The 218,837-nt window shown below is 55.1% G+C and overlaps 11 protein-coding genes across 30 annotated transcripts; 4 read left to right on the top strand and 7 right to left on the bottom strand.

Annotated features, from left to right (window-relative positions):
- On the bottom strand, positions 4,050-18,142 carry LOC102181148 (tubulin beta-3 chain). Its single transcript, XM_018063150.1, has 6 exons — positions 15,047-18,142; positions 14,730-14,776; positions 12,251-12,468; positions 6,780-6,888; positions 6,209-6,319; positions 4,050-5,455 (listed from the first exon to the last, which is right to left on the bottom strand). Exons 1-6 carry the CDS (start codon positions 15,994-15,996, stop codon positions 4,380-4,382), a joined length of 2,511 nt encoding a protein of 836 aa, XP_017918639.1. The 5' UTR covers positions 15,997-18,142; the 3' UTR covers positions 4,050-4,379.
- On the bottom strand, positions 18,455-40,337 carry TCF25 (transcription factor 25). 2 transcript variants are annotated; one of them, XM_018061920.1, is made up of 18 exons: positions 40,019-40,337; positions 31,688-31,852; positions 30,852-30,923; positions 30,339-30,454; positions 29,931-29,996; positions 27,167-27,249; positions 26,191-26,321; positions 25,992-26,091; positions 25,445-25,538; positions 24,331-24,423; positions 24,118-24,223; positions 23,062-23,221; positions 22,257-22,344; positions 21,623-21,781; positions 21,438-21,528; positions 20,957-21,036; positions 19,902-19,974; positions 18,455-19,816 (listed from the first exon to the last, which is right to left on the bottom strand). In XM_018061920.1, exons 1-18 carry the CDS (start codon positions 40,208-40,210, stop codon positions 19,658-19,660), a joined length of 2,028 nt encoding a protein of 675 aa, XP_017917409.1. In that variant the 5' UTR covers positions 40,211-40,337; the 3' UTR covers positions 18,455-19,657. The 2 variants fall into 2 exon arrangements, with proteins under 2 accessions (XP_017917409.1, XP_017917408.1); XM_018061919.1 differs by having other exon boundaries at positions 30,339-30,457; positions 40,019-40,336.
- Positions 42,645-75,858, bottom strand: SPIRE2 (spire type actin nucleation factor 2). Of its 5 annotated transcripts, none has more exons than XM_018061903.1 (15): positions 75,777-75,858; positions 62,189-62,229; positions 57,788-58,147; positions 54,753-54,833; positions 54,488-54,652; positions 53,909-53,995; positions 53,665-53,797; positions 53,412-53,581; positions 52,532-52,721; positions 51,907-52,028; positions 49,143-49,277; positions 48,987-49,054; positions 44,332-44,359; positions 43,511-43,642; positions 42,645-43,320 (listed from the first exon to the last, which is right to left on the bottom strand). In XM_018061903.1, exons 2-15 carry the CDS (start codon positions 62,216-62,218, stop codon positions 43,015-43,017), a joined length of 2,007 nt encoding a protein of 668 aa, XP_017917392.1. In that variant the 5' UTR covers positions 62,219-62,229; positions 75,777-75,858; the 3' UTR covers positions 42,645-43,014. The 5 variants fall into 5 exon arrangements, 4 of the variants coding, with proteins under 4 accessions (XP_017917392.1, XP_017917389.1, XP_017917390.1 ...); XM_018061900.1 differs by lacking the exon at positions 75,777-75,858 and adding an exon at positions 69,199-69,529; XM_018061901.1 differs by lacking the exon at positions 75,777-75,858 and adding an exon at positions 69,199-69,526 and having other exon boundaries at positions 43,527-43,642.
- Positions 77,069-113,827, top strand: FANCA (Fanconi anemia complementation group A). The gene is made up of 43 exons (XM_018061899.1): positions 77,069-77,164; positions 77,804-77,913; positions 78,228-78,321; positions 79,655-79,797; positions 79,903-79,998; positions 81,438-81,511; positions 85,435-85,547; positions 86,581-86,663; positions 86,954-86,987; positions 87,376-87,442; positions 88,575-88,687; positions 89,540-89,616; positions 89,854-89,995; positions 90,392-90,525; positions 92,234-92,344; positions 93,104-93,199; positions 93,277-93,336; positions 94,073-94,161; positions 94,689-94,749; positions 94,836-94,885; positions 97,898-97,974; positions 99,074-99,187; positions 100,054-100,190; positions 100,469-100,539; positions 100,843-100,939; positions 101,022-101,209; positions 102,195-102,288; positions 103,095-103,271; positions 103,719-103,792; positions 104,978-105,106; positions 107,325-107,409; positions 108,293-108,456; positions 108,896-109,001; positions 109,668-109,724; positions 109,843-109,947; positions 110,562-110,674; positions 111,252-111,390; positions 112,149-112,211; positions 112,507-112,609; positions 112,967-113,042; positions 113,180-113,333; positions 113,440-113,532; positions 113,686-113,827. The coding sequence occupies exons 1-43, from the start codon at positions 77,086-77,088 to the stop codon at positions 113,791-113,793; spliced, it is 4,350 nt and encodes a 1,449-aa protein (XP_017917388.1). The 5' UTR covers positions 77,069-77,085; the 3' UTR covers positions 113,794-113,827.
- Positions 113,800-141,854, bottom strand: ZNF276 (zinc finger protein 276). Of its 4 annotated transcripts, none has more exons than XM_018061906.1 (11): positions 127,911-128,228; positions 123,712-124,015; positions 123,408-123,454; positions 122,864-123,310; positions 121,933-122,011; positions 120,686-120,769; positions 116,334-116,444; positions 116,190-116,265; positions 115,930-116,047; positions 114,381-114,480; positions 113,800-114,312 (listed from the first exon to the last, which is right to left on the bottom strand). In XM_018061906.1, exons 1-11 carry the CDS (start codon positions 128,125-128,127, stop codon positions 114,072-114,074), a joined length of 1,824 nt encoding a protein of 607 aa, XP_017917395.1. In that variant the 5' UTR covers positions 128,128-128,228; the 3' UTR covers positions 113,800-114,071. The 4 variants fall into 4 exon arrangements, with proteins under 4 accessions (XP_017917395.1, XP_017917396.1, XP_017917398.1 ...); XM_018061909.1 differs by lacking the exon at positions 127,911-128,228 and adding an exon at positions 141,675-141,766 and having other exon boundaries at positions 113,802-114,312; XM_018061908.1 differs by lacking the exon at positions 127,911-128,228 and adding an exon at positions 128,631-128,735 and having other exon boundaries at positions 113,802-114,312.
- On the top strand, positions 128,853-138,501 carry VPS9D1 (VPS9 domain containing 1). 2 transcript variants are annotated; one of them, XM_018061905.1, is made up of 15 exons: positions 128,853-128,982; positions 130,224-130,299; positions 131,605-131,694; positions 131,814-131,976; positions 133,512-133,623; positions 133,696-133,758; positions 134,075-134,127; positions 134,236-134,323; positions 134,431-134,516; positions 134,845-135,293; positions 135,515-135,644; positions 135,840-136,048; positions 136,275-136,359; positions 137,570-137,674; positions 137,814-138,501. In XM_018061905.1, exons 1-15 carry the CDS (start codon positions 128,884-128,886, stop codon positions 137,905-137,907), a joined length of 1,902 nt encoding a protein of 633 aa, XP_017917394.1. In that variant the 5' UTR covers positions 128,853-128,883; the 3' UTR covers positions 137,908-138,501. The 2 variants fall into 2 exon arrangements, with proteins under 2 accessions (XP_017917394.1, XP_017917393.1); XM_018061904.1 differs by having other exon boundaries at positions 128,854-128,982; positions 131,602-131,694.
- Positions 141,906-145,598, top strand: SPATA2L (spermatogenesis associated 2 like). Its single transcript, XM_018061910.1, has 3 exons — positions 141,906-141,981; positions 142,190-142,493; positions 144,235-145,598. Exons 2-3 carry the CDS (start codon positions 142,191-142,193, stop codon positions 145,159-145,161), a joined length of 1,230 nt encoding a protein of 409 aa, XP_017917399.1. The 5' UTR covers positions 141,906-141,981; position 142,190; the 3' UTR covers positions 145,162-145,598.
- On the bottom strand, positions 145,599-163,456 carry CDK10 (cyclin dependent kinase 10). 7 transcript variants are annotated; one of them, XM_018061912.1, is made up of 14 exons: positions 163,397-163,456; positions 162,863-163,030; positions 150,438-150,510; positions 149,757-149,828; positions 149,006-149,108; positions 148,787-148,868; positions 148,624-148,691; positions 148,146-148,198; positions 147,911-147,980; positions 147,301-147,360; positions 146,849-147,059; positions 146,638-146,777; positions 146,412-146,464; positions 145,599-146,222 (listed from the first exon to the last, which is right to left on the bottom strand). In XM_018061912.1, exons 2-14 carry the CDS (start codon positions 162,911-162,913, stop codon positions 146,116-146,118), a joined length of 1,143 nt encoding a protein of 380 aa, XP_017917401.1. In that variant the 5' UTR covers positions 162,914-163,030; positions 163,397-163,456; the 3' UTR covers positions 145,599-146,115. The 7 variants fall into 7 exon arrangements, with proteins under 7 accessions (XP_017917401.1, XP_017917400.1, XP_017917404.1 ...); XM_018061911.1 differs by lacking the exons at positions 162,863-163,030; positions 163,397-163,456 and adding an exon at positions 152,571-152,724; XM_018061915.1 differs by lacking the exons at positions 162,863-163,030; positions 163,397-163,456 and adding an exon at positions 152,571-152,720 and having other exon boundaries at positions 146,849-146,972.
- Positions 163,493-170,480, top strand: CHMP1A (charged multivesicular body protein 1A). The gene is made up of 7 exons (XM_018061918.1): positions 163,493-163,629; positions 165,885-165,904; positions 167,440-167,517; positions 168,086-168,232; positions 168,488-168,616; positions 168,900-169,087; positions 169,241-170,480. Exons 1-7 carry the CDS (start codon positions 163,623-163,625, stop codon positions 169,260-169,262), a joined length of 591 nt encoding a protein of 196 aa, XP_017917407.1. The 5' UTR covers positions 163,493-163,622; the 3' UTR covers positions 169,263-170,480.
- Positions 178,729-190,018, bottom strand: DPEP1 (dipeptidase 1 (renal)). Of its 4 annotated transcripts, XM_018061894.1 has the most exons (14): positions 189,812-190,018; positions 185,620-185,694; positions 185,318-185,402; positions 184,867-184,950; positions 184,474-184,637; positions 180,856-180,988; positions 180,494-180,626; positions 180,223-180,373; positions 180,025-180,094; positions 179,696-179,872; positions 179,526-179,610; positions 179,369-179,444; positions 179,118-179,253; positions 178,729-179,031 (listed from the first exon to the last, which is right to left on the bottom strand). In XM_018061894.1, the coding sequence occupies exons 1-14, from the start codon at positions 189,865-189,867 to the stop codon at positions 178,864-178,866; spliced, it is 1,593 nt and encodes a 530-aa protein (XP_017917383.1). In that variant the 5' UTR covers positions 189,868-190,018; the 3' UTR covers positions 178,729-178,863. The 4 variants fall into 4 exon arrangements, with proteins under 4 accessions (XP_017917383.1, XP_017917384.1, XP_017917387.1 ...); XM_018061895.1 differs by lacking the exon at positions 184,867-184,950; XM_018061898.1 differs by lacking the exons at positions 184,867-184,950; positions 185,318-185,402; positions 185,620-185,694.
- Positions 206,584-218,738, bottom strand: CPNE7 (copine 7). 2 transcript variants are annotated; one of them, XM_018061892.1, is made up of 15 exons: positions 218,312-218,738; positions 216,245-216,427; positions 214,842-214,916; positions 214,573-214,647; positions 214,125-214,208; positions 213,596-213,685; positions 213,247-213,345; positions 212,894-212,980; positions 212,445-212,504; positions 211,732-211,865; positions 211,309-211,363; positions 210,851-210,902; positions 210,652-210,785; positions 207,631-207,867; positions 206,584-207,121 (listed from the first exon to the last, which is right to left on the bottom strand). In XM_018061892.1, exons 1-15 carry the CDS (start codon positions 218,483-218,485, stop codon positions 207,011-207,013), a joined length of 1,650 nt encoding a protein of 549 aa, XP_017917381.1. In that variant the 5' UTR covers positions 218,486-218,738; the 3' UTR covers positions 206,584-207,010. The 2 variants fall into 2 exon arrangements, with proteins under 2 accessions (XP_017917381.1, XP_017917382.1); XM_018061893.1 differs by lacking the exon at positions 212,894-212,980.

The raw sequence follows: 218,837 nt of genomic DNA, 5'->3' as shown, positions 1-218,837 counted from the left end.
GGATTGAATAAAAATTTCCATTTATTTCTTAGATCACCTGATTGATTTTTTGCCCACAATGGTAGGTTGGGGTGGGGGTGGGAGTGAGGCAGCACTGACTAGATTTTCCATAATCACAAAAGTTTTGATTTAAATCAAAACCAAACACTCTTTTAAAAACTGGTGGGGCCTCCCTGGTGGTCCAATGGTTGACTCCACACTCCCAATGCAGAGGGACCAGGTTTGATCTTCGGTTAGGGAACTGGATCCCACATGCTGCAAGTAAGGGTTTACACATCATAACTAAGGTTCAGTGCAGCCAAATTTTAAATGTGTGTGTGTGTGTGTGTGTGTGTGTGTGTGTGTGTATAAGAAAAAAATGGTGTTTGATTTTCTTTTAAACCCTAGCAATTGTGGGGAAAATGGAATAGGTGATCGCTGAGCCGAAGCAGCAGCTGTGCTTGCCTCCACCATGTTCATCACTGGTTGGGGAGAGGTTACTGCAATGCTACCCATTTCACAGAGGAGGAAACTGAGCCACTGTGAGACAAGGGGCTGTTCAGTGCAGATGGGAGAGGTGTTGGAGAAGCCTACTGCTCTCCAGAGGCCCCTGCTATGGTTCTCTCCATACTTATTGTCACTGCCCAATGTCCTACATCTTGTACTTTTTCGCTTTATTTTTGTCTTTCTCCACAGGCACCCACAACCTCCACCTGGCACCAGAAACTAAAGGCTGCAGGCAAGGGTTTTGTTCGTTTTCTTCACTGCTTTGGGGCCTAGAACAGTTCCTAGGTACATAGGTGCTTAGTTTCAGGGACTAAGGAAGAGCTGGCCTCATTTCACTTGTGCCCCCGCTCCACCAACAGGGGCCCAGGCCGACTCTGACTCAGCAGGGAGAAGGCTGGCACAGCCCCAGAATGCAAGGAGCCAGACAGTAAACAAAGGTGCACATCAGTAAGAGACGTGAGGCACAGCAAGAAAATAAACAGGATGACAAGGTAGCCGACAGATTCTTACTCCCCAGTGCTCCCAAGGGTAAGAATGAGGGAGGTGGGGGACAGTTGGAGGGGATGTTCAGGAGCGGCCCTTGTAAACACGCTGGAAAGTGTGGGAATCTCGGGGAGACACTAAGCTGCCTCATAAATGGCTCCTGCTAGAGGAGAATACAGCCCTCCTCCAAAGGCCCTTGGAGAAGGAGACAGGGAAACGCACAGATGCACGCACACCCATGTCCCCATTGCACCTGGGCTCAGCAGCGCCCCAGGGAGCAGATTCCCACCCGTGTCAGGGTCCTGGTCTGAGGAGGGTGCCTTCACATCCCGCCCATGGTGACTCAATTCCCTTCAGCTCTGCCTGACTCTATCCAGTCTTGGACCCCCTGTAACTGTGATCCATCCTCTTTGGGAGGACCACCACCCCGGTCCCCACTTACACTTGTGCTGGCAGCAAACTCCACATCCAGTCGGCATGCTGGGTTTTATCACACTCATATGTGCACCCTCTCATTTATTATTATCTAAGCAAGATGTGTTCTTTTCAGTGAGTCCATCTGGAATTTCAACTCCCAAAATATGAGTAGGACATGTCCTTTTCCACTGGAGAAACTGCCCTAGAGAGGGGATGTGCCCTGCCAGGTGGCGTGACAGAGTTGAGGGTCACCTGCTTCCCACGCTCACTGTCCCCCTTCACATCTGCTGTGGTTCCCACCGTGGTGGGAGCAGTGACAACCCCAGTATCCTCCTGTGTTCCTGCCCCCAGCAGCTGGGGTCTTGGGGCAGCTTTGTCTATCTCCAGGCTTCAGCCTCTTCCTTGGAAGTATCCACCTCACAAGTCTGTGGGGATGTGTAACATAGTGGATGGTAAGTTTTAGGCGGCTGGGCCCCCCAAACAGGCCCAGTGCAGGGCTGGCCAGCCCCCAGCCTAGGATCACCCTAGCTTTGTAACTGAGGAGTAACCTCTTGGTACAAACATGTCCCCAGAAAGTATGCTATTTATTCATCATCTGAAATCCCAGTGTGACTGGGCATCCTGGATTTGCTTTGGCCGCCCTTCCCCTGGGTGTGAGGCCATCTGCTGGCCCCTGAGCAGCTCTGCATGCCAGGCTGAGGGTGCTGGGCCAAGACAGGTGTGTGCCCAGGTCTGGACACCCCTGGCCCATTACCAGGCTGAAAGGGACAGACTGATCTGAAGGCAAATAGCCCAGGAGATGCGTGGTGCCAAAGGCTGCCCAAGAGTGCCCGCTGTCAACACTGCACGGTGCTGGGCCGGTCAGAGCCCTCTGGGAGGCTCAGGTGAGACGGAGTAACCCCTGAGTGGGCTGCCCCCTCTTGTCCAGGTGTGCCTGCAAATACATACCCCTCAGCATAGTCACAGGTAAATGAGCACTAACACTTAGGGCTCTCATTACGGGCCACATGCTGTCCCAGCCACTTTCCGTGTGTGTTCCCAATTGCAGGTGCACAGCAAACCACTCTGAAATGCAGTGACGTGGAGCATAGCCATTCACCCTGCTCAGGGCCGCGTCTGCTCCACCACGCCTGTGCTCTAGGGTGAGGAGTGAGGCTATGATTGAGGAACACAGGAGAGAACTAAAAGGCCTCTCATCAGAAAGTGGGCTGGAGCCTCAAGGGGTAGGGCTGAGGGACTTGGCAAGGGGAGGTGAGGGGGTTGCTGGAGGAAGGACAGAGAGGACTCTCCCCAACAAGGGCTAGAGTGGGTGTGGTCCAGGGGAGAAGGCAGGGTGGCCCCAGCAGGCCAGCTTCATCTACGTGACCTGAGCCAGGATGATGTTCTCACCGTGCAGGTACTCAGGAGGGGTGTGTGATTGCGGCCATCTGAGCAAAGTGGAGAAACACATGGCCTGGGCCAGCCTCCTGCTGTGCTACCTGCCAACTGGCAGTGGGCAGAAGAGTCCCACTTCTTGCCGAGGAAACTGGTGGCCTCATTGTGAAGGTTAAACCCTCAGGAGAGATCCCACAAGACCATGGACTGAGAGCCCAGCATGATCACCGGGATATCAGAAGCCGGGGCACCCTTGTCAACACTCAGTGGGTGACTCAACCTTCTGGGGATCATGGGGAGCCTGGAGAACCTGGGTTGTGGACACTCTTCCCCCCAACGGCGTGGAGGCTGCAGCCTTGTGAAGGTGGGGTCAGAGGGCCCTGCACAGGCTCACACGCTGACAGCTGGCCACCTCCAGGACCAGCAGTGCAGTTCAAGCCACCCAGCACAGAGCAGGTGCCCAGAGCATCCGCTCCTGCCCGAGCCCAGGATGCAGGCCCTCTCGGGGCTTCTGTTCCCCAGTCCAGATCAGCCCCTTCGGCCTCTCTTTGCTCAGGTATCCACCCGGAGGAGAGCATGCAGGGGTGTCCTGGCTTCTAGGGGTGGGGTATGAGAAGGCTCAGGGCACCAGGGTTGAGGCTTGTCCAGCTCTATGCATGCTCACCTGGGCCCCAGGCAGACAACAACTCTGGGTTCTACTTCTCTCTCTGTAGGAGGAGGGGGCAGCCAGATTTGCCCCAATCTGTGGGACCCTGGGTGCCCTGCAGCCATGGAAATGATCTCCAGAAGGCACATGGGGCCAGAACTTTGCTCCCAGCACCCCTGCACCCAGGTGCGGTGGCCACAACTTGCTGACCCAAACAGCCCTTCCCCAGGGTTCAAACCCCCACCTTCCAACACACCACATTTTCTGGGGGAATCCTCAAGCTCCTTACTTCCTCACACTTGTTTGGGTCTCGGCCACCTGCCTCTAATGTCTGGCACACAGAGAAGCCAGGGGAAAGCTCTCCACCATGAGTCACCCTGGAGGGTTGTCCTGAGCTGCCTGACAGCCCATCTGGGGTTCGAGGATGAGGCTCCTCCAGGCCTGGCCATCTCTCCCAACACCACCACCAGTAGCTCCCCTGCCATGGGCAGCACCTTGAGACACCTGCAGTTTCCAAGCACAGGCCCGTCTCAACCCCTCCCACTTGTCACTTGTCCTGCTTCCACCAGGCCTCCCCATCTGCCCTCCTTACCTCTTCTGGCCCCATCCTTCTAGAAAAAGAGGAAAACTCCAGCACCAGGCATGGGTATCTGACAGCAATAAATTTATTAAATATTCCCCCCCAAATATAAACAGAAACCAGTTTAAAAAAAAAAACAAAACATGAAACATCAGGCCTGGAGCTAACAATAAAGCAGAGACAGGAAACGGATTTGACCTAAGGCGGAAGATAGCTGAGAGAACTCACGCAGGGCAGGGATGCTGTAAATACTGGAGGAAAAACACTTGGGAGCCCCAGGGTGACATGACTGAACCTCGTGGGGGTGAGATTGGGGGTGTGTCAGTGGCTACATGGCTCGGGGGACAGACCACTTGGTCCTGGCCGCAGCCGCGTCCCACCCCTTCAGCTGCTTCACTTGGGGCCCTGGGCCTCGGATTCCTCCTCATCGTCTTCGTACATCTCACCCTCCTCCTCGGCCGTGGCGTCCTGGTACTGCTGGTACTCGGACACCAGGTCGTTCATGTTGCTCTCAGCCTCGGTGAACTCCATCTCGTCCATGCCCTCGCCTGTGTACCAGTGCAGGAAGGCCTTGCGCCGGAACATAGCCGTGAACTGCTCTGAGATGCGCTTGAACAGCTCCTGGATGGCTGTGCTGTTGCCAATGAAGGTGGAGGACATCTTCAGCCCGCGGGGTGGGATGTCACACACAGCCACCTTCACGTTGTTGGGGATCCACTCCACGAAGTAGCTGCTGTTCTTGCTCTGGATGGCCAGCATCTGTTCGTCCACTTCCTTCATGGACATGCGGCCTCGGAAGACGGTAGCCACAGTGAGGTAGCGGCCGTGACGCGGGTCACAGGCTGCCATCATGTTCTTGGCATCGAACATCTGCTGGGTGAGCTCAGGGACAGTCAGCGCCCGGTATTGCTGGCTGCCGCGGGCAGTGAGCGGGGCGAAGCCGGGCATGAAGAAGTGCAGGCGCGGGAAGGGCACCATGTTCACGGCCAGCTTGCGCAGGTCGGCGTTGAGCTGGCCCGGGAAGCGCAGGGAGGTGGTGACCCCACTCATGGTGGCTGACACCAGGTGGTTGAGGTCCCCGTAGGTGGGCGTGGCCAGCTTGAGGGTGCGGAAGCAGATGTCATACAGTGCCTCGTTGTCGATGCAGTAGGTCTCGTCCGTGTTCTCCACCAGCTGGTGGATGGACAGCGTGGCGTTGTAGGGCTCCACCACCGTGTCTGACACCTTGGGCGAGGGCACCACGCTAAAGGTGTTCATGATGCGGTCAGGGTACTCCTCGCGGACCTTGCTGATGAGCAGTGTGCCCATGCCCGAGCCTGTGCCACCACCCAGGGAGTGGGTCAGCTGGAAGCCCTGCAGGCAGTCGCAGTTCTCGCACTCCTTCCGCACCACATCCAGGACCGAGTCCACCAGCTCGGCACCCTCCGTGTAATGGCCCTTGGCCCAGTTGTTGCCAGCCCCACTCTGACCTGTGGGGGGGAGGGCAGGGGGATACAGACGGGGTTACAGCTCCAGCACCGGCCTGAACAGCCCGCCTCAGAGAGCAGCTGAGGAGGCAGCTCGGTGCCTGTTCTGCCCTCCATGAAGTGGGGGCATGCAACTCTCACTTCCATGGCTCTTTGCACCAGCCACACTGCACGCTGGGGATGTCACCCCCGGCACCTAGTGCTCTGGGATCTGGACACACACAGCTTCTGGAGCTTCTGCTTCTGCTCTGCCTCAGGAGGAACTCCTAGTGGAACTGGTCCACCCAGTCCTCCAGTCCACCCACCCTCTAGCCCGCTGTGCTGGAAGGGTAAACTACAACCCTGAGTGCCTCGCAGCTCAGGATCAGGATGTGGGCCATGCCCATGTACTGGGTGCTGAGCTCTAGGAGGTGAAAGTGGGGTGAGACCCTCCACCTATCACCGTCGTGGGCATGAGGACTGGCAACCCCTGACCCCAGCAATGCAGAATACTCATGAGCTGGTGTGCTCTGGAGACCCCTTCCAGCTCTCTAACATCCTGTAAGCTTTGTTGCACACACCGCGCTGCTTGAAATCACAAGTGTCTGTTTCAAAACTGCACAAAACTCTTTCTCTGGGACTCTTTCGCTGCAAATCGGGGAACTCAGTGATGCTCTGCAGCGTTGTGGGCAGAGGTAACTCTGCCCTTGTTTCTGTTGATCTGGGTTTGCTGGTGGTGGGATCCACCATGAGAAGGTGGGGACAAGGGAAACTTACCAAAGATGAAGTTGTCAGGCCTGAAGAGGTGCCCAAAGGCCCCAGACCGGACGCTGTCCATGGTTCCAGGCTCGAGGTCCACCAGGATGGCTCGAGGCACATATTTGTGTGCTGAGAGGAGAGGGGTGGGTTACATGGATCACAGAAGTTACGCACCCTTTCTGCCTCATGCTCTCACCTAAAAGCTTAGACTCTGGGATCAGAGAGGCAGGGATCACATGTGACAAGGAGGTCATGGTTGACACCTGGACATGGGCAGGTGTCCCTGAGGGCACCATTTCACACCAGCTTCTGAATGGCCCCTGACTGACCTCTCCAGATAACCCCTGCTCTGGACCCTCCATGGGCCTCCTGAAGGGTCTTTGGGACCCTGCCTAGCCCTGGTCATTCCCCTACATGTGTCTCATGGCCATTAAACACACTTGCATCTCACTAGGGTGACTGGGATTCCTTATTTTACTCTGTTAGTCTCTGGTTACACCTGCCAGCCAAGGGAAGGAAGGCAGGGATGCTGGGACCCAGCAGTCAAGGCCCCCACCCCACCCCCACCCGGTCAAGGAGGGGGACTCACAAGAAGCCTCATTGTAGTAGACACTGATGCGCTCCAGCTGCAGGTCTGAGTCGCCCACATAATTGCCACTGGGGTCTATCCCGTGTTCATCGCTGATGACCTCCCAGAACTGCAGGGAAAGGAAGGGCCAGTTGGTGGTCATGACCCCTGGCAAAGCCCGCTCTCTGGTAGCCTCAAGGCCCTGGTATAAAATGAGCGATGTGGACCCAAAGCCTGCACTAGTCCCTTTGAGTGACTTTGAAAAAGAGCCCCAGTTGTGTCATCAAGAGAATTGTCATAATAAAAAGTATGCATGTCCATGGAGACTAGAGCCCTCAGGGCGGATCCGTGCCCAACTGACACAGACCTAGGCCCCAGACCCAGCTCTCCACTTGCTGACAGGGGCCTTGAAAGTCCACTTCTCCATGAGAGGGTCAGCAGCAAACACCCACCTGGGGGATTTTTTTAACTTTCCCTCTTTTTAGATGAGAAAACTGAGGCCCAGGAAGGCAAGTGATGGAGAGCAGGCCTAGGATATGCAAACCCTTCAGTGTCGAGCATAGGCCGTCTAGTGCCAGGGCCTGGAAGCAGCCCACAGCAGCAGCCTCAGCCCACGGGGGCCCTGCATGGGGAGTGACTCACCTGGGCTCACCCAGCCTGTCTGAGTTGAGATGGTGTAGCCCCAGTTTCAAGGGCTCACTCACCACACTGCAATCTGCCCTGTTTGCCCTGGGCAGAACCCACAGCGCTTCTCTCAGGACTAAGGCAGGACAGGGTCTTGCTTTCAAGTTGGACCACCCCTTCCCAGTGTGACCTTGGCCAAGCCCTGAAGCTTCTGTGTCTCAGGGCCTTGGGCCTGAAGGCCCAAAGGCCTGAAGATGAAGTCTGATTGCTGTGAGAATAAATCCATTTACTCTGGATGGGGAATGCTGTATGGGGCTCATAGTTGTTTAGTAACTCAGTCATATCTGACTCTCTGTGACCCCACGGACTGTAGCCTACCAGGTTCCTCCATCTACGGGATTCTCTAAGCAAGAACACTGGAGGGGGTTGCCATTTCCTTCTAGAAGCAGGGGATCTTGCCAACCCAGGGATCTAACCCAGGTCTTGGCATTGCAGGCAGATTCTTTATCTGACAAGCCAGAAGGGAAGCCTGGTCCTGGTTGTGAGGAGAGGCTTTTACCCTGCACACTCTTTGGTGGTTTTTGGTTTTTATCACATGCACTTGTTAACTTTTCAAAAGAAAAGAAAAAGATTATTTAAAATTTTTAAAACTTTTTTAATTTTAGGGACCTCCCTGGTGGTCCAGTGGCTAACACTCTGCACTTCCAATGCAGGAGCCCAAGGTTTGATCCCTAGTCAGGGAACTCAGATCCTACATGCCGCAGCTAAGACCCAGCACAGCCAAATAATATATATATATATATATATAATTAAAAGACTAAAAATTTAAAACCCGAAAAATATGAAGAGTCATTATTATCAAATGCACAGAGGAATCTTGGCAGTTCACCCAGAGAGACTGTTGGCAAAGTTCAGTTCTCAGCTGGTCTTTGTGATTTGTGTCATTGATAAGTTTTCTTCTTTCTCCCTGCATTAGGTATGTGTTAATGCTGTAATTGGAGGTGTTACTGAGGCCTTCTGGACCTGATCAGAGCTTTAAATCACTGCTTGGCTCCAGGACCTTGGCCCACAGCCCTGGGACATCCACAACCCCTGTAGAGAGGGAATGAGCTTGAGATGGCAGGTGAGGGGGCAGCAGAGAGCGACTCAGTCGCCCAGCCACCAATACATCTATGGAGTTCTCTGGAACTCATGTATGGAATGCAACAGACCAGAGTGCGTGCCACTTCTCAGGACCTCCATTTTCTCATCTGTAAAGTAGACAGGACGACAGTACTCACTTCAAGTGGTCAACTCAAGGCCTGACAAATAAAAGCGTTCAGCAAACGTTGGTCTCACCAAGTTAAAAGTCCTTAGGCTACTATCTAAATTTGTCAAGCCTTATTCACTGACAAGGACTTCGCTGGTGGCTCAGACAGTAAGGAATCTGCCTGCAATGCAGGAGGCCAAGGTTCAACCCCTGGGTTGGGAAGATCCCCTGGAGAAGGGAATGGCAACCCACTACAGTATTCTTGCCTGGAGAATTCCATGGACAGAGGAGACTATTGAGCTACAGTCCTTTGGGTCACAAATGGTCAGACATGACTGAGCAACCAACGCACATTCACTGATAAATAAAATAAAAAGTACTTTAAAAAATCAATATATTTTGGAATACTGTAGCACAATAAAAGATTATCACTGGTATGAGTAGATCTCCAAGGCACATCCTTGGGGGGAAAGGCACATGGCAAGGATATTCAGGGTAAAAAGGGCACCTCACAGCAGATGCTGTAATTCTTATGCATAGGTGCACATGCACAGAAAATGGACTAGAATAAGGAAAAAAAACTTGCTCCACCCAGAAAAGGGGGACCACCAGGGGGAGGTGCTTAAACAAGCACTTTATCTGCAATGCTTCAACGTCTTAGAAGGGACATATGTTAATAATAGCTTTAGTAGTTAAAACGAATATAAATTGCAATTTAAAATATTATTAATAAAAGCTTAGCAGAATATATTACATGTATTATATAACATTAATAAACAACAAAATACTATATTATAAATTAAATAATGATTATGATCATCACCACAGATGAGAAGTGGCGCGTGGACCCCAGGGTCCAGGCCAGGCTATTTCACACGCTCAATTGTAGCTCCCGCGGCGCTGTCCGTGGTGCTGACGGTCGCCGCGCCCACACCTGGGGCGGGGAGGCAGAGGGGCGCACACACACAGAGGAGCCCAAAGCAAGCTGAGTGTGCAGCTCCAGAGGGAGGGCTGGCCCGACTCCCGGGCTTAAGCCCCTCTAGGACTCCACGCCCTTCCCCACCAGGCTCACAGCATCAGTGGGCGTGTGGGGGTGGGGTCGGAAACCAGAAACTTCCTCCTCCCATTGGCTGTCATGGCCAGGGCCGTGTCTCCGAGGCCCCGCCCAGCGGTCAAGGAGGGGGGGCAGACAAAGGCTCCGGGACCGCCCTACCCGCTAGGCGAGGGGGGTGGGGTACTCTCACTCCTCGCCCCGTGGTGGGGGCTGGGGGCTCCCCGCCCATCCTGATGTGCCTACACAGGCCTGGATTCACACCCGTGCCCTGCGGGGAGGGTAGCACCCTGCCTCACCGCAACCTCGAGAGGCACAGTGAGGGACGCACCTGGCACAGTGCCTAACACATTCTCTCCTAGCCCTGATCGCCCAGACTTCCCCTCCTCCCTCCATAACCCCTCCCATCCCGACCCCACCCGCAGCCAGGACCCTCCCCATAGCAGGCAGCCTGCCTCCAAGTAGGGTAACAGCCTACCTGTAACAGTCTGGCGGCACCCCGCCCGGCCCCCACCAGTCAGCGGCCACTGGCAACTGGAGGGAAAAGTTTGGTCTCCCTCCCCCAAGAGCCCACACCTGTGTGGGAGCAGGAAACGGCCAGACCCTGTCCACAGGCCGCTGTTGAGCGCCTGTGCAGGCAAATGCCCCCACCGGGCTTTGAGCTCTTCCAGCTTGGTTGCCCAGGTGCTCCAGGGCAGGGGGGCCAGAAGGAAACCACTTGACTGCCTCCTTCGCTCACTGCTTCCCCTCCTCCCAAATCCACTTCTCTTTTGTACTGTTAAAAAGCATCAGATACTACTTTTAAAAACAAACAAGAGTTAAGGAAATTAACCTCAAATGAATAAGAAGTAATGAGGAAAACCCAAAGGACACGGAACTTGAAGCAGGAAAAAAAATCTCTGCAGAGGACACTGCCCAGCACTCAGGCAGCTGCCCCTGTCCCCCCTGCCCATCCCTACCCCCACCCCACCCCGCCCCTTGGGGCTGCAGCTGGGCATGAACCTACCTTTGCCCGATCGGTGCCCGTGCAGCCGCAGAAGGAAACAGAGCAACCCGACCAACACTTCCCCAGGCTTGCGATGGAACTCGGGTTGCCCTCCTTCCCATCACTGACCCCTGACCCTCAGAGGAGCAGATGCTCAGGGCAGGCCTGGCCTCTGTGGCCACAGTAATGAGTCTTTGGCCCCTCCTGCCCAGCCAGGGCATCTGTCAGTGACGGCCCCCAGAGGCCTGATTTAATTTGAGGCCTGGGTCCCCCAGGCCTCCCCTCCCCCAACTCCCTTCCTCGGGCAGACACAGCTGTCTCCTCAGTGATTAGGGTGTCTCCCCACCAGGCCCTCCTCCCATCCGAGGCGCCACCACCCTAGAGCCCAAGTTGCAATTTACATGTCAGCCACGTGGCTGCCCCAGCCCTGTTGTAATTAGCTTTTTGTTCTTGCCTGGTTTCCATGGCAACAGCCTCCGGAGGCAGGCTTTCCTGGTCCCTTCCCCTCCAGGACCTGTCTCCTCCCACTTTCTCCTTTGGGAACCTACTCCACACCATCCCGGCTGGGCCCCTGGCCTTGGTGCTGACAAAGGGCAGTAGGCCCCACCCACTCAGCCTGAGCCTTGTGCTGGGTGGGCACCTGCAGGGACCGAGAGCCGGAGAGTGGAGAGGCTCCGTCTCCACTTGCTGTGTGACCTTGGGCAAGGAACAGCGTCTCTGGACCTGGGGATACCACACTTGCCTCCTGGGTTGGGGGCGGGGTGGGGGGAACGTGGCCTGAGCGCCTCAATCCCGACATCTGTGAGGGGGGCTAACAATGAAGGGGAGGGGCCTAGCAGGGAAGCAGCTCTGGACCGCGCCCCTCCAGCCCGGCTTTGTTCCCACCACCGACCCCTAGACCTGCCGTCCCTAAGTGGGGTTGGGGGAGGGGTGACCCGGGAGGTGCTACGCCGAGGGAGAGCCCAGTCCTGGACCAAGGTCATTCTGAGTCCGGGCACAGTTCCTTCCCCAACAAAGGAACAGGGCGGGGCCAGGGAGCTGAAGATTGTCAAAGCTAGCTAGGGGAATGGGGGCGGCTCTGAACGGTCGGGGGACATCAAGCTCCTGGCGTGGGAGGGCAGAGGGAATCGTTATGGCTCTTGGGGGCGCCCCACCCGAGCCTGTCCACCCCACCCATCTCGCCCGAGGCCGAGTTGCGACCCCAGAAAAGAGGGCCACGCCCAGCCAGCGCCTTCCACTTGCACCTGCAGCTGCGGGGGGCTGGAGAGTAGGGAGCCGCTGACCTGCGCTGTGCCTCCGGCAGGCCCGAGGTAACCCGGGCGGGGCAGCGGAAAGGCCGGGGTAGGACTGGCAGAGGGGCGACCCGGCGTCCCGGCCGCTCGCCAGCAGCGGGGACGATCCCGTCCGTTTCTCCTGGTTTTCGTAGTGGTGAGCCGGGCTTGGGGTGCCGCTGTGCGCACAAAACGCCTCCCCGCTGCTTCCCTCCCTCGGGACCCGCTCGCGCTGGGGACGCGGGAGGCGCGCTGGGGATGCGGGACACGCTCCCAGTGCGGGGCCCGGCACACGGAGCCACGCAGCCTCACCTTGGCCCCGATCTGGTTGCCGCACTGGCCGGCCTGGATGTGCACGATCTCCCTCATGCTCGGTGCTATGGCGGGCGGCTGCGAGACGCGAGCGGACCGGCTGCAGCTGGCTGCGGAGGCTCTGCCGCCCCCGCCGCCCGCTCTTATAGGCGGGGCCCCGCCCGCCTCGCCCGGCCCGGCGTCATCGCGCGCGGCCAATCCCCGGGCGCCGCCGAAGACTGCGGCACCGGCTGCAGCAAGCATCCGTGCCGCGCATCCCCGCTCGACCGCGCGCTGCGGCGGCGCCGCCTCCCTCCGCTACCCGGTCTCTGGACTCCGCGCATCGGGAAGGCGGGGCTGGTGAGCTCCAGGGAGGACAATAGAAGCCCCCCTTGGCCCTTGACCCCCGCCCCGACTGCCCTCTGTTCCCCTTCCCAGCGGGAGCCTCACCCCTCGGCGCAGCAAGGAAGGTCTTTCTTGTGCATATCTGATTAGGGACCAACCCCATGTTCCCACACCGGAAGGCCAGAAGGGACGCCTCCCAGCAGCCCTCCTTTGTCAGAAGGGGCAGACCAGGTACTCTGAGCTTTGCCCGCAGCCTTTGATGGTGGGGGAGGCAGGCAAGGCTGCAGCGGGCGCTAGATTCTCTCCAGAAGAAAGCAAGCTGGGGCAAGGCTCCTAGACGTCTGAGTCAGAAGGGCGGTGGCTGCAGGAGTTGGAGGTGGGTTCCTATGGCAGTTCTGTCACTGCTCATCTCTGCAGTGGGGTGCCACCTGTCCCTGCTGCCCCAGGGCACTGCCATGACATTCCAGGTGGACCTATTGCGATTGGGTGCTTTGAACCCCTGCCAGACACGCACCTGAATGTAGCTGCTGCTTAATGAGCACTGGTGTCCAGGATTGTCATAAGGACACAAACAAGCCAGACACAGAACTATCAGCCTGGGGGGTGGTGTGTCTGACTCACTCTTTGCTGTCACTCGTACCCCTGGAGTCTTGGTCCAAATGAGGCCAAGTAAATTCAGTGGGTGGGGAGAGGCTCTGTAAGGAGTTGGTGTTTGCAGACGGGAGACGTCACTGTCAGAAAAGAAGAGACTCACGGTACACACCCTGGAGGACACCACCAGTCTCCTGAGGTCAGAGGGTAGAGCGAATCCACCTACAAGAAAGCCCGTCTTACATTTCAGTGACAGAAGCCTCTGGAAGGCTTTCAGCCACAGCGTGTATAGCCTGTTTCCATATGCTCACACTGCTTGTGGGTGCCCCTTTTTCCCCTCATGAAGCTCCCCAACTTGGCAAGTCTGGAAGGGTCTTTTGTTCTCAAGAGATGCCCCTCCCCCACAATGTGTCTCTGATGTGGTTTCCTGTGTTTGGTTTCCAGCTGCCTGGGGCCCCTCCCTGCCCCCATTCAGGGGGTCCTTTTCCCTGGAAGGAAGAAGCTTTGCACCCAGTTGAGCAGGACCCATCACCCACCTGCCGCCCTGCGGGATGGCTCCCGGCCAGGACTGCTCCCCCTCCGTCCCCAGAGGAATTGAGGCTGGCTCGAGGCTGACTCATCATCCATCTCCCAGCAAAGGCCGGCCCTGCCGGGAACCAGCTCCCAGCCCTGAGGCCAACAGTCGGGTGGTGCTACCAGGGTAGGGGACTGGCCAGGGGGCTGCAGGGCTGGCTGGTACCCCTGCTTTTCATCCATAAGCCTGTCCCAGCAAGAGGGTAGGGCATATGCTCTGTCTGTGGAGGAATGGGGTGGGGGGGCAGAGGGAGGACCCAGTCCAAACCCCTGGGGCTTGGACACCTCTTTAGCCCCTGGACAGCCACACCCTATTCTGGGCAGTTTGTCTCACATCTCCCAGGGCTGGCGGGGCACTAACCCTTCTCCCAGCAGGACGGAACTTAAGAGCAGACCCCAGCCTCTGGGCCACCCTGCAGCAGATATGGAGGCTGAGAGAGGGCCATGTTCTGGCCAGAGTCACACACCCATGGTCCGGTCCTGCCTCTGCTGCAGCTGAGGGCAGCTGGGCAGTGCCAGGGTCTTGTCACAATGGAGGTGACTTGGGGTGGGGAACCTCTGGGCTGGGGTTTGCACCACAGACAGAATGCAAAGACACAGGATGGAGTGGGTGTGACTGGGATCTCCTCGCCCTCCCCCAGGTGAGCCCTCTGACACTGGGGGCTGTGGTGTCATGACCTGGGCAGATGAGCCATGTTTTCTGACTGGCTCCTGGGACTTAGATCTTTCCCCTCTTCACCACACCCCTACTCCTCCACCCCAAGCTTCAGGCAATTTCCGGAAAGAGGCAAGAAAGATGGGAAGGAGGTTGCACCAAGCATCACATTTATTAATACTGCTGCACTGCTTCCTGGCCCTGGAGCCTGCATACTGGCTGCTGGGTCCCCAGAGCAGGCCTGGCTGGGGTGTCTGCCAAATGCATGTGCTGCTCGCAGACGGGCTGAGCCCAACTCCCAGTCACCACAGAGCGTTAGAAGAGAGAAGCCCCCACCTCCTCCTGTGCTGGTCATGAAGTCCTTGGAGCGGGACTTCCCACAGCTTTGGGCAGGGTGGGGTGTGGGCACCGGCCCCGGAGTGGGTCTCTGGATGGAGGGGTGGGGACCCTCCTTTCTAGGTGTGGGAGGCCGTGCCGCACCATCTCCCCAGCCTCCTCATTCTGCACAGCCTCCTGGAGAGTCCTGTGATTCCCCTCTCAGGCCCCTGAAGGCCTGTGTACCCTCACCTTCAGAGATGGTCTAGCGATCCTCTTTGTCAAGGGACTGCCCCAGCCTTCCAGGCCTGGGCACACAATGGCACTGCCACCCTCACCAGGAGCACTGCAGCACCTCTTGGAGCGTCTTCCGGAGCTCCTGGCTGCGGAAGGCATAGATGAGGGGGTCCACAATGGCGTTGCAAATGATGAGGGCCAGGAAGAGGTTGAAGTTCTTGAAGATGCAGCCACAGGTGGGGTGCTGGGGGCAGAGGACGATGAGCGAGAGGTGCAGAAAGAAGGGGCCCCAGCAGAGGAAGACGACGCCCAGCAGGATGGTGAGGGTGGCAGCGCCCTTGAGGCCAAAGCCCTGATGAATGGGGCGCTGCCTCTTCTGGAGCCGGGCGATGCCCCGGGCATGCTGGCAGGCCCGGGCCAGCATGTGGACATAGAGGACGGCCATCAGGGCCAGCATGGCTATGAAGAAGCCAACGAGGCACAGCAGGACGACCGTGTGGTTGTAGTAGGTGATGGAGAGCACGCTGGTGAGGATGCTGGCCACCCAGATGGCTGCAATGATCCTCCACGCGCGGGGCAGTGTCACGACACTGTGGTACCGCAGGGCGTAGAAGATGGAGATGTAGCGGTCCACAGCGATGGCACCCAGGAAGCAGAGGCTGGACACCATGGAGCTGCAGATGAGCACGTCAATGACATTGTCCAGCTGCTGTACCACGGCCGCCCGGGTGGCCAGGACACCAGCCTCCAGCAGCAGCATGACTGCCGTCTCCAGCACGTTGCTGACGCTCACCAGCAGGTCGGACATGGCCAGGCAGCAGATGAAGTAGTACATGGGGGAGTGCAGGTTGCGGTTCTTGGCGATGGCAGCCACCACCAGCACGTTCTCCACAAGACTCACCAGCCCCAGGCTGAGAAAGAGCCCGTCAGGGATGGACACCTCCAGGCACTGGGGCCCTGTCCGATTGGGGGCCAGTGTGAGGGGGAGGGTGGCTGGGGGTGTGCAGTTAAGGGAACCCAGCAGCCGCCTCGGGGAGCCGAGTGCAGGCATCGTCCCGCAGGGAGCAGGAAAGGGTGCTTGCTCTCAGGGTCCTGCTCAACTCATGGCTCCCCTGGGAGGAGCCTCACACCGCCCCCTCCCTGGCTGGACAAATGTCGGCCCAGGCATGGCCCCAAGCTCGTGGGGCCAGCCCTCTGGGTGCAGTGTCGCTCTTCCGCCCTCAGTCCGCCTCCCTGCCTCTTCTCTGGATGTGCAGTTGCCCACAGGCAGACGTTTCTGGGCCGCTTGCTTCCTCCTGTCCTGTGGGGACCTCCTGCCTTACCCGGCCGCGGTGGGCTGAGGTCCAGGGAGAACAGAGCCTTCCTTGGCATCTTTAAAGTCGTCACGGAGTCCGTCCCTCCTCCTGAAGGTGGCCACATGATGGGCGTGTGCCGGGCTGCAGCGAGGTCCGCCACCTGGTGGCGCAGGCGGAACCCGGGCCTGTCAGACCAAGGCAGTCGGCCTGTGCAGCAGTTGGTGCTCGGCCAACGGGTGCTCCAGGCGATGCAGGTGGTGGGTGGGGGCCCTGCAGACCTGCCTGAGACCTCCAACCCTCTTCCAAGCCCAACATAAAACCATTACCTCCTCCCTGAAGCCGTCCAATCTTGCCTCAGGAACCCACAGCCTGGCCCTAGCCACCCTCCCCCTAACTCATGTTAAAGGCTGGCTGAGGGCAACCCCGCCCAAGGACTCCCAGCCCCATCACTGCACTGTGGCTTCTCTCTGGGGTGCGGGGGCTGGGGGGGGGCACTGCCAGTCCTTCCCTGACAGCCCCCATTTCCTCTGTGAAAGGTCACCACAGCCGGCCCAGAGCCAGCAACCACTTCAAGGACAAACCTTTGTCTGCAGCCGCTTGCCAGCCCCCCAGCACTTTCTCACTGAGGAGTGCGTGGTGCTGACGACAAACCCTCCTAGGAGGAGGGTGGGGTGTACAGGCCGACCCACCGGGGGGTGGCGGGGAGTCAGAGGTGGGCTGATGGGGCTGGTATGCTACGGGTGCTGGTCTGTCAGGGTCTCTCCTCCTCCCGCCAGACGGGCAAGGCCCACACCTGCGCCGTGCCCTCCTCCCTTCCCTGTGCAGGACTCACATGGCCCTCTCCTTTGTGGCTCTGTTGATGCTGTTTATTGAAGCATGTGGCAGGTGAGAGACAGTACACAAGTTATAAACACACAGGTTGGTGCATGCCGCATCCAGCATCCTTGGGACTGCAGCACTCCGTAACCAGTCAACCTAACAGGACCACACCAGACTCTCCGGGGCGCCTCCTGCCCAGCAGCCACTCCCTGACCATCGTTCTTGCCATTTTAGAACCTGTGCCATAGGACTCGGGGCCCGTCCTCACTCAGCACTGAGGCACTCTCTTGGCTGCACTCAGTGGTTGGCACAGCACTGGCCACGTGGGCATCTGGGCGGCTCCTGTTTGTCACAAACATTGCTGCTGGGTGACACCACCTGGTCAGAGCCACACTTTCAGCTTTGGTAGATTCAGGGAAACCCTTTTACCTGCTGGCGGACTGTTTGCCTGTTCCTGGCTGGGCACGAGCTTCCCACCCCCAAAGGAGAAAAGGGTCCCAGAAGAGGACCACGCAAGAGCCACGGCAAGGCCTGTGCTGGGACCTCAGCCCTGAACCAGCCACGCGAGCCTAGGACTCCCCAGGTACCAACCAAGGCCACTGGGTGAGTGGCATCCTGCCTTCAGCTTCCATGTCATTGCTGCCCCATAAATGAGGCCTTTGAGCTGCCTGCGCCTCTCCAACCCCCAGTCGCCCAGCCTGAGACTTCAAAGGGCGTGAGAACTGGGCTGCCTTTGCCAGGAGCCACAGCCCTCTTCCTGGGGAGGCCTCGCAACTCCCCATCTGGTGCTCACCCGCAGGCGGGGGACAGCGGGACCGCCGAGCTGCGATTGGTCACGGTCCTGGGAACCATCCATGCAAACCCACAGCTAGCCCTGCAGTCCGTCCGCCTCTGCCCCCGGGAGTAAACGAGTGAGGGGAGACAGGCAGGGCGGGGGGCATGGCCACCCTCTCAGAGGACACACCACGTGAGACCATGTGCCGACCGCATGTGGAGGCTGAGTGGGAACCCCAGAACCAGAAGAGGGCCAGGCACACAGAGGCTCGTCCCATGAGGGAGCTCCTGGGAGCCAGAGCCTGAGGAGCCTCTGCCTGCAGAACTGAGGGGTGCCTGCACGCAGCCAGTCACACCAGCGCAGCCTGCCTTCAAGGAGTCACCCGAGGGCAGCCATGGGAACATGCTGCCGCACCCCCACTCCCCAACCCACCCCGCAGGGAGAGCTCAGGAAGGCCTGGCCCGGAGTCAAGTCATAGGGTCTTGGTTCAAGAACTCTTCTTTTGAACTTGGGGAAGGAAGCGGCTTTTGTGCCCGTTCTTTGGTGCTTGTGCTGAAGACCTGAGGTGTGGTGTGACTCGACAGGAAAGAGTACAACAGCAATCCATGAGCAACACAAGGTCTGAGTGGTCAGGTGAGACTTTATACACAGATGTCTAGACATAAGTGCCCTGGCTGTCTACCTCTAGCAGCCAGAGCAGCATGGCTAAGCACTGTGTGGGCAGCAGGCCTGGGCCCAGCCTCTGCTTCACTATCCCAGGACCCTGGCTCTTCATCGTAAACTTGGACTGCCGGTTGCAAGATGGCTGCTGTAGCTCCATACATCACACCCCCACCTAAATGCATTAAGGTTGAAAGAGGCAGGGCAGCAAGCTCTCCTTGCTTGCCAGTCATTTTCAGAGAGCAAGTCCCTTCCCAGAAGATCCCCAGCAGACTGTATTACTGGCCAAAATCCATCACAGGGTACCCTGGTTGGGGCTGTGTGGCTCCAGGGCAGGCCTGGTCTCTGGACCTAGGTGTGGATGGGGGGAAGTTTAGCTTACAGCATCATGTCTGAAAGACCCTGTCCTTGCCAGGTGTTCAGGTGTCCCTCACCTGGGAACGGCTGGAGGGTGAGCTCACATCACTAGGATGCCTTGGACTTCCTGGAAGGCGGGCGATGGACAGGACTTGGGTGGCTGTTGACAGGAGACGACTGGGTCACACCTGTTGCCACACTGACCAGCCTGGGGCCCAGATGCTGCCCTGGAGCACACAGGCAGCCTCTGTGGGCAGAGGTCAGGGCTGGGAGGGTGCTCAGTAGACAAGAGTACCCAGTGGGACTCACAACCTCAGTGGCCTGGATCCTTCCACCACCACACAGCGTCCTCAGTCATGGGTGGCCTGTGTGGTTCTGAGCTGTCACTCAAGAGTGCTAGGATGCATGCTGGATGAAGCATCTTAGTCTTCGCCCTCTCCACCCCTCAGTCCATTTGCCCCCAGATCAAGTGCCCCCTAGTCTCTGCCTCGTTCACTCCCCAGAGCTGCCAGGATGAGCAATCTTCCCAAGACACATCTCTCGGCTTCCACACCCACCCGCGTCCCCTGAAGCCAGCGTGGACTCTGGCACTGTGATGCCCTGGGGCAGCAGGGCAGTGGCGGCGAGGTCCTGTCCATGAGGGGAGCTGGGGGCGGCGACTGCAGCCCTGGGAAAGAAGAGTTCACGCGGCAGAGTGCAACCCACATAGTTTATAGAAGAGCAGAGCAGGTGGCGACCTGGCCGATCCGACCAGAACAGAACCCGGAGCACGACTGTGCAGCGCTGGGGCGTGCGCCTCGCTGGAGTCAGTCCCACTCCCCATCGCCCTCAGGGTGCTCCTCGGGCAGCACCTCCAGGTCGTGGAAGTGGAAGTTGGCCATCATGTCCCGCACGGCCAGCATCAGTCTGTTCAGGCCCTGGTCACGGTGCAGACCCCCAGGCCCCCCATCCTCTGGTCGCTCCCCCTGTGGAAACGAGACTCACCTGAGCCGGGCCTCCAGGCCCAATGCCCAGTCTCAGGCTGGTGCCCCGTGGGCTGACGCCACATACCTCCACAGTGTAGCTGGGCAGCAGTGAGCGGAAGAAAAGGGCGATGGTGTTTCCGTGGCTGACGGGGCTGAGCCTGCAGGAGGGAGTCAGGATGTTCAGAAAGGCCCGGTGGGCTGGGAGGGCAGCCCCCATGGAGGCTGGGGCCTGAGGGGGAAGGGGATCCAGAGCGGGGTTGGCCCTTTGGAATGAGGCTGGTTGAGCAGAGTGCAAAGTGGGGCACTGCAGCCGAGCCCCACTGCATCTTGAGAAAAGCTATGTTTCCAAGTGTCCTTCCCTCCGAGTTGTGCAGTGAGAGATGATGCTAGCAAGTGCATCTCGGGGGCCTCCTGCACTTTCTGGGCGCCTGGAGCCAGGATGGCTCCCAACTGTCCTTAGTGGGACCACACCCTACATGCCAGCTTGGTTTTGAGCCTTCTGATACTAATCATTAATAATTTTCATCTTAACCCACTGACATTTTAACTGGGGACTGTATTTCCTTATGAATGTGTACCCGAAGTTTTATACCTCAATGGAGGAAAAAAACACTTGGCTCTAGAAAATACGTCCGCCTGAGCCCTGGACATGAGAAAGTCTGTCTGGGTCTCCTAGGCTGGGGACTGTGAGGTGGGCTCTGCGTGAAGTGAAGCACTTACTCACTCAGTGCTAAAGGCCATCAGGAAAGGGAAAAAAGCCTGTCTCTGACATGATTCTGGAGCAGCCTGGATAATCGGGCCTTGGGGCCTCCTTCCCAGCCTCTGGCTGTGCTGGACGCTTGTCCCTGGGGCCCTGCACGGGTTGAAGCTCCCATGGGAAACCAGCTGCCCCTCATACCCCAGGCTCATGGCTATCTCCTCCAGGTTCTTACATCAGTTCTGACTACATTTACTCCTGGATTCAATACCCACATCCCATTGTATCCACCACCTGCTCCAGAATCTGACAGAGAAATGGCCTTGGGTGGACAGATATGTGAAAACACACGGCCTGCAGAGGCTGACTCTTTTTTCTGAGACCCTCCGAGCCCCAGCACTGACCTCGGAGCAGTGCATGCCCAGAAGCAAAGCAAGAAGTACCTCTCTGGTCTGACGTAGGAGTAGATGGTGTCCAGTGGAGGTAGAGGGTCGAAGCCCAACACAGACTGTGTGGTCACATCCTACGGAAAGGGACAAAGAGCATGGTCTGCTTTCAACTGACCTAGCTCTGGACTGGACATTTCTGCTGGGGGCGGGCCACATTCCCTGTTGGGGAAGTCTGGGGCAGGGGCTTCCTCCACCAGGACACTCAGCCTGTCTGCTCTGAGGATCGGGGTGAAGCCGGGACAAGCACATGTGTGGGGAATCACAGGGCCTCCACTCACAGGTGCTGTGACTCCCCCCAAATGTCAGGGCTGCTGGCTACAGGCCATGGGCCCTGAGCCGCCGGGTTACCACTCTGCACCCCATAAGATCACGGAAGCTGCAGGCACGGCTCTGCCTCTCAGAGGGCTCTGCATGGACCATGACCTGGGGGCAGAGCTGCTGGAGGGACAGAGCCTGCAGTCAGCCCGCTCCTTACCGGCGGCAGGGCAGCCACGGCCTCCTTGATCTCAGACAGGACCACGTGCCGGTGGATGTTCCTGGGCGCGCGCTGGTACAGCACCTTGCGCCTGGGGCCGGGAGACAAGGGTGGTGCTGCAGGAGGCCGCGGCCCCGCGAGACAGGCCGGCCCTCCACACTGCCCACTCCCACGCCCTGGCTTACCTGCTCTCACACGCCTCCACAGCGGGGTCCCCGGCGTCCACCGCCTGTAGAACCTTGTGCACGTTCTCCTCCAGCCAGCTCATGGTGGCCGGCTCCTTCCAGAGGAAGTGTGACCTCCCCAGGTACAGGCTCACTAGCTGGCTCAGAGCAGGTGGCTGGCTGTGGGCAGCGGGGACTGTGAGACCCCATGGACCGGCTCCACAGGCCCACTGGTGCTCTGGGGGTCCCAGGCTGTTGGCAACCTGGAGCAGAAGGAGGCTACCCCGAGGGGGCTGCTGCCCTGGGATGCGGCCCCCAGGGGGGGGCACCCTGGCATTTCCTTCTGTACAACCAGCACCCTTACTAGGAACAAGTTCCCCAATGACAACATAAACACGTGGAGAACGTGTGCACCTGTGCACATAGACCTGAGGACCCGCCTTGGTGTGCTGACCAGCCTTGAGGTGCCTGGCTCCCGTCACAGGTCTTTCTTCATTTATTATGATAAATTTCAAAAGGTAGCAGGTGGCAACACAGGCATCTGGACCAGATGCACAGCTACAGCAACACTATCCGCCCAGCAGACACGCTGCAGTGGCCCCAGGCTGACACCTAGGTGGTTGCTCCCCAGGCCCCAGGCACCTCCAGTCTGTACCTGATCTCGGCGTCGGGTCCGAAGAAGTGGTGCGTGGCCACGGTGGCGTCGGGGCGCACACTGCAGTACTCGAGCAGGGGCATGAGCACTGTGGGGGAGCAGGGCGGCACCCTGAAGCGCTGAGGCCGAGGGGCTCACCCAGGACTCTGGAGCACGTGCGCTGGACGCTGTCATCAGAGACCCTCCCCCCACACTCTCCCTGGGATGGACAATACTACAGCTGCCCACCTGCCCCATGGGGCTTCCCCATGAAGCGGGTAACCTCCCTGTGCAGGGGTCTCAACGGGGCAAGGTCAGTTCCCCTCAGACCCAGCCCGGCAGCCCCATGCGTGGATGTAGCCAGATCGAGATGAGCAGGAGACCCTGAGCAACCAGGCCACCTGTAGGCAGGCTTGCACCGGGGAGGGAGCCCCTCAGGAACTACACACAGCACAGGACCGCAACACCACCAGGGCCTGATAGGGCAGCGGGCCCTGTTCCCATCCACACAGCCAGACTTCAGGGGCCCATGGAAACCGGCAGGTCATCAGAGAGAACCCAGGGTGACCCCGACCCCGAGCTCCTCACCCAGTGAGAACTGGGTGCTTAGGACAAGGACAGACACCCTGCTTCCTGTCACACCCAGCCTAGAGCCCTCTCCCTGGAAGTGTAGGCTTCAGGTGACAAGTTCTGCTAGAACTGTCAATATCTAAAGGTACCCTAAGCCCCGCAGATGCTCTGAGAGCACAGCTGGCTTTCAGATGCATCATTGGGAGCTGGGCCGGCATGGGACCCACTTGTGCCTGGAACTGCAGGGCACACTCACCTCCGGGGAACATGGTGAGCGCCTGCTGGATCCGGACACAGGCCTCCTCCCTCGCGGAGCTCACCTCCTGCTCAGAGAGGTCTGCCTGTTGGCTCAGCAGGAAATAGGCCAGCGGCACAGAGAAGGCAAAGTTTGGGAGCTGGGACAGGTTCCGATGGGCCTACAAGGGGAAGGAGAAGTTTAGGGGCTTCAAGGTGATGCTCACAGGCACATGGCTTGCATGGGCAAGCTGTCCCTTCCTCTGTGCAGAAAGGCAAATAAAAGGACCCAGGTGTGGGGACAGAGGCAGGCCGGGTGAGCGAGAAAAGGCCAGATGTCCACCTTCCCAAGGCTCAGGGTCATCTGGGCAGCGGAACCACCCCCCACCTCCATGGCTGCTGACACCCGGCCCTTGCCGCCCTGCCCACGGGCACATGGCAGAACACACACGATGTATGATGCTCTGTGAGGATGAAGCCACAGTCTCACCCCAAACATTCAGGCGCAGCCCCTGCAGCTATGTTCCTGTGACCTCAGGAACTTGTGTGAACTAGACCCCATGGATGGGGATCCTCGCCCAACTACACCACAGACCCAGAGTTCAAAGGGATCCATGTAGTTAGCCTTCAGTTATACACTGGCATGTGCTATGAGGAAGTTCAAAGAGTAGTAATGGCTGTCACCTCCTGCCTCTACCCACTCCTGACTGGAGGTGTCCCCGAGACAGCACCACCCAACAGGAGCACACCATCAGTATACAGTTTCTAGCAGCAAATTAGAAGAAGATGGGTAGAACTGATGCTAATACCTTACACGCGGCCTAGCGCACCTAACATAGCAACGCTTGCGCGTGAAGCCACCGTGAAGGTCATCAGTTGGACTGCTGGTGTCCTGCCCAATCTCAGACCCCTCCGGCACCAACGTGTCCAGGGGCCCGATGGCCGTCCCCTCCCCCAGGCCTCCTCTGCGCTTGCACTCACCTGTAAGCAGGTGGCGAGGCAGAGAGGCAGGGGCACTAGGGTCTGCCCCAGAGCCTCCTTGCAGGCCCCACCCCGCCTGGCCTGTGCACACACCCACCTCCCACTCCTCGAACAGGCGGATCAAGTACTCGTAGCTCCGCGCTCGTAAGGCCAGGTGGTCGATCAGCAGCAGCATGCACAGGGGGTCCTCGTCCGGCTCCAGGCTTCCAGGGGGAGGCAGCATGGTGAGCAGGGAGACAAAACCCAGAGTGGGCCGGCGCGGACGCCCACGGGCCGCAGCCCCGGGCTGGGGAGCAGCGGCAGCCCCTACCTGAGGATGAGCTTGCAGTACTCCAGCGCCGTGCGTGGGCAGCCCCGCTTCTCCAGGAAGCTCATCTGCTTGTAGAGGGCCAGGTAGAAGCTCCTAGACCCAAGACAGTTCCTCGTGAATGAGTGCGGCAGCAGGCCGCACCGCACGTCGCTCGGCGCCTCGTCCAACACTGCGTCCACCCTCTGCCCGCGGGCTTCGCTGGCGTATCCCGTGTGGCCTAATCAGCGCCAACGTTCGCCAGGGTCCTGTCTGCAGAGAAGGTGACTCTGCTTGTTGTCTGCAGTCACGTGTGGGAGCACGGACAGAAAACCAAGCTGATGTGTTAGTGGAGACCTCCATCTTCGGCTTTCTCTTAAAAATAACTCTCGTTTAAGGGAAGAGACTTAACACCTCCAACTGTAATCACCATCTTTATTTATCCTCCAATTTCAACTGCTACCACTGCCCTGTTAATGCCTGCTAATGTCAGGAACATCAGTGTTTTCAGCATCTCAAAAAACTAAAGAGTTTCACTGTAAAGAGCTCATACAACTAAAAGCAAGAGAGAAAGTTCAGGACCGGCCCGGTGCCCTGGGGCCCAGCACAGCCCCCACCTGGGGAGACACAGCCCATGTGGGACACAACAGAAGGGTAGAGAGGGAGCCTGGGCTGTGGAGCCTGTCCACGTGTGCAGGGCCCTGAGGCGGAGGCCCAGGAGGGAGGCTGCGCTCCTGAGTAGGGGCTTCGGGGGAGGGGCATCTGCAGGAAGAGGGTCCCACATGTGCGTGTGACCGCCACACGTGGACATGAGGACTGCGCTCGCAGCACCAGCATGCACGCCTGCCCACAGGCGTTCCAGAGGGTCCTGAGTCCAGACACACGAGGAAGTACAACTGCAGGCCCCATGTGGTGAAATGGCTGATGGTTTCTGTCCTGTTGCCCACAAGTGTCAACCCCAGGCCATCCAGTCCTGTCCATCCCTGGGCCCAGCCCTCCTGTATCCAAGCTTTAAACACAGTGAGATACCCGAGGATCCCAGTGCTGCCCCTCACAGCTGTCCAGCCCTTACATCGTGATGCCTATGACCCCCGCAAGTGAACACAGTGGCCCACAAACACCCGGGCGGTCAGCTCACCTGTTCTCAGGCCTGCGGTAGTCCAACCGACAGGTCCCGCTGGTGAGGCTGAACAAGGGGTGGAAGGCACACTCCATGCTGTATAGCGCACGCTCTGCCGGCCAACAGACACACAGCAGGCGTCAGTCACAGAGAAAGGGAGGCATGACCTGACCACACCCCTCAAGAAACCCAGACGCCCCCAGGGGCCAACTCCCAGGAGCCAGGGTGCGAACCAGCTAGGAGAATGAATGAAGGGATGAAATGCTGACACAGGGCTCACACAGGTCAACCCTGAGGACATCGGGATAAATGAAAGAAGCCAGGTGGAGACACAGGTCTGGTCGAGATTCCATTCACAGGACAGTCCAGAGACAGAGGGCAGACTGGTGGTTGATGTGGCCGGGGAGGGGAGGTGACGGCTGATGGTCAAGGTCCTTTGACACCCCATGGGAATGACCCAGAATCAGCATGGGTGTGGCTGAACAGCTATGTGTACACTAGATCCATAAAGCTGTATTTACAGAGCGTCCCCGCCTGTATGCAGGCAGGCACTGGCCGGCCTTACCCACGAGGTCGCGTGCCGTCTCCTGGTCATCCTGAAAGCGGCATGCGTCGCTGAGCTGCAGGAGCGAGTCCACATGGTAGGGGCTTGACTGAAGCAGGACCTATGGTGGGGTGGGGTGGGGTGTGTGCTTACGAGATGACACCCAGGCAGGCCCCGGGCCTCCAGACGCCCCCAGGACCACACCAGGGCACCCACGCACCACAATGTTGTTGGGCTCCATGGACTCGACGGCGGCCAGGAACTTGTGCTGCGTCTGCTGGTACTCCTCGCTGTGCTCAAAGGCGAAGGCCGAGCGGCCTTTCCTGGACTCCAACAGCCGCATCGACAGACCTGCGGTGGGGGCTGCCCACGTCAGGATGCCCAGAGCCGACTGCCCGCGGCTCAGGCCACACCTCCGACACCCATGCTACCCTTTCTCCCCTGAGGAACGGGGACAACAGGGGGACATGCAGAGCCCGCCCCCCCGCCCCCCCCGCCCCCCCCGCCCCCCCCCCCTGCCGACCTGGTCAGCCCTGGACATGGTTTGCTTAAAGTCAGGATGCAGATGCCACCCCCGAGGTGACAGGGACTGCTAACTCATGGCACCTCTGCTCCTACGCTGACGCTGGGTGCCAGGTCCAGGGTCTGAGAAGCCTGACAACTTCATCTCCTTCAGCACCTTTGTGAGACCCGTCAGGGTCTGGGGATCCCTTAGCCACAGTCTCTGACAAAGTCTACTCCAGCCCAACAGGACCCCGTGGCACTGTGTCCTCTGCCTGCACTCAGGAGCCACTGTTGCGAGCATGGAAGGGAAGGGCCAGGGGGACGAGGCGCCCACCAGGCCCTCACTGGGCACAAGGGGTCTCCCAGGGCACCCTAGGCCCCAGGGCCCCCTCATCCATCACGCCACACAGCCAAGCCCCCAGCAGGGCACTACCCCACATCCAAACCTTTCTGCTCTGTGGCTGTTCTGTGAATTCTGTACACTTGTGAGTTTGCAACCGAACAAAGAACAGCACAGTTTAAGAATGAACTTGCTGTTCCTGTGGGGTAGGAGCCGAAGCACAAAGAGCGAAGGTGAAGAAAAGCGGGTTACCACACAGCTGAGAAGACAGATGGTGGCGGGGTCTGAGCCCAGACACTGGAGCCCCCGGCAGCACGTGCACACACAGAGCCCGGCGGCCCCACTCCCTCACCTGGTTTGGTGTACCGGGGCCACGTGCTCTTCGGGGTGGTCAGCCATGTACACTTGGGGTACATGCGCTGTCTCTGCCGCGGCCTGGGGAGAATGGACAGGGCATGGCTTTACTTCGGCGGGCAAAGACAGTATATAAACTGCTTGGACAATAGCCGTTAGGCTGCCAGACAGGACTGCACACTGTGATCCGAGCAACCAAACCACACATGTAGAAGTAAGAAAAACAAGAAACTCAGGCTGGTGAAACAGCAGGAAAAGTCAAAAAAGCAGCAACAGGTGGAACCTAACGTGAAGATGACAAGGCGAGAGGGAGCCTGCAACGACTTGCAGATGCGCTGGCCTCCCTGGACGATGGCCCGCTGAGCAGGGTCCACCAACAAGCCCCAGAGGGATGGGGCATCGGTGCCCGAACACCAGCACACTTCTGGAGAAGAAAGCCAGCCACACAAGCACGAGCACGAGCGGGCCGTGGCCCGGCTCCCTGCCCCAGCCCTCCCCCAACCTCTTACAGGGGTGTTCTCTGCTGCAGGCGCCAGCCTCTCCCCCCAGCCATAGTCACACCAAAGCCTTTCTCCTCTATGACTGAACTGAGCAGCAGTGGCCTAGTGGACTCGTCTACATTTCTCTGGATAATTCTTTGATTATTTGAATTATTTCATCAAGGAAAAAAAATGAGTAAGAATCTGGATTGGGTGAGGAATGGGATGAAAAAGTATGTCCCTTCTTCCAACAGAGAAGTAAAAAACTGGGACTTCCTGGTGGTCCAGTAGTTCAGGACCTGCCTTCCCCTTCAGACGCAGGGGATGTGCCTGATCCCTGGTCAGGGAACTAAGATCCCACATGTTGCAGGACAACCAGGCCTGCATGTCACAGCGGCTGAGCTTCCCCGCTCTGGAGCCCATGGGCCACAACAAAAGATCCAGCATTTCACAACGAAGATCCTACATGTCACAACTAAGACCCAATGTGGCCAAATAAATTTTTTAAAATCCCACTTACTCCAAAAAAAAAAAAAAAAAAGTAAAAACCTACAGAAGAAAACACAACTCTTTAAGAAAACAGTGGTCAAAACCTGGAGGAAACTGAAATGTGGGATGGTTCTGGGTGACTGGTAAGGTGTACAAAGGAGAATTAACCAGATGCTCAGAACTGTCCCGTCTAGGAATACGAGGGAGGGTCCAGCCCTGCACGGGGCTGCCAGGCAAGAGAGGCTGCCCTGGGAGGTGGTGCACCAAGGGGTGGGGCAGACACCAGCAGCAGAGAAGGTGAGGTGCACAGGGCACCTGGAGGTCCCGAGGTGGCCAGAGACGCGTGGGGCCAGGGGCCCAGGTACACAGGACTTAAGTGTTCAACGGAGTAAATGGGACAAAAAGTATAATTTACCACTGAAAACACACATGCAGAGCTATTAAATACTAGTATACTAACAACTGTAATTTGCACAGAAATACGATCAGGCAAACATGTAAAGATGTGGAAAAGAAGACCAGGCAAGAAAGCAGGGTGGAAGGTCGAGCCCAGGGGAGCCCAGGGGAGCCCAGGGGAAAAAGGCATTTTGCGCTAAAAACATTCTTCCTTAATATTCCAAAAAAGAAGACAAAGTCAGAGACCCCTGTGTCCTGAATAACTGAACATCAAAAACGAAAGCAAACTATAAAGCAAACAGAATGAGAAACTCAATGGCTCAGATTCTGTGCTCCCTCCGCAGGGGTCATAGGTTCGATCCCTGGCTGGGGAACCAAGATCCCTCATGGTAAGCAACAAGGCCAAGAAAAACCAACCAACAAAACTCAACACATGACTATTTTTCATCTTGTTATCACAACAGTCTTTAAAGCCTCCCACCCCTGCCATGGATCCGAGCAGGAAGCCACACCCAGACTGGGGGCAGGGGTTCAACTTTCAAGAGGGCAGTGGGTGGCACCCCCATGCCAAGTGCCAGCAGAGGCTGCAGTCAAACACACCCCAGCACCCGTGCCCTGGTATACAGTGCCCAGGGCTCAGCCATGCAAACCAGGAACGTGAAAGACAGCAGGACCCACAGGCCCAGGATGTACAGCAGCCAGCCAGCCTGGAGCTGCTGGAGTAAGTGGCTGATTTTTACAGAAGCACTGAGTCCTACAATCAGAAACACATGCACTTGAAAAGATAAAGCCTAGGATGCTCAGGGCTGGTGCACTGGGATGACCCAGAGGGATGGGATGGGGAGGGAGGTGGGTTCAGGATAGGGAACACACGTACACCCATGGCTGATTCACGTCAATGTATGGCAAAAACCACTACAATACTGTGAAGTAATTAGCCTCCAATTAAAATAAATAAATTAAAAAAAAAAAAAAGGAAAAAAAAGAAAGAAAAAAGAAAGAAAAGATACAGCCTGGGCCGAGGGAAAACTCCCTCACTTGGGGCTGGGCCTGCAAGGGAGTGCCGGGCAGAACAGCCCCTCCCACAGGAGCCTGGGATCATAGTGCTCTGTTCCCATGGCCTTGAACACACTTCACAAAGATCAGACTTCTGTCAGAACCCAAACTCCAGGTCAGAGCTGCTCTCGACTGCAAGGCAAAATGCATCTGGCTGAGATTTCAAGGCTTTGTAAAACTAGGACCCTGGTGGGCAGCGGCGGTGAGGGACGGAGCCCGGCTCCCATCGGCAAGGCCGCATGACTTCTCCCCAACTCCCCTCAGGCCCTGGGACTCTGCTTGTCACTGTGGCTCTAAAGCCCCTCCCCACCCCATTCAGCGAGAACACAGCGGTGGCCTTACCTCTGCTCCCCGAGAACGGCTCTGGCACCAAAATATCTTTTTAGCTCTGTGTCTGGATTCAAGTGTCTAGAGGATTGAAAATTTTAGAGTAAAAAAAATTAAGATGAGTGCTCTGACAACAATCCTGGGAATGTTAGAAAGTCACATGAGAACCCAACAGGGAAAATCGCTCTCCTGCCAGCTGACGTTCTCTGCAATCACACAGCCCGTGGCCACGCTGGCCACCACTCGCTGGGCATGAGACTGAGGGGTCTTCCCTGCCTTAGGAAGGAAGGAGGCCACAGTCGGTGGTAGGGACAGGAGCAGAGGAGGTCATATACTCGGAATATTCCCAGGCACACAGAGCTAGAGAAAGGTCCTGCCGGGTGAGCACCGCCCATGCCCACTGCTCCCTCGGCGAGGCCGCACCTGTGCTCCACATATAGGACGTGCTTCTTGGCGCTCAGGGGGGGCGGGCCCGGGCGGCTGGCGCCGCTGGCATCCTCAATCCTCTCCAGGATGCGGTCAATGTCCTCCAGGCCATTCTGCTGAGAGTCCCAAATGACACACATACCACACAGAGCATCAATGGCAAAATCTACTTTCACTAAAACAAGTATTATATCGTGTCTCCTTCCTCAAAGACAGTCCGATCCGAACACCATGTACTGCAGGTACAGTGAGGAAAAAGGAGAGGTGTGTCGTAAGATGGGCAGTCAGAAGCACGGACCAGGAAGGGACTCAGTGCCTGCACTGTTTCAGATGTTTGCTAGAAAATGGACAGCACAGACGGCTCCAAGCCTCTGGGCCCTAAGTGAACAAGTTCGCTAGTTTCCCCCAACCTCTGAATAGTCAACAAAATATCCAGTATCACGGGCCTGTTTTCAACACCACCTCAAGAAACAGAAAAGAACAGAGAGGAAATCTGCCAGCTGTACATACCGAGGTTTCTCCTGCGTTTTTCTTATTTTTCTGTTTTCTTTTCTTCTTGCGGAGTTTGCTACAGGCATTGGACTAACAAAAGAAGCACATTTCACTCAATAGAGACAGGACATCTTAAACCCAAGAACTAGCTGGAGGCGGGGAGTCAGCTGAGGGGAACATAGCAGCAGGCCTGTTGTCCAGTCGCCTGCCTTCTGAATCCCCTAGGAACACATCCACTTCTCTCCAGCAGCTGACCCTCCCCCAGTCTCCCTGACTCTGGTCTCACCCCACCTTTCTTAGGTGTCCCTGACAACTCATGGGCTCTGAACCATACACCCGCCTGCCCTCTGCTGTCGTGCCTCACCGAGTCAGCCACTCCCCACCGTGGTCAGCAGGCCCCTCCAACTTGCAGGGCCCCTGCCTCAAGATCTCTCGTGCCTTCACCTGGCCACCTCCTTCCATCAGTGTGAAGGTCCTCAAGGAAGCCCCCTAACACCCCTAGACCAGTCGGGTGCCCAGCTACACCAGAGGTCCCTGGAGGGCACAGATGGGCCTGCAGTAAGCACTTACCAGGTGAATGATGAGGGGCCTCCTATGGGGACCCCTTCTCGTCCAACCCAAACCTAGCCTATGTGTTTCTTCAAGGAGCATCCACCCAGTCCCAAACCACACACCCAGAAAGTGGGAGGTAGGCCCTGTGCCAGGGAGACATGCCTAGGGGCCCCTACTTGTGGTCCTTCCCCGGCCACAACTAGTCTCAAGGAGTCCATGCAAGTCTGATCATGGCTCCCAAGGCAATCCAGGCAGCCGGGCAAGTCACAGAGCACACCAGCGGGATGGAGGGTGGGCCGCACCTGCTCTGAGGGAACCGCTGTGTCTGCCGCGTCGCCACCCCGGGTGGACTCTGAGTGCCCGCTCTGGGCCCTCCTCTTGTTCCCTGACACCACAGCATCCACAAGCAGACAGTCTGTCCTCTCCCCGTTCACCCCGGGTGCCTCGTCAAGGTCCTCGATGTTTATCTGGAAATACAGATGGGGAAGCAAGGGTGTTAGGGCTGCGTCCTAGTCACCAATTACAAAGGTGAAATCTGAGACACACGTTGTCTTGGGGTGGCGGGTGCATGTCAGGTCACTGAGGTGGCAAAGGGGAGGACCATGAACATCACTGGTCTAGGGTCCCCAGGGAACGCCATGGGCGCCAAGGGCGCCATGAGGCCACGTCATCTGTGCTCAGCAGTGACAAGTGCTACCCCTCCGAGCACCACTCCAGAGCGACGGTTTGCAAACATACTCGCTCAGCTAGTGCCTCACTGCTCCCTTTTCCCGCCTGGACTCCAGCTAGCCGGTCTACACTGGGAGACAGGACCAGCGCTGGGGAGGTGGGCGACATGCACGAGTTAAGGATGGGACCTCAGCGGGTGGTGAACAGGGATAAGCCACACGTAGGCATGTACGCAAACCTCAGGGACCCAATGCTGGATGGATGGTAGGTCCTGGAAGACGCACACCCTCGTGCTCGAGAGGGGTGGGGACAAGTCATGGGACAAGTTCTGGCCCTCTGGCCAGTAAATGAACCAGCAAGCCAGAGGCAACGCAGCAGCAACCACCAGGCTCCATGAGCCAGATCTGAGGGGCCCAGGCTGCTTTGCTGAGGTCCAAAAGTAGAGAAAAAACCACATTCAATTCAGAATATCTGAAAAACATAAAGCTCAAAAAATAAAAAATAAAATCCACTCTAACCCGAGTCCTAGGATGATTTCAAAACAAAACTGGGACAACGTCCTCAGCGATCGTGCACTGCCTGCTCCTGCAGGCCTGGGCTCCCATGGAAGGTCTCAGGGAGGGACATACGCCTGTATAGGTGCCCTGGTTTCCTGTCTTCAGCAGTAGAGGTTCCCATAGGGCAGGGACAAAGCGTGAGGCTGTGTGATGGCTGCCTGTCCCTCAAATTCACAGCTCTTCTTCTATAACGACTGGAAATGGGGAGTGGCAGGGGTGGGGGGCTGCTCCCCACACCCATGCCACAAAGGGAGGAAGTACAGGAAGGGTCTTGTGATGTTTCTTCTCTGTGGCGGGGGTCCTGGAGGAACGGCCCGCACACTTTGTCTAGGATTCTGCACCTCCAGGAATTAGGGACTGGTTCAAGTCCTGCTCACTTCCTTCAAACAAACTCTCATATTTGAACCCCCTTTGGAAGCTGAGAAAGTTTTGAGAAATTTCAGTTAATAACAAGCTCCATCCCAAGGTCAACTTCCCTGGAAAGAAAACCTGACTGTGCACGTAAGACGCAAGGGCTCTGCACGTCAGCAGCTTCACTGCTACCCACACTGGCCGGTGCCACCCGGCACCTCTGTCCAGCACCCTGACGTGTCTGACTCCCATCCAGAAGCCTCCAGGTTGGTCATCAGCTTCAGGGTCCCAAATGGATGCCAACTTCCAGAGGCTCTTGTCCATTGCTGGTGTGCACTCTGGGATCCACAGTACAACAGGGTGCAAAGCACACTAATAGTGAGGATGTGGGAGGGGCTGGATGTCTGTCAGGGGTAGGAAGCTTTTTATTAAAACTCTTGAAATGAATGTACAGGAAAAGTTTTGGCGTAGGTGTGTGACCCAAACTCTGGTCGAGAGACAAGGCCCTTCTGTGACCCCAGAAACACAGGCCATGGCTCAGGCAGCCGAGTCCTAGGCTTCTCACCACTGTGACTGCCTGTCCCAGCACGCTGCACCCACAGGCCAGTGTCTTCTTGTGTCTAGTCCCACAGTGTATGGCTTCTGAGCCATATGGTCATCTCATTCTTTTTCTAAAAAAATTTATTTGCTTTTGGCTGCGCCGGCTCTTCACTGCTGCATGTGGGCTTTCTCTACTTATGGTGCTTGAGCTTCTCATTGCTGGGGCTAGTCTTGTTGCAGAGAATGGGCTCCACAGCGAGTGAGCTTCTGCAGTTGCGGTGCCCGGGCTTACATGGCCCTCGGCATGTGGCATCTTCCTAGACCAGGAAGTGAACCCATGTCCTCATGCTCAATGCACAAAGAACTTCATGACAACACTCACAGAAAGGGAAATAAAAGAATATCAAATCCCCATTAGGTAAATAAAGAGTAAGAAGAGGCAAACAGCCAATTACTTTTAAGAGAAATTTTTAACACTAAAAAATATTGTGTACTTCCTAATATTTACCATATCCAGCACTCCTCACTCCGCCACATACACCCACATTACTAGCTAGTGCCATCCAAATGGCTCCTCCAATTACAGACATTAAACAACTCTGGGGAAGGAGGTGGGAGGGGGGTTCATGTTTGGGAACGCATGTACACCCGTGGTGGATTCAAGTCAATGTATGGCAAAACCAATACAGTATTGTAAAGTAAAATAAAGTAAAAATAAAAAAAAATAATAATAAAAATAACCTGATACTGCTCTACAAAGTACTAATTTTTTCCAAAATGTTCCCCCTTTCTGGATCATTGGATGGTTTTTTGTCCATCATTGGATGGACAGAGGTGTCGGGCGGCACCGGCCAGTGTGGGTAGCAGTGAAGCTGCTGACGTGCAGAGCCCTTGCGTCTTACGTGCACAGTCAGAGGTTTTCTTTCCAGGGGAAGTTGACCTTGGGATAGAGCTTGGTATTAACTGAAATTTCTCAAAACTTTCTCAGCTTCCAAAGGGGGTTCAAATATGAGAGTTTGTTTGAAGAAAGTGAGCAGGACTTAAAAGAGTATCAGCTAGTTTCCTTTAACATTTCTTTTAGTGTAGGCCTTATAGTAATCATTTTTCTCAGCTTTTGTGTTTATGAAAATATCTTTATTTCACAATCATTTGTGATAAACATTTCACTGGACATAGAATGCACTTTAAGGACGCTGACCCACCCTGAGCCAGAGTGGGTCAGTAATTGCTTTCCTATAGACAACCTGTCTCTTACCTCCAGCGTCTTTTATGACTTCTCTTCACCATGGGTTTTCAGCAATTACAATTTAAACTGTTGCTAAATCCTATCCCACTTGGAGTCTGTTGGACATTTTGGATCAATGGGGTTTTCTTCTGTGTCAAATTTGAGACTTTTTATACCACAATTTCATTGATGGCTTTTTCTGCAGAACCACTCCCGTTCTGCTCCTCCAATTACAGACATTAAACAACCTGATACTGCTCTACAAAGTACTAATTTTTCCCAAAACGTTCCTCCTTTCTGGATCATTGGATGGTTTTTTTTTTCGCCCTTACTTCAAGATCACTGATCTTTTCTTCTCAATTACCTAATCTGCTACTCAGACCACTGAGTTAGTTATTCATTCCCGATGGTAAATATTTTCCCATTAGGAACTTGCTCTTTTGTAGTCTCTACTTCTATAAGGAGATTCTCTATTTTTTCCCTCATTATGACTGTGATCTCCTTTAAATCTCTGAGCGTCTGTACCTTTCTTAGGCTTGTGTATGATTCTACCATCTGTCATCAGCATGTCTGTTTCTACTGAATGCTTTTCCTCCTGATTACAAATCACATCTTCCTGCTTCTTCATGTGCTTGGAATTTTTTAGTGGGCACTGACTGTCATGATGCGACACTGCTGAGTGACTGGATTTTGTAGTTTTCCTTAACAGTGTGTCAATATTTATTTAGGCAGGCAGTAAGTTTACTTGCAGAATAGCACAATTCCTCCGAACTTTATCTTTAGGCTATCTTAGGATGGGTATAGGGCATTCTTCACTGGAGGGTGACTGTGGCCTACTCCTACGGCAAGGCCTTTCGGAAGCCTCCACTCGTCACCAGGTTTCTCTATGAGGCCTCTCTGCTTTGGTCGGTCAGAGCTGAATGTCTTCCCAAGCCCATGAGCTCAAGCGGCGGTCAATCTCTGGTGTTGTCCCTCCTTCACTGGCTGTTCTATGCCCAAACAGCCAGGTATCGAGCCCAAGACTCCAAGCAGGCTTCTAGAAATTCCTCTTATCAGCTCCCTCTCCCTTAACTCAAGCCACCTCTGCAGACCCCAAATCTAGTCTACCCCCCACCCCCCGACTCACCGAGAGCACCGTGATCTGCTGGGACAGCCTCCCTGTGCTAATCTGCGGAGTGTCTCCAAGCAGAGAGCTGGCACAGGGGACTTGGGGCCCTGAGACCTGCAACGTTTGTTGTCTAATGTCTGAACACGATTAGTTCAGTATTCTACTGATCTTACAGTTGTTTAGGGCAAGAGGGCTACTTCAGTACCAGTTATTCTGCCAGGGCTCAAGTAGAAATCTTACTTTTGTTTCTATTAATGCACTGCTTGGTTTATTGAGAGATTGTTTTTGGCTCTACAAACATAAGCCTTTTGGGGAATTCCTAGCGGTCCAATGGTTAGGGTTTGGTGCTTTCACTGCAGGGGCCTGGGTTTGCTCACTGGTCAGGGAACTAAGATCCTGCAGGTTGAAAAAAACAAAAAGCCTTTCATTTTAGTTCGTTTTCCCATTTAAAGAGAGAAAACATTAAACCTCTGCAATACTGACAGAGTACTCCTATGGTGTGTAGTCAAGGAGGACAATGCCTCATCTACTGTCTACTGTAGGTAGACACTGGCATCAATGAGGCCATCTCTGTTAAGGTTTTCTCACGGACTTGAGGATAAAACAATTGATGTGACATGACGTTCACACGAAGAATCTTAGAAAACTATGGTAATCCTCATCCAAATGTGCCCTTGACCAGTGAAAACAGCTATAGAGGTTCTAACGCCACCTGATATTAAACGCATTTGTGAATATGAAGCCAGGTGTTTTACTCCTGAACTGGACATCAAAGATGAAGATGACACATATTGGCAAGTTGGTAGTCACTGAACAACGTCAAGTTCTTACTCCACTCAAACAATAGCAACCTGAACAATGACGCTTATTTTGAAAGAAGTTTGTTTTTATTTAACTACATAATTTTAGATTTCCTTTATAACTGAGGTTTCTTTCAGAGACTGGTTACTGCACTGTACATGAAAACAGAGAGACAGACTCATGCAATCTCTGGAACAAAATGGGTCTTCTTGCTAAAACTTTTCAATGATATAGAGTAAAACTTGATAGTTTTCAAGTTTCTGTAGTTTTAATTAGATTGTCAAAGTGGTCCCTGACCCCAAAACACTAGGAAGTTCTATTTCACAACACTATTTAACAGTTGTACAGTATGTTATGCTGCAAAATTCAAACTATACCCTCAAAACAGGCATGTTTATCATATAAATTATAGTTCAATAAAATGGATTTTCAAAACCCACTCGGAATGAGGTAGGACAGATGATTTCTAATCTAAGGCCAAGGAAATTCACCCAAGAGCCAGAAAAGAGGACAGCCCCAGTCACAGACACCCTAGAGATCTTCTCACTCCCATGGATGGTAGGGGAACCAGTTAAGTACTATTACACCCTTTCTCGGTTGTTAACATCATTTAATACCAACATCTGCTTAGTGCTGTGTGCCTGGCATGGAGTTCACTGACCCCTTGTGACAACCCCATGAGGCAGGAAGCAGTGGAGCTGACACATAGGTTCACATATGCTACGAATGCCGGCCGAGTTCTCACGGGTAAGGACAGGTGGAGCCAGGATGCAAATCTGGGTCTTTCTGACTGCAAAGCTAGGTGTAAGCTCTCCCAGGCTGGCCTCAGAGAACCTCCCTGCACACCCACGGGGGCAGATGCCCCTTGGGGGGTGGGGACACACTCGGGAACAATGAAATCTCCATTCTCACAAGGCAGAGGGAGGCAAGCAGCACAAGATAAAAAGAACATGGAGGTAACTTGGCTGGTTTCCTCTGTGATAAACCTCCATGGGAAAAGGACAAAGACCAGAAGAATGGGGACAGGAGTGGGAGGGGAGTGTAATTTTAAATTGGGAAGGATGAGCAAGACTCAGAAGGCAACATCTGAGGGAAGCCTGAGAAGTGAGCGACGGGGGAACAGGGCACGTCCCAGGCAGAGCGGATGGCGGGAGACCTGTGTTTCCGGCCTGTGGCTCCAGAAGATGAGCAACATGACCCAGGCCCTCCGGGGCTGTAAGGAAGCAGGGCTGACAGCAGACGTGGACCTGACAGGATCCCTGTGGCTACTGCGTCCAGACAGGCGGCAGAGGACAAGAGGATGAGCGGGAGTGGTCAGAATGATTCAGGCGGAGGCGATGGCCACCCCACAGGCGCTGTGCCTGGAGCCGTCCAGGCCTTACCAGGCTCTGCATGTGGTGTGTGAGAGAAAGGTCATGGGTGCTTCCAGGCTACTGGCCTTAGTGACAGGAGAGTGAAGCTCCCTCAACAGTCAGGGAGGGCTGGAGGCAGAAGGCAGCTGAAGCTTGGACACACCAAGTCTGAGATGTCTGCAGAACATCTAAAGGGGACGATGGGAGGTGAGGTGTGAATCCAGAGAGCACGGTGGAGGTCTGTGCCGGCCACATCAGTGTCCTACCGGAAAGCACAAGGAAACACACACAGCACACCAGACAGGGGCAGCCACTGGTCCCCTGACCTGAGTTCACGGGGCTCCACATAAGCATGCTTTCCCTCTGTTCACACAGAGAAGAACCTGCCTTTTCCCCCATTTACCCCACATATCCTGGCCTACCATCCATCTACTTTTCATTCTTCTTCAGAAGGGACACTAACTATGCCTCAGAGACAAATACCAGGTTATGGTTAAGAGTACAACTGTAAGTCATCAAGCCTGGATTTACACAGTGGGTGTCACTTACTACCTCATTTGTACAATGGGGACAACATGACCTGCACAGACAGTATGGCACACAACATCACAACAGTGCCTGGGATGTGTGAATGTTCTCCAAATAACTTATTATTGTTTGACTTAAAAAAAAAAAAAAAAAAAAAAAGACTAAACCTGGAGGATGTCAGAGTAAGGAGAAATTACCCTGACAGAAGGTCCGTGAAAATGGCCAACTCCAGCACAAACCCATTTCAGACTGTGAACAAGTGGGATGGAAAGAAGCCCTGATGGTTTGGGGACAAGTCAAAAAGTAACTGCAAAATTTAGGGATAAATGATGTGATGAGAGCCTTGGGGTAAAACAACCAGACCTGGCTGTGTGTGGGGAGCCAGGGAAGCTTGGTAGAGGGAACATGGAGGTTACTTGTAACATTCTGTTTTTGCATATGTTGGAAATCTTCCATAATAAAAAGTTACAAAGAAAGAAATGACAAGAAACAAGGGTGTGGGGAGGCTCAGAAGAGGTGGACAAAGAATCCAGAGATTTTGAAGACAGATTTCATGCCACCCCCAGCACTCCAGCAGAAACTGGAGTGAGGCCTTCTCACCTTAGAGAGACAGGACAACCATTAAACCAAACTTCCTGTGTGGGAAGGGCGGCCTACACTCCCCATTGTCTTAGGATGGGTCCTAACGTGCCACCTTCCTGGGAAGCTGGGAGCCAGACCAAGAGAGAGGTGTTTTCTCCTAGATCTTCAGACCTACTGCTACTCCTCCAATCGCTCGGCAGTCGTGTGGAGCCCCAGGTGTGTGCTGGGCACAGGAGGCAGAATGCTACCTGCTACACAGGGGAGTCGGTGGAGCCAGAACCAGCACGTGCAAAATTACAGACCCAGTTGGGTCTTCCCTGGCAGTCCAGTGGTTAGGACTCTAAGCTCTCAGTGCCAAGTGCCCAGGTTCACTCCTGGTCAGGGAACTAAGATATCACTAGCCACGCAAACAAAAGAAAAAAAAATAAAACTACAGTCTGAAGCCAGAGCTTTGGAGAACCCAGGGTGGGGGCGTTATTCCTCGGTGCCTGGCACCTGCTGTGGGAGATGAAACGACGAGCAAGGGAGAGGCATAGAGTCCTGGGTTGTGAGGACATTTGCGAAGGCCCTGTGACGGCACCGCGGGGGAGATACTTAACCCTGAAATCAGTGTTGGAGCCCCGAGTCTATAGGAGTGAAGCCCCGCCCACCAAACCGCGGTCCCGCCCCCATGACAGACCCTACCCACCCCGCGGCAGCCTGGACCCTACTTACCCCGCCCCTGAACGCTATGGCCCCGCCCCTCCCCGCGGCACAAAACCAACGCAGCTCCGCCCCTGGCCCCAGGTCACCGCCCACTTCTTTCGCCCCGCCCCCCCACTGCAGCCCAGACCCTCATCGCCCCGCCCCGTGACGTCGCGGACCCGCCTCGCACACCGCCCCCACCTGCTGCCCCCACCCCAGGTAGCCCCACGTCTCACCAGCTCGAACCGGTTGTTGACTCGGACTCCCTCCTTCCCTGCGCCCCGGGGGCGCCGGCCACCTGGACCCCGCTTTGGGCATTCTTCTTCCACATCATCGTCATCATGAAGGACAAACTGCAGGGCGCCAGGCCCGAGGGGCTCCTGGCCGCGCTGTTCCCCCCTCAGCCTCCGGAGGGCCCGGCGCGACATAGGACCCAACAGCCGCTGACGTCTGGAGACAGGGAGAAGGAAGAGCAGAAAAGAGAGCAGCCGGCGCGCCTGCGCATTTAAGGCGCGGTGGCGCGAGGCTGGCGTGTCGCGTCTGCGCGCTGCTGCCTTGCGGAACTTCCTCTCTGTTGTCGATAGTATTAGAAAAGGCTCTGACACTTCCGGGCGAGGTCTCGCGCGACTTGGGAGCCTCCACGGGCCGGAGTCTCCGGGTCTTCTGGGCGGGGTGGGGCTCCGAGCCTCCAGCCCCGAGTGCTGGTCGCCTGGGTGGGCCGGGGGCGGGGCCGGGCAACACCTCGGGTAGGCGGGGCCATCCTGTGCCGGCCGCCTGAGAGGCTGCTTCTGTCCTTAAAAGTAGGCGCCTCCAAGCTGAGGAGCTTCCCAAAGCTGCGGACTGGACATGCTGAAGATGAAGGTCCTCTGGACTTCCCTCCCCGGACAGGCTGAAACCGACCCTTAGGGTCCACCCTAGGAATTTGGCCTTGTCGTAATTAGTGAGTCCCCGGTGATTCCTCCACATATTTGGATGGGGGAATCCGTGGTCTAACGTGGAGGCTCGCCACTCTAGCCGTGTGTCATAACCTCCCGGGGCGGGTGTGGGGGGAGCGGTTTACAGTGAAGGTCGACGACTCATCCCTAGAAATACAGACGTGAGATCTTCGGGGGACTAGAACGTGCAGGCAGATTTGAGAACCCCTGCCCTGCAGAGCTCCAAACGCGAGGGAAAGATAACCTTGATCTGCGTGGAAATGGGCCCTCCCTCCCTGACGGAGGAGAGCAAAGGGCCACGGTCAGTCGGATAACTCCGACTGCGGCACCAGGCCGATCCCTGAACTGAGTTCTTACATCGCCCTAAAAGGTCGATATCCATCCGTTTATAGGTAAGGGAACTGGCCCACGTAGAACGTAGGTCTTTCTTCCTTCTTGCCTGCGGTTGCAGAGCTCAGATGAGGAAGGCTGCTGGCGAGGACCCAGAGGGAGGCAGTTGTGTGTGCCAGTGCTCGCACCGCTGGTCCGATAGCCATGCTAGTCCCTGGGACTCCTTCACCGTGGCTGGCACATGGCTGCTGCCTCAACCCCCACCCGGGCCCCAATCCAGCCACTAAGAGTTAAGTTCACACACACAGGACCTCCAGGCCACCCTCCTCAGGAAGATTCTGACTGTGCAGGGCCAGGCTCTTCCCAGATGTGACTAGCTTATGCAGGCTTGTCACCTCACCTGTGGATGGAAACGCGGGGGTGTCACCTAAAGCTGCTTCCTGCTCTGCTGTCCCTAAGTCGACTGCCCGGAAACTGTGAGAGGTGCCCTCCCTGAACAGGCAACTCTGGGCCTGGGTCTCTCCCAGTATTCCCAAAGGCCTGGCCTGAGCTGGAAGATTGGCTGTGAACAGTTCTAGAGCGAGCACCCTCCGTGTCAGGAGGGTGACATTAGGTGAGCAGAGGTGGGGCGGGTTTGCTGGGTGGACACCAGAGTTTGCTTCCCCTGCGTTCAGCAGGAGGCGAACCCGCAGCACCCAGGCTGCAGGAGCACTGGGAACCCTAGACCCTCCCTCCTGACCTCACCTTGGAGCCATGTGGGCCCTCCTGGCTTAGTCCAGCTGTCCCAGGGTGGCTTTCATTTCACAGTATCCCTGTGAGGATTAGAACCCAAGTCTCTCCTTATTGGGAGCATGGACCTGCATGTGTCCCCTGCCTGCTTCCTCACCTGCAGGATTATCTGCCCTTGGGGATGTTATCACCCTTGGAGGTGCTTTCTCCTTGCTGGCTGTGTGACTGGGCACAATTCCTTACCCTCTCTGTGCCAGTTTTCTCCATTTAAAATGGGAATAATACTCCTTGCACAGGAAGTGCTTAGAACAAATCTGGGAACTGGATGTTGTTCCTGGCTGCTCTCTCTGTGTCACTCAGTGTCCCTGGATCGCAGCTGGGGAAAGAAAGCACTTCACCCGAAGGCCCGTCTGCTGCACGTTCTGTCCCTGGGGCCTCCTCAGGCCTTAGAGCCTGGCATCCAGAGGGCCTGGCTGTGCATCTTGGTCTGTTCCCTCACCTCTTTGAGCCTCAGCTTCCTCATCTGTAAGATGGCGTGACCACAGAAGCCCACTGCAGAGCACCTGGGTGGCCACTCACACATTCCCCCAGCTCTGCAGGCCCTAAGTAAGCCCTCTGCCTAGAGAACAGCAGCAGAGATCTGGGGGACGAGGCCGAAGGGTCTCCCTGGCTGGCAGGTGATAGAAAGCAGCTGAGCGGTTGTCACACACGCAGCCCTGCTGGCTGTAAGACCAAGATGGCCAGGTCATGGAGTGACCCTGAGCACCCTTGTGTCATGACGGCCTCCGCCCCTCCGAGCCCAGCCTTTGCCCTCGGAGCACAGGCCCACTGCTGCGACTAGAGAGCTCAGTTCACACCTGACACCGGAGACTGTGAGACCACCTTTATTAGGCCAGGAGTAGCCATGGGTACAATCTACGGAGTGCCTTCCCGTACCAGGACCTCCAGCATCACCAGGGCCCCCGGACCAGCACCACCCCGGCACCTCTGAGTGTGCTGCTTACACCCACCTGCCCCTCCTTGTCTCAGTGAGAAGACCTGCTCCCACCCCACCCAAGGAATCCTGAGAGGAACAGTCTCCCCAGGGAGGGTCCTGGCGTGAGCTCTGGGGGCCAAGGGATGTGAATATAAATATATAGGCTGTGTGTATATATTATATAAACGTATGTATATATGTACATGCACATCAGGAGGACGGGGGTTCTTGTCCCAGGATGGAGACTCGTCCTGGTCCAGGCCTAGCCCAGCTCCTCCCTGGAGGCATGGCCGTCTGGGGGCACCTTGAGAAGCATCTGCCAGGCAGCCCAGGGGCTACAGGTCATCACTTGAGGTCGAGTGTCCAGGTGTTCGGGACATACAGGGACTGGGTCTGGCGGGCACGACGCGGCGTGGTGTTGAGGGCATCCACGCTCCTGCGGCTGGAGTGCACCACATCCGCTACGAAGCCGGTGCAGTCGCTGCAAACGTCCTTCATGACACAGCCGTGGGTGTACATGTGCGGGAACTCCTCCTCCACATTCCGCCACTGCAGCCCTTGCAGCGATCTGGGGCAGGACAGGGCTGTCAGGGGGCTCTGCCCCAGCCTCCATCCCCCACATCCACGCCAGGCAGAGCAAAGTCCACCCCACAAAAGCCCTTCCTCGGGAAGAACTGGGACTCTGGGCTCTGACCACTCTGCCCTCCTTCCCCAGCAGAGAAACCCCCGCCCAGCTCCCGGCCCATCAGGAACATCACCAAGGGCAGCACGCACTGGAAGGCGTCTCTTCTCTGTGTTGGCGTGGTTTTGGCAGTTGACATCCTCTGAGGACTCTCAAAGCCCAGTGTGTAGACGGGGATGTGAGAAAACTTCTTAGAAGGCATCTTCATCTGCAATACAGAGAGACACTCCAGGCACCTCGCTCCCCTGAAAAAGGCCACCTGCCCGGCCAGCAGAGGACCCTGCCTGAGGTCACTGGCTCCCACATGCTCACTGGACGCCCCTTCACGCCTGGTGTTTGAAGGCATGGTTCCCTTGCCTTGTAGAGCAAAGTGTGCCTTTTTAACATGCCAGGTGTAGCCCAGTGGCCTGAACGTAACCATCACATTGAGAGCGGTCATAAAAGGCAAGGGTTTGAAAGTCATGGTGGTAAAAACCTCTCACACAGAGGACTATCTCTGGGATAAAGGAGAGGTGAAGGAGTGACACCCAAATTGCACCTCAGGTGTACACAGACACTACAGGCTGCTGTATCTAAAGCAAGCCCTTCCAAAAACACTTGAGGATTGTGGTGTTGGAAGGAGACTTTAGAGAAGGGTTTCTTGGCACTGGCCTACTAAAACAGAATTTTTTTTTTTAAAAAAAGAACCATCCACAGGGTCTTTCCACTGCAGTCTTGGGCAGTGTAGGAGTGGGTTCTTCCTGGAAGGAGAAGATGAAAGAAGTGACTAGGGAGGGGGGTCATCAGACTCGAGATAGCAGAGCCTCTGTCAACCCCCCACCTCATTCCCAGACAACCCAGCCAGGCTGCAGGACGCTCAGGACACGGGGCCTCGCTCTGACCCCAGGTGGTCCTCACCTTTATGCTACAGGAGTTGCAGACGGCTCTGGAGAGGAAAGAAGAGGGTTAGTAGGGTCAGCTCAAGGGGTCTAGCACGCAGGCCAGGCCAGACTGTTGCCGCCTTCTGCTTGCCCCCTGGCCACATCAGTGTTTTAGTCTGATTTTACTCCCAAATCTTGCTTTTCTTTTTACTTAGCTCCACACCCAAAATACTCCTTCCTTCCAGGCTCTTTCTGGGGACCATGGATCCGCAGTGGAGGGTGCCTGACTTCCCCCACATGAGCACTGCCACAGCCACAGGGCCGTCAGGTGACATGCCCAGCTTTAAGCAGTGAGTAATGTTTATTTCCCATCCATATGTGATTTCAAAAGTACATGCCTTTCTGTTGTAAAAATTCAAACACTAGAGAGAATTTTAGTCATGCGTTCTCTCCTGTATAGCCCATTCTGGAGATGCTCCCTACTAGCACACTTTCCATGCTCCAGATCTAAGCATAAATGAATAAAAACATACATTTAAAATAACAGTAAAATACATGGCATGGGGTATCCTGTGTACTATCCTATCAAGATACACCAGGGTTCTTCTCCACATCAGTGAAACTGTCCAAATTCATTTTTTAAAACAAGGGACCATATACTCTTAGAGGGATGTCCCATACTTAATCTGCCATCAACAAACCTCTGTATTCATTTGACTTGATTTCACTGTGGTCAGGGAACATACTCTGTATGATATGAATCCTTCCACATTTCTGAGACCTGTTTTATGACCCAGAATACAATCATGTTGGTTAATGTTCCATGTGTACTTGACAAGAACGTACATCCCATTGTAAGGACTAGTTTCTGTAAACATCACATAGATTAAGTTGGTGATGGTGTCATTCAAATCTCCTATACCCTTAGTTTTTCATTTCTCTAATTATAACCATGGGTTTAGCTATTTTTCCTTGCCGTTCTGTCAACGTTTTGTTCCATGTATCTTGAATCTCTTGATAGGTACAGAAAGTGTTCAGAATTCTTTCCTTCCTTTATCACCATGAAATGAACTCCTTTAACTCTGGTAATATTCTTTGCTCCATAGTCTACTTTGTATGGTATTAACATACCAACTCAGGCTTTCTTTAGACTACTATTGGCATGAGGTATCTTTCTCCATCCTTCTTCCAATCAATTTGTGTCTTTTATTTAAACTACAGGTCATAGGAATTCCCTGGTGGCCCAGAGGTTAAGACTCCACACTTCCAATGCAGAGGGTGTGCATTTGATCCCTCATAGGGGAACTAAAATCCCACAAGCCGCATGGCACAGCCAAAAAAAAAAATACACGACTTATAGACAGCAGATTGTCTTGCTTTCTTTAATCAATATGGGAAACTCTGTCTTTTAATTGGCTTGTTTAAGCCATTTATGTTTAATGTAATTGTTGATACAGTTGGGTTTAAGTCTGTCATCTTGGGATTTGTTTTCTTTCTGTCGTGTTTGTTCTTTTTTCCTTCTTCTGATTTCTGTATTGAGTATTTTTTTTATGATTCCATTTTATTGCGTTGGCCAAAAAGTTTATTTGGAAAAACGCAAATGAACTTTTCAGCCAATCCAGTATATTCTTTTTGACTTAAAGGCTAATTCAATGGTTGTGTTTGGGCTCACAGGATCATCTCTAACTTATCACAGTTTTCCTTCTAGTCATATTTTACCATCTAATGTACAGTATAAAAAACTTATAACAGCATATTTCTGATCCTCACCTTCAGTCTTAATGATATTGTTAGGATATTTTTACTTATACATCTGTTAGAAGCCCCCAAATACATTTTTTATTACTTTTTTGCATTCCTAATAAACTCTGTTTGGATGGCAGACTGAATTTCACCTTGCTGGGTGCTACATATTGGTTTACCGTTTGTTTTTTTCTCATCTGTTTATTTTTGGCTGTGCTGGGTCTTCACTGCCGGCTGGGCTTTTCTCCAGTGCAGAGAGTGGGGGCGCACTCTAGTTTCGGTGCACAGGCTTTTCGTTGCAGCGGCTTCTGCTCTTGTGGAGCCCAGGCTCGAGGGTACGTGGGCTTCGGGAGTTGCAGCTCCCAGGCTCTAGAGTCCAGGCTCAGTAGCTGTGGCACATGGGCTTGGTCGTTGTGTGGCAAGTGGGATCCTCCCAGATCAGGGATCAAACCCATGTCTCCTGCATTGGCAGGCAGATCCCTTACCAGTAAGTCATCAGGGAAGCACCGGTTTCCCTTTCAAGGAGGCATAGGAAGAGAATCTTTTATGTTAGGAGACTTACATTTTAGTAGCTACTGTTCCTAGTGCTCTTATTCCTTTGTGTACATTCACATCTCCATCTGGCATCATTTTAATTTTATGCAGCAGGCCTCATTTACCATTTGTCCCAGTATGGGTCTGCAGGTGGCTTTCGTATTTCTCGAAGTGTCTTTACTTTTGCCTTTATTTTTGACACAAATATTCTTGTACAGAATTCTAGATTGACCACTTTTTTCTTCTTTCAGTACTTTAAAGATGTTATTCCACTGACATCCTGCTTGTGGTGTTTCGATGAGAAATCTGCAGTCATCTTTATCTTTCTCTATACACAACATGTCTTTTATTTGCTGACTGAAGTTAGGAATTTCTGTCTTTTTTAAAAGGAATTTTTCTTTATCATTGGTTTTATCACTGATCAATTTGATTGTTTAGTTTTGGTGTGATTTTATTCATGTTTCTTGTGCTTGGGGTTCACTAAGTTTCTTGTGGGTTTACACTTTTCATCAAATTTGGAAAACCTTTTTAGCCATTATTTATTCAAATACTTTTTCTGCCCCCACATCTTTAGGGACTTTCTTTACAGCTGTATTAGGCTTCTTAATGTTACCCCACAGCTTGCCAATGCCATTTTCATTTTTAATTCTTTTTTTTCTATGTGTTTTATTTCAGATAGTTTCTACTGCTGTGTCTTCAAGTTAACTAATCTTTTCTTCTGCACATTACTCTAAATGTCTAATCTGCTATATATCATCCAGTGTAATTTTTTTCATCTCATACATTTCAGGTCTAGACGTTTGTCACTTCTTTATATCTTCCATGTCTTTAACTTTTCAAGGTATAAAATGCAGTTCAAAATTGTTAATGTCCTTATCTGCTAATCCTATAATCTGAGTCAGTTCTCCATGATTTGATTGGTTTTTCTCACTATGGGTCATGTTTTCCTGCTTCTTGACATGCCTGATAATCTGCAACTGGATGACAGGCGTTTTATCTGGCTTGATGCTGGCTATTTTTTTACTCCTATTCTTGAGTTTTATGGGCTTCCCTGATAGCTCAGTTGGTAGAGAATCCACCTGCAATGCAGGAGATCCAGGTTCAATTCCTGGGTCGGGAAGATCTGCTGGAGAAGGGATAGGCTACCCACTCCAGTATTCTTGGGCATCCTTGTGGCTCAGCTGGTAAAGACTCTGCCTGCAATGCGGGGAGACCTGGGTTTGAACCCTGGATTGGGAAGATCCCCTGGAGAAGGGAAAGGCTACCCACTCCAGTATTATGGCCTAGAGAATTCCATGTATAGTACACAGGGTCACAAAGAGTTGGACACAACTGAGCGAATATATGTAGACACATAGACTTGAGTTTTGTTCTAGGAAGCAGTTAAGATCCTTGGGAATAGTTTGGTCTTTTCTGGTCTGACTTTGATTTGTTAGTTCTGGAGCAGCACTCGGTCTGCTGCTGCTGCTAAGTCGCTTCAGTCGTGTCCGACTCTGTGCGACCCCATAGACGGCAGCCCACCAGGCTCCCCCGTCCCTGGGATTCTCCAGGCAAGAACACTGGAGTGGGTCGCCATTTCCTTCTCCAGTGCATGAAAGTGAAAAGTGAAAGTGAAGTCGCTCAGTTGTGGGGGCGCTTATTTCTGGTAGTGAGGCAAGACCTTTCTGTGATTCACTCAGCAGCCCGTGAGTCACAACTTGCCACCTTGGTTGGTGGGAACAGACACTATTCCTGGTACTGCTCCTTTAAATCTGTAGGACAGGGTCAGTAAACTTTTCCTTTAAAAGCTCAGATAGTCAACATTTTAGATGTGACTAAATGAATAATAAACAAGTGGGTGTGACTGTGTTGTAATAAACTTTATTTCTAAAATAGGCAGTGGGCCAGGTTTCCACACCCTCAGTACTTTCCTTTATGTATGTGCTGATCAGAACTCTGAATATGCAAGGAGGACCTTGTGAAGGTCTCTGAGACCTGCTTCCTGGAGAATCCTCTCCCCTGTGGAGATCTGTACTGTGAACTCTAGCTGCCCGGGTACCCCTGTTCTCAGCTGAACAGGCCTAAGTCCAGAGCTGAGGCAGTCGTAGGACAGAGCTTACCCTGTCTGCTTTCTGGTACTTGCTTCATACCTGATTGGTTCTTGAGAACTAATGTTTCACGTTTTTGCATCTTTTTTTTTTTTTTTTTTGGCCGTTTCCTGTGGAAAATGCCTGTTCTGCTTCCTATTACCCAATCTTGGATGAAAGTGGGGGTCCCTCGGTTGTTAAATTGAAAATTTTGTTCCTTGGTTGCAGTGGTCACCGTGCCTGATGGAACATGCCCCGAACCACAGGAAGCCCTACTGGACAGAAAGCGAGAGGCTTCCTACCTCCTTCCCCTGTGAATTCACAGCCAAGGTGCGTACAGAAGGCTCACCTCTTGCAAAAGAGACAGGAGGGTGGCCATGACAACAGCGGGAACTTGGCTCGGCAGCAGCAGCAAATCTGTGAGGAGAGCCTGGTTGGAGCCCAGTGTTGTCCCAAACTCGCCAGGCCCAGCCCTGCCCACACCTACCCCCACCCAGCTCCTCACCTTCCCCTTCTTCAGGCTGCTGAAGAGCTCCTTGTTCTGCAGGAACTTCTCCATCTCTGCCTTCACCAGCACACGGCGCACGTCCATCACCTCCTCCACCGTCAGAGCCAGGCTTTCCACGGGGTGGCTGAACTCCTAGGGCAGGAGGCCTGAGGCATTGGTCTCAGGCTCTCAGGCCGTCTCCACAAGTTCCCCACTTCCCTGAGGACTTGGTATCTTCCTGGCCTCAGTCCAGGCAAGCTCCCCAAAACGCCCATGCCTTGAGGCTGTACTGCTCCTGGGACACTCCTACAGGCAGCTCTCTGACCTGGGCCCAACAACTCAACTGGCAGCCAGCCCCTCGATGACCTCATTGCTCACATAACCCTTCAGCACATCCCACCTTTGTTCATGATGCTACCCAGACCTGAACCATCTGCCTCCAACCTTGTTGCTCACCTGAAAACAACCCAGGACAATCAAAGTCACCCAGAGTCCCCAGGCCCACTGCCTCCCTCCTGCTCCCCGCCTCACTCCTCCTGGAACCCCAACACCACCACGCCCCCTTCTGCCCCCAGCCTCCTGGAACCCCCAACCACCATACTCCCTCCTCCTTCCCAGTGCTAACCATCCGCTGCCACTCTGGGTCTGTTAGTCAGTTGGATGCTCCTGTCCACCTTGTCATAACCGCCTGGCCCTTTGGGCTGTCATGGTGAATATACCCTGTTCTGCCCCAGGAGAACAATCCTGTGTTCTTAGCACAGAATTTGACTTCTCAAAGGGTCACTTCCTCTTTTATGAAGTAGGGTATTTCAGCTCCACTAAGAAGATGCAGTGTCTGGCACCAGAATCAAAATGTTAGCTACTAAGACAAGGTGGCATGGGAGGCACCAGAGGATGTGGAAGTGGATGGTGTTTATGGTCAGATTTTCTCCTATTTACACTTGTTGGTCAGCTGCTACTGTCTGGCACTGGGTGAATCTGGGACCTTGCGTTCTCTCCTCTCACCTAAAGCATCCAGGTCTCCGGGCTTCTGACTAGTGTTTCCTGTAGCCTGGTGGTGCTGTTTATATGTGAACAATTTCCCTCTAAACTTACAGATGTTACACTCACTGTACACATTGCTAAGAGATCTCAAGTTGGGTGCTCAGTAGATTGGGTTGAGGCAAGGTCATCGCAGTTCACGGGTTTGATAGCCAAGCCTCTTGGAAAGCTCTCGAGTCCTGAGCTGGAGAAAGACTTACGAGACTTGCTATTAAACACATGTCCCCTGATTGCTCAACATCCTTCCCTTCAAGAGGTGGTCCTGGGACTTCCCTGGTGGCCCAGAGGTTAAGAATCCACCTGCCAATGCAGGGAACAAGGCTTTGATCCTGGGTCCAGGAAGATCCCACATGCCACAGAGCCACTATGCCCATGTGCTGCAACTAATGAGCCGCCCTCTGCAATTACTAGAGCTTGTGTTCTACAGCACAAGAAGCCACTGCAGTGAGAAGCCCTTACACCATAGCTAGAGAGTGGCCTCTGCTCGCTGCAACTAGAAAAAGCTGGCATGCAGCAACAGAGACCCAGTATAGCCAAAAATAAGTAAAATAAAAAATAATAACATCTTTAATAAAGAATCCATCTTTAAAAAAAGGGGACAAGCCACAGGGCAACGAAGCCCTCATATCACGACTACTGGGCCCACTACTGTGCTCTGGAGCCTGCCCCACGACTAGAGATGCCATGTGCCGCAAGGAAAGAGCTCCGCATGATGCAAGGAGGATCCCAAGGGCAGCAACCAAGACCCCACACAGCCAGATAAATAAGATGTAGTTCCCTAAGTAGGACCGAGTGACTGACTTGTATGGAATGAATAAGGAGGAATTGACAGTGTCAGTCCCAAGAATGCGTCATAAAGACACTGGCTTCCTTCTGCTTCTCAGATGGCTCACTCAGGGGAGCCACCTCCTGAGGGTGCTTCACCTGGGACGAGCTGGGGCCCTGCCCAGAGCCGGGGGAGGAGTTTCCTAGGAAGGGTCCTCCAGCCCAGGTCAAGCCTCCAGGTGAGACGCAGCCCTGCCACTGCAGCCCCATGGAGGCCACTTCCGGGCTCTGGACCCAGAGAAATGATGAGATGGTAACTGTGTGCTGTTGCAGCTGCTAAGTGAGGGGTGATTTTCTAGGTGGTCAGATACCTAATACAGGGCTCAGAGGGTAAAGCATGCCCTTCAGTTGGGGAGTATTACAGTGACATGACCTTGACTTTTCAAAGCCTTTGAACATCTGTTCTCACTTGAGCCTCTCAGTAAAACCTCAATGAAGCAATAATGACAGCCACCCTCTGGATCCCCCTCCACATGCCAGCAAGGTGCCCTGTGGCCCTGCAGGCACTCCATTCAGCTCAGGTCCAAGTGGGAGCCTCAAGTGGGGTCCAAGTGGGAAGCCTTAGTTCCTCATGATTACAGGTCAGACAGAATTCACAGGAGAGGGAACTGTGGCACAGAGAGAGAAGGGCCCGGAGCCAGAGTTAAGACCCGAGAAAGTGCTGTCCAGTGTCAGCATGCTGCCTTCTCATGTGCCCTGACCCTGAGAGATGGGACTAGGCTGTGCCCTTAGCAAGGTCCTTCTCTGGCCTGGGCTGCAGTGCCCAGAAGGCCCAGGAGGCGGCAGCAAAGACCAACCTCCCCAGGCATCCACTGAGAGGGCCCCCACCACTCCTGAGCCTGAAAGGGGCACTCCCCATCCCCACTCACTGCCCCTGACCCTGGCCACCCTGCCCCACAGCGCTTCTGTCACTCACCAGCCACAGGTGACTGGCGTCCGGGCCCGCGGAGGCCCCCTGCCTGTCCTCGACTGAGCTCACGTCACTGCGTGGTAGGGAGCTGGGGTCAGGCTGGGACTGGACACTGACAGGGAGGGAACCTGGTGGAAGAGACAGGGGCTGTCAGGACAACCCGCAGCAGCTCTGGGCCGCAGGGCTTTGCTAGGCACGAAGAGGCAGTGGGCGGGATGGCAACCCCAGGCCTCAGCACTGCGGGACCAGCTAACCTAGAGTGGCCGGCTGACCGACGGGAAGGGACGGGGCTGTGACAAACCCCAGGGGACTAGTCCAGTCCAGAGTGGTGTGCATGCTCTCTGGGCCCCTTTCCCACTGACAGGAAAGAAAAAGATTAGAACAGTCTGTCAATCCATCCATTGGTCCAGCTGTCTTTCTACAGACCAATATGGCAAAGTTAACATCTCTAGGTAAAAGAATTGTGGGGATTTTTCTGAAGTTTTACACTGGATATGGATTACTACTTTAGCAGAGTTTTAAAAGGTGGAGTGTGGCTGCTTGAAGTGATAAATGTCCCTCCGGCAGTGTAAGCTCCATCTGGAGCAGCAGGACCTGCAGGAAGGCGTCCAGGGAGGGAGGGGCCACGTACCCGGCTCCAGGGGGCTCGGCCTCCAGGACTGCATGCTGCCCGCTCGCGGCCGGGACAACTCCAGGCCTCCGGGGGGCTGAGGGGCCTGCTGCAGACCAGAGGTCACCTCACTCCGGAGCTGCGCCAGGTCGTGCTCAGAGAAAGAACGATCTCGCTTCAGCGTCCCTTCTCCACACGGTGACTCTTCCTCCTGTGGACACATCAGCCCACCCTGTCCACCCTCCTGTGGACAGTCCAGTCTAGCATCACTAGACCGCTCTGCCCCAGTGCCTCCTGCCTGTCCCTGGACCAAGGCGTGGGGTGCACAAGCTGACCGCTATGCACTACCCCAGCCAGGGGAGACGCGTGCTTCAGAAGCCAGCCCCTGCCCTGAGGTCCCTGGAAAGTCCTGGAGATGACAGGCCTGGGGTCACGTGGGGTCACATGGAGACAGCCCCCAGCCCAGTCGCCAGGGTCAGAGGGCAATGCAGCCAGGGTGGGGAGTCACGCTGGGACCTGTAGGCTTTGCACCTCCAAGTGCGGCTGCCCAGCCCAGGAGGACGTGGCTCTCCATTTCATCCTTTTATGTGCTGAGGCAACAGAGGCTCAAGGCCACTGTCTCAGTCACCCTTGTGAGTGACCAAGATGGGAGAGGGTGCCTGAGCCCCGCCAGGCTTGTCCCCAGGGCAGACCCAGCCCCACAGCAGGACACAGCTTCACAGCAGGGTGCAGACAGGACCCCGAGCATAGGGCCCACAGCTGGATGCTGCACCCTGGCTGTGTTCTGTTCTCTAGAACCTCCTTCTCTCCCCTACTTCTCCTCCCTCCCCTCCTCATCCCTCCTCCCCTGCCCCACTTCCTCCTCATGTCAGTCTCTCTTCAGGAACCTGCGGGCTCTGACCTCAGAAGTGTTCATCTCTTCCATCTCAGCCAACGTAGGGGCCTTGAGCAGGACCCGGGGCCTCGGGCGCTGGGCGCTGCTCCCGACATCCGAGACGGACAGGTTGATGCAGGAAGTGGATTTGACGTCCCCAGAGCAGGCGTTGAGGATGCAGGGCAGAGAGCCGAACCCTGGGGGAGGCAGGAGGTGAGGCAGGATGGACAGGACAGTGCGGGGGAAGACGAGGTGCAGGGGAGGGGTGTCCCGTGCTCACCCCGCTCGCCCCGGCCGTCCCAGCGCCTGCTCTCCACAGGGCGTAGCCTGCGTTCCTGCTTGATCTCCTCCAGGATCTTCTCGTGCAGAGTTCTCTGCTTCTGAGGTAAGGGGCGAAGCCTTCTCTCTGAGACCTGCAGGGGGTTTAGCAGCACCAGGTGGGGGGCCAGCTCCCTGGAGGCCCCGCGTGCTCTGGCAGGCAGCGTCCCAGAACCAAGCTTCCGGATGCCCCGAGGGGCTGGTACCTGCTTCAGTGGAGGCCGGGAGCGGATGAAGTCCAGGATGAGTTCATGAGCATCTTTCTTCACTCTGGGAGGGATGTCCCCGTCAACCTGTGGGAGAGAGGGAGGGCAGCAAGGCTAAGGGGCCGTCTGCTTGGGCCGCAGCCATGACGGGTTCACCCAGCCTCCCCCTCAGTGGCTGTGTGTCTGTGGCCTTCAAGACCTGACCACCAGCTTTCCCTGCATCTCAGATTCTGTATGTTGAAACGCGGGTCAGTGGCTTTACCTCACAGGGTCTTCGTAAGAGTGAGATTAACTCACACGTTTAGATTCTCAGAGCAATGCTGGCACACCACGAGGCCCTGTGAGAGTTAAGTGGGACAATCCCACAGCCTCAGCTCCCGCCCCTGGTCCCCTTCTCCCTGCCAATGTCACACTATGTCCCTGAAAGGACCACGAGGTATATGACTCGAGGCCACATTGCCCATTCCCACTGGACTCCCTGGTTCAGTGACCAGCGCACCAAGCAGGGGCGCCGGCAGGCAGAGGGGCCTGAACATGCGACCTCTTTAACCCGGCCCGCTATGACCTTGAGTGGCTCACCATGACCTTGCGCAGTTTGTAGTTCCTGGCACGGATGTCCTGCATGAGCATCTCGAAGGGGGTGAGCTGGAACTCTGTGGGCAGGGGGTTGAACTCCTGCTCCTGCACCTTCTTCAGCTTCACCCCATGGCGGAGCTCCCGCATGAGCTGGACCCAGAGTCGGGCCTAGGCCCACGAGAAGAGGGAAATGGCCCTTAGCCCTGGGCGGGGCTCCAGGCCTGTGCCCCCTCTGTGCCCTGGTGGGGGTGGGGGGCATGTGTCTTACCCAGTCTGTGCGCCTCAGGCTGTCCAGCTCCACAAGGGGCTTCTCTGCCTGCGGTTCATCCTCCCGGAGCCTCTGCAGCATCTGTTAAGTCCAGGAGAAATGGGAGAACGGGATTAGTGGGGCTGTGCGCCCTGCTGGTCTGCCCCCTGGGGACGCTTCTGCACCACGTGGGCATTTTGGACAAGGCTTTGGGGCACAGAAAGGTATCTGAGGGAACCAAGCCATCAGCCTTAGAACCGCATGGAAACACTCATGTCCTGCTGGCTATTGGTGGCCGCTCCTCCCATGCAAGGGCCGGGGCAAGCATGACCCTTGCAGCAACCCCTGGCGGCACCAGAACCCATGGCCTCCTCACACTGACCCACACTCCTCCACGGGGGCCCCATCCTCCACGATGCAGGCGTGAGGCCCTCCCGCATCTGGGAAGGGCTCCAGACTGCCGCTCACAGGGCACACCCACCCTCGTGGAACAGCATGACCTCTTCTGTGCATGTCATCCCATCTGGAGCCTACAGTCATCTGCTTCTTTGATTGTTTTCTGAATGGTTGGCTCCGTGAGGTCAGAACCATGTTTTCAGCTTTGGGGTTGTTTTAAATCTGGCTCCCAGCATTGTGTGACACGTGCTAGGTCTTAAGCATTGGTTGAGTGAATAAATGAATCAGTAAGTGGATAGTTGGATGGGTGGATGGATGGGCAAGAGGGTGAGTCACTCAGCAGACCCCGAAGTCATAGAGATGTATTTCACGAACTGGGAAAAACGCCACCAGCAAGGTGAGGGCCCAGGAAGGATGTTGGAAATGCTCAGGGAGCTGTTTTCTGCTGAGAATTTGTGAAGAGGCTGCTAAGTTCATTGCCCTGGATCTTAGCAGCAGCGGGGGCTCTGCTCTCACTGGCCCTCCATGCTGGAGGAGCACCTGCCTTTAGCACACAGCCTCTGCCACCCCATCCCCCAGGTCAAACAGAACCGGTCACCCCAGCTTCCCTCCCAAGCCACTTGCCAAACTGCCCTGGGATGCTCTAGAAAACTCAGCCAAGTCTCTGAGAAGCACAAGGTGTGTGGTTCTAAAAATAGAGCTGGGTGTGACCTGCGTCTCTGTGGACAAAGGGCATGAAGGTGGGTCTCCTGTCCTTTCTGGAGCAGCTCTACTGCCCCTGAGCAGGCTGTTTCTGCTCTCAATGCCAGCCCAGTCACACACTGCCAGTAGCCCACTTCTCACTGCCTCCTCCAGTCCCCTGACTTCTCCTGGGTCAACTGCTTGAAGTTTAGAGCTGTTTACACTTAAAGAAAGAGCTTTTATTGCCTGGCCAAGGAACTGACCTCAGCAACAGTCAGGCAACTGAAAATCATTAGGATCCTTAGTGCCACACAGGAGTACGAGGAGACAAGCAAAAGACCCCAAAGAAGGAAAAACAAGCCCAAGAGGCTCTTCGGGAGAATGGAATGGAAGACCCATCTGTCTCCTCAAACTCAAGGAAAAGAAATGCTTTCCAAGGAGGAGCCAGTTAGTGGTGACCTTGAAGAGACAGCTGGCCGTGGAGTTCCTCCCAAGAGGAAGAAATCTTTCCCCAAAAAGGAACCACACAGTGACCCTGAAAAGTCAGGTAACAGGAGGGTCCTCAAGAAAAAGAGGAACTTGTCTTCCAGGGAGGATCCACTCGGCAGTGGACCTGAAGAGGCTGCTATAGCAAGAGCAGTGGCTCCAAGAAGACAATGCTCTGAGGGGCGTCTCAGGAAAACCAGAATGGACATCTCCCTAGTGGGGCATGAGTTTCAGACATAGTCCCCACCCACCCTCTAGAGTCCAATCAAAACAAAAGGAAAAGCAGACAAGCATTAGGGGCAGCCACAATTAAAGCACTGGCAGGATATCTCGGCAATGCTGAGCAGGAGTGGAGGGAAGACAAAGGATGGGGCTGGGGGGCAGCAGGTGGGCAGAGGGACCACACACGCACACTTTGGGCTACGAGTGGGCTGCAGACGAGGCCAAGTGACCCGAGCAGCATCTGAGCTGTCCTGCGCTAGATGCCAGGCCCCTGGTGAGAACAACCCTTAGAGTGTTCAAGCCCAGGTCTGGGGAAGCTGGGCAGGAAGGAGACACTCGCCAACGAAGGGTCAGGGTAACATCAGGAACCAGCACCGGTTAATTCCACAAGTACCTCCTGACCTCTCCAAAGTCTCCATTTCCCTCCTCATCTGTGAAATGCTGGTGGAAGGCAGGGGTCCCTGTGGGCTATGACCCCCATTTCAACGAAACACCTCAGTTCTCTCCAAGGGAGAGGCTGTGAGAGTTGAGCAAAGACTGTCACCTCCTGACTTTGAGACCATGAAGCGGCAGAACAGCTGTGGGGAGAATGCCAGCCGGGAGCTGGTCAAGCCCTTCTGCTCCGTACTAGCTGTGACCTGGGGTGAGAACACGACCTCTTAGCGCCTACAGCTGCTCAACTGGGAAATGGGTGAAAACCACGGTGGGGGTGGGGGTGGGGGGTGGTGGGGTGGGGGGTGGAGAGGAATGTGGGACTGTCATCCAGGGACAAACACCAGGACGAGTGACCCCTCACTGAACTGCCCACCTCTCCAAAGCTCCAACCTGTTGGCACCTCTGCTCCCTGTTTTCAGAAGGAACCAGCTCTGGGGCAGGAGACCTGGAGACACAGTCCCTTTTGCAGATGTAAACATGAGGACCAGGGAAGCTAAGGACTGACTTAGAGAGTGAGGTCATGGGTAAAGGCACCAGTTTGTGAATTTCTGAGCCTCTGGTCTCCTCTGTGCAAAGCCAGGTAAGCAGGACACTGAGGATTAAGCTAAAACCTACAAAGTGTTCAGGACTGTCTGCCACAGAGTGGACACCCACTGTGGACAGACGGAGGGACAGAAGGAACTAGGCAGGGAGAGGGCCGGGCCCTGCCCACCTGCCCCACCTCTGTGTGTGGAGGCACCTCTGGGACCCCACCCCTCGCTCGGCTGGCCCCACCCACTACCCTCCACTCCAAGCAAATCCTTGGCCCTCCGGCCTGGGCCACTCGCTTGCCTCACCTCCTTGGCTTCCCGGACCCTGGCGAGGAAGGCGCGCAGTTCCAGCGTCTCCACGAAGAGCGCGCGGCACACGGCCTGGTAGTGGGTCTGTGCGCCTCGGGGCTCGGTCAGGCGCGCGGCACACAGGCGCATAGCCTGTGCGAAGGTGCGCACGGTGCGAGGGCCGCCCTCTGCCTCCTCTTCTTCCTCGGGACCCCCGTATCCTTCGTCGGCCGTCCCGCCACCGCCGTCGTCATCGCAGTCGCTGTTGGCCATGAGGTCGATGAGCCGCTCCAGCTGCGGGCTGAGCTCGCGCTCCTCGTGCTCAGCCAGCCCCCAGTCCAGCGCGCGGTAGATTGCGAAGCCCAGCGACTGCACCACCTGCGGGACAGGGCCCTGCTGTTAGGCCAGGGCCCTGCTGTTAGGCCAAGGCAGGGCGGGCACACAGGGCGGGGTGGGGGCGTTCTAGCCGCCGCAGGAGGTCACCATCGAGTGGGTTCTACTGGTGAAATGGGATAGCAGCTGTCCTCTGAGGGGTGCACCACCGCCCCCACCCGGGAAACACAGTGCTCCCCAGCAGCACAGCCACCGCGGAAAACTGCGTGGCAGGTTCTTATAATTAAGACACGCTTTACCGCTAGACTGCAGCTCCTCTGGGCGCGGGGGGCGGGGGGGGGGGGACGGCACTCGGGGGGTGTTCACCAAGAGAGGAAAACCGGAAATCCTTGTGGGGGAATCCATAAAGGTCAAATCCACCCCAGGTCGGTGGGGTGGTGATCCGAGGGATACTAACTAGTCAGCCGTGCACAGCCCTGAACCCCCAGCACCGCCCAGAGCCAGGACTCTGGAGCTCCAGACAACACAGAAGCAGTCTACAGCCACAGAGGGCAGGCCCCTGGCTCCCGGGGGCCGGGGGGTGGGGGGAAGCATGTTGGGAAAGATGTGTGTGGTGTTGCTTACACACCAGTCAGAGCTCGCCACATGTACAGTTTACCCCCAACAAAAGTGTTTAGAAAAAGACAGAGAGGCAACCTAAGGAAGCATTAGTTCATGTGCAATGACAGTATGTTTTAAATCAGAGGAGAAAGGCTAGCTTATTCAATAAATGCTGCTGGAGTAATTGCTTAATGACACATATAAAGCTTGACACTGGATCTCACAAAAAGTGAGACCCCTCAAGTATTTTCAGCTGCATGTAAATTTCAATGTATGTGAATTTAACCTGAAAGAGAAAAACCTAAAAAATAATTGTACCTATATAGGGAGAGGGGGTGGGGTCACCAGCAGGCAGGTAGTGGGGGGGCGCTGCAGGGAATAGGTGAGTCCTTTGCTGGTGGAGCCTCGTGTGGGGCCACTATGCTATTCTGCTGGCTTTGCATAAGCTCAAAATTCTTTCTCCACAACAAGGTTTTAAAAAGCGGATTAGCACATTAGAGACGAGTCCTGCACTCCTCTTAACTCTGCTTTTGGTGTTACTTAGCCCCTAGGGAATTGAGCTTTCAGGGACCACCATTAGCATTTCAGATCCGGGTTCTGTACTGTCTGTGCCCCACAGCCTTGGGTCTGCTCGAGGGAGGCGCCGGGGAAGCGGTTCGATGCCAGGCAGTGGCGCAAAGCAAGAATGAGGAAGCTGCTTCCAGTGCTGACAGCACCAAGTGTTTGTGTTTGAAAGGGCATTAATGGTTTCCTTTCACGACTCAGTACAAGAGATATACACACACCAAAATGACCACAGCTCTTTGCCACTAGTCTCAAGACCCTCACAGGTGGGGAAAACATTGGTCACCTGCCTGCCTCAGGTAGGGGGGCCGTGCTGGCCTGGGGGGGGGTGGTCAGCCTGCAGCCTGTGCCCTGACCTCGTGCCCCTGGACGGAGCCACACCCTCGCCAGGCATGTGCAGGCCACCTGGCCTCTGGGACTTTCTGGTCTCTCTTCTGTTTCCTGTGATGTCACCCCCAGACCCCAAGGGAAGGGGTCAGAGCAGAGCTGAAGGAAAGTGTGACAGTCAGCGCTGGGCAGAGGGCAGGGCACAAGAACAGGCCTTCTCTGTCCACAGAAGCACCTCCCAAGATGCCCTGAGTCTGGAGGGGCTTGGGGGGTCTGCCTGGCTCAGGGACACCTGGGGAGGGTGAGGCCCTGTGGGAGCGAAGTTCCAGTGAAAGTCAATAACGCTCCCAGCCTGGAGGCACCTTATCTCTGCCTCAGGAGGCGAGGACCAGTTGGGCTACAGGTCACACCCCAGAATCAGGAGTCAAAGGGCCTGCTCTGGCCAGTGGAGTCCCTGAGGCAGCCCCTTGGGACTGCTGGGCGGGCAAGGACCTCACTTCACACAAGTTCCCATCGGTCCTTTCTTGGCCCAGAGGGAGGTGCAGGAAGAAGACAGAGATGAGCTTCCCTGGTGGCTCAGGAGGGAAGACTCCGCCTGCCAATGCAGGAGATGTGGCAGGTTCAATCCCTGGTCTGGGCAGATCCCATGTACTGCAGAGCAGCTAAGCCCGAGTGGCACAGCTAATGAGCCTGTGCTTTCGAGCCCAGGCTCCACAACAAGGGAAGTCACCGCAATGAGAAGCCCATGAACCACAACAAAGTGTAGCTCCCATTCTCAACAACCAGAGAAAAGCCCACGCATCAATAAAGACCCAGCACAGCCAAAAATAAACAAATAAAATCACTTTTACAAAAAAAGCAGAGTAAACTCCACCTCACCCCAGCTTTGCCCCATAGACCCCACTGACCCCAGGGTGACCCTCTCTCTCTGGGGGAGACCACTCTACCCCTCGGGCCGGGCAGGCAGCAGGCCTAACACCAAAGCTTCCTGGCTCCAGTGCAGCACAGAGCACCCCTGTTGGGCCTGCCTCCCCTGGTTCTGGTCTCTGGCCTGTGCTGGCCTCACATCAGTGAAAGGGTTAACTCCACTGCAAGCCTCTAGAGAGCCGCCCCAGACCCAGACACCGGAGAGACCACTGGCTTCCCCCCAGGGAAAAGTCTAGGCAGAACCCCGAGCCCCCCTGCTCCTGGCAGTGTGGGCACCAAGCAGCTGAGGCCCCGGGACCAGCCCAAGGCACTGAAGGGCCGGAGTGAGAATCTCAGCACCCAGGCCAGGAGGCTGCCCTGACCGACTTCCTGGGGGCCCCCACGTCGATTCCCGAGCCTATATACAAAGTTCTTTGTAAGTGTTTTCAAGACTGATGACAGTAGGGAACACAAGTGGAACAGGGGTGGGGAACACAAATTCACTTGGGGCTGTGGGGCAGGGCAGCCTGGCAGCAGGAGCCGCACACAGCAGTGAGATGGACGCATCCTGAAAACAGGGCTAGGCTTTTCTTACTCGGTTCCAGGACACTGTGTAGCGTGAGCTCAGAGCAACCCCTGGGAACTCGTGTTGTATAAACAGCACGGCATCTGCCCGGCCAGAGGATGTACTTTATCACTGACACAATTAAGAATTGCCAGCATGTGGTGACTAGAAAAAGTCAGAAAACTTTGCGATGGTTTTATTATTGTTGGTAAAAATCCTCCGTGACAGACCAATGGGTTTCCCTTGTGGCTCAGAGAGTAAAGAATCTGCCTGCAATGCAGGAGACAGGGTTCGATCCCTGGGTCAGGAATATCCCCTGGAGAAGGGCATGGCAACCCACTCCAGTATTCTTGCCTGGGAAATCCCATGGACAGAGGAGTCTAGCGGGCTATATAGTCCATGGAGTCGCAAAGAACTGGCCATGACTGAGTGACTTTCACTTTCACAGCAGACCAACTGGCTGTGCCCACCCCCTTTCTATAACACTGTGTTTAACATACAAATATGTATTTACACAAAACCATTTTTTATAAAGCAGTGGAATAAACATCAAATTCAGGACAAAGCACCTGGGGCCAGGCGGATGGGACAGGAGACACAGATAAAGGTCCTAGGGATGAGGCACTGGAGCTCAGGGACACGGGGGATGGGCTGCTTTTCCTGTTTGTCCCCCAGCCCCACGCCTGCCCAACGCTCTGACCAGGGAGATCACATCTCCTTTGCCCTTTCTGCCCTCTGGTCAGCAGGAGGCACCTCCAGGAGCCCAGCGGTCACAGGGGAGACCCCACGTTTCAGACCCCCCGAGTCCACCCCACCCCAGCCCGTGTGCACAGGCTTCCCTGCCCATACACGATGCCTGTTTTCAGGCATAGTCTCCCCACAAGCCTTTCCACCAAGCCACTGAGCACTTATCCACATCCTGCCTCAGAGGAACAACTGTACAACTGTTGTCCAGTCGCTCAGTCATGTCCAGCTCCTTGTGACCCCACGGACTACAGCATGCCAGGCTTCACTATCTCCCGGTCCTCCTAGAAGCACAACTGTATGTGCTGCTAATTTACAGCATACAACACACCTAACTGTTACTTCGGATCAAGTACATTTAAATTTTGTTTTTAAAGTACCTGGGCTTCCGAGCTGGCCGGTGACACCATTGTTGTGGGCTCTACAAGAGAAGAGAAGCAGCAGTCAAGACAAGCTTCCGCATCCCCTGGGCCAGCCCCCCACCTACCCCCAGGAACACACAGCACATCTCATAAGATCTCCACCAGAAACCAGGGCACCGAGCCAGTCACTGGGATACTGATAAGACCCAGCTCTGCGCCGGACGCCAGGCAAGCCCTGTGGCCCTGCCCTGGGGCAGATGGTCCCACCCTGCGCAGCGGTCACGCCCCGAAGTGACCACTCAGACAGGAGCAGCCTACAGGGCCTTGAAGCCCATCTCGCCCCCTGGGGAAGTAGGCAGGGGGCAAGAGTGAAAGGGGAGAGGAAGGGTCAAGGGGGCAGCTCAGGTCAGCCAGGCCCAAGGAAAGGCCTCGCAGTGGGAAGCGGCATACCCCCAGCTCAGTCAGATGGGAAACCCGGGTACAGTGGGGAGCCATGCACCCCCAACTCAGAGTCAGATGAGAAACCTGGGTGCTGTAGGGAGCCATGCACTCCCAAACCAGTCGGATGAGAAAGCCGGGTGCAGTGGGGAAGGCAGGCTCTGCTCCAGGGTTCCCAGCAGCCATGCGGGTGAGTAGCCATCTGGCTGCACCTCTGGCACTGGGGATTTCTCCCCAGACTGTCAGCACCTCAGCCATTCATACAGGGTGCCCAGGTGCTGAATTTGGCTGTGGGTATTTTATTATTAAACATGGCACTGAGCTGGCATGTTTACAAGCACTTGCAAAGCCAGTGTACAAGCCTGGGAGGTCGATGGTCCTGGTACCCACTTCACAGATAAGGAAACAGAGGCTCTAGGGGATGAGCTTATGTGCCCCAAGGTATCACAGCTAGTAAGTGGTGGTGCTGGCTGCGGCCAGGCTGGGGGACCCCAGAATCTGTGCTCCAGTCACTGCCTGGGCCACCTCCAGCCTTCCAAGAGGCCAGGCTGGAAAGACAGGAAACCCACCTCCTTCCACATCCTTGCTTGAATAAAGCACACAGAGCTGTGGGAGGGTATGAATTTCAGCTGCCTTAATTGAGGTGGATAAAAACACAAACCATGACATTCTCTGCTGAGTGAACCTGCTAACTCTGCAAATATTTTCCAAATGCCATCAAGAGACAGGAAGATTGCCAGGGATAAAGGGAGTTTGTGTAGGGCTGAGCCATGAAAACACTTTCCCATTAAAACACTGCACTCCCAACATGGGTAGCGTTGGTGGAATAGTGAGTACCTGGGCATATACCTTGGCCTGTATTGAAGGTTCAGTAAAAAGTCTGTAGCTGTGAAGGACAGAGATCGTGGAAAGTGGGAGAAATGGAGGGGCCGGGGCCCCGAGTTACCTTGCTATAACGGGCAGGGGGCAGCCAACTCTTCAGAACTCTTTATAAACCCAGCATGGTGTGGAGGTGAGTTTTCACCAACCCAGCTGTATTTAAAGTCACACAGGCTCGGGGAACCTTTGGGCTGTACAGAGCAAGGAGCCCCGCAGTGGTCCCATGCCCAGTGCTTTGCTGCAAAGTTCAGGGCCATGCCTTCCTCCGCGCAGATGACGAAGCTGGAGCTTAGAGACAGAGAGGGTTTACCAAGATCACACAGCTAAGGAATGGTGGTGCTGGGAGCCCCACCAGGCACAGCCAGACTCCGGCTGCACCCTCCAGAGCCCCCAGAACACCTGGAGTTGACATAACTTTGATAGAAGCTTGACATAACAAGCTGCTCACCTGGCATCCTGCACACTAGCTCATACTTATTTACAAACCAACTTCTCCCTGGGGAAGAGCAGAGAGACGGAGATAGACGCAAGGCTGTACTGATGCACGGTGAGATGGGAGCTAGACGCAGCCACCTGGTTTCCCTGGCATCCTCACCACCCTCCCCAATATGTGCTGGGGTGGAAAGTTGTTTCAGTTTCTTCTGGGAAACAACAAAAGACAAAAAGTCAAGAAGTGGGGGCGTTTTCTTTGAGATGACCCTGTCATAGTACAGGAAACAGGTTTCGTTTGTGGGAGAGAACTCTGTGAGGACTCTGCAGTCTGGAATCCTGGGGGCAGTGCCTCCCTGGGGCCAGCAGGGGGTGGTGGGATGGGTGCCGGCAGCCTCTCCCCCTTCTGCAGGGCTGGGGCTGAGGAGCATTGTGGTGAGTAAGGACCCTGGTGTCCTGCCTCCCTGACCGCAGGGAACAGGGGGACGGGGATACAGTGTCCTGCTAGGATGCCGGTGGGGGGGTGATCTTCCGCTGATAATGTCCTCTGGGCTTGGGGTCAGCACAGGAAGGAGCCTTGGACTCTCCTCTCCACTCCTCACTTCTTCACTCGAGAGAGGAGCTGGTGAAAGCAAGATGCCACCTGAAGCCAAGAGGAGACAAGTGCTCCAAACCCGGAAGCTGTTTGTTCAGCACAGGGGTCAAAGGCGCCCTGTGTTTGCGGTGTGTCCTTCCTCCTCCAGGTCATTTCTGCCATAAACTCACACATCACCATGGGTGTGGTTTCCTACCCAGCAGCAAGGCCCAGGAAGCGAGTCAAGCCCCAGGGACCCAAGATAGAAGACAGAACTCTGTCTTGGGGTCCAGACAGAGGTTCAGTTGTTACTCGGATGACCTTAAGGCAAAGGGATTACCATGGCTTTACAAGGGTAAATTTGTATTAAGCAGTAAGTTTGTGTAGCTTGCTCCCTCAGTAGTCCTGATTTTTTAAAACACTCCGCTTGCTTGCATTCTCCAATCCCCGGGGAAAATGCTCGAGTGGATACCCACGAACTTGGCACTCACTGAATTCCTGGGGGAGGCTTCCACTGGATTCCTGGTGGAGCTGAGGCAGTGATGCGCACAGGTGCCCTGGGCTCAGCACAGCCTCCTCGATGCTTGGGTGAGGTGTACATGGGGCATGTGAGCAGCACCTCCCCAGGGCCAGCATGTCCCAAGGCTCCACAGATACCACATGACCTCTGGGGCAGCTGCTAGCAAAGCCCCATTCCACAGAGACTGAAACTGAAGCACCCAGAGGCCTAAGTAACTTCCCAAGGTCAGGCAGGGGTGGGCGCAAGCCAGCCAAGCCCACACCCCAGCCCTGCCCCCATGTCTCCCCGTGGGTGACTGCATGGCTGCTCGGCCTTCCTGAACCTCAGTTTCCTTGTCTGTATGATGGGCGCATAGCTCTGCCTCCCCGTCAGAGGCCTGAATGAGACAGTGGGCTGCAGGCTGCAGAGCAAGCCCCCATCTCCCTCGATGACGAGGTGGAGCCGCTGCAGCCCCACACCATGTCTTCCTGGGTGACCCTCAGAGGAGCAAAGGGCCGGGGGGGGGCAGCTGGGGGACAGCCAGGGTGGGTGGCACCAGCAGCTTCGGAGAGGGCCAAGAAGTAGGAGACAAGAGCCACATGGGAAAGCTCTGGCTCCTCTGTTCAGGATGTGTGCTGTCTTCCAGGGGAAGCATCCCAGCCTGCAGCCATCCCAAGCTCTCCCCATATCACTGCACACCCCCCTGTGAAGAAGGCCGTTTAAAAGATACAGGCAACCCTGGTCACTTAGGAGGCCACCTGCCAGAGGCCTAGCAAGTCCAGCATGAGGGCCCAGAGCCCACAGGACACGCAGGGCTGCCCAGAACACTGGGGGTCCCACTTCAGCTTCTGGGAGGGGACACCCTGAGCCAGGAGAAACGTGAAAAGGTGCCTCCCATGGGAAGGGGCAGCCCCACTTACACACACAGTGCCGGCAGCACAGAAATGCAGCAGCCGTGGCAGCGGCAGCACTGTGTGTCCACGTGCTCACGTGTCTGTGTGCCCGTGTGTGTGTCCATATGTCTGCTGTGTGCACAGGTCCTTGGGCCCAGGGTGGACACTGGCTTCACACTAACATTCCCTCATTAGTCTTCCCTTGTCCCCAGGCACGTGCCACTTTCACCCCAGTTTATGGGGGAGAAAAGGGGGCCCCTAAATTTCACCCTAACTCCAGTTGCTGGGCTGGAGGTAAAGAGGTGAAGAATGGAGGTCATGACACAGGGCTGCCAAGGAGGTAAACTGGAAAAGTCTTGCCTCCAGGTAGCGGTGGGCAGCAAGGGGACAGGTACCGGTGTCTGGGGGGTGGCAGAGGGGCCACAGAACTACAGGCAGAAAAGGAGGGAGGCTGCAGATGCAGGTGTGAGCTGGTGGACGGGCCACGTGAGGCACCCAGGCGTGCAGAACGGGTCCTGTGAAAAATTTTAGCATCAAAACTGACAAAAAACACACCAAACATGGAAAAGTAGGGCAGTGTGTGGATTCATGTAAGAACAGAGAAGGTTGGAGGTGAAAGGAGGCACAGCCCTGTGACAGCCCCGCATCCACCCTGCGCCTGCCCGGGGCTTTCAAGGTGGAGAGCCTGTGCGAAGAGAAAAGTATGTCTGTTTCCCCTGCAGATGTCAGCTGGGCGGGCAGGTCTCAAGCAAGGAGGCAGCCAAGCATCACTTTGGGAGCAGCCAGTGTCCTGTGGGGCCTGTCCTGGAGGCATCAGGTGGACAAATGCCACTGAAACTGTCCCAGGGTCACTGACCACGACCACACTGCATGGAAGGAGTGAGCTTTGTCTCAGGGAACGGTCAGCACCTGTGCTGCCTGATGGAGTTTCTTGCCTTAATTAAACAAAAAACAAAACCTTTGCCTATCAGGAAGTTTTAATAATAGCCTCCTAAAAATAACCTCACTTAACATGTTTCTTCATTTTCCCCACTTGAAGAAGGGGGGCTTCTAAGCAGTTATGAAGAGGTTGAGATTAGGAAGTTTACTCAAGTCAGCTTTTCCCAAGTAGCAGGAAGTGGGAAGTATTCCTGCTCATGTCCTAAGATAATATTGTTCATCCTCCCCAGGTAAAGTTTAGTTTGGTTGTTGATTTTTTTCTTTTTTTTTTTCCTTTTGGATCAAACCTGTGCCCCCTGCAATGAAATCCTGGAGTCTCAACCACTGGACCACTGGGGAAATACCTGGTTGTTGCTTTCTTTACCATTATCTTAAACAATGACTTAATGCCTAGCTTTACCAGAACTTCACGAGGGGGGCTGGGAACTGAGGGCCCATGTGACCTTTTTCTTGACGGCTATCACAGCACACTTCTTGCAGTGAATCCACCAAAAGAAGCACCCAAGTCCCAGAGAAATGCTGCGTTAGCTACCTATAGGAGACAGTCGGCCTAAAGTCTCAGCTGATTGACGAAAGCTCAACAAGGACAGAAGAGGAAGTTCAGGGTAGTCTGTTTCTCAGTCTTCATAGAGGCAGCAAGTCACAAACCTCATCCACCTTTACAAGACATGCTTTATGGACAGAAACTAAAGATCGTATCTAATGGAAAATTAAATTGGGCTCCTGTGTTACAGGCCAGTACAGGTCAGTGCTTCTGGGTCTGCAGGGACCAGGAAGAAGGGGCTGAAGAGGGAGTGGGCAGGAGAGGTGGACAGGTCCAGAAGACCACCACCCCAGAGGATGGCCATCGTGGTTCCATGTGGACAATACTGACTCCTCTACAAAGAGAAGCCCTCAGTTCTAGCCACCTGCCAGGACTGGCAGCAGACCACTTACTACTCTCCGCCTCAGTTCCCCACCTTTTAAATCAGAGGGTCAGACCAGGCAGGCCCTTACAGCCCTATTCTGCGGTGGCAGAAGCCAGTCCCTGGGTTATGTTGTTTGTCTCCAGGGATGAGCAGGGGCACAGGGAAGGTCTTTCAAGGAGGAAATACAGTTGGGAGAGAAAAGCTCTTTGTGAACATACAGACTCCAGGGCCCACAGGTGAGACGAGGCCACCCTGTCCCATGTTCTGAGCCCACCTGTAAGGACGGTGTACACAGGCACTGAGAGCATCTGTGCTGAATCCAGATCCTAACCCTTCCTGTGTGACAGGTAAGCCTAAGCCTCAGATTACCTGTGCGCAGAATGGAAACAGTACCATTTGACTCCAGTTCTTATTATTTCATCTAGACAAATATATTAGAGCTTTTTGTGCAAATAGAGCAACTCTCAAATGTCACCCAACTGCTGTGTTAGGGAGGTGGGAACAGGGCACACAGATGAGATGGGAGCTTGTGGAAGAATACTGAGGGTCGAGGAGTGGCAAGCATTCAGCAGATTGCCTGGTTATCAAAGGAACTGTCCTACTGGCTAGCTTCAGCCTGGCCCATCGCATGGATTTCTGCAAACCCACCTCTCCAGCACACACAGCCGGTCGGTGCACTCCCCCAGGTATATCCCTTTTAGGGGTAGTATGCTCGGCACCAGCACCCTGGTTCTCCAGGGAAGAAAACTTTTTTCTTAAAGAGGCTAAAAATCACTTAAACTCATCATTCTCCAAAGATTTCAAATATCTTTCAAGGGCTTCATTGTTGAATATCGCTCATGGTTAAGAGTAGAACACTAAGCAAGCTGTTCCCCAAATCTTACATTTTCCTTTCTCTATTAAATCGGCAGACCCACAAAAAAGAGCCCAAGCAAAACGTTTCCTTTCTTGCCTAAATACCAGTCCAACAACGATCCACACCACCAGTCACTGGGTGGGACCGACTCCCAGAACAGAAGGAAGCAGACCGGGTGGGGAGAGCGGGCAGGAAAGGCAGAGTCTGGTCTCCCTGAGGAACGTCCTCGGCCAAGGAGCCAAAGCTCCTCTCCTCTCCAGCCAGCACTGGCCCTGATGGTAAGATGGGTTCCAGGTGTGTGTGTGTGTTGCGGGGGAGCCGAGGGGCAGAGGTCCGAGCTTCAACGGAGAGTTAGGGGGGCTCCCAACCCAGAAAAGGGAGAGGGGGAGGAAGGCCTTCCAGTCCGGTAGAGAGAGAAGCCAGAGGAGGGCCCCCAGTGCGGCAGAGGGGGCGCGGAAGTGGGAGAGGTCGGCGGGTCCCGCAGAGAGAAGGCGCGGCAAAGGGGGCGCCGGGTCCGAGGCCAGGTCCGGCAGAGGGAGGGAGGGAGGGTCGCAGCCCCTCCCCGCCGCGGGCGCCGCCCCCCGCCCCGCAGCGACCCCGTCCCCGGCCTCACCCGCCGCGCCGGACTCCCGCCGCGCGCTGACCGAGCCGTCTCTGCGCAGGAGGATGTCCGCCGTGTCCCGGATGCGCCGCCGGCCGCCCGGCGCGCCCCGCAGCCCGCGGCAGCACTGGAAGCACACGGCCCACGCCTGCTCCTCATTGATGGGCTGCTCGTACGCCTTCAGCACCTCCTCCAGGGACAGCTCCCACGGCTCGGAGCGCCCCGCGCCCCCGGCCCGCTCGCCCGCGGCCGCGTCGCCGCTGGAGCTGCCGGCCCGGGCCATGGCCGCCCCATCATCGCCGCCTGTGCGCCCGGCCGGTTTCCATAACAGCCGCGCCGGGGCCGGCGCGCCCGCGAAGCGCGGGGGGCGGATCCCGCGCTGCCGGCCGCTGCTTTGTCATCGCCCGGCCCCGCCCAGCGCGAGCGGCCGCAGGTGAAGCCGCGCTGGGGAGGAGGGCAGGAGAGGGGAAGGGAGGGGCGTTCCACGGAGGGGATGGGCAGGCGGGAGAGGGCGCGGAGCTGGGTTTGAGGCGGGGATGGACAGGCTGGGATCAGGGTGCTGGGGGAACGCAGAGCCGGGAGGAGGTCCGGGAAGAGTCCGGGGGAGGGGGCAGGGGTGCGCAGGGTCGACCCGCAGAGGGGCGCCCGGGGTGGGGGGCACCTACGGAGACGCGGTCCTCCTCGCCCGGCCCGCGAACCCACACTAGGCTCTCAACACGCGTGTCAGGCCAACATCCCGCCCAAGCCCCACCGCGGTGACTGCGGGGGAGCCGGAGGACTGTGACTCCCGGAGGGGCAGGCGGTGCTGCAGAGCCAGCTGGCCAAATCACCTCGGGAGTCACCACTCCGTGAAGAGAGCCAGGAAGACCTGCGGAAGGAAGCACTTAAGTGTCCCTTTTCCAGCGGAAACACGCGTCAGTGTTGACAGCTCTGGCGTCTCCGTGGAACGCGAGCGGCGCTTCACCCTTGGCCGGGAGCACCGGCTCAAAGGCGCCCCCGCGGGCTCTTCCGCCCTGGTTGCACTGGGTCAGAGTGACATGGCCAAAATGCACTGGTAGGTGAGGCAAGAAAGGCGACGGTCCCCACCCTGGATAGCGCATGGCCTAGATTCCTGAATTTCTCCATGCTGGCGATTCTCTCAGGTCTGTTAGTGGAACTTGGGACTGGAAAGTTCCTGGGAATTCTCAACAGCTGAAGATAGAAATCACAGCAGAGTTGCAATGTCACCTCATTGAAGACTTGTAGGCGGCCCCGTAGGGCCCTACTCTCAGATAACCCCATCTGGCATTATCATCTTCCAAAAAAAGGAGTTTGTACAGATGAATCAATCGTACAGTTTTGGCGTCCAATAGCTGGGCACTTTCACAGCTTTCCTAGTTCTTGGCGCTTACATAGGCAGAAACCAGGCAGTGCCACCACTGTGAAGAAGGTGGAGCCTGGGGGCTCCAAGAACTGCAAGCACTTGGACTCAAGTTAATCTTCCTGTCTAGGGACCCTGGTGGTCTGGTGGTGAAGAGTCCATTTTGCAATGCAGGGGACGCAGGGTTTGATCCCTGGTCAGGGAACTAAGGTTCCACATGCAGAGCAATAAAGCCTGCACAGCACTAGAGTCCCTGTGCTGCAAGGAAAGATCCTTGCATGACAGCTAAGACCTGATCTTCTGCCTAACCTTCACCCACCGGAACCCCCACCCATGGTTGTCAGTAGAGGTCAGGGAGAACCTCCAGGTGTGTCTTACCACAGTGGGGAGTTCCCAGACGGTGGTGAGGTTAAGGCCCAGACTCACAGGACACGGAGCTGTCCTCTCCTCCCCCACGTGGCTGTTCCCCATGAACCCACACAAGGGGTGCTTTCAGACTCCGTGCAGGTAAAGTCTTCCATTCAGACCACCACCAACTCACTGTAAGTTAGGGTCACTGCTCCTACCTTGGGCAGAGCCACCCCCTGCCTCCTGCTGGCACCCTGGCCCCAGGGCAGAAAGTGGCAAGTACTCTTAACTGGAAGGTGCTTGGGTTGCAGCAAAAGTACCTTTCTTGGTACTTCTTCAAAGGGCCTCAAGTTCCCTAACTGAGGGTCTTGTTTGATGGGGACAGGCCTTGGTAAGGACCTAGTTGTTCACTGGCGGGGGGGGGGAGGGGAACCACCATGAGAGCTGTAAGTTAAGTTTATCTGGAATGAGGCAGCATCAGACAGCTGCACAGAACTGCCCCTAAGAGGCAGGGGAAGGTCAGTATGTACATGATTTTAGTGAAGGGAGATGTACAACCAGGCACACATTTTGCCAGAGGCTTGGTACTAGTCACAAGCAGATGTCACAGTGCTTTTACTGCTTTTCTAGACATGAGGACATGTAAGAATTAGTCTTATAAAATCTTCTGAAAATAATACTAAACCTTATGCCACCTGTGAAGACCACTGACTGTATATACTAAAAAGAAAAAGTATAAAAAAAAAAAAGTTAGGTTCTACTTCTCTATCTCAATATCTGAAGGTTTGTCTCTCTAGCTGTAGCAAATTATGAAAACAGAAGCATCAGGCAGCTCTCGAGATGCCCCTAGAAACCATTTTGTTTTTTTCCTGCCAGGTCACTTTTCACACATCTCCCGAAAAAGTCCCAAATGAGCTCCAGAAATGGACACAGGCAAGCAGCAACAGCCTGCAGGTGGTGGCAGCAAGAGGGGTGTCACGGGTGTAGCCTGGGAGTGTAAGCGTGGCTTCTAAGTCAGTAAAGGGCAATGGAGTGACTCTGCCAGACCAAAACTGATCAACCAGATGCAGCGGGTTCTGATCCGGTTGGTGGGCACACACAGTGGTTACAAGTCAGAGTCAAGGTGTTCACTTCCTTCCTGGAGTGGAAAGCCAAGCCCCACCCATACTTTAATAAAAACTCGTGTGGGTAACTCTGCCACCGAGGGAGGGCAGACGATGCCTGGTTGAGATGTGAACGGGGTTCATCCCAGTAGAAAGTGGCTTTCAAGTCAAAACATGGAGCTCTTTGTCCACCAATAACACTACACAGAACTAAGTCGAAGGAACAGTTCTTCCAAGTTGCCCCCTGGATTTTAGAAATGAAAATCTAGTGTATTTCCAACTGTTCAGTCTCAACAAGAAACAGAAACTGATGGGTCAGCCATGAAACCAACCGGGAAAGCGTTGGATCCAGGTCATTTCTACAATGATGGGATCAGCCGTAGCCCATTCCTGAAGCCGTGTCTTTCACCCTTCATGTCCAGTACACGAGGAAGGCTGTCAGTCACCATGGGCTGTGCTTGGAGTCAGAACGGAAACCTTCAGTGCAGTGACTAACCCACCAGTACTTGGACTAGCACACTCCCCAGATACTCATAGTGTAGGCTGTTCATTCACAGATATTTGCTGAGTACTAAGTGTTCATGTCTAAGACTGGGATCAGTTTGAAAAATCTGACCAGGTCCCCCTAAGAATCCCCCAGGTCCTCAGGGGCAAACAGCCACAGGGAAACAAAGGTCACTGCAGGTGAGAAATGGACAGATGGCTACACAACCCCACTGGTTACATCTGCTTTTCCCACTATCTGTGTCCGACGTGCTAAGGGGATTACAGATAGTGTCTGCGCCAGGGCAGAGCATCAGAGGGGTGGGTGGCTCATGACTGCCACTGGCCAGAGGCTAAAATCTCCAGGAATAATACATCTAAGGATCTTAGCAGAATAGAAACTAAAAAGATCCTGGTTTGACCCCTGGATGCCAAAAAGTTAGAGCCAGAAATACAGGTGGCATGTGGAATACACGTACCTGACTCCAGGAGGAGAGGGTAGGGCTCCAGGGTGCCACACTGAGAGCATGCTGAGAGTTCAGAGACAAAGGTCAGAGTGAGTCAGGCATATAAGCAACTAGGTTAAATGTCAGACATGAGATGAAAGGCCAGTTAATTCCCCTAGACAGAGGCAGAGCCATTTCACCTGTTGCGAAGGAAGCAGAGACTCTCAGCTTGCACTGAATTCCACTTCAGCCTGAAAAACAGGTCGGCTTCTCCCAGGGGATCTGTGCACACTGGACGCTGTGAGCAACCAGCCCCTGAATGCCTTCTCTGTCACCATCCGTGCAGAGAGGCAGGGCTCAGGGGTCTGGGAGGAAAAGCTGAAACTCAAGAGGCTGTGGTTTGTGCTTTAGGTTTATTTTGGGATAATGATAAAGGCCATGAATTCCCAGGGGTGCTGGATTCAGCTAGGCTGTGCTTGATTTCTAAAAGGAGCCAACACAGCTCTGGGGGAAGGGCAATGGGGCTGGGCATGACTACAGATTTCTAGGCTGGTACTAGCAGGAAGTGGGGACCCAGAGCTAAACCAAGGTGGTAAGAAGAAATCCCACAAGACTACGATGGAGGGGAGGCAGACAGGGCTGTTCTGCTGAGGGGACAAGGAGGGGGTGCTTACAGAGGTGCTTTCTCTGGATTCCTGGTCAGCAGCTGAGAAAATACTCAAGAACACTGTTTGCTTCCCACTGGTGCCATTGGCGACACTGGGGGTTTCTTTACAGTGTGAAAATTAACAGAAACCTCATTTAAAATGAAGTCAGGTGACTTTCTTGGTGGTACAGTGGTAAGAATCTGCCTGCCAATGCAGGGGACACAGGTTCGATTCCTGGTCTGGGAAGATTCCACATGGCGAGGAGCAACTAAAGCCTGTGCACCTCAACTACTGAGTCTGCAGGTCTAGGGCCTGTGTGCCACAGCTAGAGAAGCCACCACCACGAGAAGCCCAAGCTCTGCAAAGATGAGTAGCACCCACTTGTCACAAAATAAAAACAACCCAACAATAAATAATTTATTAATTACACTGTTAATCGGACAGTGAGAGAAAGTTTGCTGGCAGCAACAAAGACCCAGAACAACCAAAAATTAAATAAATAAATAAATTTTTAAAATAAATAAAGCGCAGTCAGGGACTTCCCTGGTAGTTCAATGGCTGAGACTCCACACTCCCAATGTACAGGGTCTGGGTTCAATCCCTGGTCTGGGAACTAAGATCCCACATGCCTTGGGGGAACTAAGCCTTTGCACAACTACTGAAGTCTGCAGGCTCTAGAGCCTGCGAGCCACAATTACTTGGAGAGCCTGGGCTCTGCAACAAAAGAAGCCACTGCAATAAGAAGCCCAAGCACTGCAACTACAGAAAGCCTGTGCACAGCAGGACCCAAGGCAGCCAAACAGGAAGGAAAGAGGTAAAAAATGACTAAATTTAAAGGAAAATAGCCTGGCGGGCTGCCTTCTGTGGGGTCGCAGAGTTGGACACAACTGAAGTGATTTAACAGCTGCTGCTGCTGCTAAGTCACGTCAGTCATGTCCGACTCTGTGCAACCCCATAGACGGAAGCCCACCAGGCTCCCCCATCCCTGGGATTCTCCAGGCAAGAACACTGGAGTGGGTTGCCATTGCCTTCTCCAATGCATGAAAGTGAAAAGTGAAAGTGAAGTCGCTCAGTCGTGTCCGACTCTTAGCAACCCCATGGACTGTAGCCTACAAGGCTCCTCCGCTCCTCTGTCCATGGGATCTCCCAGGCAAGAGTACTGGAGTGGGGTGCCATTGCCTTCTCCGGATTTAACAGCAGCAGCCCCTAAATAATGTAGACTATCAGCGGATGCTGGGAAGGCACAGGCTCCTATGATGTTTTGGAAATACTTAGTTACAGCCCCTTCCCCAGAGAAGGTCCATCCAGCACAGGGGACACATGGGTCACGACAGTGGCATGTTTGACATGCTTCCAATAACTGGGTATCTGCTCTCCACTGTTCTTCGAAGCAGGCGGGTGAGGACTGCCAAGATGGGCAGGGACGGGTAGCCCTGGTGTGCGCGCATGTGTGTATTGAGGCTCCTACAATCTACTTCCCTGGCAGCCCCATCCAGGGTCTGTCATCTTGAATCTGACACACTCACACTTGAACTCTGGGCCTGTCCTGTTACTGTCTCTCAACCGTCCTCCCAGTGTTGCCACCTCTCAGCTGATGTATGTGGGTATGAGATGTGTGTATATATGTGTGATGTATACACGTATGCATATGACATCTCAACGTATGTATGCATATGATGTTTGTGTGTACAACACATGTATACAAATGATATATGGTATGATGTATGTGAATATGACGTGTATGGTGCACGTGAATATGTACGTTATACATACACGTGCATATGGTGTATCAATGCATGCATACAATGTTTGTGTGTATGATGCACATGTACATATATGATGTACAAGTATATGGTATGATGTATGCGAACATGATGTGCATGTGTGTGGTGCTTGTGTGTATAATGTATGTGTATCTCCGGATTTCCACGGGCTCGGGTTAGAAAACTCTGTACTTCTTCCTCAGCTGGGGGATCAACCTTTGAGGCAGGAATCGATCTCATCACTTCTCTTCACCTCAAGGCCACCGCTCTGGTCAAGCCCCTGTTCCACTGCCGAATGATGGCCTGAGTCCATCTCAGCCACCTCTGCGCCCTGCCTCTGCCTCCCCACAGTCTCTTTTCAACCAGCTGCATAACTGGGGACATGCACCTGCCAGGGTTCTGCTCACTGGGCCTGGAGGCAAGGTCTTCTCAATACTTACAAGGCCACGTGGGTGCTCCCCTCCTCAGCTGTGTGCTTAGCGCCTGATCATGTGCCTGTGGCAGTTCTGGTGTCAGCCAGCCTTGTCCCCTCGTTTACAAGTCACTGGCAGCTGGATGGCCTAATTTGCAGGTTCTGGCAGTGGGCAGGCAGCTGGCCAGGGCCTGCTGGCTGAGCGGCTACCTCTCTTCCATGTTTGGTCCTTGGTGGGCTGGCTCAGGCTGTTCTTTTGAGGGTCGCTGGGAAGGTTCCCTGACTCTCAGCATGAGCTCGTTTCAAACTCCTGTTTGCATCATGTCACTCGCATGTCATCACCAGCCCAAATGGAAGGGACAAAGACTGAGGGGTTGGACTCCTGGCCACATTTTGCAACCCACAAGGCCCACCTCCCTCGGACCCTTGTTTACTCAAGTTCAACAGCCCCCATGGCGGGGGCAGCAGCAGTGGTGGTCATGGCCTGCACGCACATTCCGGCCACCTGGAAAAGGTTCAGCGGGTGGCAGTGAGCGCTGTCTGAGGGCATCCCTCACCCCGACTTCACGGCCGAGGAAACCACGTTGCCTGAAAACCTGGACACAGAGACTGGGGTGCACGTCAGTGTCTGCGCCCACACCAGGCACATACCCATCGAATTCCTGTAAATTCCTAAGTGGGCTGAATATTGGGAGCATCTTTCTAACAAGAGGACTTTCCGGGACATGAGCTGGTCACCATGGTTACAAGCCCGGATTTCCAGTCCTCCTCCCCACATCCTCCTGAGGGGGCGAGGGGGCTGGAAATGGATTTCAGTGGGAGACCCCTGTTGTGCGACCCCGGCGTGCGCGGCCTCGCGGTGACACTTCGCTTAAGTCTGGGGAGAAGGAGGGAGGGGCAGCCTCAGTACCGCCGCCGGGCTCCGCGGGGTCCGAGCGCAGACTCGTTCTCCTCGGTTCCCTACAGGCGGCGTCGTTCTGGCGTCTCCGGAATTTGGGGTTGTCGGTTGTTTCCTCACACACAGCTCTGCTCACCTCGACAGGAATAACGCAAAAGGGAATGCACAGTCTTCTCCCTGTGGTTCCGTCTGACTCAGCGCCGCTAATCTCCGCCTTCAGCCGGACCTAAATAAATTCCACAGACACGGCTGGCCCCGGTCTCCCGCCACCTGCAAGATGGCCGCCTCAGCCCCGGACGAGATGGCCGCCGAGTCTCCGCCCCGAGGTGGGTGTGGCCTGGAAGCTGGCAGCCAATGGACGCTCGCGTCTGTCCGCAGCCAATGAGAGGGGAGCGCGGGTAGGACCCCTAGAGCCGTGGCCCCGCGCTCTGTTAGCGACATGTCAGCCCGCGGGGCCCGGGTCCCCGCCTCGGATCAGGGGCCTGGGGTCCGCAGGAGATCGTGGGCTGAGCTGCTGGGTAGGTGGGCGCGGGCCCCAAGACTCCTTCTCCCCCGAATCTTCTTCTACCCATCCTCGTCCCCCTTCATCCTGATCCCGGAGCCCTGATCTCTCCACGCTCACCCGAGCTTCCCATTCTGGCAGCCCTCTGTCCACTCTGTCCCACGTGCGGTCACGAGGGGCGATTCCAGAAGGTAGAGACGTAAGATTGACCTCCCCCACCCCCCAGTAACGTGGATGACAGTAATTGTTCAGCTCCGCTCAGCCCGAGTCACCTTTGAAAGGATCAATCCCAAGAAAGTAGCTTTGGTACAATCCTAACCAGCTAAACTAAACTTTGCTCAGATATCATCAGTTTTCCCCGTAAAGTCCTTTTTCTGTCCAGGCTCCCACGTGTCAGTTACTCCCTTCTCCTTGGTCCCTGCGTGGGTGACAGTTCCTGGGTCTTCCTGACCTGGGCTTTTGAAGGAGTGCCCCTCTTTTGGGTGTGTCTGATATGTCCTAGGGTTAGATTAAGCTTGTGCGGTTTTTGGCAGGAGTCCCATGGACATAACGTTCCAGGGTGCATCACCTTCAGGGGTACAGCGTGTCACAGTGTTTCCTTGCCTGAGTTTTTAAGGAGTGCTGTAATTTTTGTGAAACTGATTTTCTTCCCTAGAGGGAAGGGTTGAGAGGCAGAAACTGAGTCCCGAAGGGGAGCAGAAGGTGAGAGAGTCAGCCGTTCGCCTCCTGAGACGCCATCTAAACCTGAATGACCTCATTCTGGAGGTGAGAGGCAGTTGGCTTTGCCTTTGTAAGCACATTTAGGTTGCAGGTTTTTGAGCCTCTCAAAGGCATCACCTTTATGAAGAGACACCTGGCAAGACTCGTGAGTATCTGGGAGGAGCATTTATCTATTTGGAGGTAGAATAGTCCAGGGAGGAGTCTGGTAATTCTCAAAGGTTTTAGTAAGTTTCACCTTAAAATTTTTTTCACCTCAGATTATTTGGGAATCGAACAGTAGGCAAGCACGGTGTACACTTTGGTTGTCTTCAGGACATGGCTTGAATTTTGAAGTGGAGTTCTTGGTGTTTGGTTTCTAGGTGGAAGGTCCTCCCTGTGACCAGCTGTGTCTCCACCAGTTGATTGATTGTGATGGTCCTGAGGCCCACACTAAGCTTTCCAGTTCATTGATAGGTGAGTTATAGATTTGTTTTCTTAATATATTGCGTTATGGCAGAGCTGTTCGTAAAGTGACGTTGATGTGCTTCTAACGGGCAGATGTGTTTAAATTCCCCCAAATAATGTTTTTTTACTTATACTTGTGGTCACCAACAAGTTTCTGTGGCTTGCTTGGGGCTTGTTTTGAGGCTCTTGTTTAAAAACAGCGACTGTGCATCGGGCTCCGAACAGTAGGAACCTAAGTGACCCCTGGGAAGATGGGACAGAAATATGGTCGTCGTTTCTGGAAGTGGCAGGAACAGGCCGTGCTGGGTAGGGAAGAGCAGAAGGCAGCTGGAGATGAAGGCTGCCCTGGGCCACTGCTGGGAAGCCAGTGTTGCAGGCAAGCAAGTCCCACAGATTTTTTTCATTTCCTTGTGCATAAAAATGTTACATTTACATGGCACAGTAATCTACTAAGTGTGCAACAGCATTATGTCTAAAAGAACAGTGTGCATACCTGGATTAGAAAATGCTCTATTGCTAACATTTAAAAAAGACTTTATTGCTAAAAATGTTAACCATCATCTAAGCCCTCAGAGAGCCATAATCTCTGTTACTGGTAAGAGGGTCTCCCTCACTGTTGAGGCTGCTGACTGATCAGGGTAGAAGTTGCTGAAGGCTGGAATGGTTGTGGCCATTTCTTAAGACAAGATAACAGTGAAGTCCGCTGTGTCTTCCTTTCACAGATTCTCTCTCCGTGGCCTGCAGTGCTGGGTAATAACATTTTACCCACTCAAAGATTGACTCAAAGTTGGAGTCAGTCTTTTCAAACCCTGCTGCTGCTTTATCAGCTAAGTTTCTGTAATAATCTAAATCTTTTGTTGTCATCTGAGCAGCTGCTTGACATATTCTCAAGGACTATATTCAATCTTAAGAAACCACTTTCTTGGCTCAGACATAAGAAGCAGCTCCTCATCCTTCAAACTTTATCACGAGGTTGCAGTAAATCAGTCACATCTTCAGGCTCCGCTTCTTCTTTTTTCAATTTCTGTAATTTATTACAGACCCAGCACAGCCAAAAATTAAATTGAAAGACAATCCATCTGCCAAGCACCCTGTTTGTGTCACCCATAATGTCCAAATGTGTGTGTATGTGTATGCAGCCCTAGGCTTCAGGGGCCCCAGACCATCGTGAGATGCTTCAACCAGACTGAAATTGTCTTACTTTTATATGTTGTGTCCCCCAGGTCTCTTCTCCCCTTCAAAAGGCAGTTTTCTGTAGTGCTAGAGCTTAAGAGAAGGCATTTAACCAGTCTCCTTCAGTAGATTTTGTTGGGTATCTCCATTATTTTGTTCTGTCTTTAAGGCTCTGCTTTGGGGGATCAAGCCACACGGCTGGGCATTCCAGTGGCTGTCCTGTCCAGCCAGGTGGTGGCATCTGGCTTCATGCGGATCTGTGAGGCAGACACGAGGCCCCCTCCCAAGGTGCTGCTGACACCAGAGCAGAGGGTAAGATACAGCGCGAGTGAGGGGACTGTGCTTGTTGCTGTTCGGCTGTCTGGGAAAACTAGACGTTTAATATGCTTTCTTAGAAAGGATCTAATTTATTTTCAGAAGAAATTGTCGTCCTTGTTGGAGATCGCTCAGAACTTACTAGCACAGAGCATGTTTTCCCGTCTCTACTTCTGTCAAGAATTATGGAAAGCACAGGTAAAGTTGAGATGGTAACTCTGATTCCAGGATTTTCAAGCAGTATCTTGTTCATTTTGGTGGAGCCAATAGAATCCCCAGGTTCTGTTAGGAATTTCCAGCAAGCGTCTTGTTAATCACAGAGACTGGAGTGGAAAGCTTTCAGCAAGTGTCTCTGTGAATGGGGAAGAAGGACCCTCAATTACCGTATTTATCAGTATTCTCCCATCATTAGTCATATTTATTAGAATAGGCTGTACACAGAAACATCATGTTATGCCTTCTTAAGTGTACTATGATGAATAATTTCCCAGGATAGTAAACTAGAAAAATGTAATTTAAAGTTATTCTTATTTTTATTGGCCACACCGTACAGCTTGTGGGATCTTAATTCCTGGAGCAAGGATTGAACCCAGTCCAAGACTGTGACAGGGCCGAGTCCTAACCATTGGATCACCAGGGAATTCCCTTATCTGTTGTTTTTTGAAAAGTTATAAATTCAGTAGGCCTACAGGTTTTTAAACAGACGTTTTTACTGGAGTACAGTTGACTGACAGGGCTTCCCAGGTGGTGCAGTGGTAAAGAATCCACTGCCAACGTAAGAGACACAGGTTCCATCCTTGGGTTGAGAAGAACCCCTGAAGAAGGAAATGGTAACCCACTCCAGTACTCTTGCCTGGGAAATCCCATGGACAGAGGAGCCTGGCAGGCTACAGTCCATGGGGTCGGAAAGAGTCAGAGGCAACTGAGCGACAGAATGCACACAGTTGATTTACAATTGAAAGTTATCGCTTAGTTACTAAATGGGGTCAGTTATGTAGCAAAGAAGAAACCCAAGGGTGGTGATGCATTCATGGTTTTTTCCCCACTTTTATCCAGCGTTTATCTAGAGTTCGGGTGATTGTCAGGCTTTACTGTGGTCCCAGCACCTGCTGATAATGAGCTGAATGCATGAGGGTTGTGATGGTCCAGGTGTTTGCAGGCAGCAGAGAAGAGTGGGCAGGGTGTCTGATTGGGTGGTTAGAAAAGGCTTCCAGGAAGAAGCTCATCGGGGGTGGTGCCTGAGTCAGAATTCCTGGGTGAAGAGAAGGGTGGAGTGGGTGTGGGGGCCCAAGTCAGACTGGGGCACCATGTCTGAGGGGTGGGGCATGTCAGGGCTACAGCTGGAGGGCCTTTGTCCTGAAAGTGGAGAGAAACCACTGAAGGGCCCTAGAAAGAAGAAATTGGCGTAACCAGCTACACTGTGGGGTCTTGTGTTGGCCACCCTGGAGAAAGGCCTGGAGGTGAGTTAAGCTGGAGCCTGGGCCTGAAAGCAGGATCATGGTGGGGATGGGGGTTCAGATGGTCACGTGAGTGTTGGAGGCTTGGTTTTCAGGAAAGCACATCTTTAGGCATATACGTTGAATGTCTTAGAAGAAAAGGTGCGGGTGAAGGACTCATAGTTCTGTCACTTTCTTCAGAATTCTTTGCTGCTTGAAGCTGTGTGGCGTCTTCATGTTCAAAATGTTGTAAGCATCCCAGAGCTGCTGGAAAGGTAAACCAGTGATTATTTAGCTTTGAAATAAGCTAAAGTGAAATCTTTATGTAACATAAAGTTAAGTTAATATTACATGATTTACTTTTTGTAATTTAGTCTAATATGACTCATGTATATGTGAAACCAAAAATCACCCAGAGAAGCAGTTGCTTTATTATTTAAAGAGAACGTTGTTATAATTGAAATCTTCATCATGCAGAGACTTGGTAATTTTTTTTATGAGATACATAATGTGATAAAATTTTTTTTTCGGGTAAATATGACTGGTAAAATGTGTGCAACTGTTACCTCCCAAAATGCCACCAAGAGTCAGAAAGGGGGTTTTACAAAGGAACAACCCTATATAGTTAGGAGAAACAAGGGGAGGAGGGGCAAAAAGTGGAGGGGCTGAAGGAGAGGTGGTCCAGGCGGAGCCAGGTGGACGGGCACACTGCCTGCCATCTGTCCAGATGTGAGAAGCGTCAGAAGCCTTAGTGGTTGGCCGGCCCTGCTCAAGGCAGCCTTCTGGTCAACAGAAGGCTGGAGGTTTAGGTGTTTGTCCTCTGGTCAGAAGAAACACAGAGTGTCTAGTCTGGGGGACTGTCAGGCACAGTGGTAAATGCCATATTGAATCCAGTGGTTCCATGATGTGTGGGTCGCATCCAGAAGTTATGCAAGTTTGGTTAGTTTGACTACATGAAAACCATTATCTGCTAGCACACACACCTAATGTCAGAGTTCCAAATATATGAAGCAAAACATTACAGTAGTGAAGGGAGAGATGGACTTTGAACCGTACTAATTGGAGCCTTCAGTAATGGGTCGATCCAGTGGTCAGACTGGTGATGACCAGCCAACGTATCTGACACCTGCAGCATGTCCCACCCAGTGGTAGCAACACACTGCCTCTCAAGTGTGGAACCGTCTGTAGGAGGGGGCCACATGGGTCAGGCCCTAGAGAGAGTGGGAATAAGTTTAAAAGGGTGAAATCCATACAAGTGTCTTCTCAAATCACAGAGGAGCTGAAAAGAATCCACAGAAGACAATTTGGGAAATCCACAGTGTTTGGGAAGTAGGCCACACGCTCTTAAATAATCAATGGATTGGCAAAAAAAATCACAAGGGAAACTAGAAAATAGCGTAACAAAGAAAATGGGAATAACATACCAACATATATTGGGTGCTACTGAAGTAGGGCTTAGAGGGAAATTTATAGCTGCAAAAGCCTATATTAGAAGAATGATCTGAAGTCAGTGACTTAAAGTTTGGCCTTAAGAAACTAGAGAGAGGAAAGCAAACCAAACCCAGAGCAAGAAGGAGGAAGGAAATAATAACCATTAGAGCAGAAATCTATGAAATGAGAAACATAATAGAGAGAATCAATGAAGATGTCTTTTAAAATGTTAGCAAAATTGATAAGCCTTTAGCTAGAAAAGAAGACACAGCCAGCCAAAATCAAGATGAAAGGGGGGTTGTTACTGCTGACCGTACAGAAAATTAAAAGCGCTGTAAGATAATACTGTGAGCAGTGTTATGCCAATAAATTAGAAAACAGATGAAATGGATGAATTTCCAGAAAGATACAAAAGATTGCACTGAATAGACCTGTAACAGGAGAGGAAACCAAGTCACTATTAAACGATACAGAGGCTTCCCACAAGGACACCCTCAGGTCCTGGCTCCTCTTGAGAACTCTGCCAAGCATTTAAAGAGGAAATGCAGTGTTCCTCATAAATTCTTCCAGAAAATAAAGACGATGGAATACTCCCCACCTTACTGCGTGAGGCCAGTACCCTGACAGGAAAGCTGGCCAGAGAGACCGCAGGACGAGAAACTACCAACCAGTGTCTCTAATGAATATAGATGCAGAAACTCAGCAAAATATTTACAGACTGGATCCAGCAACCAAAAAGGGTCTAAACACATGATAACAGAGATTTATCCCCAAAATGCAAGGTTGGTTTAACCTCTGAGTGTTAATTAACATACATATTAATAGCATAGAGGACAAGAGTGATAATCTTAATAGAAGCAGAAAGCATTTGACAAAATCGGATACTATTTCACGATAAACACTCAGCAAGCTGGGAATAGAGGGAACGTGTCAACCTGATAAAGGTCATCTGAGAAAAACCCACAGTTCACATCATACTGAGACTGCAGACTGTATGATCAGGAACATTCTTAACATTTCTGTTCAGTATCACCAGACTTTCTGGCCAGGGAACTAGGCAAAGGGGATAAAAAGGCGTCCAGATTGGAATGGAAGAACTGGAACTGTCTGCAGATGACATCATCTTGCATATAGAAAATCCTCAGAAATCCACACCAAAAGTTCTGGAGTGAATAAATGAATTCTGTGTGGTCGCAGGGTACCAGACCTATACACAAGCACACTTTTGTTTTTATATGATAACAACACACAGCCTGAAGGTGAAACTAAGAAATCATTTAATAGTGCATCGAAAAGAAAAGGTTAAAGAACAAGGCTAGTGCACTGAAAGCTATAAACATGCTAAAAGAAGCTAAGACCTAAATAGATGCTCCAGGCTCCTGGATCAGACATTCTTATCAAGATGGCACTGCTCACCAACATGACCTGTGCACCCAGTACGTGTCCTTCAGGTCTCAGCTGCTTTGCTCACAGACTTTGACAAGCTTGTCCCAGTGCTGATATGGAAATGCAAGGGAGCCTGAATTGCCAAAAATTGTTCAGAAAGGGGAAAACCTGAAGGAGTCACACCTACTGTATTGATTGTTTGAGTTCTTGCTTGCTTCCCTGCCATGCAGCCTGTGGGATTCCCCAACCAGGGGTCGAACCCATGCCCCCTGTAAGTAGAAGCACATAATCCTAGCTACTGGACTACCAGGGAAGTTCCCACACATCCTGTTTTCAGAACTTTTAGTACAAAAGAGTCATTATCAAGATAGCGGGGTCCTGGCATAACAGTTGACATACAGAAAAACAGGATTGAGTGTCCAGACGTAAACTCATACATTTATGGTCAGTTGTTTTTGACAGCGGTGCCAAGACCATTTAATGGGGGGGAAATTGTCTTTTCAGCAGTGGGGCTCGGACCAGTGGATATCTACATGTAGAAGGATGGAGTTGAACCCCTACCTCCACTACAGATAGCAGTTAACTCTGTGCATCTGAGACCTGAACTTAAGGGGTAAAACCGTAACCCTCCTGGAAGAAGATCTAAGGGTAAATCTTCATGAGCTTGGACCAGGCAGGGGTTTCTCGGATGTGACACCTGAAGTTCATGCGACTATCAGGACAATGAAAAGAGTACACAGGAAACTGTTTACAAGTCAGATAATTCCTCTAGTCCAACAATAAGAAGAGGAATAATCCAGTTAAAAAGCAGATAAAGGATTTCAATACTCTAAAGAAGATCTTTCAGGGAGTTCCCTGGTGGTCCAGTGGCTAAGACGCTGCACTCAGGCAGGGGGCCCAGGTTCAGTCCCTGGTCAGAGAACTAGATTCAATATGCCACAACTAAGAGTTTGCAGGCTACAACTAAGACCTACTACAGCCAAATAAATAAAAATAAATTTTAAAAAGATCCACCAATAACCAAGCACGTGAAAAGATGCTCACCATCATTAGTCACCATGGAAATACAAACCCGGCAAGTGAGAGTTGCCCACCCACTGCGATGCCCCCGAACCAGCATTGCTCTGCCAGATACTCCCTTGTTGGCCTAGAGCCAAGCCCATTATTACTACTTTCATTACTGTTATTAAGATTTTTCTTTTCCCCCAACAATAGTAAGCCACGCCAAGTAACTACACTGTGTGGGAAAAGTGATGGTTTTTACTTGGCTGGCGCCACAGTGGTGAGGGCAGGAGGCTGAGCAGTGCTGGCTTGCCTGTGGCCTCAGCTCCCTGGTGGCGTGAGTGTGACAGACAACGGGATGCTGTGCTTGTGCCCTCAGCCGCGCTGACACCCAGGCCGTGGTGGTCTGGCTCTGCAAGGACCTGGGCCTGCTGTGTGAGCAGATAGAGGTTCCCTGTCAGCACGCTGAGGTCGCCAGGGCTGTGCTTGCTGGTGAGTGCATGGCGCGGGCGGGTGCTTCCCGCGGCGATGGTTCCTGCGGCGATGGTCAGGGAAGCACAGCGGGCTGCACTTGGGGTGTGGAGAGCCCAGAAGTCAGCGCAGGCACACCTGTCCTCAAGGGCCTGCGCCGGCAGCCTCTTGGCCTGATGGGTGGGCCAGCTGCTATATTGAGGACGGGCACATGGTGGCCTTCTGAGCACAGAGGCAGGGGCTCTGTGGATGACCTATCCTGCCTCCCAGGCCCCGAGCAGGCGGGAGAGGGCGGACAATCGGCTCCTAGTACCTGCGTAGTATCCATGCCTCTGCGAGGCCCAGCTCCAACTGGTGATTTTAGAAGGTGCCCCGGAGAAGCAGAGAGGAAACTGGGCAGGAACCTGAGGTGCTCTGAATGTGGCGACCCTGGGTGAGCAGGGCTGCCTGCTGTGGCCCTTCACTCAGACACCCGGCCCCTGCGGCTCTCGGGTCAGCAGGCCTGCCGTCCCCCATCCTCCCCGAGGAGTGCAGCCCATGAGTAAATGGAAGCCTGGACGAGAGGGTTCCCTGTGGGGCTTGTTCAGTCTCCTTTGCGGAAGGGGCGTTCCTTCTTCCTAAAACTGTTCTGCGATGTGAGTTATCCTGCAGTCTGCTCCCATATGAAGCTTAAACTGTTTAATTTCAGTCCCTTGATGGTAACCTTGTCAGAAGCTCTGAGTCCATCTCCTGTCCTTCTCCCCACAGTTTAACACTTTTGGGCCCTAAAAGCGTCCTAGTCTGGTTGGTGTAGGAGGGAAAGGACACATGAAACCCTCTTGAAATTTATTCAAGTGAGAACATCCTTCCATAAACCTGACCGGCTATGTCTCCCTTTCTGTGCAGTGGGCTTAGGGAAGGCTTGGCTGGGTCTGGTGGATGCGGTTGGTGGACCCCCCATGCCCAGAGCCAGCATTCCAGCTTTGTGCAGATCCTGCCCTCCCAGACTCTCTGAAGCTGGTGGTCTGTCCAGCGATCACAGTGCACAAAAACACTTTGCTTTTGTGCTTTTCAGATCTTGTGCAAATGTTTGTTTTGAGAGCATTCCAGAAAAGCGAGGGTTTGAGGGGAGACGGGGCACCAGCTCAGATGGCCCAGGTGGGTGCCAGGCGAGTGGAGCTGGACTCTGGGCAGCGGGCACAGGATGAGGGGCTTGGGTGTGCAGCCCCATATGGGGGTGCTCCCTGAGTCCAGCTGCGAGGGCGTGGGCCTGGGCAGTGGTCTCTCCCCTACATCGCTGGTTTCTGAAGCTCCCAGACTCTGGGCCAGTGCTTGGGAACAGGGGGAGGGGTGTCCTGGGCAGACCCCCCGAGGGGGTCTGGAGACTGGATCTGGGGTGATGGCAGGCTTGCTTGCACACAGCTGACTGCAGTGTTCTGTCCCCACAGATCGCCGCTGCTGTTCTTGAGCGGATGCTGGCCTGTGAGTGGCCCTGTGGGCCCAGCTGGTTGGGGTTCCCGTAGCTCCTGCCTTTCCAGCTCAGTCATGCCCTCCAGAGGCCCTTTGATGGCTGTGATGGGGTACAAACTGACCAACTCACTGCAGTCTCCTCTGGAGACCAGCTTTGCTGGCTTCACATCTGGTCTCCAGAGCAGTGGTGGTAACAGCTAGATGGTTTGTTAGGAAAGCACTCTCCTATCTGTGTATTCGGGTGGATTTTCAAGGCTTGAGTCTGGTGCCACCGAGACGCGTGGTAGCTTGAAGGGATTGTGGGTTGGAGGTCCATGACCTGACTTGCCCAGAAGCACTTGGTCAAGGCTGTTTCTGACAGATGTGACGATATGATGCTGATGTCTCTTTTCTGCCTCAGCCACTCTCGAAGCCATGGCAGCTGGCCTACAGGAGGGGTCCCCAGCATACAAGGCAGGGAGCTGCTGGTAAGTTCTTGGGGTGGGCCTGCAGGCTGAGCATCCCAGCTGTGCTCTCCCTTCTGAAAGCTCCATGATCCTTCGCCATTGTGGTGACAGCTCAAAGTGCTAGGAACCGTCTGAAGATGGGGCCCTTCCTGTGAGAACTGTGCCCCTCCGGGTGTGAGGAGGGGGCAGGCCTGGGTCCTCAGGGTCCAAGCCAGGATGGCCTTGCCCTGCCATGCTGCCCCAGCAGGACCTGTATATGCTTCTGTGGGGGCATGCCCCATGCTCCTGGGGACCGAACCTGCTTCAGGGGATCGTGGGCTGAGGCCACCTGGACTGTGGCTCTTCCCTGGGAGGCTTCTGTGCTTTGTTCGTCCTTCCCCTTCTTAATTACCTTGCTCCTGGCTCCTGTTCCCCGCTATGACATCAGGAGTCCTCAGCCTGCTGTGTGGTTCAGCACTTAGTAAGAAGCTACAGCACACAGCTGTGTTGTATGTGTGTGCATGTTCATCGTGTGCTGACTCTCCGATCACAGCCTCCCAGATTAAATCAGTGAACTCAGAGGCCCTGCCCTGTCTGGGTGCCTTCCGCCCTGTCTCCCACCCAGAGCCTGCTCACTGCATGCGGGATGCAGGCAGGTCACATGGCATCTGGGACCCTGGGTTCTCTCCCCTAAGGGGCGCCCCACTGTCAGGCCCAGCCCCTGTCCCTCCTCACCTGTCAGTGACTCTATGCGCCCTCGTCTTTCCTTCCTTCTCGTGTCGGGATGGCGTCCTTGGCTTGAGGAACGTGGGTGTGGTTGAGAGCTTTGTGGTCTAGGGCGGAGCTGTGGTTCCTGTGGCCTGTGAAACCTGCCGGGAGGAGTGGCCCTCCACGCCCCCAGTCTGACCTGCCTGCTTCTCTCTGTGACAGTGACTATTATCTTTCATCCGGTCCTGTAGAGTGATGCCCCTCTAGATCCCATTTCCACCTGCAGCATGGAAGCCAGGCTGCAGGTCTGCCAGGGAAGCGTGGCAGGGTGTGGGCAAAGCCAGCCCGTATGCCCGAGCCAGGGGTCTGGAGTGGGGGCCCTGCAGGTCTCTGCTGCTTTTCGGATGAGCCAGGCAACTGGGAACCTAGAGGGTCCCTTCCCTGAGTGCCTCTGCTGTGTCTACAGGTTTGGCGTGTTCAGTGGACCCATGTGCCAGAGTATACTTTCAGCAGAGACTCTGAAGAGGTGGTTCTGTCATACTCTGACCCAGATCCTCACCCACAAGCCTGTGCTAAAAGGTGGGTCCAAGAGCCCTGGTGCTCCCCTTGACGGGAACTCAGACTGTGGGTGTTAACACTGGAAGGACAGTCTTCTGTCATTAAACATCTTGTTTGAGAGTAACACTTTCCCATAAAGAAAGTTTGAATTGAGGTGTCACCCACTGCCACAGTAGAATGGCAATGGGTGAAGGCCGCCTTGTCTTTTCTAGGTAGGTTTTTTTTTTTTTTTTTTAATATTTATTTGGCTGAGTGGGTCTTAGTTGCAGCATGCAGAATCTTAATTGTGGCATGTGGGATCTAGTTCCCTGACCAGGGATCAAACCCAGGTCCCCTGCATTGGGAGCCAAGAGTCTTAGCTGCTGGACCACCAGGGAAGTCTAGGTAGGTTTTTAAAACAGTGCTCATACTGTGAATTCCAGGGTTCTGTCTCAGTGGCTCAGGTCAGCATTTCCTATGGGTACATGGCTTCCTGAAAGGTGTCCAGCACCCAAGCCTTCTCCAGGTCTGCATGGCTCCCAACATGCCTGCCCTTGGGGCACAGGAAACTCCTAAGAGGCTGCTGCTCCAGCAGAGGGCCTGGGCCTGCTGACCTGTGCTTTTCCACCTGCCATGCTTTCCACAGCGTCCTCACTGGTTGTTCACAGTGAAAGTTTGAAAGCCAAATAATTAAAATGTAACTGAAGGGTTGGAGGATATTTAGTAGATATGTATGATAAAGAATATGACATAAAAAATGGTTGACAAATGAAACAGTGAAGTTCACATACACTTGGAAAAGTGCAAATTAAAGCACAGTGGTTGATTGACATTGAACCAATGAACATTGATGATTGCTGATCTGTCATTCTGTGTGTTTCCTCCTGAATGAAGTTTCCGATGCCGTTCAGATGCAGAGAGAGTGGAGCTTTGCAAGGACCCCCGCTCTGCTCAGTGGCCTGTACCGCAGGGTGAGTGCATGGAGTGGGGTCCTGGGAGACACCACAGCCACAGCTGTCCCCAGCTGGATGACCATCTAGGTCCAAGACTGAACTTTTTACTAGGGCAGAGCACCATAGCCTCAGAGGAGAACTCCCTCTAGCTGGTGCTGGGCCGCAGGGGTCAGCATGAGCAGGTGTTTTGAGTCCAGGTTGTGTCTGACATAGAGTGGGAGAGGTGAAGGTCCAGCTTTGACTCTCTGCTTCCAGCTCTTTGTGATCCTGAGCCCAGAGGAGCTGGTGGGCCACTTACAAGACGTTCTGGAGACGCAGGAGGTAAACTGGAGGCACGTGCTGTCCTGTGTGTCCACGCTGGTCATCTGCCTCCCGGATGCACAGCAGCTGGTTAATGGTGCGTGGGGCGGGAATTGTGTCCTTTTCCGGGCGTGTGTGTGTTGGCGCGTAGGGAGGGAGCTGTGTTCTGTTCTCAGTGTGTGTGTGTGTGTGTGTGAGATTTATGGACCAGTGTCTGTGGGTGAGCCTGTCACGGAATTACTGTATCCAGCTAAGTGAAAACGAAGCCCTTCACGCCTGCTCAGCAGGTGGTCATCCAGCTGGGGACAGCTGTGGCTGTGGTGTCTCCCAGGACCCCACCCTGCTCAGCTGTCTGCCCGCTGCTGTCTGCTCTTGTACCCACTGCCAGGCTGCGTGCGGGCTGCCGCCTATGCTTGGGGATCGGTGTGGGGCAGGCGGACGGTCCTGCCCACACCCCTGGCTCGTCCACAGCCGTGCTGGTGTTCTTACCTAGGTTGGGTGACCCGTCTGCTGACACGTGCGTTCGAGAGCTGGGACTTGGACAGCATGGTCTTGGCATTCCTAGTCGTGCGGCAGGCCGCGCTAGAGGGCCCAGCTTTCTTCCCGTCCTACGCTACCTGGTTCCAGGTGAGCTGCCTGCACTCCTGCCCGGCCCCCGGGCTCCAGCATGGCCCACGCTTGCAGCTGTGGTTGATTCTGCTGAGACTGCATGGTTTCCCACCTCCTTATGAGTGCAGTCTCGTAGGACGGCGAAAACCAACATGGCTGCTTTTGTGCACACTGGGCTGCTCTGTGGTGGTTCTCACGTCCATGGGGATGGGGTGGGGGGTGCCCATCCCTCTGCTCTACTTCCCACCAGGTGCTGGTGTTTGCCGCTCCTCCCAGACTGCTGAGCCCATCTGGGTGCTTGTGGACCTGGGATTACAAGGCCTATTCTTCGTAGAAGCTTGGGTGGCGGAGTTGTTGCCTCCCTGCTGGGCTCTGTGCCTGGCTTGCCTGTCGGGTTGGTGGGCGTGGTTCGTTTTTTTACTGAATGAAGCTCCCTCCTGCCCCGTGCGTCCTCCAGCTCCACACAGCGGACCAGGGGCTCCTGCATGTGGCTCCGCAGCTGTGTCCACTATCCTGGCGCTGAGTATCCACCTGGGGCCCACGCAGTGCTCTGATGGCCGCCCCAGTGGTGTCGACTGTGTCCTGCATGCTCACTCTGGTGACTGTATGTCTGCTGTCTGTCTGACCAGCCTTTTTCAGAAGAACTAGGGTTGTGATTTGGAGGAGGAGCTGCCGCAGGCCTTGCAATATGGCGGGCGGGCCTCACGTGGGGTGGGTGCTGCTCTTTTCTGGCTCATCCAGACTGCTCAGGGCTGACTCTTCAGAACCTCCCTCCCCCAGGCGCTCCTAGGCACCCCCAGTTCTCTAAGAGTCTGCTTCACTTTCCTGCTGTGACCTGGGGCTTCTCCGAAGGCCCATCTGCTGTGGCTACCTCCCCTGCAGGGCTGTCGTCCACTCAGCTGAGCATGCGATTAGAGTGGAATGAGTGTGTCTTCGAGGACAGGGCTCTCGTGGGCATTTGACAAATCCTGTCTCCAAGGTTCATAGAAAGGCACCATATTTACCATTTTCTACCGGAATGTATTCTTTATAAATTTTTAAAATTTTTTCAGTTTAAAATTTTTTATTTATTTTTGGCTGCACTGAGTCTTCCTTGCTGCACAGGCCACAGCAAGCCCTAGTTGCAGCAAGCCAGGGCTACTGTCTAGTTGTGAGAGTAGAACAAACACCTGCACCTGGTGGGAAGCAGAGCAGAGAGAAGGGCACCCCCCACCCCATCCCCATGGACGTGAGAACCACCACAGAGCAGCCCAGTGTGCACAAGAGCAGCCGTGTTCGTTTTCGCCATCCTACCAGACTGCACTCGTGAAGAGGTGGGAGGCCATGCGGCCTGGGCAGAGTCAGCCCAGGCTTCTCATTGCAGTGGCTTGTCTTGTTGTGGAGCATGGGCTCTAGAGTGGGGGCTCGGTAGTTGTGGTGCATGGGCTTACTTGCTCCTCCATATGTGGAATCTTCCTGAACCAGGGATGGAACCCATGTCCCCTGTATTTGCAGGCAAATTCTTAACCACTGGGCCACCAGGGAAGTCCTACGGGACTGTATTTTTTACTTTTTAAATTCTCAGTCCGTCTGTTTAGCTAGGGCACAGCCATGGCATCCTGGAGACAAACAAGCTAAAATGACTTTGCTTCCCTCTTCCTGCTGTTGCTGAGGCCAGGACGTAGCCATGGCCGCTGCATGGCAGGTCCTCCTGTCGCCCCCACCTCATTCCCGGGCTCCTCCCCAGGCCACTTTCGGCAGCGCTAGGGGCCTCCACAGCTGCAGCAAGAAGGCGCTGGTCTTCCTCTTCAAGTTCCTGTCTGACCTTGTGCCCTTCGAGGTCCCCCGGTACCTGCAGGTGAGAGGCCAGCAGGACCTTCTGTTCAGTCCCCGGTCCTGGGGTTCCCCCAGGACACTGCAGCAGGGAACAGTCACAAGATGGGGATTCTACCCTGGGGTGTCAGGGTGTACCCGAGGGAGGCAGGTTTCTTCTGGTAAATGCCCAGAAACCAGCGTGTGTGGTCCTGGGAGCTGATACTTGAGCAGGACTGTCTGCATGCCCACACACCACAGACAGTGAGGCAGGCAAGCGTCCTGGGCCCTGTGCTTGGTATTCAAAATGATCTGTATACTGACAAGCTGGGGGAATACGCCCCCGAGGCCATGACTGTTATTACTGGGGTGTAAGACTGGGTGCTCAGTTCATGTTGTCACCAAAAGCATCCTGCTGTGCACTTGCTTCTGTGATGGGATGACTATCCCCAGCACTCGCTTTCATGGGTAAGACACTTGGAAAATGAACATCATCATCCTATTTAATTAAGAAATGTGTATTTCATTTTAAAGAGTACACATGAGGTAACGCACATAGAGGGAGTGAGCACAGGCCCTCCTGAGTCCTGTTCCCCAGCCCCTCACTGCCTCCCTCCCATGTGGGGCCTGGGAGCCAGCTCTGTGACAGGACCCTTCCTGCCCTCGGCTGGCCCAGGGCCCTGTCTGCCCCATGTCCTCTGTGGTCTGTGGCTGATCCTGGGACTCCTGTGGTCAGTGTGAGTGACTGCCCCAGAAAGTCGGGGCAGCTGAGGAGCTGATGGACGCCCCCACCCTCTGCCCACAGGTACACATTCTCCACCCACCCCTGGTCCCCGGCAAGTATCGCACCCTCCTCACCGATTATGTGGCGCTGGCCAAGACGCGCCTGGCCGACCTCAAAGTGAGTCCCAGCTCCTCCTCTCTGTCCGTGGAGCCCAGCGCCCCCGGGGGTCCTCACCGACACCCACCTCTCTGCAGGTTTCTATAGAAAACATGGGGCTCTATGAGGACCTGTCTTCTGCTGGAGATGTCACGCAGGTAACGTGCCCATGCTCTTTGCGTGGCCTCCTTCCTGGACTCTGCGCCTCTGCCGTCGGGGCACCTGCACGTGTGGCGGCCAGGAGAGCTGTCATCTGGTGTCTGTCCACAGCAGCAGCAGGGGCCCCACGGCCAGTACCGTTTCTTCTTGGTGTCCCCTTCACGTGCTTTCATGGACAAAGTGGTCTGTAAATCAGCTGGGGAAGGGCAGGGTTGTGTTTTTCTTGGAATTCTAGAAAAAAGTGTTAACTGTTTGTGTAGACACATGTCAGGTGGGGGTATGGGCTGTGTGTACTTTCCTAAGACACTCTGACCTCAAAGTTGTGAGTCTATGAAGAACTTTTGGAGGTTCTGCTGGACTGTCAGATTAAAGCTTTAAAATATGTAAAGCAGTTTTCCATTTAAGATTTATTGTTGTTTACAAATTGCCATTTCATAAATGTTTTTAAATGTCAAAAATCAGGTCTCTGCATCTTCCCACCTGAAAATTTTGCATTGGGATCTTTGTTGCTAGCAGAAAAAGGGTGGAGGGACAGACCCACGGGGGCTGGCAGGACAGCTCTCACACATGGTGAGCTCACTGAGGCTGGGGGCAGCAGTTGATCCCTCCTAGCAGTTTGCTGGCACAGGGGCTTGGCCATGTGCCCTGCTCTCTCGTGCCTCTCACCTGACCACAAAACCATGGCCCTGCTCTGCTCCTGCCTTTTCTTTAAGTCTTCTGTTCATTTCTGTCCAGCCCCAGAGCCAAGCATCCCAGGATGTCGAGAAGGCACTCACAGTGTTTGAACACACAGGGAAGGTTCCCGTCGCCATCCTAGAGGCCAGGTAGGGTCACACACTGGGAGGGCTATTGGGCAGGCCCCAGCGAATGTCTGTGGCCATGATGGGTGGGACCTTTAGGAAAGCTGTTCAGAGGGATCAGAACAGGCTCTCCCTTAAGCCACAATGATTTTCTTGTTCATGCTTCAGCTGTGACCGTGTGAGGCCAGTGCAGGGAGTTGAATAGCAAAATTTTGTAGAATTTGCTGTGACCCCAAAGCATAAATTCTGGCTGCTCCCAGTGTGGGGTAGCTTTCTTAAGGCTTTGCCCCTTAGGTATGTGCATGGCCTCCAGCTCCCACAGTCAACCTCCTGATCATGGATGAGCCCAGATTCCAAAATGCCCTGACTCTCCAGGCACAGGTAGTCACCAGCACAGAGTTCTATTTGTGCAAAGGGCTCCCAAACCAGTGAGAAAGAAGACTTGAACATGTGATGCAGACCTTCAGGGACGGCCCCAGATGTGGATGGTCACTGCCCTGCTGCAGGTCCTCTGCCAGGGGCCGCCCTGAGCCTGCCCTTCTTTGTTGCAGCATATTCCGGAGGTCCTATTACCTGTCCCACTTCCTTCCTGCGCTGCTCACACCACGAGTGGTCAGTACACGTCCCTGTGACCCTGGGGTCGGGTTGGCAGAGACTGGGGTTCCTCTCAGCATCTCACAGTCTGTCTTTCCTCATAGCTCCCGAGAGCCCCTGATTCCCGCGAGGCCCTTATCGAGTCCCTGAGGAGGTACGTGTGGCCAGTGCGGCTGGGGGCTAGCAGCACAGAGACCTGTGTGGTGTCACATGTATGCTCGATTTACCTATAAAGTTGCCTTAAAATTAGTTACTTAAAATGTTAAAAAGAAAATTTCTTTGATTCTGAATATCACAACTTCACAAATACCATATGATGTCCCTTGTATGTAGAATCTAAAACATGGCACAAATGAAACAGAAACAGGCTCACAGACATAGAGAACAGACTTGTTTCTGGGAGGCGAGCAAGGTGTAGAAGGGGAGGCATGGACTGGAAGTTTGGGATCCGCAGATGTACACTGTTACATATAGGATGGATAAATAGCAAGATCCTACTGCATAGCACAGGTAACTATTCAACATCTTGTGATAAACCAGAATAGAGAAGAATATGAAAAAGAATGTATCGATATATATAACTGGATCATGTTGCTGTACAGCAGAAATTAACACAACTTTGTAATTCAACTATATATCAAAATTTTTTTAAAAAGTTAGACTTAAGAATCAGATATTTCTATGAAGTTTAAGACAGATAGCCATGCTCCACCCATCCTGCCACTTCACTTTCTTTCTGAAAGCAAGCATTTTCAACTCTTACCTGATTGTTTTATATTTTGCCCCAAATCTCCAAATAATTTTATTTCTGTGCTTAACCACTTTTTCTGTTTTAGTTTTCTGTCCTGCACCAACAAACACAGCTATCCTTCCTGTAATAGTTTTTAAAACCTTAGTATTTAATGCTTGTCTTTAAGGCTATCCAGACACTGTTCAGAGTTGTTCCTTTTGTTTCCTCTGGAGTTCATAATCATCTTTGTTTTATCTTAGTTTTCCTTGTATATATTTATATGCTTCCCTGCGAACTCAGCTGGATGTCTGACTGTTCTCTTGTTCAGAGTCGTTGAGTATCCCAGCAGTTACAGTGTAGGGAAATCTCTTCTAAGGCCTTCTAACCTGCTCCACTCTCACTTACTAGCTGTTTATGCCTTTGAGGCAGCTGTCACCCTTGCATCTCCCTTCAGCATCACCTTGTGCTGTCCTCTGCCATGGCCTGTGCTGGCTTCTCTTTTCTGTATCAAGATCCTCCTCTTTCTTGGTGTACCCCTTTGTGTTGGTGGAAAGCATCCTATTGAAGCTTCTCACAAAAGGATAGATGGGAGGTAAATTTTTTGACACTTTTTTTTTAGCCCGTCATTTGATAGGTAGTTTGGCTGGGTATAGAAATCTGAGTTGGAAATTATTTTCCCTCAAATTTTTGCGTCACTTCCTTGACTTCTAATGTCCAGTGTTGCTGCTGACATGTTAGAAACTTACAATTTCTGACTCTTTGCATGGGATCTGTGTTCTCTGGAGGCTTGTAGTGTCTTTGTTCCCTCTGTTCTGAAGTTTTATAGTGGTGCATTTCACTGTGATCTGATTTCATTTCTGGGCTGGGCATATGGTGGGGCTTTTAATCTGGAAGTTCATATCCTTCAGTACTAAGGAATTTTCTTGGATATTTAAAACCCTTCTTTTAAATTTTACAAAAAATTTAAGACAGAAAAGCAGAATAGAATCTATCACCCAGATTTAATAGTTATCAATAAATGACCAATCTTGTTTCATCTGTAGCCTTCAAATTCATTTACCCACTCAGTATTCTGGATGGTTTTGAAGCCAGTCCCAGACGCTGATTATTTTATCTTGGTTCATATCATTGAAAGTTTCTTCTGTGTCTTTTTCCTTCTTGGAACTTATCTTTTTTAGGTGTTACATTTCCTGAAGTGTCTTCTGACTTTTTTCTCTTTTGTCATATTTTGCATATCTTTCAATTTGTTTTCCCTCTCCTTTCTGGGAGATTCCTTAAAGTTTATCTGTAGGGACTTTTACTGAGTGTTTCATTTCTGCCATCAGATATTTCTTTGTACAGCAGTCCATTCCTTTTCTTATATAATTTACTTTTGACTGTGCTGGGTCTTTGTCACTGTGTGAGGTTTTCTCTAGTTGCAGCAGGCAGGGGCCACTCTAGTTGTGGTGCACGGGATGCTCACTGTGGTGGCTTCTCTTGTGGAGCAGGGGCTCTAGGGCACACACTCACCAGCTGGGATGCACGGGCTGTCCCATGGCATGTGGGACTTTCCTGGACTAGTGATCGAACCCTTGTCTCCTGCATTGACAGGCAGATTCTTTACCACCGAGCCTCCAGAGAAGACCCCAGCAATCTGTTCTTGTTTTATAGCTGCAGTGCTGTGTCTTGTCTCTCTGAAGATATTAATGAGAGCAAAGACTCACAGTTTCTTTTCTGTGGATTTCTCTGTTTCCTTGAGGTTGCTCTTTTTAATCGCACTGGTTTCTGATTTGGGGCTAAAGGCTTTACTGACCCCAGGGCAGAAGGCGGTGCCCCTCAGCTCCTGGTCTCCAGTCCCTGTGCACATTCATACTCGGGACCACAGCAGGTCTCTCTCTGGTCTTCTGCTTGAGTCTTGCCATCACAGTTTGCAGCACAGTGTGTGTGGAGGGGGAGTGTCCTGCAGACCATGCTGCTGTCCATGTGTCTCATAATTGGGCCGCTTGTGACTTCCACTCCTCTGAAGGTGACTCCGTGGCTCTTGTCCTTGGACTTGTCCTTGTGCCATGAGGGCGTGCCACCTGGGTCCATGCCCTGTAGCTGCCCGGCATCATCACTGGACTAATATTTTGAGTGACATAAGCATTAACTGGGTGTTTCTCTTAGCATTTCTCATAAAAAGTAATTAAGTTCACCTTTAAAATTTGGGAATTACCAAAACTTGACTGAGAGAAGTGAAAATCATTTCTAATCTCTCTACCCAACAAAAGCCATTGCAGGCGTTTATGTAGCATGTATTATTCAGTAGAGTCATGTAGTGTGGTGTTGTATAATCTGTTTATGTGTCGTATAGTTTACTGTATTGCATATTTTTGTTTTCTGATAGTTTCTGAAATTGTAACCTTGAGAATCAATTTAAATTGCAGTGGTCTATTTTACTGTTTCCTTCTGACCCAGAGCGGATAAAATTCCCCCAGCCCTGTACTCCACCTACCGCCAAGCCTGCTCCACTGCCGGACAGAAGCAGCCAGAAGGTGTGGTCCTCATTCGTGCCCATCTCCACTTCCCGAGTCATGAGACGTTGTCGGTGGAGCCCTAGTCCCTCTGGTCTGGTCATGTCATGCTTGTTGTCTGGTCAGAACTGTGGCTTCAGAGACTGACTGGCTCAGCCCCGGGATGGTTGTGACTCCCCGAGCGCTGTCTGTGATGTCAGTCCTCTCAGGTCTCAGCCGGGAAGTACCTGCCGTACATTTCCTAAAGGACGTGGTACCAAGTCCACTTGACTGTCATCTTTGTGTGCCCTGCTGAGGTTGTGACGTGGTTTCTGTTGCCCATCTGATTCGCGTTTACATTCAGGTGACCAGCCAGGCTGAAGTCATGGTGCTGGTTCTGCACCGTGTCCTACTGGGGGTCTGCCTCAACTCTTGGTGATGTTGGTGGGGATCTTGCTGTTTCTAGGGGACAGTGATGTAGACCTGGGCCAAGAGGGCATCCGACTTGGAGCAGCCAGGGACACTGTCCCTACCCCACCTCCCAGAAGCAAGGTGCCATCTGCACAGGGCCTGGCCTGTCAATGTTGAGATGGTGCTGCTGTTTGCTGGTCAGAGCCTCTGCTGCCTGCCAGCCAGTTAGGCTGACTGACTACCTGCAACTCTATTCTCTGGTTCTGTCTGGCAGAACACTCTTACACAGTCTGCCACAGGTTCTGATGGCCAAGGGGACCCACACCTGTTTGGCCCTGTATCAGAATATCTCACTGATGAGGTGTCAAGGGGCTGGAGGGCTGTGTCCACAACCAAGACCTGGTCCTGCTTTTGGAAAAGGGCTTCTAGAACCTTTTAAATGTATGTTGAGGACTGGTAATTCCCTCTAACATCTGATCTTAACATCCTGTGATAAAAAACAGTATCACAATGTTACTTAGAAGTTTGAGAAACATCATCATCAGTTTGACCATCATCTGTCCATAATTCACACCCCCAGCCCTGCCTCCCTCCACAAGCGTATGGTCTTTTTTATTACGTATGCGCATGGTACACTTGCAGCGATGATGTGCATAGAACCATGGTTTTTTCCTAAACTTCCGTGTCTTGACGTCTAGCCCAATTGTGAAAATCACCCCCTGCCTCTCAGATGCAGCCCAGGGAGGGGAGGTGGAGCCCAGCTGTGCAGAGGAGCCACTGGACCTGCTCATGGCTGCCCTGCAGGAGCTCAGGGCCTCTATGACGGACCCCACCCAGCATGACGGTGAGGAGGGGGCTGCAGGCAGGGCTGTCCACAGTGGGTGTTTGTGGGTGGGAAGGCATGTCCCGTGTGCTCAAGTTCATGGCTGGTCCCTGAGCCACAGTAGTCATTGCGTTCCCTGAGCTCAGCATCTGTCACGAACCCTGACCATGGCCCGGTGGGTGTGGAGGACACAGCCTTGTTTCTGACATGCAGGCTGTCCCAAAGCCTTGGCAGAAGGTGAACTTTCTCTCCTTGGCACTGGTGGGATAGGTGATGTAGAGGAAGAAGCTGTGTGCTGGGCTGGGTGTGGTTTTCTTTCTGACCTCCACTGCCCAGCACCTCCAGCCCTCAGCACTGGGTCTCTGCTCCTGGACTGTCTCCTCTGGGGGACCTGGAGAACCAGTCTTGCAGTTCAGAGCACACGGTGGCCACAAAATAAAGTGCTCAGTTCCAGTAGTTTTAGACTTTGTTATGCTAAATGCAGAAACTAATATAAATAAGCCATGTTTTTAACTGCACAGGTCCATTCAATATATGCAGATGATTTTCAGTAATATACGTAATTTTTTGGAGGTAAATGACAATTTGAAAAAACTTGCAGATAAACCATGTAGCCTGGAAATATTAAAAAAAATTAGGTATATTGTGAATACATATAGTGTATGTACATTCACATCTGACCTGCAGAGAACATGGAAGCCTGTGAGGAGTTAAAATTGAGGGTCAGAAGTGACACATGGTTTTCACAGTCCCAGCCCTGTGTGGTTAGCTCTGCTGCAGCTGTGGTCACCCTGCGGGCCCAGGACATCCCCTTGTGGCCAGCATGGCCCTTCCTAACACTGCCCCTGCAGCCTGTGGTCCTGCTCATGGCAGTCCCTCCCTCGTAGTGCTATCAGCTCAGGTGGCCATGGTCTCCGAGAGGCTCCACTCTGTCCTGGGCCTCAGCGAGGATGTCAGCAGCAGTGAGGCGGCCCCAGTGCAGCTCAGCATCCAGGCCCCTGAGCTGCAGCCACGGGAGCAGAGGGTGAGTGTGGGAGACCGTGTGTGAGCGAGTTGAGGGTTTGGTATTGTCTGCATGCAAACTCTGCATTTGTGAGGAAGGTGTGGGCAGGTCTGCCGACCCTATTCTCCACTGACACATCCCATCATGACCCCGGGGGACCTTCCCAGGGTCTGGGGGTTCCTATGACCTGGGAGTGGCAGCCTTCTCTCTGGGCACTAGCCTGTTTCATAGTCTCGTGAGCTTATCTCTGATCCTGTGTGTCCGGGGTGTAAACACTCAAACGAGACCTTTCCTCTCAGGTGGTGGACCTCCTGCTGACGTCTTTTTGTCAGAACTTCATGGCAGCCTCCAGTGTCGCCCCACCGGACAGGTAGAGGCCAGGTGGTCCCAGCAGGTGGTTGGAGCTGTCCCGAGGGCAGCCTGGTGCTCCTGATGAGAGGCCATTGGTCTTGGGCCGCCCCCAATGTCCTGCTGCGCTGGGGGAAGGCGGGGAGGGCTGGGGGCTGATGTACCGTACCGCAGGCACGTGGCCAAGGCAGTCTCGCAGCAGGTGAGCCTGTTGTCTGGGGAGCAGCTTGGCTCTTCCTGGGTCTGTGGTGCCTGCCTGCTCATCCATGGGCTCTGGGAGGGCTGGGAGTGCCACTGCCCTGTTCTCTGTTGCTTGCCCCCGTAGGCAGGGCCCCTGGGCCACCCACTTCGTGAGGGCCCTGTGTGGACACAGGTTCCTGCCAGCCGTGCTCACCAGGCTCTGCCAGCTGCTCCATCACCAGGTAGGGCTACCATTCCCTCCAGCTGGGAGTGGGTCCCCCACCCTGCCCCCCAGCACCGAACACCTTTTCTCTCTTGTCTTAGGGCCCAAGCCTGAGTGCCTCACACGTGCTAGGCTTGGCTGCGCTGGCTGTTCACCTGGGCGAGTCCAGGTCTGTGCTCCCCAAGGTGCACGTGGGCCCTCCTGCCCCTGCCAGGGGCCTGCCCATCCCTGAGTTCATCGACAGCCTCCTGCCCTGTGTGGCCCAGCAGGCCTCGGCCCTGTGTCTGAAGTAAGTACACCTTGTCAGTAGTAACGTGTTTCTCAGACAGCACAGCACAGACACACATGCTCCGTACTGTGCTGGTCCACACCTCCCGGAAGGAACTCTGTCTCGATGTATCTGGGCGCATGCTGGTATCTCTGGTTAGGACAGTGAAGTCATCCTGCCTTGCTCCCTGCCTTTGGAGACGCTGGCTCTGGGCTGCAGGTGTCCTTCTCTAGGCTGGGTGGCCAGCAGCTGGGTGGACCTGTCCCTCAGGTTCAGTTCTGGGGTCTCCCTGTGGCAAGCAGCTTTCTCTGGGGCACTCCTCTGCACACATGGCTGTCCTGTCACTATACACAAAGCACCAGAACCTCTCCCAGGACCCAGCAGTTGCAGGGAGCCCGGCACCAGGCTTGGCAGGTGTGAGAGATGGCTGGGGTGAGAGCGGCCACCCATGGCAGAGACCTGGGGCTTTCTGCAGCTGCTGAGGTGAACAGACTGAAGTCAGGACAGAAGCCAGAGACTCTGGCAGGGAGGGATGTTGGCAGGGCCAGGGTCCTGGCTTGCGGACTAAGCTGACATCAGCAGACAGGGAGAGCCAAGCTCAGGAGCAGCTCTCAGTGATGAGGCCCCCGGGAGTCAGGCCCTGTCCTCACCACCCAGACTCCCTGCCAGCCTCTGCCCGACTTGTCACAGCCACCATGGGTGGGCAGAGCTGAGGCTGCTACTGGACCCACTTCTCCCTGGCTTGGAGGTCCTTATAGGCAGGAACAGCAAACAGTGTGTGGGTCATGCCCGTGAACCCCACGGGGCACGCCCTCCCCGACACGCTGGGGAAGTAAGCTCTTACGTGGAGTGCTTGCGTGTTTACATTTTCCAAGATGCGTTACTAGGGGGTGGGGCGGGGGTGCTGGGATGCCCTTGGTTCACTTTGTGTGACTCATGCTGACTTCTACCCTGTATTTTGTGTGCATCCCATTTCTGTGTTATAATTTCTGTTTTCTATTCTCAGATTTTCTACAGCAGCAATTTCTTATTCCTTGTGTAAGTTTTCCCAGTCATATGAGCTTCTGCACAGCTGTCTGTCTCCTGGCCTTATAAAAAAGGTGAGTCTTCTGGGTTCCTTTCTCGGCCGAGTTCCTGTTTTCTATGCGTCTCTGGCCCTAGGCTGTGTGGCCTCCATCTCATGCTCAGCACCGCTTTGGTCTGTGGCAGGCTATCTCCCGGGAGCCACCGCCTTCTGCCTTTTCTTTCTGGCTGAGTTAAGAGGAGGGGGTGTAAGGTGAACCACAGATGTCCCTCCTGTTTATAAAATTGGCTCATAAGAGTAGTCATAAGAAGTGTCTTCCCAGGTAAAGAGGCGCCCTATACTTCCTCTAAAGATAGCCCTGGAGACTGCGTGTTGGGATTCTGTGTCAAGGGTGGCAGGGCTGTCCGTTCCAGCGGGAGCCGGGGTTGCGGCACAGAGTTCCAGGGAGCCTGTCCACTGGGCGATAAGCCTACTTCTCAGTTCCAGGCTCCATGTTGGACTCCTGAGCCCTGCTGGGAGCTGCCTTGTCAGGAGCAGCCTGGGGGCTGGTACCACAGTTTCACAGTGTGGGACGGGGGCAGGTCAGGGGGAGTCCCAAGCTGCCATGGTCCCCTTGCGCTGCCTGTGACTCCGGAAGCACAGGGCAGGGGTTTCTGTCTCCTAAGGAAAGACAGGTGGCTTGTCCATCTCCCGGGAGCTTCTCACACAGACCCCAGTGCCAGTGAGCCTCAGGGGACAGCTGAGCACGGCTGCAGGACACAGCGGCCTCAGATGTGCAGTCAGAGCTGCTGCCCCTTGAAGTGCCATCTGAGGAGCAGGGGCTCCCCACTGCCAGCCGAGCGTGGCCGGCCTCACAGCACACACGCCACTGGATTTTTTCAGTTCCAGTTCATCATGTTCAGATGGTTCCCAGAAGCTCGAGACCCTCCGTCTCAGGAGGACCTGGCCAGCTCACCCTGGAGGCCCCTGTTCCTGCCCTCCGTGGACTGGCGGAGAGCCGCCCTCTGCCTGTGGAAGCAAAGAGCCCTGAAGGAACTGCTGAAGCAGGGGGGGCTCCAGGTAGGTCCTGCAGTCCCCTCCCTGGGACACCTGCTACACGCAGTGTGAGGTTTTGAGGTTGGTCTCCATGGACATGTGGAGCTGCCCCAGAATTTAAAGACAGGGTGAGTGCTGTGCAACTGCTGGAAGCTTCATGTTATACTCCCAATTCGGTGAGCTGAAACGAGTTGTGCAGACGCCACGATCTGTCCAGGGCCAGGCAGCAGTGTGGACGATGCAGTTTAAGACCAGTTTGAAAAGTTTCAGGTAGCTTCACTCTCAGGGTTAAATTACTGGTTCTTGGGGCTTCATGCCAAGCTCCCTGTCTAACACTGGGAAGTGGCGTGAGGATGAGAGGGTCTGAGACACAGGAGACCTCCAGCTGCCATGAGAGCCACAGTCACAGCCTACCCTGTGGCTTCTGTGTGCCGTCCTTGGCATGGTGGTCACTTGAGGTTTTTCTCTCAGTTGACTTATAGAGACTGGTTACAACTGGAAATAGAAATTCAGCCTGAAGTTGATTCTCTTTCAGATTCAGAAAGGTAAGTGCTTAAAGATCTGCCCTTTAAAACATTACACTGTTTTGTGTCATGATGTCCTCAATTTAACGTTCAGCTTAACATAAAGTCTATGTTATAGTATAATATAATTTTATTCATTCTATTATTCAAGGAATACTTCCTGAGCTCCTGTGGTTTGGCAGATTCTTCTAGAATGGTCTGGGAGCTAGGGATATAGCGTGAACAAAACAGATGGGGCTCCCTGCCTGCACTTCTGCCCCGTTGGCCCTGAGTGGGCACTCCTGCTGAGGGACTGTGCAGCCCGGAAGCAGGCAGGGAGATACAGCAGGGCTGTGGGAGCAGGTGCTGGCAGGTGAGGAACAAGGAGTCTGAACCCCCGAGGGCCGTGGTCAGGGAGCCACGAAGATCTCAGCTGGTGTCAGCCAAGGCAGGGGAGGGTGGGCACGGCTTCATCAATTGCTGGCTTCGAGGCGTGGCAACAGGAGTGAGCAAATTGGGGTCTGAGCCCCTGTGGGTTCCAGGGCCAGTGAACGAGATGGCTGAGCCATAAGGTGTGCTGTTAGGGGCTCAAGTGTGTGCTGAGGGGCTTCGCAGCAGGGGTGGCTGTCCTCAGGCCTCCATCTGTGGTGTGGTCAGAGGCGTTCCCACACGTGGAGATGCTGTGACGTGGTGTCAGATTCTGATGGAACAAGTAGACTTAGGAAGGATGGCAAACAGGAGTGGGAGTGACAACAATGCCTTCTGCAGCTCGGAGGGTGGGGGTGGAGGGGCTGGTGGGGCACTCCCACCTATCAGCTTTGTGCCCGGCTTGCTTCCTGAGCGCTTCCTTCCTGCGCTTATGAGCCCGGGGCCTCCCTCCTCTCCAGCGTCCTGGCGTGCAGATCCAGAGTATGCCTTCTTAGCTCTCCCTCAGGTCGGGGCCTCCTTCCCTTGCTCCTCACTGCAGTGCCCCCTGCCTCTCGTGGTCGTGGCCGAGGCCCTGCTTGGATTCTGGTCTCCCTGTGGGGGCAGACTGCAGCACTGGCGGCTGCCAGTGCTGTGGTCTTAGCACTATGGAGCCTGGTCCACATCTGGGCACGCTGCTGCTGGACGCAGCCAGTACAGATTCCCCCTCTGCCCCCTGCTCAGCAGCCGTGCACCTGCAGTCCCCCACCCCTCTGGCTGAGGCGGCCTCCCTAGGCACAGACCCTGGTGTTTGCATTGTAGGCAGGACTTCCAGCAGTGGGCCATCCACCAGCACTTCCTCCCCATGCCCTCTGCCGCCGGTGGCTGCGATGGAGACCTGGAAGCCGCTTGTACCACCCTGGTCGACGTGCTCATGGACTTCTGCCAAAGGTTAGGAACGTTGGTGCCCAGAGGCATGTGTGTTTTGATTTTGGTAGCTCTAAGAATGATTTTATTTCTCTTGGTCCACACATTTGGACATGTCTGATAACAAGTCTGAATCTTCGCAATGAAGGCAAGCTTCTGGTATCATCTTTCTCTCTGTGCGTCACCTGATCAGCAAATGTGAGGAGAATAAAAGGTCTAGTAGGTGGTGGGTGCCAGTGTCTCCACCCATGGTGCAGGAAATACCGGTGTGGACTGGCTGCCACGAGAGGCAGGCCTTCCCAGTCCCGTCTGGGCCGTGCAGGCTGTGGATGTCTGACATGGCCTGTTCAGTCTCATCGTCCTCCTGGTTGAGGACATATGCTGTGTCCAGGTGGTGTGTGGTGTTATCTTGTTATGGTTTTGATTTGCTTTTCCCTGATGGCTCACAGTGTTGACCATTTATCTTTTTTGGACAGATGTCTGATCAGATCCTTTGCCTATTTACAATTGGGCTATTTGCTTGTTGAGTCTTAAGGGTTCTTTATATAGTCCAGATGCCAGCTCCCTTGAGATACGTGAATCACAGATGCTTTCTCCCATCCCTTAAAGTCATTGGTTCACTCCCTTGATAGAGTACTTTGATTCATATGAGTTTTACATTTTGAAGAAGCCATATTCATCTGTTTTTAATTTTAGCTTTTGGGCCTTTGATCCATTTTGAGTTACTTTTTTTCCCCTAAATTTATTTATTTGACTGCATCAGGTCTTAGTTGAGGCGCACAGACTTTCCAGTTACAGCCCACAGGCTCAGTTGCGTCTCGGCATGGGGGGCTCTTAGTTTCCTGACCAGGCATGGAACCCACATCCCCTGCATTGCAAGGCGGATTCTTAACCACTGAACCACCAGGGAAGTCTCTTGAGTAAATTTTTTGTAAGATGTGAGGTAGAGATCCAGCCCCATTCTTTTGGATGTGAATGTCCAATTGCCCTTTTTGCTGAAAAGACTGTTCTTTTCCATTGAATGGTCTTGTTACTCTTGTCAAAAGTCCACTCACCATCTGTGTGAGTTTACTTCTGGACTCTCAACTCTGTTCTACTTATCTTTACCTCTGTCCCTGTGCCAGGACCACACCATTTTGATTACTATAGCTTTGTAATAAGTTTTAAAATTGGAAAATGTGGGAATTCTCTGGCAGTCCAGTGGTTAGGACTCCATGCTTTTACTGCTAAGGGCCCGGGTTCAATCCTTGGGTAACTATAGTCCCACAAGCTGCACGGTGCGGCCAAAAAATAAACAAGGAAGTAAAATTGGAAGAGATGAGTCCGCTAACTTTGCCCTTCTTTATCAAGATTGTTCTGCAGCCCTTGCAGCTCCATCTGGATTTTTAGGATCAGCTTATCAATTTGTACAAAATGAGCTGGGATTCTGATAATGACTGCACTGTATCTGTATATCAGTTTGGGTCCTTCCATTTGTTTAGGTCATCTTTAATATTTTTCAACAGTGTTTTATAGTTTTTAGTGTGCAAGTCTCGCATCTCCTTGATTAAATTTATTCTGCAGTATTTTTTTTTTGGTATAATTTCACTTATTTGCTCAGATGGCTTTTATTGTTAATTTTTTATGATTTTTCTATATATAAGGTCTTGTCATCTGTGAATAGAGACGGTTAAACTTTTTTCCTTTCCAATCTGAATGACTTTTATGTGCTGATTTATTTGCTGAGTTGTCCTGTCTAGAACTTCACAGTGCAATGCTCACTGGAGGCAGTAGGAGCAGACACTTCGTCCTGGTCCTGGTCTTGGGAGGACAGTTTTCAGTCTGTCATCATTGAGTACAATGTGAACTGTGGGTTCTTCATAAACGCCCTTTGCCAGGTTGAGGAAGGTCCCTTTTACTCCTAGTAAGTTTGTTTTTTTAGTCATGAGATGGTGTTGAACTTAATGTTTTATCTGTGTGGGTTTTGGTTTTCTATTCTACTCATGTTAATTGCATTAATTGATTTTTGCATATTGAGCCAACCTTGCATTCTTAGGATAAATCCCAGTTGGTTGTGTAATCATTTTGATATGTTGCCAGAGCTGGTTGCTGGCTTTGTGCTGTTGCTGGGGCACCATGCGTGCCCTGTGGTGCCTGGGTACTCCCTGGCCCTGTGACCACAGGCCATGCTGGAGGCAGAAGAAGAGGTAGCCCAGCATAGATAGGAGACACTAAAGAGGCTTTCACTGTGTTTTCATTTCAGTTCGAGGAGTTACCATCACTCAGAGAATTCTGATTTGGTTCTTGGTGGCTGCAAAGGAAATCGGGACATTTTTTCCAGATTGCAGGTTAGTTAGAAAATGCAAAACTCAGTGTGTCCACTGCATCGAAGCCATGTGCTATCAAGATATTTATTGAGTATCCAATGAGTCCAGATGTCTGTTCTAAGCAGAATGAAAGCCTGAGTCACAGACACGGTCACTCAGACCAGAGACCACGTGTTCTGTGAACTCATGTCACCATAAACGTCAAAGGAACACAAAAATGAAAGATGAAATACAGGAAGCATCTCCAGGCTTTAGGACATTTAAGATTTGAAAACAGGAAGTAAAAATGTGGACTTCAGTAGTAACTTGGTTGCTACTCCCATTCTCTGCTCTTTAACTCTGGGTGCTGCGCTAGGAGGTCAGACTCTTGAGAATTGATATAAATGACCCTCCACTTGGCTGAGTATTGAGAGTTTGCAAAGACCAGAGGCTGGAGCCCCTTCTGTTTCCCAGGTCACTTGTCACTGAGGCAGGAACACTGAGAAGGGTGCGGAGGCCCTGCAGGTTCTCATCCTGGAGTGAAAAGTGCCTTTCTGTCAGCATGCTGCTGCCCAGACCTCCTGAGAGTGGGCTCTGGGATCAGAGGGCAGACCAGGCCTGTCCTTCCTTCTCGCCAGCTGTGCGCTGGGGGTCTGTAACTGTGGACATGGCCATGCAGCTCTGTCTTATGGGATCTGGAATTCCCGCTCTCTCTCTTTAAAAGTGCCTGAATTTAGAAAATGTGGAGGATGAAAGGGAGATCCTAACACTCCACACAAAAGGGACGCATGTCCTCTACATCCATTGTAATGGGAAGTGGAAAAGAGTTCCTGGGAGGGTGGCCGCAGCAGGAGTCATGGGTTTAGAGGTCACGTGTGACAGGGCAATGAGGAGACGGGTGCTCTTCATCTGCTGCCGTCTCCAGGAGATGGCTGCTGACCTGGAGCAGGGCCCTGCGCCCCTCGGCCATGCTGCTCCCCACGGACACTTTCTCTTCGGAGTTTTCCGCAGACGCCTCCAGGCCCTGACTCACGGGTGGGATGTGGCCAGCCGCCTCCAGAGACAGCAGGAGCTGCTCACCTGCAAACGGTAACACGGTTGCGTCCCAGGGTCTCTCCCGACTTCGGCTTCTCTTCCCTCTAGTTGTGGGTCTCTGGGGTGGCCTCTCCCCGGGAGTCCCCTGGAGAGCAGGGTCTGGGCCCAGGATCCCTTTAGTTCAAAGGCCTCACATCGAATGTGGGCTCAGGGGTCCTCACAGCAGCTTCATCACAACTGAGCTGTGAATTGACATCCTTCCCAGGCTAGTGAGCTGGTTGGTTCACACATTGCTCCCACCCTGGGTCATCATGAAGCTGCATGGCTGCTTTGGGGAAGCACAGTGGTGTCTATGGGCCCAGCAGCACAGGAGCCCAGGCCCTCCCGGGAGGGATGGGCCGCAGACTCAGGCCAGTTCCCAGCAAGCTGGGAGGGTGGCTGCCGCTCCAAGCATTGCTCTCGGGGGTCACTGTCCACACCTCTGTCCTCCCAGCACTCTCCTCGGCCTGCCCCCCTCCATGCTAGTCAGCAGCCCCTGTGTGGAGCAGCCGACCGCCCCCAGCTGTGCTGATTTCTTCCACTTGGTCAACTCAGAGTTGGTAGGTGTGGAGTGAGCAAGGTCAGGTGCGGGGCTGGGGGCCATGTGGGCACCGCGGGCTGGTTCTGGGGAAAGTTCAGGAGTGCATCTGTGGTCACATGGAGCCAGCGGCCTCGGTATGGGCCCCACCTGCAGGGGGTCACTGAGGCTAGGCCGTGGCACTTGGAGACACAGGGAGTTCTTCACTCTGTTGGACACAGGCGGCAAGGCCAGTGCCTTCTCCGGAACATGACTCCTTCATAGAACCTTCCCCAGTTTAGCGGTTTGGGCCCCAGAAGTGCTGACCGACCTGCCCGCTTCACCTCTGGGCACAAAAGCCAGACAGAGCCTACACCTGGCTCTTCAGGCTCCAAAGGGTGCCCTCCCTTACTTGTGCACAGTCAGGGACAGGGAGGTGCTGTGCCCACCACAGGAGGCTTTGTAAAAATGCACCATGTGGCTGGAGGTTGATCTGAGGTTCTGGTCATGTGTGTGGAGCTTATAGGGTAACTGGGGAGCAGCAGAAATGAGGTGAGATTTTCTGTTCAAGTTCGTTCTGGAGGCTGTTCCCCCTCAAGCTCTGAGAACAGCCTGTGAAAGCAGCCAGGTGCGGGGGAGGAGGAACAGCACACGGCTGCCCACCTCTGTCCACCGCCCTCCTTCCTCACTGGCCTCTACTATCTTGCAGAGAAACTTCTCCCATGATGGTGCTCTCACCCACGACATCACCGCCCACTTCTTCAGGGTAATTCCAGTTCCCTCCACCCCTCCCATGTCACTACTCAGACCTCTGGCCTGGCCCTTGCGTATGCAGTGGCTCCCAGGGTCCATGTGCAAACTCAGTGGTGGCATCTCCTCCCCAGGGGCTTCTCAACACCTGCGCACGAAGCAGAGACCCATCCCTGGCAGCCGACTTGGCCCTGACCGCCTGCCAGACCCAGTGCCCCCTGCTGCTCACCTCTGCTCTGGTAGGCCTGCCATCTTCTCGGGGGAGCTCCAGGGCCTGGTGGGGTGCCGTGAGGGTCAGTGTGGCTGGGGGTTGCACGTCTAGGGCTTCCTGGCTGTGTGATCCCGGGCGCAGTGGGTGTTAAGTCAGGAGCAGATGCCCCGGGAGCAGTAGGGAGAGAACTGGAGAGGGAGGACTGGGTCGCAGGAGTCCCTCCGCGCCAAAGCCAGCAGCAGAAGTCATTCACAATGTGTGCTCTGGGCTGGAGCTGCCGGCTCGGCCCCTGCAGCCCAGCCTCTGCATGGCCTTCCGAAGTTCCTCAGTTGGGGCTCCCCTGTGGGCTTTCTCACCCTTTCCCCTTTTGTCAGGAGGGAGGACACAGCCCCATTCTTTCAGAGCAGCACGTCCGCCGCCGAGCTCCCTGGGCAACCGTGTCCTCTGAGGATGAGTTGTGTTGGGCCGTAGATGAGACACTGTCCTTGTAGTTAGGAAGCACTAGATGAGCAGAGCCAGGCTCAGGGGGTTGGGTGTCAGCCAGCAGGTGGACGTGTCCTGCCCAGATGGTCGGGGTCACTGAGGTCTGCAAAGCGTCCTGCTGGTGGTGAATGACTGTTGGTGCCCATTCTCTCCCATGAGCTGTGGTGGTCAAGCCTGGAGCCCGAGCTGCACTGCCGGTGGAGGAGGTGGTCCCAGAGCCCGCTGCCTGCAGAGCTGCGGAAGCTGCAGGAGGCCCACCTCTTCGCTGAGAGGTGAGTATGGGCACACGCTCTCGTTGACCTGCCCAGCATCCTGGGAGCTGGAGACGCCTCTGGACAGGCTCTGCAAGGTGCAGGGTTCACCTGCCCATCTCCCCAGGGGGTGCCCTCCTAGAGGTCACAGAGAGGATCGCTGGCCCTCTCCAGCCTCCTTACATTTTCCTCTGTGACCATTTCCATCCCTCAGGCACCCCCCAAGTTAGGGATGCTGGAAACCTCAGAAAACAAGGAAAGCCAGTCTGCCCACTGACTCTAATCGTATAGAGAGCAGGAAAGTTTCTTAAATCATTGCACTGTATTGTTTTTTGCTTTTGGCCGTTTTAACCTGCTGAAGGACCTTGAACATCACAATGCAATTGGGGCAGGGGTTGTGTGGGAGGCCGGTGCAGATTCTGGGGTCTAGGGGTCAGGGGAAGGGCTCCAGGCAACCCTGTGTTCCATACCCTCCTGACAAAGCTGAGACCCCCTGCAAGCTGCACCGCTTCCTGTGTCCAGGGCATAGGGCCAGTCTGTGCAGAGCCAGGTTGGGGGCAGGGGTTCCTGTGGTGATGCACTCCTCTTGTCTGTGCAGCATGTCCTCCCCCATCATACCACCGCCCGCACCTGGCCCGTCCTGGCTCTGCGCGGCTGCCCTGCACTTTGCAATTCAACGGGCCAGGAAGGAGAGCTTCAGGCAGGAGCTGGGGAAGCTGGATGGCCAAGGAGAGGAGGCAAGGATGACACCCTCTTCCTGCAAGCTCACGTTCTCTCAGGGTTCATCTAACACACTGTGCTTTTCAAGGACACACAAGTGTTTGGGGTCCTTCTGACTTTATTTGGAAGCAAACCTTCCTGGGTGTACAGGTTTGATAAGACTTATAACTCTCAACTGCTTTTATTTGACCTGTTTTTTCTCCCCATAATCCCCGGGTGGGGGCAGTTAGGGCCAACTGGCACTCATCAAGGTACCTGTACCCCATTCAGCTGCTCACTGAGACCAGGGCTGGATGGAGGGCTGCTCAGAGGGCAGGCTGGTGTCCCCACTGGGAGCCGCCATGGTACACCCAGCTGAACCCCTAGTTCTCTAAAACCCAGAGCTCCCCAGCAGCTCAGGTTGTACACACCTGCCTGACAACAACTGCTGAGCTGTGGGGTTTGAGTGATTATAATTTCAAGTAACAGAGTCCCAGGGAGCATCTGTTCTTAGACTTTTCAGGCTGTTTTTGTTGGAAGGCTTTTAGTGGCTCCATATCTTCCAGACCACTGTCCCCTTACAGACCCACAGAGATGGGTCCCCAAGCAGTAATTGTTTATAACCCATTAAATTCTGTAAGAGCGACTACAAATTTTATTCCTGCAAAGATCCCCCCAAAGATTTCTAACGTAGGCCTATAAACACTCAATCAGTGAGGAATTTTTTTTACTTATACTCTCAGGGAACAGAATACAGGTAGTCTTATGTTGTGAGTGGATGTGTTTTTATTTGTAGCTGTTCGTTTCCCTGTTTTTCTTTTCCTTGATGGGCCTGCTCTCTTCATATCTGACTCCACAGGTATGTCAGACCCTCTCCCACACTGGACAGGGTAGCGAGCCCCTGCCCCCAGGGCACTTGAAACCATGGATCCCCATTTCTCCACAGACCTCCTAAGTTAGGTCTCTTGAGCAGGGGAGGTGTGGTACCTTTGGGGCAAAAGCTTTCTCAGGAGAGAAAACCCCAAGCCATGGGCCTGCCCTGTGGGGTCTCCCTTCAGACCCTGCACCCTGAGGGTCTGCGCAGGGCCCCAGGTAGACAGCCCCTCCTTGCCCACTGTCACCTTTGAGTTCTTCTGTTCTTCTGTGGGTCACAGGCCATTGGCTCCCTGAAGGCTCTGGACATCTGTGCGGAGATCTTGGGGTGTCTGCAGAGGAGGAGGATTTCCTGGCTGCTGGTCTTTCAGCTGACGGAGGCGGGTGAGAGATCCGGAGGCTGCCAGCCATGTCTGTGCTGGCTCCTAGCCCTCTGGCGGGAGCAGGTCAGACTGCAGCCGACTCCTTAGTCCTTCTCTTCAGAAGCAACTTTCAAATGGTTACACAGGAGCCCTCCTTGGGGCTCACTTTAAAAACTCATTTTTCCAACTTTATGTGCTTGGTTAAGTATACAGACTCATTTAATAATTTAGTGGAGCCCTGACGATTTCAGGGACCCAGCCCCCACCCCCTAGTCTGTGGCATGAGGTTGCCACCCCTGGGTCAGCAGGCACACAACTCGTGGAGACCCTGACACTATGGGAGGGCCCCACACTGCTGACAAGCCCCTTGGTTTTACAGATGTCCCCCTGGGGCGCACCCTCCTTGGCCTGGCCCCCGACCACCAGGTCAGGCTGCTGCCAGTCGCCTTCTACAGGTAACCCTCAGGGCCTGGAGGTCAGGGGAGGAACAGCAGGGGTCCTTCAAGACAGAGAGCTTGTGCCCCTGCTGCCTGCCACCAGCCCCAGTCAGATGTGTGAGGTCAGGTCACTTGACACCTGTGTCTGCCTTCAGCCTCCTTCCCTACTTTGACGAGGATGCCCTCCTCAAAGAAGATGCCTTCCTGCACGTTGCTCTCAACATGTACCTGAAGCTTGTTGGCCTCTTTGTGGCTGGGGAGACCGGTGCAGTCTGGACTGTGGCCCACGGTGGGGAGCTCCCAACTCAGGCAGGTGCAGGGCCAGGCCCCATCTCCAGACAGGCTGGGGTGACACTCCTGGCACAGTTAACAGCTCTGGGCACCCTGACCTCGGCACTTACCATCTTCTTTCTAGGGTGACCCCATAAGCCTGATAACAAATGCCCGTCTGTTTCTGCTGCAATTGATACCTCGGTGCCCAGAAAGGAGCTTCTTGCACGTGGCAGAGGTAACACCCAGGTGCTCACCGAGGTGGCTATGTTTAGGTCCATGTCACTGTGTGACATGAGGATGCTGGACGCCTTGGGGAAAGCCGGCATCCAGCATCCAGGCCCAGGAGGGATGGGGGCAGAATGGGCCCAGCATGTGGGCTTTGTTGCAGCTGCTGGCTGGGAGTGGAGATTGTGACCCGGAAGTGAGTGCCGCCCTCGTGAGCAGGCAGCAGGCTGTGCTGGACCCCAATCTCTCCCAGGAGCCCCAACTCTTCTGACCCGACCTGCACAGGGCACTGCCCAGCTCCTCGGAAGTGGGTTACAAATCTCAACTGCTTTAGTGGGTAAGAGGAATCAGTTCTCTAAAATCTGCATCTGGCCCAAGTCACTCTGGTTATAGGAGAAGAAACTGCTGGTCCCAGAGCAGAGGCCACAAGATCCTGCGAGCTGCAGACTGAACCATCGCCGCCCAACACGCAGAGTGGGGGCGCATCAGGGCACCACTCTGCGCACAGGCCTGAACCAGTCACCACCCGAGCTCAGGGCAGCCAGGCCCTCAGGTGGGCTCGGCCTTCACCACCTGCCCTGCTGCGGGCCTGGGCGGGGCCTCTGGGGCCTGGTCTGGGGTCTGCGTCAGCGGGTGCACCATGGACATGTGCACGTTGAGGTTGTGTGCCTTCTCAAACCGCCGGCCACATTGGTCACAGGCAAAGTCCAGCTCTGTCTCAGCCTTGTGCTTGGTCATGTGGTACTTCAGGGATGCCCGCTGCCGGCACTGGAACCCGCAGACCTCACACCTATGGGATGGGGCCAGTGAGCCAGGGCCAGGGTGCTGCCAGCGGGAGGGCCACCACCCCCCACTTACTGCAGAGGCTTGGCTCCCGAATGGCGCATCTGGTGGACCAGGAGGTGCTTCCGCTGCTTGAAGGTCTGTCCACATTCATCGCAGATGTAGTTCCGCACCTCTGGGGACCAGACAGGGAGTGACCACAGGCCCTGACACTGTCCCCTTGGTGCTCAAGCACCTGACTCACAGGTGACACAGCTCTGACCCACTTGGCTGCAGCATGTTTCCCTAAACCTCCTATTTTCTGGAGCACCAATTCTTAGAGGGAGCCTAATCGGTGCAGTTTCACAGATGACTGATTACAGCTACTGCTACTCTAGGGACTGTCCCCATGCTGGGCCCACCACAGGGGTACCCACTGTGGCAGTCAGTCTTAAAAGAGCCTTTCAACAAAACTTGAACATCACACCCCCAGCCATGCACCTGGAGCAACACCACATGCTTCTCTCCTACATCACTGCGCATCTACCAACACGTGACACAGCCGCACAGGCAGGCTCCTCCATGACTAGGAGCAATCGTCCTGACAGTGTGAGGTCTAGACTGTTCTGTGCTGAAAATAAAAACTGCTCATGATCACGGCGACTGTGGTCCGACTGAGTTACAATGGCTTGACCCGACACCAGGGAATTACTGTGTCAGGAGTAACAGACAAGAACACTCAAAGCATGAAATGCTGTGAAACTGAGGGACTGTGAGCCAGCCATTAAGTGGGCAAATCGGAGTGAAGAAGTCAATCATTTGTACAAAGGTCAACAGAGGAAAAATATCGTTTAGGATGGACTATCTGGACATGGGGGTGGAAGGTCGGGAGAGCTGCCTTCTGGGCAGAACCAGCAATGACAAACATAGGCACACACGAGTCCAAGGTCGTGGACGCGTGTTCGGAGAGAAGGAGTAGTAACCTCACACACTGATGGCGGTGAGCACTGGGGCGCCACCTTCCCTGTGCTCTTCCCACCAGCTGCTACCACGAATTTGGGTCAGTTTTATAATCTGAAAAGCACATATCATTTTCTTCCAGTAATGATGTAAATGGAGAAGGAAATGGTGACCCATTCCAGTACTCTTGCCTGGAGAATCCCATGGACAAAGGAGCCTGGTGGGCTATAGTCCATGGGGTTGCAAAGAGTCAGACACAACTGAGCAACTAACACGCTGCTGCTGCTGCTGCTGCTGCTGCTGCTGCTGCTGTAAGTCGCTTCAGTTGTGTCCGACTCTGTGCGACCCGACAGACGGCAGCCCACCAGGCTCTGCTGTCCCTGGGATTCTCCAGGCAAGAACACTGGAGTGGGTTGCCATTTCCTTCTCCAATGCATTAAAGTGAAAAGTCAAAGTGAAGTTGCTCAGTCGTGCCTAACTCTTAGCGACCCCATGGACTGCAGCCTACCAGGCTCCTTCGTCCATGGGATTTTCCAGGCAAGAGTACTGGAGTGGGTTGCCATTGCCTTCTCCGAACTAACACACATGATGATGTTAAAACAGACCACAATAAACTCATAGGACAGCACCAGGGTTTCTTCTGTGTCAGTTCCCTGGAGCCCCATCTGCAGGGGAGGGGACACACCTGTGTGGATGAGCTTGACGTGGCGCTGCAGGTAGCGGTCGATCATGAACACCTTATTGCAGCCGGGGTGTGGGCAGGGCCTCTCCCGGACCTCCTCGTGGTGCTCCTTGACATGCTTCTGTGGGAGGGACCAGGGGCGTGAGTACCCCAGCCTGGCCAACACCCTGGACCAGCGTGCGTGCCTCCTCCCAGCGGAGGCACAGACCCAACCAGGCCCTGTCAGCAGAGCTGGGGGTGCAGTCTCCTGGGAGGCCCCTCACCTTCATGCCGTCGGCCCCGCGGTACACAGCCGTGCAGCCCTGGTGCGGACACTTGTAGATGGTGGGCAGTTCCTCCCTGCAATGCAGAGCACACGTGGAGCCACGGCCCCCACAGGCTGCGCAACCCCCGCTCCAGCCCCTCACCTCTCACACCGTGGCTTGCCCTTCCAGCCCGGCTTAGGCCCAGGTTTCTTTCGGATTTTTGGTTCTTCTGACTTCTTGGCTTCTTTGCTTTCACTCTTCCTACCAGACACCCTGGAGGAAAAGACAACCCTGGTCAGTAATGTTTCTGATCTTTTGCATACACGGTGTTCATTTTTCTTTAAACACTGAGGTGGTTTCCTCAGATCTCCAGAGCTAACCTCCAGTCCCCATACTGACCACCTGGCTTTCACACTGACACTTGCCCACCAGAACTAGAAAGACTGTGGGGAGGTGGAGTCCCTGCTCTGCCAGGAGTGGGCCTTCAGGGCCAAGTGTTACTCCCTGTCGTCAACACCAAAAACACAACTTTGGAGATACCAGGGAAAATACTGCAGTGGGGAAAGCTAGAAAGAAGATCCAGATCCACTCTCCTAGAACCTGCCAGGAGACCCTCAGCAACCAGGGGGAGCTCTACACCTGCTGCTGTCCCCCCACCGCAGACCCTAGGCAGTGGGGACCTTGTCCTCCAAGCATGGGGTTGTGCACCTCAGCCAGTCTCACAGGGCCCTGAGGACCAGGCCAGACAGAGCAGCTTCCCTCCTGGTGTCCTTCAAAGTTTTAAAAAGACATGCACACCTCTTCTTAGATCCAGGAATGTAAGGAAATCTGTCAGGAATAGAAGGCAACTTCTAGGGCCATAAAGACAAGCCACCGCTGATACAATCCTCAATGGTCACAGCTGAAAGCTTTTCTTCTAGTATCAGGAGCAAGACAGAGATGCCCACTTTTATCAGTTCTTGACACAGTACTGAAAGTCCTAGCCAGAGCCATTAGGCAAATAAAAAGAAAAGGCATCTAAGTTAACAGGAAAGAAAATTACCTCTATTCACGATACCATGATGTTATATGTAGAAAACCTTAAAGAACCTACACAGAAAAATTGAGCAAAGTTGCAGGGTGGAAAAATCAACACATTAGAACCCAGTCCTGTTCCTACACACTTAAAATGAATAGTCAGAAAAAGGTAATTAACTATTCATTTTTAATAGCATCAAAAGAAATAAGATACTTAGGAGTAAACTTAAAAAATTAAAGACTGGTACATTAAACTATGAAAATGCTGTGAAAATTAAGACCTGGGCAAGTAGAAACACATGTTCATGAACTGGAAAACTTAAAAGTGTGAAAATGGCAATAATCCCCCAAAGCAGTCTATACATTCAATCCCTATGAAAATTCTGTTTTTTCACAAAGTAGAAAAAAAATCCTAAGTTTCACATGGAACTTCAAAGGACACTGAATAGCCACACAAGTTTGAAAGACAACAAAGCTGAAGGATTCACACTTTCTGATTCCAAAATTTACTACAAAGCTACGGTAATCAAAGCAGCATGGTACTGGCATAAAGACAGACATACATACCGAGAAACTGAGAGACCAGAAATAAACTCCTGCAAGTACAATCAACTGACTTGACAAAGGTGCCAAGACCACTCACTAGGGAAAGGACAGTCTGTTCAACAGAAGGTGCTGGGACAATCACATATCCACATGCAAAAGAGTGGGGCTCAATCTACACCTCACACCATACACAGAAATAACTCAAATGGATCCAAGACCTAAATCTAAGTGAAAACTGTGAAACTCTTATGGGTAAATCTTCCATGACCTTAGACTTGGTAATGGTTTCTCCTGAATATGACACCAAAAGCACAGTAAACTAAAAAAGTAAAAATAGGAACACTGGACTTCAAAACAGTGAAAAAAGGGGAAAATATATTCTACAGTTCAGTGGCAAAAAAAACAAACAACTTAGTTAAAACACAGGCAAAGAACTTGGATGGACATTTCCCCAAAGATGATACAAACATGAAAAGCTACTCAACATCACTATCACTAGGGAAATGCAAATCAAAATGACAATGAGATACTACTTAACATCCAGTAGCAGGACCTAAAATAACAAGGTTTGGTAAGGATGTGTAGAAATCAGAACCCCTGTACATCGGCAGCAGGAGATGTAGAATGTGCAGCTGCTGTAGAAAACTATGGCAGTTCCTCAGAAAGTTAAAAGTACCGTAGGACCTAAAGAATCAAGAACAGGTCTCAAACAGATAACTGTTACACCACCCTTTCTAGCACTGTTGACAGCAGCCAAAATGTGGTCCCTCCGTACCATGGCTGTGCTGCATGGCAACCCGACCAGGGATCAAACCCATGTCCCCAGCAGTGGAAATGTGGCATCCTAGCCATCAGACCACCAGGGAGGTCCCTTTAATAGGATCTTATAGAAACGAATCAAACTGACAGGTCACAACATGGATGAATCTCAAAAACCCTATTCTGAGTGAAAGAAGCCAGTAGGAAAGCGACACACAGAGTCCCCAGAATGGATACCTACACTAGGAGGGGGCAGGGCCTGAGGGGCGGACAGGGGAGTCACTGCTTCATGAGGCTGCATTTGGGATGGTGAGTCTGGAAACAGTGCTGACAACTGCACAGCATTGTAAAAGTTCTGAAACGGGAGTGAACTGTACGCTTAGAAAATGGTGAAACAGTAACCTCTGTTGTGTATTAATTTACCACAAATAGAAACATGAACAGTTGTTTTCCTCTTCAAACAGTATATTAACAAGAACCTTTTCAACAACTGCACAGGCTGCTCCTCCCCTTCTTTGCCTATGATTATTCTTTGCCACCCGGCCACGGTCCTGGCCTCCACCCACTGCTGCTGTGCAGCTCAGGCACCTAGTGAGAGCTGAGCCGTACCCAGTGCTCGCACCACATCACACGCTCCTTGAGAGCAGGAGCAGCCTCCAGGTCTCCCAGTGCGTCCCTGAAGGACAAGGGGCTGGGGTCCCTGCAGGCATGGGAAGATGGCGCTCGCAGGCCCAACTTGGGGCTGCTGGTGCTTTTCTTTCCCATGGCCGCTCAGGCTCCTGTGGGAGCCCTGGCAGCTGGTGTCCCCTTCTGTCTGCGTGGCTGAGGACCTCGGCAGGCACGTCTGCTGCAAGGTCACATGGACCTAGGCCCTATTCTGGGACGTCAGCAGGCGTTCGTGTTGTGGTGCTGGAGGCACCAAGAGGCCATCAGGAAGGAGCCCAGAGCTCCAGCCTCCCATAGGTACAATTTCCACTAAAATGTTCCATCTGACCACAGCCTCTGAACACTTTGCAGCTTCCCTGGTGGTTCAGACAGTAAAGCGTCTGCCTGCAATGTGGGAGACCTGGATTCAATCCCTGGGTTGGGAAGATGCCCTGGAGAAGGAAATGGCAACCCACCCCAGTACTCTTGCCTGGAAAATCCCACGGATGGAGGAGCCTGGCAGGCTGCAGTCCATGGGGTTGCAAAGAGTCGGACATGACCAAGCGACTCCACTCTTTCTTTCTGAACATACCTGGTGTGTTCCGTTCTACTGCAGTGTCTGTGTGCCCTCCCGGAAACCCAGGGAAGGGGGCCGCCTGCGTGCCATCTCCACCTGGAGCAGGGCAGGGCAGGGCCTCTCCCTCTCCTAACCCCACGCCAGTGGCCCTAGGACTCCTGGCAGCAGGACATAAGAGGGGCCCATGGAGGTCAGGGTGGAGCAAGGGCTCCTGCTGCAGCAGACCTGGCCCCTCCTTCTTGGCCCTCCTGACGCCCCCTCTGGCCAGCAGCGTCTGTCCACTCAGGCCCGCTTGAGGGCCGTGACCCAGTCCCACATCCCAAGTGGGAACTCCCGAGCCACCGCCTCTCTTGTCTCCACCCACAAAGGAAAAAGGAAGTTGTGCCTGCTTCTCCATTTTGTTTTGCACTTTCCTGGCTGATGGTGTGGTTTCATTCTACGCCAAAGGCCCAAGCTGGGCATCTACTAACTGGAGGTGTTTGGGTGTTCCTGGGCCCAGGGTGACACAGTGATAACCAGCCTCCTCTGCCAGGACCCACAGAGCAAGAACACAAAACCCTGTGGGAGGTGTGCTGCCTCAACAAGGGATCAGGGCCAGAGGTAGACCCGAGAGCAACGGCAGGGCCAGGTGGCCGTGTCGCCAAGGCCCTGGGCACAGAGGGCAGAAGGCGAGCAGGGGGACCAGAGGCCACCAGAGCAGACACGGGTGGGTGGATGGAGCACATTCACAGGGCTGCGCTAGGCCAGGTCCCTGCGCTGAACTGGGAAAGTCCTCCTGGGTCACCCAGAAGCCACCCTTCGTTGGGCTGGTGAGGTCAGGCCATTCGAGAAGCAGAGTGTGTGCTGACCAAGGCAGACAGGGGCAAGCCACCGTCCGGTCCCCGCTGCCCTCAGGACAGGTGCAGGTCTCCAGGTCACCCACTGGACACCCCCAAACCCCGGGGAGCTCATGGCACCACCATCCCCTTACTTCTTTCCTGGGTACGGCTCAAAGGACTCATCCGAGGACTGGGTGTTCTGCTTCTTGTCATTTTCATCTTCACTCAGGAAATCTCTAGGAAAGAAGAGAACCTTCAGCAATGCTCTCGAGCAGGTGATGGAAGCAGTGAAACTTCCTGTCTAACACCATGTGGATCCCCACACTACATGTTTTACTTCTCAGAAGGCCTAAAATCCCCAATCCTCTAATACCATCTCCTAACACAAAGGGCAAACCAGGGTCACAGGCTGAGGATCCCCGGTAAGCCATGCCTCTCATCACAACAGGACCCCAAACTCAGAAAGAGTCAGCCTACGGGGCCCCAGGCAGAGGTGAAGACCCTCATAAGAGGTGACTTCACAGGAAGCAGGCTTTTAGAATGTTACCTCACTCCCGTAACTATAAACACCTGCCCAAATGACAGGCCAGCTGTCAGTGATTTCAAAGGGTAACAAAGACCTGAAAAAGATCTGCACGTCTATAATCTCTACCCCAAAACGTGAGTCACAAGGTAAGCTCTGCTAGTCCGCACACAGCCTGGCTGGCATGCCTCAGCTGCCCCTACAGGCTGCCACCCTCCCCACGGAGAAAGGCCCAAAGGATGGCTGGTGGCTACAGGATAGCCACAGCCTCCTGACCCAGGGTAGGGGTGGATTTCTGGCACCCACTGGTTCTCCTCCAACACCTGGGTCATCTGTCACTGGCACCAAAAATCACGCTGTCGTGCTACTTGTTTGGACAAAGTGCATCTGTGGTCTAGCCACAGTGTACAAGGCAGGGTGGAAAGGTCAGCTGGTGTGCAGCCTCCACCCTGAGAGATTTGGTCTTGGAGACGGGGAAGGGGGTGTCCCCAGGAGCAGACAGGTGTCCTGCCTGCCTCTAGAAGGTCTGTCCTCCACTCCACAACACAAACACCATGATAAACAGCCAGAGGCTGGCTTCTGTTCTAGTAAAATCTGGGGTTGGCATAAAACTCAGCCTTGGAGACCGAGATGAGCCAGCAGCCAGAGGACCATCTGAACAGAGTGATGTCCACACCTGGCTGGGCCCCCGTGCAGCTCTATCAGGTCTGAAGTGCCCCCAATCAAAAACAGAAGCCTGTTAAGCACCCCCTACCACTCCCCTCCTCCCAACAGAGAAAGTGGGAGGCCAGTGAGAGCCAGGCCGCAGCCCCTGGGATGGTGGCGTTGGATTGCCAAGGAGGAATGTTAGGCTATGTAAACCCACTCTTCTCTCACCCCTCAGAAAGGTCACTGAACTCGTCTTTTACCCGATCATCCGAGGTTGGAGATGGAACCTGCTTCTCACCCAATTGCCCTGGGAAACAAAGAACAAGACTCCAGTCACCTGTCACCCCAGGGGAACTGCACGGTAGTGCTCCCCACAGGCATGACGGGGTGCCTAGGGTTCCCATGCCTCCAAATCCACTCACCTCCTGGCCCCCTCAACAAGGCCTGCATAGCCAAGCCCACCACGCTACCCCCATGTCCTGCCAGCAGTAGCAACAGCAGCAAATTCAGCCCTGCCTCAGAGGTTCAGATCCAGTCGTTCTCGGATGTTTCAGAACATCGAAAAAGATCACTGGTATCCAAGTACTGCAGGCACACGGCTCAAAACTCCAAGCAGTTCTAAGAACAGTGAAGCCCTCCAGCATGAGCACTGCCTCACTCTGAACCATCCAGTGGCAAACATCACTCGCAGGAGCAGCCTGGCACCCACATGGAAGCTGAGAGATGTGGGTAGGAAGCCGGCCCAGCCCTCCTAATACCACGTTGGTGAACAGCTGCACCTAACACACAGGGCCACGGGATCAGGCCCCACAGGGCACTGACAGGCCCAGGGAGTGACCTGTATTGGCTTGGGACAACCCCTGACCCCAGCTGCCTTCGTGCCCCACAAAGGCCCGGGCTCTTCCTCCCTCCGTGCCCTGGCCCCAAGCAGGCTTGGAGGAAGCCTGGATGGCAGGCGAGCATGCCTTAAAGGAAGGCGCTCAAACGGGGTCTTCAGCCCCTCCCTGCTGCCAGACGTACATGAGGCGGTGCCAGGGCTGCCCTGGCCACTATGCTGGCCCCTCTGCGCATACCACTGCTACCACCACACTTCCTGCCAAGGGCCCTGCCTGGCTCAGGACCAGGAATACTGGTCAAATAGCCCAGAGGAGCCACCTACCTGGGTCCCCACCTCGGGGGAGGCTTGGCTGAGACGGGGGGCCCGGCCCCGGCCCCACTGGGTCACCATCTGAAGGAAGCTGGCTTGTGTCGAGGCTGGGGAGTGTCTCGGTTTCAGCCCCCGCCGCAGCTGCTCTGCCTTGGGAGCTCTGAGGGGCAGCCCCGGTGGCGTTGAACCCCCGATACTGGGGGAGTCGCGGGGCTGAATCCTTGTCCCACGTCCACTTGACACCCAAAGCGCTGTCCAGCAAGAGGGCCCCACAGCTGGAGTCGGCGTCCATGGTGTAGTCATGGCCCTGGTCGCAGCCCCACATGGCCCGGATGACACCACAGTACTCGGAGGACAGCGTCCTCTGGAGGCTAGGTAGGGCCCCACAGCTGGCCGCGTGTCTGTGCACCCACCCCACCAAGCCACGCAGGCCCTGGGGGCTCGAAGCAATCAGGTCCACTGAGGAGAGGCAGAGAGACGCCAGCCCATGGCCAGTCAGCATCTGAGTCCCCTCGCTTCCCGCCCACCCTGCACCCCACCCTGGGGGTGCACTCACCCACACACGCTCCCTCCTCTGGCCCCATCCGTGGCTGGACACCGACCCTGCAAAGGAGCAGGGCTGCTCACCAAGAGCAAGCATGGGGCCCAGTGGCCACTGTGTGTGCCGGCTGAGCCTTTTCCTCCGAGGCCACCCACCAGGCCCTCCCCGCCCTGTGCTCTCCGGTCAGTCTCCCGACACACCCAGCGCACTGGTGCTCATGAGTGTCTGCCTCACCAGCACCCGGGCTGCCCTGTGCCCATGCAGCCCTGCTCACAGGGTCTCCTGCACACCCCCAGCAAAGGAGGGAAGGGGCACCTACTTTGCGCAAGGCTTCCGGCGGCCTGTTGGGGGAACATTGACTCGCTGCAGGAAAGATGTGAGGAGGCCGTGGCACTGGTAGAACTGGGCATGGCAGTTCTTGCAGACAAACTGGGACAGAGCTGGGTCCTGGTGGACAGCCACGCCCAGGAGGCGCTGGAAATCCCGGATGAAAACACGGTCCCCAGGGGGTGGCCTTTCTGAGCTCTCCCCAGGTGCCCTGCTGGAGATGCTTCGGAGACTCCGGGAGGAGAACTTCCCATGACAAAGGCGACAGTGCCCCATGGCCAGGGCCCGGGCTGTTCCTGGGCAAGCACAGGAAACAGGAAGTCAGGCATGCAGAACACAGCTCCCAGGTGAGGTGAGATGCACACTCCACCAGCCCCCACCCCAGCTCCTGGAGTGGGACCTCCCCAGACATGCCCCTTAAATACAAGTCCAGGTCTGGGCCAGAGGCAGGGCTCTGGATCCAGGGTCCCAGATGAACATATAGTCTTTTGGGAGAATGGCCAGTGGAGGGTCTTCCGAGTGGAAAATCCTTTCAAAGAACTCTAAATGCCTCCAAAACAAAGCCAGTATTGCTCTAATACTAAAACCAGACAAGGACACAACAATAAAATAAAATAATATTTATTTTTAATAAACATAGATGTACAAGCCTTCAACAAAATAACAGCAAACTGAACTCAACACTTAATTTAAAAGATCCTGCACAATGATCAGCTGGAAAGTATTCCAGGGAGGCAAGGATGGCTCAGCCTTCCCAAATCAATTCATGTGACACCCATTAACAAAATAAAAATCATACTCCTCTCAATAAATGGAAAAAAAAGTAGTGGACAAAATTCAATATCCATTCATGATAAAAAAAACCTCAATAAACTGTATACAGATAGAAAATACCACCACATAATAAGAGCCATACATGACAAGCCCCAAGCTAACATCATACTCAATGGTAAAGAGCTAAAAGCTTTCTTCTAAGATCAGGAACAAAACAAGGATTCCTACTCTCACCATTTTTATTCAGCACAGTACTAGACATTCTGGCCAAAGCAATTAGGCAAGAAAAATAAAAACCACTCAAATCATACAGACAGAAGCAACACCATCTGTTTGTGTATTAATATTACATATAGAAAATTCTGTAAGACTCCATGAGAAAAACTGTTAGAATAAGCAAATTCAGTTATAGAATACAAAATCAATATACAAACATAAGTTGATTTCCACATACTAATAACAAACTATTAAAAATTAAGAAAATAATCAGATTTACAATAGTATAAAAAAAAAGTACCTATGAATAAATATAACCAAAGAGATGAAAGACCTGTACACTGACACCTGTAAGACACTGACCAAAAAAACTGAAACCACAAATAAGTAGTCCATGACCATGGGTTGGAATAATTAATTGACATCAAATAATAAGACAATTGACATTAATTAACAAGACACTGTTAAAATGTCTACACTCCCCAAAGTCATCTACAAATTCAAAACAACCCCTATCAAAATCTCATTGGTATTTTTCACAAAAATAGAACAATCTTAAAATGTATATGAAACCAATAAAGACCCTGAACAGCCAAAGCAATTCTGTGAAAGAACCACTAAGTTGAAGGCATCATGCTTCCTGATTTCAAACTATACTACAAAGCTACAATAATTAACACAGTACAGTACTGGCATAAACAGAGGCACATAAAGGGACTTCACTGATGGTCCAGCGGCTAAGACTCCGTGTTCCCATTATAAGGGGCCAAGATTCAATCCCTGGTCAGGGAACTTGCCACACTAAAGATCCCACATACTGCAACAAAGATCAAAGGTCCTGCATGCCACAACTAAGACCCAACACAGCTAAATAAATATTTTTAGTTAAAAAAAAATTGACAATACAGGAATAAATTCATATATATATATAGCCAATTAATCTACAACAAATAAGCCAAGATACAATGGGGGAAAGAACAGTCTCTTCAACAAATGGTGTTGAGAAAACTGGACAGCCATATGCAAAAGAATGAAACTAGACCATCTTATACCATACTCAACTCAAAATGGATTAAAGACTTGAAAGACCATAAAACTCCTTTCATCTAACAAAACATAATGGTTAGCTCCCTGACATCTGTCTTAGAGATGATTTTTTGGATTGACACCAAAAGCAAATGCAACAAAGGCAAAAATAAATAAATGGGACTATGTTAAACTAAAAAGTTTCTGCACAGCAAAGAAAATCATCAACAAAATGAAAAGGCAACCTACTGAATAGGAAAAAATATTCACTAGTTATATATCACATAGGGGGTTAATAACCAAACTATGTAAAGAGCTCATACAACTCAATAACAAAAATAATCTGATTTTTTAAATGAGCAAAGGCTCTGAAGAGACCTCTTTCTAAAGAAGGCGTGCAGATAACCAACAGGTGTATGAAAAGGTGGTCAACATTACTTCACGAGGGAAATGCAAATCAAAACCACAATGAGGGAAAAAAAAAAAGTCCCACGAGACATTTACCTCCCACCTATCAGAATGGCCATCATCAAAGAGACAAGTAATTACAAGTGTTGGTGAGGAGGTGCAGAAAAGGGAACCCTTGTACACTGTTAGTGCGAATGTAACTTGGTGCAGCCACTATGGAAACCAGTACAGAGGTTCCTCAAAAAATTAAAAATAAAACTACTATACCGTCCAGCAATGCCACTGCTCGGTATTTATCCTAAGGAAATGAAAACTAACTTGAAAAGGTACATGCAGCCTTGGAAGGGGCATAGTTGGTTGATGTTCTACCAACATCTCTACAAGGGTGCTTGCCATGTAATCTTTGTGCACTTTGTGGGGAAAGGGGGCCACTTTTCTGTAATTATGTCTCAGTTTACAATGAAAACTTGAGTTTCAAAGGTAAAATAAACATCATAATCATGTCAAAAAAAAAAAGGTACACGCATGCACCCCTATATACACTGCAGCATTATGATACCCAAGGTATGGAAACAACCAAAGTGTCTATCAATATATGAATGTATAAACAAAGTGGTATACTCAATGGAATATTTACTCAGCTATTAAAAAACAAGAAAATTCTGCCATTTCCAATGACAAAGATGCACATTATCAGCATTATGCTAAGTGAAATCAGTCAGATGGAGTAGGATAAATACCACATGATGTTACTAACATGTGGAATCTTCAAAAAGAGAAAATCATGAACTAATACTTACAGAAAAGATATTGTTGGCTGAAAGAAGGGGAGTGAGGTCCTGAGTGAAATGCGGTGTGCAGTGATCAAAAGGTGCACACTTCCAGTTATAAAGCACGTCCTGGTGACGTTGTCTACCATATGGTAACTATAGTTCCTACAATATAATACTTCTCTGTATATCTGAAAATTGCTAAGAGCTCTTAAAAGTTGATCCTAAAAGTTCTTATCACAAGGGAAAAAGACTTCTAACTTCGAGTGGTGATGGATGTTAGTATACCTGAAACCAACATCATGTTATGTGCCAACTATACATCAAATTTTTTTCTCAAAAAAAAGTTTGAGTATATAAATGCCTCCACAGCTATGGAAGCGTCATAAACTGAGCTGGACACTTCATTCCTCTTCACACCACTCCCCTGAGACCAGAAGCGAAGGAGTCGCGTCCACACACTGCTTTCCCGGGGGTCTCTACTCCTGACTGCAGGAGTAGACGATGCCCCTGCCTCTCTGCCCCAGGATTATAGGAGAGCAGCTTGAAGTCTTTTCTGAGGGGGGCAAAAGCATGACACTAAGACCAAGTGCATATCAACCCCCATACAGTCCGTCCCAGGCACTCCTATGCTTAATCCTTAGTTCTGTTTAGCAAAAAGGAAGCTGAGGCCCTGAGAGATTCAGCCATTATCCGAAAAGCACAGGACAAAACCACGACTGAAACCAGGCCTGCCCGACAGACAGCAAGACTCGAGCATTAAACTACTTCGCGAGCTCTGAGGGGAGCTGACGGGTCAGCTGTGTTGCGAAAGAGCACCCCGCGCAGCCGCGGCGTCCCGGGGAGGCCGCCTCACCTCTCCCAGCGGGGAGGCCTAGTCCGCTTTCTGACCCACCCTGGGCCGGGGGGTCCCGCGGGGTCCCGGTGGCCACCGGGGGCACTCTACCGTCACAGGGGCCCCACCCGCCGCCCCTCGCGACCGGACGGCCGGACCCACCTGCCTCGTCTGCGCCGTCCTGGCCCGTGTCCCCGCAGGGCCGCGCCGGGCCCCAGCCCAGCCGCGCCGCCACCACAGCAGCCGCCTCGGCCACGTCGGGCCCGCTGCGGGCGGGGCGGCCCCGGGCCCGGCCTCCGCCACAACTGCCGCGGCCCGAGCTCCCGCGCTGCCGGGACGCCGCGGGCGACAGGAAGCGCCCGAGCCGGTCCCGCTTCATAGCCGTGAAGACGGCTTAAGCTCGGCCCCAGCGCTCCGCCCCGTCCGACCCGGCTCGGCCCAACTCGGCCCCACCCGGCTCCGTCCGGCCCGGCTCCGCCCCACTCGGCTCCGCCCGGCCCGGCTCGGTCCCACTCGGCCCCGCTCGGCTAGCTAGTAGGACGTCCGGAGCCTCTCGTCCGCTAGGCGGACTGTGCTCGTTCGTTTCCGTTCCACTCCGCCGCTCGGCTTCGCTGGACTTACTGGAAGCCGGGCGAGGCGATGAGGGAGGGGCGGGGCGAGGGAGGGAGAAGGAGGGTGAAGAGACCTGGATGGGGCGGGCTGACCAGCGGAGGGGAGGGCGAGGAGAGCGTAAAGGGAGGAGCAGAGTGAGGAGGGGCGGGGCGCAGTGAGGAGGGGAGGGGCGCAGTGAGGGCAGAGCAGCACGGCCTGAGGGCAAGGGACGCGATCTACGCGATTGGCCTGTCACCGACGTGGAGTGCTGGCAGCAGTAGTTGCACTTACACGCTTTTGGCTACAGCGTAAGGAGGTTATTTGAGAGCTCCGTCACCCCCACCTCTACCCCTTCGGCCCCAGGAGCAAAGGGCGCAGCGCGCAGCGCGCAGGCGAGGAGGGGCTGCCGGAAGTGGGCCCTTGCTGGTACCGCCTTTTCCGATGGTCCTGGGCTCGGGCGGCACCTGGTCCTGGACACGTTGCGTTCCGGGCCCCGAGCCGGCCGCCCCGCCCCTCGGCCGCCACCGCCTCCCCCGCCGGCGCCATGGCCGCTGCGGCCGGGGACGGGTCTGTGAAGCCACTGCAATGCGCCATGAAGCTGGCCAACGGGGCCATCGAGCTGGACACGGGCAACCGGCCCCGGGTAAGGCGGGCGGAGCAGAGCGGGGCGGGGGCGGTCGCCGATCAGCGACCTGCCTGGTGGGCGTGGGCGAGGGCGGGGCCGCGGGGAGGGCGCCTCCAGGCCTCTCTGAAGACTCCGGGGTGCTGGCTCCGGCTTAGGCCGTGACCTTGGACAGCTCCCGACCTTTTTTTGTTTTTTTCCCCCTCTGTTTAGCAGTTCGGTCGGAGCCGAGGCGTTTTTATTTGTGAAGGGACTCAGGAGGTTCCGTGAAACAGCCCTCCAAAGTGTATCTGGCAGACAGTCCCCTGTGTTTGTGTAGTTTGGAGGCGGGCCCTGTAGATTTAGTCAGATTCCCAAAGAGGACGGTACGCAGAAGAGGTTAACTGCGGCTTTCCAGTCGCCTTCAGAGCTTGTTTAGTAGGAAGTGCCGGCGGGGGAGGGGTGCGGCTTGTTTCTGAGAACGGGTGTTAATTCTAAGGGTGGCAACCGCGTGGAAAAGCCGGCGGAGCCACTCTGGGCCGCCGAAGGGAAGAGGCGTTCAGGTCTTCCATCCGTTTCCTTTCCCAAGTCGGGATCCTAGGGCAGCAAATGCCCCCACAAGTCAGAAATCCTTCCCGGAACCCATTTTATCTTTATCTGAGGTGTAGACAAAGGTGGGTAACGAGAACTGGAATGCAACGAAACAAAAAACAAAGCTCCATGCTGTCATTCCAAATGCCCTGAGCTCTGTCAGGCAGCCCTGACCAGGAGGGTCACACGTTGGAAAGTGCCAGCATTCTAGTGGCATAGACTCCTGCGTGCCCGGGGAATTCTTACACTGGGGTTCAGGAAAGGGTTTTCCCAGACTGAGTCAGAAAGTGGCCCTAAGATTTCTCAACACAGTCCCTGATTCACCTCCCAGGAAATATTTCTTTAAAGCCACTGAGTGAATGGCCCCTGAGTTATACAGGAAAAGAACTGGTTGCATAGAGTGGAAACGGCAGCACCTGCCAGTGCTGCTTCCTTGACCCACTGAATGAGAACCTCCATTCCTTTCCGTGCTGAAGAGAAAGGAGTGACACCAGCTTAAAGTCTAGAAAAAAGGGTTATTCTCTGTGCCCCAGGCAAAGCAGGTACCAGCTAACCAGCTGGGATAATGCAAGTGTATCTCAGAGATAAGCAGGCACCATGGTTGCTGTTTTTCAAAAGGGCACCAAGCAGGCATGATGGAATTATTTGCCTCTAATGGCATGGCCTATGTCATTTCTCTTCCCTGGGCTCAGGAGGCATATACAGAATACCTGAGGAGCATCCATTACATCTCCCAGGTGCTACTGGAAGAAGTGGAGGCCACTAAAGGTACAGCTTCTCCTGTGCTGCCCAGACTGTGGACATCTTAGCCTTTAATGGGTCTCCAGGCCCCAGACCTGGGTGTGTCCCATGTCCTACCTGCCTGGTCATTAGCAGATGAACACCTGAACACTCACCATGAGTGTGACATGGAGCAGGAAGGGACGGTTGCTGTGACTCAGGCGATGGAGATGGGTGGGGACATGACCACAGACTGACCGCTGAACCCCAGTCCTGGGAGGAGTGAACTGCATGATGGCTGGGGGCTGGGGGCGGCCCAGAGGCCCTGCAGTGAAGAGGGCGTCAGATACAAGGCCTTCTGGAGAGAGGGAGGTGCAGTTGGGGCAGGCAGGGCCTTGGGTAGGCCTGGGGCTGTTCTAGCATGAGGAGAAGCTCAATGGATGCTTTGTGGGCAGAGGCCAGCATGGCAGCAGAGCCTCCAGGAGGTACCCACAGTGGGGACAGCAGTGGTGGGAGTGCCGGGAGGTGGGCAAGTAAAGGGCTTGGGGGATGTTCTCTAAAGATCTGTCTCAGCAGACTTTCTCAGGGGACAGTGAGGTGCGGGGGTGGCTTGGGGGCAAGCGAGCAGGAGGTGGCAGGAGCTGAAGCCTCCATCATGGGCGTGGTCTGCTCTAGGTGTGTGGCACCCTGGCATGGTCAGGGGGAGGTGGCTGTCCCCACAGTGAGCACTGCCCTGGGGAGCTCAGCAGAGCTTTGAGCACAGGAGTAGGGCACGGTGGGAGAGGCCCTGAGGGGATGTCCCAGAGGAAAGACTATGAGGGCTTAGGGACCCTTGGAGAAGGGTAGCACGTGAGTGGATGAGTGGAAATCTGGTGGCTGAACTAGGGTGTAGTGAGGGGCTGGCCCTGAAGGCAGTAGGAGGTGGGTCAGGAGCTGGGGCAGGTGGGGTCCATGGGAGGCTGTCAGATGGCAGCCCCTCCAGCCTGAGTTTGCTGACAGGAGTGATTCCAGAGGAGGGAGTGCAGAGCAGAGAACAGATGCCCCCGGGGTGCATGGGATGCAGGGTGGAAGGCTGGAGATGGGCAAGGAAATGATCTCTGTGAAACAGCCACACTGTCTGCAGGGCCCGCCTGGAGGAGGGGCTATAAGTACATGTGAAACTGTCCGTGGCGAGAAACGGCCAGGTTAGTTAGAGAAAAGGCTCTGGTGGTCCAGGCAGAAGGACAGGATAGCCACATAGAGGGCAGGTGGTCCGAGATGAGGAGAGGGGTGCCTTTGTTTGTATCTCAGCAAGAATCTGACCAGTGACAGAGGGGATGGTAACCATCTTTTTTGTCACTTGCTCCCCAGAAGCTGGGGAAACTGTGACCTCTGATACCTCAAAGATGCTGAAGCTGGCCGAGCAGTGTCTGGAGAGGGCCCAGTCAACAGCTGCCAAGCTTGGTGGGTGTCCAGCAGAAAGCTTTCTTGGGTCATCCACCTCCACCCCTCCAGCTCAGTCTGCCTCTCCTTTGTGGAATGTGGGGCTCCTATGTGGATCCTTGACTGTGCGTGTCTTACAGGGAAAACATGCCTGAGGCCAGCCATGCCTGTGGCTGCGCCCGTGCCCTCCCCTGCTAGTCGACACCGCCGGGTATACTCAGATGAGGGAGGGAAGCTCTCTCCGTTCCTGCCACCTGAGATCTTCCAGAAGCTTCAGGTCGTGGAGTCACAAAGCTCTAAGAAGTAAGATGGGACAGCACGGCCTGTGGGCTGAGCCTGGGTTTGGAGGCACAGTGAGATAACTGTGGTGGCTTTAGTCAAAAGGAACCCTAGAATGGAAATAACCTGGTGCCTAGCAGAAGCAAATGCAAATTGTCTCTGGAGAAAAGCACCTTCAACTTCCATGAAATGAGTGGTACATAGTCAAAGACAACCATGCACAAAAAGAAGTTTGAGCAGTAGCAGAAACACACCTGAAAACTCTTCAGATAGAGTTATGGGACACGGATTATAACACAGTCATGCTCTCTATATTCAGAGAAATAAAAAGAAAGTTTTAAAATACCTTTAGGGAACAAGAAACTGTAAAATCTGACCCTTGTCTCTAATAGAGGTCAAATAAGAACCAAGTCGGAGAAGGCAATGGCAAGCCACTCCAGTACTCTTGCTTGGAGAACCCCAAGGATGGAGGAGCCTGGTAGGCTGCAGTCCATGGGGTCGCTAAGAGTCAGACACGACTGAGCGACTTCAGTTTCACTTTTCACTTTCATGCATTGGAGAAGGAAATGGCAACCCACTCCAATGTTCTTGTCTGGAGAATCCCAGGGACAGAGGAGCCTGGTGGGCTGCTGTCTATGGGGTCGCACAGAGTCGGACACGACTGACGTGACTTAGCAGCAGCAGCAAGAACCAAGTAGTAATAAGAAATACTGAATTTTTTAAAAAACTAATCAAAAACAATGGAAACAAATTATATTCTCCTGTAAAAATACACACGTGGACCCAAAAAGAAGTGTACAAGTTTGTGACAGCAGAGTGGACATAGCTGAAGAGAATTAGAGAACTGAATAAAAGGTTAAAGGTTTTCCTGAACGGCTCACACACACAAAAAGAAAAGATGAAAAAGACATGGAAGGTCTATCCAGAAACAGATGACAAAGAAAATGTAAGAGGAGCGTTATTTGAAGAGAGAAAGACAATTTTCTTTCTAGAGCTGATGAAAGACCCCAAGACACAAATGCCAGAACCCCAGCAGGGTAGGCAAGAGGATGGGCTCCTCCTGCTGCAGGTTCTGAGCCACTGCTCACTTTGTCTCTGCATGTGCTGCTCTGGGGCAGGGCCAGGCACCGACTCCCATCCCAGGACAGTCTTGTGCCCCACAGCCTACCTCCTCCCACCCATGAAAGCAGGAAGATATTAGACTGAAACTTTGGATGGTTTCAGAGGGCTGTCAGTGGCTGTTACAGAGTACTGTGACCTCCCTTTCCTGGGCTGCAGACTAGCTATTTAGCCCACATGGTGCCCTCAAAGAGTTTCATGCTATTCAGAAACTCAAATGACTGAGTTGCTTAAAGGTCTGAGTCCAGGCAGTAGGGCCATATTTCAGGGAGCAAGTGTCTCCTATCCACCCCAGACGTCCTCTTTCCTTTACATTCCTGCTGGCCCCCATTACCACCTCCTCACCTTGGGGCCTCAGGGGAGGGTCAGGAGGGGTCCTCAGATGACTGGAGGGTTTGTGGGCTTCCTGGAGCCTGGCCAGCAGCTTGTCAACATTTCAGGGAGCTGACACCCCTGGAAGAGGCCTCCCTGCAGAATCAGAAGCTGAAGGCTGCCTATGAGGCCCGGATGGCCCGGCTGGACCCCAGCCAGGCCATGCAGAAGACATCCCTGGTGAGTGGGGCCCAGGACCATGTGGAGTGGGGGTGCCAGGGGGGCAGGCCTTATTCCCTCTTCCTGTCCTAGACCCTGTCCCTGCAGCGCCAGATGATGGAGAACCTGGTGATCGCTAAGGCCCGGGAGGACACAGTATCCTTTCCATCCAGCCTTGGGGTCCAGAGGCTTAAGCTGAGGGAGGAAGCAGGGAGGAAAGGTGCCAGAGCCCAGCATCCTTGTTGGGGGGACAGGGAGCAGTGGTTCCTGCCCAGCCTGCTTCCTCTTGCCTCTTGGCCTTTGCACAGGCCGCCCTGCCCCTCCCAGCACCCACAGACTCCTCTCCACCCCTCTCAGGTCAACTAGGACTTGCCTTCTTCCACCCACCCCGCCAGCCCGTGTCCAGCAGGGCTCAGGGACGCCAGGGGTCCATACATGCCACTCAGAAAGGGCCTTAACTCTGCTGCCCCAGCTGCAGAGGAAGATGGAAGAGCGCCGGCTGCGGCTCCAGGAGGCCGCCAACAAGTGCGTCCCTGCCTCGGGTCCCAGGACTTCGAGGGGTGGGGGAGCAGGTGGGGGCTCCCGCGCCTGCCTGTCCAGCCCTGAGGTCCTCAGACCTGTCCTTCCTTCCAGGAGGTTCTGCAGCCAGGTTGCCCTGACTCCCGAAGAGCGGGAGCAGCGGGCCCTCTATGCTGCTATCCTGGAGTATGAGCAAGACCATGTGAGTGCTGGGCGGGGCGGGCTGGGAAGGTCTAGTCCCTGGGGTGCAGCCTTGGTGAGGGAGGAGGGGCTTCCCAGGGCTCTCTCCCAAGGGCTCCTGTCCTGCAGGACTGGCCAAAGCACTGGAAGGCCAAGCTCAAGAGGAGCCCAGGGGACCTGTCCCTGGTGACCAGCCTGGTCTCCCACCTGCTCAGGTATCAGGCCTCATCTCCCTCCAGCAGGCTGCAAGCTGCTGGCAGAGGAAAGGATTAAGAGGGAAGGAGGGGGAGGTCTGGGGTGACTGCAGGGGCAGTAGGCCCCTGATGGCCTTTCACAGGCCTTCTGCTTTCTCAGGGGGCGGGACATTTGCCCACAAGGTTTATCCATCAGTCCCTTCTCTGAAACCCCTCACAGTAGGGCAACATGACCAGTGGGTGGAGGGGTTGGGCGGGCTTTGTAGCCCCCACCCCAGAGCCTGGTGAGGAGGCTGCAGCCGCCAGCCCTATGGGGCTGCCCTCTACACCGCTTCTACCCCACTCACAGCGTTCCCGACCACCCCATCTCCCAGCTCCTGAAGAAGCTCCAGTGCGCGGTGTACCGGGCTCTGTACCCCATCGTGAGCAAGGGCGCCGCCCCCGGCTGCTGTTCCCTGCCCCCTGACGCCGACGGGCTGCTGGCTCCTGGAAGCCGGCGGCTCCGGCCTTCTCAGAGCCTCTACTGCATGCCTTCCCCGTTGGAGCCCAGCCCGGCCCCAAGGCCCCCGGACGGCCCATGCGCCAGCCCACCCCGCCCCGGCAGCCCCGCAGGGCCTCCCTCACCCCAGCTGCTGGGCAAGGACAGCTCCTTCGAGGATCTAGAACAGTTCTTGGCTCCTCCTGAGAGGAGGGGCCGGGGCCCTGGGGAGCGGCCTGAGCCCCAGACCCCAGGGGTGAGGAAGGAGCCTATGCTGGAGCAGCTGAAGGGCACCGTGCAGGACATACACGACGCCATCGGTGAGGCCCCAAGACGGGCGCTTGGGCGGCTGCATGTGACCCTGTGACCCCAGGGATGAGGGCTCACCAGGCCGCAGGGTTTCAAGGGGAGGGAAGGCAGGGCCAGGTAGATCGCCCTCCCAAGGAGCCCAGAAGCACCCTGCGGCGAGGCCCACCCCGAGGAGGCTGTCTCTGCGGGGCGAGGCTGGAGGTCCCCACTGAGCCGGCTCTGCTCCCGGCAGACAGGCTGCTCTCGCTCACCCTCCTGGCTTTTGAAGGCCTAAACACGGCCGCCTCCAAGGACCGCTGCCTGGCCTGCATCGAGGAGCCGTTCTTCTCCCCACTGTGGCCCCTGCTGCTGGCCGTCTACAGGTGGGCCCCCGACCCCGAGGTCCACCCGGGTGCTTCCCTCGGCGGGCGCCTTCCCTTCCCAGCCTCAGGTGTTTCTGGTTCACAGGCGGTGCCACGCCCACCGTCCAGGATTCTGGGCGTGGCCGGCTCCCCCAACCGGGTCTCTGCCCCGGGGCCGGGATCTTTGCCGCTGAACCTGGCCTCTCTCCACCCCAGGAGCGTTCACCGCCTGCGGGAGGCGGCCTTGAGCCGGAGCATGGAGCTGTACAGGAATGCGCCCCCGGCGGCCGTCGGCGTCCCCACCAGGCTCCTCCCGCAGGACCCCGAGGCCGCGGGAGCGGGCCCCTACCCCTACTGCGCCGCAGCCCAGGAGCTGGGGCTGCTGGTTCTGGAGAGCTGCCCCCAGAAGAAACTGGAGTGCATTGGTGAGGGGGCGGTTTGGGAAGGGAGAGCAGTGTCCCGTCCCACGGGGCACCCTGAGTCTGCACCTCTGAGCCACAGCCTGGTCCCGTCTGGTTGGGAGGAGTCCCTTGGGACAGAAGCGGTCCTGCCCTGCCCAGTCCTGCACGGGGTGGGGGTGCGGCGGTGCCCCGGGCCGGTTTGGGACGCCGTCCCCACCCCCTCACCCGAAGCCTTGCTTCTGCGCCATAGTTCGGGCCCTGCGGGTCATCTGCGCCTGTGCGGAGGATTACTACCGGGCCCGGGAGACTGCGCTGCAGCCTGGCATCGCCGCTATGTGAGTCCCAGAAGGATGCCATTGTGAGGTGGGGGTGGGGCGCGACGGGGGCAGCGCGCTGGGCCTGTCTGTGAATGCCTTCAGAGGCTCAGGGAAGCAGAACCGCTTCACCCTGCCCCGGCACTGGGCGCTTGGGGTTCCGTCTTGCTTCTCCTTAAGGACAGGATGGCCCTTTCCCACCGAAGACCCCTGGCTCCAGCCCTGCAGACGGCAGGGCCCTGACCCTTTGTATTCCGGTGGCATTCTCGAAGCCTGTGCCTCCCCTCTGTCTCACTCTGTCTCACACTTGGGGAAGCCTCCTTAGTCTCTGCCCATACTCTGGAGGCAGGTAGGGGCCTTCCCCACTGTGTCCTGCCTTAACTCACCTGGGCCAGCCTAGAGCTGGCAGTCTCCTGCCCTGGTACTGGTGAACCCTCCCTGCCAGGGCTCTGCCTCCTGCTACACTGTGCCAGAGGCCAGGGTTGCCCTGAAGGCACCTGTGCTTGCACTCGAGTAGGCAGGTTGTGGCACCTACCTGTGCAGAGGCCTGGGGCTGCTTTCACCATTTTACCATCTGGCCTCCAAAAAAGTTGTTGCAGGTGAAAGGGTCCCAGAACTAAAAGTATTCAGAGTCCCAGTCCCCACATAAGCTCCTTCAGGATTTCTGAGGAGCCAGAGAGGTGGTGAGTGTCTGTGCAGGTGTGTGGCTCCCAGGGAAGTGGGAACAGAAGTCCCTGGCCTGTGCCTTCATGCTTCTGGCAGAGACCACTGACCCGTGGGGCCTTCACTGGGGTTTTGACCATCCCCCAGGGACTCCCTCACTGAGAAGCGTCCTGCATCAGATCTGGGATACCAGACGTGGCAAATGAGTGATCCTGATCCCAGGAGTGAATAGGGTGCCTGGGAACATGGGCCTCCCACTCCAGCAGCCTGTCCTTGGGCTCGGGCAAGTGCACAGGAATGAGGAACAGTTCCTCCCTGGTCCAGCCCTGGGCTCTGCAGCACAGGGTCCCCATTCAGGATGGCCTCAGTGTTCCCAGATTGTCTGTCATGCTGATCCAAGCCCTCCCCCTATCCCATGCGGCCAGTGGGTGGGAGGAGCACAGTGAGCAGCCAGCAAGCTCAAGGCTGCTCCAAGAACTGAGCTGGAGCTTCAGGCTTTTGGGGACTCAGAAGGCCCCCCTACCCAGGTCCCTGGAGCCTCCTGGCTGGATGTGTGTCTCCCCAACAGTGGTGCTGATGACTTGCTGCCCATCCTGTCCTTTGTGGCGCTGAAAAGTGGCCTCCCTCAGTTGGTGTCAGAGTGTGCAGCCCTGGAGGAATTCATCCATGAGAGGTGGGGTCCTCAAGCCCATCCCTGCCCCACCCTCAGCATGCGGCCCAGAAGCAACCCCAACAGCCCCTGTGGGACCTCAGCACTGAGGTTCTGCCCTGCAGCCCCTCCAGTGACAGGTGCCGGTGTCGCCTCCATGCAGGTACCTGATTGGAGAGGAGGGCTACTGCCTGACATCCCTGCAGAGCGCCCTGAGCTACGTGGAGCTGCTGCCCCGGCGGGCCCTGGGCAAGTAGTGGAGGACCAGCCGGCCAAGGACTGGCCAGGAGGCACTTGCGCAGGGTAGCAGGCCAGCCGTGGAGGGGCTCTTGCCCCAGCCTGACTTCGGCCCCAGGGCTCAGGGAGGCCCCTCTGCTCCTGGTAGGATGAACATCTGGCAGCTTGGGCCGCTGACAGCTAGCACAAGGACTGAGGGGGCTGTGGGCCTGGCCGAGGGCAGCTCTGCTCCCCTACATTCCCGTGACGTTTGGAGCCCCCTGAGCCAGGTTGTTGTCTGAATCGAGAAGACAGCTGATCACCCCCACAGAGGCCCGAGGCCCAGGTGGGTTCAGACCATGCTGTTTATTTATTGGACACTGACCACTCTGTCCTGGAGGCCCAAGTGTCCCCAGGGCATCTACCCATGTCTGGGACCTCTGAGCCACACTTCACCCTTGGTGGTAGGGATGGAAATCCTGAGACCCCCACCAATCCCCATCCCCCACTCAGCCCCTTTGAGGTGGGTGCAAAGCCTGAGTCAGCACCTGTCTGTAGCCCACCACCTGCCCACAAACTGTTACAGGCCCCTGGGCAGCCACTGACCCAACTGGAAATAAAAAGGTGACTGGCATCTCCCTCCACATGGCTCATTTGCTCCCCATCCCACTGGCCAGCCCAAGGCCTGGACAGTACAGCCACGCCTGGCTGACTGGCAGGAACCAGACAGTCCCAGAGAGCCCAGGGGGCCATTGCCAAACTCAGCCTGCCTCCCAACCCTCTGCCCAGGGGTGGGCTCTTGCAGGGGCCACTCGCTGTAGCATTAGACACACTCTGTGGGGCCTAGCGGGTTGGTAGGGTCAGAGGTCATCACTGGGCAGGATCTAAGCCTGGAGCACTTATTCTGAAGAGTTCTCTGGAGTCAGCTTTGCTCTCCAGGTGGGCAGCACACCCAGGGGCCCCTGGAGAACACAAGACAGGTGTCCTGGCCGCAGCCCCAGACAGCATCTGCCAGGGAAGGAGGTGGGCGGTTCGCCCCCCCACGTGCCCCTACCACGGCAGAGGCCCATCATGGGAGGAGTGGGCAGGTCCCTACGAAAGACTCAGTTGGACTTGACTGTGCATCCTGTGTGCACGTTATCCCAGGGCTCTGCAGGAGGCCATGAGGAAAGTGAGGCACGAGCAGGTGACTGCCTCCTCCAGGCCACACCTCCCAGAGCAGAGCTGGCTTTGAGCCCAGCAGGTTGACTCCAGAGGCCAGAGGGTATCACTGGACGTAACCTGAAGGGCAGGCACAGGCCCAGTGCCCTGGGGCAGCTGCCTGTCTCGGGAGCCTTTGTGAGCAGGAGTCCCCTGCCCACCAGCACCCCCTTGTCTCCCATCCCTGCCCTCTCCAGAGGAAAGCCCCCAGCCCTGGACACGAGTCCCAGCCAGCTGTGAAGGCTGGGGAGGATTACACCCCTGGTCCAGGCCTTGGTGGGGACATCTCGAGGATGGGACTGTAAAGTCTCCCTCACAGAGCAGGTGGACGTAAAGGTGGGTCTCAAGCTAGGCCTGACTGGGCAGGCCCCTGCTGGCCCTGAGGCTGTCTCCTTCCTCTGATCAGACAGCTTTCCTGCTGGTGATTCTGGGCCAGTCCTTTAGCCTCTCCCAGCCCGTGGCCCTCCATAGAACGAGTGAATGATGGATTCTTCACATAGAAAATCCTGCAGATCAACAAGATAACAGCAGGAACTCCACTTGGAAAAATAGCAAAAATAGAACAGTCTGTCTTCAGAAGAAATTTAAAAAGCTAATCAGCATAAGAAGTGTCTGAAATCACTTTAAAAATCAAGAAATACAAAGTAAAACACAAGATAGGAAACCTAGGCATTGGACTGGTGAAGATAAGGTTGGACAATCCAGAAGGCAGTGCTGCCTGGGAGACAGGGCCGCACATGTAGTGTGCAGCATGCTGGGCCAAGGTAAGTATCAACTGATCCTCCCACCTACCTACTCCACTCCTGGTTGTAGCCCAAGGTCACAGGAGACAGAGCGGCCTGCTAGGTGACAAGCCAGTCTACTAGGTGGCTTAAACACAGGACAGCCATTTGCTTTGCTCTTGAAACTCCTGTTTCAGCAGGATTCAGTATGGAAGTCTCATCTCTGCCCTCCTCCAGCATCAATTAGGTCAGCTTTCAAGCTGGGGTGACACAAGGTCCAGGGATTAGGGTCATCTGGAGACTTGCCTACACCTCTGCCATCAGCAAGGGCCTCAGGGCTGTGAGGACAGTCATGCGAGGCCCACATCCATTTCCTGTAACTAACTAGATGCCATAACAAAACAACACAAATTGGGGAGCGCAAAACAACAAAAGTTTACTCTCAAAGTCCTAGTCTTAAATCAAGGTATCCACAGAGCCTTGGGCGGGCAGAGTGCCAGAGAGATCCCTTCCCTGCCTCGTCCAGCTCTGGGGGCTCTTGTAGCCTCTGCCCGTGGCTGCAAGTCTCTGTGTCCATCATATACCTCCTCTCGAAGTATGTAACCTTTCTCCTCATAAAGACACTGTTCTGACTTGGCTTAGGGTCCAGCCTCATCCAGTCTGGCTTCATCTTAACTTGATTATATAAGCTCACATTCCCAGGTTCTGTGGAGTCTGAATTTTATCTAGCCCCTCATACAGCTGCTGGCATTCCCCCAGCATGTGACTAGGTTCCAAGAGTGAGCATCTCAAGACAACAAGGCGTTTTTGTGACCTAACCTAGGAAGCCACACACTGTCATTTTCATTGTGTGTCCTCTATGGCAGGACAGTGCCAAGACCTACCCAGGTTCAAGGGTCCCACCAAAACAGGGGCCTGCTCCCTGGAGCAGCACACACAATCCAGAGCAAGCACCTGCAACCACTGAGGGGCCGAGTGGAGCAGCAGAGCAGGACACGAAGCAGAACACTGTCCACACATGGGCCTGCAGGTTGGCAACAGTGTGCTCCTAGGGTGTGTCCACCACTTTCAGCGATCGCCTTTGTGGAGGAGGGGCGCTGTGGGCAAGGCCATAGGCGATGCCACAGAGCGGCAGGTGCTGTGCACCCATCATAAACCACTGTGAACTGAGGAGCGAAGTAAGCCCAGCTGTTCTTCCTTCACACAAGGATGCACTTGGAGGTGTGCGAAGTCAGATGTCCCTTCAGGGTCGATGCAAGCCCGGAGGGGGCTGAGTCAAGTAAACAGTAAGTGAAAGATTGGAACGTTCAGCGGTGCTCGGCAAAACCGCTCGGCTGATTCCCTACTTGGTTATGATCTTTTTCTCAAAGTATAGAAATCTTTTCCCCAGTCAGGTCCCACTTGGAGTGGAGAGGTTAGGGTTCCAGAAATCGCGGACCCTTGCCTGCTCAGGGAGCGAACCCCCTCCCCCATCCTTCCTCCACACAGTCTTAACAGTGAGTTAGGCAGGAAAACCAGAATAAGGAAATTGGAAGCTGTGGCCCTTCTGGGCCTGGATGCCTGGAATCTCTGACCGAGTCAGAGAGGCCCACGTTGCTGTTCTGTTTTTTCTTTTGGGAGGCGCGCACGAGGAACTTCCCTGCCCACGAATGGAACCCGGGGCCCTCAGCAGCGGAAGCGCGGAGTCCTACCAAATGGACCACCGGGTTGCTGTTTTAAATCACACGGAAACGCACGTCTGGCGCCCACCTCGAGCGCCGGCTCCGCCCTCTTCCCCATATCTGGTCATCCCCGTTAGGCGACGAGGAGGGTCCCGCCCCGTCGGGGTAGCCCCGCCCTCAAGATTTGCCCAGGGACCCCTACGTGCCTACGAGGAGCCCCGGTACCTGCTTCCTTTGCGGCCTAGCGTTCCCAAGGGACCAGCTCTGGCAGTCTGCCCCCGCAGCAGGAGAGCGCCCCGTGCCAGCCTGGGTGGGAGCGCCCGCTGTGCACCCCTCACTCCGCCCCGCGGGCATTGCAGGTGCGTTGCATTAGTGCTCCCAGGCCCCGACCAGGCCCCGCCCTCGAGGAGACTCCGCCCAGAACGTCAGGGCCAAAGCCGAGGGGCGGAGCCGCCCCCGGCGGAAGCGCGCTACTGCCTGCTGAGAAGCCCGAACAGAGCGGCCGGCGCTCGGCACCGCTGGGGGCAGATAGGTAGGGCGGTGGGCTGCTGGGCAAAAGCGGATTTCTGCTTGGGAAGGGAGACTCAACTGGCGCAAATCTCCAAGGAACAGGGTGCTGTGGACACCAGGGGCGCTCAGCTGGGGGTGAGGGGGTACTGTGGACGCAGGCGGGGACTCTGGAGGAGCGGAGCGCGCAGGGAGGGGCCTCTGGGTGCTGACACCCTACTCCTGCCCGCCAGCATGGGCAGTAGCTCACTGTCCGAGGACTACCGCCTGTGCCTGGAGCGGGAACTGCGGCGCGGCCGCGCGGGCGTGTGCGGGGATCCATCGCTTAGGGCCGTGCTCTGGCACATCCTCGTGGAAGACTTCGACCTGCACGGGGCGCTGCAGGATGACGCGCTGGCACTGCTCACCGACGGCCTGTGGGGGCGCGCTGACCTGGCCCCCGCGCTGCGCGGCCTGGCCCGTGCCTTTGAGCTGCTGGAGTTGGCCGCCGTGCACCTGTACCTGCTGCCGTGGAGAAAGGAGTTCACAACCATCAAGGTAGGGCGCCGAGCCGCGTGGAGGTTCCCTGCCCCGGCTACTGGGTGCTGGGCACCGCCCGGACGGGAGCTACCGTTGGGATGAGGGACTGCAGGTGTCCACAGAGCCAGATGGGTTTCAGAGGGCTCAGTGTGCCAGTGTCCTGGGCGTGTTGGAGCATCTCTTGGCTGAGGTTTCCCTTGGTACTGCTAGGGCTGAGAACACCTGTCTGGGTACCTGCCTTCTCAGGGATCCTGCTTCTTAAAGCTTGTATCGCTGCCCTAAGAGCGGCCCTGTGGCCTGTTACCATAGAAATCCTAGGACAGATGCATGGGAAGGACTCCGCATTCCATAATCACCCTAATCCCTCCAGGATGTGGGCTGATCCCGTTTGTAGAAGAGGACATGGGGTGGATATATTTCCTATGAAGTAGGCAGGGGCTGGGGGTACCCCTGCATGCCCTAGGGGAGCTGGCCTAGACAAGAACCTAGCTCACCCCCCAGCCTGGGTAGAGGCTGTGCGGGCCTGACGCCTCCAGGTGAGCTGCGGGCTGGCTGGAGGGGGCAGGCTGCTTTGTGCTCCGGAGCTAATTCAGAAGAGTGGGAAGATAATGAATGACGTCACTGGGCACGTGGGCGGCTGCCTCCGCTGGCTGTCATGGCAACAGCAGCCTCTCTCAGGGACAGCGAGCTCTGGGGCTCACCGCTCCACAGGACATCTGCTAGAGCTTTCATTCATCCACTCAGACAGAGGGCAGGATCCAGCCCCACATGGGCCAGGAGCAGAATGGGCAGGCCTGATCTTGAGACGCTAACTGGCTTCAGTGTTGAGCAGACCTGTATGGGATCTGCTGTGGCTTGGGGCAAGAATCCATTTCCTCCTCTGGGAAGCAGACAAAAGAATAGTCCAGCATAAGGTTCGTTGTTGAGGGGTGAAGGCACAGCCCTGGGTATAATCTTACACACAGTAGCTCCCCCATGTGTGGCTCTAAGCAGAGCACTCATGGGGTCCCAGATGTCATAGGCTTGCAGACACATGGGAGACACAAGATCACCATCCTAGGAAACTCTTAGTTCCTCCGCAGTCTGGAGCCTCCAAAGACTACACATTCCATCCATGTGGTGGAAAGCTACACAGCCCTCTGTCCTAATAGAGAAAGCTCTCAGAAACTGAAAAAGTAGAGCTCAGAATAAAGTGTTTAGGTGGCTACCTGCTCAGAGAAGCAGAAAAACACTGCTATTTTTTTGTGTTTGCATAACCAGACACTCAGCAGGTACACAGGAAACTAACTAGAGGAGCAAACCTCTACAGTTGACAGGAGATGGAAGGGACTCATAGGGCAGTGAGATTTCTCAGCATAGGGGCTCTTTAGTTTGTTCTATGATGCAGGTGAAATGTATCAGACTTTTAAAAAAAATTGTGACGCCTAGGCCTGCCTCAGCCAATAATATTAGAACCTCAGAGGTGACCCAAACATCTGTTTTTTTTTCTTTTTTTGGCTGCACAGCTTGCAGGATACCAGTTTCTCAACCAGGGACTGAACCTAGTGGAGGGAGTAGAGGACATGAGATGAATGCATCTCCTATGAAGTAGGCAGGGGCTGGGGGTACCCCTGCATGCCCTAGGAGAGCTGGCCTAGACAAAAACCTAGCTCACACCCCCAGCCTGGGTAGAGGCTGTGTCCAGGGCTGCACCACTTGGAAGTGAGCTCATTGGGTCTGTGGGAGCGGGGCTGCCACCAACCAACCCCCTCCCTTGCAGACGTTCTCCGGGGGCTACGTGCACGTGCTAAAGGGCGCACTCTCGGAGGACCTCCTCATCCAGAGCTTCCAGAAGATGGGCTACGTGCGCAGGGACGCCCACCGCCTCATGGTGGCTGCCCTGCCCCCCGCCCACCAGCTGGTGCAGGTGGCCCTGGGCTGCTTCGCCCTGCGGCTGGAGTGCGAGATCCTGGGTGAGGTGCTGGCGCAGCTGGGCACCAGCGTGCTGCCAGCCGAGGAGCTGCTGCAGGCACGGCGGGCCAGCGTGGACGTGGCCTCCTGTGTGGCCTGGCTGCAGCAGCGACTGGCCCGTGAGGAAGAACCACCACCCCTGCCCCGCCGTGGCTCCCCCACTGGGTGCCAGGCCCGGCTGGACCTGTACCGGGACGTGCAGGAGGACGAGGGCTCAGATGAGGCCAGCCTGTACGGGGGCCCCTCGCCCAGCCCCGAGTCTCCCGCCTCAGAACTGGCCTGCCAGCCTCAGTTCTGGGAGCAGAGTGCCAGACTGTGGGGGTCGGGGGGCGGGCCATGGGAGCCGGCTGAGGCCAGCAGCCCCACCTCCGGGGCCTCAGAAGAGGAGGAGCCCCAGCCCGAAGCCTTCTCCTTCCTCTCACTTCGTAGAGAGCTGCTTAGTCGGCCTGGGGACCTGGCCCCTCCCCATTCCCCTAGGAGCCCTGAGCAGGCCAGCCCCGCGCCCGTCCTGGAGGCCCCCGGCTACCAGACGCACACTTGCCTGGCCCCAGGAGCCCTGCCCGCCTTCTGCTGTGACACGTGTCGCCAGCTGCACGCCACCCACTGTGCCGCCCTTCCCAGCTGCCACCCAGGCCACGGCCTGCGCACCCTGCGTGGGAATAGCCAGCGGCGTCTATGGCTGCAGCGAGCCCAGGTGGATGCCCTGCTCTATGACAGCCCCGTGGCCGGGCCCTAGACCCACCTGGCCCCAGGGCAAGGGCTCTCCGGAGAAACTCCGTGGTGCTTTTCTGGGGCTTGTCCTGCCTCAGGCCCCGCCCACTGGCCACCCTGCTCCTCCTGCCATGTGGTCTGTGCCCTACCGGGTGAGGTGGGGACTCACCCTCCATGGACAGCTCCCCGCTGGTCCCACCCCCACTCTGGAAGGCAGGGTGGGAGACCTCAAAGGCTGCCCACCCCGGATCCAGTGGTAACGGCGCACAGATGCCAGCAGCCATCCCCAGCTCACTGGACTGGAGGTGCTCTGCCCACTGGGATTCCTGGGGCAGGTGCCAGTCTTCTGTGTGGCCTCTGCTCAATGGTGCCCCCACCCCAGGCCGTCTGACCCCCTCCCCCACACCTGTCACGTCACACAAATCATGACCTCCAAGTACATTAAAGGACACTGGCTCCAACTCCATCTGAGGAAAGCATTTATGTCTCAGACTACCCCCATTCTCCATGGGCCTCAGAAGTGGGGAGTGGGCACAGGGCACAACCCAAGGTTCTCACTCTAGGGGTCTCAGAGCAGCTCAGACTCAGTCTACATCTCCATCCCTCCTCCCCTCTCCGAGTCCCCCCAGCCCCACCAGGGGGGTCACCTTGGCCTCTCCATTCCAGGCAGATCCTGGGGATCAACTGGGGACAAAAGTGACCATACGAGGTCTGAGGTCTGCTTGTCCCAAGCCAGCAACACCCATTAAGACAGGCTCAGCCAGATTTCCTCCTGGGAACCGAGGATCTGAAGCCTGGCCACAGGTGGGACCCAGCCCAGCCACAACGTGGCGTCACAGTCCAGTGGGCCGGCCTCTGGGTGGCTGGGCCCTCAGAGTGTACCACTGGCATCACCCCCAAGGTCCACACTCTGCTGTCTCGGGGCAGAGGTGGGCAGGGGCACAGGAGGCGGCATACTCAGCTGGAGTGCCTCCACCCATCAGGGTCTGCAGCGCCGGCTCTGGCTCTCAGTGCCCAAGGATGTGGCCGGGGTGGCACGCTTGTTACGGTGGTGGGGGAAGGTGGGCATGAGCTCCGGCTCGCACGCTGGGGGTTGGGGGAATCGACTGCATCAGCCCTGAGTGAGGGAGGGGCCCCATGCTACCCTCTGCTCCCCTCCTGAGCCTCTGTACGTGGCCCAAAACAGCCCCTACCCGCCTGGGCCCCACCACCCACCTGCATTAACCCCCACCCTACACAAGGGCCCCCGGCCAGGTGCCAGCAGGGAAGACTCACGCAGGGGCTTCTCCTTGAAGTAGGAGCTCTCCAGGCAGTCACCGGCTGTAGCCCTGGAGGGAAGACCTCACTGTTCACAGGGCCCAGGCCCAGCCAGGCTCGTCTCCCGCACAGCTGCCCTGCAGAGCCTCCCCTGGTTCCCTTCCACACAACAGGAAGTTGGGTAAACCGACAGAACCCCACAAAATCGGGCCTGATTCATGCACATGTGGGGCCCTCTCAGTACCTTTTCTTAGGGTCGTACATGAAGAGGAGGTTCATCAGGCGCAGGCCGGCCTCCGAGAGCCACGGGAACTTATGTTTCAGGTTGTTGTAGGGCTGCTTCCGCAGGCTGTACTGGCTGGCCAGCGGCAGCTGAGAGAAGCCCTGTGGGGAGGGGCCGGTAAAGGCCGGTGGCCAGTAGGGGCAGGAGGGAGAAGGGCGGGGCTGGCACTCACCGGCCAGATGTTCTCACTGGGGGTCCCCAGCAGCTGCACGATCAGGTCCACCTGGTGGATCTCAGAAGTGCCGGGGAGAAGGGGCTTATGGGCCAGCAGTTCAGCCAGGATGCAGCCCACCGCCCTGCAGAGGAGTGCGGGGTCTCCTCTCAGCTCCTTGGCTCCGCCTGGACCAGTCCCCCAGCTGCTGGGGCGGAGGCTGGGGGCAGAGCTGGGAGGAGGTCATGATGGGATGACCACTGGGGTCTCCAGCTGAGCCACGTGACCTGGCCTCAGCAGGCCCCCCAAGGCCACGAGGGCAGGTCCTCCCTCTGCCTCTCAGGACCCCAGGCATAGGCCCATCTTCCTGGGAGCTGGTGAGACCCCAGCCCCAGAGCTGTCCATCCTCACCCCCAGGTCTCACAAGACCACCCCACCATCTGAGAGGCCTGGGAGCAGCGTCCACCTCTCACCACATGTCGATGCTGGTGGTCTGCGTGGTGGTTCCCAGCAGCAGTTCAGGGGCTCGGTACCTGCGAACAGAAGCCCCTCCTTTGCATCTGACAGTTCCTCTCCTCCAGCCTGGCCTCCACAGGGCACCCACTAGCCACCACCCTGCCCTGAGAGCCAGAGATGGCCTGGGATGAGGGAGCATGAACCTCAGCTAAGGCTGTCCCTTCCACGAAAGCTCGACAAACATGCTGCGTTCATTGGATGATCCCTGAGTGCTGCAGTGTCCTATGCTGGCCCTTCTACACAGGTCGGGGTGAATGACACACAGCAGAACGCAGCCTTCCCTGAACCACACCCCATTTTGCTTCAAAATGTCAAGTGAGAAGTAACTGCAGAAACCTGCACTGTTCCCACCCTCCAGTGGTGAAGCCACCTCCCCTCTGAGCAGCGCAGAGCCAGCTGTGGGTGAGGCGGCCTCAGGACAGAACAGCACCCCATCTGGTTGGGCAGGTCCCTCCCCGTGACAGCACTGCTCTTTCTTGGCAGCTGAAAGACCTCTAAGATGCTCTGGCCACTTCAGCATGACCCACCCACACCCGCCCAAACTTCCCCTGGTCTCCAGGGACTTACCAGAGTGTGACCACCTTGGGAGTCATTGGCTTCACTGGGATGCCATAGGCCCGGGCCAGACCAAAATCCGCTGAGATGGAGGCAGAGGGATGAGACAGAGTGTGTCACCCAGGGAAGACTGACCACTGCCACCTCAAGCCAGTGTGTAGTGTGCAGGGAGCTTCCGGAGACCAGCCTGCCACCCCAGTGCAGGGGCGCTCACGGACCCCATCATAGAGGCAGCACCTGCACCCACCTGTCTTCACGCAGCCCTTATCCGTCATGAGCAAGTTAGAGACCTTCAGATCCCTATGACAGAAAGAGAACACCAGTGGTTCCCAGAAACTCGCATGCAGGAACGAGGTTGTCACCGCTGCAGCAACACTCAGAACGCTTCCCCACACATCTCATCCTGTTTGCACTTTTTAGAAGGAGGAGCACAGGTAATGCAAGGCCATTCGGTAGCTGGAAACAGCAGAGAGCTCTCAGTGACTTCCTGAGAGGTGGAGTCCTGTCCTGGTCCCCTCAGGGCCACATGAGCCACCCTGCACAGGGAATCCAGGTCCCTCCCCACCATCTGCCTGGCAGAGGGGAAAACAGGTACTATGCTGTCCCGCCCTCCCCTGGGACCAGTTCCAGGAGCTCCACTGCCTTGAGCTTGCTCTACTGCCCTGCGAGTTGGTGCTGAGTCAGTCTGGTGGTCACCCCGCCCCCAAGCCACAAGCCCCGCCCACCTGTGGATGATGAAGTTCCGGTGCAGGTACTGGAGGCCCCGGAGCACCTGCAGCACGATGCACTTGACCTGCAGAAGGCCAGGAGGTCTGCTTTTGGCACAATGTGCCTAACAAGGGCTTGGGAAGCCCCCCACCCCCGGCCACCCCAGCCCCTGCCTCCAACCTGGGCCTCAGAGAAGGGTGTTGGCATGTTCTCCAGAAGGCTGGCCAGGTCTTGCTCACAGTAGCCCATCACCAGGAAGATGCTAAAGTAAGAGGGAGAAACGCATGCCACCTCCCACCTCCTCCCAGGTGAGCCAAGGGACCCTCCTGGGCAGCAGGAAGGGAAGCAGGGAGGGGGCTGGGCAGGGCCTAATGTGGGGGCAGCAAGCAGACTGCTCACCTCTCCAGGTGGTTCCCCACAACCACCTCCTTCAGCTCCACAATGTTGGGATGGCGGAGGCGAAGCAGCAGTGTGATCTCTCGAAGACTGCTGATGGGGACCCCTGCAACCAGCCTGGCCTTGGTGACCCTGCCTCTGCAGCTGGCCCAGGCTCAGTGACCCCACCCCTGCAGACAGGGACCCCTGACAGCCAGCTGCCTCAGTGACTCCCAGCCCTACCCTACAGAACTCTGCCTGCTACCTCAAGGAGAGGTAAGGTCATCCAAACCAGCACCTTTAACTTTCTCCTCCTCCATCAAACACAAGCAGCTGTCTGTACTGACCACTGTGTATGGCAGCCAGCCCCTAATGAGCACAGCACAGCACAGCCCTGCCCGCACAGGCGGCCAAGGGGCGGTCAGCAGGGGTGTGAGCAGCAGACAGGGGCTACCTGCCCAGTCTTCAGTGGGAAAGCCCTGGGAAGTGTGACGCTGAGCTGAGACAGAAGAGGAAGCAGAGTCAGCCAGCAGGAAGGAAAGAACAGATGAAGGGGATGAACTGCATGCAGCTCAGGGGAACTGAGGCTAGGGTGTGGAGGAGGGGTGATAAGCTGCAGAAGTCCAAGGGAGACAGGCAGGGCCAGACTGCAGCCCCCTAGAGACCAGCCTCCTTTGACCATCATGCAGGCGCCACTCAGGGAGCTCAGGCAACTTGCATCTTCCTATCCCCTCCCACTTGAGCGCAAGTGGTGCAGCGGCCCCTCCCAGCTTACCATCCTTTTCCTTGTCCATCCGCACTTTCTTCAGGGCGACAATCTCATCTGTGTGGGTATCCCGGGCCCGATCTGGAAGGGAAGCGCCTCCACAGTAGGATCCAGGCCCACCCCCTGCCCTCCTGCCACGTGGGGGCACCCTTGCTCTTCTTCCTTGACTGCTGGTACCCTGTGCAAGCAATACTCCAACGCGGGGAGACAGGTGCTCCCTGAGGAGTCCCCTGGCTTGAGCAAACAGCGGACCCCCAGCTAGAAGAGTCTCCCTGAACGTTTCCTTCTTAGAGTCAGAGTGCAGACCACTGTTTTGTGTTCTGTGGTTTCTAACAGCAAATAACGTCCTTATTGTGAAAAAAGCAGCCTTATCTTTTTGAAGCTGATCCCCAGAGCACTGTGGGGATTTGAGCAGCTTCCACACCCGTGGCAGAGTGATGCACACTGACGTCCCAGTGGCTGTGGGTACACTTCTGGCCACTGGCCACGGTGCTACACTTGATCGTGTGATAGCACCCTCCACTCACAGGGACTCATGAACAACCTGATGCTTCCATTCATTCAGTCGTGGTATGAAATCGACAGCAATTATACCAAGGATTAAAGGTCACCTGCACTCTCCTTCCAGCCCTGACACAGCTGCTGCCAGGACAGTCCCTGGGTCCCAGGCCTGCCACCGTAGCCACTCACATACAATGCCATAGGTGCCTTCCCCAATACGATTCAGCTTCTCAAACTCCTTCACGCTCCGGCACCGTCCCAGCTGAAAGAGAGAGGTGCTGGCAGTGAGGGGATCTGGCAGCTAAGGGAACCAGAGATGGATACTGACACTTTAGCTGTTCCAAAGAGCCAGCACCTGTCCTGACCACACACTTGGGTTTGCAGGTGAGAAAATGGGGTGATGATACTGGCCAGACACTTTGAAAGTGAAATCAAAGTCGGTCCAACCACTCCCTTTCAATCCCATGGTCCAGATGTGTGCTGCCTAAAAAGAGTAACTACCAGCCACATTTGGTTAAAACTGACTAAAATGAAATTAAAAGTTCATTTCTTCAGCTGCATGAGCCATGTGAAGTGCTCGATGACCCCAAGCAGTTCATGGCGACCACAGTGGACAATTCAGAAGACAGAACATTTCCATCATCACAGAAAGTCCACTTGAGTAGCAATGGTCTGAACTATGCTCTGGGCCATTTCCTGGTGGTCCAGTGGTTAGAACTCTGTACTCTCAGTGCTGAGGGTGAGGGTTGATCCCAGATCAGGGATCTGAAATCCCACATGCTGAGCAGTGTGACCATAAATAAATAAATAAACAAAGCTCTGGATATGGAAAAGCTCGAAGACCTTCACAAAGCATCTACCAAACATAGTGGCAGAAACTGTCTCCAACATCTATACATTACTTCTTCCTCTGCGTTATGAAACAATGCTGGGGGAACATGGCAAACCAGATGGTGGCCCGAGTTTCCAGTCTCCCTTGCAGCTAGGTGTAAACATGTGACTAAATTCTGGCCAGTGCGATGTGCACAGAGGGACAAGCACCACTTCCTGATCAAAGGAAGCTGGCTGCCCTTCACTCCTTTCTGCCTCCTAAGGCACGCTAGGATTCAGTGGAGCAAAAACTGACAGCCTGAGTGCCTGGCGCACCTGTGTGATGTTAGGGGCACTAGAAATAAAAGTCCTGTCCTTAAAGCACTGTATTTTGGGGTCTCCAAGTTCTAGCAGAGCCTGTACCCTAATACAACTTCATCTGTAGCACTTCCCCGTGGGTCGGATGACATGTGGCAAGTTTCAGGTTCTAAACTGCCCCTCTCTTGACTCTCTCTCTGCCTCTATTTACCTTGCCCTCCATCTTGGGAAACCCTGGCTCCGAATGAACCCCTTCCCTCATCCCATCCCAATCTAATTGCTTCCCTCGTTCCCCCTCTCTCTACGGAACCCCTGGTGCTTCCTGGACACACTACCTTTCGCGGGATTTTGCTCCTGCTGCTCCCTAGGTCTAGCAAGCCCACCTGCCTCCTCATCTTTGCATCCAAAACCCAGTCACACTTCCCCGCCCAGCAGAAATGCTGCCCCTTCTCAAAACTGCTTCTTGACCCCCAGCTGAAAACATTTCTCTGCAAAATCCCCTGACACTGGTCTTGCAGCACTTACTGTTGCGCACTTTGCACTGTCCTCGTCTAGGTATGCCTTAACTGAGAGCAGTTGCTGAGTTTTGGTGAACAACGGGGGACCGCTCAAGGCTGGCTCCTGCGCTCACTCATTCAGTCTGTTACGGTTCTTACTGGACACTGACGCGGCCTCGCACAGCACCAGCAAGTAGTCAGAACAACCCGCCACCAGGGATCACACCTGCCCCTGCACGAGCCGTCTATCTTAGTAAAACCACTCGAAGCCCCTAAGCTTCACCCTTCTCACCTCTACGAGGGGTCCTCGAAAGGACTGAGTGACTGACACACGGAGAGGCCCCGCACGGAGCAAGGCACAAGCGGAGCTGCCGGGTCAGAGACGGGGACCCGCCCAGTGCACCCACAGGCTGGTAGGAGACACGTCTCCAACACTTCCCACGACTATTCTCCCCTGACACGAGGCGCCCGTCCCGGACGCAAAACTAAGAAACGCCCACGCTGCAGCGCGCTCTTGACGAGGAGGCCGGCGACCTGAGAGCCGCCCAGTCCCTGGCGCGGACGCAACCCCCGAGGACCGCTGGGATTGCCGTTCCCGCTGCTGACGGAAACCTGGCGACGCTGAGGGCCCTAGTACGATTCAGCCCCGCCCTGCCGCTAGCGAGGACAGAGCTACCAGAACAGGCCCTCTTCGTACCCTGTGCTCCGGAGGCACCGTGAAGAAGCCTTCTTTACGGACACACTTCAGACGGATCTGCTCTGGCTCCGGCTCCCCCATGCCGAGAGCAGCCCCTCGAGGTTCCCATCTGCGCAAGCGCAGACCAGGGTTCCTCTGCGCAGGCGCATGGCCTACTTCCGGGGCGTCCCCTCCTTAGCAACAGTTACCAAGGAAACCTCCCCAAGATCCCAGAGAAGCTCAGTTTCTACGAAGCACTCAGACTACCAAGATTCTAGCTTTATTTTAGTTTTAAGTACGGTGGCTCAGACCGTAAAGAATCTGCCTGCCGTGCAGGAGACCCTGGTTCGGTCCCTGGGTTGGGAAGATCCCCTGGAGGATATGGCAACCCGCTCCAGTATTCTTGCCTGGAGAATTCTATAGAGAGGAGCCTGACAGGCTACAGTCTATACAGTCCATGGGGTCACAAAGAGTCGGATACGACTGAGCGACACACACACAGAAGCACATGACTGCGCTGGCGCGCTGGGTAATGGCCAGCGGAGGAGGTCTGGGGGGTTGCAATGGGTCCCAGGGGTGTCGGGGGAGGCGCTTGAGGAGGCGGGAATCTGTGGTGTCCTCCCTATAGTGGGAGCTGTGCTTTAGAGCTCTTCCTTGGAGCACTAGAGGACCAACCCGGAGCCGCGAAGGGAAAGGCTTGGCAGAGCCAGGGGGATTGAGAGTAGAGGGAGCGTCTGAGAGATGTGGGAAGAACTGACAGGACGCGGCGACGGACGGACTTTGGGACCAATGGGTCCCTTAACACATCCTTGTTGAGCATTCACTACGTGCTTGCCCATGTCCGAGTCTGCCCTAGGGCACCTTACATTCTCACTGGAAGCAGTAAACAAGGTAAGTCATGTACCCGGCCTGCTCAGGAGGAACTACACTGTAAATGCTAAAATACTACTAGTGTAAGTGAAGGACAGTTGATAATTATGAAAGGAGATAATGAGTCAAAATGATTTAAACTAGTTACCACATTCACTTCATTCTGGTTGTTTTTGAATTCTGAGAAGCTAAACTTATGGCTAATAATGAGATTAGAATTAATGCCATAGTAAATATAGCTTTGGAGGCTTCCCAGGTGGCTCAGCGGATGTGCCAATGCAGGGATGCAGGTTCAATCCCTGGGTTGGGAAGATCCCTGGAGAAGGAGATGGCAACCCACCCCAGTATTCTTGCCTGGGAAATCCCATGGACAGAAGAACCTGGTGGGCTACAGTCCTTGGGGTCACAAAAGAGTCGGACACAACTAAACGACTAAACAAGTTTTTGGATTATATACTTGAGATGCTTAGGGCAGGGGTAGGAGGGCAACTTCTAGGTCAAATGATAGAAATGCAACAGCTACTAGAAATTTTATGGAGGAGAAGCATGCTGACCCTCCGTGATCAAATTCACCTTTATATGGGCTTGATCTTTCTGTATATTTATTCGTGTCAGTCAGACTGCATAAATAAATGTACTAAATAAACACAAACGAGTATATTAACAATGTGTTAGTAAACAATGTCAATATGAGATGTCTGTTTTCCTGGTTATATCAAAACTCATTGACTGGAAGTCACTTGTACTCTTTACTACTAAAAAGATATGATCCTCCTCAACAGACAAAGACAGAGCCTGTATGCAGCCTGCTGATCATTCCAGGAATGAAGAAAGCTGACACACACTGTCACCAGACTAAACATGTGAGTTCAGACAGGGCAGGACACCCTCCAGCCAACCCGGAGAAGAGTGGACTCTGACCCGAGGGCTGCTGATGAGGATGGGACACCTGAGGCTGTGAGTCCCCCAAATGGCCCCTCCCCAGCAGAAGCTCTCAAACACAGCCAGAAAGAGGGGAAGTTGTCAGCTCAACTCACCTTCCCCCTGGGGTGGCTCTGACAGAGCCAGTGTTCTAAGTGCTGGGGCTGCGTCCACATTCTGCACATCACGTGGTACTCAAGCTAAGAGCCCTTCTCTGTTCTGGGTCCTGATACCTCAGAGTCCCACCTTTGGTTCCGGGGTGGGTACACCTCCTTCACTTCCACTGCTGGGTGCTTGTGCCATGCCCCTTTGGTCCTGAACGGGAAGGGTTCAGTTCAGAACTGCAAGAGATGCTGCCTGCTACCTCTCCATCGAGATGTGCAGCCAGCCAGTTCCAGCAGGGCTCATCTTATGATCACCCCACGTTCACTCTTGGAGCCAGAGTCACTCTTGCCCTCTGCCAAGCTGCCTGCCAGTCTCGGAGAGCTGGGGGAACCTTGCTGACTGAAGGGGCACCTGCAGGTTTTCACAGGATGGGGTGGCTCTTCTGCCATCACCACTGAGACACTGCACAGGGAGGGACCACAGCTGCTGGGGTGCCTGTTTATTCTGTGGTCTGTATGTTATAGGCATCTACTGTGCTGGGGTTTCTGTGTCGGGAGTAGGGACCCTGCTCAGCCCGTTCCTGAATGGTTCTCTGCTCCTGCATTCCCATGGAACCATAGCTGATCACAGTCTCTTTTGAGGGTGTGGTGATGATGATCTGTGGGATGGCAAACTTCTTTTCTGGATTTACATCAGGTTTCTCTAGAAGGAAGAAAACATCCAAGCATTTCATAAGTCTGTGTTAGGGCCAGAGCAAAGCAATTAGGTCTGTGGCTCAGGAAAAGAAATGAGCGAGGTTGAAAGCAGCCAGAACCCTAAGTGAACATTCCAAAACTTAAACCAAGCAATAACTCAGACACGCAGGTGGTGAATCTAGGAGGGGCCCCCTCCATGAGGAGAACAGGAGAGGCACCCCCACCATCCTGTGGAGAGCCTGAGCTGTGGGGCGGCCCAGAGACAGACGCAGGAGAGATACCTGGAAGAGGCAGGGTCTGCCCCACAGGTGAAGGTTCAGACACAGTTTCCACAGGATTCTAAACGGAGTGGAAGCTCTCCGTACAGACCGTCATCAGTGGGGGTGCTATAGAGCTGGGGGCCACAGCATTTCCTCAAACTCGTTACAATCTCCAGGAATGCACAGGGTATGTGAACCACTACCAAATGCTACAAGCTTAAATGCAGAAGCTCCTTACTGCTTCCACTGTTCACCTCCTGCCTTGCTTCCTGGAGGTCACCAGTTTGGGGCTCCTCCACTTGGGCCTCTGTTCAGCCCTACAGAGAGGTCTTTGTGTCCCCTGTGCACACACGTGTCCTGAACAGAATTAGAAGACATCGTCACCTGCTTGTTCCTCACTTAACACCTCAGGAACTCAGCCACCTGGAGGAGGAGCAGCAGCCCATTCTGTGCCAGACATTGCTCTGAGCCCCGGAATAGCGACCCACACGTTTCTGAGGTGGGTCCTTTAACACCTACGTTTTACTAAAGGAACTGAGGCATAGAGCAGTGCTGTCACCTGCCCAGGGCTAGCGGCCGAGGAAGATGCGGGTGCCATCCAGGGCCACACACACAGCGTCCATGGTTCTAACCACGGCCAAGGGGCCCACGGCTGCACTCAGCTCAAGAGCATCCTTTCTTCTCCTTTTTAGCATAAGTCAATGTGCATTGCATCGTATTTTGAATTAAAATTAAGATAATTTCTTCATATCGATTTACACAAGCTTTTTTACATATTGTGGTTTAGTTGCTAAGTCGTGTCCGATTCTTGCAATGCCATGGACTGCAGCCGGCCAGGCTCCTCTGTCCATGAGATTTTCCAGGCAAGAATACTGGAGTGGGTTACCATTTCCTTTTCCAGGGGATCTTCCTAACCCAGGAATTGAATTTGCCTTGCCTTGCAGGCAGATTCTTTACCAACTGAGCAGGTATGTCACATATTAAGACTACTTAAAAATATTTTTTAAAAACATTTCACTTAAAAATAATCCACATTGGTTAAAAGCTACATATGGAATGCTGCTTCTTGCAGACACTTCACGCACACTTGCTGCTGGAACCACACACTGAGTCTCACAGTGACCACACCCTCCCCGGCTGAGCACAGGCAAGCCTGGAGTTCACTGTGGGGGCCATCATGCTATAACAGCTCCCTTTGATGAATATAACTTAGCTTAGTTCCAGTTTCTCTGGTTAAACTATGCTGCAATGAACATTCTTGCATTTATGTATTTACAAACTTTTGGAGGTTTACCTGTTGGGTAAGTTACTAGGAAAATGTTAGCCAATATTGTCAAATTGCTTTCCATAAAGATTATATTAATTTGTATTTTTGCTAAGAGATTATCACCAGGGACATTTCTCCACATGCTTCCTGCTTCTTTCATTTTTCTAAACCTTTTCCAAGGCTACAGTGACAGTGGAAGTGCTGACTCCGCCCCTACTGGTCGCCAGCCAGCTGCCCTGAGCTTCCCCTCCAGCCCACGCTGGAAGGCTGGGCATCTCTCCACTAGATCATGGGCCTCCCCTGTAATCTTCCTGCGAATGAATATCATTCTGCATTTTCTACTTTTACCTCTTTTTTGTGTGTGAGCTTTTTTTTTTTTATATTTGGGAAACTCACTGTTAGGGATTTATTAAATATGTTACAGATAGCTCCTGGCTTTTTATTACAGCTTCCTTCTGCAGCAGGTTCACCCATCTGCTCCTTAATGGGTTGTAGAGTCCGTCAGACTGGAAAAGGCTCCCCCGGCTCCAAACTTATAAAAACCATTCACTCGTTTCCTTTTCATACTTATTTCATACTTGTTTTCTCAGTTGTCTAGTGAGATTACCTGTCTCCCCCCACCCCCACCATCTTTACCACAGCACCTCTCAGGGCCCCACTGGAGCACGGTGGACACCGTGTTCATCACTGTGAGTTCATCACTGAGACACGCTCACACGTCAGAGGGTTCTATCGGTTCTATCCACTTTTCCGGATGCCTCCTGCCATCCCTACACTGTTCCTCTTTCACAGGACCTTTGGGGTACTTTGGTTCTGTTCTCAAAATGACCTGTGCTCTTTTGCTCGTGTCACACTGACTTGCTAGAATAAGGGAGAATTAACACCGTTACGCTGCTGAGGTTTCTAACCCAAAACAAGACTCCTTGCATCTTGCTCAGAGTTTTAAAGCTTCATTTAGAAACACGAACCTTTTTCAGTTCTTAATGCATACAACCGGTACTATTTTTCAGTTACTGCCTGCAAGTTACATTTTAGTGGCCAACGTAAAACAGCACACACATCACCACGGGCTCCATTGGGTCTGGAGTCCAGCCTACAGTTCAGCTCTCAGCCTAGTCGTGTCCTCATCTGAACCTGGAGACCTTCCACAGCCACTCAGGTTGTAGGCAGAATTCATTTCTTTGTGGGCCAAGGACAAAGCACTGTCTCCCTGCTGGCTGGCGACTCTCAAACCACAGGAGCTGACTGCTTCACAGCCACCTCTCGGATGCTTTCACCTTTTTCAAAGGCTTCTCTGATGAGCTCAGGAATGCTCCAGAAAAGCCCCATTTGGGTTAAGCCAATACCAAAGATTCCTAACCTGATCCTGGAAGCCTCCCCCATCCCTCTCACAGGGATGACCACACATAAGGGCAGGGGCTACTACAGCCTTGTTCACAGAACTGCGATCTGGGGGCCTCTGAACCCCACCTCCCACGTTACCAGATGCCTTCAGTCTGACTTCCACCCACAACGTGTCTGGGCTCTGGACCTGTCATGTGTTATTCTTTGATCTCTTGTTTCTGTTGTAAATATTTTTTGAGCTTACCATTATTTGTTTTACATTTGTTTATAGAGGGCTGGGGAGATGTTTTAATGTAGTCAAATCCTTCAGTATTATCTGTAATGTCTTTGCTCTGAGGTTTAGAAAGATGTTCCCAATTGAGGAATCAGAATAAAATGTACATCTAATTTTTTGTAGTCACCTTGTTTTTTCCCAGTAAGGACATTTTTTTCAGATGACCACACACTGTCATCTGGAAGATGGCACTAGTTGTTCTTTTCCTTCCCCGTTTGAGTTGCCCGCATCAGTTTACAGTCAGTCTACCTTTTAGAAAATTTTAAGTAGGGTTGATGTACATGTAGTCACTTTTTATATTCACTCAACCCATCTGGAATTTATCAGAGCATACAGCAGGAGGTTACAGTCCACCTTACGTTTTCTCTTAAAACGTTAAGGAATCTTCCTAGCACAGTTTATCATACAAGCCTTCCTTTTCCCACCTGATTTGGGTGCCAGCTTTCTCATACTCTAATTATATACAGACATGGTGATGTTGATACATACACAGTCACTCTTGTCCGTGTTTCCCCGTTCACTGACCTGCGCTTCTTACATGGTAGCCGTGTTATTTCAATTATTATAACTTTTGATGTCTTTTAAAACGTTTTACTGTGACAATATCAAGTCACAGGAAGCTGCACGAGTAGCCCAGAGAGCTCCCTGCACCCTTGTCAGTTGCCCTCAGTGGCAGCACCTCAGGTGACACCTCGGGCAGAACGTCTGTTTACCTCGGGTGACGACAGTAGAACAGGGCCGACTGCGGTGCGCTGAGTGTCCTGAGCCCTGTGATCACCTGTGGCCACTACCAGATCCAGGCATAGCACAAGGCCCATCTTCCTGCCACACTTCATCCCGCCCCACCGCCCCAACCCCAACCCCTGGCAGTCCCTAGTCTGTCCTCATCACCATCATTTTCTCATTGGAGAATGTTACATAAATAAAATCATGCAGCATGCAAATCTTTGGAAACTGGTTTTTCACATTTTTTTAATAGTTGATAATACAATACAGTATTTCTATCAGATGAGGATTTTTTTTTTTAGCACAACCACAATGGCACTGTTACACCTAAGGATATTATCATTGACTTTTTATTATCTAATACCCAGTTCGATTATCTCAAGAATAACTTAGCCCAGATCCAAACACTGCTTTTTGTTCATAGGTCTCTCAAATCTCCTAGTAACTGCTGTGGACAGAAAGTTGCTGTCCCCCTCCCCCCAAATCATATGTTGAAGGCCTGATTCTTGATGTGATGGTATTTGGAAGTGGGGCCTTTGGGAATTAGGGTTAGATGAGGTCATGAAGGTGGAGCCCTCAGGAAGGGATCAGGAGAAGGAGGGGACCACAACCTTCTTCCTCTGGCCGCGTGAGGACACAGCCATCAGACAGCTGTCTGGGATCCTTGTAGGAACACAGACAGATAGGGGGCCTACCCAGTCTCCAGTATGATGAGAAATGAGGTCTGTGGTTTAAACCAAACCCATAGGATTTGCTTTTTTTCCCTGGGTATGTGGCATCTTAGTTCCCTGAGAAGGGATCGAACCCACTCTGCATGCAGTGAGGTGTGGACTCTTAACCACTGGATCGCCAAGCAAGTCCCCACCCCATGGTGTTTGTGATGGCCACCTGATCAGACCTATAAAGCAACTCCTTTTCAAGTCATTTATTTGTAGAAAAGTTTGGGGTTTTTTTTCCAGAAGATTCTGCGGCATTTTGGAACTGGCTGATGCCAACTTGTGGTGCCTTAGTCTCTATAATGTATGTTTCTGGGTTTTTAATACAAAATTTGAAGTACAGACAGAAGCAGCAAGAAGCGAGCACAGTACAATACATCTGCATCACCAGCTGCCACAACTACAAACCCTGGTCACACCTGGTCTCCACCACAGCACTTACTTACCTGCGTTCTGCTTACTACACTGATGGGTAGCAACTCAGCCTGACCTCAGCAGCTGGAAATAACCACTTTCTCACCATTTTATGGGTCAGGTATTGAGCAAAGGCTCAGCTGGACAGTTATCACTGTGGTTTCCCAGGGGCTACAGTCAAATGCCATCTGAAGGCTCGACTGGGCTGGTCACGGCGGATACCCACTCACCAGGCTACTAGGTGCTGTGCAGCAGCTCAGCTGCAGTCGCTGCAGGCTCGTCACTTACATGACCATCACCCGGGTGGGACAAGCTACGTGACTGCTGCTCCCCCACGGCCTCCCCAGCAGCCAGAGCAGCACAGCCAGCACCCAGGTGAGCCTGCCAGACCCTGCCTCCCTCCATCGCCCACCGCCTGGAAGTCACTTCAGCCACTCCACCGGTTACAAGACAATGTCAGACCTGCAAAGGTTTAGAGAGGGGATGGAGACCCCACAGGTGGGAGAAGCGTTGAGATCATATCACAGAACCTGCGGGGAGGGAGGGAAGCAGCACCTGTGAAAACACGTGCACTCCTTCACCTGGCAATCCAGCACATCTATTTATGCTCAGAATACTGGGGGTACAGCTCTAAGAGAGAAGGACTCATGTGTACTCCATGCCATGTTTTCTTAGGCATACTTCACACCAGACACAATGCACAGTTCTTAAGTGTTCAGCTGCAGTTTCCCACATCCAAACAAGATGCAGAACTTTCCAGCATCCCACCGAGCTCCCACAGGCCCTGTTCCAGTCAGCGCACCTCCCCTGACCCTAGCCCAGAAATCACTCAACAGTAGTAAAGCCCATTTTTATTAACTGTATAATACACAGAATTTTTTATTGTTGAACTCATCATTTCTCTAAGGTTTTTACGGTATTAGGTTAACTTTCATTTTTTCAATAGGGAAAATCCTCAGCTTTAAAACTTGAATTTTGGGACTTCACTAGTGGTCCAGTGGCTAAGACTCTGCACTTCCAAGGCAGAGGCCCAGGTTCCATCCCTGGTCAGGGAACTAGATCCCATATGCTACAACTAAAAATCTCACATGCCACAACTAAGACTCAGAGCAGCCAAATAAATGAATACATAAAAACTGTTATTAAAAAAAAATGTGAATGAGAAGATGCCCCTGCCCTTCTCGAGGTGGTCATCCTGGCAAACCTCAGTCCTGGTTCCCATGAAGGCCACCAAGTGCAGCAGCTGGTCTCACTCAACAGCCTTCCCTGGGTTCACTCCACCTCTCTGCAGCATTCAACACTGCCAACAAGTTCTCCTTTCCTAACAACTTGATTCAGTATAATTTAAAAACCATGAAACTTACCTGTGTAAAGCATACAATTCAATGGAATGTAGTAAACTTTCAAACTTGGGCACCCATTGACTGAGTTTTTAAGTCTATTTCCATCATTCTCCAAACAGCCCTTGTGCCCACCCTTGGCCCGGGCTCTTTCCATATGGAGTTGACTTTCCTGGACTTTTCACATAAGCAGAGCAGGATCTGTGCCTGGCTTCTTTCACTCGCATCTGCCCTGGGGTGTGCTACCCAGGACAGGGTGTGCTACCCAGGACAGCGTGTGCCAGGGGTATGTTCCGTGAGACGGCACTCTTCACCTGCTTTCTGGGAACTCCACCCTCATTCTGCCCCCGAAGTGAGGGTGTGACGCACATGGCCACACCTTTCCTTGCTGGCACAGGTCCAGCCCGTCCTGGAGAGCTGGGCACGCAGGCCTCTGAGGGACGGTTCCCTTGCTAATACGAAGCAAGATAACACCTCTCACAAATGAGACATAGTCTGTGTGCATGCCACTGAAACCTGTCCAGCCCTCTGCGGACCATGAACACTGAGGGTGGCCAACTGTGAACACACAATCCTGGATGCTGCCACGCCCAGGGCCAGGCCTCTGACCTCTCCTTTACTTGGAGGACACTGAGCCCCTTGGTAGTAACGCTCTTCTGTGACCGGCGGCCAAAAGCTTCCTGACACACTGGCAGCAATTTTCCAAACCTCCCCCTAGGACTCTGGCCCTTCCTGCCTTATATAAGTGCTCGTGAATTGGAATTTGAAGCCCAGGCCTCACTCCCATGGCCAGCGTGCTCCTCTCAAATGCTTTCCTGCTCCTGATGACCCCAAAGGGGCCTCAGTGTGAAGCTCCCCCAGCTTCTCTCTCCTCCTGACCTTCCTTGTTGGATGCACGGGGCCATCCATTCTCATGGTCACCAAAGCCCACTTGGCTCCTCTCTTTGCCCCCACATCCTGTCAGACAGCAAGTCCTCCGGCACAGCCCCACTACTTCCTACACGCGCCCCCTCACCCCACCCCCACCCCACCCCGGCGCCAAAGTAGCTGCTCAGGCTCATCTGTGGAATGCGGAGGGAGTGGCAGGGAGGCCAAAGGTGTGCAGCCCTCGGGAGGACAGCAGGCTGCTTTGGGTCTGCACATGGCTTGGCCCTCCTTGCTGTGTGTTACACAGCTACCACTTGGAAACTTAAAAACCAATTATATTAAACTTAAATGCAAACTTATTACATTTTTCACGAGAACTCTCATATTTACCTCCTAGATAAAGGTCCCCAAACCTTCTCAATCATCAGGGCACGCCCCCCTGCTACTAGCACCCCACCGCAGGCTCCTGTGCGCCCCATCCTCAAATACACGTCTGGTTCCGGGACTGTCCTACCTCCCACTTCAGATGAAGGCCACTGCCGCTTAGCCGCCCCTTTCTCCCCATGGAAGCTCTCCTCAGGCTTGGTGTCTGGAGGCTTCTTAGACTCTTGTGAAGGTCTGTCCACCCGCCTTTCCTCAGCCTTTGAGACTAAGTAAGTGCGCCGGGTCTTCGACTCCTCATCTGAAAATACATGTGCAATTAACGATCTATTTTACTGAGTCTGGGCAATGGACCCCATCCTTCAGTTGCCTTCTCTGTTCGGAATGAAATAAGATAGCTTGAAAGACTTGGGGCACTCCATTTCCCTACATATGGATACTTCCCCCGATGAAAAGGTCCCCGAGGCACCGTCCTCAGAGAGGGCCCAGCGCTGGAAGATTTACGGGGGCGGGGCCGCGCCGGGAAGATCGCGGGCCACCGGCCCTTTACCTTTCCCCAGTTTGCGTTTGCTTTTGGAGAGGCCCATAGGTGAGCCCACCGCCCCAGGCCCCCACCAGCGTCAGTCCCAGCTCCTGCACCTAGTGGGCGCCCTGCCCACTGACTCACAGACACCCGACAGCAGCCACTCAAGCCCGCGCGGTCACCACGGTAACACCACCGCCCGCGGGACCAGCCCATTCTCTCGCGAGAGCGTCCAGCAGCCGGAAATAGGTGCGACCCGGAAGTGCCCACCCGCCCTCCGGTCCGCTCGCCAGCCGGGGTCGGTTCTGTTGACGCCGCTGGAAGATTCTGTCGGTCTGTCTTCCCCAGGCCTGCCGCTCCCGGACCAGCCATGGACGGTGAGAGGCCGCCGCCCTCCGGGGCTGCACGGGGCGGGGCGGGCGGGGCTTAGGCGGGTGCCCCTGGCCTCGATCCCAGACCCTGAAACCCGACCCCGGACTCTGGGGCCTGAACCTGGGACCCCAGTCCCCGACCCCATAACCCGGGACCTCGACCCAGAACTCGGATACCAGAGCCCCTTCCCTGATCCCCGCCCACTTCTCCGGCTCTCCCCAGCGACCGGCTGCCCCTGCCCCCGCCCCACCCTCCGCTTGCCAAGCTGCTGTACTGGTGAGGGACATCAGGCTTTTGGGCCCTGGGATTCCGGGTCAGAGGGCACCCGAAAAGGAGGCAATTGTACCAGTGTCCCCAGAACACTATCAAGAGAAATAAGAGCTAAAACAAAAATTCCTCATTAGGTACAGGCACAGAAGTTCTTGAGGTAGGAACCGTATCATCTCATTCCGCAGATGGGAAAACAGAGGTTGGGAGGGAGTCCGTGCAGGCGCAGGCCCCAGGCGGCTTGGTCGTCCGTCTGGTCCTCCACTGCCAGCAGTACCACCTCAGGGCTCTCTGCTCTGCTCTGCCTAGGAACAGGAAGCATCTGTGATAAAGTGAAGATAGGTACATTTGCTAGAATATTTCAGTGCTGGTGTGACAGAGAGGTGGAACGTCATTGTTGAGAAGGAAATTCTACACAGATTGCCTCAGAGAGATGAACGCACCCCACCCCAATGCCCAGCACACACACATTGGGTTTTGCCTTCGCACTCAGCTTCAGCTCCCCAGGGAATTGTTTTCCCATATCCCTTTTCTCCAGGGCCAGGTTTTGCCCTGTGGAGTCTGTCCCTCCCACCCTAGTCTGGGCCACACTCAACACAGCCTTGCTGTCCCCGCAGGAAGCACACTGCCTGCCGCCTGCTCTAGATGCACAGACGACCTGGCCTTGCCCAGGGCCTGAGCTCATGGGTGGCAGATGCACAGGGCCCAGGGGAGCTCTTGGCTGGGAGCCTTCACCTGCCTTTATGGGTCTGGATTCTGGTTCTAGGATTTTGTTTCTTCATTCTGGGCTAGTGTGGTAAACAGTTTCAAGAATCATTTCCCAAATTTAGGAATGGGATACACTGAGATAGTTTTAAGATGAACCCCAAACTACCTAGCTCTTGAGTTTGGGTGAGTGGCAAATTCAGATACCAAGGGACTTTGCCAGTGACATGTGCGCACATGCACGTCTCCGGTTGGTCATTGCAGATTTGATGGCTCAGAAATGGCAGCTCCCATGGAGAGTGGTCTCTGTGGGCCAGCTCTTTTACAACTTAAGAATCATTACTCTGCTGTTTTTATCCATGAAAAACAGACTGTCAAGTACTATTTTCTTGGGCTCCAAAATCACTGCAGATGGTGACTGCAGCCATGGAATTAAAAGACACTTGCTCCTTGAAAGAAAAGCTATGACAAACTGTTAACAAGTAGAGACATCACTTTGCCAACAAAGGTCCTTCTAGTCAAAGGTATGGTTTTTCTAGTAGTTATGTACAGATGTGAGAGTTGGACCATAAAGAAGGCTGAGCACTGAAGATGCTTTTGAACTGTGGTGCTGGAGAACTCTTGAGGGTCCCTTCGACTGCAAGATCAAACCAGGCAATCCTAAAGGAAATCAACCCTGAATATTCATTGGAAGGACTGATGCTAAAGCTGAAGCTCCAATACTCTGGCCACCTGATGTGAAGAGCTAATTCACTGGAAAAGACCCTGAGACTGGGAAAGATCGAGGGCAAAAGGAGAAGGAGTGGCAGAGGATGAGATGGTTAAATAGCACTACCAACTCAGTGGTCATGAGTTTGAGCAAACTCCAGGAGATAGTCAAGGACAGGAAGCCTGGCGTGCTGCAGTCCATGGAGTTGCAAAGAGTCAGACAAGACTTAGCAACTGAACAACAATAAGTAGTAAATGTTACTAGAGTGGGGAGAACTCCCAAGGGTCCTTTGTAAAGCTCCACTGATTGCAGACCATACTGAGTTTTCACTGTAGGCTGCACTCATACCCTTAGGGTCAGCTGGTGCCGTCCAGGTGTTTCCTAGAGGTGTCAGAGGGTCAGGGAAACTCTCTCATTGCCCAAGCTTTGTGGCTAAGGAGGTGCCAAGCTGGTGTGAGTGGGCCTCCCTGCAGGCCCCAGTTCTATGCCAGCTCTTCACATTCAGGGGAGGTGGTGACCCCATCAGCTAGGGGTGCTGCTCCTCACATTCCTCACCATCTTAATCATCTCTCTTTGCAGACACCCTGTTCCAGCTGAAGGTATGTGCTGATCAACCTTTCACCCTGACCCTCTCCCAGTGGTTGTCAGTGGGGACAGATGGTACGAGTCACACTTGGTGCTCAGCCAGACTGATGACTGAGGGGTCAGGGACACGCCTTGCTGGCTTTTCTTGGGCTGAGCAGAAGTGGGTCACTTGGACTCATCCATGAGGGTGTGCATCCCGAAAATGTTCCGTGAGTTGTTTAAAATGGTGGCCTCACATCCTTCAGAGTCACACACGGGACAGCATTCTTTCTGGCGGCGAGTGTCCCTCCTGCCTGCGGTGGTGTTGGCAGGCTCTGTCAGAGTTCCTTAGTCCCTCAGAGGGAACAGCCATGCGGGCTCTGAAGGGCAAGGGAGTGAGGTTGTCTGGTCCCGACTGTAGCAGCTGCACTGGCTCAGCCCTGTGGCCTCCAGACCAGATTCCCAGGTCAGGACCACCTGGACTTTTCCCTGAGGAACGGAGGACAGAAGGTAGACACACAAGAAACCTTTTCTCTACAATGGGAAATCCCAGGTGACACTGGCTGAGAGAACACTGCTGGCCTCTGGGAGGCTACTTGTTCCCCTGACTCATCTGAGCCTTCTCCCTGCCAGCTTCCAGTCAGCAGAGGCCTGGGGGCCACTCTGACCAGGGCTGAGGTGTGTGAGGTCACGCCAGGGGCTCCGTGTTGGAGCTGACTGGTGAGTCCCAGGGCCCCTGGCCAGAGGAATGGACCTTGTTAAGTAGCAGTAGATGGTGGCCCAGTGTGTACTTCAGGCTGTGCATGGGGTGGGGGCGCCGGGCAAGGCTGGACACAGGAGGCCGAGGAGCCGCCTCGGGAGGGGCCCTGGCGGCTGGGGCAGGAGAAGGGCTGCACCGGCCCAGGTAGCTGTGCATAGCGACACCTGATGCCAGCCACACTGGGCACCTGGAGTGGGGCTCCCAGGACCAAGGAAGTGATGTTTTATTTAATTTCAAGTAATTTAAACTTAAGTAGCCACATGTGTCTAGTGCCTACTGGATTGGACAGTGCAGGAAGAGAGAATAGTCCAGGGGTCAGGCGATGCAGATGTGGATTTAAAGGCCTCTCAGGATTGAGTTTGATGACCAGGAAGTGGGTTGACTTTGGAGAGAGCGCCCTGTGGCCATGAGCCTGCAGTTAGGGAGCCGGTGACCTAAATGGGCCAGACCAGGGGAGCAGGGCACACGTCGGCCTGAGGCTCAGACCCAAGGCGTTCAGCTGTTTGCTTCACAGCCAGACGGCAGGAGGAGATCAGAGAGGGAGGGGTTTACACTGGTGAGGCCCGTGGGCAGTTTCTCAACAGGCCCCCAGCTACTGTTACGTGGAACAGGCTGGAAGGTGGGGCCAAGGCCCCAGCAGCCAGCCTGTGTGTGGAGGGAAGGCAGTTGCAGGCATAGCCCATGGACAGGATGCTGGGAGGGGAGCGGATTGTCCAGCAGAGGCGGCAGTCCCTCGGGTGGACTTGAGGCCCAGGAGGTTGGGGAGTGGGCCAGGCAGGCTGATGCTGTGACCCAGCCTCCTTACCTCAGTTCACAGCAAAGCAGCTGGAGAAGCTGGCCAAGAAGGCGGAGAAGGACTCCAAGGCAGAGCAGGCCAAGGTGAAGAAGGTGAGTGTGGGCCCTGATGCTGGCCGGGCCATCCTGCTGGTCCTGTGCTCTGACCCTCCGTGGGGCGGGGTGAGGCTGGAGGCTCCTGGGGTCGCCCACGCTCTTGGGGGACTTGCTTGTAGCCACTGGTTACAGCCGTTGAGTGGCTGCAGTAGCTCCTGGGGTCTTGGCCAGTCTGAGTGATCTGGTGCCCTGGGGAAGAAAGGGAATGCAGCCGACCATGCGGTCTAAAGCCTTGTGCCCCGGAGGGTCAGCACTGGCCATGCTGGCCTTCCCAGCTCTGCCTCTTCCAGGTGGACAGATTCTGTGTGTGACCCAGGAGGAGCGGAGGGGGCCGGGCATGGCAGTGGAGAGGACACCTGGAAAGGCAGCCATGGTCTTTGGGCTTGGCTTGCTTTTGTCTGATCCTCTCTGGGGGCCGGTTGGGGCCCTGGTCCTAGGTACCCTCACTCCTGAGACATTTCTGAGGAGAACCCCTGGGGAGAGGCTGCGAAGGGGCCGCCCCCCAAACACCAGAGTCCCAGGACAGGCCAGGACGGGACCTCAGCTGGCATCTCCTGAATTTCAGGCTCTTCAGCAGAAGAATGTAGAGTGTGCACGTGTGTACGCTGAGAACGCCATCCGCAAAAAGAACGAAGGTGTGAATTGGCTCCGCATGGCATCCCGCGTGGATGCCGTGGCGTCTAAGGTGCAGACAGCCGTGACCATGAAGGGGGTGAGTGCTTGGCCAGGGGACGCGGCCGGCTCCTGCTGGCGGAGTTGAGGGTGCAGCTGGGACTGGGGTCACCCCAGGATTCCCTCTCTACAGTCAGGCAAGCGCCAGAGTGTGAGACACGCCCCGAAGGCTTTTAAGTGTCACGGCCTGGGTCTCCTCCTGTCCATTCTTCCATCGACAGTGTCATCTGCGGACGTGCCATGCAGGGACCCCTGGGGCCTGAGGGCCCTGCCCACCTCATTGCTGCCTCCGCAGGTGACCAAGAACATGGCGCAGGTGACCAAAGCCCTGGACCGGGCGCTTAGCACCATGGACCTGCAGAAGGTCTCTGCAGTGATGGATAGGTTCGAGCAGCAGGTGCAGAACCTGGATGTACACACGTCGGTACGTGCGCCCAAGTGTGCCGGTGATGGCCGCGTCTGCTCCCTCCCTCCCCCTGGGGCAGTCACCCTCCGGGAGCCTGGTTCCTTGTGTGGAGTCCAGACCAGTCCACAGAGGTCCAGCAGGGGAGAGGGGGCCCGGGCCCGGGCCCGGGGTGGGTACCCTGCAGGCAGCTGTGCCCCGGACCCAGCACTCTGGATAGTGTGCGCTGGGGAGAGTGCCAGAAAGGCCTGGAGGGACAGAGGGAGCCCTGGGGCGCCCTGACTGCCCAGCACTCGACCCTCAGGTGATGGAAGACTCCATGAGCTCGGCCACCACGCTGACCACGCCACAGGAACAGGTGGACAGCCTCATCCTGCAGATCGCGGAGGAGAACGGCCTGGAGGTGCTGGACCAGCTCAGCCAGCTGCCCGAGGGTGCCTCTGCTGTGGGCGAGAGCTCCGTGCGCAGCCAGGAGGACCAGCTGTCCCGGAGGTGGGCGGGGCGGAGAAACCCAGCCCCGTGTGTGCGTGGGGGTGGGGGGCATCAGGCCGCTCACGACAGAAGGGGAGGAAGGCAACTAGGACGGCCTGGAAGAGGTGGAGGGTGCTGTTGCGGGGCCTCAGAGGGTCCTGTTGTTGTTTACAGGTTGGCCGCCCTGAGGAATTAGCAGAGCCCGCACCAGCGCCCCTTCCTGGCCTGGGGGAAGGCCGGGAAGGCCGCCGCCTCCCCTTCCCTCTGGTCTGGCCTTTCTGCCGAGCGAGCCTACAGCCTGCGGCAGCACTGGCCCCTGCTGCTCCCAGCCTCTCACCTGCCAGCCCTGGGACTCTTCCTCTTGTCTGAGTGTGGGCGTGGGTCTGTGCCCTGCAGGGTGAGTTTGCACAAACTTCTGACTTCTTTGGGTGATTTCTGTGACTCCGGGCCAACCAGCTGGGCAGTCTGCAGGCTCCCTCCATCCACCACCCGCTAAGAAATGTACAGGGACTGGCCAGTGGTCTCCACATGGACATGGGGGCCTTCAGACTCCGTGATGACAGATGCATGGGGAGCGGTCAGCCAGCCAGGGTCGGGGCGGCTCCCTGTTGCCAGCTTTCCCCAACCCCCACCTCCCTGCTCCAGCTGGAACCTGGTCCTGCCGCCAGGTGGGCTCAGGCTCTTCCCCCTCCTGGGGGGACGTTTTTCCCGTAATTGTAGTAACAGGGTGCCTCCCCTGACTGGCTCTTGCTGCATGGTGGGCCCATGCCGTTGACCTTGAAGCTGGAGGGACTGATAGGAGAGCCACAGTGGGGCCCGCGGCAGCACTGGTTCAGATGACGTGCGGGAGCCTGAGAGGAGCTGCAGACAGGCTGCACGTTTCTGTTTTCTTCAATTCTTAAAGTTTACTTCACCTTCCTGAAGCTCCCAGGGTTTTCTGTTTTTGTTTTTGCCAAAAGAGAAGGAACAGTAGACAGGACGCGTCAGCTGGAGAGCACTGGTGGTTGGGGCTGACCAGAGGCCTCGGACCAACCGTCCTCACAGCGATGGCTCTTGAGGACAGAAATGTGGGAGAGCTTTCCTGAGGCTCACTGCATTTCATTCCTCCAGGACTTGGAGGCCACAGGTGTTCCGTACAATAAGCTATACACAGTAGTGTGAGACCAGAGAGAAAGGGGTCAAGAGTGTCTGGTTTTTCTTCTGTGATGACCACCTCGCCTTACACTCTCAACATCCTTTGGGGCTTCCATGTGCTGGGGATCCAGAGAGGGTCCCAAGTGTGTCCCCAGGGGGGGTGGGGCCCCACCGGGACACACAGTGAGGGCAGAGGCTGCTGCTCATCAAAGGGCAGCCGGCGAAGCTTGCCTTTTCCTGAAATGCTGTTCTGAGTAAAAAGAAAAAGATTGACTTCTGAGAACTGTTTCCATCTTTGTTTCAGTGGCTGGTGGGAGGGTGGAGGAGGGTGGGGGTGTGTGCCTGAGGTGGGGACCCTTGGCGTGTGGTCCAACCCCAAGGACAGGCTAATGCGTTCCTGAAGCGGGCAGGTGGGTAGTGTGAGGAGTGAGATTCCCAAGCCCTGCTCAGTCCGACTCAATAGGATCCAGTTTCTTTACGATTTTACCCTGAAATAATTTTTATTTATTTATTACCCTGAAATAATTTTAAACTGCTATTAAAAACTGCAAACCTAGTGCACAACAACATCAGTATACATTTGTGTACGAGCTTTCCTCATCTCAGGCCTCTAAATTACCCAGGAACCAACTGAGAAAACTACTCCAACCCCAAGTCTGGGACAGGCCCTCTGGTTTCTCTGACCTGGATGGCCACTGTACCCCCCTGAGCTCACAGGAACCACCTCTGAGCACCATGCTCTGTGCCCAGGCACTTCCTGCATGCATCCCCACTGTGGGCCCCCGTGTGTACACCTTATGGACAGCGTGAAGCACCACAGCATGCCCCTGCTGTGCGCCAGAACCAGATTGGTCCACCCTGCCACCGCCCCACGTGCTCCACCAATGATGTTCCGTGCCCCTTCCATATTCACAAACCATCAAGGCACTTTACAGAAACTATGTCTGGGCACCCCGCACTGTACAAACCAGAAACTATGTCCCTGTACCCACTGTGTACAGCAGAAGCTACCTCTGGGCACCACCCTGTGCAAACCAGAAAACACAGTCCTCAACCCATCAGTTCAGTTCAGTCGCTCAGTTGTGTCCGACTCTGTGACCCCATGAACCGCAGCATGCCTGGCCTCCCTGTCCATCACCAACTCCTGGAGTCCACCCAAACTCGTGTCCATCAAGTCGGTGATGCCATCCAACCATCTCATCTTCTGCCATCCCATTCTCCTGCCCTCAATCTTTCCCAGCATCAGGGGCTTTTCTAATGAGTCAGCTCTTCATATCAGGTGGTCAAAGTATTGGAGTTTCAGCTTCAATATCAGTCCTTCCAGTGAACAGCCAGGACTGATCTTTAGGATGGACTGGTTGGATCTCCTTGCAGTCCAAGGGTCGCTCAAGAGTCTTGTCCAACACCACAGTTCAAAAGCATCAATTCTTCGGTGCTCAGGTTTCTTTACAATCCAACTCTCACATCCATACAGGACCACTGGGAAAACCATAGCCTTGACGAGATGGACCTTTGTTGGTAATGTCTCTGCTTTTTAATATGCTGTCTAGGTTGGTCATAACTTTCCTTCCAAAGAGTAAGCATCTTTTAATTTCATAGCTGCAATCACCATCTAAAGTGATTTTAGAGCCCAGAAAAATAAAGTCATCCACTGTTTCTCCGTCTGCTTGCCATGAAGTGATGGGACTGGATGCCATGATCTTAGTTTTCTGAATGTTGAGCTTTAAGCCAACTTTTTCACTCTCATCAAGAGGCTCTTTAGTTCTTCTTCACTTTCTGCCATAAGGGTGGTGTTATCTGCATATCTGAGGTTATTGGTATTTCTCCCGGCAATCTTGATTCCAGCTTGTGCTTTCTCCAGCCCAGCGTTTCTCATGATGTACTCTGCATATAAGTTGAATAAGCAGGGTGACAATATACAGCCTTGATGTACTCCTTTTCCTGTTTTGGAACCAGTCTGTTGTTCCATGTCCAGTTCTAACTGCTGCTTCCTGACCTGCATACAGGTTTCTCAACCCCTCCATGCTCCATAAACTGCGTCCTGGTGTCCCCTTCTGTGCACCAGAAACCATATCTGTGCGCCCTCACCGCGGGCTTGGGACCCACCTCTGTGGGCCCCCATGTATGTACCAGAAAGCATGTTGGTGCGCCGCTCCCTACCCCGTGAACACGTGAGGCACGACGGTATGCCCCCAGGTATGTCCAAGAACCAGAATAGTGCACCCCGCCCTCAGTGCGCTCCAGAAACTATATCCGTCAGCTCCTCTGTACTCATTGAAATCGCATTCAGGCTGCCGCCTGGGAGCTGCAGAAACTGGGCAGTTCTGGGCAGTTCCTGTGTGTCAGAAACTACATCCGGGTACCTCCTTGTGTGCACCAGAAACCACACACTTGCGCCCCCATTATGGGCGCGAGAAGCAGGTATGTGGGCACCGGTCTGTGCAATAAAAGCATGTTGGTGCGCCCTCCTGTGTACATGTTAGGGACGACAGGATGCCACTGTATGCGCAGGGATCAGATTATTGCAACTCTCTGTATGTTTCAGAAACGACTTCTGGGCACTTCTGTGTGCATCAGAAACGTCTGGGCACTACCTGTGTGCGTCATAAATAACGTCCTGGTATTTCCTGAGTGAATCAGAAACAATATTTGGAATCCCTTATGTGCTACTGCTGCTGCTGCTAAGTCGCTTCAGTCGTGTCCGACTCTGTGCGACCCCATCCATAGACGGTAGCCCACCAGGCTTCCCCGTCCCCGGGATTCTAAAGGCAAGAACACTGGAGTGGGTCACCATTTCCTTCTCCGTCCCTTATGTGCACCTGAAACCAAATCCGTTTGCCGCCACGGTGGGCGCAGACACCAGGTCTGAGGGCACCCACGTGTGCACTGAAAGCATGTTGATGCGCCCTCCTGTGGACAGGTTAGGCACGACAGCATGACACTATATATGCGCATAGGAATCAAATTGTTGATTACCTCTGTGTGCCAGTGGATCACAACAAACTGTGGGAAATTCTTCAAGAGATGGGAATACCAGACCACCTGCCTGCCTCCTGAGAAATCTGTATGCAGGCCAAGAAGCAACAGTTAGAACGGGACATGGAACAACAGACTGGTTCCAAATCGGGAAAGGAGTAAGTCAAGGCTGTGTATTGTCACCCTGCTTATTTAACTTATATGCAGAGTACATCATGCGAAATGCTGGGCTGGAGGAAGCACAAGCTGCAATCAAGATTGCTAGGAGAAATACCAATAACTTCAGATACGCAGACGACATCACCCTTATGGCAGAAAGTGAGGAAGAACTAAAGAATCTCTTGATGAAAGTGAAAGAGGAGAGTGAAAAAGTTGCACTCTGATGCACACAGAAGTGCCCAGTAGTTTCTGAAACATACAGAGAGTTGCAATAATATGATCCCCCGCGCATACAGCTTAAAACTCAACATTCAGAAAACTAAGATCATGGCATCCACTCCCATCACTTCATGGCAAATAGATGGGGAAACAATGGAAACAGTGACAGACTTTATTTTGGGGGCCTCCAAAATCACTGCAAATGGTGACTGCACCCATGAAATTAAAAGACGCTTGCTCCTTGGAAGAAAAGCTATGACCAACCTAGACAGCATATTAAAAAGCATTACTTTACCAACAAAGGTGTGTCCAGTCAAAGCTATGGTTTTCCCAGTGGTCATGTATGGATGTGAGAGTTGGACTATAAAACAAGCTGAGAACTGAAGAATTGATGCTTTTGAACTGTGGTGTTGGAGAAGACTCTTGAGAGTCCCTTGGACTGCAAGGAGATCCAAGCAGTCAATCCTAAAGGAAATCAGTCCTGAATATTCATTGGAAGGACTGATGCTGAAGCTGAAACTCCAATTCTTTGACCACCTGATGCAAACAACCGACTCATTGGAAAAGACCCTGATGCTGGGAAAGACTGAAGGCAGGAGGAGAAGGGGATGACAGGATGAGGTAGTTGGATGGCATCACTGACGCGATGGACATGAGTTTGAGTAGGCTCTAGGACTTGGTGATGGACAGGGAAACCTGGCATCTGGCAGTCCACAAAGAGTTGGACAGGAAGGAGCGACTAACTGAACTGAACTGTGTGTGTGCCAGAAACTACATCCGGACATTTCCCATGTGCCTCAGAAACTACGTCTGGGCACCCCGGCCCTTGTGTGCACCAGAAACAACAACCGTTCGCCTCCACTGTAGGCACAGACATCAGGTCTGTTGGCGCCCATGTGCTCACCAGCAGCATGTTAGCGCGCCCTCCCGTGGGCATGTTGGGCGCAACTGCATGAAACTATACGTACAGGTAAGAATGTTGGAAGTTAGGGCACTTCCTGTGTGTATCAGTAACAACTGGCCGGGCACTCCCTATGTGAATCAAAAATAATGGTCCCGGCACCCCCCCCCCCCGGTGATCCACATCCGTTCACCCCGTACTCTGGACCCAGAAACCAGGTGTGGACACTCACTTGTGCACCAAGATCATGTTGGTGCACCCTCCTGTGGACACGTTAGGCACGATTACATTCCAGTGTATATATGCTCGGAATCAGATTGTTGCATCACTTCCGGTGCATCAGAAACACCGTCCGAGCACTTCCTTTGTGCATCAGGAACGTGCGAACGCTCCCTTACGTGGACCAGAAACCACATCCGTTCTCCCCCACTGTGGCCACAGAAACCAGGTCTACGCGGACCCATGCGTGTGCCAAGAGCGTGTTCCTTCGCCCTTCTGTGTACACGCTAGGCAAAACAGCGCGCCCCTGAAGTGAAGTCGCTCAATCGTGTCCGACTCTTTGCGACCCCATGGACTGTAGCCTACCAGGTTCCTCTGTCCATGGGATTTTCCAGGAAATAGTACTGGAGTGGATTGCCATTTCCTTCTCCAGGGGATCTTCCCGACCCAGGGATCGAACCCGGGTCTCCCGCATTGTAAATAGACGCTCTACCGTCTGAGCCACCAGGGAAGTCCATAGCGTGCCCCTATATATGTACAAATATACATCCAGGCACTTCCTGTGTGCTCCAGAAACAACGTCCGGTCACTTCCTTTGTCCATCGTAAATAATCTCCGGCCACTTCCTGTGTGTATCACATATAGTCTTGGTACTTCCTGTGCGTATCATAAACATTCCGGCACCCTTTTATCTGCACTTGAAACCCCATCCATTCACCCCGTGTTCACGCAGAAACCAGGTCTGTGGGCGCCCTCCTGTAGACATTTTAGGCACAACATGGCATAGGAATCATATTGTTGCATCGTTCTATATGCATCAGAAACAACGCGCAAAAAAAAAGCGCGGGCAACCTCTTTATTGTGCTCCAGAAACCACATCCGTTCTTTTTTTTTTTTTTTTTTTTTTTCGCACCCTTATGTGCTCCAGAAACCACATCCGTTCGCCCCCACGGTGGGGGCACAAACTATGTCGGTGAACACCCAGATGTGTACCGAAAGCATGTTTGTGCGCCCTCTTGTGAACATGTTAGACATGATAACATGCCGCTATATCTGTGCGGGAATCAGTTCGTTACATCCCTCTGTGTGCTCCAGAAACTGTGTCCGGGCACTTCCTGTGTGTATCAGAAACTACCTCCGGGCAACTCCTGTGTACACCCGAAACCCCATCTGTGGACAGCACTGTGCACGTGGGCCCCGGGTTTGTACCAGAAAGCATGTTGGTGTGCCCTCCAGTGGACACGTTGAGGCACTACAGTATGCCCCTATGTGTGCGTCAGAACCAGACTGGTGTACAGCCGCCCTCTGAGTTCCATAAACTCTGCGCCCCTGAGCCCCTCTGTTTTCATGGAAACCACATGCGGGCAGCAACCGGTGTGCCCGAAACCACGTCAGGGCAGTTACTGTGTGCACCAGAAAGGACGTCCGGGCACCTCCCCGCTCGCCTCCCCACGGCGACGCGAACTAGAAACTATGCTCCTGCACCCTCTTGTGCACCAGAAATGACCTCCAGGCGTTACTCTGTACGAACCAGAAGATACCTTCCTTCAACAACCCCTCGGTGCTCCAGAAACTGCCTCCAGACATTCCCGTGTGAGGACCAGAAACTGCTTCCGTGCAGAGCCTTGTGTGCACCTGAAAATGTGAGGCACAACAGCATGGCCCCCTGTGTGCGCCCCGGATCCCGAATGGTGCACCCTGCCGCTGTGTGCTCCAGATATTGTCTGTGTGCCCCGCCTCTGTACTCACCGGAACCCCATCCGAGCAGCCTCCTGTGCACTCCGAAACTACATCCGGGTAGCCCCTGTGTGCTCCAGAAACTAGTCTGCCCAGCTGGCTGCACCCCTGTGAGACGCTCTTGCCCACCAGAGGACAGAGTTTGTGCAGGGACTCTGCTGGGGCCCCTGGTGCATTGTCAAAAGGCCCTGCTCTCAGCCAAGCCCTCTGGGCAGTCTGTTAAATTCCATGGTTCGTATTGCGGGGCGGGGTGGGGCGGGGTTGGGGGGTGGTGCTACACAGTCTGTCTGCTCTTGATCAGTTTTGGGGGCGTGTGAACCCCTAACAGGGTTCTAGAGTCAGAACCGCAGTTAGGTCCCTGCCCTTTGTGCCCATCCGCCTGCCAGAGTGACCGCCTGTGGCTCTGGGCCACCCCTTGTCCCTGCTTCGAGCACATCTTGGTTTGAACCGAGCCTGAGACTGGTTGCCTGGTTGTGAAGCAGGAGGCAGATGGACAACCCCACCCCCAACCAGGCTAAAGCAATTAGAGATTCATTCTCTCTTGAGGGAAACTCCAAAACAAGAATAGCAGGGCAATTAAGGGAGGAGGCTGGGCCCTACTCAAACCATCCAGACCACACATGTACAAAAATGCCTCCTTAGAAGCCAAAGAGGAGTCATGTCAAGGGATGTTCTACCCAGAAGCCTTTTCGGTAGGATCCATCTTGGCTATGAGAGGCACGCACTCATGGGCGGATCCTGAGATATACCAAATATGGACTATGAACCAGGAAAATCAGAATGACTGACCAAAGGAAACCCAGAATAACTGTCCCATAAAAGTAAAGCTAACTGCCAGGAGGGTGCAACTCAGGGGCACCCCCTCTCCCTGAGTCCGCTTGTGTGCTTGTCCACACATGCTGCTGCTACTGCTAAGTCACTTCAGTCGTGTCCGACTCTGTGTGACCCATAGACGGCAGCCCACCAGGCTCCCTCGTCTCTGGGATTCTGTACTCTTTTTCCTCTTAATAAATACTTTACTTGTTTCACTACTTTCTGTCTTTGTGGAAGTTCCCTGCAAAGCTGAAGGGCCAGGGCCCTTTGTCACTGACCACTGGTCTAGCAGTTAGAAACTGGTGCTCTCATCTCCACAACACAGCCCAATCTCTGGCTGGGAACCCAAGCCTCTTCAAGCTGTTCTTCAGGCCAAGGCCACTTGAGATCAATTGCAGAATGGCTGATATGGGCTCTGCCCAGTGAGACGGCCCTCCAGGGGCTCCAGAATGGACTCCACACTGCCAGCTCAGGCATGGCACCTGCCTCATGGAGCCCATTACCAGGAGACCCAGGAAAGGCTGTGGGCCTGCAACTCCAAGGGTGAAAGAGGCGGGAGCAGAAGGATTTCCAGAACCAGATTCTGGGGACAGCACTTGATCTGTTGCCTCTGGGTGTGGTTCTAATGTGATGAAGGTGATTTCAGATGGATTTGAAGCATTTCTTATGAGAAAATCCCTCCCCATTAGCAAATTTAGGCCTGCCCACCTGCAGTCCACCAAGGTCCCCTCCTGCCTCCTCCAGCCCGGCTAGGTAAATCAGTGGCAGCAGCTGGTGCAGTTGGAATAATTGGCCAACTCAGGACAAAAACCTTAGACTTGAGTTCTTCCTCCTTTAACATTACACTGATCCCAAGTGTCAGCAAATACCCACAGTGTCCCAGCTTGTGACTTTAGACCTCCCTGAGAGGGTGCCAGCTGGCTGGCAGGCACAGGTTGTTAGCAGTATTCTCGGGGGCTCTGGCCTGGAAAAGCACCACCAGGAACATATTGGGGGTCTTGTCTGGAGTCTGTCACCCACTAAGTAATTCATCTCCAGACACATCCACCGAATGACCAGGCTGGGGAGGTGCTGAGCCCAGGTGGGAAGCCCTGCCCTGTAGGATCTGTGTTCACCATATGCGAGGAGACCCCGTGACCTTTATACCAAGGCTCCCAGCCCCAGACCTTTATACCAAGAGAGACTGGCCCAAGGAGTGGGCACACGAGTGTGAGTGCATTGGGAGTATATATGTGCATGCATGAGTGAGGATATGAGGGTGTGGGGTGCAGGAGTGCACAGATGAGCATGCATGCATGTGTGTTTGTGTGTGTGCCTATGTACAAGTGCGTGTGAGGAGGTAGCAACTGAAGCCTGGACTGTGTTTTTAAAGAGCCTCCAGCAACGTCCACACAGAGTTTCTCAGACCCTGACCCCGCTGGCCATGACCTTCCGGACTCGGGCACTCGTGTGTCCAGGTGTCCAGCCAGAGGCCCCTCCAGGGCTACGGTTGTCGATGACATAAGAGTTGAAGGCTCAGTGCCTTTATTGAGGGCCCAGCTGTGCCTGCGTACTGTGCTGCCCAGGGAGCCCTGCAGCCTGCCCAGGACCAGGCAGCCTGAGTGCACAGGGAATCGCGGCCATGCCAGCCCCTGGAGTGTCAGAGAAGACACAGGCTGAGGAGGAGGGTCACAAGGGAGGCCAGCAGGGCCCCTGGCTGGAGGTGGAGGCTGGGGGTCCCTGAGTAGCCGTACTTGGTCCTGCAGGAAGCCTCCAGCTGGCCCAGTGGGATGGGCTCCTCTCCAGGAGCCTGCTTGTGATCGCTAGCCTGGGGACAGACACAGGTCAGCTGCCTGTCTGAGGGCAGGAGAAGCTTGGGGGTGGGGGGACGGGAGCGTGGCAGTCCCTCCTCACCTGCTCCACCGCCTTGAAGACCCTTAGTAGGTTTTCAGCCAGGGCGCCCCTGACCTCCTCCTCTGTCCACTGTCTCCTGAGCAGCTCAGCGACCAGGTCTGGATACTTGGACACGTCCTCCAGCCCGGAAGGGAGCCTGAGATGTGGGCAGAGAGCCAGAGTCTGCAGTCTGGGGCTTGGAGCCTGGGGGCCCCATCCCAAGCCCTGGAGCCCTCTGCTCCCCACAACATATGGGCAGGGTCTTGCCTTACCTGGACACACCATCGTAGTCCCCACCAAAGCCCACGGCTCCAGCTCCCGCAACCTTCTTGATGTAGTCCAGGTGGTCTGCACAGAGGCAGCACATGAGGCCCTACAAGAGGGACACTCCCACCCCCGCCCGTACCTCGGCCCCTCAAGCCCACCCACCTGCCACTTGGGACAAGTTGGCCTCTGCTTTGCAGGAAACGTAGTCATTGTAGAAGTTCACCATTACCAGGCTGCCCGTCTGCTTCTGCGAGGGAGAGAGGGTGGAGCTAGGGGCAGGGCAGCCAGGCTTCGGGGGCCAGCCCAGGGCAGAGGAGCAGCCCCACCCTCACCACCAGCTGCAGCACGTGGTCGGGCACGTTGCGCCGGTGGTGGCACAGGCTGTATGCCGAGGAGTGGCTGAAGATGACCGGGGCCTTGGACAGCTGCAGAGCGGCCTCCATGGTGGCCACGGACACGTGGGCCAAGTCGATGATGACGCCCAGGCGGTTCATCTCCTTCACGACACTCTGAGGGGGGACGGGATCAGGGGACCTGTCCAGCCCAGAGGGTCACAGACGACACCCCGGGACCAGGCAGGCTGCACTGTGCCCACTTGTTCACAAGACCTCCTGGGGCTCATCATCACCCAGGGCTCATCATTGCCCCGGCCTCCACTCACCTGCCCGAAGGATGACAGGCCTTGGCTCTGGGCTTCGTCCTCTCCCGTGTCCACCAGCCAGTTGTCGGCCCTGGGAGAGCAGAGAGCGGGAGCCCAAGGGGAAGCATGGCTGTCCAGGCCCACCACCCCTCGAGCCTCTTCGGAGGACAGCAGGTACCCCAGGATCCCTGCCCCTAGACCCGACCTGGGGCGGCTCACCAGGGCGTGTTGCAGCTGTGGGTGAGAGTCAGGTAGCGCATGCCCAGGTGGTAGAGCGCCCGCAGGACACCCAGACTGCTGTCGATGGAGTGGCCGCCCTCCACGCCAACCAAACTGGCCACCTTCCCCTCCTGGAAGGCCTGCTGGATCCCTGGGGGTAGGGGGCTGCAACGTGAAAGGACAGCCCAGCGGCTCTGCTCAGGACGGCCCCCTGCCCCCCCCCACCCCCCACCCCCCTGATCCCCGCCCCCCCGCGGGCGCTGGCACGCACCTGCGCTGTCCGTGACACACAGGAAAGTCTCGGGGTAGAGCTGGCACATGCGCTGGATGACGTCAATCTGCTCCAGCGTCCGTTTCACCGAATCCTTGTTCTGGGTGTCGCAGGGCGTGTACGCAGACCAGAACTGGGGGCCACGGTGGGGAGGGGCTGAGAGGCGAGCGGTCGGAACCCAGGCCCTGCCCCTGCTCAGGCATACAGGCCTGGGGCTCCCCTCGCGCCCCAGAAGCCCTCCCCACAGCCTGGGTGGCTATCGGAGCCCCGCTAAGGGCCCAGGGAGGTACACGGCCACCAGTGAGGGGGCGCCAAGGGAAGAGAGGGTGGGCTCCGTGGGCGGGCTCAGGGCCGAACCCTACCTGGGCCCCCACAAAGCCAGCCTTCAGCTTGGGGATGTTGGTGTGCGTGCTGTTCAGGCTGGTCAGGTTGGCCCTCGGGTCCTGAAGCTGATTGTTGAAGTTCTTCAGCAGCTGCCAAGGCAGGTCATTGTGCCTGGAGGGCCAGGAGGGGTCAGGACGGGGGTTTCAGGACAGCTTCCTCCCAGGCAGGCTGCCCCTTCTCTGGCTCCTCTTCTAGTGGCTGAGGACTAGGAGGGTCCCAGAGTGATTGCTGTTACATGAACACACCTGAGCACAGGTGAGCTTCTCAGCCGGCCCCACCCCCAGGCCAGGTCAGCGAGCTGAGCCCTAAGGGGACAGGTCTTCTCTCCCTGAGCCTTCCACTGGGGAAAAAGGAGGGCGCACACTGGCGGACGGTTAAAACAATCTCCATGGATAAGACTGGTTGCCATGGGGTCACTGGATGTAGGGCCTCGGCGAGATTTCACAGATTAAAAACGAAATTCTAGGACTCCCGGCCGTCCGGTGGTTACGACTCTGCGCTTCCAAAGCAGGGGCGCGGGTTCCATCCCTCAGCCGGGAACTAAGACCCCGCCTTGGGGCGTGGTCAAAAAAAGGAGTTGAAATCTCCCTTAGCAGGAGCAGGGGAAGTGAGAGGCGTGGCCTTCCCTGGGGGAGGGTGGCCAACCGAGCAGCGCGCCAGCGCAGAATTTGGGGCTCCCTTCGCACCTCCGGTCGCCTCGCAGACCCTCTCTGCCTCAGTCCATGGGCACAGTCTCGCACCATTTTCAAGAGGATCCTCTATGCTTCCAAAAGACAAGCCCTCTAAAGTCTTCCCAGGAGCCAGGAGGAGGAGAGTGCATTGGAGGTGGGGGTGGGGCAGAGGGAGAGGTGGGAAGGGCGGAGAGGACCGGACCGGACCGGGAGGAGAAGGCGCCGGGGGCGCGGAGGGCTATCAGCCGCTGGCGAGTGGGCACCGGTAGGGCTGGGACACCTTCTCCCTGGCCCCAGGAACTGACAGAGGGGGACCAGGAGCAGCCCCAGAGGAGAGGCCGCTGGGAGCCAAAGCTCCAGATGCTGGAAGTGGCCTCGGCCCTTGGGACCTGGTGAGAGAAGCAGTCTCAGGCCCAGCCCGGACCCTCCGTCTGACTTTTATCAGCCTGTGTGCACACACGCATGGGACATTCAGGGAGCCGTGCAGGGAGCCGCCCGTCTGCATCCCTGGTCTGGTGACAACGGGGACACTTGGAGAGAGCCTTGCTCCCACTGGGAGCCCTCCCATCCAGGCCTCCTCTGCAGCTCTGCAGCCAGGCCCACTGTCCCCAGGACCCTCCCCCATCCCCAGCTCCGCTCCCTCCTCCTGTCTGTTTCTTCATCTGTCGGGGCTGCCTAGTGCGGATCAATCACTATCAACATTAACACTGTGGTGGCCCAGGTTGTCCAGCCCCCTGGGGTGGGCTCTTCCTGATGGTGGGAAGTGAGGGCTCCCTGGACCCCACCCTGGGGCTCCAGACTGTGGAAGCTGCCCCTGGTGCCCTGGGTGGGGCTCCCACCCCAGCAATGTTTTCTGCAAATTCTGAGATTTGACCGCTGGGCATGGCCTTTGCTGACTGAGAGGTGGATGAACTCCAGTGAGGCGAGGTCATCACCTCATTGCAGGATTGGGGGGTGCTGTCCCTGGGGCAGCGCCACCAGGCAGGACTTTACTCCTTTGCTGGTCTAGGACGTGCAGCCCCACCCTCCAGCTGCCTCCACTTTATTCCTCCTTCCTCCCCTCTCCTCCCTTTGTAGGTCTCTGCTCTGTGGGCCGTACCACCTTTTGGAGCCTAGTGGAGCCTCTCTCCTTATCTTTGTGGCTTGGGTAGCATCCTCAGACATGGTAGAGGACTCTTCCATTCTACTAAAAGAAGGGAGGAGAGGGTTCCTAGTCCTGGAGAGTGCTAGGAAGGACAACCAAATGCACACTTAGACCAGCTCTGGCATACAGATGTGATGGCTGGAGCTGGTGCAGCTATGTTAAATCACGAGGTAACTGTGGGAATGGTGGCTGCACTATTGTGGAATGCTGTACCAGGGCTTCCTCTGCACTTTTCTGTTGTTAAAGCTACTTCTTTGTGTCTCTTAGCTACACTGCTTTTGAGACAGCTCCATTACCTAGACTCAACCCCGTCTCCCTGTGCCCAGCTGCCCTGAGTCCTCCAGAATGAAGGAACAGCTTCCCTGGTTCATTCTGTTGATCATCTACCTGTGCTTGCTGGCCTGGGTTGCCCAGTCCCTGAACCCGGACCTGTGAGACAGAAGGGCCTCCAGGGTGGGAGCCAAGGGCAGCTGCCTCTGCAGAAAGCTCTCTATGCCTGTGGAGCAGGCGAGCGGCGAGCAGAGGGATGGGAGGTCCAGGAAGCACGGGAAGGAGAGTGGTCAGGGGAGGGCTGTGGGAAGGAGGAAAGGTGGGGTGCACACTGACCCTTGATGGCCACTTCCTTCTCTAGGGCTACCCTGCAGCTCCAGGCAGGTCTTATCTGACAAGACACTCACTTTCTTTGCTTTTCATCTAGAACTTTTGTCCAGCAAAACCCAGCAGCATGTAGTGTTCTCCTAGCCTTCCTGGCACCCAAGAGCCCATGCACACTGGATACTGCTCCTCTGGGCTGCATGCAGCCTGTGTGCCGGGCACCATGGCAGGCGGGTGGACAGGAGAGCAGGCGGGGCGGGAGTGTGTGTGCAGGTGGTGTCCTTCCCAGGGCTCTGGAAGTCCCCGAGGAGCCGGGGCCAGGATCAGGGGAGGGGACCTGGCCAGGCTTGCCTGCAGCCTCGAGGGGCCCCAGGGGCAGCTGTGAGGACTTTTTTTTCTTTGTTTGTTTTTATTGTTCCAAGCTCAGTGGGAGTCATGGCAGGGGGCATCTTGAAGGACAGAGGTGGGACTTGGGTCTCCAAGCCTCCCCCTGGCTGCAGTGTGAGACCTGACCTCGAGCCTGTGGGAGGAGGGGACGGTCAGAGATGCAGGCCTGACCTCAAGCAGGGGGTGGGGTGGTGGAGGAGGGTAACTGAAGGGAACAGGCAGGCCCAGGTTGGCCGCAACATCAGGGAGAGACAAGGTGTCTCTAGGGTCTTGGCTGGAATGGTACCCGTGGGAGTGGGTGCCCAGGAGCTTGTCTGGGGCACTGAAGGCTGGCGTGCCTCGGTGAGGTCAAGCTGGGATTTGATGGGGTCACGCCAGGTGGATGGGGCGGCGGGGTGTGTGACAAGAGGGCCTCAAGAAGAAGGGTCAAGAGGGCCAGCAGGGTCTTCCCCAGTGACACCCTCCCTGCCCTTCCTGTGAGGCAGGGCCCCCAGCCCCCCGCTTCCGGAGCTGGGATCCAGCCCCCAGGAGGTTCAGGTTGGGCTCAGGTGCCCCGGGAGCTGCTGAGGACCGGGGGCCTAACCACTCACCCACTTCCTTCCCCGTTGCCACAGACCCTCCCCTGCTGAAGTCTTTGTGGCCCTGAGATCCCACAAAGAGTTCAGCAAAGAGCAAAGGCCATGTTTCAGTTGGAGAGACTGCGTCTTGGGGAGACAGGGCAGTACCTGTCTCAGGTCACATGAGCCTTGATCACAGCTCCCCCAGCCCAGACCTCAGACCCGTCCCGAGTGGCTGCTTACCCGTCAATGACAGGTGTGCTCTGCATGAGTCTCACCGCATTGTCCCGGAACTGGTCTGCAGTGCAGACGGCCACCAGGGGCCAGAGCCACCAGCCGGTCCACATGGCACTGTCCCTGGGCACCCGCTGCCTGCCGCTGCTGTGCGTCTGTCCTAACCAGCTGTCCTGCCAGAAGACGGAGGCCTTTGGTCCAGGTGATCGCTGCCCAACCTCCCGTTTATCAGTAATCAGCGCATTCCCTGTGAGGGTGGGAAGATGGGAGTTCCTGGACCCCGTGGCTGGGCGTCGCTGTCTGAGGCTGGGCGTCATTGTCCGGGCCAGGCCCAGGTGCAGTAAAACCCCAAGGGCGGAGCTGCTGCCCAGAGGACAGGAGAAGAGGCGGGGAGGGCCTTACCTCCACGCCCGCCCCTAGGACCCAGTGCCTGAGGTCTGCAAACAAGATTCGATTTTGCGTCCTTGAATGCACCCCTCGGTTTGCCTGTCAAGTAGTTTTATGTTACTTTCCACAGACAGTGGAGCACAGCCCCACAGGTGTGCTCCCACCAAACCCCACCCTGGTCCTGGGGACAGCACTGTGACCCACGCTCAGCAGCAGGTTGGACACTGGGGCTTGGGGTCAGAAGCCTGGAGTGTTTGTGCTTCCTCAGAACTGGAGGCTCACACAGGTCTCTCAGATGGATTGTTTGAGGACAAACAGGTCTTGAGTGGGGCAGTTTGAGGATGCTCCCAGGAGCCGCTGGGATGGGTGAATCAGTGATCCTTGTCCCAGGGCTGGGCCAGCATCCTGGTTCTGGTGGGCAACTCTGGCTCCTCGGGGTTGCTGGGTTCCGCAGGGCTGGTCTTACCGGGTCATTCATGTTCAGTTCTGGGACTTCAGCTGCAGATGACTCTTGCAAGTTGGTGACAGAGGACACATTTCCAGGAGTTAAGCTGTGGGCATGACCATACGTCCTTGGGTGACCCAAGAAACACAAGACTCAAGGACACTCAACTACACCCATGGGAGGGCCGGGTACACCCTTGTTCAAACACGAGAGGATTTCCAGGATGATAGCCCTGGAAGACGACAGCCAAGGGGCCCAAGTCTATACCCAGGATGGCTCGTGCTGTGCAGGGTCCATTCCGCCTCCTCCCTCCAGTAACTCACAGCCTGTGTCCCTTGGTGGGGCTCGGGGTCAGGCTGCTTGTGCACGTGGTCAGACTTCTCATCCGTGGCATCTGTCTGTGAACAGAAGTCATCATGGGCCCTCCTGCTGGGAGCGCCGACCTGTGGACCCGTGGGTTAGGCCCCACACTCACACCTGAATCTGTCTGCTCAAGTCGATTGTTCATCCTGGGGTCTCTGATTGCCTGACAGTCTTCCACGGTCTGGGCCTCCTACTCACAGTGCCCAGCTTCGGATCCATGGTTCCCACTGAATTTCTGTGTTGGGCCCTCTGCCTCTAGGTTTATGTCCTGCTTCACTAGAGCTGTTCCCCCAAAACACCCCTGGCAGTGGTGTTGGGAAGTGAACTTCCAAGCTCTGGAATGTTTGCACTTGACATTATTATGCCCTCATAAGTGAGCAATAGGTCTGCTGGCCTTGCACTTCTGGATCATAACCTGTTTCCTCTCGAAAGTGAAAGGCTATCCACAATGCACTATTGCTGAGAATTCAATTCTTTGTAGGCAGCTTGTTGCCTTGAGCTACCTCTTCCTCCTTGGCTCTGCACTTTCTCAGTGAACGGCCTCACTGGAGACTGTTTTCATCTGACCAGCTCCTAGTGCGGGGTCGCTGGCTCTGCCGCTGGTCCCAGAACACGCCCTGGAATCCTCCTCTGTCTGCTCCCGGGCACCGTGTTCAGTCGGATGCTGGACCTCTGGCACTGCTCCTATTTGACTCTTGTGTTTTTCTCTCCTGTTTTAGGTTTTCTTGTGCTTTTATTCTATGCATTTCTATTCTGTGAATTTATGAATGGAATATTCTTTGAATTTATTCTATAAGTTTCCTTGTTTCTGAATTTAAGCATTTTCACCCAGTTTTCTTTCAGAAATTATATACTTAACCTCCCAAAGTACCGTCTTGTGTTTCTGTTGTTGGTGGGTTTCTTTTATCTTTGCTCCTCGTTCTTATATGGAAGCAATATTATCTGGTGTCAGTTGGTAGTTCTGTTTTCTTTTCTCCTGTTTACTGGATGATAATGTTTCCTCTGGACCCCTTTCCCCGCATTGTGTATTTTGACCTTTCATCGCATGTGCAGGCTGTCCTCTACCAGCTGGAGGTCTTTGTCACTTCATGCAGTAGCCAAACTGCTAGATACCAGAGCCTCCCAAAGCAAGAGGGGGTCCTTAATGTCAGAATCTAACATGAGCGCATCACAGCAACCCTGATTCTCAAAACAAACATATTTTTAGGGACACTCCCTGGTGTCTTTTTCCCCGGAGTCAGCCTGGCCACGGACCAACCAGGACTGTCCATCTGTGTCTGTGGGCACCGGGGGTCAGCCTGTCCACCATCCAGCCATCCATAAGTCTGATTTTAGCCGTCTCTCACTCCCACCTGCTCCTGTGACATCTAAGTTGAACTCCCCTCTGGTTTCTGATGGGCCCCTGCCCTCTGCACCCCTGCCGCCCTCTTCTGTAAATGCTCCTGAAATGGCCGTCTCCATCTAAGTTATCCCCCAAAACAGGCTGAATCTGCCAGTCAAGGACTCTTCCTCTGTGGGACAATGCAGGTTCTGCCTGAGTCATTTCCTGCCACCTGGAGGGACATGGCAAGGAAATGCCCGTCTCAGGCCCACCTCTGACCGACGGGCTGCAGTGGGTGTAGCTGTGGAGGATTCTTACGGTGTCTCTGCTTCCTCCTGTGCTGGCACCCCGTGACATAAGCCTCAGGGACAAAGTGGGCTCAACGGCCTGGCCCAGGTCCTTTGATTTTAGAGACTCTCTCAGGAGGTGGGACCAGGCTTGGGTTGAGAGCACAAGCTTGGGAACAGGCCGCCCTGGGTTCATGCCCCTGTGTGGCCTACTGCGTGTTCCAGAACTGGCAGCACTCGCCTGTCCATCCTCCTTACTCTCTGCCAAGAGGAGAGGCAATCGGCTCAACCCGCAGAGAAAGCGGCCGGCATGACTTCCGTGCTGCCATCTGGCTCCTGTCCTGGACACACCATGGGGGATGCAGCCACCAGCCCAGCTCCCCCCACCCCCAGCTGACGGCCAGCTGCGGCCCCCTGCCAGCTCCTGGCTGAGGCCGGACTCTGGGCCAGAGACCAGTTGGCCCTGCTGGGTCTGGAAACGTGAGCAAAGACGGAGACCCCTGAGTGCCGGCTAGATCTTTGGAGGATCGCTTGTTCAACAGCAGGGAGCTGACACGCTGGCCCTTCTCTCGCGGCTGGTGACGGTGTTGGTGACAGTGCCTTGTGGTCTGTAAAATGGGTGAGTAACCCGAACCACCTTAGGCTGCTGGGGGCGGCCGCGCCCCACAGTCTCCTTGGCAACAAGAAGCCCCCGGTCCACGGCGGCTGAGGACGTGCGCTCTCCCCTAGGGTTCCTGAGAGAATGGCCAAGCCTTGCCGCCTGCTCAGCTCCCAGGGGAGCCGCCTAATTGTCTGCCTTAAAACGTTTTCACGTTTTATTTAAATGAAGAGAATGATGTTATTAATGGGAAATATCAGCGTCACTTGCCGTCATCAGAAGGAACACGGTGACAATAAACACACAAAAAGCAAGCAGTGCTGCTACATTTTGGCGGGAGCTGGAGAGGCGGCCAGGGAGCAGCCAGAGCCTGCCCGGCTCTTCACAAACCCGCCCGGAGCAGCCCAGGTGCTCATGAGCTCCCGGGACGGTCCCCCAAGATGCCCCCATCTGCACCTGCGCCCGCAGGGGCGCAGCCCCGACACAGCCCAGAGCAGCCGGAGGCCCTGAGTCCACAGCCCCTGCCCCTCAGGAACACACACCCTGTGTGTGCGAACAGACACAGGCAAACACAGCTAACCACACACCCACATGCAGTGCACGGTTACACAGGCACCCTGGCACAACCACCTGTGTGCCAAGATGCTTGTGCCCCGACATAGCAAGCGTGCCGACACCTCCTGTGACCCACACACCAGCACACGCACACACCAGGACATCACAGACGAGACCTGCATGTGCAGGCGCAGCCCAGGCTTATGAGCACACCCGTGTGGACTTGCCCATGTGATCAGACACACACAGATGCCAAGATGCAGACGTGCACACAGACACATATTTAGCACACCAATATAAACTCACAGTAATACACAGGTGCATGGTTGTGACCACGCGCTCACACACACTCTTACCCCAGGCCTGTCCTGGCACGCGCACAGCACATAGGCTTAGCCTTGCAGGTGCCCTCGTCTCTGTGTCACTGTGCCCACGGCCCCCATGTCCACTTTGTGGCCTATGGCCGGGCCCTCAGCCCCGTGACCACCCACAGAGCCTGGAACACGCCAGTGGGCCTGGAGGCAATGGGGTGTGCTGGCGTGTCCTGGGGAGCCCTGGGTCCAGGCCCTTCAGACCATGTGGCCTCTGTGTCCAGGCATCCTGAGGCCTCTCAGCTGTCCAGGCCCAGTCGTGAAGGCACTGCCCAGGTCTCTGCCCACAACCCTCATGGATGCCCCTGTCCACCCAGCCCCAGGGTGCCTTCAGGCTGCTGGCTTCTCCACAGGCCTCCTGGTCCCCCACTGTGCCCTCTGCCCCCACTGTGCCCTCTCCCCCCACTGTCCCCTCTGCCCCCACTGTCCCCTCTGCCCCCACTGTCCCCCTCTGCCCCACTGTCCCCCTCTGCCCCCCTCTGCCCCCTCTGCCCCCTCTGCCCCACTGCCCCTGCCCCCTCTGCCCCCACTGTTCCCTCTGCCCCTCTACCCCCACTGTCCCCCTCTGTCCCCCTCAGTCCCCCACTGGCCCCACTGGCCCCCTCTGTCCCCTTCTGTCCCCACTGTCCCCTCTGTCCCCAATGTCCCCTCTGCCCCCCAATGTCCCCTCTGTCCCCCAGTGTCCCCCACTGTCCCCCTCTGTCCCCCCGTCCCCCTCTGTCGCCCTCTGTCCCCTGTCCCCCACTGTTGCCCTCTGTCCCCCACCGTCCCCCTCTGTCCCCTCTGCCCCCACTGTCCCCCACTGTCCCCCACTGTCCCCCTCTGTCCCCCACTGTCTGGGGTTAACTGCACAGCCCCCACTGGCTGTCCCCACCACTCTGAGCTCCGTGGTCCACTGGACACAGCAGCGGTCCCTCCCTCAGGGGCTCCAGAGACACTCCCAAGAGGCCCTGGCCCTCCATTCACCCCTAGAACCACAGCCCAGCAGGCCCTTTCCTTACCCGCCCGCGATGCACTCACCCGTTGGGCACCTGAACCGGTCCCCTCAGCTCAGACTCAGAGGCCTCACCAGGCATACAGTAGGTATCCACTAATGGCTGCCCTGCCGGGTGCTGCCTAAACCAGACAGCCCTCCAGCGATGGGAGGAGACAGGCTTCCTGCAGCTCAGTGAGTGCTGGTGCCCAGGCTCTCCAGGAACAGGAGGGCGGGCTCCCCTCAGGTCACGAGACCTGGGGGGTTGTTTCTGTTTTTCTCAAGTTGCACCCGCCCCTGAGTTCCACAGGCGGCCTCGGAGGGGTGAACGCTGCACACGTGTCAGCTGGTCTGAGTTTCTGCAGACACGAGAGGCAGGCGTGCCCGGCACATACAGCCCTCCCAGGCTCAGCGCCCTCTGACCCTCAGGCTGGGCCTCAGGCCCAGGGCAGGCCAGACAGGGCCGGGCTGGGTGGCAGGGAGTCGGGGTCCCTAGACAGGCGGGGGGGTGGTGCCCTCGGACAGGCTGGTGGCATCCAGTGAGGGGCTGAGTTAGGAGTCGTGGGGCGTCACAAGGATGGCTGGGCTGGGCCGCGCTCCCCCTCCCCCCGGGCAGGCCCACAGCATCATCTGGTAGCAGCCAACCTGGCACCTGAGGGGATGCCACCCCGCCCTCACTGACCGGGGTCGAGGGCGACGGCCGTGTCCAGGAATGGAAGGTGTCTCCGCTGCAGCCTGGCCCAGAGGCTGGAGCCCACATTCTATATGCACAGTGCTCTCAGCTCCAGGAGGGTCTGAAGCAGGCGGGGATCGGAATGTCCTCTGGCAGAGACTCAGACCAGGAGAAGGTCTGTGTGGAGCCCCGGCCCAGCTGGGGGCTGGCTGTGCTAATTGGTTTCAGGATTCTGAGGTTAGGATGGGGGGGACACACCCTGGCAGGCACTGGCAAACAGCTGGCAGACAGCTGGCAGTCCCATCCCCACCCAGGGAGGGTCCCAGCAGCCCGGGTGGGGACACAGTGCCCCAGTCTCAACCCCCTCTGCTCTGGCCCCCTCCTGGTTCACAGACACTGACTGAGTGGGGCAGCCCCTGCCCCAGCTGTGAGGCGCTCAGTTCCTAGAACTGGGAGGAATGGGACGTCATAATGGGGCTGGGTCATATAGGGGGATGTAGCGTGAGAAGGGGGCTCCAAGAGCAATGCGGAGAGCTGGGAGGTGCCACCTGCCAAGGCTTTGGAGCAAGTCGGCTCCCTTGATCCTCCCCTAGAGGGTGGTGAGAGTTCAGGAGGAGGGCTGGTTCAGGGTGGAGAAGGGGCTGAGGGTCTGACCCTGGGCACCGCAGACCAGCGCCTGGGGGAGGCAGCCACGTGCAGCCCCTGCCTGCAAGGTGATCCCCCAGTTCCATATTTGGGGTGGCACCCCTTTGTGGGCACAGAGGCTGGAGAGGAGAACTTTCCCCAGGTCTGCCCAGGGTCTTGGCATCGGTGGACGGGTGGGAGGGCCAGAGGTGCTGAGGCCGGGGTGGAAGGGGCAGATTCCTGCTTTTGATGTTATTACAAAAGGGGCAGATTCCTGCTTTTGATGTTTGACATTTTTAGCATGTGCATTAAAATGGAAAAATAATTAAAACAGAGAAGAGTGTTTAAGCGGGCTCTGCACAGAGATGGGGGTGGGTGCCCCTGACTCCAGGCCCTCCACTCTCAGGGCCTGGCTCCTGGCTGAGTTCCTGTGTGGACGCCAGGTGTCCCCCTGGCAGGCGGACGTCCCAGGAAGGTCCGGATGGTGCCCAAGGAGGGGCACGTCTGGGTGCCCCACCAGCTACTCCGTCAGCAGGTCCCTCTGCTCACAGATTTCCCCATTCCGGGGCGCCCCCATCTACACCCCTGCCCCAGCCTGGCCCCCCCCACATGCAGGGCAGGGTGATTGCTGAGCTGGACTAGGGCAGGGCAGGCGACAGCCTCCCAGTGGGGCCAGCCTTGTCCCCTGAGTCTAGGGCACAGACAGCGGCGCTCACATGGGGACACTCTAGATGTGGGCGGGATGCTGGTGAGAAAATGCTCCAGGTCCCTTAAGCACTGGGTGTGGGCTGCCCTGTCCTGTCTGTGAGACAGGCCTGGAGCCCCAGGCTCGCCCCAAGGCTGGTAGAGGCTCACACTGGAGGCCAGGGGCTTGGGTCCCCTTGGTCCGGCCCTCCCACTGCTGCCCCCTGGTGGCCAGTCGGGTCCTGCGGTGTGGCCCAGAGGTCTCATCTGTGGGGCAGGGCCCTGCAGAATCCTGGTTCCCCTTTCCCAGGTCTGGAAACCGAGGCGAGGGGTGCACACACCCAGGCCTCATGGCTCAGAGCTGAGGCTGGAGCCCAGGCCGCAGGACAGCAGCAGCTCAGGCCTCCCCCGCCTGCTGTCCCCAGGGTACCCGGAAGCCCTTGGCTCCCCTGTCCGAGGCCACCCTCTGTGGCCTCCAGAACTGCCCCGCCGCCCATTCCCAGTGGGCAAGGCCGTCAGATGCCTTCCAGCCTCACTGCCTGGATGAAGAAGGAGCCCTTGTCCTCACCTTCCTCATCCCCAGAGCTGTGGACACACAAGCAGATCTGGATTCATCAGTGAATCAGGAGACTGAGGCCTGGACGGGCCACACTCAGGGAAACCAGACGCCCCCTCCTGCCATGACGCCGAACTCCTGCCTCCCTGGGTCTGGACACAGGCCAGCAACAGCCAGCAAGTCTCAAGGGAGACGCCGCACTGTGCTTTCTCCCCCACGGAAGCAGCTCTACTGAATAAAAGTGACATAGCCCCCAAGCTACCTGGGCCCAGGCAGACCCCACCCACAAGTCCAGCACGACCCGCACTGTGCCCAGCACCCCCTCCCTAGAATATGCTACGACCATCCCCCGAAGGGCTTAAAGCCTGTCCCCTTCCTGTGGCTGTGAGACAGTGATGTCCACAGGAAAGGGGATTGAGCAAGGAAAAAGAAAAGCGACACAGGTTCCTTGCAAGACTTTGAGCCTTGAAGCCATTATTTAACTTGAGGTGAGGTAGACTCAGAGACCCTGACTGGTGAGGGAGTGCCGAAGGTATGCTGGTCTGGGGAAGAAAGAAAGTTTAGTTGCTTAGTCATGTCCGACTCTTTGCGACCCCATGGACTGTAGCCCACCAGGCTCCTCCATCCATGGGATTTTCCAGGCAAGAGTACTGGAGTGGGTTGCCATTGCCTTCTCCAGAGGATCTTCCAAACCCCGGGATTGAACCCGGGTCCCCCCCATTATAGGTGGAAGCTTTACCATCTGAGCCATCAAGTAAGTCCTGCTGCTCTGGGGTGTCACTTTTAACCATGTGTTTCTCAGAGAAGAAGGCAGGGTGGGCCCAGGGGCCTGTCCATGGGGCTCTCTTCCCATTGACCAGTGGGCGGCAGCTAGAGGGGGGCTCTGAGCACAGGGGGCTGCAGGACCCATGCACGCATCCCATGTCCCAGCGCTTCAAGCCCACGGAACAGACCCACTCGGTTAGGAAACGTCTCTGCATTAGATACAAAGAACACAGCCCACTCGCGCTTTGTTATTCTTGTGAGTTGATCTGCTGCCACCAGGAGGACCGAACGTTCTGAGCTTTCAGTGAGAATCAGGGGGCCTTTGTCATCTGCCCAACATGGGCTCCTGCTGACAGCCCACTCTGATTCTTCCACTCCATCTTTCACTCACTCATTCATTCAGCACGTCTATCCCACCTGATGGGGGGATGGTAGTGAGCAGAGCAGAGAGCAGGGCAGCCAGGCAGAACTGCAGAAAAGGACGGCTTCCTGGAGGAGGGGACAGACTAGCTGAATCTTAAAGGGCGGGCAGCCAGGGAGAAAGGTTCTATGCAGAGGACAGCAGAGGTGTGGGGGCGGGAAGGCGGCAGGGGCCTCACCTGCCCCAGCGTGTCTGTACCGCATCCTAAGGACAGCAGAGAGGCTGCTGACAAGAAGTCGGGATGCCAAGGGGAACCCTGTGAGCCTCAGTGTCACACTGATCACAGCTCTCTCACCTTCTGGAATTCCACCTGCTTCAGGCTCCCTGTCTCCCTGCTCTGCTGACCTGGGTTCCAGCCACCTCCCCTTGAGGCAGCACCTCCCTAGTGGCAGACCCCCAACCCCTGGCAGCCCCCTGGCCCTCAGCATGCTCACTGTGGCCTCAGCAGCAATGCAGGCTTCACCCCAGGACCTCACGGCCCGTGCTAGTCCTGCCCTAGCACCTACCTCCCCTCCTAGGAAGGAGAAAATGCCCCATTTCCGCCAGAGAAGCCCTAGTCTTCAGATTGTGAGAGGTGGTGGGGCGGGGCGGGGGGGGGCAGCTGTGTGGGGGAGGGACTGGCTCAGGAAGCTGTCCCCTCCCCTCTCAGCCTCCCAGCACCCTGCCTAGGGAGAAGCGGCTGTATGGGCTCCCAGCTTCCTTCCAGTGGGCAGCCCAGGGGAGTGGATGCAGTGCCGGCTGCCTCGTCCAGCTTTGCAATGGCACATCTCAGTGACTGCTCCAGGCGGGTGTATGTAAGCCTCTCTGGTTCTTTTTATTTTACATTTTAACTGTGAAAATATCATATATGTACGAAAAACTATGTAAGTCATGTTTGTACATCCACACAGAAATGTTCACAGCAGCCAAAAGATACCAACAACGCAAAAGCCCAACGTCTGATGAATAAACAAAATGTAGTCCATCAAGCTGCGTGGTTAGAGTTGCATCATGTAAGGCAGGGGCAGAGATCACAGTGCATTTTATAGCTGTTACAGCCCAATTGCCCTCGTGAATATCAGTAACCCCTGACCTGGCACACAAGCTCCCGCCCAATACCGCCACATCCAGGTTAGGATTTCAGCACGTGAAGGGGGCACACACGTTCATTGTATAACAGGTGGCAGGTGAGCTGTATCTCAGCAAAGCCATCCCCACCACAGCACGGGGGGCAGCCCTGACGTTCACCCAGAGTGGACAGACCCACAGATCGTAGCGCATCCACACAGGGAGGGTGGTGTGGAGTGAACGGGAACTGTGGGCACACACACGCAACAACACGGCTGAGCACTGAGCACGGGGAGGAGTCAGAAGGGCGCTCGACCGCGGTCCTTGCCCTGGGACAGGTAATCCAGGAGGTGGGAGGATTGAGGGTCCTGGACTGATCATCTCTGGGAAAGTCTTCAGGAGGTGGCGGCAGGCCAGGGTGTGCCTATTTGGTGGACAAGGAAGATGAGACTAGGATCCCAGGAGGCAGGGGGCCAGCAGGGGCCGCCCCCAGCAAAGGGGAAGAAGGGCCCACTTGAGCCAGAATGGGCTTTGGACTTGCCCCTGGGCTGCCCCGCCAGTCCAGTCAGAGCCCAGACTCTTCCCTGGCCCCTGGCCTTGCACAGCTGGCCTCCCACCACCCCATGGACCCCCTTACCCCTCCCTCCCTGCCCACCAGTCAGGCCCCCAGCGATGCCTGCACCAGACATCCACCCACACAGTCCGCCTCAGCCTGATTACAGCAGCATTTCCCCAAACAAGGTCACATTCACGGCTCCGGAGGCTGTACCTCTGGGGGCCATCACCCCACCCACTGCAGCTGGGTCTCAGTAGTGCCCCATTTCCCAAAGGGGCTTACGGTGTCAGACAGCCTGCCGAAACCACCCAGCCAATGGGTGAGCTTCCGATCGGGTGGGGGAGACACAGGAGCCCCCCTCGCGGGGACACGTGCCTCATCTAGATGGGGCGCTGGGGGTGTGCACCCCAAGATCACTCCAGAACGCTGCCCTGCCCTCCGCAGAAGAGGGGGTGCCACACAGGCCCTGAAACACCAGAGTCAGGAGACCCCTGACATGGCCCTCCTCCTGGGGGCAGATGTCACAGCAAGAGGGTGAAGCTGGGTGACAGGGGAGGGTGAGTGGCCCCAGTGGAGGTGGAGCTCGCTCGCTGAGACCCTGGGGGCGGCCTGGAAACAAGCCTCCCCCTCAGAGACGGGTGCCCCCAGGCACCCCATGAACCAGCCTGAGCGGAGTGTGTCCAGGATCCTACTGGGGGCCGGTGCAGGGGGGCCTTGGCTGCCTGGAGAAAGCCCCATGGCCACAGAGGTTCTTTTCCTTTATCCTGGATGATTCTTCCAGAGCACTTCTGCTCCACAGGACACCTGAGGATGGGGGTTGGGGCAGAGACGCGGCTGGTGGCGGGGTCACCTCTCAGGGTGGGGGTGGGGCGAGCACGCCGTCCCTCACTGGGGGCGGGGGCAGGCAGGACTGACAGGACCACCCACTGGTGAGTGATGCAGGCAGGGCCAGGCGTCGGCTTTCCGTGGTCACTGCAGGAGGGTCAGCTCAGGAAAAACGAGGTTGAAATTCGGCCTCCAGGACCTTTAAATGGAAACTGCTGGGCTGAATCCCAAGTCCACGCACCACGCCGACCTTGGAGGACGGGTTTCAACCAGAGATAACTGTTGCGAAAGGGAAAGAAGCCCATGTTGCCACCCCTGTGTCTGTGCCGAGAGACTGGGGTGGGGGTGAGCCGGGTTAGGCCATTAGGGGAGCAGGAATCTACAAAGAGTAGGAAGGCCCTCCAGCACTGGCCGTGGGAGCTGGAAAAGGGCAGGTGAACAGGATGTAAGAAGCAGGTGCTGGCACCCAGCCGGCCCTCTCCAAGTGGGAAAAATGCTTGTTCACTCTGGTCTCGGACAATAACCCACAGAAACACCACAGCTCAGCAGAGCTCTAGCAAATAAGCAAGCGTTAATTCACACGGAGCAGAAACCAAGCAATTCTGGCCCTTAGACCAGTGAAAGTCAGGGTCTCTCCTCTACCTTTCACTTAAAGCATTGGATGATCCATGCATTATGTTAGGTGTGTGATTGAAATATGTCATTCGGAAGTTAGCACATTAAATAAAAGGCAGGAAGGGGGGCTTGGCCCTGGCTCCAACTTTTCCAAGTGAAATCCTGTCTCAGAGGAGGCTGGAACAAGCTTCAATTCCTCGAGCCGCCCTGAGTTCTCAGGTGCTGTAAGGGGGTCTGGCCATCCTGGGGTGGGGTTTAAGTTGTTAGAACAGTGTTGGTATGTGGCCCAGACTTTACAGGCTTGAGGCTTGTGGGAAGAGGGACTCAGGTGAGGCTGGTGGGGGTCTGGTCAGAGAAGGAGACCTGGTCACTCTTCCTGAGCAACACTCTCCCTGAGTGCCCGAGAACCCAAGGCCCAGACCCCAGGCTCCAGGAGAGGGTGCCCCCGGCCACCCAACCGGCTGGGTGCTTTCCTGCGGTGTCAGCAGGCTGGCAGTCAGCAGCATGGAGGGCAGGCTAATAGTAGCAGTTCCACTTCAGGCTGGGGAGCTGGCGTGCACACCCCGGGGGTGACCAAGGAGGATGATGTCTTGAGCACCTGGCCTGGGACGCTGAGCCCTCCTCCCAGTATGTGAGGTGGCCTCAGTCCGCCTAGATGGCCCTGGCATGCTCACCCCACCAATTCTAACTCTTCATTCTCCCAGCCTCAGATAGAAGCCACTGCTTCCAGGAAGTCTTCCTTGCCTTCACCATTCGTGTGGGTTCAACACTTTCCTCTGATCCCACTGACCCCGAAGTACCCTCAAGCTCCTTGGTGAGCGCCTGCTACTTTGGCCTGACCTCCATTCACTGGTGAGCGCCCCAAAGGCAGGGCAATATTGGTTATGCTCATAGCTGTATATGTACAGCATGAAGTGTACACCCTAGAAACGTTCCTGGATGGGTTGATAACAGCTCTGGTTACCACTTCTCCAGGCGGGAGAATATCTGTGAGAAAATTGATGCTGTTTTTTATCTACCAAATATCCACACATGAGGAAAGGGTGCAGATGAATCCAGGGTGTTCCGTCTGTGATGAGCGCTGAGCTGCGCGGGAGACGCTGGCTGGATAAGGCTTAGCAGGGGCAGCTCACGGCTCACTGCCCTGCTTAGACCACGTGAGAAGGGTCAGCACATGGAGGCAGCAGCCCATCCAACCCGCCTCATGTTCCACAAACCCCATGCAGAGCATCTTCCTGTATAATGGAAACAAAGTCAGAAAGCCCTGCAAGGAAGCAAAGGGCAGGAGAGAAAATTACTGATGCAGCAGGCTGGCACACCCCAGGGGAGGATCAAAGACCACTGGTGACCTAGGAAAACATGTCTATAATAGTGCGCACGGCACACCAGTTCTTGTAAGTCATTTTCTAAAAATGAGCAATTCAACAGAGAAATGGGCAAAGGGCGTGAACAAAGAGATGACCAAAAAAAAAAAAAAAAAAAAAAGCTCCTGAACCTCACACAGAACGAGAAAAAGGGAACTTAAACTACAATAAGATTCTTGTACAAATATGACTGGCAAACTCCAAAAGTTAATTCTCATTTAAGGGCTTGTACAATTCCACTGGGCCTGCCTGGACCTCCTGAGCCAGATAGATGCATGCATGGGTTGGAGAAGTAATCCCCACACACCCACCGTGCCCAGCCTTCACCACCCCACCCCAACCTGGGGTGGGCAACCACATTCTACACACACGCTTTCTCTTCTTGTGTCTCCCCAGATGGTGCACGTGCGTGTGAGCGCATGTGTAAGCGCACACGTGTGTGAGCGTGTGTCTGAGCATGTGTGTGAGCGTGTGTTGCGTGTGTGTCGCACGTGTAAGCGTGTGTGTAAGCGCGTGTGTGTGCGTGTGCGCATGCACCCTCATGCACCCTGCTGTCTGTCAGGATGGTGGGAGATGGGCGTTTATAGCGCAGGGAGCAAGTCTGGACCCCCTCATCAGCCCCCAAGGGGAGTAAAAGCATTTCTAAGAGAGCCCTTACCTGGCAGGTCAACTCACAGTACTACTCTTCGGGTCAGAGGTTACTGCATTTGAGAAACCCCAGCAGGGTCCCAAGTGTGTGGGGGGGCAGGGAAGCCACACGCTGTGTGAGGGAAGCTGGCCAAGATCTATTCAAGTTCCCCTGTCCTGCAAACAGGCAGAAGCTGTAGGAAAACGTGCCTCGGTGGTCTGCTGGGGCTTCTCAAATGCTGTAAAGGTGTCCCAGGTAGCGTCCACATTACCTCAGCCTCTATCAAGGCACCTCAGAGAGTGGGAGTGAGGCTGCAGGAAGCCCACAGGGCTGGGCAGGATACAGGAATCAGCCAGGAGGGTGGAAGCCCTGCCAGCCGACTGAGTGCTTCTTGGCTTTTTTCCCAGTCGGCAGCCAATTCCTCAGGCAAAGGAAGGGTCCCTGGCTGGCCCACCTCTCGCCACCCACTGCTGTACCCTTCCAGGCATGCCCTCTCACCACCCACCTCCAGCTGGGACCTGGCCCTGCCCTGAAGATGAGTGGAACCCGCCTCCCGGCAGCCCAGTGAGAGTAAATCTGGGATTCCTTGGGTCCCACTTTGTGCACAAGTCCCAGAAGAGAGGGGTTGGGGGCAAACATGCAGAAACCTGACCTCAGAAGCAGGGTCCGTGCAAAAGCCCCTGTCAGGAGGCCCATTCACTGGAGGGGGGGTCGGTAAAAAGGCCTGAGTCACTTGTCCTGGGAAACGGGTGGTTATAGTTCCCAAAACTGACGTCAACTTGCGATTCCGTGGCTTTCATGTGGTTCACTGGGCCTTTTACAATTTAATAAAATTCAGTTTGTTAATGTTATAAACTTTCAATCTCCGTTTCTTATACATTCAACCTACAAAGTTTAATATTCTGTTTCTCCATCACTTTTAAATAGTTTTTAATTCACATCTGATTCCATTTATAGACCTAGACAAGCTCCTACAAACATTTTTAATTGTATAATATTAATATATTCAATCCATCGAAGCTGGAGCCCCAGGAGATCTCTGAGCCAATCCAATGTTGTGTGTACACAGTAAGATTTCAACTTCAAATCACACATTGAATTCAATTTCTCATCACATGTTTTACATTGTTTTTCCAAGGCTGACCTCTCAGACATCCACAATCCCTCATCCCAAGCTCCTGGAAATGAGTGTTTAGCAATTCAGAGTATATTGATTTCAGGAGTTGGTATCCATTTCCACAGATGCTGTGATGCCCAGCAGCAGCCAGCAACGGAGAACACACAATGACTGTTTCTGCCTCAAGATATTAGAATATTCACTCCAAGTGAGACAAACATTATTATAAATTTTCCCTATCTGAAAAACAGAAAGACATCCATCTGTAATAGCATCAAAAACAATAAAGTCCAGGAATAAATTTAATCAAGAAGATGAAAGATCTGGACACTGAAAATTATGAGGCACTGGTGAAAGAAACTGAAGACAGAAATAAATGTTCACAGATCAGAAGATTTAATATATAAATAAACACAAAAAAGCCCCCGTGAGATATCACCTCACACCTGCCAGAAAAGGCAAGGGAAAAAAAGTGTCAGCAAGGATGTGGAGAAAAGGAAACGTTCATGCATTGTTGGTGGGAATGTACATTGGTACAGCTGCTATGAAAACAGTATGGAGATTCCTCAAGAAATTAAAAACAGAACTACTGTGTGACCCAGCAACTCCACTCCTGGGTATTTATCCAAAGGAAATGAAAACACCCTCAAAGGGACATGTGAACCCGCGTGTTCACAGCAGCACCATTGACAACAGATGCAACCTGAGCGTCCATCAGCGGGTGATGGGTACAAGGATTCTCCCCCACCGGCCCCTGTTCTCTCTGTCACACACACACATACACACACACACACACACACACGGCAACATCATTCAGTGATTAAAAAAAGAAGGAAATCCTGCCATTTCTAGAACATGGATGAACCTCGAAGGCATCACGCTCAGTGAAATAAGCCACCCAGAGAAACTCTCTCTGTTCTCACTGTAGGCACTCAGTTATCTGTGGAATCTAAAAAGCCCAAGTTGTAAAGACAGACAGTAGTACTGTGGCAAGCAGGGCCTGGGCGAGTCGGTCAAATGATTCCCACAGATCTGGAAATCAGATTTGCAGTTGTGAGTCCTGGGCTCGAATGCACAGCCTGGCGACTGCAGCTCACGATACTGTGTGTGAAGTCGAAAGTTGCTCAGGAAGGAGGTGTGAAATTTCATCACACACAGAGAAAAGGCAACTCTGTGAGGTGATGCCAGTGCTAGCTAGCCCTGCCGTGGGAGTCACCCCGCTGTGGGCAAGTGTATCAGTTTACCACGTCACACTCCTTCAGCTGAGTTACCTGTCACCGGCGTCTCAGTAAACTTGGAGAAGAAACTGTGGGGGTCCCAGGACTCGCTGTCAGCAGGAGCCAGAGGGCGGGGGTGGGGGGAGTGGGCGGGGCCTGTGAGCGCCTGTGTTTGGGGTGCCCCCTAGTGGAAGCCAGCATCCCGCCTTTTCCCCCTTTGTGCAGGGTTTGGGTCTGGGGGTGTGGATCCAGCTCCTGAGGGGCCCCTAGCCCTGGACTCTTAAGAGTTGGCTGCCCTCCAGGACCGGCAGGGCTGGGAGGGGGAGTCTGCCATGACTGTCCACATCAGAGCTCTCAGCCCCTGGTGTGAGGAAACAGTTTATCACAACAAACCACGGGGGACTTCCCTGGTGGTCCAGGGTTTGAGAGTCCACCTCCCAGTGCAGGGGACACGGGTTCGGTCCCTGGTGGGGAAACTAAGATCTCACATACCTTAGGGAAATACAGCCCCACAAGAGCCGATGTGCCACGACTACTGGGCATGTACGCTCTGGAGCTCCAGAGCCACAACAAAGAAAAAAAAAAGCATGGTTACGAAATTCTTCCATTTCAGCAATAAAGTATTCTAGAAAAATTTAAAAATTAAGCAAAAAGCAGATGTCCCTCAACACCTCTGACGCACCAAGTCCCAGGAAAGCTCTGGGTCCCCAGACCCCCAGCCCCTCGGAGTGGAGATGTGGGGGCAGCTCCCACGGTTCACCAGCTCGCAATGCTGTCAAACCCTTGGCTCCTGGTCCACTGATGCCAAACAGAAATATGCAGACAGAGTCTGGAGGAAGTAGAGAAGAGTAGCTTTATTATCTGTGCCAGGCAAGATGGAAACACAGCAGGCTAGTGCCTCAAGAACTGTGCCCCCTTTTCTCAGGAATAGGGAGAGGTTTTATAATCCTCTTGAAGGTCTCATGTTTTTTATTCTCTTGCTAAGTATCAAAACAGCCACAGCTGGTATCAGGCAGCAGCCGGGTCTGGTGTTCATGAAGTTATTGGCCCCGACCTTCTTTCTGAAATGCAGGATGCTACAAAGAGAGAGTATGGGGAGAAGCGTGCTAGGTCCAGAGCATAATCTACATGGCTGCTGCTGCTGCTAAGTCGCTTCAGTCGTGTCTGACTCTGTGTGACCCCATAGACGGCAGCCCACCAGGCTCCTCTGTCCCTGGGATTCTCTAGGCAAGAGTCCTGGAGTGGGTTGCCATTTCCTTCTCCAATGCATGCATGCATGCTAAGTCACTTCAGTTGTGTCTGACTCTGTGACCCCATGGACTGCAGCCCACCAGGCTCCCCTGTCCATGGGATTCTCCAGGCAAGAGTACTGGAGTAGGTTGCCATTTCCTGCTCCAAATCTACATGGAATCAGAGAGTAATGAGCTTTGTGAAGGACAAGTCCAGCGACAAGTGTTTGTTAGTAGTAAAAGCTAAATTGCTTACCTCTTGCAGGTCTGTCAGGCTGGTATGTGCCAAAGGCTGTTCATTCCTGTTTTTGCTGCAACAGCAGCTGCGTTTGTCCCATCCCTGGCCCTCTCCTCTTCCTCTGAGGAAACCATTCCTTAGACATGGGACCCATCCTGTGACCTCATTTGACTTGTTCACACCTGCAAAAACTTATTTACAAGTAAGGTTCCCATCCACAGGCCAGGCTGAAGAACTGAATGTGTCTTTTCTGGAAACACATGACCCCTGAGGATGGGGGAAATGGTTGCTGGCCTTCCCCCTGGAGCTGGGGCCTGCTGTAGGGGCCCCCGGGACATGTGGACTTTCCCTTCCCTTCCCTGATGTGGGGACTGGACATGTTACTCCAGCACAAGAGCAAAACAGCTCTGTCCAAAGGCCTTCCCCTCCCCTGGATGTCGACCGACCCTGTCCCTGACACCCAACCTGCTTCCTCCCACCTTTCCTTGACCACCCGGCCGAGGCCCTCAGCGCCGGCCAGCACCCAGGCCTGGCAGCAAGAGAGGGTGCCTGCTCTGACGACCCTTCCCCACTGTCAGTCATGAGCCTCAGGGAAACTCACCCTTCAGGAACCCAAGGCCCACACAGAGAGGGAAGGAGTGAGAACCCGCGGTTCTGAGTTCAGAGCTCGAAGCTGCGTCTATCAGCTCTCCCAGAGTGAAGAACTGGGGTCCTAAGAGCCCCATATCTGAAAAATCCACTAACCAGGCTGGTGTTGACGCCACAGGCCTGCACTGCCCGGGGCTGACAGCTGGTGGCTCAGACCCCGGCCACAGGAGGCAGGAGCCGCCGGCTCCTCGCTGGGACTACCTGAACCTTTGACTGGTCAGCTGCCCCCTCCAGACAGAGCCTGGGGCCTCCAGGAGTCTCCATGGAGCCTCAGGCTTGAGGCTTCTGGAAGTTAAATCCCCAGAGGGTGGCAGCCTAGGGAGCCACAGCCTCGCCAGTTAACCAGGACTGGGTCCTCTCACCCTGGGCTCGGCGGCTGTTATAGGTCTGGGTCGGGGAGAGTCTGTGCTGGGCAAGGGTCCCGGGTGCCCTCATTCGGGAGTGGGGCTCTTGCCCACGGCCCCCTGTGCCCAAGGCCCTATGCCTAGCATCTGACAGCCCTGCTGCCCACACCAATCACAGCACTTAAATTTCCTGCTCAGCTTCGTCTCCACAGCAGAGGAAAGAGCAGGCTGGAGCTTCAGGGCTCCGCTCCCTCGGCCGACGGTTGACTCTGAGGATTCAGGGGTGGGGGCCTGGGCCAGGGGTCCTCCCCCGCACAGGGCCACGCCGACAGCCACAATTAGGGATGCTCAGAACAAGGAAAGGACACCGTGCTCCCTCAGGAAATGGATATTTATTTGCCAACAGGTGTTTTGTCTCAGGCCCAGTACATCACCGGCCATGCAGTCCTTGCAAGAACGTGCAAAGCCAACTACTCCCAAAATGTGGTGGCTTAGCAAACCAGCAAACACGGACGAACTCATTCCATTTCTAGAGGTCAGGAATACAGGAAAGAATTGCGATGGTCCCAGTGATGTCTCTCCCGAAAGTCCAGGAAGGTGTTATGGGTTCTGGCGAGCCCCTGTTCAGACAGCAAGGGACCAGGACAGCCCTGTGTGTGTCCGTAACTGAGCCTTGGAGACACACAACACCAAGGCTGCCTGGATTCACGGGGAAGCACTATATACCCCGCTTCTCCAGAGGAGGGTCAGTCAAAGACTTCAGGGTCAGCCTGGTTCGATCCCTGGTTTGGGAAGATACCCTGGAAGAAGGAATGGCAATCCACTCCAGTATTCTTGCCTGGAGAATACCATGGACAGAGTAGCCTGGCAAGGTACAGTCTGTGGGGTCACAGGGTTGGACATCACTGAGAGACTAACAGGCTTACTTTTCATGCCCCCAAGTGAAGCAAGGGGTCACGTGCAGGCTGAGGAGAGCAGGACCAGGTGTCCAACTTGACTCTGGACTGGTGCTTAAGTCATCAGCCACCGCAGGTTTACATGAATCCCAAGCCCACCCTGCAAGAAGGAGCTGCTCCAAGAAACATGCTGGAGCAACCTCTGAAGACAGTCAGGCCCAGGTGCCTCCCACAGCAGCCCCAGTCCATGGCACACCTTCGGTCTGCTTGCTCTGAACCCCACAGACTCCACGTGCAATTGTTGTGAGCAAGAGTGAGGCTGCATCCCCAGGAGGGGTGGTGCCGAAGAGCTAGGGGCTGGCGTCTCATTTGCAGGTCTCCACACCAGCTGCCAGGATTTCTGACCACCCTGTCTGGGGCTTCCCTCTCTAGGAGCCCATCTGGATTCCAGAGCCTTGATGGATGGCCTTGCATTGAAAGGTGAAAATCCAGAAATTGCATGGGGCTGGTGGGTCTTGCTTCTGCCACTGCCAGCTGTGTGACTCAGGGCAAGTTACTCAACTGTTCTGAGCTTTGCTTCCCTTGTCTGTGAACTGGGAATATTTGCCATCCTTGTGGGCCAGTATCTGTGGGTGGCAAGAGAGAGAAGCCCCGTCTCTGACCCCAGTTGGTCTGAGCAGAAAGGGAGGAGCCAGGTCCCCATACCCCGGCACCATTACTTTGTCCACCTCCTCTGTGCCAGCTTCCTTCCCAGGCAGGCCCTGCCCATGTGGCAGCAATGGTCACCAGCTGCTCCTGGTGCCCATTCAGCAGCTTAGCAACTGGCAGAAAAGTCGCAGAACCCAGTCCTTTTGGCCATCCAGGTGGAGTGCCCACCCGGAGCCAATCAGTGTGTCCAGGGACAGCACGCTCGCTGAGTGGCCAGGCCTGCATCACGTCTACCCTGGGATTCAGACAGTGGTCCAGGCCCACTAAATATATGGACTGGGAGATGGGCCCCCAGAGGAGGGCAGAGCTGCTGTTACCAAGGAGGTGAGAGCGGTTGGTGCCCATCTGAACCACCCTGGACCATAATCAATTCATTATTTTATTGCCTCTGGGCAGAGCTGGCTGCCTTCTTGGGCTGGGCGCTGGCTGGAAAACTCCTCACGTCCTTACAGCTGAGCTGGCTGATGCCTTCCTGCCCCCACCCCACCAGCGGCTCCCCCTCACCTGCACGTGCCCAGCCGAGCCGCCCACAGGCCAGGTCCCATGGCTGCCTCCTGTGGTCCTTCCATCCACACCTACTCTGGCCCCAGGAGGGCATCCCCTAAAAGCGGCCCTGACCCTGATTCCACTCCTCTCCAGGGCGGAAGGGAGAGGCTGGGACCTTGAACCTTGGCCCCTACCTGCCACACGTGCTCTGAAAGAGGCTACAGCCCATTGAGGCTGCAGCTCCCCCCATGGGCCATCACTGCCGCCACTGCTGTGCGTGGACCCCCATCCCCCCATTTTTCTTGGCTTCTGCCTCCCCAGGGATCTCAGCTGACCAGCTCCTCCTGCTGGCTTTGCCCCTAAGCAGTGCCCAGGAACTGTCTGAGGCTTTCTGCTCCTGAAAGGGCAGCCCAGTCATACGAGACTGAGTGGCTGGGTTCTGTTGACACTGGCCCTCCCTCCTTAGGGCCACAGTGTCCACCAGCCTGCATTCCTGCTGCCTCCCAGATGTGAATGGGGAGAGGGGGGGCTGCATCTCTGGTGTCCTCTCACCCTCGAAGAGACCAAAATCAGCCCTTCCAGAATTCAGCGGTAGCCAGGTTACCATGGTGATGCCCATTATCCCCGCTGAACAGAAGATGAATCAGGAGCTAAAAATAGGCCCCCAGAGTGGATGGATGGACGGATGGATAGAGGCAGGGGTGGGTGGGCCTGCATTCAGGGTCGGAACAGTCTGTTTTTCCCAGACAAGATAATTTAGGGGGAAATCTCAACCGGAAACCCATGCCCACAGAGCTGGGAGGTACTGCAAGTGGTGCCCCCTTCCCTGACAGAAGCATAAAGCACGCAGCGCCCAGTAGGTCCTCATAAAGCCCAGGGCTTGGAGCCCTCTCCACCTGAGCCCGGCTGGTAAAGACTTCAGGCAGGGAACAGGGGAGGCTCTTGGCTTGGGGTGGCTGTCGCACCGACTGGCCCTTCCCAGAGTGGAGCACTGCCCCCTGAGCCCTTTCATTCCCAGGAGGGCCCTTGGTTCAGTCCAGGAAGGACCTGGGGAACCTGCCGAGAAGCTCCCTACTCTAGTGCAGGGCTCCAGGGTACAGAAACACCAGGCCCCACCCCTCCAGAGGGGTGCAGTCCTCTGCTGCGGTGGGGGGGAGCAGTGAAGGAACAAAGCCACGGCAAGGACAAGACACTTTATTCTGTCTAAGTCCCCTCCCCCACCCCCGCAGACCCCACAGACAGAGAGACAAGGGCGGATGCATCTGGGACCAGGAGGAATCTGGCTGCAGGGACAGGTGTCTGGGGGACCGGGGTTTTCTCAAGAGACAGGGCACTGTCTGCTGACTCTCCCCAGTGAAGATCAGAAGCAAAGGAGTTGTCCCCCAGGCCCCTCCCCACCCACCAGGCTGGGGCAGGGTTAGGCGTGCCCATGGGACCTCTTCACCCTTCAGCCCACCAGGCATCAGGGTCACAGGAGCCGAGGGTGGGCCTGGGCTGCAGGATGGGAGGCCCCTGGGGAGTTGGGTGAAGGATGCTGGAGGCAGACAGTGGACACAGTCCTGGCCGCCCCATGGGTCCTCAGAGAGCAGAGCCCAAGCTGGCTTCTCAGGCGTGGGCGCCGAGGTCTCTTGGAGGCAGCTCCTTGTGGCTGTAGTATTCCACCAGTTGCCTGGGCACCTCGGCCAGCACACTCTTGGCCAATGCCGCGGGGGACGCCTGGGTGTGGGGAGAAGGTGCCTCCAGCCAGCTTCCCGTCCCCCAGCCCCTCTTCTCCACCTACTCACATCCAGCCCCGTTCCCTAGAGCCCCCGGCTCCAGGGACCACAACCAGGAATTCACCAAGTGGGCAAGCAGGTGAGCCTGTGTTAAGGTTGAGACTGCAGTGGCTGGGCAGTCCACCCTTGCTGTCACTCTGGGGGCACAGACAGCTGTCTGGGTGGGTGTGACCCTGCTCTGGGCATGGGGCAGAGGGGCTGAGGTCCCTCCATGCCCAGGTCCTCCCGTGATGCTGCGAGTGTGTGTCCACGTGACACAGAGTTCCTACTGTGTCACAGAGGCTTGAAAGCCAGGGAGGTGGCTGCCTAAGGGGCACCCTGCCCTCTGGGGTGTCCGTGTGACGCTTCTCATAGTGCAAGGTTTCTAGGGGCTGAAACTGCTCAGGATGGAGCAGGGGCTCAGCGCCTGTCGCCTCCACAATGCTGTCAAGGGACCCGCCGGGCACTCACGCTCTTGAGCTCCCGAAACGGCACAAATTGCACGATGTCGCGGAGGGCGGGCTCGCCACGTGGGGAGCGCAGGACACCGTCGTCGCCGTCTAGCACCTGCATGTCGGTGAAGTCGGCGTTGCCCACCCCGACAATGATGATGGACATGGGCAGGTGGGAGGCGCGCACAATGGCCTCACGTGTGTCCGCCATGTCGGTCACCACACCGTCCGTCAGAATCAGCAGAATGTAGTATTGCTGGGGGCACAGGGGAGGAGGGGCTGTGGGGACCCTGCAGGGCCGCTGTACCTCCCCCAGTCAAACCCCAAGTCCACCAACCAGACCGCCTGGGGGTGACCACGGTTGCCAAGCTTTTCTAAAAACATATTCGCAGAAGCGTACCACATGTACACAGGTGCACACACACACGGAATCACAGTGAGCTGTGACCACGTGCTCCCTCTAACCCGGAGGTGGATACAGCCACACCTTACAGGTGGGGACAGTGAGGCTAGAGGAGCCGGGGTTGACCCAGGTCTGAGGCCAGAGAAGGGATCATCAGCCCTGAGCGGGGAGGGTCTCCCACACCCTGAAGAGACGCTGAGATTTCAAACAACACACTCTGGCCCAGCCTGGCCAGGTGCCCAGTGTGTCTGCGCATGACAGACTGGGGCTTGTTTCAAATAAAGGTCCATTTCCAGAGTGAAAAAAAAACAAAACCACTCAGCAATCATTACTAAAAATCTGGGTGAGAGAAAACACAGAAGAGCTGCAAAAATCACCCTGGAGCGCCAACGCTGGAAGGCCAGCCAGACTATCCCCTAGCCTGCCCAGCTCTGGCCGAGTGGGCACCCTCTCCCAGGGACCCCCTCTGAGCCCCCAGACCAGGGGGATGGGCAGTCTCCTGTCCAGGGCCGGTGGATTCCCACAGTGCCTGGCACAGCCCTGAGCCCCACACAGCCTCCTCCCACCCCCAGAGTAGGGGCGGCACCCCACTGAGACCTCACAGCCCTGGGTCTGCCAGCAGTGCAAACACCACACCATCACCGCCTGCGACGGAAGCGTCACCTGAACCCGGGGACCACTGCAGTCAGGGCCCCGGTAGGCGTCAGCCAGAAGGGACAGGGCTTCTCCGCAGGACAGGAAGGCAGGTGAGGGCAAAGTTCAAGAAGAGGCTCAGGGAAGGGGGTCCCAGATGCCGCCCAGCCTCCACCCACATCCACCTCGAGCAGCTAAGATGAAGGGTCTGAGCCCCAGCAAGGACAGAGGCAGACCTGAGGCCCCTAGAGTTTAACCCCTCCCAGAGGAATCAGACGGACACGAAGGCCACCACAAGGGCATGGTCAGCAGACTCCAGCCGGGGGCCTTACTGTAGGCACATGCTGATCTCTTTAACAAGGGGGTGGCAAGAGGACCCCACAGGAGAAGGCAGGGGTCCCCGGCAGGATGGCCACACCCACTGTCAGGCCCAGCCCCTTATCTTAACCCTGTGCCTCCTGGAAAATACACCATGGTGTGGACGGGATGGCTGGACACTTAATGCTCGGGAACTGACGTTGTCTTTAGGTGTGATAATGGGACCCTACTGTACCTCTTTCAGAGGTTTATACTGATATTTACAGATGAAATTATGTGTCTAAAACTTGCTTTAAAACAATACAAGAACATGAAAGCTGAATGTAATCCTTAACTCCAGGCTGGATTCTACACCAGAAATAATATTGTGATAAAATTATTGTTTTTTTGGCAATTAATGAAATTGGAGCATATTATATAAAGTATTGGATCTAAATTAAACCACCTGAAATTGATACTTGTGCAGTGACTGTAGAAGAGAACGCCTGGATCTGAGGAAAGAAGGGGTGGGAGGCGACACTGTGACCCTGCCTTTGGGGGCTGTGTGCCTGGGAGAGCCACCCCCACTCAGGGCGTGGGACCAGGGACCACCAGGGACTGGGCGATGGCAAGTCCCAAGGATGGAGCAAGGCTGAGAGCAACAGCCTAGTCTCACCACAGGGACTTCCCTGGGGGTGCAGTGGACTTCCACTGCAGGGTGCGCAGGTTCAGTCCCTGCTCAGGGAACTAAGATCCCACATGCCGCAGGGCACAGAAAAACAAAGGGGAAAAAATAGATCAGGAGACCAGAACATGGGAAGGACAGGTCCTGGGACGGTGAGGAACATGGACACATGGGGACAGATGGAGGCTGGGGTGAGACAAGAGGAGGGGGTCGCCTTCGATGTGAGACTGCAAAGCTGTACTGTACAGGATCTTGTGAGCAGATCAACACCAAGAACTTGGCGGAGGAAGTGGGGTTCAGGAGGCCAGCAGCCTGCTCTCAAGAGATTCAAAGGGAAGAAAGGACCAGTGTGTAGATGGGGGCAGGGGAGGAAGAGAAGTAGGAGGAGGTAACAGGGCAGAAGTTGCTGACCAGTGAGTCCAGGGAAAGGATGGGCCAAAGGCGTTGGGTTATTCTTCCATAAAGTTGACTATTATTTTTTTTTGTTTTCAGAATAAAAGATTAAAAGAAGCCAACTGAGTCATCGGCGTGCCTCAGGCAGGTCTACAGAACCCTAATGCAGGAGGCAGCCTTTAGCGTCTCACCACTTGTGCGAATTAAGAAGAAGGATTTCCCCGGCAGTCCAGTGAATCAGGACTGGGCACTTTCACTTCCCCGGGCCTGGGTTCAATCCCTGGTAGGGGAACTAAATTCCCACAAGCTAACACAGTGCAGCCAAAAAAAAAAAAAGACCATGCAAACAAAATAACAATACATGTATAATAGAACCACAGACAGCAGATCAGCCTCCAGGGCGAGAATCTCCTGGGCAGAGAGCAGCGCTCAGCTCACTGGCTCTGGGGCCCTCGAGGCGAGTCCACGCCTGGCCTCACTCGGTCCAGACACCCGGCATTCCTGCTTCCCGCCCCTCTTCCCACCCTCGGCCTCCCGGCCCCGCCCACCGGCCCCGCCCGACCTGACCCTTCCCTCTTCCCCAGAGGCCAGCCCTTCCTCATACACCCTCCCTGGTACTGGGCACCTACAGAGGCCTCATGGGTGCGCTCCTCGGCCGCGGCTGTGCGGGCCACCTTGGAGATGATGGGCGCCACGTTGGTGGGGCCGTAGAGCTGGACCCTGGGCAGGCAGTTCTGGTAGGCCTCCACCACACCCTGGATCCCTGTGGGAGGCGGGGTGTGAGCACGGCCCCAGCGCACCCCCACCACGGGCCATTCACGCTCCTACCTTCGCACTCATCGTCTTCGGGGTTGAAATTGATGGCAAAGTCATGGGACACCTGGGCAGAAGGGACCGGTCAGCGGGTCCACCTCCTAGCATCCCCCACCCCAACTACTGAGAGAGGTAGGTTTGGAGCCCCTGGGGCCACCATGTGACACATCCTTTGTGGAAGGGGGTCACTGGGGACAGAGGGCAGAAGGCCAACCCTGGCTCCAGTGGGACCCGGAGCTTCTGAGATGTATTAGCCAATAATTCCCCAACCCCCAAACTTTCTGCTCAAGCCAGTCAAACACCCTTTCTAAATGGAAAATTCCAGGCGAATGTCCCCCTTCTCCTCACAGGGCCACAGGGCTGACTGAGAACACTAGTGCTGGGAGGTGAAAGACAGGTCCCCACCCCCTACCCCACTGCCTGTCACATGGCACTGCTTCCCCTGGGGTCCTGGGACCCGGGCTTTCTCCTACCTCGTACTTGGGAGGGATCCGGGCTCCAAACCCCAAAGCAGAGAGCCTCTTGTCACTGGAAGAGAGGCCGCCTCATCACCCAGGGCCCTCGACCTCACTGAGGGAACGGGGGCTTCGGGGAGACACCAACAGAGCCAGGAGACCAGGTGCCCCAAACCACACAGGGGAAACTAAGGCCCAGAGCCAAGAGGCAGCCACCAGGCTCGCAGGCAGGCAGGGGTGGTGTTGGCTGGATGCAGGGACCTTGGCCCCATCACTCCCTAGGCCTCGAGAGCCCTACCCCTCTACGGCCTCAGTTTACTGCTCTGTGTCTGCGAGAAGGACTCGGACCCCTGTGGGGGGCCGCCCCATCTCCCTTCTCAGGCCCTGAGGTGCTGACCCATGACTTCTGCAGAGCCCAGGAGGCATGGGAGGCCGGCGCACCTGTCGTAGTCCTGGCAGATCTCTCCCACGGCCACCAGGGCCTGCAGATACTCGTTGGGCTGGAAGGGGTTGATGTAGTGCAGGGAGCAGCTGTTCCTGGGGTCCCCATTGGAGGCCGTGAAGTCAATGGCCACCTGCAGAGGCCACGGCGTCATGAGCCTGGAGCTCTCCTTCCTGGCCTGGGTGGCAGCTGCACCCCATCTGACCGCTAAGGACACTGAAGCCTGGGGAAGCCGCTTGCCCAGGGATGTGAGAAAACCCAGGGGCTGTAAGCCCAAGGGTCTGACGCTGTGCTGGCTGGGTCACAGGAGAAGGGACAGGCCAACCCCAAAGCTCCTGGGTCCCCAGGCATAGCCAGCGCCTCTGTGGCAACACCAGCCAGGGACCCCAAGGAGCCGGAGCTGTCACAGTGGACTCTCAGCACCTCCTCCTGCAGTCAAGGGTGGAGGGAGGGGCTGGGCAGGGCCTGGGAGGAGTAAGCCCTGAGATGGGGTCCCCGTGTGTCCCCCCGCCCAGTCACTACCCTCAGGCCTTTCCGGCTGTCACTTGAGGAAGCTCGGAGGGGTCACAAGGAAGGGGTGTGCAAACCCTGCAGAAGGGCCTTTTCTGCACACACCCACCCAGGGTGTCAAACGGGCTCTGAGTGGGGCCAGGCGCCAACCCCCCATCCTCTGGGATGCAGCCCACAGGCGGTGTGGAGGGTGTGGACTCACCGTGAAGTGGATCTGGCAGCCGCCCATGACGTAGTCCAGGAACGAGTACACCCTGTAGAGCTTCCAGGGCCCCCACCCCGGGGAGACTCAGGCCAGGGCTTCAGGGCAGGGCCTCTGGGGCTGCTGGGACCTGCCCTCCCCCAGGGCAGCTGGGGCAGGCAGGAGCCTGGCAGCCTCAGTCCCTGCCTCTCAGGCCCTCAGGCTGTCTGCATGCCCATTTCCCCCCATCATCTATTCTCTCGTTTCCCCCTCCCCTCCATTTCCTAACCCACCTCCATGCATGAGGGGCACAAGAGCCCTTGAATCCATCTGACAATGGGGGAGATTCCAGGGAGTCGCCTGCCACTGCTGAGCTTGCTCTCCGCAGAGCTCAGGCCGAAGCAGGACTACCCCCCAACCCCGCACTGTGGGTGGGCGGGGGAGGGTCTGCAGCCTGGGCTGAGGCTCACCTTCAGGTCTGCCAGGATGACCACCCCAGAATTCTTGTAATTGCGCTTCTTCTGCTTATACTTGGAGTTCACACAGTCCCACTGGGCCTGGGGGACAGGGACAGGCAGAGACCCCCACCCCAGAGTGCCAGCGCCCAACACCCCACCCTAAGGGGCCAGGGAGGCCTTGAAGCCCTGCCCATTGGCGTCTGTCTGTCCAACACAGGCCTGTGATTCCTACTCTGACCACCTGGTGAGCGTGGCTGTCACGCTCTGTCATCATCTTTAGCCTCTCTAAAGCCATCACAAGCACTTTTGGGGAACTCAGCCCAGGGCCAGCGCCCCAGAGCATTCTGGGGGACAGGCCGGCTCACCTGGTCCTCCCCGAAGGCTCTCTGCATCTCCTCGAAGGTGGTGGAGAATTCTCCAATGAAGTCGTGCTTTCCGCGGGAGTCGTAATCCCAAACGAGGCCCTGGGGAGCCCAGGACTCCTCAGCCCGCCTGCCCCTCTGGGGTCCCAGGCCTGGGCGTCTCCATGGCCCTGCAGGTAGGCCACCCCCTCCGCACCACTCCTCTCCAGTACCTCCCCCCCCACCCCGCCCCCCACCCCCCGCACAACTCAACTCCAGCAGGGTGTGGTCTGACGGGGTGGCCCCACTCAACCACTCACCCCGCCCCCTTCCCAGCCACACCCCCATCCTCCAGGTGCAAAGCCCCACCTACTTTCAGAGGCCGCGACTCCTCACAGCTGCACAGGCTGCTCAGAGACACCTTGAAAGGCTGCCAGGTGGGGCTCAGGTCATTCTTCACCACCTGTGGGCCGGGAGGGGCGGGCGGCTCAGGGGGCCCAGCCTCAGGCTCCAGGCAGGACCCTGCGAGCCCAGAGCTTCATCTCCGAACCTCGTTCCATCCAGAACCTCCTTTGTAGCTTCCTCCACATTCCAGGACCACCTGGACTCCTTTCCTTACATAGCCTTCTTTTAACTCTAATTTATCTCAAAAGGAAACGCTTTCCCACTGCTGTCACTGGGATCTTGTTTCATGGGCAGGTAGTCACAACAAATGCAGATCCTTGACCCTAGGTCACAAGGTCCACCCGCGCCTGGCTGCTCCCTGTTCAAAGGGGGATGGCGGGCGGCGTTGAGGATCAAGACTCCTACAGCTATGGTGGGCAGGGAGGTGCAGGAAGGGTCAGGGGCTGCCCTCTCTGTGCTTTCACGCTACCCTCGGTTGCTGGGTGGGGACCCCTCACCTCTGTCCTGTACACCAGTTGCTCGCTCTGATCATCATTGATCCTGTATAGTTCCAGGAATGGGTCTGACTTGCTGAAGAGGTCCTGGCAGAGGAGCAAACGATGAGCTTGGCAAGCTGAGTTGGGGGCCAGGCTCTGCCACTCCCCTGGTGTGAGGGCCCAGCCCTCCCTGAGAGCATCCTGCTCCAGCTTCCCTAGCTCCCCAGCACTTCCAGCCCAGAGACTGGCTCCCACCAGTTTCTCCACTGTCTGCCCTGGGACCTCCCTGAGCCCCTGAGTGTCGTCACAGGAAGCTCTGAGGATGAACAGGGGCAGTGACACAACAGGACCCCGACAGCAGCACAGCTGCCCTGGCTTTGACTGTGTCCCACTCTGCGGCCACCTGTCATCTCCTCGTGGACACCCCCTGACAGCAGGGAGAGCCAGGCTCCAGGGGAGCACCCCTCACCTTGTCGTCCAGCTTCCTGGCCCTGAAGGAGAGCTCCACGTAGCCGTTGTTCCCCGAGATGTCCTCGGCTATCACCTGGGTGGAGTGGGCAGGAGGGGCCTGACCCCTCGAGGGCCTCGGGGTTCAGCCGGCCCACTCCAACCCTTCTCTACCCTGCAGCCCAGTCTGTGGGAGGTGCCTAGACACTGCGGCAGCCTGAGCTTCGTCCCCCACAGCCTCAGTGATGAAGGGGCGGGGCCTGCAGGGGCCGGTGGAAGGCAGGGGCTCACCGTGATGGTGGACTTGCCCGCGTTCCTGCCGAACTTCAGCAACAGTGCCCGGGTCACCTTCTTCTGGGCCACGATCTGCAAGTCAGAGGGTCAGGGAGGGTCCGTACCTGCTCCCTGGGGGCTCTAACCCCGCCCGGGGTCTCCCTGTCTCCTTCCCAGTGACCCCAGTCACCCTCAGTGGCCTGGCTCCCCAACCTACCACCCAGGTGAGGAAGTGGAGATCCAGGCAGAGGTCTGGGACTTACTGAAGGGCCACCACTGGGATTTGAAGCCAGGGTCCAAACCTTTGGCCGGCCCTGCAGACCTGGTGGCACTGGGCGGCCTTCCCATAATGCAGAGTTTATGTGTATATCCAGACATACGTGTCCACACATGTGCCTATGGATCTGCACCCGTAGGTGCATGCATGTTTGCACATTGATGTCTGTGCATGTGTGTCCCTGCATGTGAGGAAAGTGGGTGGCGAGCATTGGGTGGACCTTGCTGAAATCTCAGTCCTCTTATCTGACAGAGGCTCGACCCAGCCGTCTCTGCCCCAGGCAGCAATGGAGATGAGTCATAAGGCCTTCATGTCGGGGAAAAGAAGTCGGACACAAATGGGAACATACTGTGTGATTCACGGACATGATGTTCTAGAACAGGCAAAACTATTGGGGGAGGGGGTTGAGAGGAGCAGGGGGGCCTGCTGGATGACAAAGATATGCTGTGTGATCTGGGTGGTGGTCAGGTATATACAACTGTCTAAAGCTCATCAATCCCAACCCTAGAGGTCTACACATATTACTGTATGTAAATTACACCTCATTAAAAAGCCCTCAGAGTACCCACTAGAATCAAATGTGTGACACATGGAGTGTTCTGCCCAGAGCCTGCGCTGAGCAGTTTGGCTGGAGGCAAGACCTCGTTTCACTGACAATCACAGAACTAATAGGAATGACTTTACTGGAGGATGCAGGGTCCCTCAGACCAGTCACTGCCATGGAGATAGGCAAGGGAAGGGCTCCCTTATGTTATGGAAGTGACATACACAGCTGCAGAGCAGTGTATGTCATTTGTGTTTTTAAAAGTATATATATAGAGAAAAAACTGTATGTCCCTTTACTCTGATAAGACTACCTCTCTCCAAAAGGATGTAACAAATCTGGGGGCAGGGCAGGAGGGAGACACCCAGAGCATGCCTGTTATACTTTCTGAATTTAGATCCATATGACTATATTACCCAGTTCCAAATTACATTTTTTAAATTAACTAAAAGATATTTTTTAAGGAGAAGGAGCTAGGAGTCAGGCAGAACACCTGGTACACAGTTGGTGCATAATCTTGCTGTCCCCAGACCACCACTGCACCCGCTGAGGTGCCCATGCTGCCCTCCTCCTCTGAGGGCATGGGGACAGGGCACCCACCTGCCCTAAAGTGCATTCCATGCCCCCCAGGAAGTCATCCTCCTGGCAGCTCAGGCTGCTGGGCCCATGGGTGTCGTAGACCTCAAAGCGCAGCTTCTGCACCTCCTCGAAGTAGTAGTCAAGCGTGAAGACCTTGGAGAAGACCGGGTGCAGGCTGCTCCGGACTACCTCGGTTCTGTCGACCTGCAAGTGGCCCTGGGTGAGCAAACCCCTGGAGGAGGGGGACAAGATTCTCCCGGGGCACTGCCTGGAGATCCTGTGCCTCTGCTGTAGCCCGCAGGGTTCCCTGTCCCGCCCACCTGCCCTTGGGTGGTCCTGGAGGACTTGCATCCAGGTTGTGCTGTGGGAAGACCCATCTGCTGCTTCGAGGCTTCCGGTTGCCCCCTGGGGAATGTCATTCCCCAGAACCCCTGGCACCTCCCTCCCTGAGATAAAAGCACAGTTCTCTGGCCCCCACAAGCTACAGCTTCTCGTCTCGTGCCCACACAGCCTCCTCCATCCCCAAACCACAGATGGGGAAGCAGAGAAGGGAAGGGGTGTCCAAGGGCACCCCAAGTAAGGGACAGAGCTGGATTGGAACCTGGCTGGGCAAACCTTAAAGCAGAGATCTTTTGCCAGCACCCTGCTGGACAGGCAGAGAGACTCCAGAGTTGGGAAGGGGGGCAAATTGCAGAGATAACCCCCTTGGTTCAGCTCTCCCCTCCAACTTGGGCCCCAACCCATCAAAGTGCAACCTGCCCTGCACCAGAGTCCCACAAACTTCCACACCCCAGATGAGGGTGTTTATGTGCTTCCTCAGGGGACATATGCCGCAGGGAGCGCTGAGGCCAAGCAATGGAGGCTAATGGGGGCTTGGGCCCCTCCAGCAGATCCTTTGCCCCCGAAGTCGATGACTGGAGGGTTTCTCAGGCCAGGAGGCTGGTGGTCCAGAGATGACAAAAAACAGCACAAGGTCACAGCCAGGGAGCAGTGCGGTCCAGGGAGCTGGCGCTGCGCGTCTCTAGGACTATGCGACCCTCTGCGGCTGTACCCCCGACGTGCCCCTAACCTCCCTACCTCCGCCCAGGCTGTATGCGGCCACCGAGACCAGGGACGCGCGTGCGCGGACAGACCCGTCGCAGGGGGGCCGCTGGAGGCTGGGGCGCCCTCGGGTCAGAGTTCTGGCCCCCCAGCTCTCCGGGGGCTCAATGCCCGACTTCACCTATTCGCCCCCGATTTCTTGCCCTTTCGAAGTGAGGCCACGCGTCTCACGTGAGATGGTGGCGGAAAAAGCGCTTCGTGGGGCGCAGAGCGGTATGAGCAGTCCCGCGGCCCGCCCTCTGGGGTGGGCAGGTCTGGGGTGAAGAGCCTGCCCCCGCGCAGGCGCCTCGGCCGCTCCCGGGACCAGAGGGAAGCCCGCGTCGCTGAGAGACGGGACGCGTCGAGAGCCAGGTCTGCGAGGCTTGCGAACCGTCCGCTGCTGCCCCGACCCCGGCCGCACGCCCCGCGCTCGCCAGGCCACCCCGCGGCCGCTTGGGACCGCCTCGACTCTTCCCAAACTCGAGAGCCAGGCGCCAGGCTGGGAGCCCTCTGGGCGGGGCGTCCCGGTCTCGGAGATGGAGTCCTGGCTCCCGGAGCGCCCGGCTAGCCTCCTATGGGACCCGCGGTGCGCTGTCTCCGCCCTGAGAATGCGGACCCGGCGGAGGACTGGTGCTCCAGGCTGCCCCGCGGGCCCAAGGTGGACCCGTAACCTCAGTCAAAGCCCTGTGTCCCCTACTCTCCTCTGCGCCCCCAGGAGAGCCCCTCCGGCTCCCTCAAGCCTGGGTGTTTCACTTGGCCCCGGAGCCGCCACCCGGACCCGGGGTCGCACCCTCCACTCCAGGGCTCCCTCCCTCTACCTGGAGCCCCTCTCGTGGTTCCGCCTCCAACCCAGCCCCTACACTTCAACCCCACAGCTCCAGGGCACCCATCTTTAGACCAGGTAACCCCACCGTGACCCTGCTCTGCACCGCACTAGCCTCGCACATCCATCTCGGCTTCCGCGTCCGCAGCTCCAGGCCCCCACCCCCCGCCTACCCGCGCCCCTACCTGCACCCACTGGCCCTGCGATTGCAGCAGCAGCACCACGCTCGGGTCGGACTTGGTGAGCGGGTCGCGGTCCAGCAGGTGCCGGCAGCTCAGCCGCAGTTCCACCTTCGAGGCGCAGGGCGCCGGCACCACCCCGGGGGCCGCCGCCGCCCGGCGCTCTGAGTCCGCGCTCATGCTCCCACCTCCCGCGCTCCGGGACCCGCCTGGGCCCACCGAGGGGCGGCTGTCCGCCGGTCGGCGCCGCGGCCGCGCGGGGAAATGATGGCCTGGCCAGGCGTGGCCGCGCTTCTCTCCCGGCACGCCAGCCCGGCGCGGGCACACGTGGCTCCCGCAGCAGCCACGGCACGGGAACTGCAGGAGGGGGTGTCAGAGAGGGTGAGACAGAGGAGGGGGCAGTGGAGGGGCGGGGCCTAGGCGGGGCCGGGCCGAGAGGGGGCCCTGGAGCCTGGGGGGAGGAGAGGGCGCTGAGCGGTGGCCTTAGCCCGCCCTTCGTCCCCATCCCCATCCATCCCCACCCCCCTTCGAG

This window comes from Capra hircus, chromosome 18 (genome assembly GCF_001704415.2).
Source record: "Capra hircus breed San Clemente chromosome 18, ASM170441v1, whole genome shotgun sequence".
Classification (NCBI taxonomy): domain Eukaryota; kingdom Metazoa; phylum Chordata; class Mammalia; order Artiodactyla; family Bovidae; genus Capra; species Capra hircus.
This window is presented reverse-complemented; position numbering and strand designations above follow the sequence as displayed.

Coding starts and splice junctions, on each gene's coding strand:
- CPNE7 (XM_018061892.1), bottom strand. CDS start 218,485: ATGAGCGCGGACTCAGAGCGCCGGGCGGCGGCGGCCCCCGGGGTGGTG. Junction 214,648..214,841: donor CGGGCAAGTCCACCATCACG/GTGAGCCCCTGC, acceptor CACTCCACCCAG/GTGATAGCCGAGGACATCTC. Junction 210,786..210,850: donor CGAAGACGATGAGTGCGAAG/GTAGGAGCGTGA, acceptor CGCCTCCCACAG/GGATCCAGGGTGTGGTGGAG.
- FANCA (XM_018061899.1), top strand. CDS start 77,086: ATGTCAGCCCGCGGGGCCCGGGTCCCCGCCTCGGATCAGGGGCCTGGG. Junction 90,526..92,233: donor CCTACGCTACCTGGTTCCAG/GTGAGCTGCCTG, acceptor GCTCCTCCCCAG/GCCACTTTCGGCAGCGCTAG. Junction 112,212..112,506: donor CTTCATATCTGACTCCACAG/GTATGTCAGACC, acceptor TGTGGGTCACAG/GCCATTGGCTCCCTGAAGGC.
- SPATA2L (XM_018061910.1), top strand. CDS start 142,191: ATGGGCAGTAGCTCACTGTCCGAGGACTACCGCCTGTGCCTGGAGCGG. Junction 142,494..144,234: donor AGGAGTTCACAACCATCAAG/GTAGGGCGCCGA, acceptor CCTCCCTTGCAG/ACGTTCTCCGGGGGCTACGT.
- CHMP1A (XM_018061918.1), top strand. Junction 165,905..167,439: donor ACACCCTGTTCCAGCTGAAG/GTATGTGCTGAT, acceptor TCCTTACCTCAG/TTCACAGCAAAGCAGCTGGA. Junction 167,518..168,085: donor AGCAGGCCAAGGTGAAGAAG/GTGAGTGTGGGC, acceptor CCTGAATTTCAG/GCTCTTCAGCAGAAGAATGT.
- CDK10 (XM_018061911.1), bottom strand. CDS start 152,651: ATGGGGGAGCCGGAGCCAGAGCAGATCCGTCTGAAGTGTGTCCGTAAA. Junction 149,109..149,756: donor GATGGACAAGGAAAAGGATG/GTAAGCTGGGAG, acceptor GGCTGGTTGCAG/GGGTCCCCATCAGCAGTCTT. Junction 148,692..148,786: donor CACCCTTCTCTGAGGCCCAG/GTTGGAGGCAGG, acceptor GGCCTTCTGCAG/GTCAAGTGCATCGTGCTGCA.
- TCF25 (XM_018061919.1), bottom strand. CDS start 40,210: ATGTCGCGCCGGGCCCTCCGGAGGCTGAGGGGGGAACAGCGCGGCCAG. Junction 26,092..26,190: donor TGGAGCCCAACAACATTGTG/GTGCGTGGGTGC, acceptor ACCCCACCATAG/GTCCTGCTTCAGTCAAGCCC. Junction 25,539..25,991: donor GACGGCACGCGACCTCGTGG/GTAAGGCCGGCC, acceptor GTTGGCCGGCAG/AGCGTGCGCTATACAGCATG.
- DPEP1 (XM_018061894.1), bottom strand. CDS start 189,867: ATGCCTGGTGAGGCCTCTGAGTCTGAGCTGAGGGGACCGGTTCAGGTG. Junction 185,403..185,619: donor CCCACCAAGGGACACAGGCT/GTGAGTTACTGG, acceptor TCATGCCCACAG/CTTAACTCCTGGAAATGTGT. Junction 180,627..180,855: donor CTGGCTTTGTGGGGGCCCAG/GTAGGGTTCGGC, acceptor CGTGGCCCCCAG/TTCTGGTCTGCGTACACGCC.
- LOC102181148 (XM_018063150.1), bottom strand. CDS start 15,996: ATGCCTGCACTCGGCTCCCCGAGGCGGCTGCTGGGTTCCCTTAACTGC. Junction 14,777..15,046: donor GAGGTGCTGCAGTGCTCCTG/GTGAGGGTGGCA, acceptor CCCTGCCCAAAG/CTGTGGGAAGTCCCGCTCCA. Junction 6,889..12,250: donor GCAACCAGATCGGGGCCAAG/GTGAGGCTGCGT, acceptor CTTTCCCTGCAG/TTCTGGGAGGTCATCAGCGA.
- VPS9D1 (XM_018061904.1), top strand. CDS start 128,884: ATGGCCGCTGCGGCCGGGGACGGGTCTGTGAAGCCACTGCAATGCGCC. Junction 136,049..136,274: donor GAAGAAACTGGAGTGCATTG/GTGAGGGGGCGG, acceptor TCTGCGCCATAG/TTCGGGCCCTGCGGGTCATC. Junction 136,360..137,569: donor CAGCCTGGCATCGCCGCTAT/GTGAGTCCCAGA, acceptor TCTCCCCAACAG/TGGTGCTGATGACTTGCTGC.
- ZNF276 (XM_018061906.1), bottom strand. CDS start 128,127: ATGAAGCGGGACCGGCTCGGGCGCTTCCTGTCGCCCGCGGCGTCCCGG. Junction 123,311..123,407: donor AGAGGAGGGAGCGTGTGTGG/GTGAGTGCACCC, acceptor GCCTCTCCTCAG/TGGACCTGATTGCTTCGAGC. Junction 114,313..114,380: donor TCGGGAGCCAAGCCTCTGCA/GTAAGTGGGGGG, acceptor CCCATCCCATAG/GTGTGAGGTCTGCGGGTTCC.
- SPIRE2 (XM_018061900.1), bottom strand. CDS start 69,469: ATGGCCCGGGCCGGCAGCTCCAGCGGCGACGCGGCCGCGGGCGAGCGG. Junction 58,148..62,188: donor CGGCCAGCTCGGAAGCCCAG/GTACTTTAAAAA, acceptor CCTGTCCCGCAG/GTGGTGCAGTCGCTGGGCTT. Junction 52,722..53,411: donor AAGAGATGAACACTTCTGAG/GTCAGAGCCCGC, acceptor ATGTGTCCACAG/GAGGAAGAGTCACCGTGTGG.